Source organism: Lissotriton vulgaris, chromosome 9 (genome assembly GCF_964263255.1).
Source record: "Lissotriton vulgaris chromosome 9, aLisVul1.2, whole genome shotgun sequence".
Taxonomy (NCBI): Eukaryota; Metazoa; Chordata; class Amphibia; order Caudata; family Salamandridae; genus Lissotriton; species Lissotriton vulgaris.
In genome coordinates this window covers 556,643,811-556,932,168 of record NC_141697.1, presented here as the reverse complement: position 1 = coordinate 556,932,168, position 288,358 = coordinate 556,643,811, and the positions used below count along the sequence as shown (strand labels likewise).

At 47.0% G+C, this 288,358-nt stretch overlaps 1 protein-coding gene across 1 annotated transcript; it reads right to left on the bottom strand.

The window, feature by feature from the left end:
- Positions 1–88,794: 88,794 nt before the first annotated feature.
- On the bottom strand, positions 88,795–248,561 carry LOC147691775 (reticulon-3-like). The gene is made up of 8 exons (XM_086938069.1): positions 248,364–248,561; positions 180,514–182,646; positions 148,489–148,696; positions 148,030–148,168; positions 146,757–146,826; positions 114,062–114,108; positions 97,432–97,490; positions 88,795–91,112 (listed from the first exon to the last, which is right to left on the bottom strand). Exons 1-8 carry the CDS (start codon positions 248,455–248,457, stop codon positions 91,067–91,069), a joined length of 2,796 nt encoding a protein of 931 aa, XP_086794195.1. The 5' UTR covers positions 248,458–248,561; the 3' UTR covers positions 88,795–91,066.
- Positions 248,562–288,358: the final 39,797 nt, after the last annotated feature.

Below are 288,358 nucleotides of genomic sequence, written 5' to 3'. Positions count from 1 at the left end.
AGACAATGGCGATATGCAAATCAGCTCTGACCCTGTGCCCCATGGGAACAGTCCAGTCCGAACTACAAAAGCCATGTCCTTCCCAGAACGGAATCAAGCATCCGAGGACCGGACCGGTTTCGAGGTAACACCTCTCATCAGCCCGGCTAGCTTGACTCCAGTGGTGTGGAGTGCCTGGGACCCACGTCTGAGCATCCCCAGCGCACTTATGGCGGAATTTGCAAACAAAACAGGTGATGGACCGAATGTGGATCAATGTCACACATTCACCCCAGTCCAAAGATCTGGGCCCAGCACATAGCTTGCATCACAAAGTTTTGTAATTGGTGAAGCAAGCACCCATATCTTGACCCTGCTCCTCCTTGGGCCAGTCCAGCCCGAACTGCAAGGCCAGGTCCTCCCTGGACCGGAAATAAGCATCCTAGGGCCAGTTTCAGGGTATCACCCCTCATCAGCCAGTCTAGCTTCAATCCAGTCGGACAGCAAGTATGGGACCATGTTGGGGCATACCCTTGACCACTTAACACGAACATAGCAAAGAAGCATCCTAGGACCGGTTTCCGTTCCAAAGAGGACTTGGCCTGGCAGTTTGGGCTAGACTGTTCACATGAGGAGCAGGGTCAAGACTGATTTGTATATGGCTGGGTCCAAACTGAGGTGGCATAGTGAGCAAAAGAATGATAGATTAAACCCAGATATCTTGACTGCGGTGAGTGATTGAAAAGTCTCTGTACTCCATCGATCATCTTGTTGTGTTTGCTGTTTGCCCTAAGTGGACAAGAGTATGTCCAGACATGGGTTCCTTGCTCGCTGTGCCACTGGAGCCAAGCTAGCCTGGCTGATGAGGGGTGATACCCCGAAACCAGTCCCAGGATGCTTGTTTCCAGTCCAGGGATGACTTGGCCTGGTAGTTCAGGCTGGACTGTTCCCATGAGAAGCAGGATCAAGACTGGCTTGCATATGGCTGGGTCCACACTGGAGTGGCATAGTGAGCATAAGAACTAAGGATTAAATCCAGATCTATTGACTGGCTGTGAGTGGTTGAAAAGATTCAGCCCTCCGTCCATCATCTTGTCGTGTTTGCTATGTTCACACTTGGTGGCCAAGGGTATGCCCAGACGTGGGTTCCTTGCTTGCTGAGACACTGGATTCAATCTAGCCTGGCTGATGAGGGGTGATACCCCGAAACTGGTCGTAGGCTGGACTTTTGCCATGAGGAGCAGGGTCAAGGCGGATTTGGATATGTCTGGGTCCAAACTGTGGTAGTTTAGTGAGCAGAAGAATGATTGATTTAACCCAGATCTCTTGACTGGAGGTGAGTGTTTGAAAAGTTTCAGCACTCCATTCATTATCTTGTTGTGGTTTCGAGATTATTTGAATGTCGCAGCCAGTTAAAAGCACCGTGCTCAAACATTCAACTGTCTGCAGATGGCAACTATGAATCCTGGTGAGGTAGATTTGGGTTTTCATCCTTCCCATGTTGGCAGAGGGACATTTGGGTAATAGTATATATTATTTAAAGGGACTTAACTGTATATGAAAAGCTATAAATAAATATACAAACTCCTATTTATTTCCACTGTCTACATTATATTGGGGTAAGGCAAAAACCAATACAGCATGTCTCTAAGTGGCCTTTATGTGCTTTCTTGAGCATACATTGTAATAACCACAAAACATTATAAATGTTTACTAATACATTAGCATAGTATTTTTTTTACTTTATAGCAGCTATTTATATACAGTGTAGAGACCTCAATCCTAACGGGTTGTTGGGTTTATGCACCAAGGAGTAAACTGGCAGCTATTTTTTTTACAGTCAGTATATTTCCCTATGGAGTTATCTCAATATCAATAACTAGTAGCAAATTGCTACTAGCAATATGAATTTGGTATGATTGAGGTAACCTGCTACTTGCTTAGTTTGTGCACCAGCTGCTTAGAGCAAGTAATGTTTATTATGCATGCAGAATGGTCAAGCATCCGCTGTATTTTATACTTTGTGGCTACTGTGTGAAGTGTGTTATCTGATTATCATCAAAGACTGGCAACACAAGGATTTTTTTTAAACAAACTTTATTGAAGTTTACAGATCTGTTCAAACACACATTGTGTAAATTTCCACAGTATGATGCATACAATCAGAGAGAGCAAGGAACCAACGTGTAATATACAAGTTTTTAAAGCATTCTATGCATGGTAGTGTCTCTTCTTCCCATTCTCCAGTTCAAGAATAAACGAAAACTATGGAAATTAGTCCCACATTGTATGGCATTCTCAAGACATTCGCTTCTGTAATCGTCAAAATTTAAATCTGATCTAACTTCCCAATACTACGCCCCTCCCATCCCTCCCTCCCTCCCTCCCCCCGCATGTCACTTCAAGTCCTTCGTACAAGTTGCAGTGTGTGGATGCTATGTTGTACCTTCTTAATATACCAACTTTATTGGAGTAAAGGGTAATACACAGCACTATAGATTCATGGTGTGGCACTTTATTAGAATTCCCACCGTCGGTCACATTCAGGTACAATCTGTCTGGCCTCCCACCACATGGGCAGGTGTTCCAGGTTCTTCCTCGCTGTCGCTGTCAGAGATTTGGAGGAGCACCACCAATGTTTCCCATGCCTTTGCAGCATCTAGTGCCTTCTTGTTCCCCACCCTCTTCCTGGCACCACAAGGATAATAGTAATATTTTACAAACTGGATTAGATCATCTTTCTGAAAGAAACAGTTTTCTTGTTGGCACTCCAGGCAAAGTGTTACTGAATATTTAAATGCAAGAACATAAGGAATACTGTATGGGTAGCAGAAATATCTCTGCATTTAGAAATTCTCAATCCCAATAAATGAGTGCCACTAGCTCCACCCCTAGCTCCACCTCTTGCTTCTCGGCTCAATTTGGTGAGTACCCGCACGTATTTGTTCCCATTTAAAGCACTGAGAACAATTTAAAGTGTAGGTCAAGCCAGCACAAGGTTATGTGGCTCCTGTATATGACCTCATCTCCACAGACACACAGGACCGCCAGGAGTAGTTAGGTGGCTTATAGGAGGACTGCTGAATGCTCTTCCATCAGGAAGTGAACGGCAAGTGGTACTGTGACCCTGGCCTGGACAGGATGTTTCCAGACAGGTGGATGGACAGCAACGCTTCTGCCTGCCACCATTTATTGATGTAGCAGTAATTTCCACCAGAAGATGGAAAATAAATATCCCTTGCTGTAATTGAGGAGGGTCTGTCTATGTCAATGAAAAGTAGTGCATAGTGGGACTTTTGTGGACACTAAGGTCCAGATGTACGAAATTGCCGTTTTGTGATTTTCAAATAGTGAATTTCAGTGATTCGCTATTAGGAAATCACAAACTGCGAAATACAACAGTGTGTTTGACACCGTTAGTGATTTGCAGAGGGTCACAAATTAACCTGCCTCATCAATATTCATGAGGCAGGTCGCAATTTGCGACCCATTCTGAATGGCTACAATCAGGTGGATGGTGGCCTGCTGGGGTCAGCAGACCACCATGTCTGTGATTGCTTTTTAAATAAAGCATTAATTCTTTTGTAATGCAACTGGTTTTCCTTAAAGGGAAATGCTGTAATGGGCTTAGTTCTTTCTCTGGGCTTGGCTGCATCCGGTCGCAGCATTACATCTGTGTAGAAGGTGGCTGTCGCGCGGTTCCACCAGCGCGTGTTGAAGCATCAGTTGAAGCTTGACTAGCGATGGTGGTTCAAGCTTTGTTGCTGCCTCTGTGAATTTTACAGCCAATAAACATATGGTCTCAGAGTAAAAGAGTCCGGTGTCATTACTACATGTCTTGCAGACGATCGCCAGCCATATGTAGTGACACTGGGCAGCACGGAAGCATGAAGGTGGACGAGCGGGGCTTCAAAGTCGAGTTTCGCAGTGAGGAGCCTGTCTAGCTGTTGACAAGCGCTCATCTCGGAGCGCTGTTCGTGTCTTGCGGAGCCATGTGTAACACGCGAGAGAAAAAGCGCATGTTGTAGAGCGCTTATCATATGAAAGGGTAGCGGCGTCTGACACGCTTTTAAGGTGCACAGAAATCCTGTGTCTTTGTGTAGATTCACACTGGGAAATCCGGTGAGGTGCGGAGGAGAGCCGGTGCCTTTTGATGGGAGATGAAAGTGACTGACGTGTCTCCTGTGGCTGTGGAGCTCATGCTCACACCGAAAATCGAAGCGAAGGGCGGAGGTAGAATGCACTTGCTTTCCCTTTGCATGCAGGCAGTGCTTAATTTGTATTAAAAAAAAAAGAAGTGCATGTGCAGAAAATTTTGCCAAGGAGGCCATCGCTCACGTCTTCCTCCGGTGAGCCCCACTTTCAACACTCTCTCTGCCTCAGTCTCTATCTTCAAACCTTGTTCAGTTGTCTGTCCCCTAAGTCTTTGCTCTAATAGTCTATCCTCTCACCTCTCTAATTATTTTCTATCACCTTTGTCACACCCTGTTTTTCTGATTTGCCCTCTATTCATTTTAGCCCTGCCCTTTTTAGGTCTCGCCTGTCGATGCGCATGCGCATCGAGCTTGCGAGACTATGGGGGCTTATCCACTCTTTAACCAACTTGCAAGGAATCGTGGCGATTCCTTGCAGTGCACGAGAAATTTAAGCTCAATGCGCATGGGCATTGAGCTTAAAAGCGCGTGCACATGCCCCCAGCCGCCTGCCTTGCCTACTCTCTCTCTCACTGCCTCCCCCAGCTCCGCCCCCTCACTTCTTGATTGCACGGCCGCTAGGCCGTGCCTCCCCTACTCTCCTCCCCCCTCCTCCTCCTACTCTGCCTGCCGTGTCGCACCTCTCCCCTCTCCCCGCTCCACCCCCTGCACACTGGCCTAAATTGTACCGAAGACTGGACCTCCCAGATCTATTTTCAATTTATTCATGGTTTTTCTTTCTACTACTATTTTCACCTTATCAGGTTCACTGTAAATTGTTTTTTTTCAAATTACTAATGTCACTCAATTATGACATTGCCTAAATGTTGCTTGGCCCATTTGAAATTGTTCACTGCGTGATTGTGCACTGCGGTATCTCGAATTGCACCACTCTTACTCTTAGAGCTTCCAAGCTCTTTCTTCTGTATGCCCTCAATCCATATTGTCGACCCCTTGGCTCCAGTTCCCTCAAGAGGGCCGCCGCAGACGCTCTGCATGCACCTTTGGTCTGTCCATATATTGTTTCATTACACTCCCAACCCAAAATGGCCGACACTTTCTGCCGCGCGCCCATTGGTCATTTGCTTCCATGTGACCGCGAGCGGCTTTCTTATTATGACAACACATTGCTGAGGGCGTATCGTGAAGATCTCTCACGCCTAGCAAGGACCCCCATTGCGGACCTGCAATTCTTCCTGTGGGGTAAGCCCTTATAGATGCGCGACATATTCGAGGCTCCAGACATGCTTTATTTATTTGAACCCGCCTTCAATTTTTATGTGTCAATTGTTTATGTGCACTTTCCCTTCCCGCAGATTATCCATCAAGGGCACTGTTCCCGCTGGTAAGCTCGTTTATTAGAGCACCCTTTTTTCACTGCACACTCGGTAATTGATACCCCAGTTCACTCTCCCCTCTCTCCCCACAGACGTCTTCAATACTCCCCTTGGCCCCACCTCGTGGTAAGTTTTTTCCGCAATAATGGCAGCCCCTTTTTTGGGCAATATGACCGTAATTAACTGTCTAATTCCTTTCCCCTTAGACACTTGTTATACTTTGCATACAGCGCTGAACTCCTCTCAGCTTCATTCCACCGGTAAGCCTCTCTCACGGTCCCTTACTCCTGCACTCCTTTAGAGTCCTTCACTTATGGCTAGCAATGTTGCATTCCAAATGCTATAGGTGTCACATTCGCAAAAGTTATAACTATTGGCATTGTAAATGACAAAGCTATCAATTTAGCTATTTTAAAAACCAACAAATAAATAAAATATTTGTCATTTACAAGACCAATAGCTCCAACTTTTCTAATGCGAGACCTATTGCATTTCCAATGCTTGTTTCTCTTCACTTTTATCCATGTTCTGCTCTCTCTCCCCTCGATCTTGGCTCTTTACTATCACTGTCTAGCAGTGTTTAGCTGTGTCTCCATTTTATGATTCGTCTGCTTTTTTCCTCTGTCCTGTCCTCCACATTCTTTCATTCTAGCTTCTCTCTTCTTAATGTGCTCTTCTTCACAACATGGCTGCTTTCTCTTTGTATCTGATTTGCTCTCCTCCTTTTCTTATACTTTGCTCCGTTCCATCTCTCTCCTCTCTTGTTGTTTCTTCTCCTCTTTACTCTTGCTGTCTCTCATCTCTAACACTGCTGCTGCCTGTGACCCCTGTCGTCAGCCTCTACAAGTCCCTGCTATTTTGAACTCTACTTTTTCCTGTTGTCATTCTTAAAGAAGCAGAAGATAACGTGTTTTACTTTCTTACCATCAGTGAGTGCAAAAACAAAATGCACACCAAATGAAAATGCTCTTTTGCATAAATTAATCAGTGTGTTATGACTGGGTTTATTGCGGAACAGGCGGCTGCTTTAGCACAGCAGGTCATGTCACTGCTAGTGCTGCCTGTAATTAGTAGGTCCAGTGATGGCGACGGCATGAGCATCCACTGCTCGGCTTGCCGTGATCCTGCCTGCTACAACACAGGCATTGTCCCCAGCAGTAATGCTGCCAATGCCGGTAAGTATGGCTGTGGTGCCTACTGGACTCACTCACACTCAGCAATTACCATGCTGGGGTGCAGCGCACAGATTCTGCTGGTGCCGCCATGGCACACAAAAGTTGTGTTGGGCCACAGCCGCATCGAGTACATTGAGGATAGCAGCAATGCAGGGTTGCCGGATATGATACTTTGGCTACGCAACAAGTGGAAAGTCCACACTTACTTTCATTTATTCCTCCTCAAGAGCCCTCACTCCCAAGTTCCAAAAGCGCTCTTGAAGCTTCCTTGCCTCAACTCCGTCATGAGCCAGCTACAATTATCCAAAGGGAGGTTTAGGCTCAGGCAGTGGAAGGGTGCTTCCTCCAATGTTGGAAATTATGAATGGAGCTCTGGAGCAAGGTATCTTCCCGGTGGCATGGAAGAGGGCCATTGTAAAACCTCTCCTTAAAAAGCCCACCCTTGACCCTGGTCTACTGAAGAACTTTAGGCCTATATCCCTTTTGCCGGCCCCTGCTAAGATGTTGGAGGCCCATCTGAATTGTCATCTTTCCAACTTCCTGGACGTATCAGGATTCTTGGATGGGTCCCAACATGGCTTTAGAAAGCTACATAGCACTGAGTCTGCACTGACGAAGGTCGCAGATAACATCCGTCGGAAAGTCGATCTGGGACAGACTACCGTGCTAGTTCTGCTGGATCTTACAGCAGCATTTGATACCCTGTCTCCCGGTACGTTAACATCTAGGTTAAGGGAGGCAGGGGTAGCAGGACCGGCCCTGAGTCTCCTGAACTCCTTTCTACATCAGCGAGAGCAACGAGTGATGCTTGGGGATCACCTCTCCCCTGTCAAGTCGTTGCAATGTGGGGTGCCACAGGGGTCGGCATTGAGTCCGACCCTGTTCAATATCTACGTGGCCCCCCTTGCAAGACTTGTAAGATCTCAGGGGATGGAGGTAGTGTCGTATGCCGACGATACGCAGATTATGGTGTCCCTGGCTCACTCCGTGAATGTCACCGCGTCCAACTTTAAGTCCTGTATGCAACTTGTTGCAGACTGGATGATTCTCAACTCATTAAAGTTGAACAGTGACAAAACGGAGGTCCTGGTCTTCGGCAAAGACCAGGATATGTGGTCAGGTGAGTGGTGGCCCTCATCTTTAGGCATCTGCCCCACACCCACACAATCTGCTAGGAACCTAGGCGTCATTTTTGACACACGGCTCTCCATGGAACTGCAGGTGAATAGGACAGTGGCCACCTGTTGGGGTGTCATCAGGATTCTGAAAAGAATCGCGTACTATCTTTCCCCACAGGCACGAAAACAGGTTGTGATCGCCCTTGTTGGCTCAAGGTTGGATTACTGTAACTCACTCTATGCCGGGGCCAACAAGGGCCTTCTTCAACGCCTGCAGGTTGTGCAAAATGCCGCGGCGCGCTTCGTTCTGGCCCTGCCGTGGATGTCCTCTGCGACCTCGGCAAGGAAGAGTCTCCATTGGTTGCCTATCCCTTTCAGAGTCTCTTTTAACTTCTCTTTCTTACTTATAGCGCCCTGAGGGCAGGCCCGACTGATGCCTTGGGTTCTTTGCTCTCTAGGTATGTTCCAACCAGATGTCTTCGCTCGCTAGAGCTTAATCAACTGGTAGTCCCACGCGCTAGGATGGCAAGATGGGGGAACAAGGCCTTCTCCATCCTTGCACCTCAACTTTGGAACACTCTTCCCTTGGAGATCAAACTACAGCCCCCACTTGATCTTTTCAAGAAAGCTCTGAAAACTTGGTGTTTCTCCAAAGCCTATCAGTGAGCTCGTGTCTCTGTTTGCCCGCAGCTAATTTCTTTTTGAGCTAGGCGCCTTGACGCCCACTGGGCATAGTAGCGCGTGAATAAATCACATTTCATTCATTCATTCATTCATTCATTCATTCATTCATTCATTCATTCATTCAATCATTCATTCATTCATTCACAAGGGGAATAGAATGCAAGCCATAGTTTGTTGAAGACTTCTTGGATTTGTGATCAGTGTAATGACATCACTAACGTGGTGATACACAATCATGCCTGCCTGGACAGGCATATGCCGGCCTGCCTATGAACATTTACCAGCCAGTCACCATGCAATGTATGTTATTCTTTTTATTTTGATTTGAAAAATTAATACTGAGACCACCACCTGCAGGTTCAGAAATTGTAGGCCCGGTCCTGTGAAAGAAGTGCAGGTGCTGAGCACCTGAAAGCACCTGCTCAAATTAAGCACTGCATGCAGGACTCTTTAATCAACTTTCAACACAAGGGATTTTTAGGTATGCCCGTTGCCTGTACTTTGGGCCAGAAGCACTCACCTGTGTCTCATGAAGGCTTTCCTTCACTGTCCTCACAGCAGCTCTTCACCGTCTCTTCTTTGGTTCATGCTGTCATGTGACCTATTTGAGGAAAGGCTCTTCAAGTATTGCGAGCCCACTGCTGTCTGGAGTCATTATTGCAGTTTGTCATAGTTTTTTAAGGCTACTGTGTTCCTGTTTGGCTTGCTGGTGGATTTCATGGGTGCACCTTTTATTAGTACTACCACAAGATACCAGTAGGTCAACAAAAAGAAAAACTGTCTCAAGAACGTATTGGTTAGGGAACAGCCACCAAGTCTATGTATCAATAGTACGTGGTGATCATCAAAATGATTCCCATCAGATACCCATCCTGTGCCGCCCTACATCATTTGGGATCCTTCACCCGAAGGAATTGATGAAAAACCACTTGGAATTAGGGGAACTGTAACCAAATCAAGTGGAAAAAACTCAAATGTGATGGGTTGGTATGTGTGGCATAAGGAGGGTAAGAATAGATAGCAGTGCACAAAAAGTGTTAAAGTAACTGTATAGAAAAGGTGTGTGAATATTAAGATTGGGTTGTAGAAGTGGAAAAAATACTTTAATGGTATCCTATCTACACCCAACAATAAAAACAGTGCATGAGTGTATTGAACTTATATGGTAACTAGACATATCGACTCCACAATATCGAATGGACAAAATATCGAGTTAAAAATATCGACAATAATAAAATATCGATAACAAAAATATCGTTGGTCAAAATATCGAATAAAATAATGATAAAAAAATATCGAGTACAAAAATATCGACTCAAAAATACCGACAAGACAAAATATCGATAAATAGTCAAAGTAAAAAATATCGATAATATGTAGAAAAAAGGTAAAAAAAAAATGTTATTAATAGTAATATAAATTGTAGTTAATGTTTAGGAGCGGGATGTTGGGTTTATAGGGGATAAGGGTGGGGAGTAATTTAATAATAATTAATTAATTAATATATGTTTGTAAATATTTTAAATTATTAAATAATTGGTAATTAATTAATATTAATTAGTTAATTAAATAATATAATTGTGTACAAATTTTTATTAGTAATTAATTGGTAATTAATTAATATTAATTAGTTAATTACATTAATTAGAGTAATTTATTTATATATAATTTTTTGTTATTGTTAATTAATTGGGAAAAAATAATATTAATTATGAAATAAAATTAATTACAGCTAATTTGCTAATATATTTACTTTATTGTTATTGTTAATTAATAATTAATTGGTAATTAAATAATATTAATTAATTTTGGGTAAAGGAGTATTTTTAGGGTTCAGTGTCAGTTTTGGGTTTTTGGGTAAAGGGGTATTTTTAGGGTTCAGGGTCAGTTTTCAGTTCTTGGGTAAAGGGGTATTTTTAGGGTTCTGGGTCAGTTTTCAGTTCTTGGGTAAAGGGGTATTTTTAGGGTTCAGGGTCGGTTTTCAGTTTTTGGGTAAAGGGGTATTTTTAGGGTTCAGGGTCAGTTTTCAGTTCTTGGGTAAAGGGGTATTTTTTGGGTTCTGGGTCAGTTTTCAGTTTTTGGGTAAAGGGGTATTTTTAGGGTTCAGGGTCAGTTTTCAGTTTTTGGGTAAAGGGGTATTTTTAGGGTTCAGGGTCAGTTTTCAGTTTTTGGGTAAAGGGGTATTTTTAGGGTTCAGGGTCAGTTTTCAGTTTTTGGGTAAAGGGGTATTTTTAGGGTTCAGGGTCAGTTTTCAGTTTTTGGGTAAAGGGGTATTTTTAGGGTTCAGGGTCAGTTTTCAGTTCTTGGGTAAAGGGGTATTTTTAGGGTTCTGGGTCAGTTTTCAGTTTTTGGGTAAAGGGGTATTTTTAGGGTTCAGGGTCAGTTTCAGTTTTTGGGTAAAGGGGTATTTTTAGGGTTCAGGGTCAGTTTTCAGTTTTTGGGTAAAGGGGTATTTTTAGGGTTCTGGGTCAGTTTTCAGTTCTTGGGTAAAGGGGTATTTTTTGGGTTCAGGTCAGTTTTCAGTTTTTTTTAACTACACTGGAGTTGGAATAGTAATTATTAATTGGTTAGTGTCCAGCACCTTCCCTGATATTAGCTAGACTGGAGTTGGAATAGTAGTTAATCATTGGTCAGTGTCCAGCATCTTCCCTGATATTAGCTTGACTGGAGTAGGAATAGTAAATAAGTATTGGTCAGTGTCCAGCACCTTCCATGATATTAGCTTGACTGGAGTAGCAATAGTAAATATTAATTGGTCAGTGTCCAGCACATTTGCATATAATTGTACATTACTGTGTTAATATATTACAAAATAATGCAAAATGGATGTTTTCACAAAACTTTATTAAACAATTTTTATTTTTTATGTGTACTACAATACAATCACAATCAAAAATAACATTATTTTGAAATGTAGTATTCGCAGAATAACATCATTTATGTACATGTTGTAAATTATCACAAAATTATTTAACAACATTTTTTCTGTAAATAACATTTTTTTTCATCATTAACTTTGAGTAACAAGTATTTATATTGAAATAAATAAAAAAACAGTTTTTTTTCAGCTTCTTCCATTTATATTTAATAATGTTATTATATATTAATATTATTAAATATATATTTTTTAAATTTACATTTTTATAAAGTAACATGACAATTATTATATTTGCTCAAGATATGGAAATACAAATTAAGACATTTTTTGGTACATATTTCAGACAATGTTTTTAAATGAAACACAAATATATTATGTTGTAAACTTTATAACAGTATAGGGGAAGAATATGTTTAATAATAATATCTGGTAGTGGGGAAAGATTATTTATGCAATTATATACTTTTATAATACTTAGAAATATTATAAAACATTTTGTAATAATTAATAAAAATAATAACATTTATTATTATTATTATTTACTAAACAATCATTTATCTCTTCTTTTCAGAAAAACATACATTCAGACAAATAAAAATACATTATTTCAGGGCATTGTTTATATATTAAATGGTTATAATTTTTATATTAATAACAATAAATAAGTTATATTATTTATTATTATTAATTATTACCATAAACAATTATAATGTTTAGTTAAAAACAAACACAAAGTTATTCCAATAAATGTACACAATAAGAAATTATTTACATATATTATTTCAAGTGTTACATATTTTTTTAATATTATGAATATATAATAATTACTATATATTAATTAATATTAGATATATTTATATTTTTTAAACAGTTTAAATTATAATGAGTCTAGTGTATTAATTTGTTAAAATAACAATGTGTATGTATTATATTTTTTTACTATAACATTGTATTTTCTATGATACCTTTTCAAAAATGGTTTAAGGGGACTACTTTTTTACCGCATAAGGTTATTGCGCTTCATTCAGGACTGGAGAAGCTCGCGGTTGGGAGTTGCTTCGCGTGGAGAGAGGTAAGGTTAATTTTACATACTATTTATAACTGAGTGGTAATGTTTGAGGGTATATTCGAACTGTGTAGTGTTTTTGTGTGTATGTATGAATTGTTTATGTAGCGTTTAGGTGAAATGTCGTCGTTATAGATGCGTCGTGTATGTTTTAGTTCTAGTGTTATTTTAAGTGTTAGGAAATGTCTTCTTACATGGTTAATGTTAATTGTGAGTGTATTTACAAATGTTATGGGCTATTTGTGGGTGGGTTTCGTTATGTATGCTTTTTTACAGGTTCCGGTTCCTCGCATGAAAACTACATAGAAGGAAGCGTGTTTTTTTCCGGAGAAACTAATGTATGACTTATTATGGTTATATTTTGACATGTATCTCCTATTTTTCGTGTTTGCCAGGAGCGGATTTAAAAAATGTTAAACATTTTTCGGGTTTTTGGAGGGTTTCGTATTGGATTGATACATTGATATGCGTGACCGCTTTTTAAAAGTTGTGTGTATTTCACTTTAAATACTAAAGTGTCCACACTACTGTTTCCGGGTTTTCCTGGAGCATTTATTTCATTTTTACTTTATTTTCGGGTTTTTGAGGGTTTCCCATATTGGAATTGTCCTACATTGGAATGGATTGTATGGATTGTATTTTGCTTGATTACGCCTTTTTCATCTACAAAAATTGTAAGTATTTAAAGTACTTTTTTTATTGGGTGGGAAATGTCGATCTTTATGTAATGTGTATGTGTGATGTAATTATAAATATTGCATATTTGTTCAGAAATAATGTCCCAAATTTTGATAAGTTTGTTAAACAAATATGTATTATTTATAATTGTTTAGAAATGTTTATGATTTTTATATTTACCAATATTGTAAGAAGACATTAGTATATTTTGTAGACATTTTTATAGTAGGCTTTTAGCTATTATTGGCAGGTATTCTAATCCTCTAGTTGTAGGATATAGTGTGACTTGACTTTGCAGTAGTCAGAACATTTGTTTAGTTTGTTTAGTTAGTTTTGGACCAATTTGGGTCACAGATTGTTCCATTCTTAGTTCTTGATAGCTTTGTTCTTTTTTCAAAGCTTCTAGTAGGTTATGGAATGTGGGTTTGGCTCTGCTTGTGGTAGCTTGGAAAGCATTATGCCACCCTTCTACACTGTTGTTTGTTTTAGCCTCTTGGTTTAAAGAACTAAGATAGACATTTCACCAAGGGATTTGGAATTTGGGTTGGCGTCGATGTCCAGATCTGTGCAACCTTCCCACCCAAGTATCTTCGAAATAGTCCAGTAATGGGGTTAGTTTATCTTCATTCCTCTTGTAATATGTGCTGTCAATTAATAAATTATAGTGTTCCGCTACATCGGTAACAGGAACGTAGGCCAGGCTATCAATTTTTTAATTTGATAGGCAAAGGTGCTATCTGATGAGTATAGAATACTTAAAGTTGATTTCTGGAGATGTCTCCATATGCTCTGATTGAAATGATAGTAGCAACCCTGGATTTCTGTGTGGGGAAATGTTTTCAAAATGCTATTAATCATAGCTAATTCGAAATCAATAATTATTTTTTGTGGAAAATAATTATTGATTTCATTTTTGAGAACATTTAATATTTCTGTATAAGTGTTTTGCTGTTTGTTAGGTAGCAAACAGTAAATGAAAGGGATGTTATAGTTATGGTATAAACCGTGGATGGAATATAGTTGAAAAAAAGGTTTTGGGCATGGTTTAAATGTTCCATCCATCATCCATTGGGGACACTGTTGGGTTTTTCTTAAATTACTTGCAGTTGCAAACATTATGATTCTGTTTGTACTGCTTTCATTGTCAAAAAGGATAAATTTGTCTTTATTGTGTGTGATGCACATTTCTGGTGAAATAATAATTTCCTCAAAAGTAGTAGGGTTGGGTTGGGTTGTGGTAGTGAGTCTTTTAGTGCGTGAAATTCTGCGTTTAAGGGAGTCAATAGAGGGTAGTTGACCTGAAGAATGGGCTGGGACTTTTAACAGTTCTTCTTTAAGGATTTGTGTTGTTGGTTTATCCCTTTGTGTGCTAGCAGTTTTTATACTTTCTAAAGCATCTCTTATTTCAATTTCTGTGACATTGGGGGGATGATTGTGTTCCCTGGTAAATAACACATTAGTTTCCTCAGTAGTAGCCCTCCCATAACATTTGTTTGAGTAATATTTGGTACATTTCCAGAAAACTTTTCTACCACTTTCTCTTTCCTGATTATAAACATAACCCATATAACATAATAATTTATTTTTCTGTGACATAACAAATTCTGCACCTTCTGTCATTTTGTTTTACTTGTTCTAGGAAAGAGTAGAAAGAAACAAAATCAAAAAACCTATATTTCACTTTGTGGTGCAAACATAATTAATGATGTATTTATACTTACAGTTACTAAAAGTAGTAATCACAAATGCAGAACTGTATTTTGAAGGATTTTCTTGTATGTATTTCTTTATTTACTGTTGGTATGAAAATATAGAAATGCTAAGTTAATGTTTACACAACACACGTTTTTCCTAGGAAAAAGCAGTTTTCTATTTTGCTTAGTAGTACATTTGGTGTAAACATTACATATACTTACTTGTTTAAATAGTTGAGTTGTAGTATTTGGTGGAGTACATCAAGGTAGTAAAGTTCAGATCTGTAGAGAAGATAGAATAAATAAATGTATATTATTATAAATAATATTTGGAACCGTTGGGAAAAGGGAAATATTTAAAACTATACTAACTTCTAAATAAGTAGTTGTGTTTGCTGTAGGTAGAATAGATGTATGCAGAATATCTGTAGAGGAAATATAAAATATATAACATGGTGTTAAGAACATAGTTTTCGTTTTTTTCGGAAGTTTTAGACAAATTACAAGTATACTTACATTTTTTACAAGGGTAGTCTTGTCTTTTGGTATAGTTGATGTTGGATGTTTTTATTGGATCTGTAGGGAAGATGTAATATGCAAGATATGTTGTTTAGAAAATAGTATTTTTAATATTGGGTGTTTAATAACAAAAACACATACTTACATGTTTAATTAGTGTAGTTTTATACATTTGTAGTGTTGAAATAGGAAATTCTCAGAATATCTGTGAATAAAATGTTTAAAATAAAGAATGAATCTTGTGAAATAGTGTTTAAAAACAGCAGTTGGTGTATAACAGAGCATTAATATATACTTACTATCTGATTTTCCAGGTGAAGAAATAGGAGCATGTATTAGGAATTTATTTGGAGTAGTTTCTATCAGAAATGTAGGAGGAGATAAAAATTAAATAAGTGCAAGAGTTAGGAGATATAAGTAAAATAGTAGACTACTAATTTAGATTTCTAAATAATGCACTGTAACTTACTTGAATGATTAGCTAGTGAGCTGGATCTTTAAAGATGTTTGTTCAGGAACAAAATCTTCAGAGTGTTGGCATCTTCTTTCTATAGAGTTAGCAGCAACAAATGGTAGAATGCATGTATCCCTTTTATAGTATGTGTATTTTGTGTGCTTTTATTTGATTGGTTGTAGGATGAAATGAAGCATTGTATAGGCTAGTTTGAATTTTTTTTTGTTAATTGGTGTGTTTGTTGATGTGAGAATGGTGGTATGTGGTGATTTCCGCATTAAAGCAGGTTAGTTGTTAAATAAAATAGATGTGTAAGTTAAAAAAAATAATGAAAATGTTAGTTAAATGTAAAGAATATTTTTAAAATGATAGAACGCATTTAATAGAATGTATAGCAAATGTAGATAAATAGGAATGTTATAAAAGTAACAGATATTATATGTAAAATGTATTTTGTATAGAGCAATGACTTATTGACGATTAATATAGTATTTTAGACATGAAAGGGTACAAAAATGAACTCGATATTTTTTTGGAAACGATATTTTAGTACTCTATATTTTAGTAGTCGATATTTTTGTAGTGTTAGGGGTAATTTCATGATAAACAATATATTTGTAGTCGATATTTATTAAGGCGATATTTATGTACTCGATATTCTAAAGAGTCGATATTTTTGACTCAATATTTTTGTAGTTGGTGTAATAAGTATAGAAAGTCGATATTTTTGTCGTCGATAATTTTTCAACGATATTTTAGCAAGTCGATAATGTGACCGTCGATAATATTTCAGTGATCCAACTTATATATACTCAGATGTTATAAAGGTCGACATGTTTCTGCGGTAGTTAGAGTCATAGGATCTCCTCCAGCTTCATCAGGACCTTATGTCAAATGCTACTGCATATAAGTAAAAGTTTTTGAACAAAAGTGATAAAAGTGTCACCTGAAATTCGCCTGCTCAGTCAGTCACGAGGGACGAACCATCAAAGAAAAAGAGAAGAACACATAATTATGACAGTTTACTTGACACATAGTGAATGTGTATTTTTATTTGTGGCCAATCATTTATTGGTCTAACGGTCTCAATGAGTAGATCATACAATATGGTCATCCTTTATAATGTGGGACCTTATTTTTAAGACATCAGTGTATCTTTTAGTCACCCAATTGATGGGGAATGTACGCTCCACCTCACCTGGCTACAGCTCAGGTAAAAACGGAGCACCGCTCTGTAAGAGAGAAGGAGGGAGGGGAATAGAAGAGGAAAGATGCATAACCATTAAACCTTGCATCTATGTATTTTGCACGACAGCCAAGGCCAATCATCCATTGTGTTTAAATAAGGAAATTGCTTGATCAAAGGTTGGCCCAGTCAATAATACCCATGAGTACAGCGATTGATGTTTGTTCACTTGATACACTCATAAACGAGAGCACACACCTTTGCCCTGCCCGGTTATTGCACACAAGGTTGTATTTTGTTTATGGGATTTGTGAGAGTTTATGCAGAACATTATGCACAAGTCTAATGAGTGACGAGTCTATCAAAAGATGAGGAAGCCATCATACAACATTCGTCCACTCGTCAAAGAAAAGCGAGTCTTAACCCAATTTTAAAAAAGTATACCATTCTCTGTTTTGGAGAACGAAATAACGCACCCCTGCCCTGCTTACCTGTCCGTCGGTACTCCGGACATCCGTCTTGGCTGTCATGGAGGGAGGTACCGAACGGACAGGAAGCGGGTCTTTATCCTTCCTTGTTGGTAATCGTCTAAGACGCGATTGGATTGCCGTGTCACGTGACAGAGCGTCGAGATCGATGTCTTGCGTCGCCGCGCTACCCTGTCACATGATGTTGTGCTAGTCACCTGATGCCGCGTTACGAGTGACGTAGTGCTCAATGGCAAAGACGCCCTTCTTCTTACGTAGAAGGAGGCGTATCGCTAAGCGAGGTTTGTTGACAGTCTTGGTTGCCTGGCAATAAAGACGCGTGATACTGATAGTAATGAGTTTTTTAAGCGCAAGTAAATACTCGCGTCTTATGATGTGTTATGATGTTTTATGAAATGCCCCATACATGCTCGTGTGTAAGTTATTTACATATACTTGCGGGGGAGTGGGATGTCTCACGAGTGACATTGCGCTTAATGGCAAAGACGCTCTTTCTTGCGTAGAAGGAGGCATATCGCTAGGTAGGATTTGACAATCCTGGTTGCCTGGCAATGGAGGCGTATAGTACTTATGTCAATAGCTCTTGATAGAGAGTTTTTTCAATGTGTAAGATTCATCCTCCAGTCTTATGATGTTTATGAAATGCCCCATACTAGCTCATTTATAAGCTATTTTCATATTTTTCGGGGAGGAGTGGAATATCTCGGATGTGAAGATCTCTATTATTTTACTAATTTAAAGGAATACTTGTTTATTTATTCACCTTCTCTTTCATAGTGACTACGCTTGTCAAAGAAAGGGGATGTATGATGTAATCATCCTGATGGCAGTCCCATGATATAAAGTGCTTCTGGTTCTCAATCGATTTTCATTGAGGTGTGAGTGTGTCATTTCAACCTATAGGTATTTTTTATATATAGGAATCGATTGCTCTAATCTCAACCCAAACTGATTAACAAAGGTTTCAATCATAAAGACATCCAAGGGATGTCTTCATTCAGGCCTGTTTTGTGAGTTTGCAACCTGTAGACCCATCTCTGTTCGCGTTTGAACAGAAATGTGCTGATATCTACAATGTGTGTTGGTATTATTGGTTGTTCCAAGACCGTCCATCTCATATCTGTTGGTAGATGTTTTGCAAGTAGAAAGTGATTTGTGAGCTTAGTAGCCTGTCTACTGCACCGTGTTGAGCTCTTGTGTTCAGATATTCGCAATTTAATCTTGCGAATGGTCATGCCCACATACATCTTGCTGCAGGGACATTTGATTAGGTAGATCAAAATTGTGCTGTTGCAGTTTGTGAATCTGCGTTGTTCCCACATTTTCTCCGTCCCGATGTCAATGGTTGTGGTTTTTTCTGTTTGGGGACATGCAGCACATTGTCCACAGGGGTGATGCCCTATAACAGCTGGCATGTTCCATAAAGTGCCAACTACTCTTGGTCCTTCATTTTTCGGTCTTGTGTGGACAAGTTTGTCCTTCAAATTTTGGCCTCTTTTGTAAGCAAAAAGGGGGAGGGGGAGCGTATCTTGGCCGGTATTTAGTATCCCCCAATGTCTCTTCACAATTTTGGTTATCTGATTAGAAAAGGTTCCAAATGTGCTTACACAAGTAATACGTTCTGTTTTAGGCTTGGGTGGTAAAATTTCCAGAAGACCGGCTCTGTTATTGTTAGCCGCTCGTTTCTTGGATGTCATTATCAGTTTTTTGGGGTAATCCTTGTGTGACAGATCCAGGGAGAGTTGTTGGGCATGTGTCTCGAAGAGCGTACTATTTGAGCAATTTCTTTGTATACGCAAAAATTGCCCATAGGGTAAATTGTCCCGCAGGGCCTTCGGATGGCAGCTGTTGTAGTTGAGTAGAGAGTTGCGCACCATTGGTTTCCGGTAAAGTTCTGAGGCTAGACCAGTAGGAGTGCTGCGGATAAGTAAATCTAGAAAGGCCAGTTGCTGAGTGTTATATTTCATTGTGAATTTCAAAAACGAGTTCCTTTGATTGAGCCACGTATGGAACTCTTTTAACTCTGTCTCACTTCCACGCCACACCACGAAAATATCGTCAATGTAACGTTTCCAGGTTCGCAGACAACTTAGATGGAGATTAGTGTCTGCGAACACGTGTTCTTGCTCGAAGTGATGTACGTACAGATTAGCGAGACTAGGGGCAAAAACGCTGCCCATACTAGTCCCGCTAATCTGCAAGTAGAGACTGTTCTCGAAGCCGAAGAAGTTCTGTCATCGCCAAGGTGGCTAGGTTCATGATGACACTGACCGGTGTTATGGAATCCAGTTCTTTAGCTGACAATAATGCCTCCACGACTTCCAATGTCTCAGCCTGGGGGATAGACGTATACAGACTTTCAACGTCGAATGATACTAAGATATCAGTTTGAGGATTGAAGTCAATATTGGGCAATAACCTCAATATATCTTTTGTGTCCCTTAAGAAGGTTGGCATTTCTCGTACCATCGGTTGCAAGAATACATCGACAAAGGTCGAGAGTGGTTCTAAAAGTGAACCTATCCCAGATATTATAGGACGTCCTACAGGCGGGCGTTGAGTCTTGTGAATCTTTGGCAGCTGATAAAAATAAGGTGTAATTGGATTGGATGTACGAAGGAATTGTCCTTCTTTCGGTGTAATCCACCCTTCGTTGAGCGCCTCTTCGACGATATGTCCTATTGTGTTAGTCAACCTTTCGGTCGGGTCCACTGCGAGTTTGCGATAGGATCTATTGTCGCTGAGCTGGCATAGGCACTCCTCACTATAGGTCTGTACATCTAAGATCACTACCGCTCCCCCTTTGTCCGCTGGTTTTATGACAATATTGGGGTTTTCAGCGAGTGTCTTTATCGATTCTTGTTCCTGCCGTGAGAGATTATAAAAGACCTTCTGTTTGGTTTTAAATAATTCCTGCAGGTCATGATCCACTGCCTCTTCGAATGTCAAAACCTTAGGTGGCATACCGATGGTGCTTGGGTTGAATGTTGACGGTCTCTTTAGTCCTGTATTGTCATTGGAGTTAGATTGTTCCAGCTCCCTAGATTTGTTCGCAAAGAGATAATGAAGACGGATCTTTCTGAAGAATTTGCCCATTTCAATCTGTGCTTGGAAAGGGTCGTTGATGTTAGTGGAAACAAATCCCAATCCTTTATTCAGTGTCCGTTCTTGAATCTTGGAGATGGAATGGGAGCTCAAGTTAACAACTAGACTTGAGCCGCTGAACTCCCTGCTTGGTCCTGCGGGATCTTTTTCCCGCTCCTCAGGTCCATGGTTTGGGGGGTAGGTTCCATCTAACTTGTCCTTGCCCTGAAGTTCTTTGTCGTCCTCGGGCCTCTCCTGCCCGACCCTAAAAAAGGCTGTTGATTGTAGTTGCCAAAAAATTATGGTGGACCATATGGATTCACCATTGGTGGGTATGGGGGTGGCCCCCAAGGAGTGGGTTGCCACCAAGGTGGGTATTGTGTTTGACCTACTGGTATCTTGTGGTAGTACTCTTAATCCAGGGGATGATATCATTGTAGGTCACTAAACATTCCCCATTGACCCTCTTTTTATTAATTGTTCTAGAGCAGTGGTTCAACTGCGGGTCTTGTATCCTTTTTCTGACATATTGAGAGAAGAGGTGGAGTGGCTGTAATTGAGTTGAGAGATCTTAACCGATGACACAAGAGTAGCCCGACAGACACTTAGACATGGCCACTAATCTAGGCCTCGCTTTCGGCGAGGATGAGATCCAGACACTACTATCTGAAAATCCTAGCATGCTGGACATAATTTCGGTTAACCCCACCAACCCTGACGAAGGCTGGGCCAAGATATTGGTTCTAAAGAAAAACCAAGCGAGGGTATGTGTGCACGGGATAGTGATGGCAGATTACCTAAGAAGCAATTGTGCTCCTAGTGGACTAATCATAGGAAATGTCCCACGACTTTTTCTAGATAAGGACTTTCTAAAAGATTGGTCACTTATAGCGTGGAAGTGTACACGTGATTGGCTGGTACTTATTATAAAAACTGCTAAGAAAACTGCAGATAAAATACTTGTAGAGATCCAGGTCCTAGAAGGACAGATAAAGACTACCATCTCCTCTACTAAAGCATTCTCTAAACAACAAGAGGATGGCAATAAGTCAGCCAAGGAGTTTAAGGAATCTATCCTGTTTACTAAACTCGAAAAATTAAAAAAAGATCTTGAAAAATTCTCCATGGAAAAAGTATATCCTTACACCAGTGAGCACTTCGTACCTCCAACTAACACCAGAAATGGACAAAAGGGAGCATCCAACTATGGAAGCACTAGCTCAGACGGTATCTCCAGTGATTCGGAGGGCTCCTCTTCGGGACACTCCCCACACCGGCAAAGGTAACAACAGAAGAGGTTGGAGGGGCTATAATCAGGGCTTTGCCTCCCAACCACAATACCCACCTTGGTGGCAACCCACTCCTTGGGGGCCACCTCCATACCCACCAATGGTGAATCCATATGGTCCACCACAATTTTTTGGCAACTACAATCAACAGCCTTTTTTAGGGTCGGTGTTAGAACTGGCTATTTCTGGTAAGCTAAGGCTGACGCCAAAGCCAGGCAGAAACCACCATTCTAGTCAGGGCAAGGAAGTCACACGCCAAGATAACCTCTGCTCACCCCCTTGGTAGCTTGGCTCAAGCAGGAAGGCTAAACTCGGAGGCAATGTGTAAAGCATTTGCGCCAGCGCACAACAGCAACAACATACTAGGCACACCACAAAAGAGACTCCACACAAGGTTATTATAAAAATAACTTTTGTATTGTAAAAACACATCAGATAAAATCACACATATACACTGTGCCAACTGGCACGGGCAATATTCACAGGGATTATGTACACAAGACAGGGCCACAAGGGCCACTGTCATATTCAGATATAGCACTTCTAGATAAAATGTAGAATACAAAATAATAATCAAAGATAACAACCAGTAACCACTGGTAACAGGAACCAGGACCTTACTAGGACCACCTGTACTAAGAAAAGAAGAACCACCTAAGTATCACACAGCATTTAGGGGTCTAAGAAAGAATACATTACTCATGATGCAGTAAACCTACATTCAGAGGAGTAGAAAAGACAACCACCTAAGAATAAACACATTTAGGGGTATAAATCAGAACACCTTACCCATGATGCATGAACACATTCAGAGGAGTAATAAGGAGAAACACATGACGCCATAAACATTCAGAGGTGTTAAGAATAGAGCACATGATGCAATAAAATACATTCAGGGGTGCAGCGCAAGAAGACACATGATGACTAACCATTCAGAGGTGCAGCGCATGGAAAGGAAGACACATAATGCAGTAACACATTCAGAGGTGCATAATAAATCAATAGCGCAAAAACTCACATAAGCAATACCTATTAAAAAGCATAGAAATCACATTGCGCCAACACTACATAAGCCACTACCTGTGGCAGTCCCTAGGCCAACTGGCCTTGTGGGGCAAAGATGCCCTGTGTCCAATGTCAGGGCGCGCTGCCATGCAGCGCCAGTCACAGAGTACAGAAAGCCTAAACGTGGCAGTTGCCCACAAAGTGCTGGGCAACTGTGTACATCACAGAAAGGCCTAAACGGTGCAGCTGCCCACTAATTGCTGGACAGCTGGGAAAATCATCAACACTGCGGCTGGGGGCTCTCACTAGCCCCTAGACAAACTGCGCCAGGGTTGAAGCCACACAGGCTCTGTCGCAACACATGCCCCCAGCATTGGAGCTCTCAGGCTCTGGCCACAGAAAATGCCCCCTGAGCCTAGCAGGCTCTTGAAAATGACGGCGGGGTCGTTGGAGCCCCCCCTCTGGGGCTCGACATCACTCTCTGGGCTTTAAACTGAAAATGCTGCCTGAGCCACTCATGGGCTCGAGAACGCAATGCCCACTGAGCCTCCACCGGCTCTACACAACGCTGGGGCGGCCCACTGCCATCCGGGGCTGCCCTAGCTCTGCAGCACACAACCGTCACCGCCAGCACCCTTACGGAGCCCCCACAGCCCTCTTAACGCACAGGGCTGTCTTGCAGGCAGGGGCTCCGGCTCTCTCTCGGCTGCAGCGGGCGGCTCCTCCTCACTCGCGGTGGGGGCAGGCACCGACAATGTGCCTCGCGCCACCTTCGCTCCGCTCCTCCAGGCGCGCCTCCTCCTCCTTCTCCGGGGCTCCCTCAGGTCACGGGAGCCCCGTAACGGCCGCATTGCTTCTCTTCTCCCCGGGCCCGGCGGTGATCACTTCTCGGCACCCGGGCTGCGGGGGCGGGACTTCCGGCCGGCCGCGCTGAGATTGGCCGGCCGGCCAGGTACTTCCGGGTCACCGCGGGCAGCGCGGCGGCCCTCGCTAGGCAGGCAGGCGGGCAGGAATCGCGAGGTGGGCACTCGCCAATTAAAATAAAGAACTGGGCAAATCCGAAATCGGAAAAATAAGCGGAGTGGGCTCCCGCGCCGATCTGCCGCCGGCCTCCAGCAGCAACGCGCTTCCAAGCGCTATAGAGGCACACAAAGCGCTCCAGCACTAGAAGTGCAACAAAAGCGCCATGGGCAGGAAATGAAGTGCTCTCAGCGCTATAAAGGACAAATCCAGCGCTCCCAAGCGCTACAGCACAGAAAAAGCACTTCCAGGTGCTTAGGGGGGCAGAAAGTCCAGCAAAGTCCCCCCCTCAGCCCAGGCAAGGCAGAGGGGTTCCCCCAGAAGTCCTCCAGGCATCCAGGGGCTGGGCAGCGCCCGCCCCTGGTAGATTCAAGTCAGAAACAAGAACATTTTGGAAGGGGGCACAGCCCCTTCTTATACACAGAAAATCCTTTGAAGTCCTTTGAAGCAGGCAGTGTGAGAACCAGCTGGACTGGTTTAGAGGGAAGTCCCCTTCAGTATCAGGGACAGAGGTGTCAGTCGCCCAGCGGGAGGTGGAGCCAGCTTTGTAGTTAGGCAGGCACAGCCCTTCACTATCAGGTGCCATCTCCTCCCACTTCCCTGGCAGAAGATGCTGCCTTTCATCCATGGGCTGGCTTCAGACAACCTCCTGGGCTCTCTAGCCCCTGTCATCCTCAAACCAGACAGTCAATCCACAAGCAGGCCCAGGCACTCTGGGCCAGGCTCACCAGCCAATCACACACTAGCACCAACTTACACAAATATGCCAACTTCCAAAAGTAGTACTTCTAGACTAGACACAGTCATGCCGCATACATCATTTTGCAGCATTCACTCTCACGAGTTCGCTCATACCAAACTCGCCCCTGCACTCCCCACGCATGAGGAACTACCATGGGCATACATATTCCCCATTCATTCCTATGGGAGGGCTGGTCACTCACCACACATACAGAGAGCTCAAGCACTTTACACTGTACCACAGTGAAAAAGTGCGCAGAGGCCTAAAATCACCAACACCAGGTTCCAAAAACGGCTAGGAAAAAGCAAAAAGTCTAGGGGTGAACCTGCCCAACGGGCCGGGTCCAACAGTGGGGCAGGAGAGGCCGACAAAGAACTTCAGGGCAAGGACAAGTTCGATGGAACCTACCCCCCCAAACCATGGACCTGAGGAGCGGGAAAAAGATCCCGCAGGACCAAGCAGGGAGTTCAGCGGCTCAAGTCTAGTTGTTAACTTGAGCTCCCATTCCATCTCCGAGATTCAAGAACGGACACTGAATAAAGGATTGGGATTTGTTTCCACTAACATCAACGACCCTTTCCAAGCACAGATTGAAATGGGCAAATTCTTCAGAAAGATCCGTCTTCATTATCTCTTTGCGAACAAATCTAGGGAGCTGGAACAATCTAACTCCAATGACAATACAGGACTAAAGAGACCGTCAACATTCAACCCAAGCACCATCGGTATGCCACCTAAGGTTTTGACATTCGAAGAGGCAGTGGATCATGACCTGCAGGAATTATTTAAAACCAAACAGAAGGTCTTTTATAATCTCTCACGGCAGGAACAAGAATCGATAAAGACACTCGCTGAAAACCCCAATATTGTCATAAAACCAGCAGACAAAGGGGGAGCGGTAGTGATCTTAGATGTACAGACCTATAGTGAGGAGTGCCTATGCCAGCTCAGCGACAATAGATCCTATCGCAAACTCGCAGTGGACCCAACCGAAAGGTTGACTAACACAATAGGACATATCGTCGAAGAGGCGCTCAACGAAGGGTGGATTACACCGAAAGAAGGACAATTCCTTCGTACATCCAATCCAATTACACCTTATTTTTATCAGCTGCCAAGGATTCACAAGACTCAACGCCCGCCTGTAGGACGTCCTATAATATCTGGGATAGGTTCACTTTTAGAACCACTCTCAACCTTTGTCGATGTATTTTTGCAACCGATGGTACGAGAAATGCCAACCTTCTTAAGGGACACAAAAGATATATTTAGGTTATTGCCCAATATTGAGTTCAATCCTCAAACTGATATCTTAGTATGACTCGACGTTGAAAGTCTGTATACGTCTATCCCCCAGGCTGAGACATTGGAAGTCGTGGAGGCATTATTGTCAGCTAAAGAACTGGATTCCATAACACCGGTCAGTGTCATCATGAACCTAGCCACCTTGGCGATGACAGAGAACTTCTTCGGCTTCGAGGACAGTCTCTACTTGCAGATTAGCGGGACTAGTATGGGCAGCGTTTTTGCCCCTAGTCTCGCTAATCTGTACGTACATCACTTCGAGCAAGAACACGTGTTCGCAGACACTAATCTCCATCTAAGTTGTCTGCGAACCTGGAAACGTTACATTGACGATATTTTCGTGGTGTGGCGTGGAAGTGAGACAGAGTTAAAAGAGTTCCATACGTGCCTCAATCAAAGGAACTCGTTTTTGAAATTCACAATGGAATATAACACTCAGCAACTGGCCTTTCTAGATTTACTTATCCGCAGCAATCCTACTGGTCTAGCCTCGGAACTTTACCGGAAACCAATGGCGCGCAACTCTCTACTCAACTACAACAGCTGCCATCCGAAGGCCCTGCGGGACAATTTACCCTATGGGCAATTTTTGCGTATACAAAGAAATTGCTCAAATAGTACGCTCTTCGAGACACATGCCCAACAACTCTCCCTGGATCTGTCACACAAGGATTACCCCAAAAAACTGATAATGACATCCGAGAAACGAGCGGCTAACAATAACAGAGCCGGTTTTCTGGAAATTTTACCACCCAAGCCTAAAACAGAACGTATTACTTGTGTAAGCACATTTGGAACCTTTCCTAATCAGATAACCAAAATTGTGAAGAGACATTGGGGGATACTAAATACCGGCCAAGATACGCTCCCCCTTTTTGCTTACAAAAGAGGCCAAAATTTGAAGGACAAACTTGTCCACACAAGACCGAAAAATGAAGGACCAAGAGTAGTTGGCACTTTATGGAACATGCCAGCTGTTATAGGGCATCACCCCTGTGGACAATGTGCTGCATGTCCCCAAACAGAAAAAACCACAACCATTGACATCGGGACGGAGAAAATGTGGGAACAACGCAGATTCACAAACTGCAACAGCACAATTTTGATCTACCTAATCAAATGTCCCTGCAGCAAGATGTATGTGGGCATGGCCACTCGCAAGATTAAATTGCGAATATCTGAACACAAGAGCTCAATACGGTGCAGTAGACAGGCTACTAAGCTCACAAATCACTTTCTACTTGCAAAACATCTACCAACAGATATGAGATGGACGGTCTTGGAACAACCAATAATACCAACACACATTGTAGATATCAGCACATTTCTGTTCAAACGCGAACAGAGATGGGTCTACAGGTTGCAAACTCACAAAACAGGCCTGAATGAAGACATCCCTTGGATGTCTTTATGATTGAAACCTTTGTTAATCAGTTTGGGTTGAGATTAGAGCAATCGATTCCTATATATAAAAAATACCTATAGGTTGAAATGACACACTCACACCTCAATGAAAATCGATTGAGAACCAGAAGTACTTTATATCATGGGACTGCCATCAGGATGATTACATCATACATCCCCTTTCTTTGACAAGCGTAGTCACTATGAAAGAGAAGGTGAATAAATAAACAAGTATTCCTTTAAATTAGTAAAATAATAGAGATCTTCACATCCGAGATATTCCACTCCTCCCCGAAAAATATGAAAATAGCTTATAAATGAGCTAGTATGGGGCATTTCATAAACATCATAAGACTGGATGATGAATCTTACACATTGAAAAAACTCTCTATCAAGAGCTATTGACATAAGTACTATACGCCTCCATTGCCAGGCAACCAGGATTGTCAAATCCTACCTAGCGATACGCCTCCTTCTACTCAAGAAAGAGCGTCTTTGCCATTAAGCGCAATGTCACTCGTGAGACATCCCACTCCCCCGCAAGTATATGTAAATAACTTACACACGAGCATGTATGGGGCATTTCATAAAACATCATAACACATCCTAAGATGCGAGTATTTACTTGCTCTTAAAAAACTCATTACTATCAGTATCACGAGTCTTTATTGCCAGGCAACCAAGACTGTCAACAAACCTCGCTTAGCGATACGCCTCCTTCTACGTAAGAAGAAGGGCGTCTTTGCCATTGAGCACTACGTCACTCGTAACGCGGCATCAGGTGACTAGCACAACATCATGTGACAGAGTAGCGCGGCGACGCAAGACGTCGATATCGACGCTCTGTCACGTGACACGGCAATCCAATCGTGTCTTAGACGATTACCAACAAGGAAGGATAAAGACCGCTTCCTGTCCGTTCGGTACCTCCCTCCATGACAGCCAAGACGGATGTCCGGAGTACCGACGAAGAGGTAAGCAGGGCAGGGGTGCGTTATTTCGTTCTCCAAAACAGAGAATGGTATACTTTTTTAAAATTGGGTTAAGACTCGCTTTTCTTTGACGAGTGGACGAATGTTGTATGATGGCTTCCTCATCTTTTGATAGACTCGTCACTCATTAGACTTGTGCATAATGTTCTGCATAAACTCACAAATCCCATAAACAAAATACAACCTTGTGTGCAATAACCGGGCAGAGCAAAGGTGTGTGCTCTTGTTTATGAGTGTATCAAGTGAACAAACATCAATCACTGTACTCATGGGTATTATTGATTGGGCCAACTTTTGATCAAGCAATTTCCTTATTTAAACACAATGGATGATTGGCCTTGGCTGTCGTGCAAAATACATAGATGCAAGGTTTAATGGTTATGCATCTTTCCTCTTCTATTCCCCTCCCTCCTTCTCTTTTACAGAGCGGTGCTCCGTTTTTACCTGAGCTGTAGCCAGGTGAGGTGGAGCGTACATTCCCCATCAATTGGGTGAGTAAAAGATACACTGATGTCTTAAAAATAAGGTCCCACATTATAAAGGATGACCATATTGTATGATCTACTCATTGAGACCGTTAGACCAATAAATGATTGGCCACAAACAAAAATACACATTCACTATGTGCCAAGTAAACTGTCATAATTATGTGTTCTTCTCTTTTTCTTTGATGGTTCGTCCCTCGTGACTGACTGAGCAGGCGAATTTCAGGTGACACTTTTATCACTTTTGTTCAAAAACTTTCACTTATATGCAGTAGTATTTGACATAAGGTCCTGATGAAGCTGGAAGAGATCCTATGACTAACTACCGCAGAAACATGTCGACCTTTATAACATCTGAGTATATATAAGTTCAATGCACTCATGCACTGTTTTTATTGTTGGGTGTAGATAGGATACCATTAAAGTATTTTTTCCACTTCTACAACCCAATCTTAATATTCACACACCTTTTCTACACAGTTACTTTAACACTTTTTGTGCACTGCTATCTATTCTTACCCTCCTTATGCCACACATACCAACCCATCACATTTGAGTTTTTTCCACTTGATTTGGTTACAGTTCCCCTAATTCCAAGTGGTTTTTCATCAATTCCTTCGGGTGAAGGATCCCAAATGATGTAGGGCGGCACAGGATGGGTATCTGATGGGAATCATTTTGATGATCACCACGTACTATTGATACATAGACTTGGTGACTGTTCCCTAACCAACACGTTCTTGAGACAGTTTTTCTTTTTGTTTGACCTACTGGTATCTTGTGGTAGTACTCTTAATCCTGGGGATGATACCATTGTAGGTCACTAAACATTCCCCATTGACCCTCTTTTCATTAATTGCACCTTTTATTATCCTCTTTGACTAATCCCTAAGCTGCCTTTTTTTTCGTTGTGCATTTATCTTCAGCATGGCAGCCTAGTCAACTGTTCATGCCATGAGAGGAGTGGATTGACCTTTTTGAAAACTACATTGTTGTTTTGGATTGTCTTGAGTTTTGTGCTGAAAGGAAGAAAGCACTCCTGCTGAGCAGTATTTACCACAGATGCTAGGTAGTAACAACCAACCTGTTGAGGATGTTTTTTTGGAAGCCAAGCATCACCTTGAGAAGAGGTTTGCCAAAGAAGAGAACATTGTGTTGTCACGATTCAAGTTTTATTCTAGACCCCAAAGGGCTGATGAATCCATGCACAAGTTTATTTCTGCTTTATGTGAACTGTCCATTAAGTGCAAATTTGGTCAATTGGCGGATGAACTCATTGATGATCAGTTAGTTGATCATTCCCACAGTAAGAAGGCACAGGAACGTTTATGGGCTGCTAAGAACGCCACTTTGAAGGATGTCATCTCAATTGCCAAAGTGGTTGAGGAGTCTGAGCGGTGCATGTTGGTTATGAGCAAAAAAGACTGTAATGGATGATGTGGCAGCCATTGGGAGAAAGGATTTCGCCTTGAAGAATTCAGCGATAAATCTAGTCCAAGGCTCACTAAAGGTACAAAGTCCAGGATCTGTTTTAGGTGTGGCAGTTCATTTCGCGCGATTGATTCCAAATGGTGTTTGGCGTCCTAACAGGACTGCAGGAAGTGTGGACGCTGGGGCCACTATGCTCGAATGTGCAAAGCTACTGACAAGTCCAGGGTTGCGGCCACTGAGGACTTAAGTATAGATGGAGATGGCAAAGAACGGGTGTTGATGGTTGACAGGAAAAGGCGGCGTCCAAAGGTCTTCTTTGGTATTCCGGGAAAACAAGTGGAACTGATGGCGGACTGTGGCTCTCTGTACACTATCAAACCGAAGTGAATGTGGCAGAAGGAGTGGCCACAGGTTCCACTCCTACCAAGGCACATTGATCCAAGGGGGTACCAAGGAGAGTCTATTGATGTTCTTGGTTTCTTTACTACTCCCATTGTTTTTAAGTCAAGACAAGTGGTGAGCAAAGTTTATGTTGCGGAGGTGGGGCCTCCCATCCTGGGCTGGGGCCACCAATTCGATCTTCACATCATCATTGATCCCCATGTTGAGCGGCAAGTCCTTTGCTTGACTGATGCGTCCACTAAAGAGGTTTTGATAGAAATGAATGATGTTTTTGGAGGGGGGCTTGGCGAGTTGAAGGGGTACACTCATAGGATTGTTTTAAAAGAGGGTACTGTCCCAGTCAAACAAAAATTGAAGAGGGTCCCAGTCGTTATAAGGGATGAAGTCAAACAATTGTTGTATGACATGCTTAGAGATGGGGTTATTGAACCGGTTGAGGCATCCAAGTGAGTCTCTCTAGTAGTAATCACCAGGAAAAGCAATGGTAAGCTTAGGTTCTGTGTGGACCATCGCAGTTTGAGCCAGCATGTTGTTTCCAACTCTTTTCCCCTTCCCAACATTAATGAGCTATTGCTCCTGCTTAGGGGAGGTAAGTAGTTTTCAAAACTAGATTTGAAAAGTGCTTACACCAGATTAAGTTACATGAAGAGTCCAAAGATCTCACATTGTTCATTACCATGAGGGCACCTTTAGGGTTAAAAGACAGCCTTTTGGGCTGTCTTCCGGGGCCAGTGTCTTTCAGCATATAATGACTGAGTTGTTGAGGGGTGTTGAGAATTTAAAATTCTTTCAGGACGACATCCTCATATTTGGAGAGTCTGTTCAGGTGCACAACAAGATTTTGAGAGAAGTCCTGGGCAGATTGAGGGAGGCTGGTCTTACCCTGAGGAAAGACAGGTGCAGGTTTCTTGTGGAAGAGAACGAGTACCTTGGCCACACCATATCAGGGCAGGGTGTTCGCCCCAAAGTTCACCTAATTGAAGTAATCCCTGATGCCCCTGTTCCTCATGACAAAGACCAATTACGGTCATTCATGGGCCTTATAGAGTATTATGCCAAGTTTGTTAGTTGTTTTGCCACAAAAACAGAGGCTCTCAGGTCGTTATTGAAGAAGGGGCGCTCCTTTACTTGGGGGATGCTCAACAGTGTGTTTTTGACCTCATTAGGAAGGACATTTGTGAAGCTGGAGTTCTTGCATCCTTTGACACCCACCTCACATCTTTTCTTACAGTTGACACCAGTGCTTGTGGGTTGGGGGTTGTCTTGTCCCAAATCCATGCATGGTGTGAGAGAACTGTGGCATTTGCCTCCCGCTCTTTGTCCGTCATTGAGTCGGTCATTGAGTGTGAAGCGTTGGCAGCTGCAGGGTCTGTTGAGCATTTCAGGACTTTCTTGTGGGGTCTTGATTTCTGCATCCGCACCGACCACAAGCCCTTAGTTAAGGTGTTAAGTCCAGGAAACGCCAGTAAGGGTTCAGCCAGATTAGCTAGACTTGCATCTCGGCTCCAAGAATACAGGTACCGGGTGACTCACATTCCGGGCTGAAAAAATATACAAGCAGAATGCTTGTCTTTGAGGAGCAAGGGAGGTCATAGTGAAGGCTCTTTTTGGGAACAAGATGGAGCTGTAGCCTCTTTGGGTGATGTGGCGGAGTGCTTTGGAGGGGCCTTGTCGGTGGATGAGTGGAACTTATACATGGATCAAGACTGTACCCTTAAAGATGTGGAACGCATGTTGGTCTCTGGTAGTAGAATAGAAAGCACTTTAGTTCCCTCTGTAAGACCTTTCGTTAAGATCGTGGATGATTTGAGTGTTAGTGAGTCTAAGGTTTGATGAAGAATGACAAATTTGTACCTCCTCGTGGGTTAAGGCCGAAGGTAAACGGACTTGCTCATGAGGGACATCTCGGGTAAACAATGACCAAGAAGCGGGTGCCTGAAAATGTCTGGTGGCCCTGCATGGATGAGCAGAGTAACTCTTGGATTGTTAATTGTGAGGTGTGCTTCGAGAGTGAGAAAAGGCTCAAGACCGGTTGTCAGGCTTTTTTTGGACACATTGAAGATCCTGGGTTGTCATGGAGTACTGTTTGTTTTAACTTCATTGTGCCCATGCATGGTGTGGAGGAGAGGTCGAGGAATGCGTTGGTGATGGTTTATGTTCATTCCAAATAGCCAATTTTACGTTTTATGTCTGATGTAAAGACTCACAGGACGATTGAGCAGCTCAAAGTTGTGTTTCAAGAGAAGGGTCTTCCTCATATCCTTGTCACAGATAATGGCACACAACTTGTTTCACTTGAAATGAGGGATTTTCTTGTCAAGTGTGAAATCACTCATCACCGCACGGCCCTTTACAACCCTCAGGCCAATGGCATGGTAGAACGTGCCTATCGCCTGGCTAAGGGCACTATTTCCATGGCCATTCAGAGTGGTAAGAATATCAAAGAATTGGTTGATGAGATGGTTTGGGTGCATCGCACAACTCCTCAAAGTGTGACGGGTATTTCTCCCTTTGAGAAAATGCGTGGGAACAATCCTTGCACCAAATTTCCACTCTCCTGGCTTGTTTCTTCCAAGGCTGAAGCTGTTAAGGAGGTTGGTCTCAATTATGATGCCAAGGGTGTCTGCGCTGGTGACTTTGTCAAAATCAAACACGGAAGACCGGGAAAAGGGTTAGCCAAGTTCTGGGGGCCCTTTAGAGTGAAGCAAGTTTTCAATAATAATGTTTTGCTTGACAATGGCAACAAGTAGAACAAGCACAATGTTGCGTAGTATCCAAAAGGAAATGACTTGAGGGCCAAAGCAGCACGTTCCCTTGGCAGAAGTTCTGACAATAGTGTCAGTGACTTCTTGCTAATGAGAGATGAAGATCTCAAGGCCAACAACTTGGTTGGGAGTGGCGAGGGTGGCTCTGGGGACAGTGGAGAAGTGTGGCTCAATGGTTAGAGTGGCAGACCCTGATGCAGAGGTCTGGCCCGGGACCAGGGTTCAATACCCGCCTCGGCGGGTCTTGGGCACAATTTCCTCGGAACAGAGGCGTCAGTTTGAAGTATGAATTTGTTTTGAAAGTCAGGGCAGTGTAACACTGGTACTGTGCATATGGCGTTCTTTAGGGCCTCAAAGCAGTTCTCGAGTTGTGTTCCAGGTAGTTATTAAGGATGGGTACTTCTTAGTCAAAAGATCAGTTAGGGGATTGGCTAAGGCTGAAAAATTCAGGAAAAACCTCCTATAATATCCTATAAACCCCAGGAAAGATCTTACATCACGTTTGGTCTTTGGGACAGGGAGCTTTTCAATGGCTTTCATTTTACTCATTTGTTTTTTAAGCAGCCCCCCTTGTATTGTGTACCCGAGGTAATGTATGGTGTCTGTGACCAGAAGGGATTTTTTTTAAGTCCTCATTTCACCATTAGCAAGTGCAAATAAACCCTTACAGCCCCATTCCGTCCTGGGCGCCCAAGGCTGGAGTTCTTGCTTTCATCTGGGGCCGACCCTGCCTGCCCCTTTATTCCGAGGCATGGTGGAATCATAGGACCTTTCGGGGCTTTAAACCAATCTCATTTCTGTTCCCTATTCTTTAAAAGGTTCCCAAACCGAGCTATTTACATTATGTGCCATAACAGATTCTAGCCATGCACTTCTCAATGTTGCTCAAAGCCAATTTTCATACAGAGGAGGGCTAGCATCCTTCTAGAGCTTACAAATCTCTCTTCGAGCAATTAGAATAAGACAAAAAAATAAAGCCACTTGTGTCCCCCTTACCCTACTAATAAGATCAACGCCCAAACCAAACATAACTCTAGCTGTGTTCAGGCTCAATTTAACTTTAAAGATACTCTCCATAGCCTTCTCCACTGTAACCCAAAAAGGATCCACTACAGAACAATCATAAAAAACATGAATATTGTCTGCCTCAGCTAGTCCACATCTAGGGCAAAGAGGGGGCGGACTCACAAACTTCGCAATTTATTTTGGTGTGTAGTATAGCCTGTTTATGGTATAAAAATGATTTTTTTCTTAAGAGAGACAGACCTAACATGTTTATACAGAAATTTAAGAGATGTATCATACAAGGTAGCTGAGGCAGCCTCGAGCCTAGAAGAGCTCCAGACGTGATATAATGGGGGAGACTGTAATTCTTCTGCCTCCAGCATTTTTCTGTACCAGAGTCCGACTTCTCTCTTCCAAGAACCTGGGGATTGAAGACCAAACTCAATGTACCAGTTACCACCAATGTTCTCCTTCTCAGCGGAAAACCAGGAACAGAGTTGGATGTATTTAAATCTGGAGAAGGAGTCCCCAATCATAGGTCTCAGAACCTCCCAAGGGAGGACCCCTTCTGATGTTACTAGGTCCGACCAAATTGTTATTCCTGCTCTTCTAATGGGAAGGGACAAACTGTCCCTAAGGCATGGTGGCAGGCCCGGAGACTCCCAAATTGGGGCAAAATCAGAATAGTATTTTATGCCCGACCTTCCTTTGACTCTATTCCATACTACACGAGCTGATTTTAATACCTTGAGGCGTACCTTTTTGTAAAACTTTGCCGCGCCAAATTTATACAGAAACCCAGACCCGCCCTCCTCTTGGTCAACCATTATATTCAAAATCCGCCCCCAGTTAGAATAATCTGGACTAGTAAGAAGACTTCGAATGTTTTTCAGCTGAAAGGATAGAGCATACCAAAGAACATCCGGAAGAGCGAGTCCCCCTTTTAACAATCTTCTTTTCAACTTTTTCCATGATAACCTGGAATTTTTATTTGCCCAAATAAAACTACAGATTTTCCCCTGAATTTTTCCCAGAATTTTATCAGGAACGATCAGGGGTATCGAGTTAAACAAGTATGTCAACTTAGGCAAAATTACCATCTTGACCAAGTTGATGCGGCCATATATTGTCAGGGGGAGGTTCTGCCATCTCGAAAAGAGGTGATCGATGTCCTTGCCTACCTTCTTTACATTGGTTTGGACAATGCTGTTAAGTTCTGATGTTATTGTTTTGCCCAGATACCTAAACTGGCTACTTCGAGTTCCCTCCCAGTTGTCAACCCCCCAGCACATTATTTCAGTTTTCGAGTTATTGATCCGATAGCCAGAGTGGAGGCCGAAATCAGTCATTATCTCCTCGACTCTAGGGAACACCTCAGCCGGATTGCTGGTGTAAACCAGCAAATCGTCAGCATATAGAGCCAGCTTACAGCTATAATCCTTGACTCTAAAGGGTGTAATTGAGTCCTCGATCCGCAATGCCCGCGCCAAAGGCTCGATATAGAGATCGAACAGGAGGGGCGACATGGGACACCCCTGCCTGGTTCCCCTCTTTATGCTGAAGCGTGATGTCAAAAAACAATTCAATAGTATTGCAGCAGAGACACCCTCATAACACCCTCTCAATGTTTGAATAAAGGTTTTACCAAAGCCCATGGTACTCAATACATCCCACAGGAATCCCCAGTTGACGCGGTCGAAGGACTTCGCCGCGTCATATGTAGCAACTGCCAAGGGCTCCGACCGTGCCACCGCTAAATCTATACTACCGATCAATTGCAGGGTCACCTCATGAATATACCTTCCGGGTACAAAACCTTTCTGGTCGGGACTAATAAGTTGCAGGGCCAATTTAGCCAACCTCCCTGCCAAAACACTAGTGAAGATTTTATAGTCAGCGTTTAGCAGGGAGATAGGCCTAAAAGAATCTGCCTTAAGGGGGTCCTTCCCTGGCTTTAATATAAGAACAATTATGGACTCCTTCCAGGATGCCGGGACCCTACCCTCGGAGCTATAGACGTAGTTAAACAGCTCACATAACCTTGGCACCAAGACATCTTGAAAAACTTTATATACTTCGCCAGGAAGAGCGTCCGGCCCCGCTTCTTTGTTGTGTTTTATCTTTTTAATATGAACTCTGATTTCTTCCTCCGTGAAAGGGCTATTGAGCATAACTCAACCTTCGTCTGTCAGGCTAGGTGGAGCCTTACTCTCTCAGCCACCGTAGGGTGTTCTCGGAGCTTGGAGACGATTCTTCCTCATTAAGTTTCGAGAACAGGGAGAGCAAGTGTTCTTCCATATCCTCCTGATGGCAGGATATGGTTCCCTGGTCATCGAGCATTAGCCTATTTATATTGTTCCTCACCGGGTCTGCTCTGATCTTACTGGCCAAGATTGCCCCAGCTCTTTCTCCATATTCATAGTTTTCCATGGCATGTACATCCCATTGTGCCTTAATTTTCAGATCTAACAGCCCTCTGTATTCTGAACGAAGGAGTTCCAGATCCTCTAAGACCTGTGGTAAATTATGTGGGTGAGCGCTCAATCTTATGTTCTCTAACGAGGCGATTTTGTTTTCCAGAAATTTAAATTTCATCGCCTCCTCCCTATTTTTCGAGCATATCAGACAATGAAGGTGACCTCGAGTATGGGCTTTCCAAGCATCCCAAACAAATTTGGGTAGGGCAGAACCATTGTTGTCAGAAAAATAGTTATTTATAGATATTCTGTCTGCAGTAGCTATATCCCGATTATGTAGAGCCGCCCATTTTAAGGTCCACATAGGTGTTGTTGTGCCTCTGGCCCTGCCAATCAGGACCGAGAACATAATAGGGGCATGATCAGATATAACGGTAGGGAGTATTTTTATATCCACCAGGGCCTCTAGACATGACCTATCCACAAGAATGTAGTCCAATCTTGATGCAGGCTGTCTTTTTTACTAAAATAAGTAAAACCGGGTGCTAGCCCCCCTTAACCTTCCAAGCATCTATTAGGCCCAACTCATGCATCATATTAACCATGGCACGACGATATCGCGGAGCAGCCACATGCTGGCTATAATTAGAGCGATCTTGTTGAGGATCAAGCAGGACATTAAAGTCCCCCCCTATGACCACGGATGAAGTGGCCTCCACCAGGTTGGACTGCACTTTAAGTAGAAAGGTAGGGTCATCTATATTAGGCCCATAGTAAGATACAATTATCTGTTCACTTCCAGCAAGATCAGCCTGCTCCAAGACCCACCTTCCTGACTGGTCTGTTGATATTGACTTTATGGATCCTCCTATCCCCGTCTTTATCAAAATTGCGACCCCCTTATTTGTCACCGACTGCCCAGAACAGCAAAATGCCCTATCCATCTGAGCTTCCCAAAGAACTCATTGCTCTCACTAGAACTTAGGTGAGTTTCTTGAAGGAGAATTCTTTTGGCCGGGGATTGTTCGAAATACTTCAAGATTAACCTTCGTCTCCTGGGACACCGAAGCCCATTATCGTTCCACAAGATAAATGGTATCTTATTACTAGTCATTAGGTGACCTCCACCCCCACTCCTTACGAGACACCCTTAGCCTCATATTCAATAGGGAACTCTTGCAAGCTGGTGTAAGATGAGGACTACATTTTTCCTTTTTCTCCCCTAACTCCCCCATCGTGCCCCCCTTCCCCCACCCCAGTCCTCCCGTGACCCCTGAACCCACTTCCTCCCCTGGGGAACCCTCCCTTTTTTCCTGAGCATACGTTCTTAGACGGATACCTCCCCCCCCTGTGTATGGTCCTGTGCAATGTGTATATAATACAGCAAAAATAGGAAGATATCAATGGTGAATACTACTTAGCATAGAAAAAAATTAATAGATACGTAATGAAGGTGATACTCGACTGTATATCGGCTTGCTAGCCCTACAGTTTCTTAAAACTAAGCAGGACCGCAACCCACCCTTACTGCCCATCTACTTACATTGCCATTCCGCTTCCCCCCTTACTCCCTGCCCTAATCTTTTCAATCAGGTTATCTGCGTCCTCGATCTGACATATGTTGTACATATGATTATTCCACATAATGTGGAGCGATGCGGGGAATTTCAGCTGGGCACGGGCCCCCAATGAGTTAAATATTGCCAATCTCTTGCCCATCTCCCATTGTTTTGTGGCCGTTATATGGGAGACATCTGAGCGGATTGTAAAGGTAAATGGGCTGGAAAAGGAGGTTGATTTTATAGAGCCTGTTTTAAGGGCCAAAGATAGAATCCTTTCTTTGGTGGCATATGTAAGGAAGTTCACCAAATTTTCCTGGAGCGCTCCTTCCCTGAGTGCTGCCTATATGGGTCACGATGAACCCTCTGGATATCAGCTAGTAGATCTAAATCAACATCAGGGAAGTCCTTCAGAACTGTTGTTTTAAGAAGTGCAACGATAAATGCCTTGATGTCGCTTCCTTCAAGATCTTCGGGGACGTTCAAGAATTTTAGATTGTTCTTTCTTGATTGATTTTCAAGCCTCTCGATATCGTCCTTCATCTCCCGATTCTTCTGAGCCAGTTTATCCATAGCAGCTGTAGATGTACCTAAAGCCTCCTTGATTTTGGGCAGCTCCATTTCTATTGCATCCGTCCTTAGTGCAACCTCCTCAACTTTCCGGGCCAATGCCTCGCAGGAAGTCTGAATGGCGTTCTGATTTGCCTCTGATATGGTAAACCGCTTTCCAATATCCTCCTTTAGCCCCAATAATATATCAGCCAACGTTCCTGGGACAGACATTGTTGATGAGATGTTATCTGTAAGTATACCATTGATTATATGGGGACCTTCATCTCTAAGATTGCTAGCTTCATCTCTCACACTCTCCTGGGGATTTCTTAGGGTTTATTTTTAGGCCTGCTTCTTGGATGGCTGTGAACACCGCAGCCAAATGGTTCACATGTGTCTCCCATGTTGGGCTAAAGATGACTATGTCGACTAGATATGCAGCGGCCTAGGCTGCATGAGGCTTCAGTAAGGGGTCCAATTAGGCATTGAAATGTCACTGGTGCCCCATGGAGGCCAAAAGGGAGTACCCGGAATTGGTAGAGGCGCGAGGGGGTAGAAAAGGCTGTTTTCTCTCGGGCCTGTGGAGTTAAGGGTATTTGCTAATAACCCTATGTAAGGTCCATGGTGGTCATGTATTTGGCGTTTCCTAATTGCTCAATTAACTCATCAACGCGGGGCATAGGGTATGAGTCAAATTTTGTAATACTGTTTACCTGACAGAAATCAATACAAAACCGTATACTCCCATCTAGTTTCGGAACTATCACTATTGGGGAACGCCAGTTGCTCAAGGAGGGTTCTAATATACGGGCCTGTAACATGGCTGCTATTTCTGTTTCTACGGCTTCTCTTCTAGCGGGCGGTATTCGGTAGGGTTTTTGTTATATGACGGTTTGATCTAGGGAAACAATATTGTGTTGAATCAAAGTGGTCAGACCGGGTGTAGAGGAAAAGAGGTTAGGGTATTGTTCCAAGAGGGCAGATAACTGTCTGTTGCCCTGGTGTCATTATATTCCCTATTGGGACCTTCTCACTTGGTTCTCTCTGGGTATTGGCTACCGTGATTTCTAGGGGTTTCTCAGTGTTTACTAATAGTGCAGCTTGTCCCACAGAGGTGTGTACAGCGGGTTCTTCCCATTTTATAAGCAGATTAACATGATAGATCTGTTTTCCCCCGACCCGTTGGGGTTGTAGGACGCTGTAAGTGTCAGGGGTTATTTTTTTTTCAATAACGTAAGGACCTTGCCATTGCATTAATAACTTATTTTCGGTTGATGGGAGCAGGATGAGTCCTTTCTCCCCAGGGACGAATTCTCTCAATCGGCTGTTCCAGTCATAGTAATACTTTTGGGTGTGTTGGGCATTTTCCATGTTCTCGTGTACCAGGCCACATATTTTAGAAATGACTGTTTAAATCAGCAGCATACTTCAAAAGGGGTTGTCCCTCTTCTTCTTCCCACTGTTCTACGGCCATATCCAATAGTGTTTGGGGTTTTCTCCTGAACTTTGACCCTGCTCGCAGGCAGGTCACTCCCCACACCACCGCAAGGCCGCCAGCTGCCTCGTGTCCTGCTTCCTGCCGCCCGCTGGTTCCCGCCGCTTCCTGATCCTTTTCTGCCGCTGCGCCCCTGTGGCCCCGCCCCCTGCTCCCCATTGGCCACCCCGCTCTCGCCTCCCAGCTGCTCCTCCCTCCCCATCTCCCTCTTAAGAGGGCCACGCAGTGGCATAGAAGTGACCTTTGACCCTGCTCGCAGGTAGGTTGCTCCCCACGCCACCACACGGCCGCCAGCTGCCTCATGTCCTGCGTCCTACCGCCTGCTGGTTCCTGCCATTTCGGGTCCTTTCCCGCCTCTGCGTCCCTGCGGCCCCACCCCCCTGCTCCCCATTGGCCACCCCGCTCCCGCCTCCCAGCTGCTCCTCCCTCCCTATCCCCCTCTTATGGAGGCCACGCAGCGGGCGCGCCACTAGCGCGCAAGCCCGTGTTCGCCCGTCTGCGCCTGTCTGCGCCCGTGTGCGCCCGTCCGTGCCTGCACCGTGCCCAGAACCCCTAAACCCCGCGAACGCTACAACACCAGACTCCGCTACGACGCCAGCACCCTCCATGCACTCAACGCCGGCCGAAACCACACCTGCTGCCAAGCCGCCCTGAAACAGACTCGCGGACCTTTCTCCTGCCACATTTGCATCTTCGCCTACGACAGAACCACCATACCCCCAAGGACTGGACCCAACCACCTCCGCTGCATACTCCTCAACACCCGCTCTGCACGCAAACACACAGTCGAGCTCTGGGATCTGCTCAACACCTCCGCCCCAGATGTGGCCTTCCTCACCGAGACCTGGTGGAATGACTCATTGGCGTCCGATATCGGCATAGCCATCCCGGAAGGCTACAAGATCACCCGCAGGGATCACGCCAACGGAATCGGAGGAGGAATAGCCATCGTCCACAAGTCCACCCTCAAGGTCGCCACCCACGCAGACGACACCCTCAACACCGCTGAACACCTGCACTTCCGGATCCACATCGACCCTAACACCACCCTCAGAGGAACACTCATCTACAGACCACCCGGACCCAGAGCCCAATTCAGCGATTCCATCGCAGACCTCGCCAGCACCCACGCACTCACCTCCACGGACTTCATCCTCCTCGGGGACCAGAATTTCCACCTCAAGAACAACAACAACGCCAACTCCACCACCCTGATCGCCAACCTCGGTCTCAGACAACTTGTCACCGCACCCACCTACGGCGCAGGCCACACGCTGGACCCCATCTTCTCCACAGGCACCCATGTCACCTTCAACCACACCACCGAACTCCACTGGACCGACCACCACTGCATCCATTTCACCTTCACCAAACCAACCACCGCACCCAACAGCTACCTCGGCGCTGCTGGAGCAAAGTCACCGAAGACCAGCTGATAACCACCCTCGCCCAAAACCCACCCACTGACCCTACCAACCCAGATATCGCAGCCCGCAACCTCAGATAGTGGATTGACGACTGTGCCAACACACTCTCCCCACTCAAGCAACTCTCCAACAAACATGCCAGCAAGAGAGCCAAACGCGCATGCCGGAAACTGGAGAAGATATGGCTCCACGAACGCTCTCCGGACAACCACGCAGCCCACAAGGATGCGACCCGCAGACATCACCACCTCAGATTAGTCAAGAGATCCTCCTTCAAAGACCGCCTGAACAACAACGCACTCAACAGCAAAGCATCATAAAGGAACTCTCCAACCCTAGCGCCAACGACATACCGCCCTCACAAGAACTGTGCGATTCACTAGCCATCTTCTTACACCACAAGATCGCTGACATCCAGGACAGCTTCAACACCATGACCATCCAGACTACGCCAGACCACACCTCCCCTGTGAACACCACCAGCACCAATCACCTGACCTCCTGGTCCAACGTCAATGACGACGAGACACGCAAGGTCATGAACTTCATCCACTCAGGATCTCCGTCAGACCCGTGCCCACACCACGTATTCAACAAACCAGACGCTGCCATCGCACCCCAACTACGGAAGGTCATCAACATCTCCTTTGAAACAGCAGCATTCCCGGAAAGCTGGAAACACGCCAAAATCAACGCCCTCCTCAAGAAGCCCAAGGCGGACCCCAAGGACCTCAAGAACTTCCGGCCCATCTCCCTGCTCCCGTTCCCGGGGAAGGTCATCGAGAAAATCATGAACATGCAACTGGCCCGCCACCTGGAAGACAACAACATCTTAGACCCGTCCTAGTTCGGATTCAGACGCAACCACAGCACTGAGACAGCCCTCATCGCCGCCACAGACGACATCGGGCGCCAACTAGACAACGGCGAAAAATCAGCCCTCATCCTCCTGGACCTGTCAGCCGCCTTTGACACGGTTTGCCATCGCACTCTAAAGACACGCCTCCTAGAAGTCCGAATCCAAGAGAAGGCTCTTTATTGGACCACGTCCTTCCTCTCCAGCATAACCCAGAGCGTCCGCCTCCCGCCCTTCGAATCAGAGGCCACCGACATCATCTGTGGTACAAAGGGGGGGTGGTGATGGACAGAGCATCTGAATCAATCAAACACTCACACCCAGTCAAAAGATCTGGGTTTAATCCATCACCGTTCTTTAGCCCACTCTGCCACCCCAGTTCAGACATTGCTATATGCAAATCAGTCTGACCCTGTGCCTCATGGGAACAGTCCAGCCCGAACTGCCATGCCATGTCTTCCCTGGACCGGAAACAAGCTTCCGAGGACCGGTTTCTGGCATTCCAGCAGTCTTCAGCCGGCTTGCTTGAATCCAGTGGCAAAGTGAGCAAGGGACTCAAGTCTGAGCATACCCTGCCACACTTATGGCGGCCAAAAGCGGTACATCATCTGTGGCGTCCCCCAGGGCTCAACCCTCAGCCAGATACTGTTCAAATTCTACATGGCCCCCCTCGCACAAGTGGCCCGCCAGCATGACCTCAACATCATCTCCTACGCCGACGACACCCAGCTCACCCTCTCCCTCAAAAATGATCCGCACAACGCCAAAACCAACCTCCACGAGGGAATGAAGGCCGTCGCCGACTGGATGAGGAACAGCCGTCTGAAGCTGAACTCGGACAAGATGGAGGTACTCATCCTCGGACCCACCCCTTCTGTCCGGGATGACTCCTGGTGGCCGACCACACTGGGAACAGCACCGACACCCACCGACCATGCACGCAACGTGGGATTCATCCTCGACTCTTCCCTATCCATGTCTAAACAGGTTGGCGCTGTCTCCTCCTCCTGCTAAAACACCCTCCGCATGCTCCGCAGGATCTACAAGTGGATCCCGACCGAAACAAGAAGAACGGTGACACAGGCCCTCGTCAGCAGCAGACTGGACTAGGGCAATGCACTCTACGCAGGAATCCCAGCCAAACACCTACGACGACTACAACGCATCCAAAACACCTCCGCCCGATTGATCATCAACGTCCCCCGCCGCAGCCACATCACCCCCCACCTGAGAGACCTGCACTGGCTCCCCGTTCGACAAGAGGATCACCTTCAAGCTCCTCACCCATGCACACAAATCACTCCACAATGCCGGACCAGCCTACCTTAACAGCAGACTACACCTCCACCAGCTTCTACACGCTTCTGATCCCAGTCCCTTCCCGTCTCTGAGATAACCTTGCGGAGCATATTTTTAATGGTTTTATTGTACCGTTCCACAAGGCAGTCAGTCTGAGGATGGTAGACGGAGGTTCGAATTTGACGGATACCTAATATCTCACAGACCTGTGCCATGAGACGAGACATGAAAGGAGTCCCTTGATCAGTAAGTATCTCTGATGGAAAGCCTACTCAGAAGAACAAGGAGACCATGGTTCTGGCTATAGTAGGGGTGGTCATTGACGACAAAGGAAAAGCTTCCGGATACCGACTCGCGTAGTCCACTGGGACCAGAATGTATTTATGTCCTCTGGCTGAGGAGGGCAGAGGACTCACTAGGTCCATACCGACCCGTTTGAACAAGACGTCTATAATGTGCATGGGGAACAAAGGTGCCTTTTTAACCCATTCTGGACTAGTATATTGGCACCTTACACAGGTCGCACAATGTTTGGCCACATCCCTATACACCCCTGGCCAATAAAATCTATTCTAGAGGTATTTCAGTGTGGTTCTCTTTTCCATAGTGTCCACCCCCAGTGTAGTTGTGAGCTAACTGTAACACATGGTCACGGAAAGGAAGGGGTACAAGCAGCTGTTTATTGGTGTGATCTCACCCTTTTACAGATCTATATAGCAATCCCTTCTTAATAAAGAAGTATGGTCCTACCTTGCTTGGTTCCTGTTCTTGCACCTGTTCCCAAGCATGGACGAGTGTGTTATCTTCTTCTCTTCTCTCTGGGCCGCTCGGAAGCTAACTGGCGTTGTTTCAACTGGTTCTGTAAGGGAGAGAGGAAAAGCCAAGCGTGACGTCTGAGCCTGTGTATTGAGCTGTATCTCTCTGTCTTTCTTTCCTACTCTTCCTGTTCTTCCCTGCTATGTTTTCTACATCACTGGTATTGAAAGGGGCTTCTTGTAACTAGTGTAGGTCCTCCTCTCTTTTCTCTTCCAGGTACTGTTCAAACCTAGGATGGTCTGTGCCGATAATGACCGCCTCAGGCAGTTCGGGTATAACTCCCACTTTTCGCAGCTGGGGGGTCATTGGATACTTCCAGCAAGACCTCTGGCACAGGGTAGGACTTGGTGTCCCCATGCATGCAGGTGACCTGTACCTTTCTGCTTCTTGGATTTGAAGTGGGTTGATTAGAGCCCTATCTACCACAGTTACGTGACACCCCGTGTCCAATAGGGTCTGTTGTGCCTTCCCATTCAATAACACGGTCTTCCTATACTGGTGGGTACCCTTGCCTGTCACATAGATACGGCCTTTGGAGTTTCCTACTTCCATTGGTTCTGCGGGTGGGGTTCGGTGGGGACATTGTTGGGCGATATGTCCCCACTCAGCGCAGTGGTAACACTGGGGGCCCTGTCCACCTGGACCTGGTAGGGGTTGTAGGGGTTTGGGGGTTGCACATGGTACTGGTTGGGGTTTTGTTTCAGGCCTAGGGCTAGTTCTCGGGGTTGAAAAAGGTACACGTGAAACACCCGCATTAAACTCTGGGGATCTATGGAAGGCACAGGCCAAGTCCACAGCCGTCACAGAGGAGAGATTTGGGTGTTGTTTTACCCAAGCACGAGTTGTTGCAGGTAAGGCCTCCAGGAATTGTTCTAGAAATATTTTTTCTGTTACTTCCTCCATAGTGGAAATTTGGGGTACCAGCCAACGATTTCCTAGATCTTTGATTCGGTAGTACAGGGCACGCGGATTATCTCCGGTGGTCCACCTCTCTTTTCTGAATTTGTCCCTGTAGTACTCCTGGTCGCATCCCAGTCCTTCCGAGATGGCATTCTTTACTTCCTCATAGGGTGTTGTGCCAGCAGGGTTAGCGGCCTGGTAGGCCGCCTGTAATTCCCCAGACAAGAGAGGGGCAATATATTGGCTCCATCTTTCTCTGGGGCAGGCGGCAGTAGAGGCAACTCGTTCAAAATTAATTTAAAAAAATCAGGTTCATCTCCTTCCTGAAATTTCTGCAGGACGTACCCGGGTACGTTTGGGTGGATTCTGGTGTTTAGTATGGCTCCTGTAGTCTAAGTATAGCTGTGTCCTGTACGTTGGTTTGTGGAGAGCAATGTTGCTTGTTCTCTCAAGGCCTTTTGAAGCGCTTTCCGGTCCTTCTGTGCTCTTTGAGCTTGTTGCTCAAGTGCCAGTTGGAGATGTCTTTGTCCCTCCGCTAGATAGCTGATGATTTTCTCCATGGTCTTAAGCGTGGGCTGTGTCTGAGTTTGACACTTGGGGACCAGTATCCCACTTCTTAAGCCAATTTGAAAAATCACAGGATACAAAAAGGTGTTCAGTTACTCTCTTGTTCCCTTTTTGTTATTTTTTTGGGGTTAAGGGGTAGGAATAACAGGTGTTTGTTGGGGAAGATAGGAATTACAGTATTTGTTGAGAGGGTATAAAGACAATTTCCACTAGAGGTGATTGTAGATGGTTTCTTCTAACTCCCGGTTCGAGCGTGGCGTAAGGGTATGTTGGGGTCTTCGTTTCCGGGTCTTCTGCTGACTTGCTGATGTATGCTTGGTCGGGCGTGTAAAGAGAAAGAAGAATAAGGGGTCATTGCTGTGCTTTGCAGTTAGTAGTGCTTTGTGCTCCCGTCACCAAGGGGGTCACAGCGTGGGGTATTTGTGAAGGGAACAAACGTCACCACTCCTGTGCCCTATCTCCCCATGCCTCCCCACCTCCCCCACCAGAATGCCTGAAGCCACGGCCCGTCCTTAGGACTGTGGCGGCTGGACCCAGGGCGTCTTCTCCCTCCTTCAGCCCTCCGGGTATGTTTGCCTTATCTATTTCTCTCGTCGCTGGTTTCTCCGCCTGCTCTGTTTAGGTTCTGTCTTCCACGTTCCCAGTCTTCCCGACGTTTCTCTCCGACTCATTGCTTTCCGCGTCCTTTATTCCGCTTTCTTTGAAAACTCCTCCCCGTTTCCAATGACTAGACCGCTGCGCTCTTCCGGTCTGGCCCGCCTCCATGCTCTGCGTTCCACTTCCGGTCCAGCTCGTGTTCGTCCACGTCCACCTCCTTACAATCTGTTTTGTGCTTTGGTTTGGTCTTTTGGGTAGAAGGGAGGGGGGTGTGGTATAATGGGCTTAGTTCTTTCTCTGGGCTTGGCTGCGTCCTGCTCCAGCATTACCTCTGTGTAGAACGTTCTTGTTGCGCGGTTCCACCAGTTGAAGTGTCAGTGTGAGTTTTGTGTCGCATTGCCAGAATCAGCTATCGGTCAGGGCTAATGAAGGGGTGGCATCAGCTAAAATTGAGAAGGTGGTTCGGTTGGGCAGAGTAGCTGACCCCTTTGATGCCCCACCAATGCAAGATTTTGTCTGCTCCCCATTGGGACTGGTTCCCAAAAAAAAAGCAAGGGGAATTCCGACTGATTCCTTATCTCTCGGCCCCCCAGAGGTGTGTCACTGAATGATGCCATTGATGACGGCCTATGCAGTGTAAAGTATGCTTCTTTTGATCAAGCAGTTGAGATGCTCAGGGGGTTGGGGTGGGGAGCTTTGTTGGCAAAATCAGATATTGAGTCAGCTTTCCGCCTGCTGCCAGTGCATCCACTTGATTTTCACCTGTTGTGTTTTCAATTGAAGGGGAAGTTTTATTTTGACAAATGTATGCCTATGGGGTGTTCAGTATCTTGCGCCTATTTTGAGAAATTCAGCTCCTTTTTGGAATGGTTTTTATGCGAATGACAGGGCACCGGTCGGTATTACACTACCTTGATGACTTCCTTTTCTTGGGGGCGCCAAAATCACAGGATTGCGGGTGGGCATTGCAGAGGTTCTGTGCACTCCTGCGTGCCTTTGGTACAGGGCAAGACTGTGGGGCCAAGCACTGCAATTAAATTCCTGGGGATAGAGTTTGACCTCTTGAAAAAATCACGGCTTTTGGGGCTGCCTTGCAGCATTGCTTGACAAAGGAAAAGGTTACACTACATCAGTTACTGCAGGTCGTGGAGCAAATGAATTTTGCATTGAGAATAATTCCAATGGCACAACCTTTCTCGCGCACCATCGCACAAGCTATGTCAGGACTCAGGGAAAAGCACCATCACACCAGACTGCCCAGTGAGGCCAGGCAGGACATGCGAATATGGAAGGAATTTCTGTGTGACTTCAACGGTAGGGTTGTGTGGCCCAGTCCCCCAGGTCCAGCCCAGAGATAGGGTTGATGAATGACGCAGCAGGTGACCAGGGCTTACAAGTAACATAAGTTGCCTTGAACTATTTCCCCTCTTGGTGGCACTGACCATTTGGCCTGAACAACTGAGGAACCAATCTGTGGTATTCTGGTCCGATAACATGGCTGTTGTGGAATGTATCAATACTCAAAATGCAAAGTGTAAAATGAACTTGCGCCTACTAAAGGAGATAATACTGTTGTGCATGAGAATGAATTTTCTGTTTAGAGCCAAATATGTGCCAGGAGTTTTTAACCATGCCACTGATGCGCTCTCTCGCTTTAAGATCAGGTATTCAGGTCTCATCACTCAGAGGCGGCAGAGAACCTAACGCCTTTCCCAAAACAGATTTGGCAACTTGGTGCCTCAGTTATCGGACCTCGTGGCAGCTAGCCTAACACCCTGGACCAGAAGGGCATACAAAGGGGCGTTAGGGGCTTACTACTATTTCTTGGGGGACAGTTGGGAGGAAAAATGGCACGACACTGAGTCTGTTTCCTATTTGAGAACCATGAAAGATAAGGGGCGCTTGGGAGCATCAGCAAGGCGACATATTGCAGCCATTTCCTTCTTCATGAAAGCTGGGGAAAAGGGGGATACCACTGGCACTTTTGTAGTGAGAAAAGCCTTGAGAGGGTGTGTTAGACGGACCGGGAGGGTCGGCCGAGGACAAGAGGAGAGGTCTCCGGGGAGAGCCGTCTCCAGCGATCGTACAGACGAGTAACTTCCCCCCCACAGACGGACACCACACAAAGATAAGGTTTACGTTCTTTATAAGCAAACTTAAAGTACGGTAGAATGGTACAAGGAGGTCTGGACTCAGGGGTCCCCTCGATTCTAGTCTCTCGGATGGGAAGGGGGTAGCGGGACAGTCTTGTTACCAATCTGGCAGAGGTGATATGATGGATAGCTCACAATCCTCGAGCTCGGCGTTCTAGATGGACGGGCCGCGGCAGCGCCGGCAGGTCCCGAGATGATCGTAGGTAGCGACGGTCCGCGGCGGCGCCAGCAGGTCCAGGTGAAGATGGTAGTTACAACGGTCCGCGGCAGCGCCAGCTGGTCCTGACGAGGATGAAGGATTCAGAAGGTTGCGGCAGCACCAGCAAGCAAGACGATAGTTCTCAAGGCAGGGCTACGGCAGCGCCAGTAGTCCGTCAAGGATGAGTTCTTCACGGCGTCTCTCGACTCCAGGATACCACTGCCTTCCTGCTCTGGAGCTGCCCCAGTTATAGGTCTGGCGCCCTTTGATGTCCGGACCCTCGCACTTGGAGGTCGGGAGGTCCGGGATGAGGGAGTCCAGACACCCAGCAGGGGGGTGGAGCCAGCGCCCGGGGGAGCTGGGGGCGATCGGCACCTGGCGGGGGAGAGCCATCGACACTTCTTTCTCCCATCAACCTGCCAAGTGGTCCGTTCACCTCCTGGGTGGATGGTGGTGCCGGGATGTCGGGGCCTGGCCAGGCCCAGGGTTAGGGTCGAGCTGAGGCCACGCGGCCTCGTGGTGCAGTGTCCAAGATGGCGGCCGGGCCGGGCGAGGGAGCCGGTAGTGGTTCGGCCCCATGATACAGCGATGTCCGGGGGCAGGAGTCCCGTATGAGACGGGGTGCGGATTGCTTCTGTGGGTAATAACTGGTGGGCCGGGCTCAGGCCCTGTCATGCGGGGAGGGCGCAAGCCCTTCATGTGGCCTGTCCAACATGCGTCCCCCCCAGCTGAAGGCGGGGAGAGTCACCCATCCTCTTGGGGACTCTCCTCGTCGAGGCGGAAAAAGAGTGACAGGCCATCTGCGTTGGCGTGGTCTTGGCCAGGTCGATGTTCCACAGTGAAGTCCATCCCCTGCAGGGAGATGGACCAACGCAACAGTTTGGGATTTTCCCCCCGCATCTGCATTAGCCACTGCAGGGGCCGATGATCGGTCTGCACCCGGAAGTGGGTACCGAAGAGATAGGGCCGGAGCTTTTTGAGGGCCCACACCACAGCGAAGGCCTCCCTCTCGATGGTGCTCCAGCGCTGTTCTCGGGCCAGGAGACGTCTGCTGATGAAGGCCACTGGTTGGTCAAGTCCTTCGGGGTTCAACTGGGAGAGGACCGCCCCAATGCCATGGTCGGAGGCATCCGTTTGTACGATGAATTCCCGACTGTAGTCGGGGGCCTGGAGCACAGGGGCAGTGCACATGGCGGCCTTCAGCCTCTCAAAGGCCGCTTGACAGTCTGGGGTCCAGTTGACCGTCTTCGGGTGGTTTTTGGACGTGAGCTCCGTGAGGGGCCCCACAATGCTGCCATAGTCCCTCACGAACCGCCAGTAGTAGCCGGTGAGCCTCAAGAAGGCTCGGACCTCGGTCTGCGTGACGGGAGGCTGCCAGGACTGGATGGCAGCGATCTTGAGTTGAAGAGGGGCCACCAGACCGCTTCCCACCTGGTGTCCGAGGTAGGTTACGGATCCCTGACCAATTTGGCACTTGCTGGCCTTGATAGTGAGGCCGGCCCGTTGGAGGGCCTGCAGGACCTCTCGGAGGTGGTGGAGGTGGTCGGACCAGTGGCGGCTGTACACAGCGATATCGTCCAGGTAGGCGGCGCTGAACTCCTCAAGTCCCGCCAAGACCTGGTTTACCAGTCGCTGAAAAGTAGCTGGAGCATTCTTCATGCCGAATGGCATGACTTTGAAGTGGTAGTGGCCATCGGGGGTGGAAAAGGCGGATCGTTCTTGAGCCCGGGGGGTGAGACCGATCTGCCAGTAGCCCGCTGTTAGGTCGAAGATGCTGAGGTAGCGGGCGGCCCCCAGGCGGTCGATCAGTTCATCCGCTCGGGGGATGGGATGAGCGTCGGTTCTGGTGACAGCGTTCAGGCCCCGATAGTCGACGCAGAATCGGAGCTCAGGGGTGGTGCCGGGGGCAGCCGCTTTGGGGACCAGCACGACCGGGCTGGCCCAGGGGCTGCCCGAAGGCTCGATGACCCCGTTCGTGAGCATCTTCGACACCTCCTCTTGGATGCAGGCCCGTACCCGATCTGGTACGCGGTACGCCCGATGTCTGATAGGGGGACTGTCCCCAGTGTCCACGTCGTGCAAGCACCAGGGGGTGACTCCTGGGGTGAGGGAAAACAGGGTCGCAAACTTCAGCAGGAGGTCCCGGCAGCCTTGGCGCTGTTCCGGGGTGAGGGCATCTGAGAGTCGGACCCCGTCCACGGAGCCATCTTTCTCCCGGGTCTTTAGGAGATCAGGGAGAGGTTCGGAGTCTTCTTCTGTTCCGGTGTCTGTAGCCATCAGGAGGCTGAGCTCCGAGCGCACAAAGTGGGGTTTGAGTCTATTGGCGTGGAGGACCCGGAGGGGGTTTCGTGGGGATTCCATATCGATGAGGTAGGTGACGGGGCTCTTGCGCTCGACCACCTTGGAGGGGCCCGTCCACTTGTCCTGCAAGGCACATGGTTCGGTGGGGGACATCACCCACACTTGTTGGCCCGGTTCGAATTCGATGGAGGAGGCATTTTGATCGTACCACTTTTTCATGTCCTCCTGACTGGCCTCAAGGTTTGCCTTCGCCATTTCTCTGAATCGCCTGGTCTGATTGCGTAGGGTCAGGAGGTACTTGAAGACATCTGGAGGGGTCTTTAGGGGGGCCATCTCCCAACCTTCTTTGACTAGGCTGAGGGGCCCGCGCACAGGGTTCCGTACAAGAGTTCGAACGGGCTGAAGCCGAGGGACTTCTGGGGGACTTCTCGATATGCGAAGAGGAGGCACGGCAGTAGCACATCCCACTGGCGACGGAGGGGCTTTTCCAACCCCCCAATCATCCCTTTGAGCGTGCGGTTGAACCGCTCGACTAGTCCGTTTCCTTGAGGGTGATAGGGGGTCGTGAATCAGTAGGTGACCCCGCACTGTTGCCAGAGGGACTTCATATATTTGGAAATAAAGTTCGTGCCTCTGTCGCTGACGACTTCTCGGGGGAAGCCCACCCGGGAGAAGATCCCCATTAAGGCCCGGCCAACCACTGGGGCTGTTACAGTTCGCAGGGGAACGGCCTCGGGGTAGCGGGTGGCGTGGTCTACCAGTACCAGGATGAACCGATGTCCTTGTGCTGTACGGGGGTCTAGGGGCCCCACAATGTCTATTCCCACCCTCTTGAACGGGGTGGTGACAACTGGGAAGGGTTGTAGAGGTGCTTTAAGTTTGCGGCCGCTCTTCCCGCATGCCTGGCACGTGGGGCAGGACCGGCAGTGGTTGAGGACGTCGTTTCTCATCTTGGGCCAGAAAAAGTGGGTCACCAGGCGAATGTAGGTTTTGTCCTGACCCAGGTGTCCAGCCAGGGGGACATCGTGGGCCAAATTTAACAAGAAGTCTCTAAAACGGAGGGGCACCACCAACACTCGACTGGCCCCTAACTCCGCGATTCTCTGTTCACTGTACAACAGGTCGTTGTCCCAGTAGATCCAATGGGCTCCGACGGTGTCCCCTGCGCTCTGGGCGAGGGCTTGCTGGCGGAGTCCCTCGAGGGAGGCACAGGTCCTCTGCTCATGACGGAACTGTTCCTGAGTGGGCCCCCCTTCTTGACGCCACTGAGCCAGGCCGGGAAGGTCCTGGGGCTGAGCGAGCCCTTCGGGAGTTTGCTCTGGGGAGTTAGTATGGTTGGTGTCCTCTACTGGAGCGATCGGGGGAGGAGGTGCTGGCCATTTGGGTTCTTCTGGTCGGGGGATGGTACGGGCGGCCATGGACCGGGTGGTTACGCATGCCCAGTCCGGGAGGCCCAACATCCCCAGGTGCTCTCTTCTTTCCACGGCGGCCCACGGGGAGCTCTCAAGATCGTTCCCCAGGAGACAGTCCACGGGGGCATCATCTCGGACCGTCACCTTCAACATGCCGGAGACCCCTCCCCATTCGAAGGGGACGCAGGCCATCCGGCATAGGCTCTCCGAATTGTCGGCTGAACGGACGGGGCAGAGAATGTTCGGCAGGATCTGTTCTGGGGTCACCAGGTGACAGCGGACGGCCGTCACACTGGCCCCGGTGTCACGTAGGGCTTCGGCCCGGCGCCCATTAATGTTCACCCACTGACTATATTTTCTGGTGTTGGCGGGTAGGGGAGCCCGCGGGACCATGTCTCTTCCCCCTAAGCACGCTAGAACCATGGTGGCCGGTTCCCATTCTTGTGGTTCTTGTTCGCCTTCTTCCTGTTCTTCGGAGATTTGTTCTCCCCCCAGGGCGGCAGCAGCTACCTGGCGGGGTCTCGGAGTTTGGTTCTGGGGACAGTTTGGGTCATTGGCGTAGTGGCCTACTCGCTGGCATCTGTGACACGTGACATTGGCTCGGAACCCCGGGCGTACCGGGGGCGGGGTGCTGGCAGCGGGAGCGGCCGGGACGGTGTCTCTTCCTCGCCCCTGGCCTCCTCCTCCTCCTCGGGGACGGTGCTGACCTTGGTTGTTCCGGTTCTATTCGTGCGGCCCACTCCGGCCCACTCGGGTGCTTTCCCACCGGTCAGCCTCGGCGGCGAGCTGCCGTGGGTCAGTCAATTTACTGTCGAGGAGGTGCTGCCTGAGCTCGACGAAGCAGTTGTTAGAGAGGTGCTCCCACACCATGAGATTAAAAAGTTGCTCGTAGGTCGTTACATGGCTGCCTTTGATCCAACCCTCGAAGGCTCGGCTGAAATAGTTTACATATTCCACCCAAGTGGTACCCGGGATCCGGGTGCAGTCTCGGAACCTCTGGCGGTACATTTCGGGTGTGAGCCCATATCGGGTGAGGAGGGCAGCCTTCATGTGGTCATAGGAGGTCATCAGATGGTCTGGGAGCTGTAGCAGGGCATCACGGCCTTCGTTGACGAACCTCCCCCATAGACCGGCTCCCCAGTCACTTCGATCGATCCGGTGGGAGGTCATGGCGATCTCGTAGGCCTTGAACCACTGTTGTATGTCGTCATCTCGGAAATACTCTCGAACGACATCCTTGGGGATGTGTACTTTCTTTTCTGTTGCTCCTGGGGTGCGCGGTTGCTCGGACACCCCCAGTTCTTTGTTCTGCTTCCGTAGGTCTATTTCTGCTAGTTTGCGCTCGTGTTCGTACGCCAATCTTTTTTCTTCGAGCTCTCTCTGCCTCTGTTTTTCTTCCCGTTCTTCTCGGAGCCGCAGATGTTCTAGGCTCAGTTTTTGTTCGGCTAATTTGAGTTCACCGTCCATTTTGAGCCGGGCCATTTCCAACTCATGTAGTCTGCTTTTTTTCTCTCTCTCGGATCTCTTCCTGCGAGAGACCCGTCCTTTGCTCCTCGGGAACCGTGGTGTTCCTCTCTGATGCTGCAATGTTTTGGTCCGGGGGTCTGACGGCCCCGGTTTCTGCCCACGACTCAATGGCGTGCTTGAAATCGTCTTTAGTACTCAGACCGGTGGTAGCAAGGCCTAGTTCAATGCAGAATAGTTTCAATTCACGATGGTTGTACTCTTCCAATTTCTCCATCTGGAATTTCTCGGTGGATCCGCTCTCTTTGGTTGTCATTCTGGTTTTGTCGTGGGGTGAGCTACTCTCTGTACGATTACGCGTTGATTCGGATCGCGCCGCTGGCCACCAATGTTAGACGGACCGGGAGGGTCGGCCGAGGACAAGAGGAGAGGTCTCCGGGGAGAGCAGTCTCCAGCGATCGTACAGACGAGTAACTTCCCCCCCACAGACGGACACCACACAAAGATAAGGTTTACGTTCTTTATAAGCAAACTTAAAGTACGGTAGAATGGTACAAGGAGGTCTGGACTCAGGGGTCCCCTCGATTCTAGTCTCTCGGATGGGAAGGGGGTAGCGGGACAGTCTTGTTACCAATCTGGCAGAGGTGATGATATGATGGATAGCTCACAATTCTCGAGCTCGGCGTTCTAGATGGACGGGCCGCGGCAGCGCCGGCAGGTCCCGAGATGATCGTAGGTAGCGACGGTCCGCGGCGGCGCCAGCAGGTCCCGGTGAAGATGGTAGTTACAACGGTCCGCGGCAGCGCCAGCTGGTCCCGACGAGGATGAAGGATTCAGAAGGTTGCGGCAGCGCCAGCAAGCAAGACGATAGTTCTCAAGGCAGGGCAACGGCAGCGCCAGTAGTCCGTCAAGGATGAGTTCTTCACGGCGTCTCTCGACTCCAGGATACCACTGCCTTCCTGCTCTGGAGCTGCCCCAGTTATAGGTCTGGCGCCCTTTGATGTCCGGACCCTCGCACTTGGAGGTCGGGAGGTCCGGGATGAGGGAGTCCAGACACCCAGCAGGGGGGTGGAGCCAGCGCCCGGGGGAGCTGGGGGCGATCGGCACCTGGCGGGGGAGAGCCATCGACACTTCTTTCTCCCATCAACCTGCCAAGTGGTCCGTTCACCTCCTGGGTGGATGGTGGTGCCGGGATGTCAGGGCCTGGCCAGGCCCAGGGTTAGGGTCGAGCTGAGGCCACGCGGCCTCGTGGTGCAGTGTCCAAGATGGCGGCCGGGCCGGGCAAGGGAGCCGGTAGTGGTTCGGCCCCATGATACAGCGATGTCCGGGGGCAGGAGTCCCGTATGAGACGGGGTGCGGATTGCTTCTGTGGGTAATACCTGGTGGGCCGGGCTCGGGCCCTGTCATGCGGGGAGGGCGCAAGCCCTTCATGTGGCCTGTCCAACAGGGTGGCAACGCTTACAGGGGGGGCAGCCGGACATGACGAGACCCATAGGAATACAGACACTGGCTACACTGATGGATGCTTTACACCAAGTGTGCACTTCAGCTGGGGAAGCCATGTTCCAAGCTGCATTTTGTTTAGAATTCTATGGTGCCTTCAGGATAGGGGAGCTGGTAGCAAAAAACAAAATGGATTGGCAGGGGGGCTGCAATTTGCGCACTTGTGGATTCAGGGGGATTCCTTATTGAAATCAATACCGAGGTCCAAAACTGATCAGGAAGGAAAGTGGGATGGGGTGGTCCTGCATAGGCCGAAGGAAGTGCTTGCTGCCAGGTTGGAGACAAACTTAGTCAATTCAGGGACCTTGTGACACCCACGCTGTGAGGAAGTCAGGGACCCCCGGTGGTTTATTTTGCATTTAGGGGGTAACAACCTGGTGCAGAGAGGCGTAGTAGAGACCCTGATCACTGAAATAGGATGGTTGGCAAAGAAATGCTCTGAGAAAATGAAAGTGTGGTCACGCATGATTCCTAGATTAGAGTGGAGTGGAGGGGGGGGGGGGGAGTCTGTATAGGCCTTAAATCATAAAAGGTTTAACAACAAAATGGAGAAGTTATTCAGGACCCCGAAGCTTAGGTCAATAAGTCATGGGTGCATCCGAGGGGAGCAGCTTTTTCTGCAGGATGGTGTTCATCTCTCAAGTCGTGGTAGTCAGATATTCATGGGGAATATACTGGCATGGTTAAAGGGCGCAAGGCACAGTGCATGACCTTCTAGTGGGCAGAGGCCAGATAGTCGGGCAACTATGCTGGCCTGTGGCAGTAAGGTCGGGATTGGTGAGCATAGTTTTCGGTTTAGTGGGCATCACCATTGTCAAATGGGGACGCCAGAGGGGAAGACAGGGTCTCTCATCGAACTCCAGGGGCAGTTACAGCCAGTGGGGTGCATGGGAAGGGAAGTCTCGTTTCCAGTAGGCTGGTTGGCCAATCCCCACACGTGCATGCGCTCAAGGGCGATAGGATGCCTAACTGCAGCACCCCTTTATGGAGTTTAACGTTGAGGGCGTGGGGGGGAGGGACGGGGGAGATACCCATTCGGTAAGCTGGGCCCACTACGCAAGGTCTCTCCGGTAGGAGGTTTGGACCTAGCTTGATCTGGGGCCACCAGTCATTGACCTTGCCGTAGGCTCTAACAGGGATACGCGGAAAGAGAATATCTTCATCGCTTAGATTACGATAGGAATGGCTGTGTACTAGAAGCATGTTAAGGTTAGCCAATGACATTGTGTACCTATCAATGTATTGGACTTTATGCATATTGTACATAAAATAAACAAAAAACATTTATTATTTACATTATGTAAAAAAAATACGGTCTGTGTTACTACGACCCCTAATCCAAACAGTTGTGGTGTTTGCATTGTTTGCCTTGGGGGAAAGGGGGCGGTAAGCCTCCATGGGAGCTGGGGGGCTCCCCATTTCCCAAGGGTATTTGGCTTATTAAGGGGAGGGGGTTTTAGGTAGTACCAGACCATATGGCTATTCTCCGCCGAGGCTGCTGTGGTAGCCGGTGCTGCACAAGCCTCATCTTTGCCGGTTCTCCGTAACAGCGTTTCATTAGTGCTCTGCTGTCATTTCATGGCTCACTGTTGGCCCTTGATTCTTCTCTGTGCATCGCCGATAGGTAGGTGTCAGCATTTCTATGTTTTTATAATTACACTGTTCTAAATGAAAATTAAAATCACCCAGAACAGTGAAGGAGTAGTAGTCAACACATTTTTCCATAAAGTCCAGGAAAGCCTGGATACATTTTTCCTTTGGACCTGGAGGACAAATCAATGCACAGTTAAAAGTATAGGTATTGAGAGGAGCCAAGCTCGACATCGTGATGGCCGCACGGTAGCTCGGCTCCGCCGGCTTCCCTGCCCAAACTCTACTATCCTGTCACTCATCCTGCCCAAAAAGGATAACAATTTATATGCGAAGTTCTGCGCTGACTTACCATCCATCCTGGTGGATCCGGGGCTCAGTGGGTCCGAAACGGCGTCCTCCCGGAAAGTGCGGCCTCTTCGGGGTGGAGACCGGGGCCTCGCCTTCAGCGAGTTGCCAGCGAGACGGTGTCGGTGTCGGCGGCGGCCTCGGGTGGAGGATTGGGGCCGGCCGGAAGATGCCGATGTGCGAAGAGCCTGGAGGCAAATGAACGCGCCTGGGACTACCGTCCGGTGTTCCAGAGGTGGTGTGCGGCAAGTTGTGTGTGGGGGACGCCGTGTTGGTGGCTCCCCCCTTTGCTGCCGTCCGGCCATTCCGGACTCCATCGCTCGGTGGCGGAGAGTGATTCCAGCGGAGCGGCGGCGCCGGCGGGTCCCCCTCTTTTGGTGGTCATCATTTCAGCACCGTGGGTGCTATTTGTGCGTTTGAGGGGGATCCCGCAGGGGCCCTGCAGGTGAGCCCACCCCTGGAGTTGGTTTCGAAGAGACGGCGCACTAGTCGCAAAATGGCAGCTGATGCCATGTCCTGTGGAATGCCCCGGAATGCCGATTCCTTGCCTTTGTTTCCGCTGGGGCCTGCACTGGTGAGCGCGAACCCACGATTGGCGACGTCCTGCAAGCGCTGAAGAATTGGTAACTGACCTTGGCCCAGGATTCTTGTGTACAAGACGATGTGATGGCCGCCATTGCTCCCGGGTCGTCCCTTGGGAACGCGGATGGGCCCGAGGTGGTCGTTGAGTGTTCCCCGCTTCCTGGTGGGGTTAGCGATGTTTCGATACGCAAGCGGGTGGAACCGCTGGTGATCATTGTCACTGGTATACAAGACTACCGTAAACAGCTCCTGCATTGCCATCAGCAGAGGAGGTTCCATGGGTTGCTGCCGTTGATCGTCCAGCGACTTTTCCACGGCCTTTTCTCATCGCCTTGTTTTATGCCCACTGCATCGACGTACATCGTGGCGTTAGCCAAGAAAGGACTAGGATGAGCCCGGTTCTTACTTCGGAGGACTACTATTCGGTGCACGGAGATATGGACTGCCCCAAATTGTGATAATTTGTCGATTCCTTCATATTTATAGATATCCGAAAACTTGCCAGTTTCAGTTTCAACGCTCATGGTTTATGTGGGCGGGGGGGCGGGGGCCACGCTTCCTGCTACATGGTTCCTCTCCCCAGGCTTTCTTTTTTCTCTTTCTCTTTCTTTTTCCCTCTATCATCTCATTCTATATTTCGGGTTCATAATTAGGGCGACAGGCACGCTGCTGGGGGGGGTAGGCCGTAGCCTTCTGCAGGGGTGCAGGGTGGGGTGGGTGGATTAGGGTCTATTAGATAGTTACTTGTTTCTATGGCTCTTTTGTGTCCTTTTCTTGGGTCTCCACGACTGTGCGTATTCCCGCGGGGTGAGTTACGGGGGGGGGGGGAGGATTAGGTATTACATATAATATGATACCCACGGTTCTGTTTATCCTGAATTAGTTGCCCCGCCCCTAAGCACGTTTGATATTTGCATTATTGATCGCCCTTACCGCTGTGGGGCGGGTACAGTAACGTGGAGTCCCCCTATTCCCTCTTATTTACTACTTTTTATTTTTTTATTTTTTATTTCCCGGGTTGGGTCGTATAATGATTGCAATTTTATCTGTCTCCCTGATGGTTTTTACTATTATGGGAACGCTGTTCAGTTTGTCTCTGGGTACATGAGGCTGCGAGTGGACACTACCGATTAGGAACTGTAAGTGAACTTATGGTTTGCATGCTTTTGACCTTTCTGATTACTGATCTGTGGATTTACTATTATGATGTAGTTGGTTTTGTTCCCCGCCACGTACACCAGGTCGCTATTTATACAACTGATCCTTTACTATTTCAATATATAAAAATTAACCTCCTTTGATCCTATGTCGAGTAGTTCCATTTAGTTAGTATCATGGACTTGCAGCGTTAGGTAAAATCGTCTAACCACTCCGTGCCTTTAATTGATAATGGTGCTTTCCAGTTTTGTCCCGTGGCCGGCCCCCGGGTTGTAGGCCCGTATTTGTATGCATCCATTTACTCAAATAAAGGTTTTCAAAAATTAAAAAAAAAAAAGTATAGGTATTCTGAATTTTCCGAGCAAATAATAGCGCCTCCGAATTAAGTTGATGAAGGGGCTTCACAGTTGATTTGATTGTATTACGATGGATTATTGCTAACCCACTGCCTCTTCTAAGTAGCGTGTTGTGTCTAACAGCTACATACTCTTTTGGCAGAAAAGCTATGAAATGTAGGTCACATGCCTTGTCTGCCCATGTATTGGCTTGGGCAATGTGTTTTAGCCATTATGTAGGCCAGTGTGGCTGCTTTTCAGCATGGCTAAAATTTAGTGGCTTGGATTGGGGTAGCGTGTAATGGGGTGGATTGTGTTAGATTGAGTGGGGTAGATTGGATCGTTGTGGATTGGAGGTGGAGTGGGGTAGCCTGAGCGGTTTAGAATTTTGCAGGGTGGGGTAGATTGGAGTGGGATAAATTGGATTGGGTTAGATTTGAGTGGGGTAGATTGGAGTGGGATTTTGTGTCATGGAGTAATTGGTGGAGATTAGAGTGGCGTGGACATTAGAGTGGCGTTGAGTGGCGTGTCGTAGAGGGGTGTGAGTGGCGTGGAGTAAAGTGGAGTGCCACGGAGTAGAATGGAGAGGCGTGGCAGAGGGGAAGGGCATAAGGTAGTTTGGTGTAGTGTGGAGTATGCATAGTGTGGTAGCACACTGCTATTACAGACAACACATTTTCAATTGCAGTGAAATACGGTTTTACTACTCACAAACTATACTGTGTGCAAATGTCATCATCTATTGTATTGATGTTTTGCTTGTATTCAAACCTTTATTTCCACCACCCTTTAGAATTCCAAAAAAATGCTTAATTTGTACCAATTTTGATGTATTCTGAATCACCAGCACAGTTCTTTTGTTGTTGCTTTTTTGTTGCGTGCTAGAAAAAAAATGGAAATCACTTCCTCTCTTAATGGATACTCAGCAGAATTGTCACATTCTCTCCCTTAAAAGTCAGAAAAAGAAACGCAAACAGCAAGCCCAAGGGAACCTTGACATTTGACCACGGTGTTTGAATGCACAGCAAATTGACAAGATATGAACAAGATTTAAAAGCCTGTTTACAGAAAGCAAGTTTGTGGAAGAATATAGTAAACAAGGTTTGGGCAACGGGAGGGACGAGCTCAAGCTGTACAGAGTAAAGAAAATAAAGCCAGCAAATAGAAAGCCAGAAAAAAATGTGAGTTACAAACAACAAAGCCAATGGGAAGCAACTGGCAGAATGCATCCATAGGACAGCTTTCTGAATGTCATCAAGATGTCTTTCGCTGCGCTGTCTCATAGGCTGTGACCTAAAAACTCCTAAAATAGCAGATAGTGGAGTCATGTGGTCATGGTGTGCTCCCCAAGTGAAACGTCCATACAAACGGTCACATGCAGAAGAAGGTTGATAAAATGCCTGCTCAGCAACAAGGTGTTGGTGTTCTGAATGAGCAGTGTTCTGGCCTTTATCAGCATTAAATCTTCCAGAAAGATCCTCCACTGAGACCACTGCCTTGCTAGACATTGTAGCAAAGGGCACACGTGCAGTGTTATTATAGTACATGAAGCCAGCACCTGCAACAACCTCATCACTGTGCATTCAGTGAGAGCACATTGGATCTGAAAAAGACTATCTTTTGGAACGCCATCTCTCAAGGGTGGGGTTGGAGAATTCTTGTCTTCACTAGAGGGTATATTCACAAGAACGTGTGCTAAACATCACCAAAAAATGCTAACGCACCTTTACACATCGCAGCCTATCGCGGGGAAAAAACCCTGTGTTAACATGGAATTCAATACACGGCAGTACCATGCGATAGTCCACCAAAAATGCAGCCAATGTCCGCGATATAACCACGGCGACGGAGATAAAAACACAAACCCCAACACGTAAAAAGACGCAATGTGCCCAAATGCGATAAGAAAACAGTGACAACCAGTGAGAGGCCCGCAATACCCACGCGTAATGGGGGAAAAAACAGAACAGCAGACAGAAAATGCCACTAAAAAACAAAATCAACTGCGGAATGCCACGGATGCACCCTGACCCACTGCAGAGGACAACATGAACCCCACAATCCCTACAGAGGAACACCCAGGAATACAGGGCCAGTGGAAGGCCAATGAGAAGAGGAAGACTGGGTACCGTCGCCAGGAAAACACACACGGATGAGCCAGAGCACCACCACCAACTGTACATCACCTCCAACGTGTCATTGGCAACAAAGAGGCAAAGATGGCACACCACCTCGGACCATGTGAATGCCGTCGCAAGGCAGAGGAGGACAATGGGAGAGCACAAGAAGCCCTGGACTGATGTGAATAGCAAAACCAAGCAGAAACTCGCTGCCAACACGAAAGCAGCAAGGCACCCCAGAGGAGGGGGCCAGCAGAACACCAGGAGCTGAATGACATGGAGAAGATGGTGGCCACAGTCACCAGTCGGGAGACGGTGACAGGAGTCGCGGATCCGGACACTGTCCAACATGACCCAACACCATATCAACAGGGTGCATTCCGACCAGGGAGTGGGTGGACGGGGCGATGGGCACAATGGCACACATGCACAACTAAGCAAAGCACACTGCACACCCACAATGACTCCCAATCATGTCCCTGATCCCACGGGAACACTTCAGCACACACACAAACACCAAGGAGTCCCAGGTACACCAAGGAGTCCCAGGTACACCATGTGCCCAAAGGGGCACCCACACAACACATCAACAAGCACCCAACCAACACATGCACACGTGCGAAACACAGCAAACATGCATATACGTCAGCCACACTCACAATGCAAGAGACACCACATGACGAGTAGCACGGCTGCAGTCCAATCACCATGACAACGTACACGGCATGAGACTGAGGTGGCTAAGTGCGGACAACAACCGGAAAAGAGCAGGTCACACTCGGACACAACCACCTTCACAAACAACCCCTGGCGTCAACGACTCATCTGTGGACAAACCATGCCCAAGAGTTACATTTCGACAAAGAGCACAAGCTACCCAAGTCTGCAACATCTCAGCACCGTGTAAGCACAGAACTGACAGGCACACCACCTAAATGGGACCAGTGGCAGACAAATCAGAGGCGCAGGAGCGAATGAACCACTGTGCAGAATACACACATACATAACTATAAGTGTACCTCGACATTGACAACATCCCGGTACAAACAGCAACACCTCCACAAAAGAACACAGGACCCAACTGGTGTCGTAAATGTGCACGACATGGCAAATCACATCTGGCACAGCAGGAAACTGTGACATGACAATGTACAAGTACAACCTGTAACTTGCAAATATGTTTTATTCACACATGCTGTGTTTTTGGGCATCTTGTATGGTCCCATGATTGCCAGGGATGGCCACAATGTCAAGTGCTCATGAGCAGTAATTGTCTATGATGGTGTTCCTACGGGCCATTCCTGCCGCAGCTGCAGTGGGATGTGGGATGCAGGTGCCCCATCATCCCCATCATCGTCCGGTACTTCTGGAACTGGGATCCATGGGGCATTGGTGCGTACACAGATGTTGTGCAATACACAACATGCAACGATCATCTTGCACACGATGTCTGGGCTGTACAGGAGCTTTCCACCCGTGACCTGAAAAGTGACTTCAACACGCCAAATATGCGTTCAACGATGCTCCTGGTGCATATGTGGGCTGCATTGTACTGCCTCTGGGCGGGTGTGTTCGGGTCTCGAAGGGGTGTCATCATCCAAGGGCAGAGTGCATATCCTTGATCACCTGTGACAGTGCAGGGAGAAAAGAGTCAATACTTGGTTCAGCAGGATGTGATAGCAGGCCCACTAATCCAGTGATGCCTGTGCTGGCTGTGTGGGGGGGGGGGGGTGTAAGCCAGCCCTCAGAGAGTAGCTGGTGCTGGCAACAACTTCAACAGTCCTCAGGCATTCAGAAATGCAATGTCAGAACAACAAGGGGGGATTACTTGAGTCACACAGGGTTAGTGGCCCCGGATGGACATTGGCTGACACGGGCCAACCGCCACGGGACGCTGACCTGTGGGAGACTAGGGTAGGGTCATGAGGGCAGAGCAGAGTCTCGTATGTGTCATAGGTGCCTTCCGCGGTGTGTCTCGGGGGAGAATGGGAGGTCTGCCCCCAGGGCATGATGCAGAGGGCACATGCCAGCTGTGTCCGGCAACATGAAGGATATGAATGCCACAGACTCATGCCAGACACCAAGTCCGTTCCTGCCCATTGCTGATGATAACCCCCAGGCCACAGGCTCAGACACCAACAATGTTCCGCCGGAGGCTGACGGTCACTCACGGAGCACAGGGTTAGTGGCACCATGTGTCGCAGTTCTGCGATATGGAATTATGCCTCACTGATCGAAGAGAGTCTGGTAATGTATCCGCTGCCACATATAGGAAAACAACAAAAATAAAAATTTCCACTAAAGGTGGGGTAGAAAAGGAGAAAGGTAAAACAATAAAATTGATAAGTGTTATTCATATGGGGGGGGGGGGAATTAATAATAAATACTAAAAAATTTCACTAAAGGTGGGGCAGAAAATGAGAAAAGATTAAATATTTGTAGTTGCAGTCCCGTGAATGCAAGGGGCTCCTTAAAAGCGAAATCAACGCCTGGTAAGATAGGAGGGTTCCCTGGGGGAGGGCTTGGGAGGGTTCACGGGGGGGGGGGGGGTGAAAAAGTAAAAATGTCCTCATATGTTGCAAAAATGTCATGTTATTGGTTGGAGCTCTGGAAGGTGGGCACTTTTTGGGTCAAGTTTAACTATGGCCATGAGTAAGGTAATCGGTAATAAATTTCTCTCCTGGAATCTAAATGGTATAGGGGATGGAGGAAACATTTAAGGGTCTGTGAATATTTAAAAAATACTGAAGCTCATGTTTACCTATTACAGGAAACACATTTAGAGGCTGAATTGTGTAAACAAGTCTTTGTTAAACTAGGTTGGGTTCAGGAAGTACTATGTTCTAAGCAAAGGGGAATTTCTAGGGGGGTAGCTATAATTGTTAGAGCAAACAAGGGGATTAAGGTCCTGAAATGGGACACTGATCATTCTGGCAGATGGCTGGTGGCAGTCCTTTCTATAGGTAGTTCTCTTTACACGTGCACAGTGTATTACGGTCCTAATGAAGATAATTCCATCTTTCTTCTGAAATTAGGGGGCATCTTAATAATACACACTGCGCCAGTAATACTAGGAGGCAATTTTAACTTAGTCTTTGATAGCCAGTTAGACCGTACCTCCAGAGTGAAGTATTGTTGCCCAAAAAAATATTTCTTGGCCCTTAAAAATGTTATGAAGGATCTTAATTTGCAGGATGTATGGAGAGTCAAGTATGGAGCTGTTAGAGAATATTTCTTTTACAGTAAAAAATATAAACAATATACCAGAATTGATTACTTCTTGGTAGATCTAGTATTAATGCCAGATATAGTGTCTGTATCTCACATCCCGGTAGGTCTTTCTGATCATTCAGTAGTTGAATTAATAATTAATTTTAAGATCAGGCCAATAGAGAGCAGATGGACCCTGGATAGAACACTTTTGCTAGATGTTGAAATCAAGTCTAAGATTAGGGAATGTGTTATCAATTTTTTTTTATTCAATATAGGTACAGGCACTGAGCAAATAGTATGGGAATCTTTTAAAGCATATTTGAGAGGGATATTGAGTTCACAGATGGCCCATAAGAGAAGATCCATTAAGAAAAAAGACAGACTACCTTGAATGTATTAAAAAGAAAGAGCTACAACAGCAGTTAGCTGCCCTTGAAGACAGGGAAAATATTCCGAAGCTAGAAAAAGAACTCTTAGAACTTCAATAAGGATTTAAAGCAAGAAGTGATAAGGTAATTAAGACTAGATGGGAGGTAAGCAGGTTGAAGAACTTTGAGTATGGGGAAAAGTGTGGCGCTCTCTTGGCCTGGAAGGCGCGATCAGAGAGGAGTAGGAATAACATCAATTCATTAATTCAGCGGGATTCGGGGGTACTGCTAATGGAGGAGATTAAGGAGGAAGAAAGGGGGTTTATGAAGGAACTGTATCAAGAAGACAGTTGTCGGGGAGCTCAGGAGGCAGAGGTTTGGTTAGGCTCGAGAGATTTGCCCCAGCTGTGTGAATTTGAAAAGACCTTGTTAGCCAGTGAGATCACTGAGGGGGAGATAAGGGTGCAAGTGAAGAAGATGAGCAGAGGGAAGGCAGCTGGCCCCGACGGCTTGCCGATAGAGGACAATGAGGATAACTTTGAGGAAATATTGCCTGTGTTATGGACACTTTAATAGAATTTTTTTACAGGAAGGCGATATTCCTCCTTCATGGCTGAAATCTACTATTACTCTAATAAAAACCAAATAAAGACCCCCAAAGGATCGAGTAGTATAGACCGATTTCCCTCTTAAATTTTGATTTAAAGATATTTTCTGGAATATTAGCGACTAGATTGGCAAAAGTTATCAAGACTATTATCCATCCAGATCAGAGAGGGTTTATACCGGGCCGACAGCTCAACAAGCTTACCTTTCAGGTGATTGGGGCAATTGATGTAGCAGAGGAGAAAGGACTGCCACTCACCATTGTAGCGATCGATGCGGCTAAAGCATTTGATCGGGTTAACTGGGCGTTCCTGTGTGAGACTATGACAAAGCTTGGGTTTCCTTCCCCTTTTATAGAAGGAGTTAAATCCCTATACAGGAGCCCCCGGGTTAAGTTCCTGATTAATGGTGGTTTGACTGACTGGTTTAATATCTCCAGCGGCACGAGGCAGGGCTGCCCCCTGTCCCCTCTTCTTTTTGATATATACATCAAGCCCTTTGTATGCTCCCTGAGATTGGATTCCGTTATCACACCACTTAAAATGGGGGAGTTGGAGTTAAAAACAGCTCTATAGTGGATGAACCGACCCTAAGCCCATCCAGAGGATCCCGCGACGATGGATGGCAAACTGTGCATCGTAGACGTTCATCCCCACGACACCTGAGGCCGGACGCCTCTACTATAACTCAGGAGCGCGCTACGGCAGCGGCAGAGGTGGCCAAAGAAACCTCCTCCTCCTCAGGCTAACAGCGGCCACACCAGGGAGATCACTACTAGCTGCTTTCCCCCCCTACACGGGGGTCAGGTTTCGGGCGGGGGGCCGGAGTGTCCGCCACGAGCCATGACCCGAATGGAAGACTTCACCACAGCCCTGTGCGATTTGACAGGACTGGGACTGTGCCTACATACTCGTGGGAGTTGGGGTTTTGGGAGGGAGCGGGAGTTGGGGGGAAATGTTAGCAATATCCTTATCTCATGGAGAACAGTTGTGGATACAAGGGGGGGGGGTGGGGGAATGGTTTGGGGGGAGTTAGGGGGGGAACCAGTGTGCAAGGGAGGATTGGCTATTAATGGACTGATGAGACTATCTCTTTGCCTTACTGTTCAACCTCAGACCACAGTTGTTTCCACGACATCGTGCATCTAGGCCGAGGACACACACACGTTATTCCACGCATAGACCCACCCTCTACGGCGATGGTTAACCCCACATTGAAGATACTGACACTTAACGTCAAAGGCCTAAATAACCCCATTAAAAGGCGGCCATACTCTCCTACCTGGAACACTCTGGGGCAGACCTGTGCCTACTCCAAGAGACCCACCTGTTGCCCAAGGATTGGCATAGAATGCGCTCAAGTGCCTTTCCCCAACAATTTTTCTCTTCCCTTCCCACCAAGAAAGCTGGGGTAGCCATCCTAGTTTCTAGGCACTTAAGGGGGAAGGTGGGGACCAAGTCAGGGGAAGTTAAGGGCCGTCTCCTCGCACACTCTTTTCAACTTGGAGACCTACACCTCACGATCAGGTCAGTCTACGCTCCCAACACAGGCCAGGAAACCTTTCTGAAAAACTCCCTTTCTAAATCCCTTCAGTCGTCTAACTCACTCTTACTTGTCGGGGGGACCTTAACCTAGTCATGGACACCACCAAAGAGATCCGGACACCGCTATGGGGATTCAGGCGCAATTTCCGCCGCTGGGGCGGAATGGCTGCGGGACCGTGACCTGATAGACATATGGCGCGCTGCACACCCTACCACAGCACAATTCACCTTCTATTCCCATGTCCACCGCACCTATGTCAGGCTAGACCACTTCATTGGATCATCTGAGCTGTTGCCTAAGGTGACCAGTGTTGACATTATCCCCGCAGCGCTCTCGGACCATGACGCCGTAGAGCTCACTATCGCTGCCCCTGTCGCCTCCCGCCCTCGTGGCACATGGAGGCTTCGAGAAACCATGCTGCAACGGCCAGCGATCCGTGAGCGCCTGACCACCTGTATCACTGAATACTTGACACACAATAACACTCCGGAAGTGTCCCTGCCGTCCTTGTGGGGAGCTCTGAAATCAGTGGTCCGTGGGGAGCTTATTGCTATAGCTGCCGAGGAAGCTAGGGATCGCAAAGAAAAGAGATCCGAACTCACAACCCAGGTCGAGGAACTGGAAAGAATCCACAGTCGCACTGCGCCCCACGGGTCTGGCGACAGCTGAAAGCGGCCAGGGCCCAACTGGCCTCCCTTGACACAGATAGGGCGGAATTTGCAGCACTCCGCCTCCGGCATACATATTACGTTGGGGGCAACAAAACTGGACGCCTACTAGCCAGCGCCCTCAAAGCCAAGACCCCCCGCACAAAAATCACAGACCTCAGACAGCGCTGGGAACACTCTCACTGAGGACTCCCAGATAGCCAACGAATTCATGACCTATTATGCCTCCTTGTATAAAGCTGATACACCGCCCCTTAGGGAGATGGGCAGGTACTTATCCTCGGCGGCCATTACCGAGTTGTCCCAATCCAGCGCGGATACGCTGGTTGCCCCCATTCGATTAGAAGAAGTCGCTGCTGCTATATCCAGACTTCGCCCACTGAAGTCCCCGGGCCCAGATGGCTTCTCAGCGGGATTTTACAAACTGTTCAGCCACCTAGTGGCCCCGGTCCTTACCCGACTCTTCAATTCCTTTGAAGGTCCAGGCTCTATCCCCCCCGATATGTTAGTGGCTGAGGTGATCGTCCTGCCCAAACCGGGCAAGAAACAGACTCATTGCTCGGCATTCCGCCCGATTTCCTTACTAAATTTGGATCTCAAGCTTTTCACTGGAGTATTGGCGGCTCGCTTGGGCCCGCTCCTACCCGGAATCCTGGAACCTGACCAATCGGGCTTCATGCCCAACCGCCAATGTAGTGACAACACTAAAAGAATGCTACATCTAATTGACAAAACACATTTCCAGGACTCCGACGCAGCACTCGTTGCCATCGACGCGGAGAAGGCTTTCGACCGCGTCGACTGGGCGTACCTGCAACAGGTACTGCTCCGCTTCGGACTCGGCGACCGCTTTCGATCCTGGATAGCCAGCTGTTACCACCGGCCGCAGGCCCGAGTCCGATTGGGAGGGACGCGCTCAGACCCTTTCTACATCCAACGCGGGACGCGACAGGGTTGCCCACTTTCTCCCCTTTTATTTGCCCTTTACATCGAACCCCTTGCGCAGAAGGCCCGAGACAACCCCAACATTACCGGAATCACCTTCGGGGGCGAACCACACACCATCAGTCTCTACGCTGATGACATCATAGCTGCTCTTGTCCGTCCCACACACTCGATACCCGCCTTTCTACTTGAGTTGGAAACGTTCGGTACGGTCGCAGGCTTCAAGGTCAATAGGGGAAAGTCCCTCATTTTGCCACTGAGGCATAACGCCCCAGCTTCTGACTATGGCTGCGACCTCCAGGTCACCACGGCACTCCCTTACTTAGGAGTCACCCTCACCCACTCGACCAAGTCGACAGCGGCTCTTAACTACAAGTCTCTTATCACCCAGATCAAGGTAGACCTCACGCGCTGGTCTAAGCAGCCTCTGTCCCTCCTGGGCAGAGTGGCGGCGGTGAAGATGTCGGCCCTACCCAAAATCCTGTACGTCTTTCAGACTCTCCCAGTATTCCCTCCAAAAGGCACCTTATCCGATCTCCAAACAGCACTGCACCACTTTATCTGGGATGGTAAAAAGGCGCGCCTTCACAAACAGCTGGTCCACCGGGGCACAGACGAGGGAGGTCTGGGGGTCCCCAACTTGCTACAATACTTCTATGCCACGCAGCTCCGATATCTCGTGGAGTGGTATAGGCCCGAGTCAGAGAAGAGGTGGCTATTCCAGGACAGAGCCATGGCCCAGCGATCCCTGTGGGCAATCCCCTTTCTACCTAAAAAGCACAGGCATACCTCACCAAATTCTCCCATTACTCGCACGGTCACCAAGGTTTGGGACTCCGTGGCCGTTAAACGCGGCCTCACCACCTTTCCTTCTCCATTTACCCCACTCCTAGACAACCCGGACTTCCCTCCGGGTAATGACCCCCGGGCCTTCACACAATGGCAGGGCACTGCATGCAGGTGCGCCGGGGACCTCTTTGACCTGCATGGCTTCCTCACTCTCTCCAACATCAAACAAAATTATGATATCACTGACCCTCACCTTTTCCAATACTTTCAATTGCGACACTGGCTTACTGACGCTGCGATCACCACCATGGTGGGGTGCCCCATGACTCCTTTCGAGAAATGGCTCCTGACCAGGGACACTGATCGCCATCTGATCTGATATATATAAAATGCTTACACCTCCAGCGGAGTTACACAAAACCGCTGGCCAGAAACGTTGGGAAACCGAGCTAGGCAGGACACTATCACCTAAAGAATGGGGCCAAGTGTATTATAGAGCATCACACACCACACGCAACACAGCAGGCAAAGAATCAGCTGTGAAATTGGCGACTTACTGGCACCTTACACCAGTCAGGCTCCATAAGGGGAACCCATCTAGGAGTGACCTGTGTTGGAGGGGGTGCGGGGAAAAGGGCACTTTGACACACATCCTTTGGGACTGCAGGGAGGTCCGGGGCTATTGGGAATCAGTTTTAGATGACATTGATGCGACCTTTGATACCGAGATCCCTCGATTTCCCACATACGCCATCCTGGGGCTCCCCAACGCACTTACCTTCCCCTTGAAATCAGTCCGTGGCCGCCAGATGGGCATCGCCATGCAAGCATGCAAGCTGCCACGCAACATATCCTCTCACTATGGGGGTCCACATCCAAACCTACTCACACAGGGTGGCTACACAAACTCTGGTTCACCTTGGGCATGGAACGGATTCAGGCCACTTTCTCCCAAACTACAACCACATTTCAAAAGGTCTGGCAACCACTCATCTCGCTGCTGTCCAAGGAATTCAACGAAATTACATGTCCGAAATATTTACGGCTGTTACGCCTTACGGAACCGGCGACTGGCACCTAATCACTTCAAAGGTCTGCAGGGCAGGTCTCTCTCTGCTCCATAGGCAATGGACCTCTAACATATGGCACAATGGTTGGGGAAGGGGGTGGGGGGTTGGCTGGTGGGTTGGGGGGGTTTTGTGGGGTTGGTTAGTTTTAATTTGTTGGCCAAAACTGCCTGTCACGTGCCTCATCAGCATCACATCGCTCTTATTGAATGCTCACCTTCTTTGTCATTTTTCCCTTAGCGCTAAATGGACACATGTTTGCATTCTGCGACTGATTTACCTGTTGCACATACTTTGTATTGCGATGCTGTGCTATGCTATGCTTTATTTTGGCTCAATAAAAAAACATTTAAAACAAAAAAAAACAGCTCTATATGCTGATCATCTCCTCCTCTACACAGCTATCCCTGCTGAGGCTATTCCCAGATTTGAATTAGCAGAAGAATTTGGTACTGTATCAGGTTACAAAATCAATAAAGAAAAAACTGATATGAGTTGGAATAGTACAGCCCCGATACCAGGGGCAAACCAAAAAATTAGGTATCTGGGTATATACCTTACACAGAAATTAGCGGATACTTCCAAAACTAGTTGGCAGATAGTGGTGAAGGAAGTAAGCAAGTTATTATCTAGATGGGGTGGTCTTCCTCTGAATATTTATGGAGGAGTGAACTTGATCAAAAAGACCATCCTCCCCAAAATTACATTTTTGTTTAATATACCTTTATCATTCAATCCCAAGGATATTGCTAATCTCCAAGGAAAGATTGGATCCTTTATTTGGGCCACTAAATCCCCTAGGATAGCATGGAGGAAATTCAGAAGGAGGCTAAAGTTGGGGGGCTTGGCTTTACCAGATCTGCTTTTTTAGTGTTATGCCTTCCAGCTTTACCCCTTCCATGCTGATGACGAGCTGGGCTCGTCGTGGCATAGCCTCCTCGCATCGCTGATGACGAGCCCAGCTAGTCACGTAAAGGGCAGTTTTAAATAACCCAGCACAGGAGCGGAATTGCGCTAGCGCGCATGCGGTTAAGAACTTTAGAATTCTGGCCAATAAACTAGACTCCTCTTCGCACGGCCGTCTCTTTCAATCAATGTTATCGGACCAGCCACAAGGTTTGGAATTTTTCCTCTATAAATTTGGGGATCAAAAATTCTACAAAAAAGTTTGTTTGAAGACTCTACAGGCAGCACTTAAGATCTGGCAGTACATATGTAAGATTCTGGCGATCTCATATTATAACATAGAAGCCCCGATATGGGATTCCCGTGGTACTCCTGACTGCCTGTTAGATCGGTTGGTGCTGCCACTGAAAGAAGCGTGCTTGGAAAAGTGGGGAGACCTCTGCAATAACCTTCGAGTCTTGGACTGGGAAACTATCGAATCTAACTAGGGGGTCCCTTGCAATATTCAAATACTACCAATTGTCATCATGGTGGAGAAGGCAGTGTTGGGGGAAGGAGGAGGAGACCCAGATTCTAGATTTAATCAATAAAGAGAGAGGATGGAAGCTAGAGGTTGCCTTCTGGTATAACACCTTGGTGGGGGCAAAGGATAGTCTGGATACTGAAATTAGGAATCTCTGGGGTAATCTTTAAATTGAAAATCCAGAGGAGATGCTGAAGGTCTGGACTGACGCATTTACAATGTCACAAATGATAATCAAACCAGTAAACCTCAGAAAAAACCATCTGTTCACTGCACATATGGTGTACTGGACCCCCGCTAAACTATCTAAGATTTCAGCTGAAATATATCACTGTCCAAGATGCAAGTTCCTGGCAGCAGATGATTTACACATGTTTATGGATTGCCCAGAAATGATTAGCTACTGGAAGCAGGTGAGCGGCTTTTTGGAGGAGGTTTTATTAACACCTATTACCTGTTGCTCCAGATTGATTTTTTTTGGTCTTCCACATGGGTACAGGATGAACACCACCACCACACAGTCTTTGTTTTATGTGAATATTATCGCTAGAAGGGAAATATGCAGAGAGTGGAAGTTTAAGACCCCCCCCAAGATTTGCTGACTGTCTAAAACATCATGACTGTCAGCCAGTCAGACAGGTTGTGTGGCGGGAGGGCGCCATTAAGGTCTGGTCCGCACTAAAAGAATGGTCGGAAAAATAAAAGTCCAACGATTATGCCAGAGGTTTGTGGTCCGGTCCTCCCGGGGTGCAAGGCAATACGTTAATTTGGGAGTTGGACAAGGAGACAGCCTACCTCTGGATGAGTTCTGCAGACCGAGCACATATTCCAGGGGCGGAATCTAAGATGATATGTGTGAAAGGCCCAGAGGGATCCCATCTAGAGTGGATATCTTCTGGTGGCATGTATGAGGACAAAAAAAAATCTGATTGTGATTCCTTGTGTGCATTGTGTAGTTTAACCCCGTAATTCTTAAACTCTTAAATTCCGTCCGAGCTTAATTCCAACTCCCAGTTCTCACCGTAGATTCCTGGGAGATTTCAAATAGTGTTCAAGCTAAATATCAGCTTCCCCATATTACTCAGTCTATTATTCAAAAAAAGTTTATATAAACACTCACTTAATTTAGAAAATAAGTAGTCAAAAACTTCTTCTACCCCACCTAAAGTCAGTATCGAACCGGTAACCTTTCCATTCAAAGGTACAAAAATGAACAACGCTCCACATAATCCCGTACCTTCACGTAGCTCTCCCGTCCTGCCTAATATACACTAATTGAGTAGTCAGAGTATATGCCAGTTCAAAGCTCAGTAAAAAGTAGATTCAACCGTGCAATGAGGCTCAATGTACACAATGTACAAGGGGGAAGTACAGATTTTCCTCATAATCATATCTTTAGTAAGTAGAGCTCCAAGAAGTCACTCCCTATCAATCTCTATGTCCTAACGGTCCTTCACGGGGATTGATACACCAAATTAATATCTCTTCATTATCCATCACCATATAAAAGGTTGAAAGGGAAGAGAAAGAAAACAAGCATTTGCAATGCAATAGGTCTCGCATTAGGAAAGTTTGAGCTATTGGTATTGTAAATGACATTTTTTATTTATGTGTTGGTTTGGAAAATAGTGAATTGAATAGCTTTGTCATTTACAATGCCAATTGTTTTAACTTTCGCAAATGTGACACCTATAGCATTTGTAATGCAATAAGTGTTGTATTTACGTGACTTAGATGTATTGATATTACAAATAAAAATGGTTTTTATTTTTTTTAATAATACTTAAAAGTTATTGTAATTTATAATGGCAATAGCTTTTGTAAATAACTTTTGTGAAGATATTGTTCAAATCCAAGAACAGAAGTGAACTATTAACATATTTTTGTGACATTTGTAATGAAGCTTGAAACATTGAGAAAACATATTTGAACCAGTTGTTGAATGGTTGCAAAGATTGATGCTGTGGTGGCGCGGAGTGATGTTGTGGTGGCGACAAGTGATGCTGTGGCATTCAGTGATGCTGTGGTAGCGCATAGTGATGTTGTGGTACCCCTAAGTGATGCTCTGGTGGTGCTGAGTGATGTGATAGATAGAGGGAGGGAGATAGGTAGAGTGAGGGCGATAGAGAGATAGACAGCTAGAAGGGTGATAGATAGACAGATAGATAAAGTGTATTTATGTTGCATTGAGTAGAGTGTAGGTATGAGGCATGTAATTATATGGCACTGAGTGGTAATATGGGGAGTGTATATTGTATTCAGTAGTGTAATTGTGTACCGTGTAATTATGTGGCACTGAATGGTATTTGGAGTGTATGTTGCATTGAGTGCAGTGTAATTATGTAGCGTGTAATTATGTGGCACTGAGTGGTATTGTGTGGAGTGTGTGTTGCATTCAGTAGAGTGTAATTATGTGGTGTATAATTATGTGGCACTGAGTGGTATTTGGAGTGTATGTTGCATATAACTATGTGATTAAGGAACAGTGAGCAACCCAAAATACCCTTGAGGGCTTGGGTGAGTAAGTAGAAAGGTATAGGTGCCTTCAAGGGGATTTGTTTAACAAAATATAATTAAACGTGATTCAAGTAACTCTTTAGGACAGGTCAATGGTCCTTTTTCTTGAAAAGACCATTGACTTGTCCTAAAGAGTTAGTTGAATCACGTTTAATTATATTTTGTTAAACCAATCCCCTTGAAGGCACCTATACCTTTCTGCATACAACTATGTGGCACTGAGTGGTATTTGGAGAGTATGCTGCATTGAGTGCATTGTAATTATGTGGCACTGAGCGGTATTTGGAATGTATTTTGCATTGAGTGCTGTGTAATTATATGGCACTGAGTGGTATTTGGAGTGTATGTTCCATTGAGTGCAGTGTAATTATGTGGCGTGTAATGATGTGGCACTGAGTGGTATTTGGAGTGTATGTTGCGTTGAGCGCAGTGTAATTATGAAGCATATAATTATGTGGCACTGAGTGGTATTGTGTGGAGTGTGTTGCATTGAGTGCAGTGTAATTATGTGGCACTGAGTGCTATTTGGAGTGTATGTTGCATTGTGTGCAGTGTAATTATGTTGCATATAACTATGTGGCACGGAGAGGTATTTGGAGTGTATGTTGCATTGAGTGCAGTGTAATTATGTAGCATATAATTATGTGGCTCTGAGTGGTATTGTGTGGAGTGCATGTTGCATTCAGTAGAGTAATTATGTGGCGTGTAATTATGTGGTACTGAGTGGTATTTGGAGTGTATGTTGCATTGTGTGCAGTGTAATTATGTTGCATATAACTATGTGGCACTGAGAGGTATTTGGAGTGTATGTTGCATTGAGTGCTGTGTAATTATGTGGCACTGAGTGGTATTTGGAATGTATGTTGCATTCAGTGCAGTGTAATTATGTGGAGTGAAATTATGTGGCACTGAGTGGTAATTGAAGTGTATGTTGCATTGAGTGCAGTGTAATTATGTGGCGTGTAATTAGGTGGTACTGAGTGGTATTTGGAGTGTATGTTCCATTGCAGAGTGTGTGAGGGTTCTGAGTGTGAGGGAATGGTGGCATGCTGCGCTTTAGATGAATATGTTTAAAAGTAAAGTGTGCCATACTGCGATTGCTACAATAGTTAATTGTGGATGTGTTAACAATTGATGTGTGCACTGATGGCTGGTGGTGTGTGTGCCTGTAGAAATGGTGCACTGATGGCTGGTGGTGTGTGTGCCTGGTGAAAGCGTGCACTGATGGCTGGCGGTGTGTGCCTGGTGAAAGCATGCACTGACGGCTGGTGGTGTGTGCCTGGTGGAAGAGTGCACTGACGGCTGGTGGTGTGTGTGCCTGGTGAAAGCGTGCACTGCAGTTTGGTGGTGTGTGCCTGGTGGTGTTTGTGCCCGGTGAAAGCGTGTACTGATGACTGATTGTGTCTGTGCCTGGTGAGTGTGCACTGACGGCCAGTGGTGTGTATGCCTGGTGAAAGCGTGCACTGATGGCTGGTGGTGTGTGTGCCTGGTGAGTGTGCACTGACGGCCGGTGGTGTGTGTGTCTGGTGAAAGCGTGTACTGTCAACCGGTGGTGTGTATGCCTGGTGAAAGCGTGCACTGATGGCTGGTGGTGTGTGTGTGTGGTGAAACCGTGCACTGACAGTGGTGGTGTGTATGCCTGGTGAATGCGGGCACTGATGGCGTCTGTGCCTGGTGAGAGTGTGCACTGAGGGCCGGTGGTGTGTATGCCTGGTGAAAGCGTGCACTGATGGCTGGTGGTGTGTGCGCCTGGTGAAAGCGTGCACTGACTGCCGGTGGTGTGTATGCCTGGTGAATGCGTGCACTGATGGTTGGTGGTGTGTGTGACTGATGAAAGCGTGCACTGATGGCTGGTGGTGTGTGTGTGGGCCTGGTGAAAGGTAGAAGGAGGCGCTATGGACTGTGTGTGAAATCCAAGAAAGAGTTCAGAATGCAAAGGCAGAGGGCAGCTCGGGTTACAAGCTGCCTTTGAAGAAGATCAGGCAGCACTGGGCAACCATGCCAGCATTCCAAGGAGCAGATGGTCGTTCACGTTAGAAGTGTGATGCCCTGAGGACATATGGCACTGTGAGGAGCCTGGGAGACACGCGTAGACGCTAAGTGCCTGAGGAGATAAGGAGCGGAAGGAATTCCTTTTGCTGAGGCTCGGGAGAAAAGCTCGTGCACGGGCACATGCACTATGCGTAATAAGTCTCCCAAAGCCCTTGGTTTTAAGAGTTGGTTTCAACACAATAGTTTCGAGTAATAAATTACTCGACCTAAAAAATAGGGTGGAAGGAAAGGAAAAATTATTCTTTATTGTCATAATATAGCAATTATCTTACAATACTATTTGAACTTAAATACTGTACAAATGATATATATATATATATATATACATACAGTCAATGTACTAGCTAAGACTCCATATGGCATCTACTATATAACAGTAATATTCAGCATTGGCTTTTACATATAGCAGACCATGCATAACAGTATGGTACATTCCTAATACACAGTATACATACTAGGATTGACCATCTTATTGTCCTAAAAAAATATTGTAATTCTGGGTCATAATTCAACACCTGCTCCACTGCTTTTAATCTCCTTATCCACATTGCTTCAGTCAGTCTTAATTTAAGCATTCAGTTTCCACCTCTCCTGCCCATTTTAACATGTTCAATTCCATGGTAACTAAATTTGTGTTTCTCTTGTTCATCACAATTCTGAACTAGATGTGCTGAGATTGGGTACCTTGTATCTCCATTCTTTAATGCTCGAAAGTGTTCAGCCATCCTGTCCTTTAGTCGCCTAATCGTACTCCCTACATATATTTTCTTGCAGGTACACACAATTATATATACAACAAATGTCTCACAATTGATAAATTATTTAATTGTATACAGTCCTGTATCATAATTGAACTACTTGATTTTCTTAATGGCCCACCAAGATAAATCTACTGCAGCAGTAGAAGTCTGTAAGTTGGTTACCCAGCAATTCTCATTGGGCACATGTCTGGGATAACTTGGACTAACAATGTTGGACAATGTCACACCTTTCCTAAAAGTAATACTTGGTTTAACGGTAAGGAAAGGCACAATATCTTTATTGTTTCTCAGGAGATACCAAGATCTCTCTAATATTGCATACAACTTATGACTCTATTCCAAAGTTAGTGATTACGCTTATTTTCTTTGACTGTATCACTTAGAGGTGTGCTCTGTTTAGACTCTTAAGTGTATCCTCTTTAGCTTCCGTGCCTTGACTAGCATGGTCAATGATTTTCCTATCGTAACCTCTAGATCTGTATCTAGCTGCCATATCATCCAAGTTTATCTCAAAATCCTGTTCTGAGCAATTCCTACGTGCTCTTAACATCTCCCCATATGGGATTGCGTTAATTTGGCTTTTCGAGTGACAACTGTTGGCATGTAGCAACACATTGCAGCTCGTTTCTTTACGAAACATCCGACTACAAAGTTTATCCCAAAGATTATGTGGAACGTCGTTTATTTTTCTACCTTTGAATGGATACAGACTTTAGGCGGGGTAGAAGAAGTTTTTAACTACTTATTTTCTAAATTGAATGTTTATTTAAACTTTTTAAAAAAAATAGATTGAGTAATATGGGGAAACTGATATTTGGCTTGAACACTATTTAAAATCTCCCAGCAGTCTATAATCTCCACTGAGGACACCATCCGCATGATGAACTCCATCCACTCAGGATCCCCCACAGACCCTTGCCCTCACCACATCTTCAACAAAGCAGACTCCGTCATAGCACCGCACCTCCGAGACGTCATCAACTGCTCCTTCAACTCCGCTATCTTCCCTGAAGACTGGAAACACGCTGAACTCACCGCCCTTCTGAAAAAACCAACAGCAGACCCCACCGAACTCAAAAATTACCGCCCCATCTCGCTTCTTCCATTCCCGGCCAAAGTCATCGAGAAAGCCGTCAACAACCAGCTCGCCGCCTTCCTCGAAGCCAACAAATCACTCGACCCCTCACAATCTGGCTTCCGAGCAAAACACAGCACTGAGACCGCCCTCATCGCAGCAACAGACGACATTCGAACTCTACTGGACAATGAAGACAGTCACCCTCATCCTCCTCGACCTCTCTGCAGCATTCGATACAGTCTGCCACAGCACCCTCTTACAACGCCTCAATAACATCGGAATTCAAGGAAAAGCACTTGAATGGATCACCTCGTTCCTCACCGGAAGAACCCAGAGAGTCCGCCTTCCTCCGTTCAAGTCCGAGGCCTCTGAAGTCATTTGCGGCGTACCACAAGGATCCTCACTCAGCCCCACCCTCTTCAACGTATACATGAGCCCCCTCGCGGCCATCGCACGCCAACACAACCTCAACATCATCTCTTACGCGGACGACACTCAACTGATCCTTTCTCTCACCAATGACCCCAGCACCGCCAAAACTAACCTACACGAAGGAATGAAAGAAGTTGCCGAATGGATGAAACAAAGTCGTCTGAAACTGAACTCAGACAAAACAAAAGTCCTCATCTTAGGTACATCCCCCTCTGCATGGGACGACTCTTGGTGGCCGGAAGCCCTTGGAAAAGAACCCATCCCGACAGACCACGCACGGAACCTTGGCGTCATCCTGGATTCTTCACTCTCAATGAACAGACAAGTCAGCGCCGTATCCTCTTCCTGCTTCAACATTCTTCGCATGCTCAGAAAAACATTTCGCTGGATCCCCTCCGAAACAAGGAAAACAGTCACCCACGCTCTGGTCACGAGCCGGCTGGACTACGGAAACACCCTCTACGCAGGCACCACCGCTAAACTCCAGAAGAAACTCCAACGAATCCAAAACGCCTCAGCCAGGCTCATATTAGACATCCCACGCAACGAACACATCTCTGGTCACCTTAAAGACCTCCACTGGCTACCCGTCAATAAGAGGATCACTTTCCGTCTGCTTACCCACGCACACAAATCACTCTACGACATCGGACCAGATTGCCTCAACTCTCGACTGTCCTTCTACACCCCCTCCTGCAAACTACGTTCTTCCAGCCAAGCCCTCGCCACGATACCTCGCATTAACAAGACCACCACGGGAGGCAGATCCTTTTCATACCTGGCTGCTAAGACATGGAACTCACTCCCCGCTTACCTTCGCCTCACCCAGAACCACCTAGCGTTCAGAAAGCAGCTTAAAACGTGGATATTTGACAAATAATCCTCCTCCCCTCCTAAGCGCCTTGAAACCCGCTGGGTATGTAGTGCGCTATACAAATTTTATGACTTGACTTGACTAGACTATCGTGAGAACTGGGAGTAGGGATTAAGCTCGGACGGAATTTAAGAGGTTAAGAATTACGGGGCTTAACTACACAATGCACACAAGGAATCGCAATGATGTTTTATATATAATCTAGTTGGACATGCTTATTAAGTAAAATAAGAGTAATACAGACGATATGAGCGCCAACTAACATGTTCTAAGATGGCGTTTGATCTGCATGCTGAATTGCAAATCTGACTTGTCGAGAGAGCACTCACAACGGGAATCGGTAGCTCATAAAACTATGAATCCTGACAGTATTCTTGTGTAATTAGTAATAGGACAGGAATGGTCTTTAATATATTTTTGAATTTTTTGAAATAGAGCACGTACTCGTGGATTCCTTAATAATTTGATTTCAGAGATTGCATCATAACGAGGTGAGACTTCAGATTGAAGTGTACAGACTACAGTAGTATATGGGACGTTTTACTCACATTTGAGGGATATTATGCTTTTTACCCTACAGGTTTATAATCCCCAAAACAATAATGTGAAAGAGTAACTAAATGGACAATTGATAAATATATGACTACTAGACCGAACTGTTAATTCCGAAGTGTCCCAGACTACTCCGCGTGATTACAGATCATATGGTGAGGCAAACCCGTAGATATTGGAGTATGCTTTCTTGTTATTATTTAGTCTAAATTTAGGGGAATACGTTTTATGTACTTACAGGAGATTGCTATTCGGGATCTTTAAGTATCTTAAGAAGTTTGAAGGGAGATTTCAACATTTAGGACTTACTGTGATAATCATTTCGGAGGTGAGCCTGGTTATGCTCATATTATTGGGTGAGGTGTTCTCCAAAACATGGAAGAATGGTATGTTGGTATTAATGGTCAGTCAATTCAACTGAATACGTCCCGATGATGGGTGATGAGGACTGCTTAAATTCTAGACTGTGACAAGGATTTTAGTTGGTTTCAAGTTATATGAATACAGGATAATATATATTTTTTGTTTAGACAGACTCTTTCTTGCAGATTTTGGTTTATTATAGCATACAGAAAAGGTTATACAACCATGATTGCGTATATGGTGTAGGAGGTACATTCTATTATAAGTACTCTGATCCTTGGGCCCCAAGAGCATAAGGCTGTTCTGAGTATTAACATATATCTAATAATCTTCTTTCTTGTATACTAACACTACACGACGGGTGATTGGGACTGTCATCCCTAGTTTGCTTTTTGATCAGACTTTGGGTTATGGACATTATGTTCAGTAATTTACTTAATACTGTTGTATTTGTGACATAGATTTACATTTTTTGATGCTATTTATTTTGGGTTGCAGCCCTGAGGAGTCATGATGCATTTGAATTTGCATGACTAAACACGTGTTGGCTGTGTTTTTTGATGACAACCACTAAACTTTGGAACTGTATAATTGCTTATACTGAAGTGGAGATTCTTCTGGATTTGAATAGGTCCCACCTTTGGATCTAATAATTAAATAACTTTTCTTACCATCAATATTTGGACATCGGAGCAATTGGATTTGTATTGTTTGCACCTTAATCAAATTTGTGCTGTTGAATTGCTTTTCACAATTGATTGACTTTATGTTGAAGTGCTCAGGGAGGAATTATAGGTTTTGGTTGAGCATGCAAAATAGAGAGGCTCAGAATGAGCTTCAAAGGCCTTTGCTGCTTTCTGATGACACTTCGTTGTTAGAGTACCACAAGTACCCTGGTCTTCAGCGTTACCATTTAAGGCCACATAAGTCAACTGCACAGAACACTTAGTGTAGGAAATTGCCCCATTTCTTTGGATACCACCTTTATCCTTGTTGGATTAGTTAGGGAAGAGCTTAGGGCGGAACAAGCTCCAACTGCTAGGTGGTCAAGAGTGCCAAATTTAACGAACAACTTGTGCAGCAGGGTTAGTAAAATAAGCACACTGTGAACACTGGTTTTCTTATCCTCTCCTTTGGTGCTCATATACCCTCCTGGTCCTTTTTCTTATATGAACCTTGTGTGTATTAGAATATCTGAGTTGTAATTGTTGCTATTAGTATACATTGTAAACACCCCTCTTTGCACCTATTACTCCAGGAACATTTCTCCCGAGAGATAATGGAGTTGTACCTATTTGACAGAAACAGGAATCTGGATAATGTAGGGAAAAGTACCCCATTGGTCCGACAAGTGCCTCTTAGGACATGGTCCCTTAAGGAGAAATGTGCTTTGGTTTTTTATCTTACAGATAAGATAATAGTTGCCAGAATATTTGGTATGTCCTGGTTTTTAGAAGAGAATTTCCACAGGAACTCTACCAGTTGACTCTTAACCCACCCAAGCAGACTCCTAGGTTGGGTTATCCAGGTCTCGACAAATCCCCTCGACCGCTCGCATTTGCGAGGTAAGTTTTATGAGGTCGAGCTATTTTTAAGTCCTACTCGCCCTTTCTGGAGAGTAGGAAAACATACTAACTTTTGTCCTCTGTCTTCAAAAACGGAGCAAATGTGACAAGATAAGATTTGAAGGCCTTTTTAATGCTCACAAAGCAAATGAGCAAAAAAGTTGCTGTTAAATCTTATCTTGTCACATTTGCTCCACTTTCAGAGACGGAGGTCAAGTTAGAGGAGATTTTTCAAGGTACTAGATCTGCAGGTCTAGTACCATTTTTCAGATTTTTAGAGCCCTGGATTATCTGAATAATACATTCATCCAGAGCCTTCATAAAATGCACGAGTCACTAAACACTACCAAGTGTTAGGTTTGGGGCCTGTTGCCTGCCGCGGGTAATAAGAGCAATAGGTTTATCCACAATCGGGGCATGTTTCAGATTTTTTCCTCTGCGATTCAGCTTGGGCACTTATACACTATTCCAGCAGATTAGATCTACAATAGTTGTTTTGTTAGTGGGTCTGTATATGGTAATGAATTGGAGAATGAAACGCATATAGATTGGAATGCAACATTCAAGTATATACAGTAGTTTAAGGAAAACAGGACATTCCAGCTAGATAAATGGGTACCAGTAGTCTCCTTAGCAACCCTCTGTATTAAGGGACAGGGATCCATACCAGTGGGTGACTCCAAATGTAAGCATGTACTCATTGAACGTCACCAATTCATTTGCATTCCTATCCATGGGAAATAGTTATTTGCGGTCAAACAGCTTGTACTTCTCTCCCTTTCAATTGAACGCGATACTGTTATTTGGCTTTTCTCTTGCCTTCAGTATATGTTGCCCCTCGTAAATATCACAAAATACATCTCCAGGGAAGAGAAAGTAGGAAGTCCAGGATCACAGGAGCAGTTGCCACCACTAAGCTAGATCAAACAGATACCACCCTACTGCAGTAAAACACTATGAAAGGCCTAGTACCTTAATGGGATTAACGGTTAAAAGTGTTTAAGTTTGTCAACTGAGTTGACGCTGTAATAAACAAAACATCTGGAGCCCTCACTAATATTACTACTGAAATGCAGGCTAACTGCCTTATGATGCTTCAAAACAGAATGGTTTCAGACGTCATCCTTGCTGACAAGTTGACGAGTTTGTCAAGTAATCGGTAGCTCCTGCGGTTCATATTCTTGATAAAGTACCCAATGTTTATGCAGCCATTCCGAGCTTACAACGCATTTCCAAATAGATACATCAGGCTAAGGGGGCCTGGTTTGGTCCAGATGGTTCATGAAAATACTTACTTCATGGGGTTGGAAAGTTCTCCTGATAGCTGCCGCTGTGTGTGTGTGTGTGTGTGTGGGGGGGGGGGGGGGGGGAAAGAGATACTAGCTTGTTGTTTAAGAATCCAATGTCTGACTATGTGTTGTTCCATGTGTTTGTCTACATGTAAATCAACTCCCTTTCTGGTTAAAGACACTAACAGGATGTTAATACAGCTGCAATAAGTAGATGATCTGATGAATATTGGTGAAAGGGTCCTAGCATATGACCCCTACCCAGGTGTGTTCCAGATCCAGCTTTGACTTATGAAGTATGTGAGTTAGATGTCAGAGACAATGGTTGGATTCTCTTCAGAGCCAGACACCGATTAGGACCTTTACCTGTTGAAGAGGACACCTCTTGCGATAGTGGGGACCGGGTAAAGAAAAATGTTTGATCAAAAGCTCAAAAGGAGGGTTTGTTAGAAAGGAAAATGCTACTTACCAGTATGCATCTGTTCTTTGCATGTAGGGCTGCAGAACCACACACTGTTGCATTAGATCACCATCTAGTCGCATTTGACACTACCAGTGAGTCTAGTGGCAACTGTCCTTTAATATATGCAGGATCTGATGAGCTGCTTTGTATTTTTCAGTCTGGGGTTAATTACTCTGGCCCTGACTGGGTCTTTAAATATTTCTGGTGCGTGTCTTACCACTCCACTAAGTATTGGAAGTGTGGTTGTGGTCTTATGTGATAAGCGTGTGCATTAGAAAGTCTATTGGATCCATATGCAAGTCTACTCCATGGAATGTAGCTGCTCTATGTATGAGCTGTGTGAACCCAATGGTGTCATCTGGTGGAGATGGCCTAGACTGGTATCCATAGTCTTGTGGTAGATTTGGTGCATTATAATCGTCCCAAGGGTCACCTGATGGCCCAGCAATATCATCTGGGTCATTGATATCATCCATTTGATGATCACTCTCTACCTCTTGTGAGTAGGTTTCCCCATAATCCTCATATTGTGGTATAAGGCTATGTGTACTAGCCAGTGAATGCACATGAGATATCTGCTGTTATTTCTACTTCTGGTGAAGGAATTCTTATAGGGGAAGTTTGAACATGCTTTTTAGAGGAACTGGCAATGGCTTGGGATAGTCCATTTCCTCTTTTCAGGCACTGTGTATACATGTCCAGTCTTTGAATGAACTTTGAGTCTTTTGCCTTACATCAGGTTGGAAAAGCTCTTCTATTGGCAAGGAAAATGCTACTTACCAGTATGCATCTGTTCTTGGCATGTAGAGCTGCAGATTCGTACACTTTTGCAATAGATCACCACCTGGTGTTTGGCTAGGATGATTGCAGGTCGTCGTCTTCTTGGAAGAAGGCTTTATAGTCACGAGATCGGCGACTCCTCACTTGGACAATACTGCGCATGGTCATCGACTCCATTCTCAGATTGTTTTTCGCCATGATGGGAAATGGAGTTAGTAGAAGTAAAGAGAAAGAATGTCCATGCGTGTGCATCTAGGTAAGATGAGTACTGGAACGGATACATGTTCCGGGGAGGGCGTGTATGAATCTGCAGCTCTACATGCCAAGAACAGATGCATACAGGTAAGTAGCATTTTCCGTTCGAGGCATATGAGCTGCATATCGTTCACTTTTGCAACGATTGTGCAGCAGTGTCTCCCCTAGCGGTGGTAACTTGTATCCGTTGCAGCATACTGAAATAGTGTTTTAAGGACAGCTTGGCCTACCGCAGCTTGCTGCTTGGCTTGCACATCAACACAATAGTGTTTAGTGAAGGTGTGCATTGATGACCATGTTGCTGCCTTGCATATGTCCTCTAGTGGTACATTTCCCAAGAAAGCCATAGAGGCTCCTAGTTTGCGAGTGGAGTGCGCTCTAGGAGGAACCGTTAGTGTACGCTTAGCTTTTTGATAGCATATTTGTATACACTTAACAATCCATCTGGCAATTCCTCCTTTAGAGATGGGATTGCCTTTGTGTGGGGGAGAGAAAGATACAAATAGTTGTTTTGTCTTTCTGAAGGATTTAGTCCTGTCTGTGTAGTAGAACAGAGCTCTTCTAACATCTAAGGTGTGTAAAGCTCTTCCTGCAACAGAGTCCGGTTTTTGGAAAAACACTGGTAGCTCTACTGATTGGTTAAGGTGAAAAGGAGTGGTAACTTTTGGCAGGAATTTAGGATTGGGCCTAAGAACCACTTTGTTAGGATGTATCTGAAGAAAATGGTTCTTGTATTGTGAATGCTTGTATTTCACTAACTCTTCTGAGAGAGGTGATGGCAACAAGGAAAGCAGTTTTCCATGTTAAAATTGCAATTCACACTTGTGTAAAGGCTCGAAAGGGGGTCCCATAAGTCTTGTAAGGACCACGTTTAGGTTGAATACTGGAGCAGGTGGTAACCTAGGTGGGATTATTCACTTTAATCCTTCCCTAAATGCTTTAATTGCAGGTACTCGGAAGAGAGATAGAGGTTACCTATTCTGTAAATTGGCTGCAATTGCTACCAGATGCAGGCGTATGGAAGAATAAGCCAAATTGGAGGTGTAGTAGGTAGCAAATATTTTGGATAGAAACATCCAGTGGATCAATGTGATTATCGTTACAATATATTGCAAATCTTTTCCACTTATCAGAATAACATGCTCTGGTAGTGGGTCTTCTAGCTTCTACTGGAGGCCTTTTAGTGCCCTTCGCTGCAGAGACTGAAGGCGGGGCGTCGGAAGGTTTTGATCTGTGAGCACCTGGAGGTTGAACCGAATCCTGTACCGTTGTGGAGTGGTGGGGGGGGGGTGAAGGGGTGAACAGGGTCAACGCTCTTACTCACAACCGGTTGACCAGCTGGAAGAAGATAGTCATCTTCGGATCGATTGTCATCTCCGGAAGCAAACTCCTCTGCTACGGAAGCGAAGTCTTCTTGCTGTTCTTCGGCATCTACCTAGATCGGCGCCTCGTCTATGATAAGGTCTGGTGTCGACGACTATGACTGCTCCATAGCTCTTCAAGCTCAACGGTCCCCGATTGGTTTCTTGGACCGGAACAAAGCGCAGGCCTCACAGTCTAGACTCTCGTGCTCAGGAGACAAGCACAGGTTGCAAACCTGATGAAGGTTGGTGTGGGGAAACTTGTGTCCACACCGAGGGCACTTCTTGAACGGTGTTCTTTCCATGAGCCAAAGGCCCAATGGCGCAGTTGGGCCTGACTGGCGCTGGAAAAGAGGAGTGGAACCTTTCTTCGACACGGGCGACCGGAATCAGTGTCGAAAACTATGTTGATGTTGTAGATTGATTTATGGACTCGAAAAGAGATCGGTAACAGGACTGACCGATAAACACATTCGAGCCCGATGGCAGAAAAACAATCTGGAGATGGAGTCGATGCCCATGCGCACTACAGTCTAAGGGAGGAGTCATCCAGCAGACAAAGACTTTTCCAAGACAACAACAAAGTGTAATCATCCGGGCCCACCACCAGATGGTGATCTAATGCAACAGTGTGTGGTCTGCAGCCTATATGCCTCGAACATATGCTATAGGCAGCATTTAGTTCTAGCATTTGCTCCTCCATTTTGTATGCCATGTCTTCAGTGTACATCTGTTCCCCATACATTTCGTTGGTTGCTGTTCTTGGCTAACCAAAGGCTATATCTTAACATTTTTTTGTTAATCAAGTGACGCCTATGCGACAACCCAGCTGTGCTTAGTCTAGAGACTGTTCTGCCCTTTTTAAGGCTGCAGTGTCTGATACTGATCTTTGCTGCATCTGCAGATTTCTGTAAGACATGTCTAAGTTTGAGCTAACTAGTGAAAACTGGTTCCAACTGGTCTGTTATCACTTTCCTGTTTGTTCATTACTATAAATGTAGCCGTCAGATACCTTACATCAGCTCACTCCTGTACACCCTCTTTGGAGGCTGTACTGACTTGCGCCTGCTCGAGTATATAATAAACATTGCTTGTTATTCTTTCCCTCCGACTACCTGTTATTTTTCTACAAGTGGACAGAGTGGTTTTGGAACCAGACAAGATGGTCCCACTGAGTTACTAATAATTTCTCACGTGTGGTGAGGATTTTCTCTTAAGGCAGGGATATAAAAATGTTCTTTTGTTTAGAGTTTGGAATCTGAGAGCTTCAAGATAATGGAATTCCTCGCTCACATCCGACCTAATTGTCAAGGGTTCCTTTAAGGTGGTCCTGGGTGGTGGCCTTCTACTTCCGACGAAGTAGGTTTGTCAGTGCATCGAGTTGGTGGCGATTGGCGCAGCACTGTTTGCATGGGTTTGTTTGAGTAAAAGGTGGCTCGGGGGGGGGGGGGGGTGTCAATCAGTTTGAACTGTCAAAGCAGGACCCAAAGGTTGGTGCCTTTTGAGGCTTGGCCCTTGGCATAATCCTGGACTGCCTCTGGAGTGGTGCTCTGCCTCATCCGGTGGATGCTTTCGAATTTTAAACCATCTTGATTTGCCTGTGGAGTTAAAGTACAGAAGCTTCACAGTTCATGGCATGTTTCCTTTCCTTAATGTAGAGTGAGAGATGTTATCTTTGTAGTTTTCTATTGTTGGGTGTGATGAGCTGGAAAGTGGAACAGCCTAATAGATGGCTTGCCCCCTTTCACACAACACTTGTGATTTCAGCTATGATCTTCAAGAACAGACAACCAGTTTGTGTGTTGGTTTTTATTAATATTACATCCATTTATGCAATTTTACATGAAACCAAAAATTCTGCAGCTTCATAGAATGCTGCTACTGTAGTTTGCTGCACGAACAAACATAGAATACAGATACACACAGCTTATTTAGTAAAAGGTTTCTTAGTTCTCTTTCTACAATCAGTTATTTAATAATAAAAGAAATAAACAATCTGGTGCAGATATCTGTCCTGAAGGAAATTCTAGACACAGCAGTACCAGAACAGACTTGAGAGCTGAGCAAAAAGTTTCCAGTGCAAAAGAAGGAAAAAAAATCACTAGAGACAACACAGGCCCATCAGTGCATTTCTTCCATTAGGGAGTGGGGAAAGTGTATTGGGAAGCTTAACATCTAGGGAATGAAAACTAGATTTTTATGGAGCAAAATGTGAATAATAAAAGGCAGGAGACAAAGGGCAGACTATGATGTTAAACATGACAACCTATTCCCAGCTCCATATTAGTACCATTTGGTCATTTCCACACACAGAGAATCCTAGTACTGCACAAGTTGGATTAAGAACATTGTCAAACCAGTGTCCCATATTCAGAATAATATGGCGGGCTGCATACTCTCCGATAATGGAGAGTAATGCCATAGTTCTTTCCTCTCTGCAGCTGTGGAAGCCCAAGGGACATTTGTCTGGCATTAAATATAGCGACACTAAAGTGGTTAGCTAGTACCTATGAAACAACTTACTATTTGTTCCAAAATGAGACTCCACAGCTGCTGGAACCTCTATAATCGCATCGCTCACTTTATTCACATGCAATGGAGTGGAAACCACCCCTCATCTCCGCCAATGTTTATTAAAAAAAAGGAGGTCCATTGTGCACAATCAAAATTCAAAAAAAGGCATTGAGAGGATACTTGATAAAAAAAATATGAAGCTTTGGACAGTGGCTCTATCGTACAAACAATCCCTTACTTTAAAAAGGGGAAACTTAACTAGTTTAAAACTCAACTCCATTGAAATAAGAAATAAAAGACTGCCCCTTCTGTACAACTTGGGAGATTATCTTACTCAGAATAATGACCGGTAGCTGTGTTACTATTATTCATGGAGGAAGTTCCACTCCCTCAAATTAGAGAAGAACTAAGGATTTACAAGACAAGCAGGATTTTCAGTCTCATTCTTTGATAAGAATCTTTACAGCAGTTAGAGACTATATGTTAACATTTTACAATTAATAGGGGGAAGAACAATATCACTGTATTAAATACTAGAGGGCAATACTTTGAAAGAGACGCTTTCTAAAGAAGAATTGGGATGAGGCAAAAGGACAGATCAGGCCTAGGTCAGCATTAACTTCCAAGATGGGCAGATGAGAGGACGGCACCTTAAGTAACTGTTTGTCAGTGGCTGGTTATTACTTCTAAACGTACCATTGTATTGTGCTAACTGGGTCCAAGCCAAAAGGAGGAAAGGTTTGTATTGTTTGCTCCCCAAAAATGTAACAATTGTGCTCCCTGGGAAAGGAGTAACTGTGCATCTTAGAAAGCCAGCAAACCTTTATAAGATGGGCAACAAGTCATTATCCATAAAGCTATTTTGCACTCTCTCAAATGTAAAATTGTTTTCCCAGCTCAGTCATCACTGTAGACTCGTGAGGAGTTGTGTACATTAGGTAGGTTACTTAAACCACATCTGTGCAAACAGGTATTATTTACAGCCAGACTGATGGAACATAACGGCTAGTTGCTTTGTGAAAGGAAACCAGCCACTACATTGTGTTAGCTGGTCTATAAACACAAAAGGTCTGTTTGAATTTATCATGACCGTATGTAAGCACAACAATTAAAACACCCCAAAAAACTTCACAAAACCATGAGCAATGTTCAACTGTTCTAGTACAAATGCACATTTGTTGTCCTGTGATACGTGTTCACTGTCTGCAGCTGCCTTGATGGTCAACCCTTTCAGTTCTATGGTGTGGTCACATATAATGTAGGCATACAGAAAACTAGAAGCAAAGGCACTCCATCCAGCAAGTAGCAGCATGCATATGGATAGGATTAAAAAGTTATTGTGTGTTCCGCTTCAAGCAACACAAGGTGTCATCCAATCTCCAACTTATAGTCCATTCCCACAGGTGTGACTAGGGTTAATCCTGGGGCAGAGCAGAAGCCCAAAAGAGAAACAAATGTGAGGAAAGGGACACTGCTAACAAAGGAATGGATCTAGTACTGTCGAAACCTGGCCTGCCCCTCCCCCTTCCAAACAACCCTCTTCCAAAGGTTGCTATTCTGCCTTCTTCTTTGCAAGTCCGGGTAGTTTTGCATGGACCCTGTAAAAACAAGAAAAGTAACAGATTAAAAACCTCAGACTTTATTCCAATGCAGAAAATGGTATGTGATATACATGCTTATATACGCTGGTACACCAAGAAAAACTCATTTATAAGCCTAGTATCTCCACTGCGAAAAGCCACCCAATCTGATAAGCATCAATGATGTCTGGCCAAAGATGCTCAGATTTTTGTAAATTAAATATTGTAAATCTAAAATGTAAATGCTTTAGTATCGCTTTTTTTTATTAGCAAGTATTGTTTGACCAACCGATTTGGTTCCACACTTTCATTAATTGTGCCTTACCCACTTGCTCCTCCTTACCCCTAGATGCACCCCAATACCACCTAAACTATTTAACCTTTTCTAAAATGGTGGAAAGGTTAAGGATGTCTTCCCAGTTTGGACACGAAAGGACCATCTCCTATCAATGGCTTTACTCCGCAGAGCCTTCCTTTAAACTCTTTGCGATAATATTTTGGTCACCCAAAGTCAAAACAGTCTGCATTTAAATGATGGAACCTGCGGGCATTATCTACAGTACACCAGTGATCACTACATGCTACTGAATGTATTCATGGGCACTTTAAGACAAACAGTAGATGTGTTTTTCTCTATAGATGTAATGTCTTGGAAAATCTTTTTTTTATGATGTTTGTGTTATCACTGCACAGGAGTTATGCGGATGTGAGGAATATATTTACAAGATACAAGATTAAAGGCATTTATATTTTTTGTAAAATTCTGAGATATTTAGTGTGGACAGTGCTTTATGGATACTTGCTAAATGCACAGGGAATTTTGTGTGAATTATTGCTTGTGGTTTGAACAATCACTGAGGGGAGTTTTTGATTGGTTTGTTTACAAGACGCACAGCCGTTCTATTGGCTGCAGTAAAAATAACCCTGCTTCCTTGCAGACCTTCGTTAGAAGCAAATCATTCAGATAAGGAACCACCTTCACTCTTGCCAATCAGATAAGTTCGCTGCTAACCCCCCACCCCCCCCCCCCAACTATATGTCTGGGTTGAAAATGCTTACAATCCACCCCAAAATGCAAGCATTTTCTGTGCCAACAAAACTAACGTGGAATTTGTACAATATCTTATTGGACACCATTCAGCAGCCTTCTATTGGTGTTATCAGATTTTTCAGCAGATAAGACAATTATGAACCCAAATGTAAACAAGTACACCTACACATGAGGCCACTCCAAGAATGGCTGCAACAACAATGGTCACAAGCTACAGGAAGTTGGGAGGATCTAGTGGTTGTAACGCACAAAGTTCAGAAAGAGATGAGGTGGTGGACCAAGAAGAATATTACAGTAGGGAAGCCTCTAACTCCACCAAACCCAACAGTGACCATCACCACAGACTCATCCCAGAAGGGATGGGGCGCACACCTGAACAGGCTCAGTGTGAGGGGTCTGTGGGCACCAGTGGATGCGGTCAGACACATCAATTACTTGGAACTGAAGACCGTGTTACTCGCCCTGAAGGCCTTCCAGAAACAGCTGTACAAACGGAAGGTATGCATTACGCCATCATCCCCATGATCTTGCTCGCTGTCCTCACTGTCAGAGCCTGCCCCTTCTGGTAGTGGTGAGTCTCCCTTAGTAGGCTGAGTGTCCTCCTTTCGCTGGGTAACACCCTGCATTGGATTGTGTTGATCTGAGCCCCCAGGAAGATCTTCACCTGCTCCGGCTCAATTGAGGATTTCCCACAGTGTATGGAGAATCCCAGGTCCATCAGTGTGTTTGTGACTCGCTGTGCATGTTCCTCGCATGTTTTGCGAGAGTTCGCCTTTATCAGCCAATCGTAGGGGTACACGTGGATCCCCTCTTCACAGATGTGCAGCCACTGCTGCAAGGCATTTTGTGAACACCCCTGGAGCGGACTTTAGACCGAAAGCCAGGATTGTGACTTGGTAGTGATCCTGGTTTACTGTGAATCTTAGCATGTGCTTGTGCTGCCTGTTCACTGGTATGTGCAGGTATGCATCTTTGAGGTCCACGGTGGACATGAAATCCCCGTCTTATTTGTGGGATGACCTCCTGTAGGGACGTCATCTTGAATTTTTGAGTCTTTATATGTTTGTTTAGGCAGCGTAGGTCCAGGATGGGTCTTAGGCTTTCGTCCACTTTTGGTACCAGGAAGTAGTTTGAGTACACTCCCCTGTTCCTTTCTCTAAATGGAACCGGTTTGATGGCTTCCTTCCGGAGGAGTTCCTGAGCTTCTCCGAGCAGCGTTAGCTCCCTTCCAGAGTGCTCTTTTTTCTTTGGTCTTCTGCTTGGCAGCCTCTTTTCCAACTCTATGCAGTATCCGAACTGTATGATGTTGAGTATCCACTTGTCTGTGGTTATTTTTCTCAATTCCTGGAGGAAAATCTTAGTCTGCCGCCACTGGTGTTACATGTTCCTTTGTGTCTTGTCCGTGTAACCCTCTCCCCTTTACTTTTCTGTGCTCTTCCCCTCGGAGGGCTTGAGTGGAGGAGCACATCCTTTTGTGCGAAGTCACTTAGAGGGGGGTTGCTCACCGCCTCTCCTTCTCTGGCCTCGGCCATTTCCCCTCCCGCGAAAGGACTGGACCCGGTTCTGGTAGTTCCAGGTCTGCTTCTGCTGGCCCTGCGGGGCCAGATTGTCACCCTGTGGGAACACCTGGTGCGATGTTCCTAGCGGGTTACCACCTCTTCCGTTAGGCCTCCTTGCCGGAGTGCCTCTTCTCATCCCTCTGAATTGCAGGGCCCCCATGGACCTTGCTGTTTCGTTATCCTTCAGTTGGGTGAGCTTCTCATCAACCGGGGCGCCGAACACCGATTCTCCGTTGAATGGAGTGTTCAGGATGTAGTTCTGAACCTCTGTCTTGAAGCCTGAGATCTTGAGCCAGGCTTGCCTTCTCTCTGTGATTCCTATAGCCATCAGTCTGCTGGAGGTTTCTGCTCCGTCCAAGGCTGTCTTCAGGCATGAGTTTGCGATGTTTTTTTCCCCCTTCCACGAGGTGTGTGGCTCTCTGCTGGATTTGCTCTGGGAGGTGTTTGAGCAATTGCGCCACCTCGTCCCAATGTTGATATTGGTGCCTGTTCAGGAGGGCGTTGGAGTTTGCCATCTGCCAGTGCATTGCAGCGTTTTTCGATTTTTCTGCCTGTCAGGTCCATCCTCCTGCTCTCCTTGTCAGGTGGTGGCCCAGATGTCGGACCGTTTGCCCTTCTCCTTGCCGTTGCAGCGATAATTGAGCCTGCTGTGACGGACCCTTTGATGTAGGGTGGGTCCTGGGAGGAGAACTTTTACTTCTTCTCCGTCCTTGGCGTGACGAATCTGCAAATCGCTGGTTCCTTGAACGCTTCCTTCCCTTGGTCCATGACACTCTTCAGCATGGGCAGGAACTGGCTCATTGTCTGCGTGGGGAGCAAGGTTTCCAGCAAGAAATCTGCTTTAGGCTTCTCTTCCTCCAATTTAACCCCATAAGCTGCTGCTGCCTTCTTGATGACCTCATTGTAAGCCCCAATGTCATCGGACGGCGACGCCCTCAAGGGATATGTCTCCAGAGCCTCCTCCGGGTTTTCGGCATAGTTGTCCTGCCAGTCCAGGTCTTGAGCCGTCGAGGATCCAGAGTCCTAGCTCGAACGCTGATCCCCATATTCCCCCTCTTTGTAATAGAAGTCTTCCTCTTCTCCCTGATCCGAGGGCTCCGAAGTTTTCGGCGTCAAACTCCTCGTGCTCCTCTACATCAGAGACGGTCGTCGCGGGCTTCGAGAGGCTCCTGTAGCTTCTCATCTTTTCTTCGATGTCTTTCTTCCTCTGGAGGATGTTCTCCATCTCTGCCTGGAGCCTTTTTTTCTTCCACTCCATCTGCGTGGCATGCTCGGTGTCGAGCGTTTCGGCCGCCCTCTTCGACGGCGTAGTCGACGTGGTGTTAGACTCCTTCTCCGTCGAGGTTCCTCTTTCAGGGACCTGCTTCGACGACCATGGCTTTTCGCCGGTCTTCGCCTTCTGGGAGTCCTTTTTGAAGGATCCGCGGGCTGTTTTTCGGAGGATGCAGCTTCGGTCGTCGAGGTTTTCGGCGCTGGTGCTCCCTTCGAGGCTCTAGACTGATTTTCGAGAGTCTGCCTCGGGTCTTCGAGGCCCTGTCGAGGGTTTCGGGGTCGTAGACTCTCCTACCTGGTCTGATGTTTTCTTATCGGTCTCTGCGACCGTGGAGACATCTGGTCCTTCGGCGATGTTGTCCTAGTCGGTGGAGAGGCCCAGTTCGTACAGCGACGGTGCCTGGCCCTTGCCCTGCATCGTGTGGTGAGCTATCCTCTGCTTCTCTCGAATTCTGAGTGTCTTCGGTGTGAAGATGGAGCAGGCATTGCAGTCCTTGCTTCCGTGGTCGACCAGCAGACAGAGGTTGCAGACCGGGTGCTGGTCCTTCTGCGCGTACTTGTGATGGCATTTACAGCAGAATTTAAAGGGTGTATTGTCCATTACTGCGCTCAGGGGGCCCCCGGGTGCGCATTCCCTGTCGGACGTCGAAGATCTCTAGTTACTTCTCCTTAGTCGTCCCGGCTTTGATGGTCTTCTCCTAGTCTTTTCAAGTTCTTTTCTGTAGAAGTTCGGCGTTCTCTTTTCTCCTTCAAAATTTCTGGAGCTTTACGAGACGATCCAGACCCAACAGCGGAAAAAAGAATCTGAAGATGGCACCCAAGGGTGGTAGCTTCCACAGGAAGCATGCCGACGTCACCGAAGGTACACCAAATGGTGAGTTGTCGATGCCCACCTGGGTTACGAAAAAAAAAAGAAAAAGAAAAAAGACTACGATTTCGGACCCAACCACCAGATTGTGGAATATGCACAGCATAGTGAATCCAGAAAGATTCACGCTGCAAAATCATGGAATTTCCAGATGACATGAGTGAAATGCCACAAATTGAATGCTCCAGCTCCACTGACCAAAGGACGCAAATCAAATAAAAGAGCACCTTTACTGTCCTGTGTTGAAGGCAATTTCCTTTCCCCTCTTTCAGTTAAGTCTTTTTTCCCTCCATCCATCCATTGAAATCCTATGGGACATGGAATTTCATTAGGTCACTATGGAACAGAAGGTTCTTTGGGTTGGCAATCGTTGAACACCCCGACTGAATAGGCGGTTGGTCTAGGACAAACGTTTTCTGGATTAAACGGCTTTCCCTGCATCCTAAATCTGCAACTCGTTATTGGCATGACTTTAAATGCTGCCTCACTGCTTGCGGCACCTTTGCCTTGTCTGTTTTGGGGAGCAGGCAAGGTGGGGATCATTTAGGCCATATCATTCTTTTAAATGGTTTTAATATCCAAACTCACACATTGGCTATAGCTGAGACCTGCTTCTGAGATATCTAGACTGTAGGGCAAAGCTACTTAAGCAATTGGCAATTTTCTTTTAATGTGCTAAGGCTTCAAGATTAGAGTTTAAGTTTTGCACTAGTCTTTGTCCTTTTCAATGTGCAGGCTGCATATACTCCCGTCAGCAGATCAGATATAACATTACCATGGTACATTTGCTCCTACTATTAAATCAGTCAATTTTTTGCTCACAGTGAGAAAAGATCTATACAAATGCCAACATGTAATTTTAACTTTTACAATCCTAAGAGATGGTTCCAAGCATGTTTGAGTCAAAGAATTTGCAACAGGAATAGTATATACTAGAATGCTGAATTAACTGGACAACTTTGAGAGCAGTATCTGAAGCCACCACAGATGTCAGCAGTTTCCAAAAGATGCAAATATAAGGAAGCTAGACTAGCTTTCACAGACAGCAGCACAACTCTGAAAATATAGCCCAGCCTTCAGCATCTTTGCTGTTATATTACTTGAAACCTGCAACTCATTTGTAGTAGCAGCTGCCATCACTACCTTATTGTCAAGAACCTTCCTAAAAGGTACAGAGTAAGCATACCCACCCCCCAGCCCGCATTGACACAGGTCTGAAAATCATATCTTGGTGTACAGCTTTTCAAGAATTAAACTCATACCTAGCACTGCAAATGTAACTGCATTTGAGTATTCAGTAGATCCAACTTCCTCTGGCAAAAAGCTAATCTGCAAAATACACCTCAATCATCATTTACAGCTCTGAGATGTAACCCAGAATTATAAAACCACTAACCTGACCTATGGCACAAACATCAATTTGGAAGAACTCAGAGATGACTTCAGCCCACAAGTGCATCTTCCAAACTAAAGGGACCGACTCAGTCAATTTGTTAAAACCTGCTTCACTTAGTTCAAGGTACTGAATCAGTTCTGTCATTGAAATCTTTGAAATAAGTTTTCAATGCTGCAGTGGATAATACTCACTTTGCTATGATTGCCTTGCTCTGATCACGAATGATGGCGACATAGTGGTCAATCTGCGTCTGAAAGAATAATTTACATATTTTAATATACATTGACAAATCCAACGGTTTCTGTATTCACTCAGCGAAAACATTATTTACGCTTAAGTAAAACACAGAACAGGCAGAGTCACATGGGCACAGAGCCCAGATGGATGAGGTAGGGGACTGAAGAACAGATCGGATGGCATTAGAGTGAAGCAAGTGAGACTATGCAGGGACACAGCAAATGAGACTTCGATGCATGAGGAGGTGAAAGGGGCACACAGTTGCACAGGAAAAGCCAGCAGCCAAAATCAAGTTTACTGGTATAAGTAGACATAGGAACAGGCCCACATAGTTATGGACTTCGAACAGGATAGTAAACTTGAGGACATGACAACATTCAAGAAACCACGGAACCGGACACCTCTTCCAGTAAAAAGGTAAAGTAATTCAACATCACTGAACTTCAGCCTGGGAAATTGGCAGGGAGAACAACATATGGGCAGATGAAAAAATAAGACTACTTGGAAAGGGCGGAGACAAAAGCAGAGAGCAATAGAGGACATTGAGAGCAGAGTCAAGGACCGGCCAGAAACAGGTAAAACATACAAACTGAAAGGAGGGAGGGGAAAAAAGCAGATGAAGGTCATGTGTGTGCGTTTTAGAGGGTAGCCACAGAGAAGGTGAGGCGATAAGGGACATGCGGACTAAAGCAGCTGTTCACAAGCACAACAGAGCATCCATATTTGTGCACAGCTTAAACCCCTTAACAGCTGACACACCCAACAGTGCTGTGACCTTTCTTGGCTATTTTGGGTAGTTTGCACTTGGGACTCCATAGCTTTTTCTTTCCCCACAGGATATATCCAGGCTAAATATGTGTCCCTTTTTCCAACATCATGGAAATTCTAAAGGTACCCATGGTTTGTGTATTACCCTGGAGGGGACGGAGAAAATAGGCAAAATATAGCTAAATTTTGAGTTCTTGGGAAAATATTAAGAAAAAAGTGCTCTGGATAAAGTTGTGTTTTTTCCCCTAAAAATGACAACAACAAAATGTTTGATGTGCTAAAGTCACCATCTTCCCAGCTTTCATAACATGCAGACCTGAATAAAATAATTAAAAAAATTGATTTTTTACTGCAGTTGTGTCATTTAATTTACCGCAGAAGCCAATTTTTCCTATATTTTGTGCTCTCAACCTACTGCTAGTTTGAGGTGCAAACCAGTGTGAAACCCATGGATAATCCAGAAGATCTATAGATTTCTTATAAGTGGACGAACTTCCGAATTTTGCAATGGGTCACGCTTAGATGCCTCAATGATTTCGCAAAGAAACTAACTGTTGAAATAGAGAAATAACTGAAAACGAGTAGGAAAATAGCCATTTGGGACAAACGTTTTTATCTGTAACAATAGCCAATTTACAAAAGCAATACACCACAACGTCCGATAAACTCTTCTGGTCTCTGGGATATATATATATATATATATAGGTATCCAGAGCAAACAATTGAGCTGCATCGTACAATGGTTTGTCATTGTATACAGAGTATAGACCAATTCATATAGTGAAATATGTAGAGTAAAATAGTAGTCAAGGAAACCTATGCATTTCTGAAATGGGCACAAGATACAGAGTTTAGGAGCACTGGTTATTTGTACATCTCAGAATTTGTGGGTACCCGTACTAGCAAAGGATATTTTTCAAAAGGTCTTCTTTCTTGCACACTAGCTTGCATTTAGAAGGCACAGATGCAGCACAATCGAATCGGTTATAACAAATGTTCTACTATTCTATGATCCCACGTGTGTGCCTATTAAAACTTTACCTCACTTGTGTGGGTAGGCTTAGTGCTCGAGACATTACCAACTGCCCAAAACACAACATGGACGCATCACATTTTTCCACTGAAAACTGACACTTTTGCAAAGTGGGTAGATTTGCATTTTAGGACTTAGTTCAGCCAGCAGCTAAGGAAACTTAGCACGACTTGCGTGGCTCTCACTAGGTTTCTTTTTTACCGAGAAGCCCTTGCCTAACTTCGATTTAAAAAAAAAAATCCTCACATTTCATGAAACCCCCTTGACGAAGAAGAGGGATGACCTCCAGCAGAGTTGTCATTTGAAAAAGTTCTGATATGATGCAATGGTTGAGGGCCGGAGATCGAGGATTGGATGTGCACCAAAGGGTAGCTACTCCAATTATCACTCTTTCCCTCAGCATCTTTTTTTCTCTCACTTTATATGGTGGAGAAGCATCACCGGTGTATTGGGCGGAGGCTCGCTTGCAGGCAGTGGGGACCATTAGGAGTCTGGTGGACCGGTCCCCTAATATACACAGGGGGGAGGGGGGGGGGGGGGGAATGCATTTTTCACCCAGGGGATGAACACTCAGACAGTGGAGGGCCCGTTGAATTTCTCAGGAGCAGACTCCACATTGACTGGTCAGAATGTCCATAGTGACTGCCCAGAGGACAACCTGAATAGGGAGACACGCCGTAGAGCCTGGTGGAGGCAGCTGTGGCAGGGAAGGGAGGGTGTGGAGATTATACTTGCATACACACACATATGTAAATATATATATATATATATATATATATATATATATATATATATATATATATATATATATATATATATATATACACAGAAAAAACCATAGGTTATAGTGGATATATAGTTAGGAATTTGCATTTAGAAAACCTTGAAAATTCAATGAAAAAACCATTGGTTTTAGGCCATATATAGTTAGGGATTTGCATTTACAAAACCTTATTTTACTCGCATAAAACCATTGAAATTCCATATATAGTTATAAGCGCTAACTATATATCGCGCACCCGCAATCCACTGCTGATGATGTCACATATTACATCATTCATGACATGGTTAGTGACATCACTGATGACATCTCAAATGACATCACTGATGACATCACTGAAAACATCTCATTTGACATGACTGATAACATCACTGATGATATCATTCATGTGATAATACCATGAACCTCTTCAGACTCTAATATAACCTTAGATACAATCAGTGTAAACAGAGAGTCACAGACTGTCACTCATCCATGGAGTTACTCACACACCTAGTCAGTTATGCCAAAAATCAATCACACCTCCATTTTCTCAACTATACAGTTATACACACCTTACTTATTCAAACATATACTAACACATATTTACTTTACTCTCTTATACAATCTCTGATACATGTTCACAATGATCCATACAGCCACTCACACATTCACTGGCTCTTATGCACAGTTATTTATAGATGTCAACTCTCACATGTACTGTGTTTTACATATGTACTTAATTTGGCATGTAGCACTGAGATATCCATTCACTCACTAATACACTCATGCACAGTCAACCGCCCATACAGCTGTTTGCACATGCACTTTTGAATCTATACATATAGTGAATCAACTACTCACACATCTATGTACAGAGTCACACACCTCCCAGCCACCCATACACACACACTCAGTTTCCCATACAAATACTTGGACAACCAATCAATAACCCATACAGTTACTCATATAGCTACTGATCAACATATGCAGCAGTTTGTAGAACAACAGATATAATGATGCACAAATTAAAACAGTTTAGTCACTAACCCATGCACTCAGTGAGACACATTTAATCACTCACTCAATCAGTCAGTCATGCACCTAGTAAATCCTTCATCCAGACACTTATATATCCACTCATTCTTCAATATGTAAAACATATTTTAACTTTACAGAAACATACAGTCACTGGATGTTGTAATCAGTGATATCAGTGATGTCATTTGAGATGTCATCAGTGATGTCATCAGTGATGTCACTAACCATGTCATGAATGATGTAATATGTGACATCATCAGCAGTGGATTGCGGGTGCGCGATATATAGTTAGCGCTTATAACTATATATGGAATTTCAATGGTTTTATGCGAGTAAAATAAGGTTTTGTAAATGCAAATCCCTAACTATATATGGCCTAAAACCAATGGTTTTTTCATTGAATTTTCAAGGTTTTGTAAATGCAAATTCCTAACTATATATCCACTATAACCTATGGTTTTTTCTGTGAATTTCATTGGTTTTTTAATAGCAAATATGAAAAGCTTTAAAATGTCAAGTACGTGATAGATAAAAACATTTTCGTATTTATGCACGCTGATGTGCTTTGAACGCTGCCCCCCCCCCCCCTCCCCTCTTTTCTCTTAGTAGTACTCTCTCTTTGCAGATATTTAACGGTAGTTAACGCAGGCCTTTGCCCCCGTTGTAATCCGTCGTGCCTGCTTGTCTCTCCATTTGATTGATTGTTATCCAAGCATTTACTGTTTTAGAATTGGTTCTCTTTGGATCATTCTCTATTTACAAACAAGCACAAAGTCGCAATACTCTGTTTAGTCTTTGCAGATAGTGAAAAATCGTGTAAAAATATAAAAGTAATCGAGCAAAATCAGTAGGCCACTAATTGGATCTCTTTTTGACCTCGCTAAAATAGAAATATTAGGAACAACCCTTCATGAGAAATACGAAAATAGTGAGATGAACTGAGCTCCACACCATGAGGGCTGCAAGACAGCTCGACTCAGTCACCCATCCCGCCCAAAATAACGACAAACCCTATGCAAATATTAAAAATATAGACAACACACCAGCAAAGAAACAGGGTAAAACATTTTATTAAATAACTATTTACATAACTATTTTATACTTTTTATTGCCCGATCCGGCTAGCTCAATCGATTGAGCATGAAACTCATGCACTCTGATAGCAAGCGTTGCTGCTGATGCTATGCAGACCAAAACTGGTTTTCAGTTTGTACATTTTTCTAGATTTTTCAATCCAAGGTTGGTTGACTTTGTAGAACGATGGCTTCAGATTTTCAACATACGGTGTGGTGGCGCGGACTGGGAGGGGGCGCTTCGCTCCTGCCCCTGTCCCAAGTAAGATTTTCATACGTGAAAGTACGTTAATGGTTTTGGTCCCTGAGTTGCTTCAATGTCACTGCCATTCTCAAATGGCATAAGTTCTGGATGTTGGGTGCCATAGTTAAGAGTTCTGAGCAGTGCTTGTAACACTGTCTGAAGCTTATTTCCACCTACTGCAGCTTCACTATTCTCAAAGTAAGTGAGTGTCGTTTGTGGACCGGACTGCATTTGAAAACAATGTGATATGTTACCTTCCTAAACAGCTTGACGGAGGCCCCTGAGGGGCGGTGTGCTGGCCATGGACTCGGAGAAGACGCTTGGCTCCGACACCCTCCCCAAGTCTTATAGCACTGGTGTAGCCTGAGATCGCCCCCGACATAGGCGGCCGGCTCCCGGGGTCCGGCGGAACTTTTTGCCTTTTGATGACTCTTCAATTCTGGACCTTGTCCCACAATCCGTTTGACCTGAAGACACGCTGTAGTGGGGCGCCCCTTTACCGTTTCAGTTGCCATTCCGCCCGCTTTTGCTACACTGTGCCTCTTCCGCCATTCAGCTGTTTACCGCCCGCTCTTGCGACTACAGCGTCTCGCTCATCATGTAGTTGAGTTGCTCCCGCTCTTGCGGTGCAGCGATAGGCGGCTGCCACAGGACTCTCAAAATGGCGGCCGGCTCTTCGGTTTTGGGCCTGGTCCACTAAAATGGCCCTGGGACACCTTTGAACTCGGACGCTTCCCTGATAGGGCTTGGGTCCCATTCTCGAAAGCGTCCCCTCAGCCGTGAAGATTCTACAAAAGTCTTGGGGGCCTCCGACTCCCGCAGGCTTCTGGTGGGGAGCGGCTGCCATGTCTGCTCGTGGAATGGCCACGACGGAGCTACGAGATGGAAGTGCTCTCATGCTGACGCCAGCTTTAGTCTGAAACATCCAGAAACACTGTAGACTACCAATTCGATCAGTTCCGGTAGCGCCCCAACATGACCCGGAAGAGAAGAACTTGCCCTCCCCTCTTTGACTGATGGTTCTTGTTGCCTGTCCCCTCTGTTGTCATTTAACAGAACTTTTTGGACTGCTGAAAGGGGTTGTATTCCGAACGCTGGTTGGTGGAGACATTTTGACTATATTCTTGACCTACGTTGTCACGTAATGCGTTATATGACACGCCGCGTTAGCGCACCCGGAAGTGATCCGAGGCGCGGCGCGCAGCGCGTAACGTAAGCATAACAGGTCATGTGACTTGTTAATAAAACTTTTCATTGGTTCATTTTACTTTTGTTATTTTAATGATGAAAAGCTTGGTCATATGACCGAAAAATTACGCTTTTTATTGTTTTCGAACATTATTTTTTTTAAAACATATGTTATAATATTCCAGGCTAATGTACTTTCCCGGAAAATGTACAACTGTCCTGCAAGTAAAATATATTCCTTTTTCGAGAAAAAGGGCGTTTCTTCGTTCCATGACGGAGCCGTTGAGTAAAAGATACTCGGCCTGCTGTCTTAGTCGCCGATACGCCTGATTATCAGATTCTTATCGATCACTTTATGTTGCAGGAGTGGAAAACACAACTGCCCTTGACCATTTATCTTTACTGCGTTCCTACATATTATACCTTTTATCCGTCATGTAATTGGACTGCTTTATTTCACTTGCCTTTTACTGATTCGAAAACAGTGACTAAAAGTAAAAACTTTACCAATGTAAATACTACTACCGTGTTTTGTTTTAAAAACCTTTATTGTGAAAATGTCAGTATACAAATACGGGCCTATAACCACGTGGGCCGGCCACGGCGCAAACTGAAATCGTATATGATGAGGAGACATTTACACTGTAGAGGAACGTAACGAGCGGGCCATTAGGTTGCAAGAACTAAGGTGTCTAACAGTTGCGGAATCGGTGGACATACATTTTGTAATTAAAATAAGACAGGGCCACTTACAATAACATTTTCTAGATATACATTTGCGGGCAAGGAGTTACGAGTCCCATTTATACTGGCGCCATTTTGGGCGAGGCCGGGCAGGTCCAAGATATAGTCAAAATGTCTCCACCAACCATCGGCCAGACCAGAACCCCTTTCGGCCCTTTATGCTACAAGATGGTGTCTTCCATTCAGAAAATATTGTTGGCAGCATTTTGAAAGGAAACAGAAACAGCCGTTCTCCTAGTGAGTTTCACATTGTTACATTTAGGAAGAATGTTGAAGAGTAGTATGTGGAAAATCTGAAGCCATTTTTCTACAAACTCTCAATCAGACTTGGATGGAAAAAAAATCCTGAAAAATGTACAAACTGAAAACCAATTTTTGTCTGTATAGCATCAACAGCAACGCTTGAGTCAGCTTTGTGTCAAGCCGCCATTTTCATTCAATCAATAGCGTCCCCCTGCACACATTCAGGGTACTGGTCGTGTCTTCAGATGAAACGGATTGTAGGAAAAGAAGCAGAAAGGAGAAGGAAAAAAGTTCCGCCGGACCTCGGGAGCCGGCCGCCTATGTCATGTGCGACCTTTGGCCACACCAGGGCAATAGTGAAGCTGCAGCAGGTGCAAATAAGCTTCAGACAGTCTTACAAGCACTGCTCAGAACTCTCAACTATGGCACTCAACATCCAGGACTTGCCATTCGGATCTTGGCGCCTTGTGCTGGTTCCGACCTATTCACACATCGGTCCACTACTGACATCACCTCATAAGCCAACGGGGCACCCCACGCCGACTTTCGGCGCAGCATTGTAGGATGGCCACACCAGTGCGGCAACTTGCTGGACACAACCTCGGTGCCATCCGGATCTCGGCGCGTTCGACTCACTGTACCGCAAGAGTGACCGGAACTCAGCTGGACACGCCGTCTTTCGGCGCAGCATTGTAGGATGGCCACACCAGTGCGGCAATTTGCTGGACACCACCTCGGTGCCATCCGGATCTCGGCGCGTTCGAGTCACTGTACCGCAAGAGTGACCGCAACTCAGCTGGACACGCCGTCTTTCGGCGCAGCATTGTAGGATGGCCACACCAGTGCGGCAATTTGCTGGACACCACCTCGGTGCCATCCGGATCTCGACGCGTTGTCCTGCCTTCGGCCTATTCGCACATCGGTCCGCTACTGACGCCGCCTCACGTGCCAACGGATTTTCTACGCTTTTTCTAGCCCTATGCCGCATAACAGGTCATGTGACTAGTTTATAAAACTTTTCATTGGTTCATTTTACTTTTGGTTTCCTAAAGATGGAAGGCTTGGTCATATGACCTAAAAATAACACTTTTCATTGGTTTAGAACATTTTTTTTTCCCAAACGATGAAAGCCCCACCTTGTTTCTGGATCATTCAGACTGAAGCTGGCGTCAGCATGAGAGCACCACCATCTCGTGGCTCCGTCGTGGTCATTCCGCGAGCAATCATGGCAGCCGCTCCCCACCGGAAGCCTGCGGGAGTCGGGGGCCCCCAAGACTTTTGTAGAATCTTCACGGCTGAGGGGACGCTATTCGAGAATGGAGCCCAAGCCCTAGCAGGCAAGCGTCCGAGTTCCAAGGTGTCCCAGGGCCATTTCAGTGGACCAGACCGAAGAGCCGTCCGCCATTTTAAGAGTCATGTGGCAGCCGCCTATCGCTGCACTGCAAGAGTGGGAGCAACTCAACAACATGGTGAGCGAGACGCTGTAGCCGCAAGAGCGGGCGCAACTCAGCTGGATGGCCGCCACCTGGGGAGGCCCGTTCACGCCGCCTCCCCCCCCCGGGCCGCCGCACGCCAATTTTCGGAGCAGCATTGTAGGATACCAAAACCAGTGCGGCAGTTTACTGGACATCACCTGGGTGCCATCAACATCTCAGCGCGTACTGCCTTGGGACTATTCGCACAACAGACCGCTACTGACGAGGCCTCCCCCGCACCACCCGGGACGCCTCACGCCAATTTTCGGAGCAGCATTGTAGGATCCCAAAACCAGTGCGGCACCCAGGCGACATCACCTGGGTGCCGTCCAGAACTCTGCACGTTGTGCTGCCTTGGGACTATTCGCACAAAAGACAGCTTCTGACCATTGTTGCTTTTTTGGGTGAAAAATGTTTAAATGTTTTTACAGTTTTTGTTCCGTTCATTATAGTTAAAAGTTAATAAAGTTTTAAAATCTAACTTTGTTGGAGTGCTATATATGTTTAAAAAAAATCGGGTGAATGGGGCCTTGAATCGGGTTATTGTCATGTGTGGGCTTTGCAAGTGTACTGCTACAAGATCGGACATTTCAAACTCAAATGCACGTTCTTTTTCTTACCTTTCCGAAGCATGGAGCGCAATAGCAGGCAGAGAAAGGGTGATGCACGTGTTGAACACTGCCTGGCCTGGCAAGTTGCTGGCAGTGCCCCCCCCGCCCGCTCCTGAAAGAGGACACACACACCGCCGCCCCGAGTACTTCACAAATCTTTAAAAGACCATGCGCTTGTTCATGAGGCTTAAATGGTTTATCACCCCTTCTAGAACCCCTGCATCGACCCTCTGACGTTTCCTGGAAGAATTAGCACGTAACACAATACCAAGCCCTGTCAGCTGAAACCCCCGAGAAATCATGGGGCATATTATCAAGGGGGTTTATTTCCGCTTTTTTGGCTTTAAAAGCCAAAAAAAAAGAGATAAAATTATCTCCCTATTACCAAGCTGTCGCAAACACCAGTTAGTGACAGCTAAAAGGAGATAGCGACCATCTTGGGCCCCGCTTTGCATATCAGTGATATTTATAACTAACGACATGCAAAGTGGGCGTGCCAAGATTTTAGCGACTGGAAACAGTCCCTAACCATCGCTATCTCCTATTACCAACTTTTGGAGATATTCGCGCTAAGCGCGAATATCTCCAAAACCTAACACCTGCCCTGAGCAGTTTTAGCCATGTTATCCAATGGGAAGTGGATAACATGGCTAAGAGCATTTGCTGGATAATGCATGAATATCGCTGACTTTTCAACGATATACATGCATTGCGGCCGTTTTTTATCGCATTTGCGATAAACCTTGCTAATAGCAAGGTTTATGTGCGATAAAATTCGCCGATGTGCGGCGATAATTTTTGTCTCTAAACAAGTTAGAGACAAAAATTATCGCTAGTTGTTGGTAATATGCCCCCGGGTTTTTCCTTGCAGAAATCGGGAAGCGAAAGACTAGCACTGAAATCAGTAGTCTCACGCCTGAATCGGGAGGGTTGGCATGTCTGGATACTCTACAGCTGGGGCCATAAACTACATCCGCAGGGCTAGGTGATAGCCTAGGTCCGGCCTGGACAATCGGACACAGAGGAAGAGGAGTGTCAGAGGGTGCGGTAGTGAATAGGGTGAAAGGGAGGTGTCGGGCGGGCACAGGGTGTGATTCTCAGAGAAGAGCAGCGCAGATGGGGGGGAAGTATATGGCCCATGCATGAGAGAGAGAGCGGGGGTGACCAGTGCGTGGGGGAGATGCTTGCGAGGGTGAGGAGCCATGCTGAGGATCGGCGGCGTGCAGAGAGTGGCCCTGGTCAAGGCATCTAAAATGGCTGCCGTGCACGACAAAATTGTGGCATTGGACAAAAACGCAAGATGGCGCAGACCATGTTTATCAATAAGGATTCATTTATAACAAAATATTTACTCGCAGTGACAAAATGGTGGTCAACACTTCCTGATTTCCATCGAATCGAATGTTAACAAACGTCACGCAGCAAAAAAAAAAAAAAAAGCTCACGCACAGAGCAGTTTTTAGCCATGTTATCCAATGGAAGGTGGATAACATGGCTAAGAGCATTTGCTGGATAATGCATGAATATCGCTGACTTTTCAGCGATATTCATGCATTGTGGCCGATGTGCGGCGATAATTTTTGTCTCTAAACAATTAAAACGAAGCACAAAATGGCGAATTCCCGTTTCGCTACCAGTTTGCGGCCCAGTTCGCGGCCCGTGAAGCGCTTCTACCGTGAAAAATCATTTTTTTTTATTTTCCCAACGGGACCCTTTAATAACCCCAACAACATTCCTAGGGGGTCAAGAGGGGTATACCTTGCCCCCTTTCAATAAATTCCCCCTTCGTTTTTCACCTCTTCTTCTCTCTCGATCCTACCGAGAGATAAGATGGCGGCCGCTCCGGACTGTTTAGAATGTTGACAGACACCGGAGAGCCAATCAGCTTTCTGCGCGCAAAGTTCCGTTTCGCGAAAAGTAAGCGGACCGGATCGCTGCCCAGAGCGCTGTTACAGATATATATCTTGTTTTGAACGTTAATTTCTCAAAAACTACTGGAGCACATATATTGAGACCTAGCAAAGGCACATCGGGCTAACAGTCCCTACAATTTTGCCAAGTTTCGTGCAAATCCATTCAGCCGTTCGAGCTAAAAGTGAGTCCAACCGCCCTATGGAAAAATGAATGGGAAAAACGCGTTTTGGGACCCCCCTTTTTTCTCAGCCCCCCCTTGACGAAACCCCACCAAATTTCCAGGGGCTGCTCAGAAACAAAATGTGCCATTTTCCTGAAAATTTCAGCCGATTCCGTCCACAAACGCCAAAGTTATTAGACATAGGATTTTTTCCCTATGGGATTTTTGAAAATTCTAACTATATATACCTACTGGCGAGACGCCAGTAGGATATATATATATATATATATATATATATATATATATATATATATACACATATACACATATATACACACTTTGGGATTAAGAAGTACAGTGAGTACACCCCTGTACCCTGTTCTAAAGGCACGAGTTCTATGGCCCCTTTTTGCAGCATGCAGATGACTTCTTGCTGCAATAAGTGCATGTGCTCTGCGGACATAGGACGGTGCCTTGGGGGTATGTTGGGTGGAGTGGAGGTAAGTTCTAGACAATAGCCGTATTGGATAAGTTGTCTCACCCACCGGTCTGTGGTAATGCCTGCCCAGACTGGCAGGAACTGCTGAAGTCTTCCCCCGACCGGTGTTACATGGTCTGGGGCCAGTTTTCACTGTTTATTGGTGGCGGAGGAGCTGGCATTATTATTTCCTCGTCCTCTGCCTTTGGTGCTGTTCCCATGATACCCACCCCTATTTTTGTTATAGGTGGTTTGTGTGCTCCCTTTGTTGTATTGTGCTTGCTGTGATGCTGGACCTCTAGAGGCTCCCCTGTTACTGGAGCGACGAAAGGAACCGCCCCTGAACTGTTGTGACTGCATAGCTCCCATGGATTTTGCTGTCTGTGTCTTTTTAATTTTTTTCTAGGTTTGTGTCCACATCAGGACCAAAATAGAAAGTCTGGGTTAACTGGCTGATTAAGTTAAGTTGTTTGGATCTCCGGCTTAAAACCAGAGATGCGTAGCCAGGCATGCCTTCTAAGCATCACACTTGTGTTGATGGCCCTAGCTGCCGTGTCTGCTGCATCCAGTGCACATTTAATGGATGCATTTGAAATCCGCTTCCCTTCCTGTATCAGCATTTCTGCTCCCTCCTTAGAAGCATCACGCAGGTGTTGTAGTAGCTGCTCTAACGTGTCGTGATGAGCCCTATCATATCTGGCTAATAGGGCCTGTGTATTTGAGATCCTTCAAATATTTGACGCTAGAGCCGCTACTCGTTTGCCAGAAGCTTCCAAGATTTTGGATTCTTTGTCCGGAGGAGCATCACCACTGGTCTAGGGACTCCAATGGGAGCTGGCCTTTGATGTACGTAGGGTCTACAGGTGCAGGCCGGTATTTCCTTTCAATCCTTGGGTTTACAACCCTTGCCCTTGTGGTCTCCTTGAAAATGTCAGCAGCGTGTTTAAGGACACCCTTTAGCATAGGCAAGGTCTTTACTGATCTTTCTGAAGTTGAGAAAGTATCAAACAAAAAGTCTTCCTCCACTGGGTCAGCGTGCATTTCCACGTCATGGTTATTGGCTGCCCTTTCAATCAATCAATGCGTTAAACGTAGCAGTATCTTCAGTAGGCGAGGTTGACGGTATAGGACTGAGTGTCAGGCGTGGTGTGTGGCTCACCAGGGTCAACCGGGTCAGTCAGGGTTGAGGTTCCTCTTGATCTGTGTCAATAGGATAAGTAAATTCCTCCTCATAGTAACCCTCCCCCACATCCTCATTGGTACGTGCGGGAGAATAGGCATATTGTTGTCCATAGGACTCCACAGGTTCAAAAAGAAGGTGAGGTGGCAGAGTCCCTTTTCTTTTTGAGTGGGATCTTGTAAGACTCCAAAGGATTTTCTGGAATGATCTTTCTTTTGTAAATAGTGAGTCTGCCAGAATCAGAGTCAATAAATAGTTTGGACCGATTGTTATAGGAGGGCGCTTGGAACACCACATCCTCCTCATTGGGCTGATTTCTGGATACTACCAACACCTTTTTGGCTGTGTCGGTGCTTTTTGTGGCTCGAACGCCTTGGGCCGAGCGGTCGGGACAGTCTGTACTTGATTGGCGGTGTAAGCATTGGAGACGAACTGACCTTCTTAGAGGGCGGCGCTGTCTTCGATCCGATCGACTCAGTCTGTGCGCAGCAGGGACGCTCTTCTGCTTAGACGCGACATGCTCTTTCGGGTCGATTTTGCTCCTCGACTCGAAAGCCTTACCCACTATTGGCTTGGAGTGAATGGAGTAGCAAAGGTCCAGGGAATTTGAGGCTTTAGACAACACTTGAATAAGTGATCTCAGTAAGTGGGTGGAGACACACTCGAAGCTCTGGACCTCTTAGACTTCAGATACGAAACAGGTTTGGAAAGTGGTAAGTGTGTTCTCCACATGCAGTTATATCAATTTTCGAGATTAATATCCATTTTTTCAGATCATAATATGGAGGACAGACACATTTTTGTTTGCAGTGCGATTTCTTTTATTTTAGTTCATAGAGCAAAGGACAGCCGACACGTGTTTCGCCCCCTCTTGGCGATTTGCGCCGGGGCTTTCTCAAGGCTAGGTTGATTAAATCACGTGGACAATCCTCGTATCCAAATATTTACAATGTCCCAGATACAAAAATATATAGTTCTTCAAAGGTAAAACATTTTTTGTTGGACTGATGCCCCCGATCCTAAAGTCCTTCCGACATGGTGGTTTCTTGGGTTGAAACCCAGCGCTGGGATTCAACCCAAGAAACCACCATGTCGGAAGGACTTTAGGATCGGGGGCATCAGTCCAACAAAAAATGTTTTACCTTTGAAGAACTATATATTTTTGTATCTGGGACATTGTAAATATTTGGATACGAGGATTGTCCACGTGACTTAATCAACCTAGCCTTGAGAAAGCCCCGGCGCAAATCGCCAAGAGGGGGCGAAACACGTGTCGGCTGTCCTTTGCTCTATGAACTAAAATAAAAGAAATCGCACTGCAAACAAAAATGTGTCTGTCCTCCATATTATGATCTGAAAAAATGGATATTAATCTCGAAAATTGATATAACTGCATGTGGAGAACACACTTACCACTTTCCAAACCACTATTGGCTTGGAGGCTGGAAGCTTCGGATCGAGAGTCTTTTTAGCCTTGAGTCCTTTGCCAGTGTCGCCATCTTTGGACGTAGACTGCGTCAGCGCGACGTGCTTGACCGTAGATACAGGCTTCGGCGCCCCGATCTCAGCGCCGACGCCCCCTTGTGACCCCAAAGGGTCGATGACACTTTTGGTTTTGATTGGAGCCGATGACTCCGAAGCCGTCGATCCGATGACTGTCTTTATCAGTTTTGGTTTAGCATCTGTCTATTTCACCGCTGATTGTGGTTGATCGACCGATGGCTCATTAGAAATATTCTTAGCCGAGCCTTGACGCGGGGCTATAAAATTTGGATTAAGATCTCGGCTAAGGCCTTCCGGCGATGCCTCGACCTGAGCCTTAGAAAGTACAGTGTCAGTATTGGGCCCCGCGACTGCGGTTGAGCCTTGCTCATCGCTCGAGTCGTCATAGACGGCTCCGATGGCTTCTGCGTCGTCTTCTACCTCAACGACGTCTTCCTCATGGACGTAGTCTTCTTCTTCGTCCTCATCATAGATGGAGTCCTGCTCCGACGCAGGATCAGACTGTTCAGGATCCTCGTCGTCATCAGCCTCGAAGATGTTCTCCGGTCGGGCGCGTTTTCTGCGCCGACTGTCTTGCGGCGCGTCGAAGCTGAAGTGTCTTCTTAGACCTGAACCTAGAACAGGCCATGCAGCTGGCCTAGTCGTGGTCCGGGGATAGGCATTTATTGCACATCAATGTGAGGGTATTTGGAGTTGCAAACGGGGCATCTTTTGAACGGGCTCCGTTCCATCGTCTACCGTTGTCGGGCCTGGTGTCGAAAAAAGGCAAACGGCCTTCGACGTCTTGTTCGAAGAACTGGATCAAGTACTTGGCACCGAACGAAAGACAATACAGACGCCCCGAAGGCCTTTTGGCCGTGATAAAGTTTTTTATATCGATTCCGAACTGGAGTCAAGAAAGTACATCCGAACCCAATGGCGGAAAAAAACAATCTGAGGATGGAGAGGATGCCCATGCGCACTCTAGTCCAGGGGAGGAGCCACCTATCTCGTGATACTTCGAAGACTCTTCCAGGACAACAATGTGCAATCATCCGGACTCAACACTTGGCGGCGGTCTATGCACAGATATGAATTGAGCAGCCCACATGCCTCGAACACATGTATTCAGTTTCCTTCATGCAGCAACACAGAAGTCTGTTTTGTATCTTTTGAAATTAAACTCAGGCTTTCAAACTGTTGACTATCTGGTTAGTCAAATATACTGTTTTATCACGTGTGGTGTGAAACATGCTTCAGTGACAATTACATGGGCTTCCAAGGCAAAACATTGCCATTTACAACGCCAATAGCTCTAACATCCATCAATGCAAGACCTATTGCATTACAAATGTTGGTTTCCTTATGGGGCAGTCTTTGAAGCTCTGCAAGTATCCCTCCTCTTACAGTAATATGGATTCTGGGCCCATATTGCAGATAGGTCGCACTGCGCTGGTCTGCGATGTCGAACACCCTGAACTGGGTTCAGAGGTTGCAGACAAGATCAGTGCACTTTTGCAATGAATGTGCAGTTTCCAGCACAGCTGTAAACCCATGTCTGCTCTTGGGACAGAGTATTAGAGAAAGAAAGACTGACAAAGCCTTCTAAAGCCACCAGCGTGCCTTTCACTGCAGGCACCAACCTGGCATTCCTTTGAAAGGGGAACAAAGATTCCCCCCCCCCCCCCAACCCCCCCGGCACTGCAGAGTGACTGTACTCCCCTTCAGGAGGGTGTCTGGTGGGTCCACAAGACCCCCTTTGCCTCTTTCCAGTATGCTACCTGTCCGCTCCTTTCTGTGTTCACTCAAATATGGTGCAGTAAGACTGTCTATCCCATTTGCAAGGGGCGAGGACACCAACCAAAATAAAAGTAACACCCCTTGAGAGAATGTCAGCATGATCAGAGTTACAGAAGTGAATAAAAAAGGGTCTATGACCCCTTTTGTAATACCAAAGTGGCTTGAGAGCACAAACAGCAGACAAACTCATTTTAGTCTTGAAGCTCCTCAATACACAGACTGGTTATTGTGCCACAAGATAAAAATCTCTACTCCATATCAAAGCAGAGTGCCCTTTTTCTCTTGGGCTATTACCAAACAATAATACACAAACACCCAAAGCTTCAGTTACAAAGTGTTTGGTACTATCCACAATAGGCCATAAACGTGTTAAAATATTTTGCCACGTACCTGGTATTTTTCATAAATGACTGGAACTGTGAAAGCCAGCAACAGCCCTGGGGGGGGGGGGAAGAGGAAAGAGAAGAGTTCATCATTAGTCACATTTACTAACCATCAGACAATGCTCAAAACAGGTTTTCAGAAAGGCAGTGATGCATGAATGTGAAATACAGATTGATACACAAGAAAAGTTTCATTCTTAAAAAAATTAAAAAGCCTAGCTTTATGATTAACCATTATATGTGTCAACACTAAATATCTCAGCCTAGGTGTGGCAACTGGAGGCACCATCTTAAGATAAAGAATTCCAAAATCTAAAACGACCGTGCCTCCCAGGTGCTTTTTCAAAATATGTTAACTTTGGGTAAAAGGAACCACTGTACTACTTCTAATTTAAAATTATATGTAAAAGGGAAAAAGCTGGTCAGTTGAAGTCAACGAATTGGCAGTCTTGAAGTGGACCCGTCAAATTAAAATCATTACATGGAACATTAGGCAACTGCAAAAAAAACAAAAACAAAAAAAAAACAACCAAAAGATAAGATAAGAGAAGATGAAAACTAACTATGCAACAAGATTTTGCTGCAAGTTTGATTGGCTCTGGATTTAGATTCAAACACGGTCAAGAAACATATGGATTGAGCCCCCAAGGAGCAGCCAAGGAATTATCAAAAGAGGCACTCTTGAGAAAGGCAGAGCAGTGTATGTTTTCACCAGGTTCACTAGAGTGGTTTGTGGACCCTTGTTGGAATTTAGTAATGTATAATACTATCAACAAGGGGGTGCTCTGCTAAAAGTGGATAATTGTATCAATACCCACAAAGGTTACACATAGCAGCCTGGATTGTAAAAAAAATACTCAAGATTTCTGAACTTTGGATCTAAATAGATCTCGTCTGGAGATTGAAAATCAGGAAAGCAGACAGAGGAAAATGAATCAGTTTAAGTGAAAAATTGAAACTACCTGCAGAAGTAAAAGCAAGAAACCTTTTTGTTGTCAGGAATACACCATGAACTTGTGTTTTTGGCATTCATATTGCCCATGAGGAATGCTACAATCTAAGGCAGGTGATTCAGAAAACTTTAGCTCATTAATATTAAAGTTAATTCATTCAGCTCCTATGGTGAAGATGGACTTCTGAATTGAGGACAAAGGCTAAGGCATCAACGGGCAAATATATCACTTTAAGATAAGAAACGGTCCGAGAAAGACCATGTCTGTAGTGCAATACTTGCTAGATAAGCCCAATTGGAAGAAAATGTAAGCCATTTAGAATTTGGCCGATCTAATAATTGTTTGGAGTGAAAGGATGCAACTCTTCCACAACAGTTCAAAGAACTAGCCATATTTTATCACAGAGCACGCAGTCCTCACATCTACACTTGCCCAGCGATTGATTAACAACCTATGTAATTTATGGGAGGAAACACGTTCCTTGAACTTGCAAACATCTGTTTGCAGTATGTAGGGCTGTAGATTCACATGCTCTGCATACTCCTGCCATCTAGTTTTGGACCAGGATGCTTGCAATGGTTTTTGCTCTCTCCCGGGTATGAGTGTGGGGCAAGGCTGAGGCTGGACGGAGGGGCGTGGGTGGGTGGGTGGGCTGGAAGGTATACTAATCTGGCATAGACCATGACAAAAAGGGAGTGAGATAGCTGTTGGATGCTCCATACTGTTCTCCCTATTCCTTCCCACATAGTGCTGAGGATTTGATATAGAGAAATCATTAAGATTACTCCTTTCTTTGGATGTCAGTATGGTGAAAACCAGCCAGTCTAACAGAAAACGAAAAGCAATGACAAGGTATTGGAGCAGCGTTTTTTTTTTTGCATTTCCAAACAGACATTCAACTTATGCGTATGATACGCAATATTTCCCCCTCTGCCCGTGTGACAACAGATTAATTATCTTACATTATATCTTTGTACATCAGTTCTATGCATTAACCCACAGTATCGTACAGTACATTATTAACATTCTCGGGTAAATTCAGACCTCTTGGGACACTTTGAGAATTAGACAATAAATAGGCAGTTCGAGACGACCAAACATCTTTTGGCCTAGATGGTGCTGGGAGTTCTTCGGCATTACACGCCAATTGGTCTCTGCAGAACATCAAGTCTTTTATCCAGGTTTCGAATTTCGGTGACCATTTACTATCCCATGTTTGAGCCACTTTCCTCCTGGCTGGTAATATTGCAATCATCAGTCTCCTATTCTTTGGTTTTAAGTGTTTCATCAGTCCTAGCAAACAGCACAGAGAGGAGCAGTACACCTTCTCCAGCACCATGATTGTTACATCTTGTGTAACCAACGTCCAAAATTCGGGGACTTTAGAGCAATCCCAAACAAGGTGATGGAAATCGGCCTCCTGCGTCCCACATAGTTTACAGTTAGCCATCTCGCTCAGTCCATACCTGTGCAATTGAAGGTGTGTAGTACAGTTGTTGCAAGTATATAAAGTGCATTATGCCTAGATTAAAGTTGGCTCGCTAAGGGCGCCACCCAAATCCTGTTCCAAATGCTCTCGTGCCTGACTGGAAATGGGTGCAGTGTCTGATTGCAAGGTGTTGTACAGTCGAGAGACCAACTTACCCAGTGATGTGCCTGCTAATAGTGTTTGTAAGTGACTTAATGTAACCGGTTCGGTGGGGAGCCTGTCATTAAAAATCTTGAGCGCCTCTCGCAGTATGTAATACGTGAAAACTGACATTAACTCACAGTGGTGGTTGGGCGGTAGTGGGTCTTTCAATTCCCCCATCAGAATCAAAGTACCTTCTGGATATACATCTCCCATGGTGACTAAGCACAGTCCCGCCAAAATTTTCAGCGTCCTTTTTTTTCCTGAGTAATCAAGAGTTTGGGATGGTGCACTATTGAGAGAGCCGGGGCGTATACAAGTTGTCTGCCTGCAGGTCTCACCATCCCGCACCATGCCGGAGCCGTGCAGTCCGCCAGGCACATGTCCCTGAAAGGGTAATTGGACTTTGTCTTAAAGACAGTGCCACTAATCGGTCAGGAGCCACATCATCCACTTCCACCGCCACATGTGGAATGGAGGGAAAAAACAGTAGTGTGCGATTTGTGCCTGTGCACATAAGTACCACATATATAAATCAGGTGCTGCGAACACCCCCCCCCCCCTCCCCTTCGAATAAGGCCTAGTCAGTTTCCCAGCTACAACTTGATTTCTTGTCTGCTCAGACCAACGGTATCAAAATCGAACGGAGCTGCGAGAAAAAGCCTTTGTTAATTTGATGGGGACATTAGTGAAGAGGAACACGTACTGGGGAAGGGTGACCATTTTTATTACTGCTATTTTATCTGTAAGGAAATGGGGTAGGCCTGTCCATCTATTCACTTGGTCGTCTGTGGTTGATAGAGCTTTGCCATAGTTCTATCTCAGCACAGTCTCTGGATCGGCGTGCACTCAGACCCCATAACACCTTACAGGCTCCATCACCCAGTGAAGAGGATATTCCATTTGGAACTGCGATGTGCAGAGTGAGTGGGAAGACAGAAGATTTACCCCAGTTGATTCTTACCCTCGACAGATGTTCATATTTAATGTATTCCTAGAGAAGCCATGTATTTCGTATATATAAAACCATGTTGTCTGCATGCATGGAGATTACCAGGGGACGTTGGCTAAATTGTACCTCTGTCGCACAACACAGGCCAAGGGATCCATCACAATGGCAAAAAAAAATGGGTGAGAGTGGGCACCCCTGCCTGGTTCCTTTGTAGGTTTTAAAGGGTTTAGAGTGACAATTGTTGATTAGCACCCTCGCTGTCGGGCCATATACAGGATCTCTATTCAGCTTATGAATGTAAACGGCAAGTCCATCCTCCGCAGTGTGGCATACATATACCCCCACCTGACCGAATCAAAAGCCTTAGCAGCGTCAAGCAACACTGCCACTGCTCTGCATTCTGGATCTAATTGCTGTTAAACTGCAAATAGAGTGCGCAAGTTATGGGATCTTGAGCGGGACGGCACAAAACCCGATTGATCCGAGAGAACCAGGGGTGGTAGCAATGCCGTAATTTAGTGGCAATTACCATGGCAATTATTTTGGTATAGTTATTCAACAAGGATAGCGGTCAATAGGACTCACAACTATCTGCCCGTTTCCCTGGTTTTAGCAAAGTAACAATTAAGGCTTCTCTAAGAGTGGGAGGGAGCGAGCCATTTTCATATGCTTCACTGTACATATTGACCATGTGAGGGGATAGGATATCGACAAACTCCTTGTAGAATTACCCCAGCAGGCCATCGATACCCGCAGCCATGATCGTATGGCCTGTTTTATATCATCTACCGTGAGGGGTTGCATTAGGTACTAACATTGGCTGCGAGAGCCAAGCCAAAGCTATCTACTCAAAAGACTTCTTGGATCTCGTAGTTACTAACTTCTTCCCCTGAACTACATAGGGATACATAATGATCCCGAAAGCAATCCACAATATCTGGGGAGTTATGACAGCTTGTGCCATCTGTCCCCTCTATCTTTGTGACATATTCCCGAGATCTCCCCCCTTTGAGTTTGGCAGCCAGTGTGCTGCCTAGACAATCACCCCCACCATATGACCTAGCCCTCCAGTGACTGGACATGTGTTGTATTTTCTTGCTTAGTTTCGTTATAGTTAGTCACTCGCGGCCTGATCTCTGCCAGCTTATGTAAGTTATACGTGGTAGCGTATTCACTCTCATGATGCATTACACAAGTTACTTACCTTCGGTAACAATAGACCTGTAAGAAACAGTAGTTAGTATTAGATTCCTTACCTTAGAATATCCCCAGGCGTCAGACTGGATCCAGAAAATTTTGCGTTGCAGTACCCCTGCGCGTCAGTAGGCGTCTGCGGCTCCACGTCAGTCGTCGGCGTTGGAACAGAAGGAAACATGAGTGATGCCCTTTAAGAACCTATTTACAACTGGGGACTTGAACAAAGAGGGATGATCAGGGAGCCTTAAGAAGGCGGGCAAGAGACAGAAAAAAAGAGGAGAACCTCAGAAAGAGGGGCAGAGAGTGGATCCACAACCTTTGCTGTGCACCATTCCACAAATTTTTTCCACCTGCAGGCGTATACATATTTTGTGGAGGGACGCCTGGCTGCCAGACGCACATCACAGACTTCAGGAGTCAAGTCAAATGGCCTCAACTGTCGCCGCTCAATCTCCACGCATCGGGTGGAAGACTGTCCCCTGCTGCTGCGACAGAAGGTCCTCCTGAAGGGGCAAACGAATTGGGGGAATCGACTGACATGCTGAGTAGCTCAGGATACCAGTAGGTTTGTGGCCAGTCCGGAGCTACAAGGATGACTTGGGCCCGGTCGCGCCTGATCTTCAGCACTCTGGGCGGAAGTGGTATAGGCGGAAAGGCGTACAACAGACCGCAACTCCACTCGCTACGAAAAGTGTCTCCGAGCGAGTGCCACCTTGGAAATTCCAATGCGCAGAACTGATGACATTGCACGTTCTCTTCTGTGGAGAATAGATCTAACCAAGGCTCTCCCCACTGCTGAAAGTGACCTAACGCCACGTCCAAGTTCAGACGCCATTCGTGATCCATCATGCAGACGGCTGAGTTTGCCCGCCCTGGCGTTCAGGGAACCTGCCAGGTGTTGACCCACCAGGGTCACGCCCTGATGTTCCAGCCACTGCCAGAGGCGTGGAGTCTCCTGGCATAGGGTCCACGACCCCCACCCCGCCCTGTTTGTTGCAGTACCACATAGCGGTGGTGTCCATGAACACTTGCACTACACTCCTCCGGACAGAGGGGAGGAATGCCTTCAGTGCAAGCCGGATCGGCCGCAGCTCCAGAAGGTTGATGTGGAGCCAGGACTCAGCCAGAGACCAGAGGCCTCTGATCTCCGCCTCTCCCATGTGGCCCCCCCAGCCCTGGAGGGGCGCGTCCGTCACAACTACGTGCTCCGGTTGAGATAGGGAGAGGGATCTGCCGCTGACCCAATTGCGGTCCATGAGCCACCACTGCAACGGTCTTGCAGTGCCCTTCGAGATCAGGACATGGTCGGACAAGTTGCCCTGATGCTGGGCCCTCTGAAACTTCAGGTCCCACTGCAGAGCCCGCATCCGCCACCTGGCGTGATGCACCAGAAGGATGCAGGAGGCCATCAGCCACAGAAGCCGCAGCATCAACCTGACCGAGACTCGGGATAACGGAGCCTGAATATCCCAAACCTGCTGTTTGGGAGGATAAACCCGAAACTGCGCAGAGTCTAGAACTGCTCGATGAAGAGGAGCTTCTGAGAGGGACACAGGTATGACTTCGGCACATTGATGGAGAACCCAAGCAGGTGCAGGAGGTCTGCCATAGTCTGGAGGTGGCTGACTACTGTCTGGGGTGAGCCTGCCTTCAACAACCAGTCGTCGAGGTAGAGGAAGACTGAAACCCCTAACCTACGCAGATGAGCTGCGACCACCGCCATCACTTTCGTGAACACCCGTGGGGCACTGGTAAGGCCGAAGGGGAGCACAGTAAACTGAAAGTGCTTGTGGCCTACCGTGAACCACAGGTAACGCCGGTGGGCAGGCAGGACGGAGATGTGAAAATATGCGTCCTGCAAATCCAACGCTACCATCCAGTCTTCTGGGTCTAAGGCAGCTAAGACCTGAGCCAAAGTCAGCATATTGAACTTCTCCTTCCGGAGGAAGCCGTTGACGTTCCGTAGGTCCAAGATAGGGCGTAGGCCCCCTTTGCCCTTCTTGGGTACCAGTAAGTAGTGGGAGTAACAACCACACCCTACTTCTGGCCCAGGAACGCGCTTGATGGCCCCCTTGGCCAGGAGGGTCGTAAGTTCCTCTTGCGGAAGTTGCAAGTGATCCCCCAACACGCTGTGGTACTGCAGTGGCAAGGCTGGAGAGGTCGCCACGAAGGGGAGGGAGTAGCTCCTTTGGACGATTTGCAGCACCTACCTGTCCGATGTGATGGAGCGCCAGTGGAGGAGGTGATGGCGAACCCTGCCCCCCCACTGGAGAATGCGCCTGAAAGCTCGGACTATAAAGGCTTTGAGGCGGATGCTGCGGGGGTGGATGTGGACTGACACGCCGTTGTCCCCTGTTACCGCTGCATTGGTAACCACGCGCGCCGCCGCGCTGAATGGTAGTCTACGGCCCGTGGCTGGCAGGAAGTGTAGGGGCACCCCTCCCGTGGCCACGAAAGGAGCACTGGGCCGAAGTTCTCTTACGATGGGCCGACACCCACAGACTTGGCAGTAGCCCTGGAGTCCTTAAAGCGTTCCAGCGCACTATCTGCCTTGCCACCGAAGAGGTGGCTGCCATCAAACGGCATGTCCATAAGGGTGTTATGGACATAGGCCGAGAAGTTGGTGGACCTGAGCCAGGCGTGGCGGCGAACCGCCACAGACGTGGAAATCACTCTTCCCAGCGAGTTTGTGGTATCCAGTCCACACCGTATTCAATACAGCGCTGCGTCTCTCCCCTCCGCGAGGGTTTGAGCGAGCTTCGCCCGTGCCCCTTCCGGGCACTCAGGCAGCACTTCCCCGACCGTATCGCACAGAAAATGGGTGTAACGGCCCAAGAGGCACGCAGTGTTGACCGACCGCAATCCCAAACGAATGGAGAACATCTTTCAGAATTTCTCATACCTCTTGGATTCCCGATCTGGTGGTGCAGTCAGGAATGCGGATTGGGAAGTAGAGGCCTGGATAACCAGGCTCTCGGAATGGGATGGGTGAACAAGAAACTAGAGTCGGCCGGAGCAGGGCTGTGGCGCCTAGCAACGTTCATATCTACAGGGGGACCAGTAGCGGGCCTGGACCAGATGCCCAACAGGACGTCAGTGAGAGCCTCATTAAACGGCAGTAGAGGATCTGGAGAGCTTACCTGCGGTTTAAGGACCTCTGTGAGGATGTTAGACGAACATTAGTTACTTACTTGTAAACTGTGGCTCTCCAGTATTGGTGTCTTTCATAGTTTCACATGCTTGAATATTCCCCGTTGTCGAAGTGGGAGTCCCACGGCACATAAAATAGTAGCTATATATGTATGTATACACATATATACACACACACACACACATATATATTTTGCACAACTAATGTAATGCATTATAGGAAAGACTTATCCTATCAATTCTGCACTTTATTGGTAAATATCTATGAAAGATGCCAAAATGCAAATGCTACTTACCAGTATGCATCTGTTCTTGGCATGTAGGGCTGCTGACATTCATATCTGTGCATAGTCCGCCACCTAGTGTTGGGTCCGGATGATTGCACATTGTTGTCCTGGAAGAGTCTTCGAAGTATCACGAGATAGGTGGCTCCTCCCCTGGACTACAGTGCGCATGGGCATCGCCTCCATCCCCAGATTGTTTTTAGCCATTGGCAGAGATGGAGTGAAGAAGTGAGTGATGACCATGCTATGAGCATATGTGTGTATATGAATACATACTGCAGCTGCTACAGGCGCCGGGGAGGAGGGTGGGCGATATGAATGTCAGCAGCCCTACATGCCAAGAACAGATGCATACTGGTAAGTAGCATTTGCAGTTCGAGGCATGTGGGCTGCTGAATTCATATCTGTGCATAGAATACATAGCAGTCCCTCCATTAGCGGCGGCCGCCCGTGCCAGCTGCAGCAGTCTGAAAAAGCGTTTTTAGAACAGCCTGACCAACAGCTGCCTGTTGTTTTGAATGCACGTCTACACAGTAGTGCTTAGTGAAAGTATGAGTGGTAGACCATGTGGCTGCTCTACAGATGTCTTCTAAGGGAATGTTACCTAAGAAAGCCATAGAGGCCCCCAACTTCCTAGTGGAGTGGGCCCTCGGTGGGATAGTGAGAGTGCGCTTAGCTTTAGCGTAGCAGATCCGAATGCACTTTACTATCCATCTAGCGATTCCTGCTTTGGAGATTGCATTTCCCTTGTGTTGTGTGGCAAAAGCAACAAAAAGTTGTTTGGTTTTGCGGAAATCTTTTGTCCTGTCCACATAGTACATCAAGGCCCTCTTCACATCAAGGGTGTGGAGCATACGCTCCGCCAGCGTCTCTGGGTTTTGGAAAAACACCGGCAATTCAATTGTTTGGTTTATGTGAAACTGTGAGACCACTTTGGGTAAGAACTTAGGGTTAGTGCGGAGCACCACCCTGTTAGCATGTACCTGGAAGAAAGGTTCTTGGATGGTGAGCGCCTGCAGTTCGCTAACCCTCCGTAGCGATGTGATTGCTACTAAGAACGCAACCTTCCAAGTTAAAAACTGGAGCTCACAAGAGTGCAGTGGCTCAAAGGGAGGACCCATCAGCCTTGTAAGAACCACATTGAGGTTCCATTCTGGAGCTGGTGGAGTCCTTGGTGGAATGACCCTTTTGAGTCCTTCCAGAAAAGCCTTGATAGCAGGGACCTTAAAGAGTGACAGGTGCTGCCTATTCTGGAGGTATGCTGCCATAGCCGACAGGTGAATGCGGATGGAAGAGTAAGCTAGATTACAACGATACAGGTGAAAGAGGTAACATATGATGTTTTGAATGGAAGCGTCTAGCGGGTCAATGCTGTGCTCCACGCAGTAGACGACAAACCTCTTCCATTTAGCCGCATAACAAGCTCTAGTAGTGGGCTTCCTTGCCTCCCGAATGATGTCCATGCAATCGGGAGGAAGATTGAGGTAGCCAAACTCTAGGACTTCAGGAGCCAGATCGCCAGGTTGAGCTGTTGCGGATCTGGGTGCTGAATGTCGCCATGGCTCTGCGTCAGAAGGCTGGGAGTGAGATGAAGCCTTTGATGCGGTACCACGGAGAGTTCCAGAAACGTGGTGTACCATGGTTGGCGAGCCCACGTTGGAGCAACCAGGATGAGCGTCATCGAGTGTTGCCTGAGCTTACGTGCCACCAGCGGTATCAGAGGTGCTGGGGGAAAAGCGTACGCAAATCTGCCTGACCAGTTCATCCACATCGCATTGCCCTGTGATTGGGGGTGTGGGAATCTGGCGGCGAAGCTTTGGCATTTTGCGTTCTCCTTTGTGGCGAACAGGTCTATCTCTGGATGACCCCACCTTTGGAAGTACGGTTGGAGTACTGATGGATGTATCTCCCACTCGTGCATCTGATGGCTGTGCCTGCTGAGCAGATCCGCCATTTGATTGTCCTTGCCTGGGAGATGTTCTGCCATGAGGAAGATGTTCCTCTGAATGGCCCACTTCCACATGCTCTGAGCCAGATGAGACAGCTGTGGAGAGTGTGTACCTCCCTGCTTCTGGATGTAGTACATGGCCGTCATGTTGTCCGTCCGGATCAACACGACCTTGTTGCACAGATGTACTTTGAACGCCTTTAAGGCCATGAAGATTGCCATCAGTTCCAACACATTGATGTGCATCTTCCTTTGCTGAAGTGTCCATAGTCCCTGCACAGTGTAGTGGAGTACATGCGCTCCCCATCCCTGGAGAGAGGCGTCCGTCGTCAGGATGATCTGTGGGACAGGCTCTCGGAATGGTCGGCCCTTGCAAAGGTTTTGTGGATTCCACCAATGCAGAGAGTTGTACGCCCGACCGCTCACCAACACTAGGTCTGTCAGTTGCCCATGAGCCTGAGTCCACTGACGTGCCAGGCACTCCTGAAGCGGACGCATATGTAGTCTCGCGTGCGGGACAATGGAGATGCAGGAGGCCATCATGCCTATCAACTGCATGAACACCTTCGCTGGAAGCGAGTGTTGGGGTCTGAATCGTTGGATCAGCGCCTGGATACTGGCGATTCTCACTGAACTCGGCTGCGCAGTGGCTGCCAGAGTGTCGATTGACGCGCCCAGATACTGTCGCACGTGGGCGGGCTGGAGATGGGACTTTGGGTAGTTCAGAGAGAATCCCAGATCGTGCAGGAGGTGAATGGTGCGTGACACGTGGTCTACGCACTGCTGTTCCGTCTTTGCCTGAATAAGCCAGTCGTCTAGGTATGGAAAGACATGGACGTGCTGGCGACGGAGATGCGCCGCCACAGTCGCTAGGCATTTCGTGAATACTCTCGGTGCCGTGGTGACCCCGAACGGCAGGACTCTGAACTGGTAATGCTGGTCTAAGATCGTGAATCTGAGATACTCTGTGGGAAGGATGCAGGGGAATATGGAAATAGGCATCCTTCAGATCCAGCGTTGCTAGGAAGTCCCCCTGTTGAAGCAGGGGAAGCACCTGCTGCAATGTGAGCATATGGAAGTGCTCCGAGTTGATGTACCAGTTCAGGGGCCTGAGGTCCAGGATCGGCCTGAGTGATCCGTCCTTTTTGGGGATCAGAAAATACAGGGAGTAAACCCCCGTTCCCCGTTCTTGCAATGGAACGAGCTCTATCGCCCCTTTTTGCAGCATGACCAGTACTTCTTGCTGCAACAAGGTCAAGTGCTCGTCGGACATAGCACGGCTTCTTGGCGGTATGTCCGGTGGAATGGACGTAAGTTCTAGACAGTACCCGTACTGGATAAGAGACCTCACCCACCTGTCCGTGGTGATGGACCTCCACGCCGGCAGGAACTGCTGGAGTCTCCCCCCCGACAGGTGTCGTGTGATCGGGGGGAAGTGACAAGACGTCACTGCTTGTTGGTGGTGGTGGACCTGGAGGCATTGTTTCCACGTCCCCTGCCTTTGATATTATTGCCTCTGTAGCCACCCCTGCCCTTGTTGTTGTTATACGAGGACTGGGTGTTACCCTTGTAGTATTGCGTGGACTGGGATGCCTGGCCCCTCGAGGTGCCTCTTGAATTGGAGCGGCGAAAGGAACCACCCCGAAACTGCTGACTTTGTAAAGCCCCCATAGACTTGGCAGTTTCGGTATCTTTTTTCATCTTTTCTAGGGAGGCATCCACCTCAGGGCCGAACAGATGGTCAGGATTCACTGTTTGACCCAGTATTGTGGTTTGTATGTCGGGTTTGAACCCCGAAATTCGAAGCCAGGCATGGCGTCTAAGTAACACGCTTGTATTGATAGCCCTGGAGGCAGTGTCTGCCACATCTAGGGCACATTTGATGGATGCATTTGTAATGAGTTTACCCTCCTGAATGAGCATCTCCCCCGCCTCCTTGTATTGGTCAGGCAAGTGTTGCAGGATGGCCTCTAATGTGTCATAATGGGCCCTATCATAACGTGCAAGCAGGGCTTGAGTGTTAGAGATCCTCCAGATGTTCGCTGCCTGTGCAGCAATGCGTTTGCCTGATGCCTCAAAGATCTTGGACTCTTTGTCTGGGGGAGGAGCATCACCAGTAGTCTGCGAATTCGCCCTCTTTCGAGCGTTGGACACCACCAGGGAGTCCAATGGTAAGTGTCCCTTAATATACGTGGGATCCGTGGGCGCCGCTTTATATTTTCTGTCGATGCGAGGATTGACCACCCGCGCCCGGGTGGGCTCCTTGAATACCTCCTGGGCATGCTTCAGCACCCCTTTAAGCATCGGTAGTGTCTTGACTTGTTTTTCGGCTACCGAGAAGGTGTCGACTAAGAAGTCCGCATCCACGGGGTCCGAGTGCAGTTCGACGTCATGGTTCGCTGCAGTTCTCTCTATTAAGGCATTGAAGGCCGCCGAGTCCTCTGTCGGGGACGTCTTTGCGGCGAAAAGTTGAGTGTCCTGACCCGACTGCGGGTCGTCTGCGTCGCCTCCCGCTGTCCAGGGCACATGCTCCTCTTCCGGATCCGAGTACGCAGGATAGGTGTACTCGTCCTCGTCCACATAAGGCGCGGGGGAATGGGCCGGCGAGTGTTCCGGGGCTTGTGGAGACAGAGGTTCCATCAGAGCCGAAGAGTCCGCAGAGTACCTCTTGTTCTTGAGTGGAATCCTAAAAGGTTCCAAGGCCGGCTCCGACGTAATCTTTCGTTTGAGGAGCGACAATTTCCCGGTGTTGGCGTCGATGATCACCTCACGACGTTCCTCCACCGCAAGCGGCTGGAGCCGAAGCTTCGACACCACCAGGGCAGCTTTCGGCGTCAATACCTCCTGTGAGTGTCCGCCCTGTTTCGGCGCGAAGGCCTTCGGTGCCGTTTTGGGTGGAAGGGTAAAACGAATGGGCGTTTGTTCCTTAGCAGGCTTCTGCGTGGGTCGAGGCACTACAGTGTCCTGGCTGGGAACCACAGTGGACTGTTGGATCCGCTTTAAGGATTCCCCCACCTTCCATGTAAGGGACGCCGAGGGCTGAACCGGCTCGAGCGACTCGTCGACTCCGAGAGCCCGATCGCCGATAGGCCTCTTCTTCGGGGCCGACGCCCCATGGCCAGGCGCACCGTCGGCGTGACGCTTCTTCGAAGACGTCTTCGGGTCCACGACCCCTTTCGGTGCCGATGCAGCCGCGTCGGAGGCCTTCACCTTCGGCGCCGACCCAGAGGGCTTCGGGTCGGCCATTTTGGCGTGGCTCTTCTGGTCGGCCATCTTGGCGTGGCTCTTCAAGTCGGCCATTTTGGGTTTCGTGGAAGTTGACGCCTCCAGAACCTTCTTCACCAACGCCACTTTCGGTTTTGGTTTCGCATCCGAGGGTGCGAGACCAGTTGGCTTCACTTTCGGTTTCTTCGTAGAAATGTCCGTGACCGGGCCCGGAGGCGGGGACGTAGGACTCATAGTTAGATCTTGGGTAAGGCCCGAAGGCGATCCCTCGACCTGGGCCGTATGACGGGGAGTAACCCCGGAGTCTTGTTGGGGATGCTCTTCCTCCGAGCTATCTCCCATCGTGGGACAAGCCAGTTCGTCGTCCCCTACCTCGTCGGAGACTTCGTCGTAGGCCTCATCACCCGCGTCGCCGGTCTCTTCCTCGGACGCGGGGCCAGAGTCCGACCCTTGTACGTCGTCTTCTCCCTCAACAGATTCCTGGAAGATGTCATCAGGTGGGGGTGCCGAAGCCGACAATTGAGCCTGGAGCCGATTAGCCCGGCGAATCTTTAAAGTTTTCTTACTCCTAAATTTCGAACACGCCATGCAGGTGTCTTCACGGTGATCCGGTGACAAGCATGTATTGCACACGGGGTGCACGTCGAGGTGCGAATATTTAGAGTGACACAGCGGACACTTCTTGAATGGAGTCCGCTCCATAGCAAAGGGTGTAGTGTAGGCCCGTCCGCGTCGAAAGCACGTGGAAGGGCAGTAGGAGATCGGAGCTGAGAGTCAGTAAGAAACCCGAACGCAACTATACCGACGCCCAGCCTAAAGACCTTTTGGTCTCGAGTAAAAGTAGAACAACTATCGGTTCCGATAGAGGGAACCGAAAACACATCCGAACCCAATGGCGGAAAAAAACAATCTGGGGATGGAGGCGATGCCCATGCGCACTGTAGTCCAGGGGAGGAGCCACCTATCTCGTGATACTTCGAAGACTCTTCCAGGACAACAATGTGCAATCATCCGGACCCAACACTAGGTGGCGGACTATGCACAGATATGAATTCAGCAGCCCACATGCCTCGAACATAGAATTTATATAGATATATGAAATAGTTAAATTGATTGCATTTACAGAATGCACTGGGTTTACAAACTTTAATGAAAGTTTTGTGTTATATGTTTTTAAATGAGCACTACGCACTTTAATGTCACCATTCCAAGCCATGTATATTTCAATGCAATTTGCACGTTACAAGATGGCCACCATCTTTTTGAATGTCAGTAGCAGTCTTCTATGTCCATGATTATGTCAGACTTGCTAAAGGTTTAAAATGGTGACTCATACGTGGCACAAACGTAACACTGACGAAGCCTGCAAAGGCGAAACGCGTCTGTTTGGGGTGAGGGGGTTTTGGTATAATAAATTTTTGAAACGGATACCAGAGTGCCAGCCGTATTCTTTCCTAAACAACGGATGAGAGGAGGAACGTGTAGAAAATATATATATATATATATATATATATATATATATATATATATATATATATATATATATATATATATATATATATGTAATACCTATAAAATATATAACAAAGAAAAGTCCCATAGAACTTAAGACAGGCCCATAGAGCCTTAAAGGGAGTATTCACTTTAGTAACATATCAGTCATTATAATGGTCCACATTCCAGCCAATCAGGCAACAGCACCCTCTAGAACCTTCTCCTCAGAAGCTCAAGCCCTCAGATTTTCGTAGCACCAAAGTGACCATGAGTGCATGAGGAGAAGAGAGCCTCTGAGGGAAGGAAGGGTGGGTCGCATGTGAATCTATGAAAGACACCAATACTGGAGAACCACAGTTTACAGGTAAGTAACTAATATTCTTCTCCAGTATTAGGGGTGTCTTTCATAGATTCACATGCTTGAAGAGTAGAAAGCAGTAAAGTAATATACGAGTCATAAAAGGCAGTTCAAAACAGAAAAGTAACACTATAGTATTATTAAAATAGCATACAGTGAAACAGTTTAAAAAACCTTTTATGACAGGAGGCGGGAAGCAACAGAGGCTCACCTTAGTTAAAAAGATTTCGTAGCACAGCTTGGCCCACAGCAGCATCAGCTGACTCCAGACAATAGTGCCTCGTAAATGTGGGTCTGCTGGACCACGTTGCAGCTCTGCAGATCTGGCGCAGAGGCACTAAGAGGGTGGTAGATGATGCCACAGCCCTTGTCGAGTGTGCTCGCACCTGAGCAGAGAGGCTTTCCTGCCCGGCAATGGCAGAAAGGAATGGCAGAAGAGATCCATCTCGTAATAGATTGTTTAGTGACTGCCTGTCCTTAAACTCGGTCATAAGCTACAAAGAGCTGGTCTGACTTTCGAAAAGGAGCGGTGCGCTGGATGTAGAATTTCAGGCAACGCTTTAAATACAAGGAATGGAGAGCACTCTCAGCAGGAGACTGAGGGTTGGGGAAGAAAGTTCTGAGAATGACGGGCTCATTCAGGTGGAAATCCGAAGGAACTTTAGGAATGAATTTTGTATTTGTCCGTAAAGTAACAGTGTCTTTAGAGAATTGAAGAAATGGAGGTTGTATCGTGAATGCTTGGATGTCACTTAATCGCCTTGATGACGTAAGCGCAAGTAGAAGAGCTACCTTCCACGTAAGGAATTTTAAGTCCGCTGAATGGATGGGCTCAAAAGGAGGTAGGAGGAGCTGAGATAAAACCAGATTCAGGCGCAAAGAAGGCGGCGGACGACGTATGGGCGGATACATTCGAAAGAGGCCTCTGAAGAACTGCCGAATGATCCGAGAGGAATACAGAGAGGTGGTGCCATGCCGAAAGCGGGAAATCGCTGCCAGAAAGACTAAGAGTGGAATCAGAAAGTCCTGACTTCGCTAGAGAGAAGAAGAAAGGCAGGATTTTCTCCGGCTTGGCGTGCATTGGATCAAGGGCTTCCTTGTGACACCAGACACAAAAACGCTTCCATTTCAATTGATACGTTTTGAAGGTGGAAGGAGCACGTGCATGAGCCAGCACCTTCCTGCACTCAGGAGTGATATTCAGACCTGTGAACTCATTGTGCTCAGGTTCCAAGCATGCAGTTGGAGATAAACCGGATCCGGATGGCAAATCCGCCCCTTGTTCATGGTGAGCAGGTGAGGCAGAGGGCAAAGAGGTATCGGATCGCACTGAGACAATAGTAGGAGGTCCGAGAACCACGGGCGACTTGGCCACCTGGGCGCAATCAGAATGACGTGGCATGGTTGGAGCTTCATCCTGTGCAGGAGGTGCGGATTCACAGAAAGGCCTAATTTGTGAAAAAGTGACAGACAGGTCTGAATATGCTGTATTGATGTTCGACGGTTCTAAGCTTTTATTAGACAGTCGTCTAGATAAGAGTAAAACTGAACGCTTTGTAGGCGAAGGAAAGCCGCTACTGGAGCCATGATCTTCGTGAAGACTCTCGGTGCTGATCGAAGGCCGAAAGGCAACACCTTGAACTGGAAGTGCTTCGATCAGACAGTGAAGCGAAGATATTTCCTGTGCTTGTCATGTATTGGCACATGGAAATATGCATCTTGGAGGTCGATAGTAGAGAGGAATGGAATGGAATGGAATGAGAATTTGTAGAGCGCGATGGCTACCCAGGGGCGTCCCAGCGCTGTAGAAAACTGGATAGTTGAGCAGAGGAGGGGGGCGTGGGGTTCGTAAGGAACAGAAGGGGTTAGGTGGGAGTTTTATTAAAAAGCCACGTTTTTAACAGCCTTCGAAAGGTAAGTAGGTTGGATTCTGACCTGATTGAAAGGGGAAGGGAATTCCAGATCTTGGCCAGATTGTAGGAGAGCGAGCGGCCTCCGCATCTAGCTCTTCTTATGCGTGGTACAAAAGTGAGGTGAGAGGTCGCGGATCTGAGGGGCCGGGAAGGGTGGTAGGCTTCTACCAAAGGCTGGTTTATGGCGGGGCCCGTTCCCCAGTAAGAGCGGTGTGCAACGCACATGCTCTTAAATTCTATCCTAGCACGCACAGGGAGCCAATGAAGGTCCTTCAGTCTCGCCTTGACTGAGGAGCGGCGGGGGAGGTTCAACAGGACTCTTGCCGCGCAGTTTTGAACAACTTGTAGTTTGGCGAGGGTGGACTGTGGGGCGCCAAGATATAGGGCGTTACCGCAGTCGAGACGTGACAAGATTAGTCCTTGGACCATAATCCGTCTTGAGTGAAGCGGGAGAAGGGGGAGAATCTTTCGGAGTAGTCTCAACAGCCCAAAGCGGAACTCCCCAGTCAAGAATTCTCGCCTGCACCTTGGGCCGAAAAGCTGTTGAGTTGAGCGGCTCCAGCAAGTTGTCTAAAGCCGGTTGACGAGAGGTCGACAGCACAGTCCATAATCTCTGCAGAGATTTTTTCTCCCTCCTGGACGATCGTCTGGGCCTCGGTTCGGACGGAATATGGGAGCCGATTAATCAAGGCCGCGATCTCAGACCACATCTGGCGGTCATATCTCCCGAGGATGGCCAGGGAGTTCGCCGCTCTGACCCTTGTGGCAGCCATGGTGGTAAACTTCTTACCAATAGAGTCCAACCGGCGTCCCTCTTGATCTGGAAGGGAAGTGAGAGGAGTGGCCGGATTCCTTGAACGTTTCTGGGCAGCTTGCATTACAACAGAGTCCGCCTTGGGGTGAGAAACAAGGCATACTGGAGAGTCTGCAGGCGCCTTGTACTTGTCTAAACGTGGCAACACAGCTGGGATGGAGTTTGGTCGTGCCATAAGTTTAAGGCCTTCCTGCCAAATAAAATCAATGATTGGGATAGTACAAATCTGTTTAAGAGGCTGATCTTTGAAGTCGTAGAGGAAGCAATCCGTTTGCTGCATCTCTAAGGTTAAATGGAAGCGTTTGGCAGCACGCACCATTAAGTTATGAAAGCTTCCAAAGTCCACCGGCGGGGAAGGCAAAGGCGATGTCGGTGGCGTAGATGGTGTTTGAGCTCTATAATCGTCCAAATCCGCAAGGACATCATCTTGATCAGTGTCTTGATTGACATCCGCGTCCTCATCAGTATCTTGCTGCTGTTGGACTGGCGACTGCTGTATCTCCCCATGTACGGGTGTTGGCACCGCAGGTTGAAGAGTTAGTGAGGTAGACGCAGGTGGAGGGAACCTGCGATTATAATCGTCCAACATATTTTGCAAGTTGGTCACCAGAGAAGACGGTATTTGAGTCATACCATGCACATATGGTGCCTCAGAATGAGCAACCTGGTCAGGAAAGAGAGCACGTCCTTCCTCATACTCATCATCTTCCTCCTGGCACTTGATATTGAGTTCAGATGGACTATTTGCAGGTCGAAAAACTTAATTATATATTTAACAGGGTAGGAGAGTTTAGGGATTTTATCCACTGCTGTGGATGGAAGGGTACTCCCAATCCCCTAGACAGGTAGCTATATAACAATACGAAGGAGTACCACCAAAGATAAGGCTCGACAGCCAATATTGGTGGGATGAGACACTAGTGTAAAAGAAGAAGTCCTCCTTTGTTTTTAAGGAACCCCTCACTCACCGACCTGGTCGGTGACATGCTTCATCATCGGGGCCACCTTGACAGCCGAATGCCGCCAAGGTGTGCTGCAACACCTGGAATACAGTGGAGCGGGTATGTGAGTGATGAATGTGCAAAAAGAAAAAAGTCAGTGAGTTAAAAATTGTCCTGGTATAACTTAACAAAATATTATTTATTCTAAAGCTACTGGACAATATTAAAAACAGTGATGATACAATGAAGGCTTTAATGGGACCTAGTGTATCTGTGATATGTGTTGGGTCTACAGGTTTCAAACCTTATGGGAGTTACCGGTTTTTCATCAGGACCAAAATGCTGTAAAAGGAGTTGGGTGGTCAGGGTACACTAACACCCTGCCATACCTGCAACCCTTTCAAAACCCAAAATAGCGAATTGCTAGATGGGTAAAAATAGTGGTAGTAACCCAGATGTGGTTACAAAAAATGAAACAAACCTGTAAAAGAGAAAATTATCACTCATAAAGGTTATTTACGTGCCTGTTACGTAGTGAAGTGACGTAGTCCGTTCTGTCTGTGACTCATTCCACATTCAATAATGCGAATAAACCATGGTGCGGTGTATCTGCATAATTCTCTATATTTGGAACCGAATGTTCCTTGGAGGGCACACCTATCAATATGGGTGGTGAGAGTGAGCACGCATGCGTAGTTTTATCTTTTAAACCGCTCTTATCACAAACTTGATTGTGCGTGCCTTAGTCATAATTCTAACTCATTAATGTCAGGGATTACCGACGTGAAAAATTGCCAACTTGATCCAGAACCACATTTAACATATAACAAAACACCACATTACACACATATTGTCAGAAATAAACAACACTTACTCCTCAATGGAGAAATGTTTGCTGCACGGGGATTTGAGGGGAAGTTACAGAGTTCGAAACATTCTGTGGAAAAGAGACAAGGGAACATAAGGAGGGGTTCAAAGGAGGGTATCCAGTATCGTATGTTCCCCTCCTCTGCAGCTGGAAAGAGGTTCGGAACCTGAGGTATTTCTTTCAGGGCAGATTCTACTTACAGTTCCTCTGGTCGGAAATCAGCTGAAAACCTACTTCACTCCCTCCGTGCACCCGTAATGGAAAGAGATTTGGCGCCGTAATTAAAGGCAGCCGCCATTGTGGGCGCGGAGGGCGTGAACGTCATACGCGCGCCCGGTTGTCAAGGGGACCTGGGGTAAACAAAGCCTCCGTGATCGGAGACAGATAGTAAATAAAGCCTCTGAGATCGGAGTCAGTGCGTATCGCACAGAAAAGTGTTTCTATGGGCTTAATGTTAAGATCAGAGCTCCGTGTGTGGAGTCTCAAATAGGCCATGAATGCTGATGGAAAAACAGGGGGCATATATTTATTTAAGCAATTGGGCAAGTGACTGTGGGGAATGCTGTACCTAATTAGATATTCGCTAGTAGTGGGGTTCAATATTATAGTGGCTTAGTATTATGATCATAACTCTGTGTCTGGAGTCAGAATAGGCCAATTTCTGGGGACTGAACAGAGAATAGAGAGAAAAGGAGGGATATATATGTAGCTGTCAGGCATTTGGGCAAACTTATTCAGCATAGGCGGTGTAACTGCGGTGAATGCTGGCCATCAATCCCTTAGCCTGGCAAATGACACAAGGTCACAGCAAAGTGGGGTGTTAGCTGTAAATATTGAAAGCCAGGTACCTATGAGAGGACAGAGGCCCAGGGGATATTGTCATTTAGGCCATTTTTGTTTGTAGATAGCCTATACACCCATCTTTGTTCTTTTTCGTACAATCGCTTAATTGACATTGGGACCGTCATCAGAATCGTCTTCTGCAGACTCAAATAACTTAGTTGGCAGAGTTTCCGTCATAGGACTCAAAGGAACAGGCCGTTTCCCCACTGAAGCTGTTACCACCGTGAAAGTAGTCGCTGTAGCGAGTGAATGTTGTGTTGTCGATGGTACCGTCGACGAGATGGCAGCAGAAGGCAATAGTCGTCGACTGAGGTAATATCTTCTCCTTAGTCGACATAGATTTCCGTGCCGTCGACGAAGATGAAGTCGTCGACACATGAGGAACCATCAACGTAGACGGCACGGTCAACTAGGATCTTGCCGTCGACGAGGTCTTGGCTGTCGACGAAGAGGAGGCAGTCGGCGAAGGACGTGTCGACGGGGTCTTCAACGATGAAGGCTTCAGCCCAGGCGTTGACGAGGCAGGTTTAACGGCTGTCAACGAAATCTTCAAAATAGAAGAAATAGGCCTCATCTCTGGAAGCGTCGACGACGACGAGGTAGATGTCGTAGTGGTCTTCGTAGACATAGAACATGTCGTCGTCAACGTTAGCAAAGCGTCGACAATCTCGTAGTCGTCGACTGTCCCGTCGAGGTATACTTCTTATCTTTTAGATAAGGGCTGACTTACCGTTTTTGTTAATTCCTTTCACAGTGTGTCATCGTCCGGTTTACTTCTATTTTAAAATTGCAATGGTGCACACTCATACCATAGGTAAGAGGCATACCTAGAGGTGGCAGCTTGTTCTTCCAAGCAGTGTTTCATTGATAGTGACCCCGATCTCATTTCTTTCCCCACAGTTATGAGGTCCTGATAAGAACCCCCGCATCCAATAGGGGTTCGAAACGCGTAGACTGCCTATGCACACAATAAGGACGCTATTCACCAGATAGTTTTCTGAATAGACCAAATAGTATAAACTGACCAAACAGATCCCTTTGGTGTTTCTGAAAATTTATTTTGTGACATTTTCGAAATTGTAAATATTTCTCATGTATGTATGGTTTGTGTGAGAGAGTGAGAGTTGAATGTGTAAGTTGATCAACTATGGTTGCGTGGAAAGTTTTTCTATTATTGTGCACTTGTATTTGTAAATGTCATTTTTATGCAATTTGTATTTTGTAGTATTTGTCTTGACAAATTGTCGTCAAATGTTTGGTGAACCTTAACCAACAAATACGTTGAAAAATTAAGAATAAACAAGATTAATTCCCTACAAACTTGTCCACACTCGCACTGTTTAGTTCTTTGTGTTGAGCAATTCTTTTTATAAGTCACAATTTGCAGTATTGGCTTGTTGTGTTTCTTATGTAGAAAATCTGGAGGCTTGAGCTTCTGAGGAGAACGTTATAGAGGGTGCTGTTGCCTGATTGGCTGGAATGTGGACCATTATAATGACTGATATGTTACTAAAGTGAATACTCAATGGGCTGTCTTTAGTTCTATGGTACTTTTAACTTTATGTTATATATTTTATAGGTTATATATATATAGATCAATCCTGACTGCTGTCAACGCGGTAGCAAAGCAGGCGCAGACCTTCTCCTCCTACAGATCAAACTTTGTAATAAAGCGCCATCACACCATCCAATATGTCAGCAGTGGTAGTTTATTTTAGCAAGTGCAGAGCAAATGCTCTCCTCAACGCGTTTCGCTCCGCAGGCAGAGCTTGGTCACATGACGCGCCTAAAGTAGGTGTTACAATATATAGTGAATTAAAAGCTCTATCACCCATAAAAAAAGGGATGAAAGGCACAAATCGACATGATGGCATGAGATCAAATAATGAATACGTACATCGCAATGTGTATGGTTTGTAAAACAAACACATGAACAGTGAGATCATAGTGCTCATAATCAGAAAATGAATTCATTCATCGCAGTGAGTATACACTGTAAACAAGGAAGGCATGCTGGCAATCAGAGCATAGTGCTCATAATAAAAAATTGTGGTGTGGTTAGATAAAATCTAATACATGATGGTAAATTCATAGTCAATGAGTCCTAAAAACAACTTTGCCCAAAATCAATTGACAGGTATCGGTTTTTCCAATAAGAGCGTAATTCCATGTAAAGTATATTATTGAATGTAAAGTGCACATAGTGTGCCTAAAACCAGATACATTCGAATGCAAGTTGCAAATCCTAAAACCAGATACATTCGAATGCATGTTGCAAATCCCTTCACTAATGACCAAACCACAATGTGCAAAAATTTCCCTTGTAACAATGCAAAAAATAACGTTTGAAACATGATGTGACATATGCCAACTTAACTAAAGTTCTCGTGTCTAATGGGTGAAAAACTATCTATAAAAAAACATTGTTATAAACAGAAATAGCTGAAGCAAAGATCATGAAAATTCTACTAATTCATCTTGTATATATATAAAAAAAATTATTTTGGATTTTTTTCTATTATGTAATAGAAACTATTATAATTGGTTTTATGATTTAATACACGTTGGTGGGCACCAGTATATGCACTATAGTTATGCAATGTCAGATGGATGAAGTTTAAACAATCAAATCTGTATTTTTTGAGGGAGGAAACAGCATTCATGCGGATATCTTAATGTCCGAAATGTTAATCTTTCTCCCAATTGCATTAGAGATGTTTATTATTTTTCGAACAAATAATGCAAGATTGTTTTATGTATTTATACAGTTAGTAATTGAAAAGTATTATTGCGAAATTACATGTATTTATACATTTAGTATTTTCTTTATGTCCATCATTGAGACATGTGATTGCACGTTATCACTTTAAAAGGGGTCAAAGCACTCTGTAATGCCATGTGACCAAGGCCGCTGGGACGGCCAAAACGCGTCATGACACTGTCTGTTGGCTGAATAAAAGAATGCTGATATAAGATGGTCCTTGCCTCGTATTTCGCTGGGGGAAGTATCGCTGCTGCGAGGTATTGCAGATATATCTATATATACACACAAAGCATGTGCATTCATAGACTTTTCAGAAGTAACCTATATCTGGACATGGTACTAGAGAAACAACGGGATGCGAACTCTGAAGCTCTAATTTAATTACAAGAAGTTATGGAGTTCATCAATTGCATTTAAACCATTTGGTGCCTTAGAATAAAGTAATGAAATACGTTTTTTTGTCTGAGAAGTTTCTCTCGGTCACCCCCCCCCTAACCCCCCCCCCCCCCCCGGGGTTAGGGACAGACCCCAAAAGCGTATACTGGAGATCTTTCAGTTTACCATGAACAGCTTTAAAGTGGCGAGCCACCGGATATTTGCTGTCCGAGTTAACAATTGCCCTTATATGCTGCAAGATGCGCTGATTGGCTGGCAGCTTAGTGCTGCCAATGTATGACAGATTGCAAGTACAGGTTAATTGATAAATGACAAAATCACTACGGCATGTCAGATACTCATTAATGGCGATGGGTTTGTCATTAAATGCAGATTTGTAGTGTGTGCCATTTCTCGCAAATGTACATGTGCGGCAAGACGTGCATTTGAAAAAGCCTGTTTCGGACAGCCAAGTTAGTTTAGGTGTTAATTCAGGTTGGGTCTTATCCAATACATCTTTCATGGAGGGAGCCCTCCTGAAGGTAATCGCAGGTAATTTAGGTAAGATGGGACCTAAAATAACATCAGTCAAAACAATAGGCCATTCTGAATTGATGATCCGTCTCAATTTGCGTTCTTGTGAGCAAAAAGTAGTAATGAGACGAACAGAACCAGTAGTTCAGCTCAAAATATTACATAGGGTATGTCACTGGTCCCAGTCTGGTCCAGATGGGTCTTTCTGATGGGGGTCTGTGTCGGAGGGATTGCTGTCAGCTGGGGACGTTCCTCCATATCTGGGAATGTCGGGAAGTGTTTGAATATTGGAGTAGAGTCCATGCGGTGATGCAGGAGGTCACGGGCGTGGCTCTTACCGGAGGCCAGACGCTGCTTGTTGAATATCTGGGAACCTACTGATCATAATAGGGCACAAACCCAATGGGTGACTCTAGGGGTCATGATTGCCAAACGGAACATTGCACAGTTGTGGGGGTCCCAGAGGCCTCCTACTCTGGATGTGTGGGTAGAAAACATGGATTGGTGTATGTTCCGGGAGAAAACTGCACTTGGCTCGGGGTCGCCCCCGGAAATGGAACAAGATCTGGGGCCCTTGGAACAGATAGGAGACATGTGTACCATCGGTGAATGCGGTCCTTGATGTCTCTTTCCCCCTGACCCCTTATTTTTATTGATTATTTCCGTAGGACTTCTGTGTTCTCTCTCCCCCCCCCATCAATATATTGTTTTTTTTGTAACGTTTGCTGATATGATGCTCAGCCCTCAAAGTCATTGCATTCCTATGTTTTGTACATGCCTTTCTTTGTTTTCAATAAAAAGAAATATAAAAAAAAAATCCTTTGAGTGTTCGAGTAGCATGCTACTCGCCGAAAAAGCGCTTCAAAACCTTTGAAGGTAGCAAGCGTTCTATAAACGCAAAACGTTTTTCCTTCTATCCCTCCACTATCCTTCTCAATCCAAATAACTGACTAACCGACCCACCGCTCAAATTACTTTCATATTTTCACTATACTAATTCCCACTAATCCTTTATGCGTTATGGAGTAGTGTGCTACAAGCCGTATAAGCGCTTTGCTGCCACGTCTGGGGGAATAAGCGCTATATAAATGAGATTACAATACATATGAGCTGCTTGGCTACTCCATATATATATATTTTTTTTATTTCCCTACGTAAATGGCGCTTGCTTGCTATCTTCGATCAATAAAAAGGAGAAGAAAAAAAAGATAAGGTTGCTAGCGTCATTTAGTAGCGATACCAAGGGGATGATAGACTGAGTGTTGGAGCAAATCAAACACTCGTCCCCAGTCAATTAACCTGGGTTTAATCCATCATCATTCTTTAGCTCACTCCACCACCTCAGTTCAGATTTGGCCATATGCAAATCGGACTGACCCTGTGCCTAATGGGAACAGTCCAGCCCGCACTGCCAAGCCATGTTGTCTTCCCTGGACCGGAAACAAGCATCCAGGGACCGGTTTCTGGCTGATCAGCCGTCATCAGTCACTGGAATCAAGTGATCCTGGCTGATGAGGGCGGAAAGCCCGAAACCAGTCCTAGGATGCTTGTTCCAGTCCAGGGAGTACCTGGCTTGGCAGTTCGGGCTGGAATGTTCCCATGGGGCACAGGGTCAAGACTGATTTGCAGATGGCTGGGTTCAAACTGGAATGGCATGGTGAGCACAAAAACGATGGATTTAGGTTCAGATCTCTGTACTGGGGAGAATGTATGACATTGTTCTGCATTCTGTCCATCAACTGTTCTTGCATTTGTCACCCAGAGTGGGACAGGTAAGCTCAGACATGAGTCCCGTGAGCTCCGTGCCACTGGAATTAAGCTATCCGAGCTGATGAGGGCTGAAAGCCCGAAACCAGTCCTAGGATGCTTGTTCCAGTCCAGGGAGGACCTGGCTTGGCAGTTCAGGTTGGACTGTTCCCATGGGGCACAGGGTCAAGACTGATTTGCATATGGCTGGGTTCAAACTGCAATGGCATATGAGCAAAAAAACTATGGATTTAGGTCCAGATCTTTGTACTGGGGAGAATGTATGACATTGTTCTGCATTCTGTCTTTGCATGTGTCATTTCGTAGGCGTGCACTTGAGGCAACGTACAAGTCATCACACATTGATGAGCCAACACAATAACTCAGCCGGCAGAGGCATCATATGCATCTCCTTTTTTCCGGCAATGCTGCACAGTGCCAACAATATTGTGCAAAGCCAATAGGTCACAAAGACAGATCTATTGGTTTTGCCAATGCTAGTTTCTTTTTGAGCGTCCACCAGAGTCTATGACACTGAGCATATACTCACAAACCTAACGTGCATCCCTAGCATCTTCTCATTTTTATTCTACGATATAGTTTTAGTTTGTATTTTGGGCTTCCTAACATTTAATGTTTCCTGGGCCCTTTAAGATTGATGGGTTGATTCACATAGATGTCAGATTTCATTTCTGGAGGTGAAGTTTGGGTTAACTCTTATTAATTTATCTTCATGTATTCGAGAATATTGGTCCTGTATCATAGCAGATAAGAGATTACTTACCCTGCAAAGCATTACTAAAAAGCCAGTTTTTAAACTGTTTCAAGGTGACTTTGTGCAACTGTTCAAACGGAGATTTGAATAGTTTTACTAGCAAACTGTGCTTTGTTTCAAAACTGGTGACAGAATAGATCTCCAGGGAAATTTTCTTAGCCCATACAAGGAATGTATTGATGGGTGATAGTATGAACAGATGTCAGGTATACTGTCCTTCTGTTGCCTGCTGCGATTGCAGATAAACATCTATGAGTGACAAGTGCCAGATTGCAATCTAGCCAAGGCACTAGGTATTCAATAACACTGGTTGTATTATTCCTAGATTTATACGGTTTGTGGCAGATGAGAAACCTTAAGCATTTGGAAGCAGAAGATGTTTTCTGTTACTATAAAGGACTTTAAGGTGTTAAAATTATATAGGTTTTTGTGGTTTGGATACCTCATTACAAGTTCCCTAAATAGTTGGTAGGGGAGACTACCATGGCTGCATTGCCCATTTGTGGTCATCAAAATCATACGCATTTTCAATGTTTTACATTTGTGGATTGTGCTTGGTAACACTGGTGTGGGGAGACTGGGTAGAAACAGAACCCACAGACCGTATTGCCATTTGAGTGGTTGATTATATATCGATACAAAGTCATTATTTAGTATTTTCTGCTGTTGCAAACTGGTTTAGTGTTCCCTATTCTTTGAAAATGTCCTAAAAACATTCTTGCAATGGCGGCCCCTAGTGAGATGCCCCCTCTGCCCTTAATCCATCTGCTTGCAGGTTTAGCTGTTCTGCTAGTGGAGTTCTACAGTTGTAATGAGGTTTAGTACAGAGTTATAAAATGTTTATGTATTGAATCTCAGCACTGGTAATTACATGGTACGCAGCCCTGATCCCGATCTAACTGAACAATGCAGCCAGAATGGTTAGGTCCGAATGCCTTTGACTGGGAACACAAGCAACCCAGACCGATTTCAGCCTAGTCAATAAAATATAGCTTCCTTCATGAGACATAATGACCATGTGCCTCAAATCTCACTCATTGCAATTAAGACATAGCACAGAGGAGTAAAAAAGAAAAAAAAAAAAAAATAAGGATTTGAGGACTATTTCTATTATTCGGCTCACATTCCAGTCCATTGTTTTTTTGCCTTCATCACAGTTCTAAAAGTCAGAGACTGACATCTTCCGTAGACTAATATATTCCTGCAATGACAGAATTCTTGTCTTTATAAGTACTAATGGGTAGACCGGTGTGGAAAAATTTCTGCTGAGCTGGCACCGGAGATGATTTTCTTTTGATATTAAATCCCAGTTTGGTTAACAATTGGATCAATGTGTTGATGCTCTTATGGCACTGCACAAATTTCCTCTCTCAGACAATGATGCGGGTCTACATAGGACCTCTTCCACCTAACTTGGGCAGCTACTAATCACAAGAGATTTTGAGAGCACTTGTAGAGTGAACATTTTCTCAAAAAGGGTAAAACCTGAATAGATAGCTTGTCTCCACCAGTACAGACCATACCCACTTGCAGTAATTAAGTGGTGCAGTGATAGAGATTCCCTGGCATATGAAAATAAGCAACTTTCAAGTAGATAGTTGCTAGGTAGTCTCAAACGTCTTGCAGGGTCATTAGTTCGAGCTTTTCGGCCTTTAAAAAGAGGTTCAGTAATCAGAGGTCCAGTATGAGTCTCAGAGTAAGATCTGGTTTCAGTAAAAGTAGATCGAGAGTTGGCCCTTGCTTTTTCTTCTCCTTATTAATGAAAGCAGTACAGTTTCTAGAGCTTCCTACACCGAGCCTCCTTGTACTTCAACACAGCTCTTTGAGTGTTGTACATGTTCTTTTTTAGGTATACACTGTTCTGTTTTCCTTCCTTTAGAACTAGGCAATATACATGTTAACGGTCTATACCAAGCATTGGCATAGCCAATATGTCTCGCTTTTGGGAGCTTTTAAGTGTTTAGCCATGCAACAGTTGATGTTGCACCAAGGATATTGTGCTGCATAACGGCAAGCTGTGAACCTAATAAGTGTTAGGACAGAGAGGGGGGCAGGGGGATAAGCACGGCGAGCTGTGAACCGGATACGTGTTAGGAGAGAGCGGAGGCAGGGGGGTAAGCACGGCGTGCTTTGAACCAGATGATCAGTTTTAGGACAGTGCGGGGGCAGGGGGGTAAGCACGGCTAGCTTTGAACCGGATGATGAGTGTCAGGACAGAGCAGGCACGGCGAACTTTGAACCCGGTAAGTGTTAGGACAGAGCGGGGGGGGGGGGGGGGGGGATAATCACAGCGAGCTTTGAACAGAGTGGGGCAAGCACGGCGCACTTTGAACCGGATGAGTGTTTGGACAGTGCAGGGGCAGGGAGGTTAGCACGGCGACCTTTGAACCGGATGATCAGTTTTAGGACAGAGCGGGTGGAAGAGGGGTTAAGCACTACGTATTAAGGGTAAAGTGGCTTCTGGTTGAGAAGCTTGCAATGAACTCAGCCTCCCTTCCTCTCCCCTCTGAAAAGGTGGGTGGGGGGAGGAGGAGAGAAGAACTGCAGAGCGAAGCTGCTGGCAGACTCTGACCTTGAAGCCTAGAGGTGAGGGCCAGAGGAGCGAGCAGCCCAGACTAGAAAGTGAGACAGGAACACTTGTTTAAGAAATGAAATGCGCTGTTCATGCCCTATTGACAAACTTCCATGGCATGAATGGTGGTGAGGCTTGCAAACAGGACCAGTTTCCCTCCTCCCTGTCCAAAGGGAGGCGTAGAGAGGGAAAGAGCAGGCTGGAGAGGGTGCGCGCTGAAGAGCAGGCTGGAGAGGGTGCGCGCTGGGTTGTTTCCAACTCTGGAGATATGGAGATAGGAATGCAGAGGGAGGAGAGAACAGCCAGGGCCTGTGACCCATGACAAGAGAGGAAAGCCATATGGCGCCTCTGCTCGTAAGCGCGTGCCCGCGCACATGCGCGCAAGCTCTAGGCCACAGTGGTAGCATTTTCTTAAGCCCTTACTAAAAGTCTTGCCAGAGCAGAGTATGCGCTACTCTAGGCTCGACCTAAAAACTCACTGGTCCGTTGTGATTGCTCTCCAGCCTGCGAGAAAAAGCAAGAATTCTACCACAACAGTTGGTGAATGTTCCAGGGGAGTGACAATACAGTGGTTTACCTTGGGCACCTTATATGAAGGTTTGACTATGTCCTTTCCCTCAAATGTGGCATGTTGGCAGCTCTCTTCACTGACAGGAAGTATGTTATGTACTCTCAACCTGTGACGATTTTGTCGGTTTTCAGAAAAATCTCAGAGTGGCAGAGGCCAAGCTCAAAACGACGAGAGTACAAGTGGACACCGATATCACCGACACAACATCATCTGCCTCCAGTCCTAAGACCGGGCAAGAGACCCATACTGACCAAGAACATTAAATTATTTTTCACAAGAGGCACGAACACTCTGGGAGATATCCGGTCCATCCCCGGTGGGGGGGAACAACAACCCACTTGCCGGAAGCAAGCACTCGGACAGAAGCACAAATTTTTACCTAAAACAGAAACTTAATAGTACTTAATGCTGGATGAACATTGTCCAACTTTTTACAGTTTTAGACAGACCTTTTTAACCGCTTTTCTTTTTTTTAACTGACCATTTTCTCTTAGTGCTAAAAGCTATTTGTAATGGTTTTTATTAACTGTACAATAAAGCATTTACTTACTTACTACAATGGCACTGGTTTGGCCATAGGTCTGTAATTTTCAGCAACAAAGACTTACTCTCAGGAGGCATTTGCTGCTTTTGAAGCATAAAAATAATTTTTTTCAGTGGTGTCTGCTGGAGTTGTATCTTCAATATCCAGATCATAGATTTATTTTTGTGCCACATCTGTACCCTCCAAAGTGTCTTAGCCCTCTTCAACTGAAAGTTTGCATGTAGTCAACCTAAACACATTTTCCTGGGCCATAGCGTTGCTCTGCTCAATTTCAGAATCTGAGCGCCAGTCTTGCACTTATGCTCATTTGTTAGACAGATTACAGAGGCTGTGACCATTCAGTATGAGCTAGTTTTTAGAGACTCTGGGTAAAAGTAAATGGGGTGCTTTCCATGTGATGAGAATGAAGACACAGTGGAGACCCAGGAATCACCCTAACTTCTAAAAAGTATAATCTGTGACACCACAAAGATCGAAGCTCTTAAGAAAACCGGTTTTCCTCAGATGTATTGGCGGTCTCCTCGGTCGAGTGGGATCTTTTCTACTGGTTCTGAGATCCAACCTCATCACCTCTGGTGAATCTGGACCTAGTGCACACCAAGTTATTTCCTTTCAAAACCAATAGCGGAAAAAGAATGTTAGGTTGGGAAGAAAGAATAGGGGTACAGCAGGCTTAAACAGGTCAGACCTATTTTCAACACACAAAGCTAATTAGTTTTGCTCAGTCAGGATTTTCCCAACCCAACATCTAGATGGTGGAATAGTGAAAAACTTTTAAAGTTAGAAGAGGCTCACGCCAAATAAAGTTTGCACCAATATAACCACCTAGAGTAGAATAAAATCCTGCTGTTTCTAAGAAATTACCTCAAACACAGTCTAGCATTCTTCAACATTGGGCAAATATAACACCCAACAATTACTACTGTGTTTAGGTTGAGCTCATTCCATCCTTAGGAGTGCAAAGTATTAAAACATGAAACAAGAAAACTCCAACCTTTTTGATGTGTTCTTTAGCTCCCTTGAAAGGATTAAAATATTAAAGGTAGATGGGCCTGCGTTATCATTATGTAGTTGAGACTACCCAATAAGCATATGTTTGTCTAGAATATTCTGATCTAGATCTTCACATGTTTGTCGCACCTCACTGTAATGGATACTCTAGCATGGCCAATAAAAAGGTGCTGCTCTCCAAAAGATTCCTCTTTGGGCTTTTTCTAGAGAATTCATGCAATTTAGTTCTGTATTTAAAGCCTCAGCCAAATGAATCCTAGTTTCTCTAAACAAACCCGCATTGCTGTATATTTCCTGGTGCGGAGCCTGAAATCAGGTTAAATTTGCTCTTTTAAGCTAAGCACCAGGTCCATTTCGACACAGGATGTAAATTTAGGTTTTTGTAGTTGCAGAACCCCTTTTGACTAGAGGTCGAGGGGCTAAGTTTGAGCCTCAACACATTACAACTGGAGAATGCCCTACGTCCAATAGCATAATTGAAATGTTCACTCTTTTGGGAAATTTGTCAATTTATTCCTGTGTTACTTGTCTTAAGGGTCCTGGGCTTGGGGTACTCAATGGACAGTTTGATCTGGGCTGACGTTCTCACTAAACATAGGGAAGGAAACTTATCAACTTAAGGCTCAGTGTGTTATTTCGGGGGGCGGAGGGGGAGGGGTCATTTCCTCTTGGCTCAACTTCCACATCTATTATGTCTTCAAGATTATGGTAGAAGCAAACAAGGAGTTTCTAAATCTGCATCTCGCTCGACCTGTGGCTCAAATCTCAAATTCACTACAGCCAAGAATTAAAAGGCATTTTGACCCAGTCAGGCAAGTACGAGAAAAGTTAAAAAAAGGAAAATCACTTCTGTATGTGGACCTTATTTACCAAACGTCTTCACCATACACTGGCATGCTGGTACCTTTGATGCTTCCTGGCCATGGGCCATAAAAACCCACAAATACGAACATGGGAGAGGAGGGAGAGGGGGCATTGTACTGGAATTGTAGGCACTGGGACTACAATAGTTTATCATTTTAAGCCTGCCTATGTATTGTGGACACCTACATCATGGACAACATTCTGAGATCAACCAATAAATCTCAAAATGATGCACAGCATGTGACTTCTGGTTTCATTGCACTAACGTTTATGTAATGTTGCACCTCGCTTAAAACCCACACAAAGGTATCAATTAAGGGTGAAATCTGAAAATTCACAGGGAAGTGTTTTTAAGTGCCATTTCTCAGTCACTTACCGAGAATAAGGAGAGTAATTCCATTGAAGACAGCACCTATGTATGTCATAAGCCACATAAGGACAGCCAACTATGGGATGAAACAAAAGACATAGGTAAGTGGCTACAATACAACAGTGTAGCCTATGTACAACTGTGCTACTAGAAACAACAAATACACATTACAAAGGACGGTAGACTGCAGTGGTGGATCATTTCCTGGTTTACAAGGAGTCTACAACTCCATGGCAGTTCATGTCAATATGGCTGGGTACAGTACAATAAATAAATATGGTTTTAGTATGCTGTAACACTGTTCAAATCAGATATTGTCACTTCAAAATTCTCATAAGGACCAGAGCAAAATAATCAAGACTCAACATAAATGATATCATTCAACTCCCCATCCCTCCTTTTCCAAAAAGCTCTGGTTCATAATGAAAGTTCCAACTGCTTTCTTTGAAGACCAGAACGGGCTACCGGAAGCTGAACATAAGTGAGGATGGCTGTACCTCATTGTTGTAGTTTTTGCTTACACATATGGCACAAGAACGTCCATATGTTAAGAATTCATCCTAGAATCTTCACCTGACCAAGTGAAGACATATCTTCAATGCATGTAATTAAGACATCTTTGCTGGTGACCACACCATCAAGCTCACTTAAAAGGAAATTCTAGGATGAAGTTCCAAGCCTTTTTTCCGTTTTTCCAGATCCATTAGGGGACCTTGCTCACAAGCAAAATACATTATATTGAAATATACGACAGTGGGGCTTTCAAATTGATGAACACCTACAGTATCATCATTACACTTTTTCGAAGCAATTTCAAAAAAAGATTGTGGACCCGAATCCATATTTATCTAGGGCATTCAACTTTTACAGACATTCAGTAAAAATATTGACCCTGTGGCAGGGAAGTTTCAAACCAATCTTAATGGAATGGTATAATAGCTTAGCCCTGAATAAAGGTTAATCTTTATATATTGTAAACGCCAGCTACAGATTTGGTATTTGGATCACTTCCACGTACATTAAATAAACAGACCTTCTGAACCATTACAAGGTGTGTATAAAAAAAAAGGAGCGACTGACTGCAGGAGATCTAATTGTGTAAATTGATGAAATACCCCAGGTTTCAAACCGTGGGGGTATTCCAGTAGCCATCAAATTGGGAACAGGAGGATCACCACCACATACTAAACAGATTTAAAAACAAAGCTGCACAAGAATCAATATTGAACAAACATTGATCAAAGACGGGATGCCATTACAATATAGATTCTTCACCGACCTTTAAAGAATCTACAAGATCTTCAACCAGAAAGAGGCGGATGACCTTCTTGAGGGCTTTGTTCACATACACAAGGCTTGTGTTCATGTAGTTATGGAAGGCCTCTGAGGACACAGTGATGTCCACATCCAGCCAGGGTCTGAAAAGAATTCGAGACACAATGGTAAGAAAAGTGCACAGAGGAAGCCACTAAAAACAGAGGACAGATTATACAACATTTTTTAAAACCTTTTGTAAAAACATTTTTTCCTTCAGAAAGGAAAAGGTGGGCATGTGTAAACGTTGAGAAGGAAATAACTACAGTAGCAACTCGAAAATTATGAAATGTAGATCACTTGATTCATCACAATAGATAAAAAAATGATATCGGAAAACAGATAAAGCAGATCTGTTAATTACAAGATCTTGCAAAAAATGTAAATGAGCCACAGGCAAATAAGACAGGATGCAGGGCCTTACCTGAATGGATGTCCCTCTTCTGACTTCTGCACAGCCTGGATGACAGATCGGTACACACGGAAGCTAATGGTGACTGAAAGTAACGCAAGGATAAGGTATGCTACCACACTTATGATGCTGAACGCTGCCAACGACAGCAGCATAACGAGGCTTGTGCCAAAGACAACACCAGACTTTTTGACATCTCTCCAAAAGACCAGATCACGTGCTGAGGAGTAAAAGAAAATGGTTAATGTTACACTTTGGTGCAAGTGATAGAAGCCAAATGAGCATTCTAAAGAGAAATAATGAAAAATGAAATTAGATTGAGCAGCGGAGGACTCCATGCATGATCACAAACACCAGCAGAAAAATCTAAAAATAATACAAAGTTGATTGGGTGAGGCAAAAAGCATGAATGGGGAGCAGCGATTGAATTGTGCAGTGAAATTATGATATATAAAAGTAAAGTGTCTCACAAACCGAAATAAAATGTTCTAGAGCATAGAAAGTACGACAATCAAAGAATATGCCAGATTGGTATAGGTCACAACTTCAAAACCAGGAAAAAACAGATCTGTGCCAGTTTGATAGCATGAGTAGCTTAACGTTGGTTTCAACAGTTAAGCAGCACCAGATTCGCTTGTATTATTATGAATTATTAATGTTTTAAGTTCTAAAAATGTATTGGATGGGTCTGCAAATTGAGTAAATTATCCTCATTACATCTTATTATTCATAATTTTCGAAGAGCACAAACTTGTCTAGAAAGGGGGTTGGAGCAAGGTTAACTACATATATGCATATAGAGAAGCATAAAATCTATGAACAGCATATAATAAAAAAATGTGTGTAATTAGATGACAATTAAATTCAGAGATCTAGTTATCGGTGCTGAACCATTACAAAAAGGTATGTAGGTCCATTCTGTAAGGCAATGCTTCAACTAACTTTAAAAAAAGATCTTTACAGAGGAGCATATTTATAAAACGGCCAACAGAATTGCGGTATATAAAAGTTCCATACTAGATCCTACTCTGAAAAATCACTAGTTTTTAAAAATGGACTGGAGGGAGCGGATATTCACTCTCTCGAGGTTACTAGAACTACCCAAGATTGTGAGTTTAAATAAACCATGCAGGTGTCTAGTTTCAAATCTTTCTAGGCGAGGCATTCGGTTTTGAACCACAGGCCTAAATGGTCAGATATCGGAGGTTAAAAAGGTTAGGCGAGATGGTCAGATTTATTAGGAATCCACCTGCCAGGTGTCGGAGTCACCAACAGTTTACTCTAATTAGCTTCCTCTTTGTTTTCAAGAACAGAAGGATCTGATGGGTAAGAAAGGATGACAAACAGAAGATTTCAATATCGCACCTTTCCCCAGCACTGTGAGAATGTATTCATACTTTAATAAGATTCCTGTTAATGGTTTGCTTTAGCTTAACTTACACATTTTATTATGTGCGCACATGTCTGACTGCTCAAACGGTGCAAATAATTTGTGACAGCTGCCTCTGGCAGCATATACTTGGGAGCCAACTGCTTTGTATCTCAGGCTGAAGCTTAAATATACCTCCTCAACTGTGCTTGATTGCAGTCTCATTAACAGACAAGTGTACCCAATTTGTGCGTTCACAACCCAACACTATCTAATCCCCGCCAGCATATCTAGCTCACAAACCATTCACCTGAAGCCACCTAGCCCTTACTAATTATAACACCCATATGGTATTAATATAAACTATCACAAATTAACTCCGGTAAATACTAGTCATTATTAGGTCGAGCTGGAGAAAGCATGCTGGAGTCCAGCTCGACATCTATAGCCGCCCGTCTCCTGGGAATCTGAGACAGGGGTCTGGCACGAGCATCTACTTCACCTCGTGGGCACGCACACCCACCCGGCACCGTGCCCATCCCCTGCCTCAGATTCCCTGAGGTCCGCAAACATAGCCACACTCACGCATGCGCACATACACACACACTGCATACACACACTCACCCTCCCTTAAACAGACACACGCACAGACACACGCACAGACCCACGCGTGTACACCCCCCACCTACCGGGCTCTTTCCGCGTGTCCCTCGGCATCCAGCATTCAGCGCGCAGTGTTCCAGGACGTTCTCCTGGCAGTTCCTTCCTGTTTCTTTGCAGGCCCCGCCCACGTCCCAACAAAGGCTGCCTGACCTTAGCTAGCACTCCGTGGCATCTTGCAAGGGACAGGTGCACTGCACAATAATAGTGCAACTTTGTTTTAGATAGTGTGTCATGCTGCCGTTTCTGTGTGCTAATAAATCACAAGTGTCACCATTATTCATTTCCGTTCTTACGCCACCTCATCACTGCATGGCGTGTTTAATGGGTGTAGTTCCATGTGTAGAGTATTTTCAACGGCCTTTTTCTTCGGTGAAAGTACCTCAGTTCTTGGTACTCCACGGAATCAATCTGTGTGCTCTGCGGCAATGGTGGCGCTAACCAGGGTTCCCTCACCTGCAACTCCTGCACACACAGTGGGCCCTGCGGGACACCTCTGCAGCCAGTGGTAGAGGGAGGATGCTATGGTCCCTTATGCAAGCAAATACAACGGGCACCCACCCACTGTTTAAATAGTGCAGCACAGATATATGTGGGTGCAGAGGGCCCTTCTGATCTCTCATCCCTGTGCAACTGTACTTGCTGCGCTATCAGTACCTATGCTTCTGCCTTCACTTATGGCCGACAGCTGTTCGAGCTGCGATACGGGAGGCAGGATTAGTACTAACACATAAAGCTGCAGTAACTTTACTTGTAGCATGACTGTCTTACACCGTATTTTCTAATGTTTACATTTTCAATGCAATTCGCTTCTAAATGGAAGGTTCGGCACGTGCTGCCAGTGCACTAACTGCGCTGATGCACAAAAGACATTCCAATGAGTGTTTTAGTGTCCGCTTGTTTTTAGATTGCTTTGGTGCCACTGTATGGTGCGCACAAGGACACTGGCCTCTGTGCGGCGATATCTCAGAGCTTTCTTCTCCGGTGTGTGTAGCTTTTGGTGGTGCGGCGAAAATACTTCACTTTATCACAAAGAAAGTTCGAGCGCATGGAAAACAACCACTTTCCCCTATAGGCATTGAATTTTTTAAAGCTGCGCCAGTTATTGCCCCATCCCCAAACACCTTAGTATAACAATAAACACACTTGCAAGAACAAGTTATAATGTAAAGATGTAAGGCGCAAGATACAGGCTCATATACGTGCGTGCCCACTGGGTTGGTCATCCTTCAAATGTTACTAAAATTATGGGGATTTAGAAATACGGCAGTTTGTACCACTCTTTCACTTTGCTTTCGTTCTGTCTTTCCTTATGCTACACGTACAGTGTATCTTGATTTAATTATTGGGATATCGCTGATCACTTTCCCTCGACATATAGATCTGTCGTAGCTTTGTTTCACTGGACACTGCTATGCTTTTTACGGCCCCTTTTCTATTTTAAATTTTTCTTATGTGCATACGCAAGTGTCTCTTGATTTAATTACACTTGCAAGCACAAGTTGAAATGTAAACATGTAAGGTGCAAGGCACAGGCTCATATACAAGCGTGCCCACTGGGTTGTTCAGCCTTCAAATGTTGGTAAAATTATGGGGATTTATAAAATACGGCAGCTTGTGCCACTCTCTCACTTCTTTCATTAATTCTCCCCTTTTGCTACACATACAGTTGCACACCCCTACATCTTCCTTTTTGTCCATTTGGGCGCCCACTCTGTATCAGCCTTCCAATGTCGATAAATATTTAACTTTGGCCCAAACAAAGTTCTAGCGTACAGAAAATAATCACTTTCCCCTATAGGCAATGCATTTTTTAAAGCTGCGCCAGTTACTGCCCCATCGCAAGTGTATCTTTTTTTAATTTTTTACTCATCTGATTTCCCGCACATTCTGTAATTTCATTCTTCCTTATCATTCTTCAGTTTCCCTCATCTCTCTGTCTTGTCTCATTACGGCCCTCAAAATCTCACTCGCCTCTCATTGTTGATCACCTTTAACTCCCTCTTTCTCTCTCCATTTATCGTGATAATTCTGTTTTCTCCAGCTGTTTATCTTTCATTTTTCTGTGCATTTATCTTTCATTCCTCCTTTTTGTCTGTTTCGGCCTTTTTTGCTCTTTTCTTTGCTTTTATCATAAAATAATCAATTCTAGTTTATCGTAGTATCCTTCTATTTATTTTTTTCAGCAGGGTGAATTGCAAATGTTAATTTCAAAATATGAAGATGCGGTGTTAGAAATTCCGAAATATAGGTACTTAGCAACATGCTCGAAGTGCACACTGCGCCAGTTAAGTGTGCAGACGAAAGGTTTTAGTGGATAGGTGAATGTATGGGTAGGTCAAAAAGTCTAGCACTCATGGCCTTTCAACTCTAGCCACGCTGCACCTCTACCCCCTTCTGCCCTCCTGCTCTCCGGCCCTTCCGGGCCCCGATTGCTCCTGTATATCCTTCTTTAAGTTTTTCTTCTGCTTGCCCCTCCCCCACTGTATTCTTCCATGGCTTCACGTTCCTTCCCTTTGCGTCGCTCTTTGTTCATGTTCTGCCCCCTCTCTACCACCACAGCACCACCACAGCATCACTCAGCACCACCACAGCATCACTCAGCAGCACCACCACAGCATCACTCCTCAGCACTACCACAGCATCACTCAGCACTACCACAGCATCACTCAGCACTACCACAGCATCACTAAGCGCAACCCCAGGTTATAGGTGTCAGATTTACGAAAGTTAGAACTATTAACATTGTAAATGACAAAGCTATTAATTTAGCTATTTTCAAAACCAACACGTAAATAAAAAAAATTGTCATCTACAAGACCAATAGCTCAAAATTTCCTAATGCGAGACCTATTGCATTGCAAATGCTTGTTTGGTTGAGCACTCGACTAATCACAGTAATCAAGAATAACCACAGGACAAAACCACTAACCTTGGGTTCCGGAGTAGCCTGCTACTTGCTTTACTGTACTTCACAGCCTCGTTAGGGGTAGTAAGTACTATATAAACGCAACTACATATTTACATAATGCTGTTTGCAGACCTAGGAAAACAAATTCATGGCTATCCATGTGACCCTATTTTCATTTATAAACAGGTGCCTAGTTTGGAAAGTGCACTCAACCCAGACTTCACATGTGCAGGTTCCTCTTTTGCTTTTCCAAGGACATAAAATAATTCAAAATCTAAACAGAAGGTCATTCTTTCTAAGTTATTGGTTACGATAGCTCAGATTTACCTAAATGCATAAAGTGTGGAAATTTCTTGGGTTCTGACGGACAAGTTACGTACCTTCAGTAGTGCCTGATCTGGTAGAGACATGATCTAGTGGCAGATTCATTACTTTTGATCATTAAATCATACTGAATCCAGAAGGTTTTTCATCATTCAATACCCCAGTAGTTGGTGTATCTCGGCTCCGTGTGGCTTAGTCTGTGCGAAATCTGCCTCACCAATATATACGATTCAGAAAAGGGGGTGGTGATGAACAGAGTGTCTGAATTAAGCAGACCACTCTTACCCAGTCCAAAGATCAGGGCTTGATCCATCACCGTTATTTATCTCACTGCCCCATCCCAGCTCAGAACCTGGCTATATGCAAATCAGTCTGTCCCTGGCCCAGTGCATCATGGGAACAGGGCAGACTAAACTACCAAGCCAATTCTTCACCAGAAAGGAGACAAGCTACCGGGGACCGGTTTCTGGCATTTCAGCCGTCTTCGGCCCGGCTTGCTTGAATCCTGATGGAGCAGTGAGAAAGGGACTCATGTCTGAGTATACCCTGCCACACCTATAGTGGCCAAAAACGATTCAGAAGGGGGTGGTGATGAACAGAGTGTCTGAATTAAGCAGGCCACTCTTACCCAGTCCAAAGATCAGGGCTTGATTCATCACCGTTATTTAGCCCACTGCACCATCCCAGCTCAGAACCTGGCTATATGCCCTGTTCCCATCATGCACTGGGACAGGAACAGACTAATTTGCATACAGCCAGGTTCTGAAACTGGGATGGTGCAGTGAGCTAAAAAACGGTGTTGGATCTAGCCCTGATCTCTTGACTGGGTGAAAGCTTTCTGCTTAATTCAGAGACTCTGTCCATCACCACCCCTTGTTGTAAATATTTTTGTCCACCCTAAGCGTGGAAGGGTATTCTCAGATGTGAGACCCTTGCTCATTGCACCATCAGGATTCAAGCAAACCGGGCCGAAGACGGCTGTGATGCCAGAAACCGGTCCCCGGGAGCTGGTTTCCTTCCCAGTGTAAGAATTGGCTTTTGTAGTTTGGTTTGCCCTGTTCCCATCATGCACTGGGACAGGAACAGACTAATTTGCATACAGCCAGGTTCTGAAACTGGGATGGTGCAGTGAGCTAAAAAACGGTGTTGGATCTAGCCCTGATCTCTTGACTGGGTGAGAGCTTTCTGCTTAATTCAGAGACTCTGTCCATCACCACCCCTTGTTGTAAATATCACCAATATATAGGCACCAGCTCGGAGCCCTGATGCCAGTTATTTTCTACGACAGAGCCATGAAGTGCACCAGCATTGGTGTGTTTCTGAACAACTAGTGCCCTGAAAGGGATCAGCCCTGACCGTACAAACCTGTCCGCAGTGCGAGGAGGATAGGCAGGTAAGGTATCTGGAGCTAGATGTCTTTATCAGATAGACAAGTTACTTGCACTCAGTCACACCTTATCTGACAGACATCTAGCAGCGAATACTCAAACAATCACATTCCTAGAAGAGGGACTGCAGACAAGTTTAGACCAGGAAGTCCTGTAGGTCAGAGCAACCAAAAAGGCCATCCCTGCAGACTGGAATGTTCTGGGAGTAGTTCCTTGGTAAACGTGTATTGGGGCGCCCATGTTGCTGCCTGATCAATGTTGAGAACTGGTACTCCACTTTGCAACGTCATGGTAGCAGACTTCGCTCTGGTGAAATAACCCTTAAGCCTTCAGTAGGCTGCTTTTTGGCCACAGCATAGCAAATTTTAATGCACAGGGTGACCCATCGCAAGAGTCCTCTTCTACACAGCAAGCTTTCTTCATTCCAAAATATCCCACGAAGAGTTGGTCGTCCACCATGAACTCTTTAGTGCGGTCAAGGTAAAAGGCAAATGCTCTTTTTGGGCTTAGACGGAGCTGCTCCTCTTCTTTAGAGGGGTGCGGAGGAGCGTAGAGAGTGGGCAAGGGGGCAGATTGCCCCACATGGAATGGAGCTACCACTTTGAGAAAAGAGGCTTTAGTACACACCACCAATTTATCACGGAATAGTGTCAGGTAAGGAAGCTTGGATGACAGCCTGCAATTCAATCACACTCCTGGCAGGAGTATTTGCCACTAAAAAGGCTTTTAGATGGTAAGCAGCCAGAGAGGCAGTTGTGCAGACATTTGAATGAAGCACACATCAGGAAAGCAAGAACCAAATTAAGGTCCCACTGAGGCATAATGCAAGAGGAGGGTGAAAATATATGCACGAGACCTTTGAGGAATCTATTTATAAAAGGAGATTTAAATGATGAGGGTTGGTCTGACAGTTTCAGGAAGGCAGATATGGTCAAAAGGTACCCTTTGAGAGCCCAGTGCAGAGCCCTGCTCGGCAAGGGTCAAAATAAAGAGCAAAATTTGAGAGGGCAGCATAAAGAGGATCAATAGACCCTTCTGTACAATATTTCCACAAATTTGTTGCACCAGCAGTTGAACACCATCTTAGCGGAGGCCTGCCTGGCCACCAAAATAACATTGCAACCTTCAGGCGGAGGGTAGAATGCTATTGACTGATGACACGCAATCTCCATGCAAGGCGGCGTAGAGTTCACAGGTTCAGGTGGAGGACCCTCACCTGCTGCTGTGACCGAAGATCCTCCCGAAGGGGGAGCCAGACTGCAGGATCGATGCTCAATTGTGCCCAGTCCAGAGCTACAAGAGTGACTTGGGCCCAGTCGCTCCTGATCTTCTTGGGCACTCTGAACAGTAGTGATATGGACAAAAAGGTATACAGGAGGAGAGTTTCATTTGAGACGAAAAAAAGCCTCTGAGCAAGAGCCGCCTTGGAAACTCCAGCATGCAAAACAGCTGACATTGCATGTTCTCAGCAATGGCGAACAGATCTAACCAAGGCTTTTCCCAGTATTGAAAGAGACCTTGCACCACCTCCTGATGGAGACACCATTCATGATCTGCTAGGCATCAATGGTTGACTTAGTCTGCCCTAGTGTCAGAAATCCTGCCAAATGTTCAACCACCAGGGATATGCCCTGTTGTTCTAGCCACATGCAGAGATGCAGGGCCTCTTGACAAAGGGATTACAACCCTCCCACCCGGTTTGTTGTCCACATGACGGTAGTGTTGTCCGTAAATACTTGATTCAGCTTTCCCTTGATTGAAGCAAGAAAGGCTTTCAATGCAAAAAGAACTGCTTGGAGCTCCAGCAAGTTGATGTGGAGTCTGGATTCTGCCAGAGACCAGAGTCCTCTGATCTCCACCGCTCCCAGATGGCGCACCCCATTTCAGGAGTAATGCATCTGTCACTACTGTGTGGACTGGTTAGGGAAGGGAGAGGGCTCTTCCTCTGACCAAATCGTAGTTAGTCAGCCACCAATGCAGGTCATGTGCAGTTCCCTTCGAGATCTGGACCATGTCGGAGGTATTCCCATGCCACTGCACCCACAGGAACTTCAAGTCCCAATGCAGATCCTGCATGTGCCATCGGGGATGTGTTACTAGAAGGAAGCCATAAGAACTATCAACCTTAGGGTCAGTCTCACTGAAATCCAAGATGGAGGCTGAAACAACAGCATCATATCCTGAATAATCTTGACTCGCCGCTCAGGAGGACAGGCCCAAAACAGCTGTGTCCAGAACAGCTCCCATGAAAGGTAGTACCTGGTGTGACTTCGGCAAGTTGATAGTGGACCCCAGGGAATGCAGGAGGTTTGCCGTAGTCTGAAGGGGGTAGAGGACAGCCTGGGGCGATCCCGCCTTCAACAACCAGTCATCAAGATAGGGGAAGACTGACACCTGTGATCTATCCCAATGAGCTGCAACAGTTACCTCGGTAAACACCCCTGGGGAGCTGATAAGACCAAAGGGGAACACTATAAACTGAAAGTGCTGGTGGCCCACAGTAAACCGCAGGTAGCACTGATTCAGACAGGAAGGCAATGTGAATATAGGCGTCCTTCAAGACCAAAGCTATCATCTAGTCTCCAGGGAAGACTAGACATGAGACAGTGAGCATCTTGAAATTTTCCTTTTTGAGGCAGTAGTTGAGGGCTCACAGATCTAGGATAGGTTGAAGACCCTTGTCCTCTTTCAGGACCAGAAAGTAGCAGGAAAAACAACCCCAGCCTACTTCTGGTCTCAACCAGGCTTGGCGTCAAGCAGCCGTCATTGAAATCGCTCTGCACCGCAGGCCAGTCGGGTCAAGACCACAATGAAAGGTGAATTTTGATGAATCTCTCCCGACTGAAACTGCTTGGGAGACTATGACTTAGGCCTCCTCCGGGAACTGTGGCAGCACCTGCCCAACAGTTTCGCACAGGGAGGGAATAACGGTCCAACAGGTATGCGGGATTAAAGACAGCAACGCAAGGCTGGCGAACACTTTTTTTACTCCAACTGTCCAGCTTCTTAGATTAGGTTTAGAAGGAAACGTGCCGTGGGAGATAGAGGATTGGACCACCAAGCTCTACGGGGTAGCGTAGCTGGTGAGGAAACTAGCTTTTGCAGTGTGATGGCAGCAGGCGATTGACCTAGTCACATAAGCGCACCTATGCTGGGCTTGGACCAGGTCCCCAGTAGGACATCTGTTAAGGCCTCGTTGAAGGGCAGCAAAGGTTTCAAGGAGGAGAAACATGGCTGCAGGACCTTTGTCAAGATCTAAGTCTTCTCTGCCACAGAAGGGACCTGAAGGTCTAGGACCTCAGCTGCCATTCACACCACCATAGCTTAGAAGCACCATCCTCCATAGCCAAGTTAGGGGGAGAAAGCAGGCCAGAATCTGGGGAGGTGTCCAGTCCGCTGGCCTCATCCAATTCTTCATACCAGTCAATGTCCTGATAAGACTGGACCTTGTAGGATACAGCAACCCCTCCCAATCCTCCTCCATTCCAAGCCCTTCAGAATAAGGCTGAGGAACTGCATTAAGACGTAAGGGTTCTGTTGGTGCTGGCATCGCTGATCTGCTTCTGGGTCGTTGGGAATGATAATGGAGCTGATGCCAGAGTCTCTATGTCGGCACCGGGGAAATTCGCAACTGTCCAGAACCATGGAGGGATGGGGATAATCTGTGCTGGAGCCACACGGAACTCAATGGAGCTCCCTCTGAGCCTCCGGGGCCCGAAGGTGCACTGGTAGGTTCAGACTGCCCAAATATGAAGCAAATTGGGTCATAAAATTCCTTGAGCTGGGCGGGGATTGTTCCATCTCCCGGAAAGGGAGGGAAGCAGAGAGGACCCAGGCACAGGCTTAGAGAAACAAGGCCTAGCACGCCGAGACTCCTCTGTCACGTGGGCAGACGGCCGTGGAGAAATTGAAGCATGCTTCGACTTCTTATGCGTTTTGCGCTTCTTACCTGATGGACTCTACAAGTTCGAGTGGGAGGACAAAGACTTAGAAATCCTGGAGCAGTAAAAGACAGTTGAAGTGAACATGGTGCCGAGCCCCAGGCCACAAGCAGCTTAAGGGACTGCTTTCAAAGCTTTCCGCACCATTGTCCGGCAGTCGGAGCAAGACTTTGAATTGTGGTCACGCCCCAGGCACCAAAGACAAACCAGGTGTGAGTTTCTCACCGACATGGTGTGGTGACAGGGGTCGAAATTACATCGAAGAAAGCCTGTCAAAAAGTGACAGAGGGTAGTTCTCTTCCTGGGTCTGCGCCTGTTGTCGTGGAAAGAAAAGGACTAACGTCATCACGCTGAGGTGGTGCCTATAAAGGGGATGTGGAACAGTACAGAGAATGCAAACGTCAACTGGTGCAGACTGACGCCACCTACTGATGCACAGGTGTATTGCTTTAACAAAAATCTCAACGATCCTGGGTCATTTAAAGGTAAGAAAGCTGCAGCTAGATGCCTATCAAATAGGGTGCTTTCAAATAACAGTTTTTATTTCAGTAGGTCTGTACTACCATGATACTAGGAAGATGAAAATATATATTATGTGAAAAAAACTACAATATTGCAAAGAAAGCACTTAAAATAGGTCAACATTAACTTTTGGCAATTAGTTTTTATAGTGTCAAGTAGGATTCTCTTGCTTCTTGGGTAGGGGTTTTGTGGCTCTGATAATGCGTTATTCTAATGAGTGCCCTTCTTGCTAGATTAGCCTCCTCTCCCATTGACATTACCTTCCCTGTTGCCCCTGCACTCTCTTCCACATCATTGCTTGCCAAGAAGGGCTGGAGCAGAGGCAGTCACATGCAAGAATTTGCTCAAAATACAGCGGATGTTGTCCCAGCTCTCATGGTCTGTTAGATGATACGCAGACTGAATGGAGTGCAACTTAATGGGCAAGTTTTAAAACTCCTGCAGGACCATCCAACATGGCTAAAAGACGAATTCAATAGCTTTCATATTGCAGAGATCGATTGTCTTTGCTAATGCTAGTTATGGCAGCCAGCAGCTCCACTGCCGTACAATGTCTGCAGGGGAAAACGCTTCATTTCTTTGAGGGCTAGGAGCTTTTTCAATGGATTTTAAAATGAAGCAATTGCACTTCACACCTTATCTCAGACATCATTGCAGTGTATGTGAAAAGCCTTGACTAAGGATAAACTTCCTGTGTCGTTGAATATGAAGCCGATCACTACCTGTCAAAGAGTACCATCAGGAAAAAAAATTAAACAAGGGAACTAGGCTGGGAGAGGCCAAAGGACGTCAAAAAAGAATTGCAGAGTGCCTAAATTAGTCTTGCAGCATCAAGGTATGACAAAGGACATCAGAATTCCTTTTTACCTCATATTAATAGAGTAAACCACCAGCTTACAGCACACCACAAACGCATTTAGCATCAAAGACAGACACGATGTTGTAGACCTAGGTAATGTTGAAAATAAATTCAGCATCAAGACATACAACACCAAATACAGCACTTAAATCTAAAGCACTTCCCTTCTTCAGAATGAGAATATGGAGGTAAGCATTCCTCGTCAAGAACAAGCATTTGCAATGCAATAGGTCTCGCATTAGGAAAGTTTGAGCTATTGGTATTGTAAATTACACCTTTTTATTTATGTGTTGGTTTTGAAAATAGCGAAATTAATAGCTTTGTCATTTACAAGGCCAATAGTTTTAACTTTCGCAAATTTGACACCTATAGCATTTGTAATGCAATATGTGTTGTATTTACATGACTTAGATGTATTGGTATTACAAATAACAATGACTTAATTATTTTTTATAATTAATACTTAAATAAAAGTTATTGTAATTTATAATGGCAATAGCTTAAACTTTTGTAAATAAGTTTTGTGAAGATTATGTTCAGTGTATTTTATTGTGACGAAAATCGAACAGAAGTGAAATATTAACATCTTTTTGTGACATTTGTAATAAAGCTTGAAACATTGATAGAACATATTTGAACCAGTTGTTGAATGGTTGCACAGATTGATGCTGTGGTGGCATTGAGTGATGCTGTGGCATTCAGTGATGTTGTGGTGATGCTGAGAGGGCGATTGATAGAGTGAGGGCGATAGATCCCCTCAGACCCCATGGACTGACCCTCTGATACCTCCTGACAGCGCCCAGGCAGAATGCGGATAGGCTGAGGAAGTGGACGCGTATGCATGAGCTGTAGAATCACATTCACCAGGAGAAATAGGGGCTCTGTGATTATTATTGGGAGAAATGTAGTGGGAAATAAAGCATTTTAGTGCAGTTGTCCTGATACCTTTGCTTTGAGCTGAACAGTGTTGTGCAACTATTTTAGTGCAGGCGATGGCAGCTCTCCCACAAGTGTCAGGAAAAATAAATAAACCCTGCCACCGGCTCTTTCTTTACAGCTTCTGTGTGTGAATTCTGCCTGACTGCTTAATGACTCAGGCCCCAAGAGAGGCTTAACTGGCACCCAGTTTGGAAACATGAGGTGGAGCAGGGAGCGGAGGAAGGAGCCTGGGGCGAACAACTGGGAACAGGGTGTAATGGGCTGGGAGATGGGGGAAAGGCAGCAAGGTGAGCGGGAGCAGGCAGAAATAAACAAAAACACTGGAAAAGCAAAAGGGCAACTGACAAAGCCAGCAAGTCTGGTTTTGCCTTTGGTAATGTTTGTTTTGTGTTTTTTTACAAAAAATTGCTTGTGAAGCTGGTGGGCTCAATCTGAAAAAACAAATAAATAAGGCTAGAAGCAAAAAAAATTTGCACAATGAAGGGAATATCTGGAGGATTTAAGAGTGAAAAAAGAGACTAACACTTCCGATATTAGGAGTATAGTTCTAAAACTAAATTAATAAACAATTGAAGGAAAATCGGGTCGCTGGGAGAGAGAATCTGGAACAGGTTAAATAGTTGCCAATTTAAGAACGCACACAACAGTTCAGTAGGGATGGTTGGCGTGTTTCTTTTCCCTCTCAGACCTTCAGACATTACAGACAATGCTCTCTCTCATTCCACACTCGAAAACAAACACTTGGGAGTAAGAAGGCTGGGGATCTGGGCCAGGCAACTCTATGTTAGCTTGGATTTAAGAGAGCGAGAGAACAGTGCGAACGTGGAGCATAGAATGAGGGCAGTGGGATGGTGAGGAGGGGCAGAGAGCCAGGGGAGGGTGCGCGGGGCAACGCTTTGTCTGGGCACTACGAGCGGAAGTTGAAAGGTTGCGTGGAGGAAATAAAGGCTGAATAAAGTGGGGAGGTCACAGCAAGAAGAACCTTCTCAATGAAGCAAATTTGCACACAAAGGGGAAAAAAAAGCAAAAGCAGCAAGGGGCTCTAAGCGTTACGACAATGGGAGTGGTGTAAATCTCCTTGTTTCACTCAACACTAGGAAATGTTGTGGGGATGAGAACGTCTGCTGCCAGCTATCATTCCTCATTATATTCAATGAGTGTGAGCTTGGTAAGAGTGCTTTCATATTTTGAACTGTTTTGTACAGAGCAAATGCCACACAGAGCAAGACATTGGTTTGGTGCTGGCAGGGGAATGAGAGTTGTCCAGAGAAAATGCCACGTAGAGCGAGCTATCGGTTTGGGGCTGGGTGCAGGGGCGCGGCATTGGGTGGTAGGGGCGCGGCTTCCTTTGAAGTCTGAGGCCGATGGTGTTTGATGTGTTCGCGCCCGGCTCACATGAACTATACCTGATCTGCAGTTTGGGTAGACTTTTGAAAGCCTTACTATAACCTTGGCACACCAGCATTGTTAAAGCAATGCTGTAGTAGAGACCTAAAAAGGTTACCCACAGTATCCGACCCATCTTCCTGTATCTGAACCTAAACTAGCAGACCGACTTTCGCCAAAATATATAGTACAGATGTCAGAATGGTCTTTCCAAAACGAATTGCAATAGAGGCAACTTTTATAATTTCCTCAAAAACAACTCCTCTCGCTCGTTTAAGACTGGTTCAATTAAAAATCCTCCATAGAATTTACATGATGGGCTCCAGTTTGGTGAAAATGGGGTGGGCCGATTCGGGAGAATATAAAAGGCGTTGTGGCCTCCCAGGTACTTTTATTCACACTATCTGGGAGTGTACACACATCAGCTCGAACTGGCTTCAAATTCACAAGATCAGCAGCAAGGTGTTAAGCATCACACTCCGTCCAGAGGCAAGGAGATGCCTTCTAAACACATGGGAGCCCATTGATTTGAATGCCTCACAGACACAATGGGCCACTTTGGGGTTCATGGTAGCTAAAAGAAACATAGCTAAATTATGGGGGGCCGTAGATCCACCCACCTTGGAGGCCTGGGAAGGTAATCTCGGCTGGCGTATGTTCAGAGAGAAGACAGTGCATCTGGCAAGGGGGTGCCCCAGGAAATGGTTACATGTCTGGGGCTTAAGGAATAGTTGGAAGCGACATTTGTACCCCACCCAGCAGCATCGAGCAGGATGACCCTAGTTCCCCGTAATGTCCATCTCTTATGTAATTTGTTTGAGTCCTTCCTGCCATATGTGTTGTGATGACAAATGTGTTCGATCCTCTGTACTGTATAATTTTGCGGATGTTGGTTAATATAAAGTTATAAAGAAAAAATTTTTAAAAATACCTCCGACCAACAGTTAACAGTGCAAAGAGAACACACACCAAGTTGGCTTACAGGGACAAGTGCACGCATTTCCAAGGAGATCCCACTTCGCTAGAACACGGTCACAAAAACTGCAAACCAAGACATGCCCCCAGATTAAAGAACATACACTCTAACCTAGTCAGTCTAGCATGCCATCACTGGGGCTCACTGCTAAATTTCATGGCGTTTTGGAACAGCAGCAAAGCTATTTTCTCACTCTCAGCTCCATAAGCAAAGATCGTTATGTTTCACTCCAGAAAAGCAATATCTCAACTAGTTAAAAGAACAAGCCACCAGACAGGATCCACTAACCAGAGTTAGTCCAAAACTAGACTGTCACAGTCTCAGCTATACAAGTAAACATTCCTTTGTACCATCATCAGCCAAGCTTGACAATGAAAGCAAGATACTGAATTTTGTAGGACATAAAGAGCATATTGAATACGGGCAAGACGTTGACTGGCCTCTGTGCTTTGCTCAGATCCGACCCTAGTTGCTATAGGCCCATTTCATTAATTGCTAATACCCTTAAAATATTAGGGAGAGTTTTATTTAACAAGATCAGGGCATGGGCAGAGGATGGAAACATTTTGAATAAATGCCAGTTGGGGTTTCGGAGCCACTTAAGCACAGTGGAACAGTGTCTGAACCATAATCTAAAGACCACCTCTCCCATCCGAGGTCCAACACTCATACCCCCTCCAGTCCCACCGACCATGACCTCACAGCCACATACTCCTCAATCAGGGTCACACCTACCACCCCTGATCGCCCATCTCTCACCCACAACCACTCTATCCCAGTTCAGCACCATGCAGTTGTAACACACGCCTCAAACACAGACACAGAGCGCTCCCCCTCATACTCCACTCACACCCCCACCCCTTTTACCAACCCCCAGACCTCCACACATACCATCAACACTCATCTCACACCTACAGCGGGCATCATCACTCCGCTCACCCCTAACAGCACAGCTCTCACACACAACACACCTAACCTAGTCCAGCACCAGGACAACACGCACTGCGACAAATCCCCCCCTTCATCCCCCCCCATTCTCAGTCCCCATTACCCTCTAACCAATCACGCAGAACACACCTCTCTTAATTTAACTCCCCCTCCCCACAACAGGACCATCCCCTATCCCATTTACCCTCCTACTCTCAGCCCCCATTACCCTTCCTGCTCCCCAACCACGACTTTCAGTCTCCCAGCATACACCCTGACCCCCCCGCCTACCACCAAAGCCCTCACTCTTACCACCAACCTCCTCCCTACCTCATCCACACCCCTCCCGCCCAAAACATCTCTCCTCCCTAACACCTTCCCGTACACCAACACAACGCATACCTCGAACACCAGCCCACGCTCCCACCTGCACACGAATTCCCTGGTCAGCCATTCACCTCCGACTGCCGCCCCCACCTCCACCACCACCTACCCCACGATGGACATCATCATGGCCACCCTCACTCAGATCAAAGAAGACATACACAACATCAAGGAACTACTCGCCACCCACCCCATGCACCCAGCACCCACCTCCCCTCCCAACTTGTCCCCTACCCCTCCAGCTGACTCCCTCCCTCAACACGCCCCAAACCGGGCGTCAACTACTGCCCATAGGCGCAGCAATTGCCCCCGTCCCCCTCGTCGTCTCTACAACCCCCCCTCACACAACTACACCTCCCCGTCCAACGGGTCCACCACCCTTCCGACTAACTCTCTCACTCAACTCACCCCCAACCTGACCTCACTCCCAGCTAGCAATCGCAACAACCGCCCTCGTCGCACCCACAACTCTACTTCTGACCGCGACACTCTCACCCTTCTCCGCTCCTACGACCCAGCCCCCCAAAATCACATAACCACCCCACACCTCAACATTCCCACGATACACCCAAATCCCCTTAGACCCCCCACACTAAACAGCAGATTCTCCATTCCCAATAACCTCAGAAAAGTCCCTCTCTCGCTAGAACAATCTACCACCTGCATCACACCTAGTCTCAAATGCACTCTCCTCAACTGTAGATCGGCCTCGAAACACTCTGCCGCAATTGCTGATCTCCTCTTATCAACGGACCTTGACCTAATCATCCTGACCGAAACATGGCTAACTGAATCTTCGACACCTATAATGGACATTCTGGTTCCTCCCAACTACCACATTATCAGGCTAGACAGAACAGGCAAATTAGGTGGTGAAATCGCAGGCATCTACAGGAATAACCTCTCTGTTCAGAAAGTCAATTCTACTTCCCTACCATCCCCAACAACCTGGGAATACATCTGCCTTGACATTATCAGTGAGGGCAAACCGATATGTTCTCTTCACAGCATCTACCGCCCACCCAGGGACAACTCCAACTCCACCTTTTCCCAACAAATCATGGATATGATCTCAAACAATTCTGGACGGCAGCTCACCCAAATATACCTTGGTGACTTCAACCTCCACTGGAATGATGGCAAGGACGCGGTGGTAAATAGTCTTAAAAACTTCCTCGATGCCCTCAACCTCACCCAAATATGTAACAGCCCGACCCACGAGAAAGGTTATATCGTCGACCTGGTCATCTCCAAAGAGGAATCCATCCAACTCGACTCCATCCAACCCTGTGACTGGTCAGATCATCATACTGTCACATTCTTCATCAATGAAAAAGTTAAAGTTAACCCGGCTCAAGTATCCAAGCCAAAAGTCTGGAAAAGAGACATGAAAAAACTCAACCCAGGCTCTATGCCCCCTAACAGGTGCAATCTCCTACTGCCACCGACAGGCGATACGAACGTTCAAACACTGACTGACCAGTATCTCAACGCTATGACCTCTATAATTAATGAGGCTGCACCTTTGCAGCTAAAAAGAGCCTCTACTAAAATCTCCAATCCATGGTACGACGGGAGACTCAATGAAGATAGACGAGACATGCGAATGGCAGAGCGTACCTGGAGATCAGCTCCCTCGGCAATGCACCTAAAAGACCTGAAGAAAAAGAGAAACGCCTACTTCAGGAAAATAAAACGCTCAAAATCAGACTTCTTCAGCCTCCAGCTCGACCAAGCAAAAAACCGTCCGAGAAAACTGTTTGAGCTAATCAGATCACAATCCAAGGATCAACCCCAACCACTCATCACTGCGCGTGAGGCGCCATCCTGTGAAGACTTCGCTGCTTTCTTTTCCCAAAAAACTGACAACAAAGAGCAATCTCCTCATTGACGCAAGCCTCTACTCCAAACCACAGTGCCTAGCAGCCACTGAACCAAAAAACAATGCCACATGGTCAACCTTTGGCACATACTCAGAAGAAGAAATTGGCAAACTGCTCAGCACCCTGAAACCATCCAATCACCTCACGGACCCCCTTCCTGCTGCAGCAGTAAAAGACTTTACCCCCTTGCTTATCCCTCTCTGGACTAAAATTATCAACAGCTCTCTCCAACAGGGAAGCATACCTGACTCACTAAAAGTTGGTCAGGTCACACCTCTCCTAAAGAAACCTACAGCCGACCCCTCTGATCTCAACAATTACCGTCCCATTACCAATATTCCCACCCTCGCCAAACTGCTGGAAAAATGCGCACAACTACAATTGGCTAAACACATTGAACAATTTGATCTTCTCAACCCGCACCAGTCAGGCTTCCGAGCAGGGAACAGTACAGAAACGGCTATGACTCACATATTTGACGACGCACTTCAAATGCTAGACCGGAACGACACCTGCCTCCTCATCCTCCTTGATCTCTCTTCAGCATTTGATACGGTTAAACATGAGAATCTACTAGAGCTTCTAAACACAAGAATGGGCTTATCTGGAACTGTTCTCAAGTGGTTCACCTCCTTTCTTCACAACAGGTCACAGAAATTCAAGAGCAACAACAGGATGTCCTCGCCAAGACCAGTAACGCTAGGTGTACCCCAAGGATCCTCTCTATCCCCAACTCTATTCAACCTAGTCATGGAACCGCTCACCACCTTGCTACAAGCATCCAATGTACACTTTCACATGTACGCAGATGACACCCAACTTTATCTCAAATTACAGTCCCCCAAGGACATCTTGCTCCTGAACTCAACGATCAGATGCACCCAATCCTGGCTGGCCGATAATCATCTCAAACTCAATGCCCTGAAAACAGAATTCCTTCTGATCTCACCTCCAGCCTGGAAATTACAGAACAGATCCTGGCTTGTAGTCACTTCAGTTCTCTGCAGTCTCCTAAGGCTATTAATAGTACAAAAGCCATATTCATACCAGAGGGGTCCACAATGAACGGAGACTATTAAACTCCACAGGTATACTAAATAACGCACCCTGCACTTCTTGGAGGGACAGGTGTTTAAAAAGTCATGATTTTAGAAAGAATGAGCAGGCAAATAGGCATCCCTGGAAAAACAATTAGGATTGTTTCTTAATCAGGGAGCCTGGAGACCCTGTGGCTGAAAATCGGTACAGGATGCCACCTAGTTAGACAAACCTCCCAAAAAGCCTGGCAAATGTAGATCTAAAATACCCAAAAATGTATGTTGTATACTCAGGTAAAGCTTGAATGATTTTTTGCTTTCGATACTACACAAACAGTGCACAGTAAGAATATAGATGTTTACGTTTTTTGTGAAATTATGCGCTTTTTGAAGTCTCCAGAAATGCTGGGAGTTTCACGGTCTATCACATTAAAGGACATTTTACTTGCTGAGGCTGCAAGTGTCATGTAAACACCAAGGACAATTACTGGTAACTTGGTTCATCTGGCCCATCCCTACCCCCTTCCAGAATGCCTTCATCCAGCCATTCACTACAATGTGTACTGATGGGGTTATGGGGAATAAGCCTCTTTGCTAGCTAACTGGATAATTCACTTACCACTCAAAACAAATCAGCATCAAGCTGAAGTGACAGAGCAAGCATTCGAATGCCCGACAATGGTTCTATTATAAAATTGGGCCAGTGCTTTCTCCCCTAGCCGAATGGGAGCCAACACTCTGAAATTGTAGAGAAATATACCAACAATCAGATCTTTCCTACTAAACAAATTATTCCACACAGCTGCAACCTCTTTTCATTCAGGTACTCTGCCTTTCCCTTTCAAACTCAACTGGGAGTAATAACAAATCAATCTGCTGCGGTTATTGTTCTTAATCGTCCCACAAAACCGTTAAAGTGATGGCTTAGACTTTTATAACTTCACTCAAAGTGGGTTTTTGTGAATATGGTGACAGTAGAACGGAGGCTGATCAGAATGGTGGATACATTAACGGGTTGGCAGATGCAGGCCCCCTGGAACACTAAGATGCAGCACTACTTAACCTGAAGTCAAGTCAACACTGATCGGCACGTTCCATTGCGAGATTCTACTTCACAGAAGTACCTTTCCCTTTGCTTCTCTTATCCACCTCCTGCAGTCTAGGCTATACTATTCCTCAACATTCTGAAAATCCCCAGCAAAGGGTTTTTAGCAGTAAATATACATCATGGCGCTCATCTTTCAAAATAAAGCAATTACCTTTGCTCAGAAATCCTAAACTGGTCCTCTGCTTGCCCTACAATGTACCCTTGGAATGACACTCCAATACCGCAGCAACAAAATAAACCACTGGGTACTCCAAAGCCAGACCCGTTAAACACACTTCAGCTCAAAGGTGCAAACCGCTTGTCAGGCCACAGACTGTGGGTACGGAAATTGACAAGGGCCAGGCTACATTTTACTTAATGAAGTTGCAGCTAAACAATTATAAGTATGAGTTTAGAATCCTGTGGACTAAAAACCAGCCTTCCAAAAAGATTAAGACTCGTCCTGCGAGAGCAATATTTGTCAATATACTATAAAGTCCAAACATTAGCACTGTGCTGGAATGAGGCATGTTCCTAAACCTACTATGAGTAGTACAGCCCAGTTTCTTTCAACTCAAAAATAGGGGTGGGCGGAACTATTTAACTCTGTGGAACTCAGCAGAGTTACATGAACACTCCGCGAGATTCCAGAATTCTGCGAATGGCCGAAAAGCAACACGCTGAACTGCTAATGTTGATTTTTAGCACTGGGAGCTTGGTCAATGTTGAAAAATATGCAATAACTGCACCATGTGACGCGCTAGAGGGCGTTGCTTCTCACAGTAAATGGGAAAATCTTACCAGGTGCCCTCCTAACACCCTTAAATAGCACTAGGCGAGGCGTAAAAAAAAACCCTCTGCCATGCAGCAGTTTGTGGAATTTGGACGGAACTCTGAAAACTCTGCCTGCGGCCTCTACTCAAAAGCTACCCCAACCCACCTAGATTATTTTTACTCTATACATGATTATAGAATGACCTGATCCAGCTTTGGCTAGCTCATAATCTGACCACAAAAAAAATATGCCATTAGATTTTGCAAAAATTAAAATCTACCAAAGATCCATTCAACTGCTTGGCCTATACGTATGTGAATCTTTCCCTATAATCTCTACAAAACTCTTTCCTCCAATTCCCTGGGGTTGACCAAGGGATTTGCAATTGTTTTTAAACTCAAGTTTTAGAGTGTGAAGTGCATCTTTGTATAATAAGCTAGGTGTTGATATTTCCCTCTACTCCCACCAAGTCCTCTCCTGCGATTTCAGGCTTCATATGTAGGCAGATAACTCCCTCCTTTCCTAATGACAGTACAACTACAGTCCCAGTTGGCCAGTGCCTTGGTAACAGTTTGTGCTACAAACGTAATAGCTGAAGACATCCCACCTTCAGAAGAAAAGAAAAAAATGTTCACCCCCTCTTAAAGCCAAAGCTTCTTGCGTTTAGTTTACTTTATTTTAGCGCTGCAGTTTAAATGTACTTTCATTCACAAGGCCTTACACGACAGGGAACCACTGCTCCTCATCTATACTCCCAACTTGCTCATCTTTGTGCTGAGGTGGGCATGAGAGGGGCAATCTTTGCTGCCACTTAAGAAACCTTGCAATTTGTGCTCATTACAGATTTCTTTCATAACACAAATTATAGACCACGTGCCTATGTGGAGAAACTGTTCACCGGTGTCACTTTAGACATAGTGTCCCCTATGCTGAAAGACTTGTGTGCTCTGCAGGTAGCATACTTCTACTACAAGAGCATGGCTTAATTTGGGCAGGTGGTTACCAGTGGGTACCACCGGCACTTTCCTCAACAGACTTGGATCCAAATTAAGAAAAAAGAAAAAATAGGGGAAAGAAGTAGGAAGAGAAAGGTGGAAAAACACAAAATGAGAAAGCGCAGATAAACAGGAGCTTGCAAGAATGAGCTAAAGAGACAGGGAGTGTCTATAGTGGTTTAAAGAGGCACGAGAGGAAATTAGGATGACAAAACGTTGGTATTAGGCAAACCAACGTGAAATTGTACGGACACAGGCTTCTGAGCAAAACTTTGTGCCCCAGGACTTCTACTTTTTGTTTTTCAAACTCAGCACTGCATAGCAGTACAACTGATTCCTCAATAAAAATGCAACACTTCTCCGCCCAGAGTTACAAGAGTCTATTGTGAGGGTAATCCCAGCAACAGTTCACTATAAGAAACAGTAAATCTTCAACATCTTTAGTTAAGGTGGGGACACTACAAGGGAACAGACTCCGTTACCTCATCACATATGCTTTTAATTTGGGGCAAACAGAGAATTGGAAAGTTGAGAGAAGGAAGTGTAGAAGAAAAAAAAATTCACAAGCAACTCTATAACGATCTATCTATCTATCTATAAGCAGACACATTTTCATACACATACAGACACGACAAAAGTTGAAGGCTGACAAACTAATTTACTTCGTGTTATTGTCTGCCCAATTTTCAACGCTGTATATACATATATATCTATCAACAAAGGAATAACGATGCACTCCTAGGCGCTTTATATTTCGAAGTTATTTAATGGTAATTGTCTGCATTACAAACAAAGCTGACTTGTTTCGACTAGAACAGTCTTGTTCATGGTACAGAGTCATTTCTCAATCTCTATACATACATCACCTGTTATCCATTGAAAGGCATTATTGCAATAGTGGTCAGATATAATGCACAGAAGCAAATGCTGAAAATGTAAACTTATTGGTATCCTGTATAGCATTTCCAAACACTTACGGGCCTTTAAAAAAAAAAAAAAAAAAATCAACTCTGAGTGCATCAAATAGTTCATTGCCCTCATTTCTCAGCTAAGAGCTAGTATTTAGAAAAACGGAATTTCCAGAATGAGTACAAATGATCTCTAGTCAGTTTGCTATCACGGAGTATTTATGGAGTAGTTTATATAAATGTCCCCCTTGCCAAAAAGGTCTTTAATATTATTAATGCAGACCAACAGTTGCTCCCGGATTTATTTTCAGTTCAGATGCACAACATATGCTCATCGTATTCCTCGGTAAGGCTGTACTTGCATAGTCACAGAGCCTTAAACGGCGTGTTTGGAGTCTGTCCCAATCCAGGGTATTCTAGTCTCCAAATGTATAATATATACACTTAAGATTAGTTAGTATTCCAATAATGCCTTTCAACAGATAATAGGTTGTGAGGGCATAGAGACTGAGAAGGAACTCAGTACTGTTAACAAAACTTTAATAGTCTACATGCGTCAGCTTTGTTTGTAATGCGGATGACAAATACCATTAAATAATTTGGAAATGTAAAGCTCCCAGGACTGCTGCGTTATTCCTTTGCATTGCAATAAATTTCGGGGCAGTTGGACTACCTCCATGTTTGCACCATAAGTTGAACACATCACCTTGCAACCATGTTTTGTATGTGTAGTGTGAAATAGCTCTACCTCTTTCTCTCTCTCTCTGGTAAAACTACTCCCAAATTGACAGTTACTGAACCCTCTAACTAAACAGGACTCCAGGTGGCGGATACGGAATTACTAAAGGAGCTAGCCGCTTTACAAAATGAACATCAGGGTTAAATGCACCTATTGTTGAACAGGATTTTTGGAACAGGAAGAATTGGACAAAGTGCGACGCAGAATCACCCTTCAAACCAACGTCTAAATTCTTATCCATTACTTCACATGATGCCATTGATTTATTCAGTGACCCCATTAAGGAAATAAAACAAATGGGCAAAAGGTACAATAACATTTTTAGGTCGAGGACCAAAGGCTGCGCTTGCGCAGTCTCCGGGAGGAGATTTAATGATTTGGAGTATGGGTGCGTGAACCCGCCTCTCTCCTCCATTGGCTGGCTTCCTAAACGGAGGCCAGCCATTGGAGGAGAGGAGTCACTCGAATAAAGCCCTGTCTCTTTCGGATTTGGGGGCGTGTTATTTTGCGTTCTTTCGACTGATGTCATCCGTCACTCAGAATGCCAAAACATGCCCCGAATCCGAAATTTTCGGAAGTTTGCGTCCTCCATTTTTTCCCCCGTTTGTGCCGTTTTTCTTGTTTTACAGGTCGAGGGATTACTGGCAGTCCGAATGAGCAGATTAATATAATTCGGGCCGTGCTGTGTTGATCTATTGAACTATGCAAATATTTCTTTCCCTGTTGGTGCCGTTTTTCTTGTTTAATCTTATGGTCAGCCTGTCACAACACTTTATATTTTGCTGGTTTAGCGATGCGGTTTTTCCCCGTTTCATTGGGCTATGTGTAGAGAGGCTTCTGTGGTTTCCCGTGGCTTCACCAGCCAGCCTAGCAGTCGGCTTAAAGAGCCGAAGCTCGCACTGAAACCAGCACGGAGCAGCTGGGATGGCACGGCTGAGTGGCCCCCTCTTGAGCCCCCGCCAGGTCTGAGACCAGAGACGCCACAAGCGCAGCCCCGTGCAGCTCCGGCGCTACCCCAATGCACTCTGCCCTCTAGAGCGAAAAGCTCACCTGAGCCACACTGAGGCACACTCAGAGGTCGGGCCAGTACCCTGCGGTCGCCACTGCTGGCCTGTGTACTTACACTCTGCCCCCTCTACCTTCTGCCCCAGTGTTAGTCCCGTGGCTGTTATGCGGTCAGTCTCCCGGTCCCGTCTCCCGCTGAGCGCTCATCGTTAGCTGCCGACTGTCACGGAGGAGCTCCTCCTTGCTCTGCTCAGCATCGTTGTGTATCACGTGCAACTCCTTGTCCAATCCAGTAAATCAGTAAGGTAAGAAAGGGTTGGTGATGTGCATTTTGGGAGTCAAATAAGAACATTTTTTTTTTAAGAAAATGCAGTTAGATACTGTGTTTTTTGGCAAGAGCACAATGTTTTAACTGAAAAGTCCATTGGAAATGTCCAGGATTATTTTAATTGTACATTTTCTATTAGGTTAATTCTTAATCCGGTGTTGAGTGTGCATGCATGTGTTGTGAGTGTGCATGCGTTTGTATATGCATGCCTAATTTATAAAGTCTAATACTGTTTTATAAGGTCTCCCAGGTTTCTTAAATCAGAAAAGATGTGTTTATTATAGAAATGCGTAGCACTATAATGCCTTGATATTGTAGCTATTTTAAAATGAAGACTTGGCGCCTCTACATCTTTTGTTACATATTGGCGAGATCAGATTTTAATGTTTGATTCCAATGGAAATCTCAGAGTCTCCAGGAAACGGGTAATAAGCGAGTTTCCTGAGGTTTGCCTGGCTTCCTTATTCCCTTTTCAATACACTTAAAAGGAGACTCTTCTTTCCAATCCTTGTGATTTTTCACAGGCTGTGACCCTGGGGCGTGTCGTGTTGCCCGCCCCCGGTGTAATGCTCTGTAGCCCCTGCTTACCGCTCTCTCTCCCGGGGCCCTGACTCTCCACCTGTCTCAGTTGCCCCGTGCCAGGAATCAGATCCAGTCTCGTCTTTGCACCCTACTGCCAGTAAGCTCCCTGTCCCAGCCCAGGGTCAGAAGGCTCCGTACCTGTCCGCAGGGCTGCTGCCAGGCTCTAGTCGCTGCCTGTCCAGGGCTCCTGTGCCGCCCAGGCCCCTGCTGCTGCCATCCCGGCCCTCAGGTGAGGCGCCCCTTCAGCTGTGTCCCTCCGAAGTGATGTCCCGGGTGAGCGGGCATCGGCTGAAGCACCCCCTTCCCCCTCCCCTAACTGACGGCCCATCTCCAGAGTCTCCCTCGCGCTGCCTCTGTGGTGATTCTGTCGCCCACTGCTGCGCTTCACAATAACACTCCTTTTATTAACTTTATGCCTAGAGCTCCCCTCTCGTCCCGCCATTAACTATATTGAGTTAACAAAAAGAGCGATTCAGATCAAGTTATTTTGCACTTTAAAGTATTCGAGTCCCGATCACCACTTCTACCGTCCTTCTGCTCGCTTTCTGCCCTCTCTCACTATCTCCTAACCCCATCTTTATCTCCTCTGGCAATGCCCTTTACCTCGCCCTTTGTCTAGATATCCCTCTCTCACATTCGCTCCTTCTCTATTCTTTCTTCCCCTCCCTTTCTCTTTCCTCTTGCTCTGTTTCTCTCTTGTTCAATTTTCCTTTCACTTCTTCGCTCTCTTTTGCTCTATGTCATATTCGAGGGATAGAGCTGGCCACGTTTGGTCTTTACCACATCCCTATATGTAACACATGTAATATTAGATGTAATTCTCGACGTCCTCTCGATGTGCTTGTAAAATCATGGTATGTCAGCTCCGCCCAATGACTGCAAGAAACGTCAACTGCTGACGTTCTTAAGTACCTGTGGTAGGCATGGACTATCTAATTGATTTTGATCAATCACCGTTAAGTGTTTAAGTATGTTGTGTGATTACAGTTTAAGAGGAGACTTCACAATGATTTTATAGTTTTGTGAAATTTCTTTCCACAGAAAAATGCATTCTTGGTGTGACCCCAGAGAGTCCCCGATTAGTACATTGAGTTAAGCATCCAGGGAGCATGCATATTTAAACTATCTTTCCATGTCTATTTCATAATCCATAGAAAAAGTCTTAAGCACAAGTGAATGTGTAGAATGGCATGCTGATCACAGTAAAGCGCGCTATGCTCCCCTGTCCCACATACAGACCGTGCTTTTGGGCTGTGCCCTGCTGTGGTTAGACAGGACATCCAGGGAGTGCCTCGAGGAACCAGCTGTTTACCCGGCATGATTGAAAGGCATTTACACAGCCTTCCTCATGCGTGGGCACCAGCAGGTCTGCCCCAGGTGGACGGGTAGGACTTTATTTGCTAATGAAATGATCTCCTCAGAGATGAGCATTGCTGTGTAAGCCTGTAGATTATTGATTGTGTTCCAGGGACAAGGGAATTCTTTAATTTGTTCCTTTTCCTCCTCAGCCATTTCCCAAAAGGCCATTTTACAGATAACCTGCTCAGCGAATAGGACATTGTAACAATATCTGAAAGTGTGTGATCTGACATTTGGGAGGTTGAAATGAGCAGATAATACCTAATTTGTGTCGGGGAGGGGGGCTCAGAAGTGCTTACTGTCACTAGGGGTCTGTGTGTGGCTTGCTGTGTGTGTGTGTGTGGGTGTGGCTCGCTGTGTGTGTGTGGGTGTGGCTCGCTGTGTGTGTGTGTGTGTGTGGCTCGCTGTGTGTGTGTGTGTGTGTGGCTCGCTGTGTGTGTGTGTGTGTGGCTCGCTGTGTGTGTGCGGCTCGCTGTGTGTGGCTCGCTGTGTGCGTGCGTGGCTCGCTGTGTGCGTGCGTGGCTCGCTGTGTGCGTGCGTGGCTCGCTGTGTGCGTGCGTGGCTCTGTGCGTGGCTGTGTGCATGCGTGGCTGTGTGCATGCGTGGCTGTGTGCATGCGTGGCTGTGTGCATGCGTGGCTGTGTGCGTGCGTGTGTGGCTGTGTGCGTGCGTGTGTGGCTGTGTGCGTGCGTGTGTGGCTGTGTGCGTGCGTGTGTGGCTGTGTGCGTGCGTGTGTGGCTGTGTGCGTGCGTGTGTGGCTGTGTGCGTGCGTGTGTGGCTGTGTGCGTGCGTGCGTGGCTGTGTGCGTGCGTGGCTCGCTGTGTGTGCGTGCGTGGCTCGCTGTGTGTGCGTGCGTGGCTCGCTGTGTGTGCGTGCGTGGCTCGCTGTGTGTGCGTGCGAGTGTGGCTCCCTGTGGGTGCGCATGTGGCCCTGTGGGTGCGAGTGTGGCTCCCTGTGGGTGCGCATGTGGCCCTGTGGGTGCGCATGTGGCCCTGTGGGTGCGCATGTGGCCCTGTGGGTGCGCATGTGGCCCTGTGGGTGCGCATGTGGCCCTGTGGGTGCGCATGTGGCCCTGTGGGTGCGCATGTGGCCCTGTGGGTGCGCATGTGGCCCTGTGGGTGCGCATGTGGCCCTGTGGGTGCGCATGTGGCCCTGTGGGTGCGCATGTGGCCCTGTGGGTGCGCATGTGGCCCTGTGGGTGCGCATGTGGCCCTGTGGGTGCGCATGTGGCCCTGTGGGTGCGCATGTGGCCCTGTGTGTGCGCATGTGGCCTGTGTGTGCGCATGTGGCCTGTGTGTGCGCATGTGGCCTGTGTGTGCGCATGTGGCCTGTGTGTGCGCATGTGGCCTGTGTGTGCGCATGTGGCCTGTGTGTGCGTATGTGGCCCTGTGCGTATGTGGCCCTGTGCGTATGTGGCTCTGTGCGTATGTGGCTCTGTGTGTGTGGATAGCTTTTCTAGGTGGCTCTATGTGTGGGTGGCTCGGTCTGTGTAAGGGTGACTCTGTAGGTGGCTCTATGTGAATGACTGGGGGTGGTTCTGTATGTGTGTCTCGGTGTGGGTGTAAATGCAATAGGTCATGCATATGCGAGCGATTAAGCTATTGGCAATGTAAATGACAATGCTATTTATTTATGATTTAAAAAAATAAAAAAATGTCATGAGCAATGCCAATAGCTCTACCTTTAATAATGCCGAGACCATTGCATTGTAAATGCTGGTTTTAAAAATGCAATGGTTAACAGTGAAAGGATTTTACACTGATCAACAAGTTAAAAAAAAAAACACCATGACATTGTCCTAACTAACACTGATAAAGGAGAAAACCGTTCTCTGGCCAGTTTAAACGCCAACTACAGGGCAATGACTTACATCAGAGCCAACAAAGAAGAACTGGGCCATGCTAAACGCTAAATGAAAGAACAACTAACGGACTGGCGTAACAATGAACTTGTAACACAAGAGGAGTATAGTTTCCTACTGAAGGACCATCCTAGGATGCCTGTGTGGTATGTAATCACCAAAATTCATAAGGACCCTGTCAAACCACCAGGATGGTCCATCATTTTCGCTATTGGAGGGTTACATGTCCAAATATATTGACGATTTCCTGAAGCCTTATGTAAACAGTTTATCATTATTTATCGAGGACATTTAAGAATTTCTCAAAATCTTTTAGGACGTGCCATGGGAGGACAATTTCATCTTAATGTCCCTACGTTTTTCATTCCTTTATGCAAGCATTCGTCACAGTGATGGGTTGATAGTTATTGAACATTACTTTAGCAACAGACCACTTTCACTGCACAAACACTCAAATGTTAATCAATGCGATCAAGGAATGTCTCATATTACATTTTTCTTTTTTTGACCATCAGATATGCTGGGGGGGGATTGGGAAACCACGATGGGCGCCTGCTCCTCCCCAGCTACGCATGTTTCACATGGGCTGGTGGGAGGAGTGGGTGCTCAGGGTAGAGCACTCCAAAGCATGGGATGACAATATCGTGGCCTGGCTGCGCTAGATTGATTTGGATTGATTTTCATTTGGAGGGTGTCAGAACAGAGTTCATAGCAAACATCAATGTTCATAATCTGCACCTACATTTCAATAGGGAGGTTAGCACCAACATGATCTGCTTCTTAGATCGTGAGGTGTTTGTCTCAGATGTCAAGTTAGAGAAACTATACAGAAAGAGCACATCTGGTAATCTTTCATCCTACACACCTCATTGCCAGCATCCCATATGATGAGTTAATATGGGCCAAAAGGAATCGTAATCTACCCCAACATAATCATCTTGCCAAGCAGACACTATGAACAGATTTGGGCAAATGGATATGACACGAAAATGATTAAACCTGCACTAGACAAGGTCAATACGTTGACCAGGGAACCTATTCTATTTAGCCAGCCTAGAAAACCTGAAAGGAACAGTAGTCAGGATGATAACTACATACAGCAAACCAAGAATTAGCAAGGGTTGTTAGGAAAAACTGCCACCTAATTGGCTCTGATTCCACCACTGGGGCATTAGATCAAAACAAAGCCACAAATTTATTATCGCAGAGCCAGTTCTATGAAGGACAGTCTAGTCCGATTCTGCCCAGAAATAAGCTGAACATCTAGCTGGCTGAATGGGTTCCATAAATGTCCAGATGCAGAGCATGTTCAATGGAATGCCTTTCTCCTTTTAAAAACACACCTATTGCCATCAAAGGTAATTTCAACTTCAAAAGTTATCATGCTATACATGTTCTCACTTGTAGCTACAATTTAAGGTAGGTGGGCAGCACGTGCTGCAGGTTCACAAACGAAACCTGAAACACATGCACGCAATTAAAAACATTGATGTGTCCCATAGGTGGCCTGGCACTGCGCAGAAACTCAAAGGGCTGTTACACAGATGGCATACTTTGTCATCGACACAGTCACACAAAAGAGGGGGAGATAGGGTGAAAGCACTGAGGAAACTGGAAGTATGTACATTCAAAACTGGATTCCAAACCCCCCAAAAGGGCTGAATATCGAAGAGGATTTACATAATTTTCTGTAACTGGGGTTTAACTTCCATTTTATAACAGTTTGCATTGCCCATGCTCGCCCAAGATATACATGTGTATATAACATGTTATAGCTGTCTAACAGCCAGCACAGTATGAATGTTATTTGTAGTATTTGGGTATTTTAGTCTCACATTTACTTTGTATTGCCTACGATTTCATTGGGTGGCACATCATTTCTTATTACAAGAATCATGTGATGTACACTACACCTACATGGCGTTTCCACTAGATGAGCATCATCAATACAATATGATGTGATACAGATACAATGGTCCCAGTGGGTGTCTAAATAGACGTTGTATCAATTCCAGGGTCAACTTAAGGAAATACATGGTGAGCACATAGAGGCTGAAAGAATTTTCCGGGTGCATTTGTAAATTAGGCCTTGTAGAACTAATCACTACACTTTGCTGAAAGGCATGCATTCACCAGTTTTAAAAACGTTAGCAAAACATCAACTCATGAGGGCTTCAACTATGCCTGCACCAGTTTGCTTTTGTGTGCACCTTGCTCAAATACGCACTTCCTGGCTGTTAGGAAGCACAAGAGCAAAGGCACGGGAGACAGATCACTAGAAAAAAGGTACCCTTTATTTCTCATCGGGTAAATGAAGAACACCTGTGTGGCTCAAAGCAGCACAGTCAGCAATTGAAGGGATGCAAACAGAGCACTAACATTTAAGAGAAAACCAACTCAAGCACTGGGGCTTTGGTCCTCTGCACTGAATGTTGTGAGTGTAAGTAGTTAAACTGGTTGCACATGTAAGATTTATAGGACAGCAACAAAACTTGAGTTACGCAAAAAATGCCTTGCCATTAGCCCAGAGACCGCATCATCACAGTGCCTTGTACTTTAATATCAAGCATTTACAACAAAGATTAGATGGGTGATGTGGACAAGTAGTAAAATTTAGAAAAAAAGTCAAGTTGCAAAATTATGCTGGAGTGGATCAAATAAATAGGATAATACCCTGGTACAACTGGTCCTGCTCAGAACCATGCCTAAATACACCTCTTAAAGTTTCAGCAATTAAATATATGGTTTAAAAGAGTTAAGATGGTGTTTCCCTCCCAACCACAGGCCATGTCATATTGGTCTGTTGGTTAATGAGTTTGGGAATTTCAAGTTGAGACCCAACCAATCCGAATACATTTTATCCATAATGCATGCCAGAATCTAATTGTTTACCTGAACCTCTGGTCAGGAGTCCGGAGTCTTTTGTAAGCTTGGAACTGGAATCAACAGGTACTACATCCGCCTCTTCTTCATCAATAGTCTCAATAGGTCTGGCCTGAGAGATGTATTCATGAGAACATACATATGCCTCAGTCATTTGGTTAGAGGACAGAAGCAATGAATCCTCTTTGGGTGAAGGGCTACCACTATCCTCGGCAGACACTGGGCTCTCATCTGGTATTGTGTTAAGCTCTCTGAGGGCTGTTATTGTGAGCTGCTCCTGATCAAGATCTAGAAAGAGCTTTGTTGCTTCAGGAGATGCGGGGGACGGCTGAAGTTTGGCCCCATGGGATGATCTGCCTGCTGCCACACCCGCTTGAGCAAAGATGCAATAATCATCTTCATACCTTTCAGAAAGTGGCAACTTTCTAGGAATTGCTGCCTTCCCAGTATATGCTTCTGTAGGGTCAGCAGCCGCACTACCTTCTTTAATTTGAGAATGTGTTTCCAGGAAGTCCTTGTTCTTAGTACTCAATGGCTTCATAAAATCCATGTAACTTTCCCCACACATTGAGTCCAGTTGTTTTGAAGACACAGTGGTCTTGTCAAAAGACAAAAAGAATGGTTCACTATCCTGAACAGATTGGGTGTTACCCTTCATCAGAAATTCAGGAGACATTCTAGAGACTTGAGATTCAAATTTATAAGGCGTCTCAAATTCCTTAACTTCCTGATTTGACAGCTCTTTCTGCAAATTAGCTTCACTTTCAGCAGAATCTACTGGTGCCTGGATAGTCTCAAAGTCATCCATGAAATCCACGTCCTCTTCTGGTATTGCATAAGGCAACTTGCTTTTTTCATGGTAGGCTAACTCCTCATGGGAATATTCAGCATCCATTCCTTGCCCTGGCACAAGGACAAGAGTAAATGGTGGAGAAACAATGGGCGCCCCTTGCATAGGGTCAACTGCCACCTTCAGGGATTCAATCTTTTCAGTCTCTTTTTTCCCAGCCATAGCTAAAACAGCCTTCGTATCTTCTATGACTGTGTCATCTGACTCTCCAGAACTGTCTGCGTCTGCATTCTCTGCAGCGTCAGGCCAGGCTGAATCTCCAGTAAGTGGAAATGAGTCTAGGAGACACTTATTAAGGGCTGCTCCTTCTGATGTAGAACTTACCAATCCAGTTGACTTGTTATCTATTGCCTGCAAGTCCACTGGATGCTGCTCCTCATCTTTCCAAGACTTTACATCTAATTGCTCTGCCTTCTTGGTCACTCCAGGGTTTTTTTGTGGGCTATGCAGCAAGCTAATTTCTTCTGGTTTGCTTGTTACCTTATTAACAGGATATTGTTCGTCCTTCTGAAATAGTGGCATATTTTCCATTGTCTCTGGAGACAAGTTACAAAGGTCAACTCCTTTAAAATCTGTACTGGTATTACATTTTTGCGATGCTTCGGCAGAAACTTTCACTCCTTTAGATATGTCCCAGTCTAACAGGTCACTCGACAAACCCTGTAAACTGTGGAAATCCAAGTCTTGGCACCTAACACTTTCATAGGAAGGGGGCCCAGAGGGTAAACCCCCAGAAATTACAGCACCATCCTTTCCATATTCTCCACTGCTCCAGCTTTTTGTAAGCCACTCTGTTTCTACATATTTGCCAGGCTGGTCCTCATTTCCACCAGAAGAAATGGCAAACTCGGTTTTCCCTACAAGGACTTCAAAGGGCGAACTAGGAGACTCCATTTCAGGCATGCAGTTCCCTGGGACTGTAGAAGGAGATGACTGCTGAAAAAGCCCATCTTCTTTCTGGGATGATTTTTTAGGTGGTTCTTGCTCACTTAACATCAGAAATTTAAGGCCTGCAGCTGGTGCAGTTATGGCAACACCCCCACTTTCGTTTTCATCACCATGCATTGCTAGTTGCCCATCTCCTGTGGAAGAAAGTGCATCCTCCCATGTTGGTTGAATACTTCCCACAAATTCACTGGGAACGAAAGGGTTGTAAGAATGAAGTTTGTGACTGGTGAACAGGAAGTCTGTATCAGGCGTTCTCCTCGGTGCAGCCTCCACACCAACTTCCATCGCATGAATGTTCTGTGTAGATTCAGTATCTCTTTCAGGAAAGATGGTTGCTTTTAATTCTGATGGAATGGGTTATACGTAACAAGCCAAAGAAAGAGAAGTAAAGATCTCAGACACTTTTAAATTTGCACTATTAGAATAAGACTGTATGCACTCTCCAATGGTGGGGATGGAAAGAGACTGGTAGGGTGTTATCAAAATAAGAAGGTAATCTGCATGCTTTTCTCCAATTATAAAGCAAAAAAACAATCTGGATTATCTAAATTGCTGGAATAAACATGCATGGAAAATAAAAAAAAGGATAGCCAGTGTAGGTGAAAACATCAGGTAAGGGTGTGCTTGCAACAGCAAAGATGGGCAAAGGAAAGCAGGTTTCAATTACTTTGCATGCCAAGGTGATAAACAAAAATCACCTCCCCAAGTATTACAAATGGTAACAGCAAACAGAGGAGACGAAAACTTCAAATCAAGTAATTTCACAAACAAAATCTTCCGAAGAAAAGATCAATCTTGAGGACTAGCACCAACCTGTGCCTCTACAATTCTTTTCATTTTTCTAAAGCGCTTGCTACCACACGTTTGGTGTTCCACTGTGCTATGAGTAAAATTTGCTAGTAACGCCAAATTAAAGTTAAGTATCAACTTCTGAAGTGGAGCAGAGTAAATTCTGTCTGGATTCCAAATTTACGTTGACCCTGAGAAAACAGTAACAGCCTAACTCCCCAATCCACTAAGTAAGCATCAACCGTTGTACCCTCCATTGTCTTATTATACAGGCCAAAATGCATTGCTGAATTAAAAAAAGCCAGCACAAGTAAGAGCCCAGATAGGAATAGAAATTAAATGGAAAGCCTGTAAAACATCTTTCATTTGACGCCATGGTGGGGATGCGGATGGGGGCTTTCCTCCGGCAAGTCCAAACCTGCATTTTGCCACATTCCCCTGGTTGATTGGCTCCAGGGTGAGTTCGCAGCGCAATGCTGTCTGCATCTCTTAGGTACGTTACCCAGTTGAGCCACCCCTTGAATGTCGCCTTGGCTGTCTCCTACCATTTGGAGACTACCATTTTTACTGCAGAGGTCAGAAGGAGGTCTAGTAGGTGCTCGCTGTGCAACAGGATCCACGCTGTAACTATCTGACGAGGCCTAACAGGGCTGAAACCAGTTTGAGGTTGCTTGGGTTTCCTTACAGAGGGGGCCTCGCATGTAAGTTGAAGATGGACTGTTCGCATGAGGAGCAGGTTTACTACTGATCGGTCTAAAGCGGCCCTTTGTGTGGCACTGTGGATGATTAATGGGTGGGATGGTACTCCCCAGAGCAACTTCACTTGGTTTATATCAAGGGTTCATAACCTGTAGTTGGGGGAGGGGGTGGGTCCCCTGGAGATCTGTGATGCCCTTGACTCCTAATCGGTTAATAAAATTTAATTTTATTAAGTACATACAATACAAAATGTATACAAATGCAACATTGAAAGTTTAAAAAAGCTCTGTAAATTGTATGTAATTTTAAACTAGAGCCTACAAATTAAATTGGTATCCTGAGCTTCTGTCACATGAGTAGCACCATTATAGGAAACAATCCAGGATGCATTACGAGAAAAAAAAGGTACAAGTGATATATTAGAGAAAGATATTCTATTGATTTGTTTTCATTTAGAAATAAAACACAGATCATGCATGTGATTCACGATATAGGCATGCAATGCGAATTTTGGTCTTTGTGGACCAGGTGGGGCACCAACAGTACTACATTGTTAGTGGTGGAAGGCTACTGCCTTCACAAAGAGTTAAGCAGCACAAGAGAGAAGGTTGGCAATACTGTGCATTGATCAGTAGAAGTGAAAAGGTCGAAGCCTTCCAGCTAACAGCAGTCTGATTTGCTAAAGAAATGTTGGGGTAATTAGCCCCTCCCATGCTCGTGACAAAACCGTTCGTCACGAGCCTCGGGTGGGCTGTGCTGGTGACGGAACGTTTCTGTCACAGCCCGCTCGCCGCGCCTGCGCGGCGCGAATTCCGCGCCTGCGCTGACGTTCTAAAGAGCGGGCGGGGCCGTGACGGAACCGTTCCGTCACAAGCACAGCTCACCCGTGGGCCGTAACGGAGCGGTTCCGTCACCAGCACGGGACCGCCGCGCGGCCCCGCCTCCCCCTTAGCGCTGCGGCAGAATAGCCGCCGCAGCGAAGGGGTTAAGAACGCTGACCTAGGAATGTATTCCGTCCATTGCGGACCATTGGCTTTGAGGTCTATCAATCACATTTTCTGTTTATTCATTTGCTTGCTAAATTTGTTTTAGGTTGTTCTCATGTTGCCCAAACCTTGTTTACTGTATTTTTCTACAAACTCTGAAAAAGGCCTTTAAATTGAATTCTTGTCACATTTGCTTGTGAATTCAATGACAGAGGTCAAATGTCAAGCTGTCTTCCGAGGGAGCTTGGTGCTTACTTTTCTCTCTCAAACTTCAAAGTGAGAAACTCTACGAGACAGTCCCGCTAAGTGCCCATGTATGAGGAGAGGGTGTAGGGTGCTTTTTTTTAGCCCCCAACAAAAAATAGGGATTGGCAAAGCCAATAGGTCTAGCCAAAGTGAGACCAATTGGCTTTAGCAGGGTGTTTTAGAAAGGTTATACACCATTACGCCTGGTGTTCAGCATGGCTAGACATTAGTGGGGTGGCCTGCAGTGACGTACAATTTGGGAGCGGCAGAATGGAGCGAGTAGATGGGCGGGGCAGACTGGAGTAGATAGGGGGTCGAGTGGGATGGAGCAGAGTGTGGTGGAGTACAGTAGAAAGATTGGGGTAGATTGGACTTTGCTAGATTGTAGTTGGGTAGATTGGAATGGGGTATGGTGTGGTGGATTGGGGTAGATTCGAGTGGAGAGGCTTTGGATAGATTGCAGTTGAGTTTGGAGTGGGGTAAATTGTACTGGGTAGTGTGGAGTGAGGCAGAGTGGGTTGATTTGGGATACATTAGAGTAGATTAGAGTGGGGTAGGGTGGATTAGAGTAAAGAGGAGTTGGATAGATTGCAGAAGAGTTTGGAGTTGAATAAATTAGACTGGGTAGGTTGGAGTGGAGCAGGGCGGAGTGGAGTCTGTGTTTACATTTATATAGCGGCCTACTTGGCACCAGAGTTACCTCGGAAGGCTGGAACGCTTGTACAAAAGCTACTCTTTGTGCCTTATTGTTGGAACAGCCAAGTTTTATAAACTAGGCATGCTTCCAAAACGGAATGGATTACTTCAAACTGTAAAGCAGAGCCCCATCCTTGCTTTGCTTGGTGATGCCCCTTCCCCCTCTACAAGAAAATATAGCAGACCTTAGCTACTCTAGCCCCTTAGATTCCAGGCTGGATAGCAAGCCCTGATGGAGCTCGCATATTCCATTTAAGCAGCAGGCCCATAAGATCTCAGTCAGGAAAGGGGCCTAGGGAGCTAATCTGGCAGCCCTGGCTCCCATTTATTGCATTAAACAAAGCACCCAACAGTGGGAGAAGGCTTGAAAAATGCAATGCTCAATAATTTATCTCCCTCATGTCTCTAACAGCAGCACAATGTGCTCATGCCTACCACGAGATATTACTTTATTATTTTTCATATGGTGCTCGTGTCCATATCCAGGGGTGGTATAGGCAGGCCTCTTCAAGAATAATGACCTATAGCAGGCTCATGGTCAAGATGGCAGCCGTATCCGACGCTTGCTAGAGAGCTCTGTGCCCAGCCTGTTTGTATTCCTTCATTTCTCCTGCACCTCCTACCACAAACGGTTACAGGCTGTTACCCAGACTGTTTGGCTCAGAGGTGGAGCTGCTTAGCAAGTAAGCCCTATTTGGCAGCAGCGATGCGCTGTGGTAACCGCAGAGCAGCTGATCGGCAAGTTGGGCCTGCTGCCTAGGTTGCCTAGACAAGAACCTGTACAGGTACAGGGGCTGTTACTGTCCCGCTGGTACTTCAGGAGGTTCCCTAGGCGACCTGGAGGAGTCCAGACTCATCTGCTGCTTCCCTTGGTGCTGCACTTTGATTCAGGGCCTAGGACTCCCACTAAGAATGGGCCTGCCACTGCTGGCACACTGAGAAGATAATCTACGGCGAGAAAGCCTTCTACTCGCCGACCCTGCCTGGGGTGTTTCTACTGAGGGTACGCGAACTCAAGGAGCTTTGTTTGTGCTTGGAGCTGTGGTTGCCTCTTGGGGGGGCCCAATTGGTGGCAGGATTTCAAGGCCTGCTGAAGGGTGGTTGTGGGGAGCGGCAGGACCCTTCATATTGGAGGCGCTTTGCGCTCCCCCTTGTAGCAGTGGGGTTACACCAGCCCTGGGAAAGAACGCTGGGGCACTTCAACCTGTAGGCCTGCCTGCCGACTGCCTCCCTCAGTGCCTGGGATGGTACCTGGCCGGACCCACTGTGACAAACCCTGGCGTTATTGGAGGTGCCACCTAAGGGCCTCACTAATGCTTAGGGGCCAGTGTGACTGTGGCGGAGCACCCTGTGGACATTGTTCCAATGCCACGCAGTCTTTGCACCTGTGGATGCAGATGTGACTAAGTTATGCAGCCTCCACGTCTGGTCTTCCCCTCCCCTCTTTGTTGGTAAACATGGTGCTGGTCCCTGCCTGCACTTTAAAAAGCTGTCTGCCGGCCGGGCCTTACTGTAGCCCGGGTTGTCTCAGTCAGCTGGAACTTACCTTCCCGGTGGAGTCCCTTTCTGCATCTCCTGATGGTTCTGTTGCGCTATGAGGGTGAGTGCCCCGTGCATCGAGATCCTGTACCCACAGCTTTTGTGCTGGGAGAGCCTTTGGAGTCTGCTTTGCTGGGCATGTGTGCCCCACTCCTAGCGGCCTACGCATGGGTGTGTTGGATTCTGCTGGTTCAGCATGGGAGCTTTGGCGGGAGGCCATCAGACCACTGCAGGGCTGCTAAAGCTGCACTCCCATTGGAGGCCGGAGGTGCAAGCGGACCCCGTCTGGTGTGGGTGCTGTTCATCCGTCAAAGTAGTGGTTCAGTCAACTTGCCGGACCAGCCACCTATCACCATGGGAGAAGGATAGACCGCAGAGAGTGGCTCAGCAAACAAAGGTAGACCAGTTCAAGGCCCTATGGACCAGTACGGTGATGCCACCTCCACTGCAGAACGACCCAGAGAGAGTAGTAGAGATGCCAGTGGCCAAATATTGTCCACCCAGCTGAGGAGATCATACGATGGATTGTAGTTGCGATTACCTGCACTAGAGGAGGCAAGGGGTGGGGGGAGATTAAGAGGTAGGGTCAGGCAAACGTCTTTTAGGACTGAACAGGGTTGGAAGTATGCTATGCAAGACGTCCTACACCTCCAATTATACCAGTTCATCTGAAGGAGCAAGCAGAGTGGGTCTTGCAGGGGGAGGCGAGGTTGGACAGATATAATAAAAAGATATGTGGGGGCAATATGTAATACTAGGTGGCAATAAAGGAGTGGGGTGTAAGTCTCTTTATCGAGGAGGGGGGTGGGGGGGGGGGGGGGGGTTGGAGTGCTGTGAAGTGAGGGGTGGAGGTGGAAGGGGGGGGAACCCTGTATGCCAGAGGAGGCCATCATGAAGTTAGCCATGGCTACACCAATCGGGCCATAGCAGACTGAAGTTGCAGACCCCGTATGCAGAGAGGGGCAATCCTAAAGACTGCATTACTGCCATGTCAAATTGGCTGTAGCCTCTGTGAGGATTGAAGTCAGCAACCATGTATGGCAGTTTTGCGTTTCAATATAAATACTTCTTTTTTTAGGTCGAGCTGGAGAAAGCAATGCAAAGCATTGCGTCCAGCTCGAAAACTAATGTCGCCCGTCTCCTGGGAATCTGAGGCAGGGGTCGGGCACGCGCGGCGATTGGTGTCTGTGGATGCGTACATCCAGGCCGGTGCCATGCACATCCCCTGCCTCAGATTCCCTGAAGTGCACAAACACACACGCAGGCAGGCACAAAGGCGCACACACACACACACACACACACACACACACACACACACACACACGCACCCCCCCCCCCCACCACGGGCTCACGCGCACACAGCCAAGCACGCACCCTCCCCCAGACCCACATATACACACGCACAGCTAACAGACACACAGATACATACACACAGCTACACGCGCACCCCCCCGCCGCCACCCCCACTACAACTAAGCCCCACTTACTGCATCGGCGCAACTCCGGACTTCAGCCGCCACCGCTGGGCTCTCCCTCGGGCATGGGAGCCCCGCGTCACCACTACTCCTCTCCTACCCAGCCACTCCGTGGGCACGAGCTTCCAGCAGGAAACGGAAATCCCGCCCCACGCAGTTTCGTTACACACACGTCTTGTTCTCAGTGGCAGACATGGCGGACGTAGTGGAAGCACATCCCGGGGACGCAGATAAGCTCAGCAAGAAGCAAGCAGCGGAGTTTGGCCGTCTGACTCATGCCTGACAGCAGGAGACCGCTGTGCGCCGCGTTTTGCTTCGGAGACCCGTCTAGAGCCCGCCGGGATGCGGGTTTCATTTACCTGCTATTGTGCGGACCCAGTTTCCAGTCATGCAGTGCTTCGCATTCACTCACGTCATTGTTGGGGATGTGGTGCAAGGGCATATTTCGGGTTTTGTTGCTGTGCTACGCGTAGCGTGCTTCGGAACTTCAATCCCCAGCCTAACTTCAGCAGAGTGCGGCTGATGCAACCAGGAAGGGACTGGGCGAGCCATACATGTCAGGCAGCGAGGCTTGGGACTACTGAGGGAAACGCATGTGACACACAGAGGTGCTGGTGGGTCTCAGAAGCAGCTGACTAACTTACTGAAGGCACTCAGACTCAGGAGATGTGCATGTGGCACATGGGGGAGGTCTGAGTGGTAACCAACTAATTTACATGCATGCACTCTGGAGATGGCAGCTCTTACTTTCCTCTAGAGCCTGGCACCTTCGTTTTCAAGAATGTTATTCAGCTGTCTGAAAGTCTTTACCCACAGCTTTACAAATATTGATAAATAAATCCTCAAGTGTACTTCATTGAGTGTATCCACCGTGTTGAGATAGAGAGATAGATATATAGAGAGATATAAATATATATAGATATATATCTCTACAGTCCTTTGTGGCTCTACTAAAAGTGGTCCTACATGCTGCTGACTATCTGGGCGGAGGTCACTGCAAGTTTAAATTGTTCTCATTCCTTGAAATTTTCACTGGCTTTATTTTATATGTCATTTTGCTATATTCTTTAGTGGCCTGCAAAGGTATTCAGATTGGCTTATCACTCATATTTATTTTAAAGCCGTTGTTTTATTACGTAAGAACACTAATCTATCCTCACAGTATCTTCCTCATTCTAAATGTACTCACCGGGAGATGCAATTAAATCTCTTTTCGTCTTCTGAGGAGTTTCATCCATCCCTCTTTTTGTTTTGTCGTCAAGTGCCCCACAATACAAAAATAATTTCAAATGGAAAGATGATATTTACTGTTTGTGGAGCACTCTATCCAAGACATCCACCGAAAGTAGCAAAGTACCCTTGTGTGCCTTTTCCCATTTGCAGTGTTACATTCCCCAAAGAGGGGGAAATACGACAGCCAACGTTTACACTTAGAGAACTGAAATTAAAAAATAAAATGACTGGACGATTTCTGCCTTCAGTATTGTGGGTCATCTAATGTCCAAAATAGTCGGGTGCAACTTTACCTGAAACATGCACATTTTTTTTGCTTGGTTTTGGAAACGCTGTTTAATCCATTTGAGTTATATGTATGTTACTGGTTAGGGAATGAACTGCTTTTTGGTGGGACATGTGCGATGTTTGTGCTAGTCATATGAACCGTGTTCTATACTTGCTTTAGGCAATCGGCCTTAACCTGTTGGTTTCTTTTGCTCTGTAGCCTTCATCCATTGATGTGCAATATTGTCAAACTCCTCGTGTTGATTGACTGGAGTATTTAATTATCCGTTTTGTGCCTTGTTTTTCTTATGCCCCCTGCCCCCTCTATTCCCTCCCTACTGCCGTCGTCTCTTCCCCTACGTGGTTTTCGCCAGTCACAGCCCTTATTCCTTCCCTCCATCATTCCTTATTTCCCCTTGTTTCCTCCTTATTCTACCTCCCTTCTCTCCCACAAGCTTCTCATTAGTGCCTCTGAGCCATGGTATAAACTTTGACCTACAAATACAAGGCTGTGTATACTGAAGGCTCCCTTGCTTCAACGCAGACCTCTTTGTTTCTATGTCTTATGAAAGACACCCCCCTCACCTTCACCCACACCCCTCACCCTCACCCATCCCCCTCACCACCCCCATCCCCCTCACCACCCCCATCCCCCTCACCACCCCCATCCCCCTCACCACCCCTCACAACCCCCTCCCCCTCACAACCCCCTCCCCCTCACAACCCCCTCACAACCCCCTCACCCTCACTACACCAGCAAAGCATAGGATAGCAAAACATAGGATAGCAAAACATAGCATAACAAAACAAAGCATAGGATAGCATACAGCATCACTCAGCACCCCACAGCATCACTCAGGGGCACTCCAACATCACTATGCGCTACCACAACATCACTGAGCGCCACAGCATCACTCGTTCGCCATCACAACATCACTCAGCGCCAAAGCAGCAATCTGTGCAACTATTCAACAAAAACTGGTTCAAATATGTTCTCTCAATGTTTCAAGCTTTATTACAAATGTAACAAAAAGATGTTAATATTTCACTTCTGTTCTTGGATTTTCATCACAATAAATGACACTGAACATAATCTTTACAAAAGTTATTTACAAAAGTTTTAAGCTATTGCCATTATAAATTGCAATAACTTATTTAAGTATTAATTATTTAAAAAAGTAAAAGACATTGTTATTTGTAATACTAATACATGTAAGTCACGTAAATACAACACCTATTGCATTACAAATGCTATAGGTGTCACATTTGCAAAAGTTATAACTATTGGTATTGTAAATTACGAAACTATTAATTTCGCTATTTTCAAAAACAAAACAAATAAAAAATGTGTCAATTACAATACCAATAGCTCAAACCTTTCTAATGCGAGACCTATTGCATTGCAAATGCTTGTTTAATAAAAGCAAGTATTTGACTGGACAATCATTACTGCTGCTACTATAGTGAGCCTGGGTTCACTTCCCCTGCGCAACATATCTACCCTCCCAATGAAGCCTTAGAATTCTAGACCTATGCTACTACAGAGTCTCAAGTGATGAGGGGGTACTTAGCCAAATTGTTCAGGACCCATAGTAAGTCAGGTTAAGGGACTTCAGGAGTAAAAAGCCTCAACCCTCACGGTTGGGCCAAGTAGCCCCTGCTCGTTTGCACTAGGGCCCTCTGAAAGGGGTTCCAACATCAAGATTTTGTTAATTGGCACACTGACTCAACTATTAAGTAAGTAGACATGGGGCAAGCAACTGCAACAGTGGACCACTTGCAAAATCAGATCAAAACAATTCTTCTAATGGCCCACTAAAATATACTCACAGAAGCACTTAACCAGCAGGCACTGGAGGGGGGAAAAGTCACTGCATCTGAAAATTTTTAGAAGTGATACAGAAACTCTGGGGACTGTTCCCAGTGGACATGTTTGCTTCTCGCCAGATCATCAGATAGACAAGAACTTCAGCTGGAGGAGTGACAGCTAAGGATGCCTTCCTTCAGGACTGGATTGTTGAGAAAGCATATGCTTTTCCTCCATTCATAATGATCATGTGGCTGCTAGGTTAGGTTTGACGTCAGCGGGAGGACATGGTGGTCATCACTTTCTTTTGGAGATTTTAAGTTTAGTTTCCAGTAATCATTGAATAATTTTGGGATTTTCCAATCCATCTACCCCAGAAGCCCAGATCTCCTTTGGCACAATCTGGGTAATCCCAGTCACATAATCCAGGATAGGTCACTCCATTTAATGAAATGGATAAATACAGGAGTCGATGGACCATCAGGGGACTTTGAGGAAGCCAAGTGTATTTTGTCGAAAGCAGACCGGGTGGAACAAACTAGGTATATAGAGCCTCTTGCTGGTGCAATGGCTACTTTGGTGTGTTCAGAGGAATACAGATCCTGTGGAGTTGTCCACATCTTGAATTATTTAGCTTTTTGTTGGTGGGTGTGTTAGCCTAAAGATCTGTGAATATATTTAGGTCAGCTATTTTGGAGGGACATCTTGCCATTGATTGTTTCCTGGTTGGGCAAACACCCTTTTGTCAGGAAATTGATGGGGTAATAAGGTTGCTATTCCACCAAAACCTCAATATTCTGGGATGTGAATATGGTTCTTAACCTTTTTCTATCATGCCCGTATAGTAAATATCTTCTGAGGAAACAATTATCATGTAAGTTGGCCCTGTTACTAGGGCTAATATGTAAACATGCGATTGACAGAAGAGCCTTGGATATTACAGGTAGGGTATTAATTTTGGAACGGGTTACTTTCCACATTTCTAGAAGACCAAAACCTAATTCCAGAGCGGTCTCTAATCCTGCTCTTCCTGCAAAACCCAAACTATATGTGGTCAGATGTAAAAATCTGTGAATCTATGACAGAGGCTATTGGCCCAGCTGAGGAACGCCAGCTTTTAATTTCCTTATGTAAACCGTTTAAGGCAGTGTCTTCTCCCACCATTGCCACATGGGTGAAGTAGGTCATGCTTACATGGATATTTTGTTTTTGGCACTCACTCAGCCAGAGGGACTATGGCTCCCAAAGCCTTCTCTCTTGGGACTAGATTGAAAGATATCTTGCATGCAGCACATTGGTAGGCTGATTTTCAGCTCACAACGTTTTATTTTAAAATCTGTGGTTAGCATGGTCATACCTGTCATCAATCAGCTTCAAACTAGCAGACTCCTTGCCTCCAGTTCAATCAATCAAGCATTTATATAGCGCACTACTCACCCGGAGGGTCTCAAGGCGTTTGGGGAGGGGGGTCCGCTACTGCTCGAACAGCCAGGTCTTGAGTTGCTTCCTGAAGGCGAGGTGGTCTTGGGTCAGGCGGAGGTGGGTCGAGAGGGAGTTCCAAGTCTTGGCGGCCAGGTAGGAGAAGGCCCTTCCTCCTGTGTTGACTCTTCGGATGCGGGGACGGCAGCGAGGGCATGGCTGGTCGATCGAAGCTGACGTGTTGGATTGTAGAAGTTGAGGCGGCTGTTGAGGTATCTTGGTCCTTGGCTGTGTAGGGCTTTGTGTGCGTGGGTGAGGAGACGGAAGGTGATTCTCTTGTTGACCGGGAGCCAGTGCAGGTCTCAGGTGTCCGGAGATGTGGCTGTGTCGGGGGATGTCGAGGATGAGTCTTGCTGAGGTGTTCTGGATCCGCTGGAGTCTCTTCTGGAGTTTGGCAGTGGTTCCGGCGTAGAGGGAGTTGCCGTAGTCCAGTCGGCTGGTGACGAGGGCCAGGGTAACCGTCTTTCTGGTCTCGGTGGGGATCCACCGGAAGATCTTACGTAGCATGCGCAGGATGTTGAAGCACGACGAGGAGACGGCGTTGACTTGTCTGGTCATGGAGAGGGAGGAGTCCAGGATGAAGCCCAGGTTGCGTGCGTGGTCTGTAGGTTTGGGTGCGCTGCCCAGGGCAGGGGGCCACCAGGAGTCATCCCAGGCGGAGGGCGAGGAGCCCAAGATGAGGACCTCAGTCTTGTCAGAGTTCAGCTTCAGGCGGCTGTTCAACATCCACTTGGCTACGTCTGTCATCCGTTCGTGTAGGTTGGCTCTGGCGGTGGCGTTGGTGAGGGAGAGGATCAGCTGGGTGTCGTCGGCGTAAGAGATGATGTTGAGGTTGTGTTGGCGTGCGATGGCCGCAAGGGGGCTCATGTAGACATTGAAGAGGGTGGGGCTGAGCGAGGAGCCTTGAGGAACGCTGCAGATGACTTCGGTGGCTTCTGATCTGAACGGGGGGAGGCGGACTCTGTTCTTCCAGCGAGGAAGGAGATGATCCATTCTAGTGCCTTCTCCTGGATTCCGACGTTGCAGAGGCGCTGCACTAGGGTGTGGTGGCAGACAGTGTCGAATGCCGGGGAGAGATCCTGTTCCAGCTTCTGTGTGCAACCTGTTGCTGGTGATGGATCGTGTTCTTTTTGAAGCTGAAGTGGACGCAGCTGTGGTCCGTCCAGTGGAGTCCGGTGGCGTGGCTTAAGGCAATGTCCTTACTGGATGAGAAGACTGGGTCGAGTGTGTGTCCGGCGTAGTGGGTGGGGGTGGTCACCAGCTGCGTGAGACCGAGGTTGGCGAGGTTGTCCAGCAGGGTGGTGGTGTTGCGTCGTTTTTCAGGTGGAAGTTGAGGTCCCCGAGGAGGATGTAGTCGGCGGAGGGGAGGGCGTGCGGGCTGATTAAGTCGACGATGTCTTCGCTGAATTGTGTGCGTGGTCCCGGGGGTCTGTAGATGAGGGTGCCTCTGAGGGTGGTCTTGGGGTCAGTGTGGATCTGGAAGTGCACAGGGCTCGACAAATCCACTCGCCCGCTCGCATTTGCGAGGGAGAATGGATGAGGACGAGCTATTTTTAGGTCCTACTCGCCCTTTCTGGCGAGTAGGAAGTCAAACTAACTTTTGTCCTCCGTCTTTGAAAACAGAGCAAAAGTGACAAGATAACATGATTTAAAGGCATTTTTATTGCTCATTAAGGGAAAGAGCAATAAAGATGCCTTTAAATCTTGCTAACTTGTCACTTTTGCTCCGTTTTCAGAGACGGAGGTCAAGTGGGTTGCAGTCAGGTCGAGGGGATTTTCCATGGTACTAGACCAGCAGGACTAGTACCATTTTTCGGATTTGTCGAGCCCTGGTGCAGGTGTTCGGCTGTTGCGAGGGTGGGGGTGTCGGTGTTGGTCGTGATACGGATGGTGTTCCTGTGGATGATGGTGATGCCTCCTCCGGTCTGATTGCCGCAGTCCCTCCGGGTGATCTTGTATCCGTCCGGGATGGCGGGTGCTGAGGAGGCGTTCATCCATGTTTCCGTGAGGAAGGAGACGTCTGGTGATGTTGTGTCGAGCATGTTCCAGAGCTCTACGGTGTGTCTGGACGGAGCGGGTGTTGAGCAGGATGCACTTCAGGTGGTTACTGCTGGTGGTCGGCTTGGTGGGTGCAGTGCAGGACCGGATGCAGGAGAACTTGCAGGAGTGGCAACTGAAGTGTCCGTGGGTGCGTCTCGGGGTGGCTCGGTAGCATCCTGGGATTCGACAGACGTTGAGTGCGTAGAGTTCGGTGGCGGCGTAGGTCCAGCGGTGGGCTGGTGTCTGCGGGGGCCATGGGTTCGGGCGCTGGGTGCGGTCCAGGCGCGACCTTCGGCACACAATCGCCGCGCCCGCTGTGCGTCAACGCTGCACGTGCGCACGGTAGCCATTTATGGCCAAGTGCGAGGGAGGGAGAAGCAGCTGGGAGGGCACAGAAGGCAAAGGGGCGTGTCCATTTTCACGGCGGCGGGGAGCGGGGCGGGAGGGCACAGGGGGCAGCTACAGGGAAAAACGGCACAGGGGGGGCACACAAACAGAGAAAAGGGGCAAAAAGCCTAAAATAGGCAACAAGGCAACAGATAATAACTAAGAAAACACAGTAAACGCAGGAGACAAAACCGAGCAATGGCGGGGGCGTGGTCAGCAGGCAGGCTCAGCGAGGCTGAGGGCGGCGGCAGGTTGGGAGCACACGGTACAGCTGGTGGCCGTGCAGCGCGGGGTGTCCTAAGAATAGTTCAGCCATAGAATGCAACATTTCCTAGCTTTAGTAACGGGAAATTTCAATTCTATTAAGTACACAGGGACTAAGATTATTCCCCCTCAGAGGTGGAGATCTTCGCCCCTATATTGAATCTATGGATGATATGAGTCCGATGCATATGGTACAAGATATTTTGATTTGACCGATGAGGGGCAGGAGAGGCAACATTTGGTATGAAGTATAAAGAGGATGAACGTGTATATTGATTCTGATATTGTGCATGGTTATTTTCCTCCTTTGCTACTAGGATGGATGAGTTACCAGGGTTTCTTTTTCTTGCAGGAAATGAATCTTCTAAACAGGGCTGAACAATGCAAGACTGACTGTCGAACAAAGAAAGAGGGAGCTTAGATAAGGTTGATGGCCAATATTAAGATGGAGAGACTCAGATTGGTTGCTGTTACTTCTTTCTGCCCAAGGTTTTATGGTAAAGGACGTTTTATGACGTTACAAGGCTGCTGTATTTAATAATGTGGAGGAAGTTGAAGACGTTCATTTACAAAACGTTCAGCAGTCCGGTTTCAAGCAGACATTTTTCTGGTGCTCAAAACTGTCCCGCATCTTCACAAAATCTTGGGAAAATCCAAGAGTAGGTCAATATAATATTTTGCCAAAGGTCTCTCAGGACTTTATCTTTAATCATAGGTGCTAAAGAATGCGAGTTTCCTTCACTTGCTTCCTGTACTCCTCTACAATTCTAATTCTAATATTCCATCAGGATTCTGTTAGTTTCCATTACAAAACAAGTCTCTCACACTATGCATGTTTGCCCATGATCCGAAGTCATTTCTTTTGACTCAAGTAGATTTATTGAACTATTCCTTGCATCAGAACCAATTGGATGATTGTTAACTATGTGACAAGACCATGATGAAGCTTGACCAAGTTCAGAAAGGTCACCCACCAGTGAGCCGTTGTCAGCTACCCTACAACTTGCAAATTTGGCCTTCCATCCGTGTCCCTCAAATATCTTTCCTGCCCCCAATACATTCAGGAGATTCTTATTCAATTCATAACCCCATCTAATGTAATAAAAACGCAGAGCATACATATATTGGCTGATACTAGGAAAGGAAAAGCAGTGATGAAACAAAGTACACGAATTCAAACATGTACTTCTGTATAAAAAACTCTGTATATTATGGTCAAGAAGAATGAATACTTTAACATGGAATGATGTGGAGACCGATAGGACTGAGTAAGGCCCATAATGTGCCGCCGTAACAAATTCCACCTAGCAAACCTGAACTCTTGGAAGGTTTGCCATAAACACCACCCAGGATGTTCAGCCTCAATCTAGTCTCCTCTAGACCAGGCTACGAAGAATTTAGATTAATTTACTGTTCAGGTGAGCACGCAAACAATTCAGGTGGGCGTTTTTCACTATCTTCCCTAGAGGCCAGTCTAGGTAAAAATGAAAAAACCTTTGTCACTAGCAGATTCAGTGGATTCTCCCACCAATACAGTTTGGAAGGGGAAACATGTCTAAGAAAAATACTGAAGCAATTTATGACAAACTGTCAACTTCCTTCCCTGGGAGCACTTTGGGACTGCAAGAACTTGTCCACTCACGAGGGAACCCCTGGACTCTACACAGTATAGCAACTTACTGATACATCACAAAGAGCCCGCTTCCTCCAGGAGGGATTCGTGCCGGGCTACAGTGTACTTGTTAACAATTAAAAGTTTGGACATTGGTCAGCTGACGAAATGGCCTGAAACCATATTGGACCTCAGAAGAAAGGTCACGGTGTCGACCCACTCCAGCCTATTCAGTATTACCCACCCAAGGACCTCTACTACCGCGTCTATCAATGAGATGGGGCAGTAACAACTGGGGGTTATTCGTGCATCCCTCTTTGAACACTGGCACAAACACCGCAGCCGACCACGAGGGCAATGCCCCTACCCAAGGTACGATATTCAACACCTGTGGCAAAAGGGGACCCAAACCGCAATGTCAGACAGAAAAAGTCCATAGGGATCCAGTCAGGACTCAACCTTATTTCTTGATAGCGCACTAATGTCCTGGGTAACTTAGTCTAGTGCAAAAGCCACAGTTGCACTTTTGTCACTGCTTCTACTCCGACAGCTCCTACCACCATCCCCAAAATTGAGGACCCCAGTGGTCAACCCATAGTTGCTCTGAAATGTGGTGGCATATTGTCGATGGATTTCCCTCCGCCAAGCAGGGACTGTTTACCACCCTCTATGAAAGGGATTTATCTCCGCTCCCACTCAACTTGCTTAGCTCTTCCCATGCAGTTTCCGCAATATGGTTTGGCGGTTGGCTAGGGCCTGCTAGTCTGCCTGCAACAAAGTTCCTGTCTCTTGGGGCCCGTTTAAGAGCCACCATGAATTGCAGAAGGCTCCTTGAGCAGTTCCCATCAACCCACTTACGATCCCCAATTGAAGCCTGGCCTCGGGATACTTACATTTTTCTCCCTGAAAATAATTGGGATGAAGCTGATGAAGGTATTATAATCATATGCAAGGTGTTTCGTATTACTACGGTGGCGCTTCTAATAAAATATGCCTAGCTACACTTCTTTGCCAATGCCTTTCTTAGAGTACCTGCTCAGACTCTGTTAGCCCCCTAACAGTGCTAGATAGCACCCCTATGCATGTAGGCCCATTGCCAAAGTGTTTCTGTGCTTGAAAAATATTTACATGCACTTCCATTTGTACCCATGTCATACGTGCCATAACACCTCAGCAGTGTGACTCACATGCAGGTTTATTGTTGCTGTCTCCTCCCTAAAATTGCTTCAAAATCAATGCAAGTAAAATAAATGCCTCAGATTTTTTTTTTAAGTTCCTCTTTCTTGCTTCCAAACGTTAGCATTATGCCTTATATGGTGTTTTACTTTCTTGTGCTCAAGGAGAGAGCAGGCCTGTCTGGAAATGTGTGTACACTGAAAGAAATGCGTACTGGAGGTACCTATGATTCAAGTACAAATGTCAATACTTAATAATGCTTAGTGTGTTTAATAGACAGGACAACTGTACTTTCCTGATAACTTGCATTGGTGTAAAATGCAGTTGGAAAAAAATTAAACTATAAACGAGTCTAACAAAATAGATCAAGCATCTTCCGCTTGCTTTGGAAGTGTTGGAATGTGGGGATCCAGTGAAATATGGAGGTCATCTCAGTCGACATGCCATCAATCAAGCACTAGGTGTACAGCTTTTGGTATGTCACTTACAAATTATGGACATCATGCGTTTAAGTCTAATTGGTTTAACTGAAGCCAACAACCCCTTCAACATTAAATGCATTCAAGTGCTTGGTGTGCGGCTCCCCTGGCTAGGTCTGACGGCTTCCCAGGGAGCCACGGCACACAGTTTGGGAACCACTGGTTTATGGTGATGAGTCCAAGTTTGGTTTGCCCTGTTCCCATGATACACTGGGCCAGGGACAGACTAATTTGCATATAGCCATGTTCTGAGCTGGGATGGTGCAGTGAGCTAAAAAACGGTGTTGGATTAAGCCCTGATCTCTTGACTGGGTGAGAGTATTCTGCTTAATTCAGAAACTCTGTCCATCACCACCCCCTGTTTAATTATTTTGTCCACCATAAGCGTGGAAGGGTATACTCAGACGTGAGTCCCTAGCTCATTGCACCATCGGGATTCAAGCAAGCCGGGCCGAAGACGGCTGAAATGCCAGAAACCGGTCCCCGGTAGCTGGTTTCCTTCCCAGTGAAAGAATTGGCTTGGTAGTTTGGTTTGCCCTGTTCCCATGATACACTGGGCCAGGGACAGACTAATTTGCATATAGCCAGGTTCTGAGGTGGGATGGTGCAGTGAGCTAAAAAACGGTGTTGGATTAAGCCCCGATCTCTTGACTGGGTGAGAGTATTCTGCTTAATTCAGAAACTCTGTCCATCACCACCCCCTGTTTAATTACTTACAAATTATGGACATCATGCGTTTAAGTCTAATTGGTTTGCGTTTAAGTCTAATTGGTTTAACTGAAGCCAACAACCCCTTCAACATTAAATGCATTCAAGTGCTTGGTGTGCGGCTCCCCTGGCTAGGTCTGACGGCTTCCCAGGGAGCCACGGCACACAGTTTGGGAACCACTGGTTTATGGTGATGAGTCCAGTGCTTTAACTCTTCTTTGTGAAGGAGTAGAACTGACAGCAAATCCAAGATTTTGGTAGTTTCGGTTTATGATAAACCTTATTCTAAACAGTCTTTGATGCATGAAGTACACCGGTTAAAAAATAAAAATAAAATCGGCATTGCGATCTATTCACAGATACGCACACTGAGAATGTGAATCCATTAACAGATGTGTCCCTCCAACATTTCAGACAGGGCTTTAAGCCTGAAAACCTGTAGGCGACATCTAAAGAAAATATTTAAAGGCTGAAAAATCATCAAGCCAACAATTAGGATGAAAAACATCAGGCCATTAACTATCTGTGCTCTGTGTCTGGTGGTTTAACCAATCTGGGTAGCTTTTCCGGACATCTGCATTCCTTTAGGTAGTTGTCTTCTAGTTAAGTGCAGCGAAGGAGCCCGCCTCCACCCCCAAACCCCCCCCCTATTAACGGATCCATGAGAAAGTAATCTCTTGTTTGAATTTTACAAATTCATTGATTTACTATGTGGCTAAAAACGCATGACAGGTAATGGATATAAATTAATATCACAAGTGACCCTGATGTCCAGAGACCCAACAGCACATGGGGAATGGCAAATGATGCAAGGGAACTTTTACAAACGAACACTGTGTACAATAAACTGCCAATCTGGGGCACCAGATAATTTGTTCTCTATAGCTAGGCTGTGACAACTCTTTGCGGTGCCTCCTCACACTTAAGAAAGCTCTGTGTAGCTTACATCTACGAAAATTACTAGTTCCTTGCAGTCCTTTACTGTAGTTCCAATTTCAGTAATCATGTTCGTTCTGCCACCTTAATTTGGACAAACCAGAGTGTTACAGTTGCATCAGACTGGTAGGCGACATTCTTTCACCTCAATCAAGTGTGTGCCTATCTACAAAGCAACATCAATGACCCAGAAGCAGGAAATAGGTTAAAACTTCAGCGTGTGTCAATCGGTCATGGGAAAAAAAACTTTTTTTTTTTTAAACCAATTGCCTTTCATCCAGTGAAGGTTAAACGACTGATACTACGAGGTGCAACCTTTATGCCCAAACCGTACACCAAGTGCGAGTACCCGTGATAGGTCTAGGAGACCTTGCCAGTAAATTTGGTGCCAAAGGAAATTTGAGAAAAGCAACATACCTTCAGGGTTCAACACGTCAGACAAGAAAGGAACAGCTGTAGTGCAAAGAACAAATGGTGAGGAGAACGAAAACTGCTGAGAGCAAACAGTAATTAAGTACAAGTTGCAAGTATAATTTAAGTCGTAGGTGTGCATTCTATATAAATTACAAAAATAATATTTTGAAATTATGTGGTTGGTTCAAGTCACAAGACCAGCGACTTTTGGTCATTTGTAATGGGCTCAGCAGTACAAATCACAAAAGCGTACCAGCCAAAGGAGGAAAAGCAGCTTTACAAACCATTAAATGTACCCATCAAGGCCAGACTCTGGACTAGAGCAAATTATCAGTAATTACACCCAACGTCGAAAAGGAGCATGGTCCAAATAAGTTTTTGTGGACCCATGGCAAGCTAGTTTACTATTTGGACTCCAATACTAGAGTATCTGGAAGAAGTGCAACATTTAGCGAAATAGTCCAGGACTTTTACTTATTATTCTGACTCAAATGCCCAAAAAATGTAGGTAATGTTTAAAATATCCATTATTTTTTTCCGAGTGTGAACTGCCAGTAAGTGCAGCCATTGTTGCTGAAAGAAAAACTAGAAATATCAAGATGCATTAAAAAAAATTTAAACATGCACTGCCTGCTCGCTCATGCAGAGTAGTGGATACCACTTAAAGCCCTGCTCCCAAGAGCTTTAGTTAAGACTTAGTGGGGCGAGTTCAACATCTTGAAAATGTGCTCCCGATTCAAGCCTGTCGCCATGAATGAAGTACACCATTCTAATAGACAGGCAGTTTAGGTTTTATTGGCAACATAACCGAATACCTGAGCAGACTTGGGGTGTTGCCAAGCAACATGGCCGACAGCACGTGAGCTCCGCCAGCTCCCGTCCGTCAGAGCCAGATATCCTTCAAAGCCATCCTGTTCGGGCTCCTAGGGGGCTGAGGTGTGGGTCGCGAGATCCCCTCTTGCTGCGGGCTCCCCTGGCAGGACGAAAATCTTCAGCGCCAGCGGACACGTCCGTGTACAAAGCCCTGACTGAATCGCCCCGGCCCTCCGCCTACGTGAGACCAGGGCTTGAGGGCTAGCCGCGATCTGGAGCGGACCTCCGTGCTGCGTACCCGCCGGTAGCCCACAGAGGTCCCGACATTGAAGACACCACCCTGGTGACAGAGTCCCCAGCCGGCTGATCGGCGGGGGGCCTACGGGGGCCGGCGGCAGCCGTTCCTGCGGCTGCTGGGGCACCTGAGGCGGCCGGTCTCTTCCTCCTGGGCCTCCCCCAGTGCCAACGGGGATTGACCCTGACATCACTGCCCAGCGGAGGTCCCGCTGCGAGAGTCCAAAGACTTAGAGCAACCCCCGAACCCCCGGACGGGGAAATCGGAAGAGGCTTCCAGCTGCGCGAGGGCCTTGGACCGCAGTCTACGCCTGCCGGGAGCGGGGTGTCGCGGCCCCGTGGAGGTCCGTGGCCCCCAGAGCCGCCACCTGAAGCCTGGACTCACCCCTGCGGGCCCCCCGGCTGGGTGGGGCCTGAGAATCTCCTGCGATGACTGGCACTTGCGGATGGCAGCGGCCTAGCCCCGATTTGCCACGGTCGGGCCTTTAGTTGTGCGGATTCTGTGGTGCCCTAGATACTGGATGGCCTTGGAGCTGACGGCGGAGGCGCACGCTCAGTGAGGTGGGGCCCGGTGCTGGGCGTGGGGGACCCTGGACCATGAGGATGCTGAAAGGCCCCTCTCGGCACGCTGAAGGGGAGGCGTGCCGCGGGGTGCCTCTGGTGGTGCCACTTCAGGAACATATAGAACGAGACGGCCCTGCTGCGAGGCGGATCCACCATCTTCGCGTCCCGGGGAGCGTCCCGAGATCTACAGGGACCTCCCTCCTCCCTTGAGCTCTCCTTTCCCCTCTGACTCCGGGGTGCTGGAGCTGCCGGGGAGCGGTGGACCTCGATATCCGACACTGTCCCAGGGCTAGACTGAAGACATTTGGAGTCTCCTACCAGACCCCCCCGCCGCCCCCGGATCCCGACGGTAGGGGCGAAAGTTGGCGGAGCGGTGGGGTGCGTTCACGTCCTGGCACCACAACCCGGGGGTGTGTGCTTAGGCGGCACAGGGCCGGGACCTTGCCATCCTGTTGGTGAGCTGCTCTGGCCTCTGGGAGACTTGGCAATGCAAGATTACTCAATATACTACCCAGAGACTGCCGTCCCAGCGGATCACACGCCAGTCCGGACAGGAGGACGGGGTGGAGGCCCCAGGGCGAACCCTCCCGGGCGGAACTGTTGGAAGGCGATCCAAGGTTCCCACACGGAGCTACAACGGCAGATCGAGACGGTCTCGATAGACGTCCATCTGCGGAGGACGGATCTCCGGAAGGTGGCGGACAAGGTCTGACGCTGAGGGCAATATTGAGCAGCTACAGGGCGAGGTGACCTCCCTCAGGAAGACTGTCACACACCTCGCGCATAGCCGACTGGACAGAGTTCTAGCTGCTAATGTTGAGACGTCTATTTCCCTAACGGTTACACATCAGGCCCGCTTCTTGTCCGACCACTCTCCGGTGACATGCCTTGTACAATGGGAAAACCAGCCCTCCCGCCCACGAATATGGAGGATGCCGGTGGACCTCTTGCAGGACCAAGTGGGGGGGGATCATGTGGAGACCGCCCTCGCTAACTACTTAGATTTGAACTGGGAGGGGGGAGACATCGCCTACTCTACTAAATGGGACGCCCTGAAAGTGGTAATATGTGGAGAATGTATGGGTCTCACTTATGGGGCCTGGAAGCAACTGCTTAGTGAGTTACATGTAGCAGAGGATGATCTTCTCCGGCGACAAACGTTGTCGGATACTTATGACATGAATCTGGAGTCGGAGCAGACAGCCCGATCGTGTGTGCATGATATACTGATTCGTCTAGACAAACACACTCTCCGCCAATATGTGCAGCGTCTCCATCGCGAAGAAGACAAGTCAGGCCGGCTATTGGCCTGGATTCTCAGACGTGAGTTTATCCCGTAGAGGATAGTGGCCCTGAGGGGGCCTACGGGAGGCATGCTACACTCTGAAGCGGGCATACTCAGAATCCTCCAGTACCACCTGCAGACGGTATGCGCCGCGGATCCTTCGGTCACTGAGGCCCCTACCTTCCTTATCTCCAGGGGCTGACTCTCCAAACCTCTGAGGGAGGCAGCAGATGAATTGGATGAGGTCCTGATGCTCCGTGAGGTTAAGACTGCGATGGCCAGCCTGCCGAGGGCTAAATCCCCGGGGAGCGACGGCTTCCCCCCCCGGATTCTATCAGACATTCGGGGATACTCTTGCCCCCCTCCTCTTACAGCTGTACATTGAGCCGTTTGAATGTGACACTGTTGGACAGGCCACGTGAAAGGCTTGCTCCCTCCCCGCACGACCAGGCCCGAGCCTGGCTCTTCAGCTGTTACCCGCAACAACCACCCGTTTCCCGTCTCATATGGGACTCCTGCCCCTGGACATCTCCCCCTCATGGGCCCGATTCCCCGGCACCACCATCCACCCAGGAGGTGAGCGGACTACTTGGCAGGTCAATGGGAGAAAAAGGTGTCGATGGCTCTCCCCCACCAGGTGCCGATCGCCCCAGCTCCCCGAGGCGCTGGCTCCACCCCCCTGCTGGGTGTCTGGACTCCCTCATCCCGGACCACCCGACTCCCAAGTGCGAGGGTCCGGACATCAAAGGGCGCCAGACCTATAACTGGGGCAGCTCCAGAGCAGGAAGGCAGTTGTATCCTGGAGTCGAGAGACGCAGTGAAGAACTCATCCTTGACGGACTACTGGCGCTGCCGTAGCCCTGCCTTGCGAACTATCGACCTGCCTGCTGGCGCTGCCGCAACCTTCTGAAACCTTCATCGTCGTCGGGACCTGCTGGCGTGGCCGCGGACCGTTTGTAACCACCACCTTCATCGGGACCTGCTGGCTCCGCCGAGGACCGTCGCTACCTTCAACCATCCCGGGACCTGCTGGCTCCGCCGCGGCCCGATCATCTAGAACGGCGAGCTCGAGGATTGTGAGCTATTTCATCTACCAGATTGGTAACAAGACTGTCCCGCTACCCTTTTCCCAACCAAGAGACTAGCATAGAGGGGACCCCTGAGTCCAGACCTCCTTGTACCATTTCACCGTACTTGAAGAATTGCTTATAAAGTAACGTTGAACCTTATCCTTGTGTGGTGTACATCTGTGGGGGGGAAGTTACTTGTCTGTACGATCGCTGGAGACGGCTCTCCCCGGAGACCTCTCCCCTTGTCCTCGGCCGACCCTCCCGGTCCGTCTAACAGACACCCTTCCGCCTACTATGAACCAGGGCGAAATCTGTATGATCCTATAGCCGGATGGGGACGGCTGAGACCCCGCGGCATTCCGGCCCATAACTATGATAAACACGGACGTAAAAATTGACCAAGCTATTAGCTACCCGACTGGCGCCACACATGGCCCACCTGGTGCACCCGGACCAATGTGTATTTATCCCGGGCCGAAATACTGCCATGAACCTACGGCGATTAAACCATATTATCCATGAGGTACGCGACAGGGAGGATCAGCGGGTCCTGGTGTCGATTGACCTCGCTAAGGCGTTCGACACCGTCGACTGGGGGTACCTGTTGGAGGTCCTCCGGGTAGTGGGGTTGGGCCCTGACTTCTGTCGCTGGGTCAGGATACTATATAAGGCACCTCGGGCCAGAGTTAGGCTTGGTTCAGCACGATCGTAGGAATGGTCTTTGGGTAGGGGTACGCAGCAGGGGTGTCCCCTCTTGTGCTCCTTTTTGCCCTGGCGATTGAGCCCTTGGCGGTCCTCGTCCGAACGGAAATGGCACAGTGGGGAATCACAGTGGGCAACACTAGTAACGTGGTCTCCTTTTATGCAGACGACGCCCTCTTTTACTTGATGGCCCGAGGGAATCGTTGCCCATCTTGCTCTGGCATTTGGACCGCTTTGGTGCGGCTTCGGGTCTGAAAATTAACTTCGGGAAGTCCCTGATCTTCCCCCTGGCAAGTTACGGTACGGGCCCGTAGATGGACCTGCCGAACCTAGGGCTGCACTGGGAGCAGGAGGTTTTCCGGTATCTGGGGGTCCAGGTGGCTCCATCCGATGCGCATTTATTGGCCTGTAATATCGACCGGGTTCTCCAATCCCTGCAACAGTCTGTCCTTCTGGAACTCCCTGCCACTCTCCCTTATGGGGCGGCTAGCTGTCGCTAAGATGGTGATGCTCCCTAGGACGTTATACGTCCTTCAAAATTCTCTGTGCCCACTCCCCCCGCGAGTATTTCGCACGCTTAACACGTTGCTTACTTCTTTACTCTGGGCGGGCCGGCATAGCAGGGTTGCCCTCCATACCATTGTCCGGAGCTGGGAGGAAGGGGGGCTGGAGGCGCTGAGGTTTGACTTGTACTACTATGCGGCACAGCTATTGCCAGCTGCACTGTGGTTGGCGGACACTGATAATTGGGAGATTAGACTCCTGGCCGGCAGAGCGGGCATTGCCGGTGGCCTTGATGCGAGGACGGGGGGGCGGACGAGGCCCTACCGTATATGGTACGGCACACTGCAGAGGTCTGGCAGCGGTCCGTGGAGAGAATTTTGCGACAAGACCCCTTTCATAGGAAGTTGCCGGTGTGGATTTTGGCCCCTATAGTTGCCATGGAAGAACACATGTCCTTTCGGGATTGGCGGGCGGGAGGCTGTGAGACTTTAGCGGACCTTTATCCCGATGAATCCTTCGTGTCTTTTGAACAGGCCACGGAGGCCTTCGGGCTGGGAGGGGGGCAATACTTGCACTACAGGGGCCTCCAGGAGGTAGCGAGAGCAGCTTGGCCTCAGTTCCCCGAGGCGCCCCCACTGTCCCATACCCTGAACATCCTTCTTTCTTGTGGTAGAGGGCGAAGATTGATATATTTGCTGTATTCAGCCATGCGACGGGACTCCACCCCGCCGGTTCCACCCTCATGGGAGGCTTTGGAGACTGACCTTGGGGCCGCCCTGGACCCAGGGCAGCACAAGCGTATAGGAAACCTCACATGTAAGGTGTCATGCAATGCGCGATTTAAATGGATACATTTTAATTTCATGCATCATACTCATTTGACCCAGATTTCCTTGCGGCGTATTTCAGAAGACAGAGGGGACAACTGCCCCATATGCGGTGTGGAAAGAGCAGGGTTCCTGCACCTAGCAGGGACTGCCCCTTCGTCAGGAGCCTCTGGAGGGCAGTAGTGGATCATGTGCGTTCCGTAACCGGCCTCCGGATCAACCTGACCCTGCTTTACTGCTTATTAGCCTTGGTCCCTAAGCCTAAGAAGAGAAACCTTTCCTATAAACTGTTGCAACTAATGCTGGTGTTGGCGAGGCGTAGGTTAGCGATCACCTGGATGGAGCGGAGGGCTCCTGAGCTGTCGACCTGGCTTAGAGATGTCAGAGAGTGGTCTTTGGCCGAGGAGACGCATATGCAGCACACGCGCAGGGACGAGAAACTGCAGGAAGATTTGCTTTCATGGCGAGCCATGTGCACTACAGGGTTGCCTCACAGCGATTTGGATGGCACGAGTGCTGAACTGTTTTCCTCTGGGGGGGGGGGGTCGGGGTCTGATGAAGGAGCGGGGAGGTTGGGTCCGTTCTGGTATAGTGCTCTTGTTCTGCACGTATATTTCCTGTTAATGTGATTTGCTTCACTCCACATGGACGCAGCCCAAACTGATGTATGTACCCAAGTGTGCCATAATGAGGTTATCAAACTGTCTAAACGTCTTGTTTATTGATGCCAATTGCAGGGGGATTGTTTTCCTGTTGAAACAAAAAACTAAAATAAAGTTTAAAAAAAAAAATACCCAAGCAGTCCGCCCCGAAAAAGCAGAGGTGTTGGGTAGGAATCAAGCAGGTTTAAAATGTATCCAACAGCATCTACTTAATTTACTTATGTGCGCAAGGTTGTACCTTGACCAAACCACGGAAAGTGCAACTTCCACATTAAGGATTGCCACAGAATGGAGTACACTAGGCACTTGTGCTCTCCTGAGGCAGCATATGATAGATAGCAGACTGCCAAAGATAACTGTATCCTAACGTTTTTATTTAAAAAAAGAATAATGCGTCCCATCCAGATACTTTAAACGGTTTAAAAGACAACCGGTATGACAAACAAGGTGCATGCTTTGCAAGAAGAAGATCCTTGTGTAGTCTGCAACTTAAAACGCCATAACTATTATCGCACTGTTAAATTTGTGGTTTTCTAAAGTATGCAACGTGTGCGGAGCTTTAAAGATTTGGCATAAGTGTCTGGTGTTGCACCCATTTCCATACTTTTGCACAGTAATGCCCTTTCACAATGCCCAGCGGGAGCATTTGGTGCAGTCAACTAGAGTTGCAACAAGCTCTTCAAAGGGCAACACAGCAAGCTGTAGCCAGATTTAAATTTTGAAAGGGTGGACGCAAATAACCGAAGGTCACGACAGTCTGCTGAGGTAGGAGGGGTCGAAGCTGACTTCAGCACAGCTGCTGACATGTCACCTAAAACCTAAGGGGCCTTTTCGAGTTGCAGCAGGAAAAAAAAGCATGTGATGCAATTGCAAGCCAAGATCAGCTATGCCAGGTCGAGCGAATTGCCATTTTGTATTTATTCATGCCTATCAGGACCAACGATTCCAGACTTTCGTGTCAAGGACAATACAAAGTGCTAGCAGATCAAAATGCACCAGCAAGCTCGCTTACACCAAGGTGATGCAAACCTTCAAAAGGCCAAGGATTGTGCAGTAGAAATGGAAATGTGGGATCCCGGAGGAAAAGGGGTGATAGCAATACAAGCTGAGAGAAAGCCTAAAGGAAGAGTATATATAAATTGGGACAATTTGCAAAAAAAGAAATAATTTATGTTTTAAAGCATTGGCAAAGCCAATCGGTCCCAAAGGAAAGATCTACTGGCTTTGCCAAAGCTCGTTTCCAGTGTCACATTCTGCTTTGATAGCCTATACAGCAACACTAAGCTCTAGATAGGAGTATTGTGCCACAACCATCCTCTGCACACCGACTAATGTACTTAGTTTGCAACTACTGAGACATGGTCTCAATAGCACTATCAGGTGTGCATGGAGAACAAGGAGAACTCCACACTTCGGGGGGAAAGGTTATAAGGTGTAAAGAGACAAATACAGAAACAAACTAGTTCAAGTACAGTGTCTCTATGGTTTGCACTATTCACATGACTTTTCAGCTTCAAACTAGCCACAAGCAATGCATTAGGAGCCGAAGGAAAAGTGTGCACGGGGTCATACACAATATTTGCCACAGTTCTTAACTTGTTTTGGTTGAATTCTAACGTATAAGCTCCCAAACAGGCCTTTCCCGACAATGAAGAAGTCCCAATGGGTGAACCAAGCATTCGAACAGTGCCACAGACTGCTTAGGAACGTCAGGCTGGGCTGAGTGAATGCTTCAATCTAGCGATTTCAATAACTGCAGATTTAATCCAGTCTTTCTCGTCCTGGGCAGGTTGTACTTTGAGCACTCCCTCCTGCATCCAAGGCATATTTCAGAGGACCACATTCAACTATGCACAAGTGATGCTATATTGAAAATACCGCCCTACCACTAACTACTCCTGCCAATAAATCCAGTCTCCTTCTAGAGGGCAGTTGAAGAAATGAGGAGTGGATTGGTGAACGAGGATTCCTACACAAGAAAAATCATGCAGTCTACTTTCACCAAAGATTTCAGTAAAAGCTCGTCAGTATCCAAGTAAGACGCAAAGTTGGTAGAGTCAACAAGTTAAATTTACTCAGATTTCAATAGTTTTTCTTACTTGAGTACTTGTACAGCCAGTGGTGGGAATCTCCCATTTCATGGTTCTGGTCTCTCAGAACACACCTATCATTTAGAGTACTAACACCCTGTTCCAAGTAGCAGGTGCAACATGCTCTGTGTGCAAACAAGACCTGCGAAATGTTTAACTGGCTCGTTCTGAGCAGGTGGGATAGGATAACTAGTTGTCTTAACCAGTGGGGCACACCTACACAAAGTTTGGCATTTCAGAGCAGCTACCTAAAGCAGCATGTAAGCTCTCTTACAATAGGAATACTCCTTGAGTGAAAACATTTTCAGCACAGGTGGAGTACTTGTGAATACAGTTATGTTGAACCGATTGCGCCGCATCTACAAGTATGCCCTAGGATGACAGATGGCCTTTTACAGGTCTGGTTCACACACTGAAGAGGTTGCGCCTAACTTCACAAGTATCGGGTGTACTTTGATTGTTCTTTTGTGTTAGTTTCCAAGAAGACTATTCTAAATTAAGCTCAGCACTCTTACTGTGAGAAATTATAACAAGCATTTACAATGCAATGGTCTCGTCTTTGTTAAAGTTAGAGCTATTGGCATTGCTCATGACATTTTTGTTTTTAAAACAAATAAATGGCATTGTCATTTACAATGCCAATAGCGTAATCTCTCGCAAATGCAATACCTTTTGCATTTGCACCCACACACACAGCGCAACATCCAGAGCCACACGCACCCACCCACAGAGCCGCACCCACACACACACACACAGAGCCACACGCACCCACACACACACACACACAGAGCCACACGCACCCACACACACACAGAGCCACACGCACGCACACACACAGAGCCACGCGCACACAGAGCCACACGCACACACACACACACAGAGCCACACACACACACAGAGCCACACACACACACAGAGCCACACGCACACACAGAGCCACACGCACACACACACAGAGCCACACGCACACACACACACAGAGCCACACGCACACACACACACAGAGCCACACGCACACACACACAGAGCCACACGCACACACACACACACAGAGCCACACGCACACACAGAGCCACACGCACACACACACACACAGAGCCACACGCACACACACACACACAGAGCCACACGCACACACACACACACACAGAGCCACACACACACACAGAGCCACACACACACACAGAGCCACACGCGCACACACACACAGAGCCACACGCGCACACACACACAGAGCCACACGCACACACAGAGCCACACGCGCACACACACACAGAGCCACACGCACACACAGAGCCACACGCGCACACACACACAGAGCCACACACACACACAGAGCCACACACAGAGCCACACGCACACACACACACAGAGCCACACGCACACACAGAGCCACACGCACACACAGAGCCACACGCACACACAGAGCCACACGCACACACAGAGCCACACGCACACACAGAGCCACACGCACACACAGAGCCACACGCACACACAGAGCCACACGCACACACAGAGCCACACGCACACACAGAGCCACACACACACACAGAGCCACACACACACACAGAGCCACACACACACACAGAGCCACACGCACACACACACACAGAGCCACACGCACACACACACACAGAGCCACACGCACACACACACACAGAGCCACACGCACACACACACACAGAGCCACACGCACACACACACACAGAGCCACACGCACACACACACACAGAGCCACACGCACACACACACACAGAGCCACACGCACACACACACACAGAGCCACACGCACACACACACACAGAGCCACACGCACACAGCCACACGCACACACACACACAGCCACACGCACACACAGAGCCACACGCACACACAGAGCCACACACACACACACACACACAGAGCCACACACACAGAGCCACACACACAGAGCCACACACACAGAGCCACACACAGAGCCACACACACAGAGCCACACACACAGAGCCACACACACAGAGCCACACACACACACACAGAGCCGCACACACACACACACACAGAGCCACGCGCACACACACACACAGAGCCACACACACAGAGCCACACACACAGAGCCACACACACACACAGCCACACGCACACACACACACACACAGAGCCACGCGCACACACACACACAGAGCCACGCGCACACACACACACAGAGCCACGCACACACACACACAGAGCCACGCACACACACACACAGAGCCACGCACACACACACAGAGCCACGCACACACACACAGAGCCACACACACACACAGAGCCACACACACACACAGAGCCACACACACACACAGAGCCACACACACACACAGAGCCACACACACACACACACACACACAGCCACACGCACACACACACACAGCCACACGCACACACACACACACACAGCCACACGCACACACACACACACAGCCACACACACACACACACACGCACACACACACACACAGAGCCACACACACACACACACACAGAGCCACACACACACACACACACACAGAGGCACACACACACACACACGCACACACAGAGGCACACACACACACACACACGCACACACACAGAGGCACACACACACACACACGCACACACACAGAGCCACACACACACACGCACACACAGAGCCACACACACAGAGCCACACACACAGAGCCACACACACAGAGCCACACACACAGAGCCACGCACACAGAGCCACGCACACAGAGCCACGCACACAGAGCCACACGCACACACAGAGCCACACGCACACACAGAGCCACACGCACACACACACACAGAGAGCCACACACACAGAGAGCCACACACACAGAGAGCCACACACACAGAGAGCCACACACACAGAGAGCCACACACACAGAGAGCCACACACACAGAGAGCCACACACACAGAGAGCCACACACACAGAGAGCCACACACACAGAGAGCCACACACACAGAGAGCCACACACACAGAGAGCCACACACACAGAGAGTCACACACACAGAGACACACACACAGAGAGTCACACACACAGAGAGTCACACACACAGAGTCACACACACAGAGTCACACACACAGAGAGTCACACACACAGAGAGTCACACACACAGAGAGTCACACACACAGAGAGTCACACACACAGAGAGTCACACACACAGAGAGTCACACACACAGAGAGTCACACACACAGAGAGTCACACACACACACACACACACACACACACACAGACAGAGAGCCACACACACCCTCACCCCGGGGAATCTCCTTATTTACAAATGGGTTATCCGAGGCCCCCACCAACTCCGAGCTCACCCGTTGCTTCCCTCAATGTAGGTCAGCCACACACCCATCTCTGCCCAGTAACGCCCCAGGGAACAGAGGTAAGAAAAAACTATCACAAGCAGGGAACAGAGGCAAGAAAAGCGAGCACAAGCAGGGAACAGAGGCAAGGAAAAAACGATCACAAGCAGGGAACAGAGGCAAGGAAAAACCGATCACAAGCAGGGAACAGAGAGGCAAGAAAAGCGAGCACAAGCAGGGAACAGAGGCAAGAAAAGCGAGCGCAAGCAGGGAACAGAGAGGCAAGAAAATCACGAACAAGCAGGGAACAGAGGCAAGAAAATTGCGTACAAGCAGGGAACAGAGGCAAGAAAAGCGAAAAATACCAGCTGGCTTCCCGCTGCTGCTGCTCCTCCTCTGCTGGTGCCTGGGTCCGCTGTTAAGCGGTGCCCCCCCCCCCCCCCCCGCCTCCTAACCCTGCAGCTTGCAGTGGAACACCAGTGCGGCCCAGGACCCCAGAACCTGACCCGCTATTGATGAGGGAGCACAGTAGTTCCACCAAGAGAAGTGTGCCCAGGGGGGATAGAGACCTCCTTCATCAGCGCGGTCTCCCCAAGTGATTGACTCGTGTGGCTGATCTGTGCGAAACCGCATCACCCACATAATGCAGTGTTCCTGAAATGGAAACAGAGGCAAGAAAAGCGAAAAATACCAGCCAGCTTCCCGCTGCTGCTGCTTCTCCTCTGCTGGTGCCTGGGCCCGCTGTTAAGCGGTGCCCCCCCTTTCTCCCCCCTACAGCTTGCCGTTATGCAGTGGAACACCAGTGCGGCCCAGGACCCCAGAACTTGACCTGCTAGTGATGAGGGAGCGCAGTAGTGGCGTTCCACCTAGAGAAGTGTGCCCCATGTGGCTGATCTGTGCTATACCGCATCATAACCCACATAATGCAGTGTTCCTAATATCGGAACACCCAGTGCAGCCACTGAGCATGCCGGTGCTAGTCTGCACTGCCGTCAGGCCGAGTAATCAATTTAAGAACTCCTCGGCAATCGGGAGACTAAACGGAGACAAGGGCGTGACGCCACCGCTCTCCAAAGACCTAGCGAGGGGATTTTAGTCCCAAAGCACGCATACATCCCATCACAAACTGCTATTTGGAAGGGATGTCGTAAATACACCATCACCAAATAGAGGTTCTATATGTAGTCGCAAGCTCAAACTGAGAATCTGTCGCTTTTTGCCAAATTGCAATTTGTGTTTGGTACATAACAAAAGGCAGTTCTGCAGTCACAAAGGGTATGGATTTTGCCAATAACACAGTTGGAGACTTCAAAAGTCTTAGTATTACAGGGTTGAGGTGTGCTGTAATGTGAAATCTGGACTACGATTACATTGTTGAATAGGAAAAACTGAGAACTGACACCAAAGCAAAATATTGTCAATTGAAAATGTTTAATAAAGATTTGAGATTCAAAAATAATAGCACATCGCCTGGGAGAGACTGCTTATGTCAGTAATCCAACATGCACCCGATGTTCGTATGCTATTTAAATTAAGGGTATCCCCATCCAGAAAACATTAATGCTCTTGAAATAAAGAAGGGGTTGGTCTCCTTTGAGAAGGGCCTTCATTAAGATACAAAATGTTCTTTTAACTTTTCTCATACTTCCATCCCTTTAATATTTTCAGACCAGCAACTTTTATGGAACTGAGGAGTGAAGTGCAGGGATGATGGCCTTGGTGGGAAACCAATGACAGCCGGCACTCTGGTGATGAAGATACAAGCACCTTTAACCCCTTCAGAGTGCCTAGGACCGTCCACTAGATGGCAGTAATTCTTTGCACCGTGATGGACAGGTGCTAAAAACAGAACATATGCGAAGTGCAGAGCCGGTGCACATAAAAGGAGAAAAATCACCTGCCTCGTCTAATTAGTTAAAAAAAAAAACGCATAGCAAAGTAAACTGATCCACAGTATGCATCTGAAAATTCACAGACAAAAGGGACAAACGATTCTATTACAGTACTCAGAAAACGGTTAGCACGAAGATCAGCCCCAGGGTATCCACAGAACTGCATTGTGTGTAACATGACACGAGCTGTAGTTTCACTTTGTTTGGCTCTTTGAGTCCCTGAGTGAAAGCAAAAAGATTCAGAAGCATGGGCAATTGATTAAAAATAAATATGCTTTAAAATGCCATCAATAAACTTTATGAATCTTACACATAAACGAGATTGCAATTAATACAACAAGCTAAGGATCAACGGGCACAAAACAATGTGGTGGGCGCGCACGAGACGCAGCGTGAGCGTGCACATCAGCTGAAGATCGCCAGAGAAGACACTGAGTCTGCCTGCTGCCGTGATTGACCCGCTGCAGAGGGAAAGAGCCGGTGAGTGGGGGTAGAGGGAGGGTGTGTGTGTGTGTGTGTGTGTGTCTGTGTGTGTGTGTGTGTGTGTCTCTGTATGTGTGTGTCTCTGTATGTGTGCTGCCTTCGGCCGGCCTGCGTAAGCGCGTCCACAGACCCTGGTCAGCTCGTGCACCGCTCTATCTCCCTTGAGAGCGAACTCGGCGACAATACATCTCGCTGCCGAGACCTAAAAAAGGATGTCCTGGAGTGGGACTGGCTGGTCTGGGAAGTGGGCGTTTCAAATTGTTGTCTCTCTTAGAGTTAAATTATTTTTGGACGCCTTGAGCACTAAGCTGTGGCCATAACCAGCGTCAGCTCTCGTGTCCTCAGAAAGGTCTGATTCGGCTTTAGATCTAACACCCAGCCTCTTTCTCCCACCTCGCTTAATACAAGGGTCTGTTTTCAAAAACAATTAAATGCCGCCCCCACCCCATCTCTAGCTTAAACTATCTGTGATCAGTTGGCCTGATATATAGTGCTCACTATTCTAGTGATCACTGTGTATCATACCAAATGACCCTTATTGATGATTGGTTGTAAGTCAACCTTATAGACCAGCTATCCTAGTAGCATGGACAAGAGCAGTCTTTAGGCTAAACTCTAGAGGGCGTGTTAAGCCAGCTGTTATACCATCACATATACCCCTTGAACACCAAGTGAAAGGACACCACACAAGTTGTTATGAAAATAAAGGATATTTATTTATAACAAGTCTACCCTGAACTCTTTATGAGTCAGGGAGCTAAGCACAATACAAAACTCTTAAGAAAATACTTTAAGTTGCACAATTTACACAAATGCTCGAGGGGCACGAAAAACCATATACACTAAAAGTGGAATGCGAAATACTAGCAGGTAAGTAACAAGATCCAGAGGCTTCAGGATCGCTGGGACTACACTACTGAACCCTAAGGTTAGGAGCAGGAGGCCTAGGGAGATCGGGTGCAGAGTGTGCACTTTCACGCGGTATGCAGGACAAAGTCTATGGGGGCTAGTATTTCTTAAGTTACTGTTATCGGACGAATCCGACTAGGTAGACTAAAAACGAAAAAGGATCTGGACACTTAGATAGTGAACCTGCGTTGGAGCACCGAAATGCTCAGGTTACCTAGCCCAGGGGCTGCAGCAGCATAGGGTTCAAAAGACGTCGGGAATCCTCGTTGTAGTCTATGGAGCCTGAAAGAAGAAGTTGCTGGCAGGCGACCAGTGAATATGTTCGATGTGATCCAAGCCTGGATCGGTGATGGAGACGACCTGAAAGCAGAGGGGATTCAGTTCTTAATCACTAGCCAGTGATTGTGTGGGCACCAGGATGGCACCGGATGACGTCACCTCGACCAGGTGAGTGGGCGACGCTGGACTCTGCAGTCACACGGGCTAGGAGGCGTTGTCGGCGACCAGGCTGGAGGTGCGAGCTGTCCCACGAAGGTGTCTGCTTTCGGCGATGCTGGACCCAGGATTGGGGCAACAAACCTTGGCAAAGTCAAGCCCAGGTGGTGGAGTCAAGATGGCGTCTGGAGTGGACCAGGAGGGTCCGGGGTGCTCCTCTTTTGGAAGGGAGCAAGGGCCAGTCTGGAGCAACCAGACCAGCGGTGAAATCGTCGTGGTACGTCATCAGGAGGGCCACTAGCCAGCAGGCAAGTGACCGGACAACGAGGTGAGCAGCAAAGGGCCCCACGCAGATCTCGTGGATGCTGGGGGGCTGGACTTCGGTGCTGGAGCTGCTCAGGGTTAGGGCTTCTCAAACCCCAAAGCACTCACTCGAGGATCCCTCGGCGGTCGTGCTGGTTAAGTATCGTGCAGTTTTGAAGATGGCCGGTCCCTCGGGTCTCGTCACACCCACGAATCTCAGCTGGGCTGATGATGCAGGTAGAGGTCAGAGATGCCAGGGAATCCGGGTCTCGTCGAGCTGGGCAGTCTTGATCCGGAGGATGGACTTACAGCAAACTGCGATGCTTAGATAGTGCCTGCGGGTGCAGGGTGGCTACTCCTTAGCCACAAGGGAGAGTCTTCAGAAAAAGTCAAGAGTTCCTTTCGTGGAAAGTAGTTCAAGATTCAGAATTATCCAATTTGGGATGGGGGCCCGCTCCTACCTTTATTCTAAGAAAAGGGGCTGGCACGCGACTAGGTCCTGCCCATGGGTGGGACCAGGAGGGGGGTGGTTACACCCCTCTCCCTTGTCTGGACTTTCCCCAGCTCAGGGGCTGGTGTGCCCCTGGAACTGGTTTAAGCCGGCATATGCACAGTGAGCACCGGGGTGCCACTTGCAGTCACCTTCCTCTCAGCCCTGCCTATCTGGGATACACAAAACCCTGTCTGGGATGGTGCTAGCACTGCCCCTGACAGGAAACCCCTTTGTCCGAGTTCTCCTCGCTGGAAGGACTCCCAGCAGCAGGAGGTCAGACTGGTGTCTGTGGTGGCAGCATCCATTTTGTGATGCTGAGGCTCGAGTTGGCTTTAACCGGGGTTCACAGTTCCATTTTTTATTTTTTATTTTTATTTTTATAAGTTTTCTATAGCGCTAACAAGACCCGAAGGTAGCAGAGCGCTTTACAATAGAGGGAATGAAAAGAGAACAACATGACACAAATCCAATAAAGCGATCATCGAGCGACAATTTGGAATGCGGAAAAGTTCGGACAGCCGGACTTCTTGGTAGCAGGATTCAATGTTACTGCATGGGTTCAGGGGACGTTTGCTGATCCAGGTTACCCGCAACCAAGGGAACGGATCAGGCACAAGGATTTGAGTTGGCTCTTGAATTCTGAATAGGACGGTATAGTTCTGATGTGCGGGGGGATGGCGTTCCATATTTTGGGAGCATTTCCTGAGAACGAGCAGTCCGCAGTTCTCTTCTTTCTGGTTTTTGGTAGGATGAGCAGCAGGGAATTGGAGCTTCTCAAGCTTCTGGCTTGGCCTGCTTTTTTGAGCTTGTTTGCCAAGTATTCCGGTTTGCCGGTGTGGATGGCCTTGTGGGTGAGGCAGGCCGTTCTGAAGGCCGGCTCTTTCTTGCAGGGTCATGATGAGGAGCTTGTGGTCCACCGTGTCGAACGCTGCGGAGAGATCAAGGAGTATGAGGAGGCAGCATTTGTCAGCGTCAAGAGAACCATGAATGTCGTCTATGATGTTCAGCATCGCGGTTTCTGTGCTACGGCCTCGTCTAAAGCCGGATTGGAGGGGGTCCAGGAGGTTGATGTGGTCCAGATGTTGCGTCAGTTGCAGGAGTACGCAGCGTTCAAGTGTTTTTGAAAGCAAAGGGAGGTTGGATATCGGTCTAAAATTGTTCAAGTCACTTGAGTCAAGACCGGGTTTTTTCAGCAGAGGAGTGACTTGCCCCATTTTTAGACAATCGGGACCACTCCGCTTTGTAAGAAGCTGTTTATGATTCTTCCCCAGATGGGCGCTAGGGTAAGCTTCATTTTTTTGATTAAAGAGGGGGGAAAAGGGTCTGAGACGTGTGCTGATGGTTTGGAGGTCGAGATCAGCGAGATTATCTCAGTTTCCTGGACAGGGCGAAAGCTTAGACAAGGGAAAGGAGTTGGTTGGGATTGCCAATGGGAAGGCCGGGTTGCTCTTCTGGAGGTGCGGGTTGTTTATGTCTAGAGACAGTTCGATTTTTAAGACCTTATCGTTGAAGAAGTTGGCGAAGTTATCGCAGAGTTCTTTGGATGCCTGCAGGGATGAGGGCCGGGGTTTGGATGTTTGTTGTCTGATTATGTTGTAGAGCTCTTTGGGTCTGTTTTTGGATTTGACCAGTGCCTCACGGAAGAAGCTGGATTTTTTGTTTTTGATATGGTTGTTGTACTTCCTGCGGGCAGATTTTAGTTGGAGGCGGAGAATGGCGGTAGGGTTGTTTCTCCACTTTCTTTCTTTGGCTCTCAAGTTTCTTCTTTCTGCGTTGAGGTCCGCAGTGAACCAGGTTCTAGATGGAGTGGCTTGGCTTCTTTTGAGCTTTAGAGGAGCTAGATTGTAGAGTATGGAGACTAACCCCGCATTGTAGTGGTCGACGAGATCATTGGTCGAGAGGTGCAGTGTGTTATTTGGAAGAAGTGAACTTAGCTGACCTTCCAGTTACATACATGTCGTGTCCCTCTAGAAGGGTGGAATGCTAACCCAGTCGCCAGAATTGGCGAGGGGTTAGTATTCCAATTCGTATGACACCTTACTCGACATGTTTTGATAAAGCGATACCAAAGATAGCAAATAACCGCGAGTATTATAATGCACTTAAGAGTATATGGTACGCGCTATCATGGAACAGCTATTAGGACTTGGTTCTGCAAACTGCAAACGGGCTGAGCTCATGCCAGAGCACCATCTCACATAATTCCAAGCACCCTGCCTTCAGGATTGTTAAGGCCTGCCATAGGAGTGACTGATAGGAATACATGTGTCCATTTTAGGGTTAGATATAGGAATACTATATCTAAAGCAAAGGGTGTTTACACCACCTTGCCCCAGCTGTCGTGCAGCAAGTTGTCAGATTTGGATGGCCAGCCAGGGGTGGCATAATACATGCTGCAGCCCCCGGTAGGCCCTGGGTACACCTATGCCCTGGGTACCTAAGGTACACTGTCCAGGGACTGATAAGGTGACTCAGTATCCAATTAGATAGGTACCTAAGGTACATGGAATCCATTTTACAGAGAGCAGTGGGCCTGGGGCCCTGAATAGCAGGGTCCCAGGTCAACTAAGTCGAAAAACCAGCAAAACACCAGGCAAAAAGTTGGGGGGTAACCATAGTCAGATATCCACCTTCCTACACTATCCAAGCTTGGAGACAAATTATCCCAGGTTCAAGCCCATGGTCCAGATTAGACTTCTAAAGCTCCATAAGGCACAAAAAGTCCATCTGAAGTTTTGAAAAGGCTCTAACTAGCTTTCAGGTCAGTCTCTTGGGCCATATACCTCTCAATCCTAAAATCGCACCTAAATACCATTTTAGGTGAGTGTAGGAACCATTATGTCATCAATGTAAAACTTGCATACAATATCAAACAGACAGACTTTTTCTTAAAGATTAAGCAAGCATGGGTAAGCACACACGGATGACTAGGTGGTGAGGATATAATATGTCATGATCTTAAAGTGGAATCGGGTGCTCAATCCTTCACAATACTGCTTTTTGTCGACCTAGATTGCTGGTCGGGGCACTCTTCTGATGCACAGTGATACAAACCAGGCAGCAGCCGTGCAGGAACGTGGGAAAAACAGAAAGAATCCAAGGAGAAATCGGGTCCTGGTTCATTGTGAGTTTCAGAAGAGGTACTAAAAATCAACCTTGAAATTAAAATCCTTCTCCAAAGGAAGCAAACTGCAATGCTTTGAGTCCAACACTTAATGGCAGAACGTAAAAAAAAGCAAGTGATCAACAAATGCTACTACCATACATAAACGCTTGCTGGCAATAAAACCAACTGTACCAAAAAACAAAAACAATTAAAATAGGCCTCCCCGATACAGACAGTACTATTTGAGCCGTAATACCCATTTTAAACAACAAAAAACGCAGCTTGGTCTGGGAGTTGATAGCACAACTGTTTTCTTTCGGAATGACAATGCTTTGCTTCAGTTTGTATAAAACCAAAAACTCGAAATGTCTGAGGTGGAGCAGGCCGTGGGTAAATATAAATCCACTGTTAACAACCGGCCAGATAATTAACGGTCTCAGAATAGAACTAGTGTCTGCATTTGCTGCCCGACAGAAAAATTTAATAAGTCTGCTTTTTGTTAGTTCCTTATCCGCCACTTCACAGACCGATATAGGATAGCACAAGTAGGTAATACTTGCTGCGAAAAGGTGATTAACCAATCCACTTTCCGGTCTACTTACAAAGTTAGACTTCCGCACGAGGAATAGGATCAAAAACATATTTGAAGAGCAGCTCTGCTGACAGTTGACAAATATTTGGTAGATTATTAACAGTAGAACACCCAAAACAAAGACATCAAAATGGTTCAACCGACGACATGTGTGAAATACAAATATTACAAAGCAACTCCTTGGATGCTGTGTAGAGTCATGTATGGAGTATATTTGAAAGCGCATTTAAATTATTTTTTCCAGTTAGCCTTAAACTATCTCAGAATACAACAGTGATATCCAAATTGTCATGATAGCACCAATCCCTAATTAAATGCCTAAAACATGCTGCAGCTTCCATGCATTGCCCTGTTAACCCAACTCCAAACCATTTCTTTGGCCCTGATCAAGCAGGTCTTTAAAGACAACGCAGGCTTATGTATGTATGTATGCATGATAAGCACAATCGAAAAAAAACCTCTAACTGAAGCACACGTCTCATCAATAAGTAATCAAAATGGATCCAAGCATTAGCCAAGATGCATTAGTCTTAGGCAGATGGCTGGTGTTTAACATTTTCCATTCCCCGGTGACTCACTGCAGGCCGACATGGGCCACGCTTACATCTTCGCGAGGAGTAACCTCTTGGGTGACACCTCGGCACTGTAAATTTTCCTAAAAACGTACAGATCTTTTCACAGCACAGAGAGACTAGCACGGTAGAGAATGAACATCCGAGCAGCCTGCATCATTACCATGTAGAAAGGTGAGCAGGTTGCACAAAGCACTGGGATTCAAAAGAACAGGCATGGCTCTGGAAAGTAACTATCATCACCTCTAATAATCCCAAAAATACGTTGCAGTAAAAGAATCCACATTACCCAGAATTATGGATGATGGGGGCTGGAGCGCCAAGCGCAATGACGTACAGAGAGAACACGACCAAGGCTGCACAAGAAGTGTAGAACGCAGCAGGTTCACAAAATAAAAGCTCTAGCCGGCAGTAAAAAGGAGTACATTTTGCAAAATAAAACACAAAACGTTCATCTCGTGTTAAGAGTGAACATGCAATTTCCGAACCCAAGCATCAGCTTCCTGTCCGCGGTTACTAACGGGATGTGAAAGCCGCCAGTCTTCTCTGGAGAGACTTCGGTAGAACATACTACAAAATGCAAACATCTTTACATTCAAAACAGAGTAAGCGCGCACTTCCAAATGCTTAGATTCGAATATCTGACCGAAACTCAGCTTTGGTGTTAGAAAAGACAACTGAAGACGTCTTATAAAACTGCAGACTATTCGTGGGTCAGGAAGTGTCTCAGAGTGCTAGACTAGCAATTGCTTTCTAAATCTTCCCAATGGTTTATGTCGTTTTTCATGAAGCTCATGGTGCAAGTCTGCTTTCTAATCTGTACTATTGGATTTGACTACTCTTTTCCCTTGTACATGCATACATCATGGGAAGTTTAATAGGTCACATTTAAGAAGACTTTTGTGGCCTACATTCAGTGAACAAAACTAATTTTACACCTGTCACCACGGCGTTGCTATTACAGTATGTTGGAATAAGTGCTCAATTGACTGGTGCACATTTAAAATGTTCCAATGGCTGAAACTATAAACCTGCCGGGATTTCGACTTTTAGACGAAGATTACGGCCAAAACATTAACCCACAAAGCGGTCTGTACTTGCAAAACAGGGATGACAGGAAACAGAGAAGGTGTAAGGAGGGATGCAGGCAAAGCATTGACTTTCCACCAGGGGTCGGTCATACTTTGATTTACTCGTGGAAAAGTTCCTGCCAGAAAGAGAGAATATTAAGCCCCAACGCACAAGTGTCCAAGGCTGTGTGCTTGTAGAATCAAATAGGGTAGAAGGTTTGGCCTATACTGGGCAATGAACATGTAGAACAGGTTAAGCTGCGTTTAGGCTCGTTATTTGTCAAGGATGCTGATGCAGGACAATTGTTACCCATCTACCAACCCTAAATATAATTGTTCTCTACCCACATTCACCTATACAACAAAGTCTCTAGCAAGAAAAAGTGTCCAGCCACCTTTGGTTGAGCGGTAGTGTCTGGAATAGTGGGTGGAATTGTAAGAGATGAGATTATTATTTGGGGTGGGTAAACTAAATGATCCCAAAAATCCAAAAAGCGGAACTGGAGATATGATTTTAGGTAGAAATAGCAGAAAGACCCAATGATAGTCAACGAACGTAGTAAACTAGGACATAGTAACAATATGGGGATGACCGGGGTGGAGTGCAGGTCAAATACACCAACCTGGTTTGTCAGTCAAATATTTAACCTTTGGAATTAATGCTTTACACCCAATCCACCAGGAGTACACTTCAAAGCCCCCCAGGAACTCAGGAGAGACACTTAGAGACTTACAGGTGGCAGGCAGATGCCAACAGCAGGTTCCAATACATGCCCAGTTACTACTGCTCTGCTGGATACTTCCAGGAAATGGGCTGTAACAGAAGATCAACCTTTTTGGAATAACTTTGTCCTGGGTGCAAGGAAACAGGCTTTTGTGCATGTTTCGCCCCGCTTTTTGTCCATTTGGACTGTTATCCGATGTTTTTTTTACTTTGAAAGTGCACGGAGGCCTGCTGCCCAGACCTCCATGCCAGTGTTCTGACCCATTACAAACAGTATGTTTAATTGGATACACCCAATTGGCAAAGACAGAACTTATTTATAAGTCCCTAGTATATGGTACCCAGGGTTCCAGGGGCATGTAAAGTAGAGTGTTCACCTAGGGCTGCAGCACTGTTTGTTCCATCCTGCATGTGACAGACAAAATGGCCCGAGGCAACCACTACAGACTGACGGGGCAGTGTGTAACACTGCTAGTTCGACTTTGCCATTACCCTTAACAAGTCCACAACTTCCCCATAGGATATACAGAATTTTATTAGGTCTTAGCAGCAACCCTTTTAAATTGTCATTTTGCTGAGGGAAGGTTAAAAGACCCATTGGTTAACACAAAATCAAACTGTTAACACCCCAACCAGTCTAACTCCTGAGTGGGACCACTCCATTTCAGTTCAAAAACGCTTTATTCGATTATTAAAAAAACAAATCATAAAAGCATATATACACAGAATAGATCATTAAAAGCTAGAAAATTTACAGATTTGGTGCGACTCGGAAATACGATAAAACAGAGTTATTGAAATATCATGCTTTTCCTTGCGGCCACAGATTTCAAGATGAACATGGCTGTATAAAAACAAATGTCAGGGTCATCTAAGGAGAATAACGTCTCATTGCCGAGTTAACCGTAGTAACTGTCCATTTTAAAAATAAGGGTTTTAAATAAACAACACGAAGATGTTTATAAAGGTCACACAGGAATAAAAAATGCACAGTGCTCTGTTTGGTGACTCCGTCACAAGGACATAGTATAGAGGGATAATTTTTCATATCAGGGAATGCCACCAAATGGTGGACAATTCCAAGTCTTAATCTGGTAAGTACAAAACGATGGGATGGTCTGGTGACAACCTTTAGGTATTTTGAAAAACCAGATGAATCCCGATTGGAGTAGTAATACTGGGGGATAGATAACATAGTAGTGTCTACGCACTTGAGCTTTCTTATATAGATAGGAGCACTTGAGTTCTTTCTTAGATATATCGGAGAAGCTCTCTTGATCATCCTTGAGATTGAGATCGAAAAAATCCCTGGCAGTTGTCACGACATAATCAATCCATGGAATCGATGTGCTTTTATCTAGGCGGAGACAATCTGTGATGATACTCCTCGTAAAGCTAGTTTCCTTTTTATGCCGTATTGCTCTCCATACCATCAACGGTCTTAAACAGATTAAATCTGATAGAAACTCTAGGCCCAGTTCCTGATGAATTATTGCTGTTGAGGCAGGCATAACAATCTTTTTAGAGAACTATTTTCTTCTATTTGCAAATCTTCATGGCGACCATGCCCCCATACACCGGATCCGTAGAGCGCAATAGCAACACATCTGCTACGATAAATGTGTAGCATGTCATATATGCGCCGGTCGTCAAGTTTATTTGCAAATTTAAAAACTCCATGAGCACTTTTGGACATCTTGGCCTTTACATTAGATATCTCCTCTGACCACAGACTGTTGCTACTAAAAGTTATGCCCAAATAATAGAAATTATTTACAACTTGCAGTTGCCGCAGAGTGAGGCGTGGCCTCCTCTCCTAGAATGGCCACTCAAGGGAAAAGCAGATTCACAGCCCCAGTCCGAAGCAGAGACTCCAAGGATCAGTTGGCGGACCTCCCAGAACTGCACTGTGGACAGTAAAGCTGAAAGAGCCCAAGTCGCATCCCTGGTAGCCAATGCAGAAGAAAGCCAAATAGTGGAACTGTGAGAGTTGGTTAATAATAACACCTTTTGTATAGCGCCTGGTTACACTAGGCAACAGTGTGTCCCCGCGCTTTAAAACTAATTACTAGAACAGAACCCCGGAGAAACAAAAGGCCGCTGAAGGAAAGGGCGAGAGGATCTCAGGATTTAGGAAAAAGGTAAGTTTTCAGTTTGCCTCTAAAGTTTCCTTCAGATGGCTCCACCCGGAGCTCAATGGGGAGGTCATTCCACTGTTTGCTGGCCAAATATTTGAATGACCGGCCACCCATCCGTGCCCGTTGGATTCTGGGCACCTGAAAGAGCATACGGCCCTGAGATCGTAGATAACTATTAGGGTAGTAGGACCAGAATCGTCGACTAAATGGGACACCAGCCTTCAAAGATTTGCACAGTGACCGCTGTGTTGCAAGAGTGCACGGTCTGTATAGACAGACCTTGGGACCCCGCACAGAGGACGTTGAGGGACCTCCAGACCCATGAACAGAGTCACCCCCACTCACCTGTGGACCAAGGACTCGACCAAACTTCTGCAGGTGCATCTTTGAGCCTGCACACCTCAGCAGCAGAACCGCTCCCTTGAGTTAGATGGAGGTTGTCCTGTAAAGTTTGGAACTTGCTTCAAAAACACTCTGGTGGCCAGAAAACTGTCAAAGGTATCCCTGCTTGCCCCCTAGCCATTCTTGCTGGATTTGATCACCAAAGCTGGGCCAGAGTACTTTCACTAACTTTTCAAAAGTTTTCAAACTTTACATTTGCCTATGCTTGTTTGTGGTTGCATTTATAAGTGTTAAAGTGCTAAACACGGTTATCTCCGGAACCCTCCAGTGGCTTTTAATGATTAAGGTCTCTATAAATATATTAAAATATGCTCTTTTTTTATAAATTGCTGTACCTTTATATTGGTGTGTGTTGATCTTATTCTATTGTGTGGTGCTGTTAAATGCTTCACACCAAGTTTCATTGTCAAGCCTTACTGCTTGCAGCCATAGCTACCCAGGGTTTAAATACAGTTAAGTAAACTATTCTGACTGGACCCAAGACTGTATATGTGAGTGTACTCTACGATAAGACCCCCTCAGCGAAATTATATAGTACACCCAGATCCTCACACCAAGTACCAAAGTGAACAGATCCATTCAGCTTCCTCTCAGGTCGCACACAAGGTCAGGTCCTCTCCTGCTTTTCCACAGGTCCCGAAAGTATTCTTATTGAGTATCCAGAGGTGCCGTATTCCTGCATGACACTAGCTACTGGCTGGGAATTATATCTGAGCACGCCCTAAACAATGGACTAAAAGTTTCAAGGGCCAACACCAACTTGATTGGGCTTCACAAGTGAATTGGATTTTTTATAACTATTAAAATAGTTATTTTTGCAGCACGTCCCATTCCTGAGATATAGTGTTCGTATTTGAATCTGTACTCTGGTTTTCTTGATAGGATGGCTACCTGTCACATTGAAAATTGCTTGTGGGTGTTAGTCACTGAAAGGGCATGTTAACATTACATTTCTACGTGTTACTTATAATGCACCCCGAGTTGTGGGCTAAAAGAGCTGCATTGGGCTGACGTTTTGATATTTAAAAAGTGCTTTTAACCTGCTTAACCGCATGCGCGCTAGCGGAATTCCGCTAGCGCGCTGGGTTTTTCAAAATCGCACTTAGCGTGACGAGCTGGGCTCGTCATCAGTGTGCGAGCGGGCTACACCATGACGAGCCCAGCTCGTCATGAGTGTCGAAGGGGTTAAGAGTTTGTTTTGACAAACCGAATTGCGTTTTTTTTTACTCTGCAACAGCCGAGCTACAATGGCAGGCCAGAAGCATGTTCGCACTAACACTGTAGTGGATGGCACAGTTGGTTCTGAAATCCACTACAGGCATTTAGCTTCCAGGTCCCAAGTAGACCTTGAACCATATACTTGGGACTCCTAGGTAAGTTAAATATACAAATTAGGAATATGCCAAATCGATGATGTTTAAAAGGGAAGCAGACATTTTACTGCTAATTAGCAGGGTTCAAGTGTAGAGTTCTAAAGCCAGCTAAAATATGGGATCCAGCTAAAAGGTGTTAAACGCGGGGTGAAAATCCAACAAGCATTTGCAATGCAATAGGTCTCGCATTAGGAAAGTGTGAGCTTTTGGTACTGTAAATGACAATTTTTTTTAATATGTGTTGGCTTTAAAAATATATAAATTAATAGCATTGTTATTCACAAAGCCAATAGCTTACACTGTCCTAATGCAAGTCATATTGGCTATGGCAATGCTTGTTGGTAGCAAGCAAGGACAGTGCTGTTGTGGTGCTGAGTGATGATGTGGTTGGGCTGAGTGATGTGGTGTTGTCTCCGAGTGATGTGGTGTTGTCTCCGAGTGATGTGGTGTTGTCTCCGAGTGATGTGGTGTTGTCTCCGAGTGATGTGGTGTTGTCTCCGAGTGATGTGGTGTTGTCTCCGAGTGATGTGGTGTTGTCTCCGAGTGATGTGGTGTTGTCTCCGAGTGATGTGGTGTTGTCTCCGAGTGATGTGGTGTTGTCTCCGAGTGATGTGGTGTTGTCTCCGAGTGATGTGGTGTTGTCTCCGAGTGATGTGGTGTTGTCTCCGAGTGATGTGGTGTTGTCTCCGAGTGATGTGGTGTTGTCTCCGAGTGATGTGCTGGTGTCTCCGAGTGATGTGCTGGTGTCTCCGAGTGATGTGCTGGTGTCTCCGAGTGATGTGCTGGTGTCTCCGAGTGATGTGCTGGTGTCTCCGAGTGATGTGCTGGTGTCTCCGAGTGATGTGCTGGTGTCTCCGAGTGATGTGCTGGTGTCTCCGAGTGATGTGCTGGTGTCTCCGAGTGATGTGCTGGTGTCTCCGAGTGATGTGCTGGTGTCTCCGAGTGATGTGCTGGTGTCTCCGAGTGATGTGCTGGTGTCTCCGAGTGATGTGCTGGTGTCTCCGAGTGATGTGCTGGTGTCTCCGAGTGATGTGCTGGTGTCTCCGAGTGATGTGCTGGTGTCTCCGAGTGATGTGCTGGTGTCTCCGAGTGATGTGCTGGTGTCTCCGAGTGATGTGCTGGTGTCTCCGAGTGATGTGCTGGTGTCTCCGAGTGATGTGCTGGTGTCTCCGAGTGATGTGCTGGTGTCTCCGAGTGATGTGCTGGTGTCTCCGAGTGATGTGCTGGTGTCTCCGAGTGATGTGCTGGTGTCTCCGAGTGATGTGCTGGTGTCCCCGAGTGATGTGCTGGTGTCCCCGAGTGATGTGCTGGTGTCCCCGAGTGATGTGCTGGTGTCCCCGAGTGATGTGCTGGTGTCCCCGAGTGATGTGCTGGTGTCCCCGAGTGATGTGCTGGTGTCCCCGAGTGATGTGCTGGTGTCCCCGAGTGATGTGCTGGTGTCCCCGAGTGATGTGCTGGTGTCCCCGAGTGATGTGCTGGTGTCCCCGAGTGATGTGCTGGTGTCCCCGAGTGATGTGCTGGTGTCCCCGAGTGATGTGCTGGTGTCCCCGAGTGATGTGCTGGTGTCCCCGAGTGATGTGCTGGTGTCCCCGAGTGATGTGCTGGTGTCCCCGAGTGATGTGCTGGTGTCCCCGAGTGATGTGCTGGTGTCCCCGAGTGATGTGCTGGTGTCCCCGAGTGATGTGCTGGTGTCCCCGAGTGATGTGCTGGTGTCCCCGAGTGATGTGCTGGTGTCCCCGAGTGATGTGCTGGTGTCCCCGAGTGATGTGCTGGTGTCCCCGAGTGATGTGCTGGTGTCCCCGAGTGATGTGCTGGTGTCCCCGAGTGATGTGCTGGTGTCCCCGAGTGATGTGCTGGTGTCCCCGAGTGATGTGCTGGTGTCCCCGAGTGATGTGCTGGTGTCCCCGAGTGATGTGCTGGTGTCCCCGAGTGATGTGGTGGTGTCCCCGAGTGATGTGGTGGTGTCCCCGAGTGATGTGGTGGTGTCCCCGAGTGATGTGGTGGTGTCCCCGAGTGATGTGGTGGTGTCCCCGAGTGATGTGGTGGTGTCCCCGAGTGATGTGGTGGTGTCCCCGAGTGATGTGGTGGTGTCCCCGAGTGATGTGGTGGTGTCCCCGAGTGATGTGGTGGTGTCCCCGAGTGATGTGGTGGTGTCCCCGAGTGATGTGGTGGTGTCCCCGAGTGATGTGGTGGTGTCCCCGAGTGATGTGGTGGTGTCCCCGAGTGATGTGGTGGTGTCCCCGAGTGATGTGGTGGTGTCCCCGAGTGATGTGGTGGTGTCCCCGAGTGATGTGGTGGTGTCCCCGAGTGATGTGGTGGTGTCCCCGAGTGATGTGGTGGTGTCCCCGAGTGATGTGGTGGTGTCCCCGAGTGATGTGGTGGTGTCCCCGAGTGATGTGGTGGTGTCCCCGAGTGATGTGGTGGTGTCCCCAAGTGATGTGGTGGTGCCCCCGAGTGATGTGGTGGTGCCCCCGAGTGATGTGGTGGTGCCCCCGAGTGATGTGGTGGTGTCCCTGAGTGATGTGGCGGTGCCCCTGAGTGTTGCCCCAGAGTGATGTGGCAGTGTGTTTGAGTGATGTGGTGGTGTCCCTGAGTGATGTGGTGGTGCCCCTGAGAGATGTGGTGGTGTCCCTGAGAGATGTGGTGGTGTCCCTGAGAGATGTGGTGGTGTCCCTGAGAGATGTGGTGGTGTCCCTGAGAGATGTGGTGGTGTCCCTGAGAGATGTGGTGGTGTCCCTGAGAGATGTGGTGGTGTCCCTGAGAGATGTGGTGTGTGAGGGTGTGAGGCGGTGAGAGGGTTGTGAGGGTGTGTGAGGGTGAGTGAGGGTGAGGGGATGTGAGGGTGAGGGAGGGTTATGGGGGTGAGGGTGATGGGGGTGAGGGTGTGTGAGGGTGAGGGTCCGAAGTAAATGGTGGCAGGGCAAACATCATTAGACAGAGAGAAGAGACTGCGTGGTGACTGAGTTGGTCAGTTTCAGAATCAGGAGGGGCAGAGTCAGCACAGTCTGCGAGGGATAAACGTGTCTAGATGCAAAGCATAGCGGATGTAGCATTGCAGCTAGCAAGTCAAGTGTTTTCAAGCTGAGTGTCCCTAGAGAGATGGCAACACAGCAACAGCATTTGAGGAGCAAGGCTACTGTAAACAAGCACGGTAGGCTTTTACTTTCGTCCAGAAACAAGCTCTCGGCATTGCTGTGGCGGTGGGGGGGGGGGGGGGGGGGGGGGGGGGGGGGGGAGGGGGGAGGGGGGGGGCCGGAGCGCATTCCTTTGAAGTCTGATGCAGGGGGCAAGGGAGCGGCAGCCTTTGAAGTCTGATGCCGAGGCTCAGACAAATTGTGGTGCGCGATGTGCACACGGGGGGGGGGCGGGGGAGCAGCAGCCTTTGAAGTCTGCTGAGGCACAGACAAATGGTGGTGTGTTATGTGGCTGGCGATGGTGTGCACGCGCATCACATGAACTGTATGCGATCCGCAGCCGTTTTGGTAGACTTTTCTTTTCCGCTTACTATAATCTCGCTGGAGCAAAGAGCAAGTGCATTGGCTCAGGCGAGACCTAAAAACGCTGTGAAAATCGGGGAAAGTCCACAAGGCCTGCCAGAGCGGATGTCCAGAAAGACTTTCTGCGCTTCTGTGATTTCCCACGCTTGTGGGCGCCTTGGTACAAATGTCTCGCTTCCTTTCATAGGCTTTCACAAACACTTGGCAAGGGTTGGCGTCTGAACTCAACCACTGATGCCATCCTGCTTTGAGTCTTCATGGCGCATTTCCACAAATCAGTTCAACTTTCACTTCCGGTTAAAGAGAGGGTGGTCGGATCTGAGAGAAGAAGTGGCGCCCCTGGTGTGGAAGATGAGACATACGGATTAAACGGCAGTTTGAGTGTGCCACAACCGAGCGCGAGCTGATACGCACTCCATCGTCTGCGTCGCCAGCTTCCGCCTCAGGCATCGCTTCCGCTTTCATGGAAGACACCACCCCTTCCGCTCTGTTGTGGCATCCTCTTTCACTTTATCTGCAGGCTGCTCTCCGTATACTAAGGCAAAATGATGCCCCTCCCCCCTCCCCCCTTGCAGAATGTGATGAGGGGCGTCCAAGTATCCCAAATATTCACTGGTCTTGGGTCGAATGGGGCCCCCATCGCGATGGGGCCCCCACCCTGCACCGCAGGGCCCTGCGTTTTACGCACCGGGTGACACCTTGGAAACCGTAACCACCACAGTATGAATGATGGCTTCTAGGTGCTGTGTAAGCTCATTTATGGCCGCGGGGCAGATCATAGCGTTGACGCCTGATCAGAATTTTACATGCAAGGAGACTATTTTCACATTTGTAAACAATAATTGCAAAAGTTGGTATTTTCCACCATGAAATGTAACCTTTAAGTGGCGACTACAAGAAGAAATCTGATAAAAATCGATTGAAGCTGTCTAAACTGTATCTACATGATCATTGAAGGAAACGGGTCCAATTGTCCTGTTGAAACAGTGTAGGATTTTATATGAAATCTGACTGAAGCAGCAACCCTTCCTCACCTCAAAACTCGAAGAAGTGACAGGTATTTTTCTCTGAGAAAATGTGCACATCTATCTGTGCCGGTGTGCCTAGAGGCATGTACCCACCAACTGCACTGGTACATAGCCAGATTGGAAACCGAAGCTAGTCCTGGCAAAAATGTTCAAAACCAGCCCGACACTGCAGAAGGCGGCACCTAGAATTGGGGGTGAGGGAGGGGGGATTATTGGGTCATAGTAGCCTGTCTGCTCTGAAAGCAGTCCACCTGGAAAATGCTGGGTGGCAGGCAGTCCAGCGCTTCACATGTGTAAAAGCCCTTTCAGCAATAAGGCTGTGACTCAGAGAAACACATATGGCGATTGAACCAGGTCATTTGTTACAGCATCAGCCGATTCTGTTTTTTTTTTTTTTAGCAACCACACTGCTCCTGCTGCTTTTTTGTCCAATATTTTCTTTAAAAGCAAAACTACGAGCCCCAATCTGCAACTTGTATTTGGCAAAAAAAATCTAACAAGACTGGCGGAAGTTAACATACATGCTCTGGCATACTGGGCAGCTAGAAAGAAAGGAGTGACCCTTCGAAGGATATTAGATTCCAGGCCTGGCAGGTTTATGACTTGATGATCAAGGCAGCTGGGAAATTGTCCATCACATATAGCTTCCGATATGGCAAGAAGAGCTCACGCATGGTCCCAGATGCTGAAGAAAAGCTTTAGAGACAAGATAATGAGTAAATTAATGGGAGGCCTCTCCTTAAAAACTAAATTAACATTACTTTGTGATAGCCGTCCTTTAGGTAGTGACAACTACTGTACCTAGGTCTCCAACTTGCTTCTAAGAGTCGGTCATTCATTTGAAGTTCACTCTACCGCCAGAGATACTCTGCTTTACACATGGCCTCACGCCCCTTATCAGGAGTCGCATCATGACTCCAGATGTGCTTAATTTGCAATATAATAGTAATGCTTTTGCGACGAATTGAGCCAGACACTGAATATAGGACACACCCTCCTATACTGATGATGAAACTAACATACAGGGTGCGGGGGATGGAGAATGACGTTGGCTGGTGCTATCTGCGCGAATTATAAAGAGAAGGGCAAACTTAGAAATTGGCAACAAAACCCACTCGTAGATTTGCACATCAGCCGCCAAAGAGAACATTCCTCGTGACAGCATAACATCTACGCATGCAGGCAACAGCCATTCCATTCTGATTGGCTAACGAATACAGACAGGGCTGTCACCATCCTTGCTCCTCTTCATTCGCCGGCTGGGACAAAAAGCCTAATCAAACCCCTGGTTACCAAAGTGATGTGATCCCTCTGGAATGACAACAGCACTGACAATCCTCAAAGAAACCTTGTGTCTTTCCTTATCCCAAACCTCATTCAAATCTCTTCTTGTGCAGTTTTATAAGGCGTTTCCTATGCATAACCAATTACCTACCTTGTGTGCAGACTCGCGTTTGCGACTTCTATTTAGATTCTCACTTTCATGATTAACGCCTTTAATATCCTGTATTGACTCTCTATACAGTGCTGTGCCGCTCCGGTGGCCCCCTGTCCGCTACTCCCACGGACCCACCGTAAATCCAGCCTCATGCCCGTCCTCCGTTGCTGATCTTTTAACGGATGTCATTAGACCGTAATTTTAGCACTTCCGGGTCGCATGACAACCACTCCCACGCCTCAGAGTCCGTGAGACTCGCTCAGGAGTGGGCGGCACTGCTGATTTGTAACAAGACCAAGTATTGGACTATCATCATATCCACCGCCAATCCTAGTGCGCCATACAGAATCCAGTGCTGATTGGTTGTGATATCCGCACGTGCATCTGTCCGGTCCGCCCTCTCACGGTGGCGCGTGCCTCCTTTATTTGGGATGCAGTGGAGTAGCTTCTTCTGGGGTGTGTTATTTACTGACTGTCGGTGAAACCGTGTCTGTGGAGGCCAGGCTGCAGCCGCCTTCTGTTTTGAATCGAAAGAGAGGGGGAGGGAGACCGAGGGGAGGTGGGCACCAGGCGAAGAGAGTGAGCAACTGTTGGAATGTGTTACTCTCTCCCTGCTTTTCAGACGGGCAGACCTCTTTTCAGTTTTCACCCTTGTTTCTGGGACTCGGGCCTGCAGGTCAGATGTGGAGCAGCCGGGACCGGTAGGATGCGGGCGGCGGTTCTGTAAGGCCTGTGTGGCTTTTCTAGCATGGAGAGACGCCTCGTCGGTTGAGCAGATCATGATAAAACACTAACCGGAACTTTCTACAGCATAGAGGTCGGACTTCAATTCTGCACGGACCGATTGTCTTGTGTGGGTTCATCGACTGCATTCTTCAGAATAGAAAACCCAGTCAACGAGGGACTAAAGCAATTGTTTTAAACACAGTATGACCCCTGTTCACTAAAACTCTAAGTGGAAGTGCCGCTGGAAGACATAAAACATTGCCTGTCATGTCGACTTACCCAGAACAAGTCACGTTTAAAGTACTCGCATGGGTGTCTTTGTATGTGACGCGGGCTGCATAACCAAAAGCTGCCTACGGACATAATAATAAAAGCAACAAAGGTGATTGGCCCATGCTGCCGTTTTTGCTGGGGTGCACGACGCACCGTGCAGTTCAAATGATGGCGGACCAGAGAGGGAGCATATCTTCAAGGAGTGCTGCCTCCTGATTGGCTGTTGAAATAAACACTGAATAGAAACCTGTGGTGCGCGCGCACCAGAGAGGAGCCGACTCGGGAATCGAAACCAGTGGTGCGCGCGCACCAGAGGAGCGGGGGTAAGGGAGCACGAAGACGCCGAGACAAGGTAGGTGATGTGTGTGTAAGGGGGGGTTCTCTGTGTATGTGTGTGCGTGCGTGTGTGCGTGCGGGGGGGGGCTGTATGTGTGTTTGCACATGTTGTTAACAGCCTGCCGGAATCGGAGCGCGTGTTGACGCGCGCGACCTGATCCCGGCAGGCTGCTGCTGCGTGCGCGTGACAGTCTGTTGTCCTCTCCCCTTGAGTCCCTGAAAACCGGAATGATAGCAATAGTCTCGCTCTGCGACAGCAGGCCTTTGGCCTGCAATCGCAGGGCGAGACCTAAAAAAGGTTGTTTTCCTACAGGCACTGAGGGCCCAGAGGAAGAGACAGTTGTCATTATCTGTCACACTTCATCTCACCATCACTTACAGTTGACATGAAAGTTTTAAAATAGTGCGCAATGCCTATCGTCCAATGCCCCGGACACAATGCTCTTAAGGGATGTGAAGGGTGGGGATTGTCAAAGAAAGCCACTCACAAATGTGAACCTGTATGTATATATGCCCTGCAGTGGTGCAGATTTACGACTCACAGGTCGAGGAATGTCTGTAAAGTCTTGTATTACTACCAAACTTTTATGAATTCAATTTTAACATGAGCAAACAATGACACAAAAATTTAAGTGACCATGAGCAAATATAATGCACATGGCAAAACTGGATGAGAATATGCAAATTTCCTTCCCTACTCTATTTTTTTCATCCAGGAAAGGATATAAAAGAAATGTGCCGACCACAATGGATTCAGAAGGTGGTAGAATCTATTGGCTAGAAACATGCAGCAGGTAAGTAAAAACAAAATTGGGTTTCCAAACATGTGGTTCTCTTTTAACTTGCTATTCAGGGAATCTAACAGAAAAACAATATTTGTTTCAATATGGCCCCTCCAACTACATCCCACCAAATGAACTGACCTGTTTTTTTTTTTATTCCATATGCAAATTGATATTTCCCTTCTGTCTGCTACCCTTCCAACCGCAAAGAAGTCCAGCCCAGGTTTGAATAACGCTGCTCCAGCACACTATTTACATATTGCCAACGTGATCAAATGCAGGCATACCAAAATTTTTTGGGGAGAGAGGACCTTAACAAACATTGTCTACCTTCAAAGAACATGGCCAATTCCTAGCTACACAAGTCTCCTCTTATAGCCATGTTCGAGAGTCTTACCTCTACTGGAATGCGCTTGGAACCAATATTATATTAATATCTCTGAACCATCCCTGACAGCGCAGTCTTGAATATCTCCCACCTACCCACAAAAGAGGAATTCTATTGCAAATGTTGCACTAACTTGTCTGCTCGCCTTTGGACTCACAGCAACCCTCATCCTATAAGAAGCATAGGCAATTTATTTTCTTTTTTAATACTGGGAAATAGTCAGGTGAGCCCACAACAAACATCTGCCAAACTTCTAAATAATCCCCTTTTCGCTGGTTGCATCTCATGTGACCATTTGCCTTTCCCCGTTTACAGTGTTCTTTAACTTGGATGTAGGTGAAGGGCACGGTGACATTCAGTTAAAAATGCATTAGTAAATGATTTGGGATGAAGTCATGGCCTTAGTGCAACACATCTCTTACGAGGACTGTCAAAATACATTAGCTTGTTTAATAGGGAATGGACACTGTGCCTACTTTAGTTTACGTTGCTCAATGTACAATGCTCTGTGTCACGTGCAAATTATGGTGTATTTCGACCACAGCCAGACGGGAGGGTCTTAGTACAGGTTAGTCACGGACATCAAATTAATAAATTGGAACACAGCGAACGAGGGGCTAACATAGCATTGTTTTATCAGAATTATCCCAAGCAGTGCAATATTATGAAAACGGGGGTTGTTACAAGGATTTACAGGGCCACAGTGATATTACAAGGCACCGTTTGGCTGTAGGTTAAACGAAAAGTACGGTCTGGCACAATGCAGTTGTACTGGAATAATCTAAACTAATACCAGGATTGTCGCAACTTTAAGGTTTCAGAAGGGCATAAAATATATTAGGATATGGATATATATATAATATATTATACTTTTAAAACTACTACTTTTCAATGGGTAAACCAGATACGTTTGAGATATTTTGTTTTGCCACCAATTAGCTTTAAAATTGCTCCGATTTTAATTACGAGATGGAGCATCCATGACAGTCAGCTGCGCTGAAATTCAGACTAAAGCTTCGAACATGCCCGAGCATGGGAAACACGCGAGCAGTCAAAACCTATGCTCTTAGATTCCCAGAGTGCTGATATCATGTAATGCACTTTAGGTTACATAAGCATTTAACTCCAATCGGTAGATGAGATCAGGAGAGTGGCCAATCTAGTTGATAACCGTGAACCTTGATCAGCTTGTAGTCCCTACTAAGGTTCATCAGCCACCACAATAAGTTCAGAGTTTACAGTTTTATCAGTGTATCACCTTCTAGGTTATCCAGTACTTGTTGGCAAGGCTGGCAACCGGGTATGGCTCTCGTGATAACCACTGTATGCAAATGGCTCGACATTTAACGTAGATATACGGAAAAGTTTCCCGGGGTATTTACAAAGGTGTTTGCACCAGTGATGCTCTTTCATTTACAAATTAATATTTCCATATTTTCATAACTTGATTGCCTTTATCTGCTCCTTTCTTTTCTAATGGCTCAGGTAGATGCTCTGCTAGGCCTCAAGATTCTACAAAACATGGGGTTTGTCATTAACTTCCCAAAGTACACATGAATTCAACACAAGACTAACTGTTCATTTGCATCCAGTTCAATGTAGTTCTAGGACTGGCATTTCTTCCTCCACAGAGTGATTAAATTCCAATAGTCTGTCAGTCACCTTCTGCAACAGCCCACTTTCTTAGGAAGGGCATGATTAAAGATGCAGGGGCGGATGGCTACTGCTCATGTAGTCGTCCCATGGACAAGGTTCCATCTCAAACTGTTAATCATGTCCTTCGTTGGTCAGAGTTCTCAGGCTTATGAATAACATATCAGTTACATCTCACATCAGGGAGCAACAGCTTTGATAGATGTCAGAGCAATTTGACAAGAGGCATCTCCTTGAACTATCATTCCCCAGGTTATCTCACGAAAAATGCCACTCTGTGAGGCTGTTTGAGGGAATCGAGAAAGAAAGGGCCATGGTCTTTTTGGGAAGAAAGCCAGTCCTCAAATGGAGAGTAGAAAACAGTGTAGCATGTAAATGTAAATGTGTTGTATTTGTATAGCGCGAACAGTAACCCGTAAGCATCCCGGCGCTTGTACTCCTACCACAAGGGAACCCCTCCTGGCTTTTCCTTGTGAGGTGTCCACTCCTGGGCATCCCATGGTGAAACCAGGCATCCCTTGTGTATCGGGGGCCGTTGTGGAGACTAAGCAAGCTATTGCCCAGAGTTGCAGCGTGGGGCCCATGCTTAGATTCGGCACTGAGGCGAGATTATCCGGTCAGAGGAATTTAAGCCCAATCCCGCCGAGGCGGGAATCGAACACTGGTCCCTGGCCAGCGCTCTCTGCATCAAGGTCTGCCGCTCTAACCATTGAGCCACACTTCTCCAGGCATTTGCTCCCCAGCTAGTACAGTTGAATGTTGTGGGACGGAAGGACAACCAAGTCACATAGCACTACGTGACTTGGTTAGATAGCACTACGTGACTTGGTTAGATAGCACTATCTAAACAATCACAGTGGTGCAAGGAATGAAATCTGAATCTCATAACCTCGAAATCTGAATCTCATAACCTCGCACATCTTTGCCTGAGCCAGGGTTCATCCACTTGCCTCAACAGTAGTATCCGATGGACTCTGAACTTCAGGGCCAATAGTCTCAGTCGGAAAATGCCTTAATCGGTGAGGCATATCTCCAGAAGGGAATATAACCAGATATGTGCAATGTTCCCAACTCCTCGTTTGGTCTCTTAGAGTTGCTACACAATACCATGGTCACACTTTTCTGTTGAGACTTTGTCCCCCGACGTATGGGTCACTCTGCACTCAGTACCCAGCCCCAGGAAACACTGCTTTTCCTCCACTTCTCCTCCCGATGGTGCTTTAAAAGTTTAGGAAGAGTGATTCTCAATGCACCTTTTTTGGGCACTGGGTTATGGTTTAGACTTCGATGGATCTCTGCCCATTCATCAATCTCCTCTCTAGTTCCCTATTCTGGCTGTTCACCTCCATCTCCAGCTGACTGCTTGGTATATGAGCCAAACAGAACTGCTCCTGTTTGGCTCAGACACCTCGCTTTGGGGCCCGCAATATTGGCCTCCGGAGATGGGCCCCCTACCTATTCCAACCGGGTCAGCCCGCAATCTTGGGGTTCTCCTCGATAACCAACTATCCTTCAAACAACACATGGTGAAAGTCTCTGCCACCTGTACCACCATCATCAGGTGGCTGAGGAAAATCACGTGGATGCTGCCTGCTGACACCCTGAGGACTGTAGTCCAGGCTCTTGTCACCTCACGCCTGGACTATGGGAACATCCTACTCCTGGGTGCCTGCAAGGAGGTAACCATGAAGTACCAGGTGGTACAGAACATGGCAGTGCGCCTTATCTGTCACCTGCCTGCCAGATCCTCGGTCACACAGCATATGCGCAAATTGCATTGGTTGCGAATCGAGAGCAGAATTAAATTCAAAGCTCTTTGCTACAAGCACAAGATCATGACTGGAAGAGCCCCTCACTATCTTTCTGCTCTGGTGCAGCAATACATTCCCCCTCGCACACTTAGGTCGTCCACTCAGAACAAGTGCAGGACTCCTCGCGTCAACAGAGCCAAAGTGGGAGGACGTTCGTTTTCCCTGCTGGCACCCTCCTTATGGAACTCCCTACCCCAATCTTTGCGTTCTGAATTGTGCTTTTTGACATTCCGTAAAGGAATTAAAACTAGACTTCTGTTCTGATGTTCCTCCGCCGGGAAACCTCCGGGTAGCTGCGCGCTTAACAAATGTAATTATAAATAAAATAAATAAAATGGCATGAAAGTTTGGGGTGGTCTAGGTTTGCGGCTCTTTATATTCAAACATTGTGGAAACCAACACTGCACAAACCAACAACTCTAAAGTCAAATAAGAAACACTGGGTTAATTTCAGAAATGACGTTTTTCTAAAGGCTTGGATCATCTGTCCATTAAGTTTCCGGTTCTAGATTTCTTAAGAAATTGGTTCATGAAGGGTCTTGCTCCATCTGCTCTCTTCTCAGTGGGCAGAGATACGCGCCCTTTATGTTCATTTTTGTACGGTTTCCCCCTTGGTTTCAAAACTTCTTAAAAGTTTCAGAGTTAATAAAACAGTTTTTTAATCCCACCACTTCCTGAGATTTGTTCCTAGTGTTGAAAGGCCTATAGATTACACTGTTTGAATCTTAGGGAAAATCTCTCCTATCTTGGTTATCTGCTAAGACCACTTTCTTGCTTGCAATCACACCAGCCAAGCAGTTAGGTGAGTTTGGAGTACTCTTTTCCCCCTTATTAGGTTTCGCCTGTCGAAAGCTGCGCAAGCGGCGTTTCACGCAGGCACAATCTTTTGTCTAGAGTATGTGTGTGTAGTCCCGCCCCACTGTTCCATTGGCTAGCTCCATAAATGGAGGCTAGCCATTGGAACAGATCTGCTCGACATTCTGCGAGCAGATTTGTGGGCGTTCCTGCGATTTTTAGGCTTTCCGCCACGGCATGCGGCGGTGGGCAGTGGTTAATTTTTTTTTTTTGCGTTTGTTGTGCTCATTTCTCCGAAGATGCCGGCCAGCGGGGGTCCTGTTCTGATGAACACCCGCGCTCGGGATGTCCTCGATTCCGGTGAGTGGGGAGCACTGGCACGTGTTATTGTTGTTGCTAAAACAGCATGTGTGTGTTGTTTTGTGGCCATTAAACGCACAGTGGATGCTAGTCGTATCACAAAAGGGTGCCTATGTTTTTTGGGTCTGTGTGGACCGGTCCGGGTGAAAAGCCCACATTGTTGTGTGCGCACAATCAAACCTGTATCTCCGCCAGCAGCCCCGGGAGCTATTAATGCAGAGAGTTGGAAAAAGCAGGCCGTCCGGATTCGATGTTCGTTCCATATCTGTGGTGGCAGCATAATTGCTGCTTGGGCCCCATTTGTTTAAATTCCGTGCTGCTTCGGTGTATTGGCACTTGGAGGCAAGGTGGCGTCATCAGTCTCACGAGCGCCCTCGGCGCGTGAAAATGTACGAGCTCTAAAGGTAGCGCAATCCCAGCGGTGCGCACAATCAAACCTGTATCTCCGCCAGCAGCCCCGGGAGCTATTAATGCAGAGAGTTGGAAAAAGCAGGCCGTCCGGATTCGATGTTCGTTCCATATCTGTGGTGGCAGCATAACTGCTGCTTGGGCCCCATTTGTTTAAATTCCGTGCTGCTCTGGTGTATTGGCACTTGGAAGCAAGGTGGCGTCATCAGTCTCACGAGCGCCCTCGGCGCGTGAAAATGTACGAGCTCTAAAGGTAGCGCAATCCCAGCGGGGCGGAAGGGGGGGTGGAGGACAGACTGCCTGTAAAACCGCTCACTGAATACCTCGCAAAGAACACCGTCGCTGCCTGGAAAGGTATGAGTGTTTATAAATGCAAGCATTATTAATGCCATCTTAAGGAATCGGACATATGTTGGGGGCCTCTGTACCGAACAAATTTGAATTATATGCTACAGTTTAACAGGGTCACAAAAACGGTTGCAATTTGGCGTGCCCAGGATCCAAATAATCCATACACTAACACTGGTAAGAGACAGACTCAGAGTAGATGCAGGTAGAGATGTAGAGAGATTTAGAGGGAGAAGTAGAATAGTCGCCTAAACATTGGCCACTGTGCCCATGCTTTAAAAAGTCTATCTGGAAATGACTCATACAGTACCTGGCGCCTTTAAGAATAGTTTTTTATAGACATAGAACTAATAGTGTGCTGTAGATCAGAATGCCTAAAGCATTAATGTACATTTATATATGTAACATACATTGCAAAGTTTCTTTCTCAGTGAAATAATCAGTTTCCACGAAATGTAAGTAATAGGAATATAGATATTTTTATTTTGGTTCTACTCTGTCTTTTGGGAGCAGCGTGCTCTTCTGTACCGGGGATGAGACTGCCAGGATTCTGTAGTGGGGATCGTACATATGCATAAGTAGTCTGTACAGGAGACCAGTTGTGAGCAGTCTGTCCTAGGAAGGGCTGCTAGCACTCTGTACTGGATAGCAGTGGATGCAGCCTGTACTAGGTAATAGCACAAGTAATGTATCCTAGGAAACACTGCCAGCATTCTCTACTGGGGAGCAGTGCATACGATCTGTACTAGAGAGCAGCGTAATTGGTCTATACTGGAGAGCAGTTAGATCAGTTTGTACTAGAACCAGTGCGTACACCGCACTAAAGAACAGCACAAGCAGTGCGACGTGGGTAGCATTGCTTGCTGTCTGCAATGCTGTACCTGGCTGTAGCACATCATCGGCGACCATTACAGTAATTCCCAACCATTTAGCTAAAAGTGCACATGTGATCTATGGCCACTGTAATAGTAGATCCATTTTAAATATTGCTTCATACTTTTACATTTTTTAAGCATGTTAAACTATAGAGGTTGTTACTGTGCAGTTGTGCAGTGCCGTTTTGAATGTATTCATTTGGATTTCCAGTTGTCTGTAGAAGTTAGGCTATTGAATGAGTGTTTTTCTCCATGTATTGTGTGACTTTTCTTCCTAAATAATTTAGTCTAGTTACACTTTTTAAGGCAGCTGTTTGTATTGTTTTTCTCTTACCTTCTAGGTCACACAACAAGTTAGCCCGACTAATGCACAGAGCAAACTTCATCAAGGCAATCACTTCCTTGCTACTCGTAATGTCGGTACAAAATGTCCTGTAGCAGTGTTGTGAAGGGCACGCACACTCACTTTCAGATGTAAATTGTGCAGGCAGTCAACACCTGCAGATTAAAGCACTGCGTTGAGCCTAAAAAGAGATGCAAATCTCATACCCTGTAACTCTGCTGGTTTAGGGCCATGCCCTTTACGTTCTGGGTGGGTGTGTATGGCTCTGGGTGGGTGTGTGTGGCTCTGGGTGGGTGTGTGGTAGTAATTGCTGTCCGCTGAGCTCGTCCGTAGGGTACAATAGGTCTCACATATGCGAGAGATTAAGCTATTGGCAATGCAAATGACAATCCATTTATTGATCTGTTTTCAAAACCAACACATAAATACAAATTTTGTCATTTACAATGCCAATAGCTCCAACTTTTCCAAAGGCGAAACCGTTGCATTGTAAATGCTTGTTACGTTTCTTTCTAGCTTGGGTGGTGCTTAGACTTGGTCCTACTTTCGTTCCAAAGACTACTCTTTCACGTGGGTCAGGAAATATTACCAGTTTTTCCCTCTGATGCAGAGGGAGTCCTTCCCACATTGGATGCCAGCCATTCACTATTCGTACAGGAATCTGGAATTTCAGAATCGAAATTTCTGTGCGGTATAGAATGGCTAATTAGGGTTCCAAAGTTTCCACTCAAACTATAAGCTGATGGGTTCGCCAAGCGAACACTCAGGCATACAAAACAGGTGTGTGTGTGTTGGGGGGGGGGGGGCGGTTAAGAGGGGGTTCCCCCTTCTCAAATCCAGGGGCAGTGGCTAATTCATGGGGTGAGACGTGGTCATCCCACTCACCAAATCTAGAGGACTGCAACTTGGCCGTCTCAGACATTTGTCAAACATTACTGATTGGATTTGTAAGATTCTGCAGGCACTTTTAGCTAGTTTTTAAAACAGCAATGATGTAATCGGTTTTTATTAAAAAAAACATTTTTTGCCAAAACTACGTTGCCCGGCTGATACATTGTCTGCCCAAATATGGCCATCTCTCTAAAGTGAAGAAGGACCTCACTGGCTACCAGTCTCCCAGAGATCCACGTTCACGGTGTGCTGCACGGTCTTCAAGGCCTTGTATCTGAACTGTCCTGCTTTCGTGAAGGTACGGATCAGCAAGTATTGTCCCATCAGCTAACTGAGATCTAGCCATCTACATTATTTGGTGGTGCCTCTGTGTAAAAAACAACAAACTGGAGGACGCAGGTTCTCAGTCATTGCTCTAACAGTCTGGAATACTATGCTGTTGGACCCGAGGTCCACTTTTAACTACACCAAATTCAGACAGCTTCTGAAGACATGGTTGTTCAAACAGGGTATGGAAGACTCCTAGTAGTAATATGGTACTTTAATGGACTTTCAGCATTTGTAATGGTGCACAACCAAAGCTCTGACTGCAAATTCCACATTGTAACCAGAATCTAAACTTATTTCTGCTGCAAAAGTGAGGTTCTACATAAAGTGGGGACTGAAATATTGCATGCCACAACTGTTCCAATCAAGCACTTATTTTTTGTGTGTGTTGTCCTGAACAATTCCAATAAAAAATGTTAACAAATAAGATAAGGTTCTACCAACAGCAACTTAACCGACATCAGTATCCTTTTACATGAGGCAGCTGTACTATGGAAGAACTATGCTTCTAAAACAGAATTTGTCAGTGAGAGCCACAAAAACAGATGTGTAGAATCTCATTGGTTTCGAAAATGGCTTCATCATAAAGATTACAAAAAACACTGGAGAAGTTGAGAAACTGGCAAAATAAAAGTATTCTGTTAATAAAACAGAACTAAAGTTCTCAGTGGGCACCTGACATACATACAGCCCAGCGGAAGCCTAGCTGTGTACAGCATGGCTGAGTAGCTTTATCAGCAGTCTAGGTTAAGGAGCTTTATTTTTTTTCTCAATTATGGCAAGACTTACTTGCTCTTGCGAAAGGACTACTTCCTGGGCCTAGAATGACCCAAGAGGAGTGTTGCAGAGACATATTGCATCAAGTCACTGAGTAACAAATGGGGTTAAGCATCAGAAGGTGCACATTAACTTCTGGGATGCAGAACCATATATTGCAATTTAAAATTGTGTTGGTTAAATAGTGACTGGCAATGAACGTTCGCTGTGCTACCCTGCATGTTGCTGCGTTTTTAGTAACTTTTGAACTGCTCGAGCTAGAAAACTTTGTTATAATCTATTAGTACAATCTGCAGCTTTTATGTCAAAACCATAATCATGTGGAAAACTGCATGGCCACAGAATCACACAATTCCAGTGGCTCTGGTCGTGCTAAATAATTGGAGGCTAGTGCTAGTCTGCACACTCCATCTACGACTGAAAGGCAAGAAGTTAGACTATTATTAGCTCAGAAAACAGGCCTGCACGTAATCCCAGATGGAAAGATCTATATCCAGGTCCTCAACGGGTAGCGGGCTAGCTAGCCTTACACTTTCTCTCACCATCGCCAGACTTAACTGCACAATACCCCACTACAGTCATACTTTTATGTTGGCAAAACAATGGCCAGGAGAAATTTGAGAATGCCAGAAATGTAGTTTAGCAATCACTTCAGTTACAGGCAGGGCCATAGTGCCTTTTAAAATGCTCTTGGATGTGTAGCGACAGAAGAAAAACGCCTAAACAGACCGCAGCCACCGGTGACAGAAACAAATGCCTAATAACTTCCAACTAAGTTAGGATGTTTTATACAAAACGAAGTATTGGTGCATGTTTAATTTGCATCCAAAAACCACGACTCCAGATTATTTGGTGAGAACTGCTCTTCCTCATGACCGTACCTCTAAAAACGTCTAACAACGAGAACTTACGAAACGTCTTACTGAAGAAGCATTATACAGTGTCACTCCAACTAGGTAAAGAAACTGCACAGCCGACACCATGTCTTATAAAAATCATTGTCTTACATGCATTTAAACAGTGTCGATCCAAGCCAGATTATTGCTAGATTTTCAAGACCGTCACACAATAACTTTACATCCAGTTAATCTAATCTAAACTGAATATTTATATGACCAGAGGGTAATCTGACACTATGCAGACAGACACACACGCCGCCTGGAAATACATGAGTACTCCAGATTTAGACCACATCTGGTTTGACAAATTGTGCGCAGTATGTTCTCATTTTCAAACTGTCAGAATAAATCGATCCACATTTTTCGTTGATGGGAAAAAAAAAGAGTAATCATGAAAATGCACAACCATTTATAGACCAAACCAAGACGAGCAGAAAAGCCAAAGTAGATACACAGGATAGGGATATACCCGTTTATGGCATGATTTCCCCTCCCACCCAACAAAGAAGATTTTATTTACAGACAATGAAGGCTCCCAGCTCTTAGGAGCCGTCATCGGTCCATTGCTGTTTTCCACAACCCACATCCGCACTGCAGCCCTCTCCGCCAGAAAAGGTGTCAGCGGGCAGAAGAGCAACTCTTCCCCTCCCAAAGGGACAAGAGAGCGCTGTGCTAGATCAAAACAAGCATCCAGCACCACTCCCTGCGCCGCACCTCGAAACCAGCTACCATGCTAGGTTAGTATGAGGCATTGGCATCCGCCTCGTGAAACGCTGGAACGACGCCGATGCTTTCAGACTGCTGACCATACTGGGATGGGCTTTCATCGACAGTACAAAGCCTGCTCAACCCCACTGGAAATGAAAAGCGCTGTGCAGACGAAGAGGCCACCTTCAGAACACAACACAATTCCACCCATCACATTCCCAACCAGTTACCATAAAAAAAAATAGCAAAGAAGCACTATTAGGAATAGCTGAACGTAAGAGAAAATGAGCATGCAACTGGCAGGCGGGAAGGCGGGCATGCAAGGCATGATGGTGTAGAGTGGGGGAGGGGAGGCGTGAGAGTATAACCACTTGTACATTTTTATTGCTGCGTCACATTTTAGACCCAAGGGCAGGCAATAGATTGTCAGTATCTCGCTATCAAACCTATCAGCGGCGAAATACGCAACGATGCATATGCATTTGTGTTCATCCCACGCCTCCTTCGAAGCATTAAAAGGGTGAGGACTGACCTAGGCTTAGATCGAAACTGTACAACGACCACCTCCTCGATAAGCTAACAACGGGGCCCACAGTTTATAGTCTGTTTATGACCAATGCTATTTATCCAAAATGTCTGGCAGATTAATACATTACCCCAAATTAAGGGACAATGAAAACGCACTGGTCCCAGAGGACAGTAATGTTCCTGAACGACCATGTAAGCCCTAGTCTTAAACACACTCCATTTGTTACTCGCAAAAACACTCTAGACCCTGAGATAATCTATGACACCTCCCTTCCTCGTGCATACCATGTGCTGCTCCAGCCAAATTGCTTGCTAGTCTATCGCCTACTTGTAAATAATTCCACCATCCCATATAAACTCATTTATCCATATGTACTGGCCTACCTAACCGTCCAAACCACATACTGCCCCGCTATACACCAAGAAGTAATCCGATCTACGACCACAATACGCTTTATGTAATATGCCTACCTCATTTGGCAACTTAAAGCAATGCAACCAATTACTCGCATATACTTTAACACCAACTCTACGCTCTAACCTTACATGCCAGCCACCCTTGCCATCTCTATGTACTAACTAGCCTCACGTACCAGCAAGCAAATGTCCAGTGTATGAACCACCTCATGTACACTTATCTGCTTCATTCACCCAACCCTACCTACCAACTTCCTGCCTCTAGGCCACAAGATGCACCGCTAGCCAGTAGGGACCAATGAAATCACACACTTAACGATTATTTATAAATATACTGCACAAGCGGTCTCATGCTGGAATCCACTGAATGCCATAAGCACCCCCGACCACGTTTATCGTATACTCTAGCCCTCACCAACAAGGACCACCTACGCCCCTCCTACCCTTCAGTGTACATATATCTCTCGCAGCTCTGTCTACCTCCACATAGGACTGCTGTTGCGTTTGATGATGCTTGATTAGTCTCCTCCCCCAGTAATTTCGTTTGGTCTGAGCTACAAAATAGCACCCTGTCTCGCGCCCCTCCCGCCTGAGGTTCCTCACCTGCGCAGGGACCCGAACAGGATGCAGCCTTGCCAGAGGCCTCGGCCCCGTGGGACGAAGAGATGTGTGTGGACTGCGTGGCGTTCTCGGCCATGGTGAGCTTGGGCAGCGGCCTTTTCTGGCGCAAGGATGGAGCCCGAACGAACAACGAACAACGACCAACCACGGGAGCGGCGTTAGACTGTGGACAGTGAAGTCAAAGCGAGGCTCTGGGTACACCCAGAGGACGACCTAACGAAAGGGGCGGGGCTACAGCGGGAGCAGAAATAGAGGAAGGGCTGGCGCTTTGGAGGCGGGGCCAACAACCAAGCCACCGAACGAAGCTGTGCTGCTCTGTGAGTGCGCGAGCCAGAAGGGGGCGGAGTGAGTGGCGACCGAACGAAGCTGCTGCTCTGAGTGCGCGTGCTAGAAGGGGCGGAGTCACACTGTTCCTGACGGTGGTATATGAGATTAAGCCTAGTCTGCTGAGTACAGTTAATGACGTGCTTTGTTCTTCTTGAAAACGTCTTGTGTGTGTGATTTGCACCAACGAAGGACAGAAATGATCTTTTCCAAGTCTTAAGAGGACCACGACCATTGAAGCCTATGAACAATTGAGGCTGTAAAAAAACGGAAGCCGGTTGGCCGTGAAATTAGACCACCGAGATAATGGCCGCAGAACTCGCACCGTGAACAGGTTGAGGAGAGGTTTAAGCAGGGTGCTAACCGCATACTGCATGAACTAGGGGAGACATTGATTCGGGAGTGTAGTATGTGGTCATAATAGCTGGCATGCTGGGAAAAACTGAAGGAGCCAAAGGTAGTGCACTAAGGGTAACGCCCTCCCCTCCAGACGGTTTTAGGAGGCGGCACGGTCCCTGAAGTGTTACGAGCTATAGGCGCGCGCGTTGTAACTGGCTAAAGTACAGAATGCGGCAATGGGAGCTGTACACGGGTGACGATAACCGATCTCCTAAAGCAGTGTTCATTGCTTTAGGCTGCGGGCCCGGAGAGTGGTGAGGGCATGTAAAGCGATCAGCCATCTTGGATGGTTGTAGCCCTTGTAAGGGTCTAGTGTTATAGAGGTGGTGGGTGAAGAAAGCTGGCCAGGCAAACATGGCGAATTACAAATTCTACAACGCAAATATTAATTTTATTGTGGAAAGATTAAGCGATAATAAGTCCACGAAGGGGAACATGAATAGCAGCCGGAAACGCTCCTGCCTATTCGGGAATCTGCTAAGGAATTCGCCTAGCTCGACAGCAGTCGAATCAGAAGTACAGATCGTGATCATACGAGTGTGAAAAGAAAACGAGCGCTTACACAAAACACTGACTACATCATAATACAAATTCTCCCTTTTTTACATTAAAACAACTTACAAATGAAAGAAGTTAACGTAGAACATAATCTTGGGGAAAAATTGCACTCTTTTCAATACTCTAAAGTAGCCACACTGGGAACACCCTCATTACACATGGATGATGTAAATCCAATAGGCAGATTTACATTTGAACCAAAACAAGAAAACGTGTTTTTTTCATGCGGTGCAGTTCTGCTGATATTGCATAGCATTTCAATTGAACATTGCATTTGTGATGCATCAACAAAACTTAAGTATGAGAAACTCTCACCACCTGCACAGAATCTAAACAAATTGACCCTCCTTGGCAAACGTTCTTAGGTTTCTTTACTAAAACCCAATTGCCAACATTAAATTGCCTGATCTTTCCATGCACTTTATTTTAGTCACATCAGGGCCACAAGAACCCCCCGCCCCACAATGCCCAAACCCGCAAATAACACACAGACTCAAGTGTTAAGTTTGGGAAAATTTGCTGCAGGTTTATTACATACAACATATGTAATGATGGTGGGTTAACTTACGAGCGATCCTAGGGCAGGCCGCATTCTCGCCACCTGCCCGCCTGTTGAGCCAAACAGCACAGTGGCGAACTACCCAACTGCTGCACAATTGCCATAATTATACTAGACACGCCCATTGCGGGGCGTGACTTGGCAAACCCCCGGTTGCACAGGCCCACAACCGCCCGAAGGACTACTAGGGCGCCGACACGAGTTCCTGCACCTCCCATGAGGTTACAGGTTAGGCTCTGGCACCCCTATGTGCCCGCTGAAGTACAGTGTTTGCACCTCTCTTCTTCCGGATCGCCCAGTAACTCCGCCACAGCCCGTGCGGTGGTACCCGCTGCCGCACGGGCCCCCCACCACTGCTACCCTTATTACCTGCAACCTTTGTTCATGAGTGCCTCTTTTAAATCAAGGAGGAAGAGGTCTAAGCCAACAGGTGTGAGATGAACACCATCCGCCTCAAAATAACCTTTGACTTTATCCTGAATCATGTCATGTTTGATGAAGCCTAGACCTCTACGTTGAGTGAACCTTTTCATGGCACCATTTACCCGCCTCCTAGACTTCTCAATTGCTTCGCTAGAGTTAGCGCCCCGCCAGAATCTCCTAGGCACTATTTCAGACCACCAGATCTCGCATTCGCGCATGAGCCCACAGATGACCCCCAGGTCAGTCTTCATCTTTTGCAGCAAAGTAGATCTCCCCAGATTCGTAAGGTCATTGCCACCCAGGTGAATTATCAAATGCTGAGGAGGAGGTCCTGCTAAAGCGAGAGCTTCCCGCAGCCGGTATAGCAAGCTATTCCAGCGCATGCCAGGGAAACCCAACCAAACACAGTCCATGCTCTTAAAGCCACAAGTCCAATGCCTGATCGCTGCCCACCGGCCCAACCTGTCGACCATGGAGTGCCCCACGACCCATACTCTTGATCCTGCCAAAGAAAGACGCAATATATTCACGAATGTTTATTGAGTCATCAAAATCACAACACAGCAAGCAAATTATACAAAATGTACATGTTGGGGAAAACCGTTCAGGGCCTAATGTACCGTTTATAGCAAGAAAACTCCCAGCGCCCTACCAGTTGAACCTTATCTGGCTGCAGGCCCGCTCTGAAAGCAGAGGTAGCCGCCCCTATGCGGAAGGAATGACTGGAGAACTTTTTCCCTAGCTTCAACAAACCAGCCCGGTCCAGGCAGGCAAGCATTTTATCCATCTGATATTTGGTCAGGGGGCTATGATCAGAATGGACGAAGAGGTAACCCAACCCCGCAGGCCGTAGTGCCAGAAAAGCTTGTAAGGCTGACACCGAGCAGTAACAGGGATCCCCGAGGGGGGCCAATCTAATGACTGACCCTTTGCCAGCCTGATCAGTCTTGGACCGTCTGAGCGTAATGGACAAACCCTCCTCAAAAGAAATATCTGCCACCCCAAGGGCGTCCCCAGAGAGATCTGCCTTGGAGCGTGCAACTAACTCACTACTCCAAAATGCCCCAAAGAATGCCAGGATGAAGGCCGCCGAGAAGAGGGCCGCCTCATACTGTGAATGTACCACCGACTGCAAGACCGCTAACATGGCCTGCAGCGATGGAAAGTCTATGGGGGACCTGTCATTAGGGATCTTAGGTTCTTCCCGAGCCCAACCTTTCAAAGCGGCCCTGATTACAAAAGACTTGGCTGGATCACCCCCCCCCCGCTCAACCTAGCCTCGTGACTAATGGCTGCCAGGTGGCCGCAGACCCAAGAGTGTGATTTCTTCTGTTTCTTGGCCCACACTACAAAGGCCTGAACTCTGTCTTCCAGTGTCAGGGCCTGCAAACCTAAGTCAGAAATGGCTTTGTGGAATGTGGACCGATGACTAGCATAGCGCTTCCTAGTACCTGGGGCTAAGGATTTCTCCCTTAACTCTCTCAGTTCCTGCTCCACTCCAAGATGCGCCAAAGTCCTGGTGCAAAGGGGGTCATCTCCTCTCTCGCCTGTGGGCAGACCGCCCGGAAACGGTCCCTCTGAAAACGAGAAAGAGCGTCAGCCGCGACATTTGTGACCCCCGCAATGTGCCTAGCTCTAAATTCCACATTGCAGCGCAAGCTCCTACTGGCCAGTTCTCGGAGCAAGGACAGAACTAACGGGCAACTAGCAGTTTGACCATTGATTGCCTGCACCACCGCCATATTGTCCGACCAAAACAAGACCTTCCTGTTGGACAATGGGCCTGGCCATAGATGTAATGACACCACAATAGGAAAAAGTTCAAGGACAGTTATGTTAGAAGTGATCCCTCGCTTGCGCCAGGCGTTAGGCCATTCCTGCGTGCACCACAGCTCTCCTAGAATTGCCCCAAAGCCCTCCCGCCCAGAGGCGTCAGTGAACATACTGAGTTCGGGGCTCTCCACCCACGGGGACCTCCAAATGACAGTCCCATTAAAGTCTGTGAGGAATTCAGCCCGCATCAGCAAATCTTTCTTACGGCTCGAAGACAATTTGACAAAGTGATGACGTTTGTGGACCTTTGCAGTAGCCCTGGCTAAACGTCTCACAAACACCCGCCCCACCGGGATGACTCTGGCCGCGAAGTTCAGTTTGCCCAGGAGGCTCTGAATGACCCCTAGCGGTGCCTTGTCTCTACCCAGCAAGTCTTGAATGTCCTGCTTCAGTCTCAGTACCTTCTCGGCCGGGAGTCAAGACACACCCGTGAGCGTGTCAAGCTCAATGCCCAGGAAAGTCAAGACTTGAGCCGGACCTTCAGTCTTGCCCGGCGCCAATGGCACCCCCAGGTGACTAGCCAAGTCGATGAAACAATCCAAGCCCTCCTGACATTCCTGTGTGCCCTCCCTCCCAATGAAAAGGAAGTCATCCAGGTAATGTGACACAGCTGTGATGCCATACTTCGCGGAGAGAGCCCATTGCATGAAAGTGCTGAATGCCTCAAAGAAAGCGCAAGAGACGGCGCAACCCATTGGTATACATTAGTCAAAATAGTACCCCTCTTTCCACTTGAAGCCCAACAGGTGCTGACTATCCGGGTGCACAAGCAACAATCAGAAGGCTGCCTCAATGTCCGCCTTTGCAAGCCAGGCACCCTCCCCCGCTCTCCTCACTAGGTCAATGGCCATATCAAGGGAACAGTAAGAGACAGAACGGGCCCCCTCTGGTAACCAAGAGTTGACAGAGTTGCCCTCTGGGAAGGAGAGGTTGTGGATTAACCTATAAGCCCCCAGCTCCTTCTTGGGGACCACACCCAGGGGAGACACCACAAAATCAGGAAGGGGGGGGGACAAGAACGGGCCCGCCACCCTCCCCAAGGCCACTTCTTTACAGATTTTCTTGTCTACAAACTCAGGGAGCTCCCTGACAGATTTCTGATTCTCCGCATCCCTACTGACCCTTGGCCCCTGGTATGGGATCTTGAAACCTTCCAGGAAACCTAAAGTCAGGACATCCCTGTCTTTCTCATTGGGGTAAGACTGCAGCAGGGCCAGCAAGCTGGGGATGATGACTGGAGACGGGCCTTTAGAATGCAGAAGGGGGGGGGGGGTCTCTGCTGGGAACAACACTGGAGCGGAGGTCCTTATGGGCAGGCAAGAGTGGGGACAAGGGGGGGGGACGCTGCCGGGAACAAGCTGGGCAGGACTGTCTTTTGAGAAGTATTACTTGTCTTTGCTGGCCGCGCTGGTGGTGGCATTACGCTTGTTGCAGGAGTGGGCAAACCTACACGCCTTCCCCCAGGTGCAATTACCTGCGTTGAACAACCTGCATGTAGCTGAGAAGCCCTTCTTAGTGAACTGTCTGTTGAAGCTCTCCCCGCCTCGCCCCCACGAAAGGACTGCCTGTAAATACCTTTCTTCTGTGTGAACACTTTGTCAGTTTCAGCCTTCTTAACCTTAATATTTGTTTTACCCAAGCTTTCTGATTGTCCTTTACCCATATGCATCATCCAGAGTCTAACCTCCACCTGGTCCCAATCCAGCTCAGGGCAGACCGACATTTTCTTGCGGAACTCACAATCGTACATGTACCACCCCATGCCAGCCGAGGATTCCGCTTCATTAGTAATAACACTTGAATATTGGAATAAACCCTGCGCCTGATCTGGAAAGCGCTCAGTGATTACTGCTGCCAGTATAGAAAAAGCCTGTCGCCAGTTCTTGATCGTTTTCTCAGGCCAAGACTGAAAACGTGCTTTCTTTTCCTCATCTTTTGAGCCCATTTTTCTAACATCAACCGCATCCGCACCCAACATCAAGAGGGAAAAAATGTCAATAAATTCTCTACGCCAAATGCCTTCCTTCGCCGCCTGTGGAACCTGCCAGGCGAGGGAGCATTTGCCTGACAACAGGGGCGCCATGGTCATCAGTACTGTAGGCGCTGAGGGGGTCACCCCAGGGAATGGAGCAACCGCCACCAAGGGGGCAGGAATCGCTGAGGGCGCAGGAGGCACCGCCGGTGGGGAGGCTGGGGCATGCACAATGACATTTCTGATGGGATCAGCCGCCCTGGTCTTAGGAGGGGGTTCCGCTGGGAAGTCCTTCACTGTTGGCTTCCTAGTACGCTTGGGCCTCACAGTAGCAGGGTCCTCCGCAATGTCTATTTCTGTCACCTGGGGGGCGGGGGCCGCCCCGGGGGCTTTGGGGGGATTGGCCGACAGAAGTTCACTGGCACATGCCACCCCATTAGCCTTGATCATGTCCAATAATGCTTTCATCTGGGGATCCTGGGAGGGTCCTATCCCCGAGTCATCGACCTGAGACGTCTGCGTGAATAGCGAAGGGGACCCCTGACTTTCCATGGTACCTTTAGCTCTTGTCTGAAAGAAAGATAACCGTGAGCCAACAAGACCAAATACTGACAGATGAGAAAAACAGCATCAAAACCTCCCCTGACTAAAGGGCGACCGTAACACTGACACAAAGGTGTCTGTTAACAATGAATTCTCCTAGCACACCAAATCAGATCGGCATATCCAATGAAGCCCTTACAAGACGCAACGGAAAAGACATGAACTCGGGGGGCGTGGCCAACTGCCGAGCATGGCGGCAGCTTGAAGCGGGAGCTCCGTCAGGCAAAACGTCCCGCACTGTCTATCCGAACTTTTATCCGTCCTAGCACCCGCCCGAAGAGGCGACATCGGCTCGGGAACCCGAGCGGCGTTCATTACTCCGACCCCGGTGGTGATCGGACGCCGGGAACGGCTCCTGTCGGAAGCGGCGAACCGGGGCCTACGCCTGCCTAGCAGCACCGACCTCAGGTGAATAGCGGACCCGGGCGGAAGTTCACCCTCCCCGGCCCGGGCGCCCTGACACCGGCCGGCCGCTGCTCCATTTTGCCACTGAGGCCCCGCGGACACACTGCCTTCCCAGCGCCCACCCCTGTGTGTACCGGGGGGTCCAAGGGAACTGGGACTAGCAACGAGCGCCATAGAGAAACGACGCAACACCCAGCAGGAGCCGGCGCCTCCCTGCGCCAAGGACAGCGCCATATTTGGGGATCCGAGTGACCAGTGACGCCGATTGCACACCAGGGTGAGGCGATCTGCACCGGGACCCAGCCGTCTCCCTGCGCTGCTGCCGGTCTGAGACTCACCCCAGCTTCACGGAGGGGCGCATAGGGGCACCGAAATTCTGACGCAGAGGCGGCGTGGTGTGGGGCTATCCACAGTGCGGCCGGCCTAGTGTGAGCGCCTTCTGGGTGCGGACGGTCCCGCACGATAACCACTGCAGGGGTGCACAAAGGGGTTTGGAGGCACTGCACAGAGCGACCCCCCCTCAGGGACGCTCTCATCGTCGCGCTTGGTGGCACCACAATTCACGCAGCCTTCGTGTGCAGCCACGCTATAGGCCTCACGAACACTTTCCAGAGAACGGCGGACTGATTATCTCGGACGCCGGCTGCGACACTTCTGGCCCTAGGTGGAACACACGAACCCCTTGAAATCAGTGGGACACAAGTTTACCAGCCTGACACCCGAAGGCCTTGCGTGGCCCGAAAGACGGAAGTGTACCCGGACGCGGAGCGCGCATACCTCCGTCAGCAACACGACATCATGGCCGGAAAGGGTACAAGGAGCACATCGACACAGGCGAAGCTCGACAAATTCGCATACGGCCAGCATGGACATTCCCAGAATGGCAGTCGCCACTCCACTGGTGCTCCTCCAGAAACGGGTGGCACTCCGAAAGTGACCCTTGAAGACGTAATGAAGACCCTCACCGAGGTACGGACGACGGTGGGTTCCATCTCCTCCGAAGTCACTCTGCTTCGAGCTGACTTTCAGAAAATGGCGGAAAGGGTATCTCAAGTGGAGGTAGTTACGAAATCTCTTGTTGAGGACACCTCGGACCTGCAGGTAGCCATGGAGCGCATGGAAAGAGTCACTAAACAGCTGCAGGAAAAGCTCGACGATCAGGAAGGGCGCTCCAGAAGGAACAACGTCTGCATCCTAGGCCTGCCGGAATCGGAGGGTAAAGCTGCAATGGACCTATACGTCGAGGACCTGATCAAAACCCAGCTGAAACCTAAAGGTCTGTCTCACTTCTTTTCTGTTGAAAGGGCGCACCGAGTCCCTGGTGGAGCGGCCAAACCGGGTGCCACTCCACGACCTGTATTGGCCAGGCTCTTCAATTTTAGGGATAGGGACGCAATCCTGCAAGCGGCGAGGAACTCCCCGCCTGTGACAATTCAAAACTCAACTTTGGCCTTCTTTCCGGACTACACAGCGGAGGTGGCCAGGCGCAGAAAATCATTCATGGATGTGAAAAAAGCGCTGCGGGACAGAGGCCTGCCATACTCCATGCTTTTCCCCGCCAAATTGCGCATTGTGGCCGAAGGAAAGACGTGGTTCTTTGATACGCCGGAGGTGGCTAGAGAATGGCTTGATGGATGGAGACAGGTGGGGCAGCCTCAGCGCCCGCATAGGGACCGACAGCACCATCGCAACGGAGGACAGACGGTACACCCGTCAGGAACTCCCACGAACGAAGCAGGCGCGACGGCATTGGATTCGGATCTTGAAAGAGACCCACTTGACTCTGGGCAACCAGTTAGGGGCTAATCTGAGTGGACTGCATGAGGGACAGTATGTTTATGACCCTTGGGAACTTGACGCTGATGGAGCTGAGTAGGGCGGGCATCGGCCGGTGCCTGTAGGGGTATCACCAACCCCACGAGCAAGTAAGATGGACGGGGATGGGATTAAGCACTCTGCCAAGTTGGGGATGCGGGCGGGTTTTCGTCCGTGGTGCAGGGGAGCAGGGAGGGGGCGGGGGGGGGAAGTTGTATTGTTATGTTCGATATTGTTCTCAGTCATCACCACTTCAGTATGGAACATGGTCCCACTGCAGGCCATACACTCCTGGTGTTCTATCACAGGTCATCACACATGTGCTATGCTCCACCTTCACGCTTCGGTGTCACTATTCTTAAATCCAAATGGCCCGACAGGACCGAGACACGCCCGCTGATGGCGACCCGCGACTAACAGCGGTATCCCCTTTAAAACTGCTCACATGGAATGTTAGGGGCCTGGGGGACAAAATTAAAAGAGGGTTGGTCCTTCAAACCATTAAACGTCACGGGCCAGACTTGGTGATGTTGCAAGAGACGCACCTGGCCGGGTCCACCTGCAAAGCACTTGACAGGCGTGGGTATATCATGGCGGTACATGCAGAGTTCACCACGGGGTCCAGGGGCACTGGGATACTCCTCAAGAAAAACTCCTCTTTTATGATTGAAAGCCGCAAGACGGACGACCAGGGTCGGTTTGCAGCGCTACACGGCCAATGGGAAGGGAAGCCCTTCAACGTGGTGTCAGTATACATCCCCCCGGCGCTACACTCCACAGCACTGCCGACGCTGGGTCAATTTCTCATTGGCCTCCCAGAGGGTGACATGATCATTGGGGGGGACTTTAACACCATAGCAGACCCACTGTTAGACACCTTTCCCGTACGGGACCGACAGCGAGGAACTGCCACACTTCCTGGTTTTTCTGTCCGCACTAGGCCTCACGGATGTTTGGCGTCAATTGAACCCAACGACGACACAGTACACACACTACTCCTCTACACACAACAGTCTTTCACGCATTGACTACCTTTTCTTTTTGGGGGTGGGGCTAGGTTCAGTAGACAAACTCGAGATCCTACCCAGAGGTATATCTGACCACTCCCCAGTGTCCCTCCACATCACATCCAAGGAGCAGAAACGTGCCAGGCTCTATCCAATATACCCCAACTATTTGCAAATCCCAGGTGTCAGAAAGAAGCTGAAACTGGCCTCATCGCACTATTTTGCAGAAAATGTAGGGACGGTCTCCTCGCCCTCAATACTCTGGGAGGCGTACAAAACAGTCCTGCGCGGCGCAGCAATAGCGACTATCACGGGGCACAAGCGAGACTCCAGAAATGAACTCGCTCAATTAGAATTGGCTCTCCACACCGCGAATGTTGCCCACATGTCCGACCCCACCCCTGACACCGCGCATGCGCTACATCTCAAACAACAACAACACTTGGCCCACCTCACAACGGTGGCCAAGGGACACTTGGCGAGCACCGCCAACAGGATATACGATGTGGGGGACAAAGCCGGAAAAATGCTGGCATGGTTAGACGAGAGGGGTGGTTGCAACAGAGGCATTCAGAGGCTATACAATCGGGAGGGCCAGCTGCTGACGCACCCTGAACAAATAGTACACACTTTAGCGCGCCACTATCAGGAAATCTACACACCGATTCGGGCTGTCACGGAACGGGAGGCGTTTGCATCACTCGACCACATTACTGTCCCCGCTCTTTCCCAAGAAGCGCAACAGGAACTGGACACTGACTTAACAGAAAATGAAATCCAATTGGCAATACAGTCGTTGCAATCTGGCAAGGCACTAGGTCCTAATGGGATACCCGTAGAATGGTACAAAGCATCGGCCCCCCTATTGAGCAAACCCCTGCTGGATATGTATGAAGAGAGTTTCGGTAAGGCTGAACTTCCTCTGGACCAGCGCACAGCCACCATAGTGGCCATTGCCAAGCCAGACAAGCCGCAGACGATATGCTCCTCGTACCGACCTATCTCCTTGCTCAACGTGGAAGCAAAGATCCTAGCGAAACTCCTGGCTAGTCGCCTAACGATGCACCTGCACACCCTGATACACCCAGACCAATCAGGTTTCATGCCACATAGAAGCACAGCACTGAATCTGCGGAGGGTACATGGGGTCCTGGCGCGAGCGCATCTCCTTTCAAAACAGGCAGTCATCTTATCCCTGGACGCCAAAATGGCATTTGATCTTGTGGAGTGGGAGTACCTATTTGCAGTCCTTGCTCGTATGGGCTTCGGCCCGAAATACATAGCATGTAAATGTATGTATGTAAATGTATAGGCATTTATATAGCGCACTACTTACCCGTAGGGTCCCAAGGCGCTTCGACCGCTGCGAAACCCTTCCTGGCTTCCCTGAGAGATGGTCCCTTAATGGGTATCTCCAGGGTGAGACCAGGCATCCCCGGCGGTCTGGTGGGGCCGTTAGTGAAGATGAGGCAAGCTAATGCCCAGAGTTGCCGAGTGTGATCGCTGATCAGAGTGGGCACCGAGGCGAGAGAATTATCGAGTCCGCTGACCCTGGTCCAGAAACCTGCCGCGCCGGGAATCGAACCCTGGTCCCGGGCCGTCCTCTGCTCTCGGGTCTGCCGCCTCTAACCAGTGAGCCACACTACTTCACGGGTTCGGCTACTGTACAAGTCGCCAATGGCACAGGTGGTCGCGAATGGTCACATCTCGAAGCCCTTCCCATTGGGACGCGGAACCAGACAAGGGTGCCCGCTATCGCCCCTACTCTTCGCGCTGGTGCTGGAGCCGCTGGCCATCCTGCTTAGAGCAACGCCACTGTTTCGGGGCATCACATGGGAGGGCGGGTGGGAAGATAAAGTGTCACTGTATGCAGATGACATGCTGATCTATATGACCGATCCCAACGAAGGTATCCCTGCCCTGTTGACCCTGTGCGATGCGCACGGGAAGGCGTCAGGCTACACCCTGAACTGGTCCAAGTCTATAATATTTGTACTTAGAGGCCCAGAACCGTCACTGCGGGATGACTGCCCCCTACAATTGGCGTCTGGCTCATTTAAATACCTGGGCATTTTCATCACCGCTAATGCAGCGGACTTTTATAACGCAAACCTGGTGCCACCTCTGGCACGTCTCCGTGCAGACGTTAAATACTGGGCTACCCTGCCGTTAACCCTCCTTGGGCGAGCGGCATTATATAAAATAATGGCTCTCCCTAGATTTCTTTGTGTTGGAGAATACCCTTCATGTGGTGGCCCCACGCTACTTCCAACAGGTCGCCGCACTTGTATCTGCTCTATTGTGGAACAATGGCCCAGCCCGTATAGCTCACGACAAATTAGTTAAAAGCTGGTACGAAGGAGGGATTGCACTGCCCAACCTTCAATTGTATTATTGGGCATCCCAGCTTAAGATAATAAATCACTGGATCCACGTCCCGCGGGAGGACCCCGCATACAAAGCGGACTGGTCACAGTTTGGGACGGACGGCATGCTCTCTGTGCTATACACCCGCGCACGGGCCCGGAAATTGATTGGACCGACGTTGCACACGGTATCCCTGTGGCATGCAGCACAATCTCGGCTGGGGTGGCAGGGAAAAATTACTAAAATGACGCCGTTGTGGGACACGAAATCATTAGGAAACTTAAGATCCAGTAAGGGCTTCGCACACTGGGACCAAATAGGAATTTCAGTGGTAGGAGACCTTTGGGACAAGGGCTCGGTGATCGCCTTCTCACAGTTACGGCAACAGTATGGTATGGGCCCCAATGAAACATACAGGTATGTGCAAATCCGGCACGCCCTGCTGCACGCAATCCCTCCTGACGCCACACTCCCGGAATCATCTCCACTGGAGGACAGGTTGCTAACTGACTTTATGGAACAGAAGGCAACCTCTCTTACATACAAAAAACTAGTTAATAACCTGCCGGACCCCACGCAGAAGCTTAGAGAGAGGTGGGCTGGGGAACTGGGGGACATGGACGACTCGGAATGGAATGAGGCGCTGGCGTCACCGAGGGAGGTGGGCATCTCAGCTAGGTTTAGGCTGGTCCAGCTCAAGATCCTACACCGCACCTACTACACCAGAACACTTTTGCATAAGATACAGCGGACACCACACCCCTTCTGTTTAAGAGGTTGCGGGGAGGAGGGGACCCTGCTCCACACACTATGGGACTGCCCATTGATCCAAGATGTTTGGAAACAAATTATGCGAACAGTCTCCCAGGCCCTTGAGATGTCGCTCCTGCCTGAGCCCCGTAAGTGTCTGTTAAACATTTGGGACCCTACTGACCTGAACAAATATGAACAGTTGTGGGCAACGTTGGCTATGACAGTGGCAAAAAGAGACATAGCGCAAAAATGGGGTGCTCCAGATTTACCGACAGTGTCTGGCTGGATTAGAAATATGGACCTCCTCATGGTGAGGGAAAGGGCAGTGTACGTGTTGCGGGCCTGTCCGCGTAAATGGAATAAAGTGTGGACACCGTGGAATAAATATAGGGGAGAACCATGTGACCCATTGCCGGAGGACGAAGACCTGGAGTCGGAGGAGGAAGACGATTAAAGGGGTCGGACTGGTATGAGACACTCTGATTTGTGAAGGGGTGGAGTGAGCAGAAAATGTAACCTCTGAACACATGTATGGGTTCTGTGCGGTGGATGACACCTGTCTATGAAAGGGTACAACTTTATACGGTGGTGATGAAGTTAGTTAAGTTTTTGTAGAAATCATTTTCCTTCCATAGGTAGAAATCACTGAGAACTAACTGTGGTTTTTCTAGGTGGGCGAAATACGAACTGGAACTGGGTATGGATTGTTGATACGTGCAATTCTGTAAGAAATTAGATGCAATTCTTTCTCCTTTATAAGTTGTGCAAAATTAGAATTGCACACCAGTCTGTACTGTGAAATAACCATCTTTGCTGCAAAATGCGATAATATGTAACTAATGCGAAAATGATGATGACGAAAATAACTTCTATGCCTTCTTGTCAATAAAGTTTTTCAAAAAAAAAAAGACATGAACTCCAGAGAAGCACAGGGATGGTATCTGATTGTCAAATGCATTCTCCTAACCCCATAACTCGGAATAACCAAAGAGGCCCATGCTGCACATGCACGCGACTACAAGACGTAATCTAAGGAGAAGAACAGAGGAAATATATAACGATAAGGAAAGGCTGGGATCTGTCCAACGCCCCAACCAGCCCAAGCTCCCAATCCCAGTACCCCACCATACATACCTCACAGAACTGGTCGTTGGGGGGGGGGGGATGACGGGGGGTGTAAAGGGGAGCTCCCCAAGCCCGATGCTGTAGCCGAGTGCAAGGCTGCGAGGAAAAGTCAGAGATTAAGCAAATAATTACGACACTGACTTCCGGCCGGGACCGGTAACACCCACGCGCTGCACAAGAGGCCCCTGCCTACCTAGCAGGAGGCCTGACGCATTGAATAGGCTTCCCGTCCGAGGCTCCCTCCTCACCACGCCCTCCTATTTGCCAGCATACATACCTCACAAGGAGTGATTTCAGGAGCTGCGTGGTCAGCGCGGTGCCGGGAGTGCGCAAAAGGGGGCGAACAAAGCTAGCAGATTCTGAAAGAAGAATGGCAAAATTAGGTCGAGAACCCCACGATAGAGGTGCTGCGTGGGACGGAAGCAACAGTCACATGCTAAGCCGCTGACCCTTGAAAATATCACCGCAAGTCATAGACAACACGGCTGCATCGCAAGCCAGGCGCCTAAATATTCCCCGGCATAGAGGAAAACATCTAAACATTACCAAGTTGCATGGCAGCAACGGGAGCGGCGTGCTCCAACCCCCCACCGCAATCACGCCGACAAGGTCCGTGCGGAAAGGCCCGCCCACCACCCCCGACGACGAGCGAGGGGCGGGAGGGGGGGGAGGGTTTGGCGGATGCAGCGAAGAACCTGGTGCACTTGCGCTGTGCGAGGCCCGTCGGTCGCGACGTCAGAGCCCCGCAGCACCATTGCAGATATCCGCCAGGTCCCGCCGCAATGGCAGGCAAAAGAAATACCCCCGCTAGATCCAGGAGGAAGAATGGGTCCCATGAGGCTAATCCGCAGCTAGCCGGAAGCAGCCTGCTCACCAGCCGGGAGGCGCCCTCCCTTCAACAACAAGCGCAAAGCGGCGCATGGCAGTTCCCCCCACTGCCCCAGACCCACCCAGCAGCAACCGTACCAGGCGGTATCTCCGCACCACCCGCCCCCTCTCATGCGCAATATTTCTGCGAAAGAGGGTGGCGGGGGGGGGGGGTGGCGCTGGGGCGGGAGGCGTTCGGCGGAAGAACAAGCAGAATACCATCGCAGCACAAGGAAAGAAATTCAGTGAAACAATTATCGAAATCGTGGCAAACACACATAGGGTCATTTCGGCCGTCGAGGCATGACCTAGGATTCGCGTTTGCAACTTCATTAACTTTGGCATTAGCGCATGACAAACACGCTGCAGTAATTAACACAGTCCAAATTCAGCAATTATCGAATAACATGGCATCAACACTCGTAGGGTCCTTGCAGCCGTCGAGGCATGACCTAGGACTCCCGTTTGTAACTTAATTAACTTTGGCATTAAAGCATGCATATGAAAACACTTGGGATGAACGATATCATTGTATGATAACAGCAAGAGTACACAGTAACGTGCTTAATGACGATGCGGGTAAAATGGCTGATCCCTCACATCTCCCCCCATCAACAGCAATACATCGATACGAAAAGTGTCTTTGCGTTCGCCTGAAAGCCCGCGCACCACAAAGCATGCTGAACCAATTGCACCCTTTCCCCCTCAACAGAAAATCACACGCTAGAATAAAGAGACCACACTACCGCGTAGTACTCGAAGAGCACCGCGCATAGGCTCGCACGTGGTCGACGAGGGGCTCGAAGAGCGAATCCTAAGTCAGGACACATTCCCCAACCCGGCCCGAGTGAACGAGTGGAAAAACGACCAGCTCGGGGCCCGGGTCGAGGCTATCAGATGCGCCCGTTACAAAGGGCATGGATGAGCGTACACAACGGAAACCCGCTTTCCCAATCATGCGGCCACAGATGTGAAAGCCGGGGAAGAGCGGCAGGGGGAGCGGCATTAGTCTGCGAAGGAAACAAATACCCCCACAGACAGGCCCACCACGTGGGACTCCCCGGACCCGCCCGCACCCCGAGGGAGAGTGCGGGAAAACATAGCGGAGTCGCAACTCCCACCTCCACAGAGGCCCGACGCTAAGCGGGCCGCCTAGCCATGGCTCACGTCTCCGCAGGGAGGGAGTAGGCGGAGGGGGGGGGTAAGGCCCGTAGGCCACGCTCACCGTAGAGTGTCCTGAAAGAGTGTCCCGACGAAACCGTGCGACGGCGTCCGGAGCGGCAAAGAGGCCTCCCAACATGGGCAGGGGAGTAAAATACCACTGGAGGCTCCTCCCAGCCGCCCCGGACGTCCGTCATGGACATGCCTCCTCCCACCGGGAAGGCCTGCGCGGGAGAGGAGTGGCTGGCCAGCATGGGCGGGGCAGCCCTCCGTGACTAGGGGCCCACCCTCCTGATGGCCACTGCGTGGCCTCGGGCAAGCGCAGGTTCCAAAGCAGCGGATTTGTACTTGCATTAAAAATTTTCTCTTACACACTCATCCACACTGGAATGTCTTTGTGAACCCTTTTTCGATGCAGCGTTCACCTAATGTTTCATTATTCTACTGCGGTGTAAGACTAGTTCTGGCATCTCTACGATTTAACAGGAAAAAGAGTAACAGTGAGAAGTATTAAGATAGCTCTGTAGTTTGTCACTGAAATGTTTCCTCACATCAATGTCAAATACTAAAGCAGATGGTATGCCTTTAAAAAAAAAAACTGTTAGACCATCCCACCAAACCATTGGTGACTGGAAAATAAAGAGGTATCCTTTTGATGCAGAGGTAATTTCACAGTAATTTCTCAATACAAAACCTCATCTACCTCGATTTTACTGCTGAAAAGGTGTTGCCCTTGACACCACATACTACCTTCAGGAGACTTTACATAAACATGCCCAGTCAAAATTGCAATTATTATTTAAGCCAATAAAGAGAGTTGTTGAGTATTTTAAAGGGTTTTATTTTCTAGTCAAAAGTTAAGGTTTTCTCTGACCCTTTATTAATTAGTAAAATATCAATCAGGTTACAGAATTTGGAAAACAGGAAAAATAGCATTAATACAGAACATATTACAGTCTGCATATAAGCATCACACTTAGAAAAGAAAATGTGGCGCAAAATGTCAGTCAACACTCTTAAAGAGTTTCTAAGAAAAATAAGTCTTGCAAGGCTAATAAATAATTAAATAATTTGCAAAAATCTCTCATTAAGAGAAATACATGCATAAAACAAATACATCTTTTCAGCTGCACTCTCTGCGCTGGTGATGCTCAATCTGTCTCTCTCCCTCTCCCTCTGACAGGAGCTGCTCCTTGAAAGCGCCCCCTCCTTCACAAGACCTTAAAGGAATGTGGCCTGCTGTGCCAAAAATATGACGGGCAAGGACTTCTCTAAAAAAAATATGAGCAAGAAACCTCCCCTCTCCTCAGATGCAAATCTCCTCCCAGGCTGTTGCAAACTCCTGCAACGTTTCTCGTACCTAACGCATATGAATGAAGCAGAGCCTAAGCCAAAAGCCTAAAAGCCAATCACGCCTCCAAAGAGTTCATTATTTATACTCTAATTCTTGGCAGACTAAAGAAAAATGTTTCATATTCAGAAAAGCTTGTACCTGATTGGTCAGCCACAATGGCAAGAGGTCTCCCCATCCTGATCTCATTCTAAATTCCTAACCATACCAGTTTTAAAAAAGGAAGCGTTAATGATTTAATACATTGTATATGTTTTTGCAACATTTACTAGGAAAAAATGTTTTAGTCTGATTTTCCTTCCTGTCATTTCGTAGGCAGGAAGGATACTTTAACTAACACTGGTACTTTGGCACAATCACAAGAATGTACAGTTTACAGTGGCCTTGACTCCTTCATGTCTTAAGGCAAGCTGGTACAATCTGCGCATGCTCTCTTCTTTTAATGCAAATCACAGCCTTGCTGGATTCACAGGCAGCCGTGTTTTCTTAGGCCCAAAAACAAAACAAACACAAAAGAGTATTAACTTTATGTAAATGAGCTCATTGTGTTTTTCCACCCATACTAATACTCTATATTATTTTCCCCTAGCAAAAGCTATCAATTTCAAGCAGCTTTTCTATTATTTGCGCACAACATGCAAAAATGTGCAATGTACAACACAACATTATTATGCATTAGTGTAAATTTTAAAAGCGCACACAGTTAATACATACTCATAGCAACGTGCTTTAATGTTTTAGGTAGCTTTTCATGCAAAGAAGCGTTTAGCCCCATGTGTAGTGTTTGGTGCATTATTAATTAACCACATGGGTGCTGCTGACGAGCTCAGCCCTTCACGGCCGTTGGAACATTCGCACGCGGGGCCAATTTCCCCGCTGTGCTGAACGTTCTAAAAATGGGTGTTGCCGTGACGAGCTGAGCTTGTCACCAGCACGGCGGTGCCGCGCACGGCCTTCTTCCCCCCCCGCAGCGAAGGGGTTAACACACATTATAAAAAGAGGTTTGTTTAAAAAAAAAATCTTTTTATTCAGAACATAGGCTCTCTTGACAATGACATATTACATAGCAATTGATGGCAGGTGAACATACAGGTGACAAATAGATACATACAAATCAATGCGAACATCGTTATTCTGCATAATCAAACCGCAATCCATACATAACCTTATGACGGCATAGAGGCAGCTTGAGTATCCCACACTTCCCCTCTATAACTCCTCCACGCCCCCCATATCTTTTCCCATTTCCTAGGACACCCCCATCTCTTATAAATCACTCTTTCAGCCCTTTGGCACCAGTCCAGGTTGTGTTCCCATTCTTCCACAGTCGGCAGGATGTCACTACACCACAAACAGTCTATGTTTCGCTTGGCGACCATGTTTGCCAACACCAGCCAGATCTTATCCCATTTAGGCCAAGTGGTGTCATTTGTCACTTCTAGGATATGCCATCTGGCCTCCATCGGGACCTCCACCCGATCACCTCGGACATTATGGCAGCTAGGTTGGACCAGTACGCCCCTGATCCTGGCGCAATCCCACAAAATGTGGAAGAAGGAGCCCTCCTCACCACAACCACGTAGACAGAACCGTGAGTCAGTATACCCAATACGATATTGTGTTGTGTGGGGGTGTAGGAGCGGTGAAGGATGCGCAACTGAACCAACCTAAAAAAAAAGAGGTATTTTAAACTGAAATATTTATCTAAATATGCAACAAGCCAAAGTCTCTTAAGACAGGGACAGGGGTGCAGATAACAAGGAAAAGAGCTGGGAAAAGGGAACACATTCTATTAGTATCTTCAAAGCTAAAAAGGGCACTTAAATCACAAGTTTTTCTCTACACTGCAAAAAACACATGTTAATTCAGCATAAGCATTTGTTATGTTATGTTATGTTATGTTAGTGCTATTTGTATTGCGCACGGCTGCTCCAGCGAAGGAGCGTCCCGGCGCACCGACAAGGTGGCGAACACAACACAACTGGGGAACAGAAATAATTATTAAGAGATTGGGGAGTGAAGGATTTAACAAAGCTCAGAAAATAAATGAGTTTTAGCGGCCTTGCGGAAGGAGAGCAGGTCACCAAAGGTCCGGAGTTTCAAAGGGAGAGCGTTCCAGAGTGCGGCTGCCCGCACCTTAAAAGAGCGGCCCCCCACCCGACTGAGTTTGAACCGAGGGGCTACCGCTAATTCTTGGTCTAGCGAGCGCAGAGTGCGGCCCGGGATGTAAGGGCGCAAAAGTTGGTGCAGTAAGGGAGGTGATAGGCCCTTCAGAATTTTGAAGGAAAGGCACAAAACTTTAAAGTGGATCCGCTGCCTAACGGGTAACCAATGTAAGGCTCGCAAAGATGGACCGGCCTAGCAAAACCTAGGAAGACCTACGATCGCTCTGGCCGCAGCGTTCTGCACTCTTTGAAGTCGAGTTAACTCAGCCTGGTTTAATCCTATAAAAAGGGAGCTGGCATAGTCCAACCGCGCCAAAACCGTTGCTTGCACCACCAATTGGCGAGTTGCGGCATCGAAGTATTTAAGGGCAGGGCGCAGATTGCGCAGAATGCCGAAGCAGCAAGCCGCCGTCCTTTTGGTGTGGCCAACGAAGTTGAGGGAAGGGTCCAGCCAAACACCAAGGTTTTTGATCTCCGCAACCGGAGTGGGGGTCGGCCCCAGCTCAGAGGGCCACCAAGTATCTCCCCATAGGTCCGTCCGCTTCCCAAAGATCATCACCTCCGTTTTTTTGGCGTTTAGTTGGAGACAGTTGGACGTCATCCAACCAGCCACCGCCCTGAGTCCTTCTCTGAATCTTGGGGCATCCACCCCAGAGTCCCCGCTGATCGTGACCGCTAGCTGGGTGTCATCTGCGTACGACACCATGGTCATACCACAGAGCTTCACAACCTCAGCCAGCGGCCTCACGTAGATGTTAAACAACGTGGGGCTCAGTGAGGAGCCCTGTGGGACCCCAAGAGACAGAGGATGACATTTGGACTGGTAGGGCGGGGACGCCACACAGAAGGAACGATCCCTGAGAAACGAACGGAACCACTGGTGTGCAGTGCCGATCACCCCTATCTCCTCAAGACGTTGCAGGAGAATGTCATGGGAGACCGTGTCAAAGGCGGCGCTAAGGTCTAACAAAACAAGCGCCGCCGTTTGACCTGCATCCAGAACTACCCGAAGGTGCTCGACCATAGATAACAGTGCTGTCTCCGTACTGTGGCCAGCCCGAAAACCATTCTGGGTGTCGTCCAGAATGTTGGCACGCGACAGATGACCAGTGAGGGCAGTGTTGACATGCGCCTCCGCGAGTTTGGCTGGCCACGGGAGAAGCGAAATCGGGCGGTAGTTCTCCGATTTTGTAGGGTCGAGAGATGGTTTTTTCAAAATGGGCATTACTACCGCATGCTTCCATTTCAAAGGCACCTGGCCTGATGCTAGCGACGTGTTGATTAAGTCGCAAACCGGGCGAGCAAAAACCTGGTCTCTAAACATAGGTGGCTTGAGCGGGTCGTCCGGCGACCCCGACTTAACTCGGAGAGCCAAGGCCGTGTAAGACTCCAAAGAGAGAGAGGGGAGAGAGTCTAGCACCACCTGATCCAGCCGGATGGGAGGCCCCATACTGGTTTGAGCAGTGGAGGAGGGGAAGGCCCTATATATGGTCTGGACCTTCTCCAGGAAGAAAGCCGCCAGCGCTTCACAATGAATATTGGAGCTGATGGAGTTACCGGCCGGCTTCCTTGCCACAAGGTCTTTAAGGGCCTTAAAGATGGTTTTAACAGGATTCCCACTATTCAGACTGACTAGGCTTCATTTCATGTCTTATGTGCCATGTGTTTTAACTTGCACCAACATGTGCGTGTCAAATTTAAATGCAGTCTGTCTGAAGCACAAAAATAAAGCAATGTCTTACTGCAGATGAAATCTGCTCCATCACGTTCATGCTTTATGCCATGTTTATTTAAAAAGTACAACATTTTCCTTGAAGTGATATGAGTGCCATTGTTCGATATCAGTATCTGCGGAACTCCCTCAACCACAAATACTTTCTCTAAGAAATCAATCACAATCTCAGTTGGGCATGGGCACAAAATCATAACAGACCCATTTAGAGTAATAGTCATTGAGTACAATTACACATTTCATATCTTGCTGCAGTATTTTAAATGGCCCTGAAAAATCAATAGCTAATTTGGCCTATGGTTGCGTATGTAACATATTCACCCCTGCTTTAACCTTGTTTGTTTTCAGTGTTTGTCAAATAACAAACACTCAGGGCACTTGTTGGTATACAATTCAACACATCCGTCCATGCCTGGCCACCAGTGGTACTTTCTCAAAAGTTTCTTTGTGCCTGACATGCCTGGATGTCCCTCATGCTCTACTTGGATAATTTTTTCTCTTAACATTGCCAGTAGAACAAACAGCCCTTGTCTGGTCAACATACCATTTTCTAACAAGAATTCAGAAGAAATTTGCTTAAAGGAACAAAACCCTTCTGCAAATTCTTAATTGGCGGCCAACCATTCATTACACTTTTTTATGTCACACAGCACAGTGTGCTTCTCATATGCTTCTCTCCATTCATTCTCAGTAATATATCCTACAGTTGTTGCTGAAGTATATACTGCAGAAACTACGCACTCATCCATGTGACATGTAGTGGATTTTGACTCCTCCTCCTTCATTAGCATGCGTAAAAGACAAAAAATCTTCCTGGAATGTACTTATTCTCAAAGTTATACTCTTGCAACTTTGATAGCAATCATTCCAGTCTGGAAGAAGCCTTCTGGTTGCATTACCATGAGATACAAGATTGGTTTATGGTCAGTAAACCAGTCTAAACGATTGCCCCAAAGGTAAGTTTCAAATTTTTCAATAATTCATGTAGACTCTTTCAATGGTTCTATAGTGACATTCAGGTGTTTTGAGGGTGCACAAAATAAAGGCTATGGTGTGTTTTTTGCAACTATGAAATTGAGTTAGAACAGCTTCTGACTTTGTTGAGCTAGCATCTACAATAACTGCACACTTGTCAGAGCTGTATGCAGGTGCAGACTTACTCATATCTTTAATGACCTGTAGCGTTTCACCTTGTTCTTTTGTCCACACAAACTTCTCTTTCTAATAATAATAATAATAATAAACCATTTATTGAGCGCCTGGTTACACAGAAGACAGTGTGTCCCCGCGCTAATTGCTGCAAAGATTTCAAAAGGCAGATGATAGGAGAGCCATAGGGAGGAGGAATTACGTGATGGGAAACAGGAATGTCTTAAGTTTACCCCGGAAAATGGTTTCCGAGGGTTCCATGCGCAAATATAGCGGGAGTTCGTTCCACTGTTTAGAGGCCAAGTATCTAAATGAGCGGCCACCCATCCTGGCCCTCTTGACTCGAGGAGGTTTGAACAACATCGTGCCGGAGGATCTTAAATTCCGGATGGGACAATGTATACTGAGGAGGTTCTGGAGATAGTTCGGGCCTTTACCTTGTGCGATGCGATGAGCAAAGCAAAGGACTTTGAATTTGATCCGCTCCCTAACAGGGAGCCAATGAAGCTTTGCCAACGCGGTTTTACCAGAGGCTCTGCAAGGAAGTCCAAGCACAAGTCGTGCAGCAGCGTTCTGAACACACTGTAGTTGATGAAGTCCTTTTGCACTCAAGCCTGCTAGCAGGGCATTTCCATAATCGAGGTGGGGGGTCACCAGGGCATGGACAATAGTTTTTCTGGCACCAATTGAGAGGAGATCCAGAACCTTCCGAAGGACCCTTAGTACGCTGAGACACCTCCCTGTCACCTTGTTGACGTGTGACTTGGAAGAGAGATCTGAGTCAAGCATCACGCCAAGATTTCTTACCGAATCCACAGGGGTGGGTGGGCTACCCAGTTCAGTAGGCCACCACCTGTGAGACCAGGCGAATACTGCTTTACCCACCACTAGCAGTTCTGTTTTTTTGCCATTTAGGCGAAGGCAGTTATTGTTCATCCATGATGCCACTGAAGATAAACAGTTGGAAAAATTAGTGGCATCATCACTGTGGTCGGGCGTGAGCTTGAATATTAGTTGGGTGTCATCGGCGTAACTAACAATGGTCATCCCGAATGCCTCCACCACGTGGGCCAGGGGTTCCATATAGATGTTGAACAAAGTGGGGCTCAAACTTAAGCCCTGAGGAACCCCATGGCTTACCTTCCTAATAGAAGACCTGAAGGGTGGGCAATGAATTTGGAAGCTCCTATTGACCAGAAAGGAACGTATCCACTCTAGCGCTGATCCCTCCACCCCCATCTCAGAGAGTCGGTACAGCAGCGTTGTGTGCAGCACGGTGTCAAACGCTGCACTTAGATCTAATAACACCAACGCTGCTGTCTCACCCTCAACTAATAGCCTTCTAAGGCACTCGGTGGAATAGAGGACGGCTGATTCCGTAGAAAAGCCAGGTCTAAATCCTGATTGGGAGGGATGGAGGAGGGCTTCCTCCTCAAGATATGCCATAAGCTGCTTATTCACAATCTTCTCTCCAATTTTGGAGCAGAAAGGTAGGAGGGAGATGGGGCGGAGATTTTGGAGTTGAGAGATATGGATGTTTGGCTTCTTTTTAAGAGGGATCACTTGGGCAGTTTTCCACGCCTCAGGTACATAACATTCCTGAAAGGACAATGTCACCATATGGCTGATGTGGTCGATCAGCATACTTTCCATAACCTCTTTGCAGCGTGCCAGAGGGCATACGTCGCTGGGAGAGCAGGATTGTATGCTATTGATGATAGCTAGTAGGTCATGTCTTTCAGGTGTTTTGAAGTGTGTCAGATGGGATTTCTTAATGGACCCAGAGCTGTCTCTCGTGCCACTTTGGTGGCCTGAGGAATCAATACTGGGTTTAAAAGTGGCATGGATTTTATCGACTTTCTCTAAAAAGAAGTCCGCAACAGAGTCACATATCTCATCGGAGAAAGTATCTTGGGCTTCCAGTCTAGTGGGAACTGTAAGCTCCTTATAAATGACGAAGAGTTCTTTAGTGGGATTGTCTGCCAGCTCAATCCTATTTTTAAGATAATCTTTCTGATTAAACATCCTAACAGCTCAACATAAATGGCAGACCCGTTTCCAAATTTGGCATTATATTCACTCAACCCTAAGAATCACCTCAACAAATCCTTGCCACTGGGAGGTGGAGCATTGATAATGGTATCAATGAGATTCTTCTTGGTTCTTATACCGTCAGCAGCAATCGTGTGGCCCAAATATTCAAGTTCTTTAACTAAGAACTGATATTTCTCTTTTGACACAGTCATACCTCTATTCCATAATATGCTAAGCTCACGTTCCAAAATCATATTGTGTTCTTTAATACTCTTCCCAAAAATTTGAATGTCGTTTTGGAATGCCTGAACATACTTGACGTCTTTAAATAATGTGTTCATAAGGATCTGAAACATACTTGCAACGGATGCTAATCCGAAAGGTAATCTCAAGTATTTAAAAGTGCCACAGGGGATAACCAATGTTGTTAGATCTGGCGATGTTTTAGATAAATTAAGCTGGTGATATGCTGATTTGAGGTCTGTGATAGAGAAATTAGTAGATCCTTCTACAGCCATTAAAATCTCCTGTATTTTAGGCAAAGGATGCCAGTCAACTATGATGTTCTTATTTAAAGAACACAAATCAGCACACAAACGTAAAATTGCCAGTCTTTTTTTTTTTTTTGCTAAAACATTCACGAACAGTCAGTGGGTCGAATGATACCATCCTTGGGCATGTCATTCAAAAGTTTCTTTAAATCATCCTTGACTTTGTTTTTTACCGGTACAGCGCAATCTTTACATTTTATATCAAGTTCTACAGCTCTTACAAAGCCTACTTTATTTGCAAACATTTCTCGGACAGAACAATGTTAACATCTTCCAACAGTGGCAACATGCATTTCCCCTAACATTATAGGGTTGGCACTTCTTGGTTTCAACAAGATGCCCAATCTGCATAAATCAAGCCACCCCAAAATATCATGCACTTTGATGATCACATATATTTTTTTTACCTCAGATCTTACAAATAGGCTTAATGTGTACTGAAAATATCCTAACATATCAATGTCTTGACCACCAAAAGCTTTGGGATGTATATCCATATCTCTTAACTCCTTGCCAACATTTTTATTGTAAAAGGTAACATCAGACAAAATGGTTATGGGTGAACCTGAGTCTGCCATAACTTCTAGAGGAATTTCACCAATTTGTGCAATAGCAAGGGGTGCTCTAAATGGTGCAGACATATACTCTCCAACAATAGTCAAGACCAAATTATTGACCATATAATAACAATAATAATAATAACATTTATAAAGCGCATGGTTACGCCATCTCGGCGTGTCCCCACGCTAGGTGAAAGGGAAAAGACAGAAACAACAGCAGGAACTACCTTACACTAAGCAGAGAACAGGTAGGTTTTCAACCGCTTTCTGAACTTAGTTTCAGAGCACTCCAACCTCAGGGGGATCGGCAGTCTGTTCCAGTTCTGAGCTGCTAGACACCGAAAAGAACGACCACCCATTTTGGCCTTCTTTATCTTGGGGATTACCAGCTGCCCCATCCCGCTGGACCTAAGAGATCTATTGGGAATATACTTGGTAACTAAATCTCTTAAATATGCCGGACCCTTGCCCTGGACAATCCGGTGGCATATAACAAACATTTTGAACAGTACTCTTTTCCTGACTGGGAGCCAGTGCAATGAGTCAAGTGCCTTTTTTGAAGCTGCGCTCCTGGGCTGCATAAGTCAGCCGAGCGGCGGCATTCTGTAGAACTTGTAGTCTCCCAAGGCCCCTAGCAGAGGCTCCCAGATAGAGTACGTTCCCATAATCAAGGCGAGACGTAATTAGTGCGTGTATCAATGTCTTCCTAGGCACAAATGGGAGGAGATCCAGCGTTTTCTGTAGTTTTGTTAATACGCCAAAACATTTCCCCACCACTCGTCGAATATGACCTTCATACGCGAGAGTAGGATCAACCCAAATCCCCAATTTTTTGCCTCAGTGTAAGGGGTAGGGATAGGACCCAAACTCGGAGGCCACCATTCCGAGGTCCAGCTGGAGTTATTGCCTCCCACCAGCACCTCCGTCTTGCTTCCATTCAATTTCAGGCAGTTCTTATCCATCCAGGAGGCAAGCTCCTGCATGCAGGCTCTGAAATTGGAAGCCGCCACTCCAGGTGTGTCATCAGCATAGAAGACTACATCCACTCCGAAGCCCTGCACAATCTCCGCCAACTGAGACATGTATAAATTGAACAGGGAGGGACTGAGGACAGAGCTCTGGGGGACTCCCTGCTTCAATTTAATGTCTTCACAGTAGTGTACACCCTGCCTGACCTGGAAACTGCGCCCAATTAAAAAAGATTTTAACCATTTCAGGGCCGCACCTGAGACACCACCCTTGTTCAGACACTGTAGCAAGGTGTAGTGTGCCACAGTGCCGAACGCGGCACTGAGGTCAAGCATGATCAGTGCCATAGTGTGTCCCGCGTCTGCCCCTTGTCTAAGGGTTTCTGTAGCGCAAAGTAATGCAGTTTCTGTGGAATGACCTGCCCGAAAACCAGATTGTGAAGGGTGCAGGAGACAAGCAGCTTCCAGATGGGCCACAAGTTGGTGATTGAGCACCTTCCCCGCCACTTTAGCCAGATAAGGCAAGAGAGAAATTGGACGCAGATTTTCTAATATGTCTAGGTTTATATTCATTTTTTTCCTGATAGGGAGGACAATCGCTCGCTTCCAGCTATCAGGCAACGTATGCTGTGTGAACAAGGTAGTTAATACGTGCCCTATATACGGGTCAAGGGCGTCCAAACTAGCCCCCATCCCTTTGAGTGGAGCAGGGTCTCTAGGAGATCCAGATTTTACGCTCAAACAGATGCTCTTTAAGGACTCGGAGGGGGGGGACCACAAAATGACTCCGTCTCAGCCCTGCATCTGTTCATCAAAATCGGCCCCACTGACAATGTTGCCTGAGAAGGAAGAATAGATTTTTTCCACCTTCTCCCAAAAATACTCTGCTATCCGATTGCACTCTCCAACGGACCCGCCACTCGGCACTGTAGCACTGTAGCCAAGGACGATATTTCTTTAAAAATTTTAAAAAGTTCTTTGGTAGAGTTCTCCGCAACCCCAATTCTATCTTTGTAATGAGTGACTTTAGCCCGTCTAAGCATATATTGATAGCTCTTCTGCTCCAGCCTATATAGCCGTCTGTCCTGGCTCTTAAAACCTTTCCTCCACTGCCTCTCTAGGTTCTTACATACCGCTTTGGCCTGAATCATCCCCCCCGCCAGGTATCCGTAAGGAACAGAAAATCTAGATTCGCGTCCGGGAGTAATTCCAAAATTTCAATTTTGTATTTGGTCAGGGATCTGCAGTTTAATAAGCCACCATAGAGAGACCCTCTAACCTCCTGCCGAATGTCCCCAGGGCTCCATATAAAAGAGCAGTGTTGACACATGCTAACTTGCATAGCTGACATGCTATGCCTGCAAGCAGGGTACAACCGCAGGCATACATTTATCAATTCCTCCCTGCCATACTGAATTTTTGCCTCAAAATGGCCATGGGTTTTTGGGCCCTGGCCCTCGACCGTCCGTGGACGGGCGCAGACGGTCTTACCTTTGGCTTACCATCGGCACGCCCGCAGCGCGCGTCCGTTTGAGCATTCGTCTTATATCCCTACTGCCTGCTGAGGATCTGGCGACTGGAGCGCTAACCGTCCCCCAACCGGAAGTGCCTGTCTCTAGACCTTCCACACCCTCCGTGCAACGGTGCTCTCACCGCGTCGGACCGGGGTGGGAAGGATAGAATGGAGACCAGGCTTCCCAGTCCCAATATTGCGGGCCCCCAAGCAAGTAAATGCCTGTATTTCAGTACCAATTAAAAGAAACACTCTTCGTGCCCCCGTAAAAATGCCTTAAAAGTACTGTGCCAGTGATAGCAGCTACGGCGATACACAGACCAGGTTTAACTGCAATAGCGCTCAGCAGCAAGCGGCCCTGCCACTGCCCACTCACCACATCGCGGCCATCCTGTCTTCGCCTTATATCCCTACTGCCTGCTGAGGATCTGGCGACTGGAGCGCTAACCGTCCCCCAACCGGAAGTGCCTGTCTCTAGACCTTCCACGCCCTACGCGCAACGGTGCTCTCACCGCGTCGGACCGGGGTGGGAAGGAGAGAATGGAGACCAGGCTTCCAAGTCCCACTATTGCGGGCCCCCAAGCAAGTAAGTGCCTGTATTTCAGTACCAATTAAAAGAAACACTCTTCGTGTCCCCGTAAAAATGCCTTAAAAGTACTGTGCCAGTGATAGCAGCTACGGTGATACACAGACCAGGTTTAACAGCAATAGCGCTCAACAGTAAGCGGCATATCATCTTGCAATTCATCCACAGCATTCAGCTTGGTGGACTAATTATATTGATTGCTTCTAATAGACCTACAGACACTTTGAAAATGGCCTAGATGTTTTACACTTGTTGGATTTCTTGCTCTTAGCTGGACATTTTAGATATTTTCTAAATGCAATTTCAACTCACATCTAATACATGTTAGTTTCTTATTCAGCAACAATTTATTCCTCCCCATAACCGTATCGCAGATCTTTCCATTGCTGGAAACAGCACAAACTGCTTCTGTGTTATAGTCTGCATCAGTTAAAACTTTAGTGGACACTGAAGATCGTTCAATGCTTTTAGCGATGTCTAGCAATTCATTAAGTGTAGGAATCCTGCAAGCATTCCTGGATCTTTTTACACTGACCTCTAAAAACAAATTGATCTCTCGGGTAAGTATCTTTATTTTCCAATAATTCCTATTTGGGATCCAAGATTTTTAAATTTGATATGTACTCAACTCTCTCATCTGTATACTGTTTCCTTTCAAAGAAGCTACGTCTTTCGGGATTATGCTTGGTTGTTCCTTGAATCTCTTTTCTAAGCATTTAATTGCCGCTGCGTAGACATCTCTTGGAATGAGACACTAAACAACTTTGCGAAGACGTCTGGCCTTTGCGTCAGTTGGACGAAGTCTGACTTATAACCCATTGCACCAATTCTGTTAGACCCAGGCTTTACCTTTTCCATGATGACAATACCCTGGCGACCCCATCAGTTCTGGTATTTGGGTATTCGCATTGTACCATTCTTGAGGATTTATTTGATGGTAACCTAAACGTGCGATGACGTCCAACCGAACCCAGATGGTCTTTTGGTGAACACTACCATTATGGGCGATGGGCCGGGCCGCCCTGCTGAAGATGGTGGTCCTCCCTAGACTCTTATACTATTTTTCCACCCTGCCCCTGTAGTTCCTGACCAAATTTTTCTGAGATCTTGAAAATGGGGATCAGGGAATAGTCTGGAGTGCCTGGTGGTGTAGAGTGGCTCTGTCGAAACTGTATGCACCCCTTCATCAGGGTGGCCTTGCAGTACCGAACCTGGAATTATATTATCTTGTGGCTCAGCTACAATGGGTGGCCATATGACTCTTGGGACTACAATTGTCGGACACAGCCAGTACACTACCGCCCTGGGCATTACCTAGTGTCCTTCATTTGTTCCACTCAGTTACCCGTACTAAGACACCAGACCCTATTGTACTGAATGTCGCACACCACTACTATCGGTGGCCAGCACTAGCTCTTTTAGGCACTTCTAGACACACTGCCCCTACCTCCGTCACAGAACTTACCGCCTGGCAGGCTGTAGGCTTGCACACATTGGGGGACTTATATAGTGATAGTACCCTCATCCCTTACAGAACCCTAATGGGTGAATCTGATTTATCGCCAGGACAGTTCTTCTTGCACAATTCCCTACTGACAACGCTGACCCTCGCATGGAGAGACTTGACGATTGAACCACAGACTCACTTAGTAGTGCAATATTGGCAGCTTATCGGACCGGGTAATCACATAGTGCACTGGTTGGCTGCTTCGCTGTTGACCCATAAAGTGCCTTCACATTCAGCACTGTGGGCCCTTTGGGAGGAAGGCCTTCCTCGTCCCTGTACAGATAGGGAATGGGCTACAACCCAAGAAGGTCCCACTAATGTCCCACATAACACAAGATTCTGTCTCATAAAGTTTTACATCATGCACAGGGCCAATCTCACACCCGCCATAGTCAAATGCTATTTTCACCGCACATTCACATTCACAGCTGCAGACGGTCACTTCATTGGAAGATGTAGGTTGGGGGAGGGGGGTTGACGCAACAAATTGTAATCACGGGCTCCAGTTGTTAATTTTGTTTTGGTTTTTTATATAATGGAATCTTGTCCTTTCTACTGTGATGATGCGTTGCATTGATACATTTTCTGCAGATTCATATTTAACAGCATGACTAATTTGTTGAAGACAGGACTATTGCTTACTCAATTCTAATTATTATTATTATTATTATTTTTTTTAAAGACCTTTATTGTACCATTAAAACCATTCACAGCTTCTGGCCTACAACCCCTGGGGCCGGCCGCAACCTTTTCTCCTGCGTGTATAACTGTCTGGATTACACAGCCCCTGTGCCGACAACCCGGGGGTACGGTGGCGTTATACAGTAGTATGTGTACATAACTTGCATTATGATTGCGGATTCATATAGGCCAGGTTTTAAAAAATTTTAGAACAGCAAACCGCATAAATAAGAAGTTACCACATTCAGTCGTGAGGCAGATATGTAAGTAAATGCACAACCCCCATCCCCTCTAGCATTAGTAGAACGTCTGTTATAGGTGAGTCGACCCATTACTACTTGATCTGCTATAGCTACATCCCCTCACAGTTGGGTGCCTCTGTATCTCAATCCGTGTATTTTGGCCAATCCACCCTCCAACCCCACCCCCTCCCTCTCTTGCATCTGGGTTAGCGCTTGGACGCCTCCGGGCAGCAATTCGCGCTCTATAAATTCACATCCTATCCTATCCTATCCTATCCTATGCCCCAAGGTCCCCCCTGCCCCCCACTGGTCACCTCCTATTCTTCTTCCCCCTCTTCATCTGATGCCAATGCGTCATCCTCCTCCAGGGGTTCACATATTTCCCCCCTGAACACATTCCACGGGGTCCATATCTTATTCCATTTACGTGGACATGCTCTATTGGTGTAAACTGCCCTCTCAGTTATCATGACCCTGTCCATGTTGGTGCACCATTGTGCCAATGTGGGGGTCTCTACTGCTCCCCATTTCTGTGCTATGTCGCGTTTTGCTGTGATCATGCCTATCATGGCCCACTGTATTCCGTGCCTGGAAAGGTCGTTCGGCTCCCATATATTTAACAGGCACTTCCGTGGTTCAGGGACCAGAGACACCCCCAACGTTTGTGATATGGTGCGCATTGTTTGCCTCCAGTGCTCCTGGATGCGGGGGCATTCCCAGATAGTGTGGAACAACGTTCCCTCCTCCCCACAGCCGCGAAGGCAGTAAGGATGCTGTGCCCTCTGTATTAGGTGTAATGTCCTCCTCGTGTAGTACACCCTGTGGAGAATCTTATGCTGCACGAGCCGGAATCTCGCCGATAAGCCCACTTCCTTAGGCGACGCCAGGGCTTCATTCCATTCAGACTCGTCCACTTCCCCGATGTCCTCCACCCACTTATCTCTCAATTTTACCGTAGGGTCCGCTAGGTTTTTAATCAATTTGCGATAGGTGAGTGACGTTGCCCGATCCTGCATATGGTCTGTGAGGAGGCGATCCTCAAGGGGAGATGCCTCTGGGACCTCTGCGTCATGAGGGATAGCTGTAAGTAGGGCGTGCCGGACCTGTACATACCGAAACGACTCCGTGGGCCCCAGCTCGTACCACCGTCGCAGCTGGTCGAAGGGGATCACTGTGCCTTTTTCCCACAGGCCCCTCACTGTGGACAAACCAATTTTATCCCATAGTGTGAAGCCCTTACTGCGTCTCAGAGTACCCAGGGCCCGCGTGTCCCACAATGGGGTGAGCTTAGTGATTCTCCCCTTCCACCCCAGTTTTGCCTGTGCTGTGTGCCACAGTGTTACTGAAAGTTTCGTGGGTCCCAAGAGTTTGCGCACTAGGCATTGGTCATAAAGAGGCGCCAGTATGCTGTTGGTACCCAATTGTGCCCTATCCGCCCTGTATGCCGGGTCTTTCTGAGGTGCATGCAGCCACTGATTAATGGGCTTTAGTTGTGCGGCCTAGTAGTATAGTTGCTGGTTAGGCAACGAAATGCCCCCGCCGTACCACCCCCGGTGCAATTTTGCCTGGGCTATGCGTGCCGGGCGATTACTCCACATGAGACCGGCTACCAACGCGGACACCTGCCTGAAGTATCCCGGCACCACCGGATATGGTGTATTTTCTAGGATATATAAGAAACGTGGCAGCGACATCATCTTATAAAGTGCCGCTCTGCCCAACAGTGTTAACGGCAGTGCCGCCCAAAATTTTACATCATGTTTCAGACGCTCTAACGGCGGCGTTAGATTTTTCCGATAGAATTCCGTTGGATCCATCGAGACGTGGACGCCCAAGTACCTAAGGGAGGAGCCCGTCATTTTCCGGGGGCAGTCATCGCTTAACGTGGGGGCTGGGCCCTGCAGGACATACAGTTCCGACTTTGCCCAATTCAGGGTGTACCCCAATACTTTCCCTTGTTCGTCGCACAGCGCCAGCAGCGCCGGTATGGACTACATATTAGACCGAATTTCCTGCCATGTCGATGTATATAATGTCAACGGAATGCATAAATAAAAAAATTTAATAAAAAGATTCAATCAAAAATGAAAATTTATTAGGGTAATGTGACTACTGCATGTATGATAAATAGTGACTTGCATATTTATAGTGTTACCTGGTCCCAGGCTGGAGCAAAAAGCACTATGAGCTATGAGTAGGCAAGTAATTATTTTAAAATTGTATTATACACAGTATAAGGTAGGCTGCTGCAAAATGATTTGGTGTTTTAAGATAACGCAAGGGCTTATAATGTATATATTTTAGTAATAGGTAAACGTAACCTAAAAGTACACTTTCTAGAACTCAACTTATAACACCCTGACATTAAGTATCAAAAAGAATAACTCGTTGTCACCATGAAGCTCCAAGTGATTCCATCAATTAAAGATGATACTGGCTCCCAAGCAGTCTTTATGTTTGGTGATTAACCAATTGCACACATTTACATTCTATCAGGCAGCAGGCAACCTGGTGAGAAGGCATGTTTATTCCTTAGCTCTCTGTCCTTCTCTGATTTTCACAGCACAAGAAAACTCCTCCCCACCCAACTCCGCTTTCCCTTCACCTTTACACAGAGGTACTTCAAGGGGCACAATAGCTGTTATGGGATGGTTGTTTTTTAAATAAAACTAAGGGAACTGCTTTTGAAAAAGTAAAAGATCATGGGGCATGTGGCTCCCCACAGGTCCTGCCCACTTTGTCCTTTCTTTAAAAGCAGATGACCTTTAAGGTGAGTCGATGTGTGACAGGGATGAGCCCAGACGGGTCACCCTCTGAGGCGGAAGCCGGAGGTTTGACGCTCTTTTTTAAAACACTTACTTGTTATTGTTTATCTGTTTTAAACGACCTGAACTTGATTAAAAAGGACAGGCTACCACTCCACTTACAGCGGACATAGCGCTGTCTGGTGCCAGAGTCGGAGCACGAACGCCTAACACTCGCGACACGAGGCCACGCCCCCTGCCAGGCCACGCCCACTTTTCCCGCCTATAAGACTGCGCAGACCAATAGCGCGTCTTATTGAAACTGACACCCTCTGAGGCGGAAGCCGGAGGTTTGACGCTCTTTTTTAAAACACTTACTTGTTATTGTTTATCTGTTTTAAACGACCTGAACTTGATTAAAAAGGACAGGCTACCACTCCACTTACAGCGGACATAGCGCTGTCTGGTGCCAGAGTCGGAGCACGAACGCCTAACACTCGCGACACGAGGCCACGCCCCCTGCCAGGCCACGCCCACTTTTCCCGCCTATAAGACTGCGCAGACCAATAGCGCGTCTTATTGAAACTGACACCCTCTGAGGCGGAAGCCGGAGGTTTGACGCTCTTTTTTAAAACACTTACTTGTTATTGTTTATCTGTTTTAAACGACCTGAACTTGATTACAAAGGACAGGCTACCACTCCACTTACAGCGGACATAGCGCTGTCTGGTGCCAGAGTCGGAGCACGAACGCCTAACACTCGCGACACGAGGCCACGCCCCCTGCCAGGCCACGCCCTCAACCTTTCTCCCCAAATGTGCCTCCAGCGCAAGCGCAGCGGACGAGCGCAGCGGGAGCGCCTAGGGCAAGCCCGTCTGCGCCCGTCCGCGATCGCACGCGGTCTAGGGCTATACCCCATGTCCCTCGTGTGAACCATACACGGTGGAGTAAGTTAGAACTGCTAGCGCTTTGCCCTAGCACTACTGAGCTGTGCAAGCACAAACTAAAAGCAGAGGATAACATAGGTTGCGAACATTGTCACTTCTCCTATGATCCTGGTAGGAGTATGGTCACTACGGACAATACCCTAGAATGCGGACTGATTAATGTCCGTTCTTTACGCAAACACAAGTTAGATCTATACGATCTACTCACTGAAACACAATGGGACCTGACATTTCTAACCGAAACTTGGCTGGATGAGGAATCCACACCTGACGCCCTAGAGGCACTCCCAGAGGGATATACAATATACAGACAGGACAGACCCACAGGCAGAGGAGGGGGCATTGCAATAGTTGCACAGGAAAGTCTACGCTGCCAACTTAATCATGTGCCTATCTTGGACAGCGAGGCAGGGAGCTTCACGATAAAAGTGAATAACAACTATACACTGGAAGGAATGTTAATTTACAGACCCCCCGGCCCCTCAGCTAGGTTCGAGGAGAGTCTAGCTGAATGCATTATAGAGACCTCGATATGCAAAAATAAATTCATGGTACTTGGTGACCTTAACCTTCATTTCAATAACCCTTCCGACAACGCCAGTAAAAACCTCTGCCAAGTATTAGAAGCTTTACAACTTAATCAAATTGTAAGCGGGCCCACCCACCAGTTAGGGAACTTACTAGATCCCATATTTGTTAACTGGGGGGAAGTAGAAGCGAAGACTCCCATCCCTATCCCCTGGTCGGATCATCACCTGGTACCTTTTACCATTCAAATTCCTGAAGGTAGAGCCCGACAACCCACAGCATTGTACCATCTAAGGCGAAAATGGGCCTCCTTCTCCCAGTCTAAGTTCTGCGAGGAACTAACAAAAGGTGGCGACCCAGGGGGGGATGATGCAGACACGGCTAACTCCAATCTCTGCAAACGCATCAACGATGCACTAGATCTTACAGCCCCGCTATCCAAAACTAAACCCAGTGACCGTGCTCAAAAAACCGCACCCTGGTTTACTACTGAACTGCGGAATGCTAAAACCTTATTGAAGAGAGCAGAAAGGCAATGGCGCCGGGCTTTCTCCAAAGATGCTAGAGAGGTCTACCTGTCAGAGAGGCGAGTTTACCATGGACTGATTAGAAAGGCGAAAACTACACACTATGAGACCAAGATCAACGAAGCTGGTAACTCGACGAAGGAGTTATTTCTACTTTACAAAACTCTCTCTAGTGGAAAATCCGTCACTGTCCCTGATGACTGCTCGCCTGAATCCTGTGACAGAATCGCAGATTTCTTTGCCGAGAAAATATCAAAAATTTACTCGGCTTTCCCAACTCAACCCACGAATGGGATAGAGTTTGTGGAAAACCCTAGGGATAGGGGAAACTCACCCACCCTTACCAACTTTGTTACCCCACCCACAGAAACTCTCCTAAAAATCTGCAGATCTGTAAAGTCAGGTTCCCCACGGGACCCTACCACTCCCAAACGCCTAAAAGACAGCCTGGGGGCCTTGGAGCCCTACATTAGGCATCTATTGGATGTGTCTTTTATGACAAAGACGGTGCCTAAAGAATGGAAAAAAGCGGTGGTCCTTCCTCTCAGGAAAAAACCTACCATCAGCTTTGATAAATTAGACAATTTGCGGCCCATCTCTCTCTTACCATATCTGGCCAAGGTAGCCGAAAAAACGGTCAATATCCAACTTATGGATTTCATAGACAAAGCTGCCCTACTGCACGACACCCAATTTGGCTTCCGCCCCCGCCATTCTACGGAATCGGCACTACTGACGGCTGTGGAATCCCTACGACAGGGGGTGGATGAAGGTCACACTATGGCCCTTATCCTATTGGACCTGAGTGCGGCATTCGACACTGTAGCTCATTCCACCTTGCTACAGTGTCTGAATGATGGAGGTATAACCGGAGCCGCACTCCAATGGATCCAATCCTTCCTAACGGGGAGAAGTTTCCAGGTCCGTCAAGGGGACCACTATTCCCGAGACATAGAATTGGGTCAGGGCGTTCCTCAGGGATCGTCCCTGAGCCCAACTCTTTTCAATCTCTATGTCTCCCCAGTGGCTCCAATTGTAGTGGGACACGGACTACAAATTGTTACCTATGCCGACGACACACAGTTAGTTGTCTCCCTCTCGCGTACACCCGGCCTTGCTATGGACAGTTTCAGGGCTTGCATGCAAGATCTTGCAACCTGGATGTCCACCAATTGCCTGAAATTAAATGGCAACAAGACCGAGGTGCTCGTGGTGGGAGGCAGCCTATCTGTCTGGACGTCGGCATGGTGGCCACCATGCCTAGGTGAGGCCCCCACACCTGGGAAGGAAGTCAGAAATCTCGGGGTCTGGCTAGATACTGACCTGTCTTTCGGACCACAGATCAACAGGGTGACGGGCATTTGCTTCAGCATTCTAAAAACTCTGTGGAAGGTCCTAATTCTCCTTCCTACGGCCGCCCGCAGAACACTGGTGCACGCCCTGGTCACCTCACGCTTAGACTTTGGCAACCTACTTTATTTGGGAGCAACCTGTAAAGCGATAAATCGACTTCAGGTGCTACAGAATGCTGCAGCCCGCCTTATCTTAAACCTCCCTAAAAGATCGAACTCCAAGGCCGCCCTCCAGTCACTTCATTGGCTGCCGGTGAGGAGCAGAGTTGAATTTAAGTCCCTCTGTACCTGCCACCGTATCCTCGCTAAGAAGGCGCCAGCACCACTCCAGAACCTTATTACAAGGTATGCACCAACTCGTGCATTGCGCTCCTCGCAAGGAGGCTTACTTAAGGTCCCTAGGGTGAAAAAGGCCCGTATGGGAGGAAGATCCTTCCGATACCTGGCGGCAAAAAGCTGGAATAATCTACCTCTCAGCCTCCGACGGGACCCCTCCGAATCTAGTTTCCGGAGGAAATTAAAAACTTACCTCTTTTCTAAATAAGTGGGCTCCTCCGCTACTTCTCTTTCAGAGTGCTTCAGTTTAGCGCGGGGACACGCATTCTGCGTAACCAGGCGCTCTATAAATGCCCCTTAATAATAATAATAATTTTCAGACGCAGCGATCTGATTGTCTGGACACTTTGGGCCTCAGAGTAATAACGTTTCAGGAGAAAGAGAAAATTAGTGAGATCCATTGATAGCATCAAAGAGATGGCCCAAAGGAAGGGGTGCTATATAGGGGGGGGTCATTTTTTAATTTAAAAATGACAGAGACAGCTTCCACAGAGAGATGCCTTGAGGGCTTGTAGTGCAGTAGGTGCAGTTGCATTGGGACCCAGGCGGACAACACTCCAATTATGGACACAAGCGTTTTTCGTCAATTTCTGTTTTGGTTTGCACTTTTATAGGTCTCACATATAGTGTGGATTATGGGCTACAGAAAAATACCCCCGAAATGATCTCCTAAGCCCTATTCTTGCAATTATTTTTTGGAGGGGGCCCGACTTCAAAAACATTTTGCTTAGGGGTTTCAGAGCAAAAATGTTTGAGGACCTCTGCTCTAGCCTCTGATGCAAGCTTAATTAATAACTCCTTGACCCTTGTGTGCTCACCATTACTCAACGCTTGAGAGGAATTATACAACTCAGGTCTGCCCAGTGATTCAGCGGTTCACCTTACATAGTCAAGCCACGGAATCTTGTGGCCATGTTCACAGTTTGAGCAATTCAAAATCACATCGCGAATAAGAGCAGTATGTTTGTTGCTCCATACTGCCATCCATAGAAGCCGAGGCGCAAATCTAATGATATCTTCAGCATACGCTAAATTCAATCATTCATGTACAAAAAATGAGGGCTTCCTGGGTCCAATCCTAACAGCTGTCTTCAAAAATGGTTCTTGTCTGGCTGTAGTTTTGTACAATCACGGTATCCACATATGGCTGCCCCATAAGTCAAAACAGGAAGGCACTTCAATTTATATACTTCCATCGGGGGTAGGATAGGTTTGCTGCTGACACTAGCGACAAACCTAAACAGTGGCTGACAGGATTGGTTAAACACATGCAGCGGTTAGAAAGTCAAGGTGCCCAGCAATTACGCCAGTAAAACGCGATGGCAAGATAGGGAAACTGTCAGGGTCAATGCTATACCAACACACAGGAGTAGAATGAAGCCTTTTCCCAACTCACCCCTAGCTACTCCCGGTCAGGTTCTTGTTGACACACTAGCAGGTAAGTACCAAGGGGGGAAAGGGGAGTGGGAGAGAGAAGAGACTGCCCTGTATACTTCTTGAAATTCTCTGCCTTGTCTTTTTCTTCTTCTTCGGGCTGCAACAACAATTTCACTTTCACTTATTTACCAACAACTATAACTTTATTTCTTTATACTTGTTTGTTAAATCTAATTATCTTACCAGAAGATTTCTTGGGGCTTGCCACTCTTCTATTGTAAGTGTTGAACCTTGTTCTTTTGTTAATTAATGTGTGTCTCTATATTCTTGTCTCTTCAGGTTCTGACTGATTTAGCATCTACTTCACAGGAATTAAAAGGGTGAGTATTTGCACATTATGAATATTTTCCTAAACGTATTACTATTCTAATCTACTTACTTGTAGTCTTCTTTTCTATTCTTTCTTTAATTCTTTATCTCTAGTAAGGTTTCGTTTAGCTGCTGGTTCTTAAGGCAACTCAAACATACAGGCGTCAACAAACTTTTTGGGCTTTCTATTACCTAGCGTTCGTGTCTACACCTTTTAGTTAAATATCACTCTCAAGGCTTATAATTCTTTTACACAAAAAATAAACTTATCGCACACCATATTCCTTGGTCATTCGTAAACACAAGATAAATACTCCTCCTAGGTATTCGGAGTAATTGCTCAGAATAATCTCCAACTTAAATTACTAGCTCTGTGACTCGACAACTGTTGCCACCTGCTTATTTCCAAAAGACGTGAATGTTAACATGACATTCAACCCAAACCAAAATATCGTTCACTGGTAAACACCTAGTACACTACTTCTAAATACTTGCGCTCTGTGGAGCACTCCAGAATACATGCGCACTGAAAGGAAACTCTGAACACTATTTATTGAGCACACTACTTCTAAACACATGCGCAGTGT

Coding starts and splice junctions, on each gene's coding strand:
- LOC147691775 (XM_086938069.1), bottom strand. CDS start 248,457: ATGGCCGAGAACGCCACGCAGTCCACACACATCTCTTCGTCCCACGGG. Junction 182,647..248,363: donor CTGTTCGGGTCCCTGCGCAG/GTGAGGAACCTC, acceptor CCATTCCATCAG/AATTAAAAGCAACCATCTTT. Junction 146,827..148,029: donor ATCTTGTAGATTCTTTAAAG/GTCGGTGAAGAA, acceptor TTCATCCCATAG/TTGGCTGTCCTTATGTGGCT.